The sequence below is a fragment of the Scyliorhinus torazame genome, chromosome 7 (genome assembly GCF_047496885.1).
Source record: "Scyliorhinus torazame isolate Kashiwa2021f chromosome 7, sScyTor2.1, whole genome shotgun sequence".
Taxonomy (NCBI): Eukaryota; Metazoa; Chordata; class Chondrichthyes; order Carcharhiniformes; family Scyliorhinidae; genus Scyliorhinus; species Scyliorhinus torazame.
This window is the reverse complement of record NC_092713.1, coordinates 196,890,514-197,172,055: the sequence shown is the minus strand read 5'-3', so window position 1 is coordinate 197,172,055 and position 281,542 is coordinate 196,890,514. Positions and strand designations below refer to the sequence as shown.

The following is a 281,542-nucleotide window of genomic DNA, read 5'->3' as shown; positions in this document are numbered from 1 at the left end:
GCAGTTGATCTCCCTGCTCTGGCTCCAGATGACAATGTCCGCGTCCATCTTCCGGATGGTGGCTGGTCTACAACCGCTGTGGTCCTTCGGCAGGTGGCCCCCCGCTCGTTCCTGGTTCGTCTACCGGATGGCTCCATTCGGCGCCGCAATCGACGTGCCCTTAGTCTCGTTCCGCGCTCGCTACGTGACCCTCCATTGTCGCCTCGCCCTCCTGCTGACCCTGCCATGGACTATGCAGAGATTCCGGTCACACTGCATCCTCCTCAAGCTGACGCAGTCCAGCCCACTCCTCAGCCGGCGGCTCCCGACACACCCTTGAGGCAGTCAACCAGAATACGTCCCCCACCTCAGAGAGTTAATTTCTGAACTTTGTGGACTTATGGACTTTCTGATTTGTTCTGTCCTTCTGTTTAATCGTTTACGTGGTTTGTATAGTGTTCATCTTGTTATTCTTGTGACATACTGTTTTTCTGCACCAGGCACCTTCCCATGTAAATAGCTTAGTTCTCATGTACATAGTCCTGTAAATATTTCGCACACACGTAGTCAGGGACATTCTCACCATACACTATTTATTGCCACACAGGTACAATTTTTATAAAAGGGGGGCTGTCATAATATACACCAGTATATCATGGTGCAGACACACACTGATGGACACACAGTGGGACCAATCAACACACACAACACCGCAGCCAATCACCAGTTAGAACACACGCACTATAAAGACAGGGGGCATCAGAGTTCCCGCTCATTCGAGTTGCAGCTAGCTAGGACAGCTCTCACAGCCTGCAACACAGACATTCACCATGTGCTGAGTGCATTGACTGGTTAGGACAAGGCAAAGGTCTTTAGTTAAAGCTAGTATCGTATTAACCCACAGTCAGAGTGTGTTAAATAGTTAATGATTCAATAAAATAGTGTTGCACTATTTCAAGTGTTGGTGACCTGTATTTGTTCCACGGATCCAGAACACCCAACACATCAGGCAGAATGGATAGAAAGCAGCTGTTCTCCTTATTTGAATAGTCAATAACAAGGGGGCATAATTTTAAGGTGAAAAGCAGGAGGTTTAGAGATGATTCGAGGGAAAGCATTTCACCCAGAGGGTGGTGGGAATCTGGGATGCACTGCTTGGGAGGGTAGTGGAGGCAGGAAGCCTCACAATCTTTAAAAGGTACTTGGATAAGCACTTGAAATGTCATAACATTCAAGGCTATGGGCCAAGTGCTGGGAAGAGGGATTACTGTAGACTCGAGTCGTTTTTTGGTCAGTGAAGGCTTGATGGACCGAAGGGCCTCTTCTGTATTGTATTATTCTGATTGAAAAACTCAGTTTGCTAATGCGCTTCCCACCCTGGACCATTGAAACCCTTGTTCAGTTACATAACCAATGAGAGAATACCAAACTCTGAATGATTTGGAATAAGACTTGCAGCAGACTGGGGGATTGAGTAGGCAGAAAGAATAGGACATTTTCCAGGTTCAGGAGCCAGAGGTCGATTGCCCTGCCTGACCCTGCCAACCCAGAAGAAAAGACAGTAAACCTTGGGAAATGACTGGTATTGGTCTGAACTGGTTATGTATACTTTAAAACCAAATTCCAGTTCGGGCCAGTACCGGTCATTCCTAAAGGTTTGCTGGTTTCTCCTTCCGGGAAATGCAATTCAGACATTTGGCCGGAATTTCCCAGCCGTTCGGGATCTTCCGGTCCCACTGACAGTGAAGTCCCGCTGTGGCTTTCTCAGCAGAAGGGGGTGCATACATCGGGAAACCCTGTTGGCAGCGGCGTGACCTAGACAATCGCATTGCTGGCCAATGCGGGTCGCTTCCGACGCCGCTTGACACGCCGCAGCGGAGTGGAGAAAATCCCGCGTGGTTCAATTCTCTGACACTGTGTATCAACCAATATTTCTGAATAAGAGACTCCTGTTCTCCACCTTTCCTGATTCATTTCTCATGTCCTACACCTCTCACCCATTTCGCCATCAACTTTATTGTGTTGGCTTTAAACTGATAAAGGGGGCAGGAGGCATGATGGGGAGATTCAGGAAAGGGTAAGTTCAAAGGCTGTAAGGGAAATGTTAAGGCTTTATATACAGCTGCGGTAAAAGTAGGCAGAGTGATGCAGAGAGGAGTTATGGTGTCTGCTGGGGTGGTGAAAACAACTTTCAAAAGGGAATTGGATATAAACTTAGAAAGAAAGGTTTTGCAGTGCTATGAGGAAGAATGGTGTAGTGGGACAAATTAAGACAGCACTTTAACAAAAATCAGTACAGGTTCAATGGACTGGCTGGTATTCTTTTGTACTGTCTGATTCTATGATTCATATGATTATCCCAAAATAATCATTATAATGTAGGCTGTGGTCCCCTAGAAATCTTCCATCCAGTACATAATTTGCTTCTCAATGCCCACACAAAAAGGGCTACTTATGACTGTGACAGATCACGCTTCTGGTACATTACCAAAAAATAGTTATACGAGTTGGCACAATTAAAGACATTGAGAAACATTAATACAGGAATTTAAATAGCTGTGTGAAATTCGAAGTAATCATTATATCAAACGGGTAGGTCCTACTGAGTTTTTTGTTTCTTCTTCCCTACGACGCTACAAAATCTCTTCAAGATTAAAACAATCAGCATGGCAGCAATTAGGAATACAGACAGGAGCAAGGCAAGCACATCTACACAATAGTAAGTGTACCAGGGGAGACGATAAAATTCGGAACGTAAATGGGCTGCGCCTCTGTGGCGTGCAACATACTCAATCCAGAAAACAGCTCTCCTCATTGGAGACTCCAGTTGGTCTCTGTGGAGAGAAGACAGCTTCTGCATGTTAACCCGATAAGATGCGTTATTTATGACTTCATTGAGTGCCTGCAGTAGATCCAATGACTGCATGGTTGCAGCGTCAACTATTTTGGCCGCTCCTCGGACTTTAAGTCTAATTAAGTTGTCAAACTGGTCGTAAAACAGAGGGAGACCAACGACTGGCACCCCATGGTAGATGGCTTCATAAATTCCATTTGTCCCACCATGTGCTACGAAAGCTTGTGTCTTAGGATGTCCCAGCAGGTCATTCTGAGGGATCCATTTTGCTAGTAGTGTGTTATTCGCTATATTGGGAGGGATCTTTCCATTGTGTCTCCAGATTACTTTCTGAGGTACCTGAGCAAAGGCCTCCGCTATCTTCATTGTAATGTCCAGTGGCAAAGAGTTGACAAGGCTCCCTAGAGACATGACGATAATCCCATACTTCCCCGAGGTCTGTACAAACCTCTCAAGCCCCACAGGCAAAGGTTTTGGTGATTTACATTGGAAACCTCCAATATACACAATATTTGGCATGGTGGGCCTCGGGAATTCAAACACAAAATCTACTCTCATCAGCCACACATCTGCCTGGAGGAGAACCGTTTTGATATCTATGTCCGTGCCCAGGTATCGCCTGCAGGCTTCGTTGTAAATGGGGTGAATAAAAAATTCAGAAATGAATAGCTCAAGAAAATGTTGTAAAACATTTTGAACTCTTTGGAGAAAATTCATCTTGTCCGTCAAGTGTGATCCAAGTAGAGGGATGTAGGAAAGGGGCGATGGGGCAAAGAGGAAATGAGCCTCCCCCCTAGTAATCCATCGAACATTGTACACCAAAGGAGCTTTCAAATAATGGGCAAGCATTGAACCGATACCAAGAGCGGGATCCGTGAGTACTAAGTCAAAATTTGTTTCTTCAAGCTGTTTCAACAATTTCTCATCTTCAAAAATTCTAGTAATGAACGCTCCTGCCCAAAGGTGCCATTCACGCAGGAAGGAGATCATCTCATTCTGGACCAGAATAAAAGCCCATGGGGTAAGGCCATGTCTTAAGGTTGTCAGCAATTTATCAAGAAAATGTTGTATTCCACGTGAATCATCAAATTTGGTCGTTCCACCCTGCAATTGGACAGTGATTGATTGATAGAGATCAGGACTCTCTTTGATGTACCAAGCCTTTGAGGAATAAAGCGCAGTAATGTTGTGACCATGGTTTTTCAGTTCTTCAATAAGAATTTTCATGTTGATCCAATGGCTTCCATCAATAGGTACAACCAATATCTTAGCTCCATAGGTGACTGGGGAAGAGAGGCTGATGATGGCACCCAGAACACATGCAATCTGTAGTCTGTTCCTCAATTCACAATATCCCATTTCCATAGAAATGTTTGTAGGACCTGTCAGAGAATTTAACAGAAATATTAATGATCCAGCATTAAGTTGGCAAATGCCAAGTCTGATCTACTTTGTTCATTCACTCCAATCAGGTTCTGATCTATTTCTCGGGTCCTCTTCGCCATTTCCCTCCTTCTGAACCTATGACTCAGAACAGTAAAGCATCTAAAATCTCAACACTGCACCATAGTTCTCTCAGTATTTGATTGTGCAGGATCAGTTTTATTTCGCAATGGAGTACCTCAAATGTTTTGGATTGCTTTTTGACCTTTCCAAATTGATTGAAATGGCTATTTCCAAATTGATTGAATTGGAGTGGTTTCTGTTTGCTTTATAAGCAACAAGGGGACAGGCCGCACTAGATTTGTAGGGGACGATTCAGCGGTCTCGTCGCACACAACCCGGTGTTGGGACGATGCCATTGAATCTTGCGAGACTTCGATCTCGGCCTCACTGGACATGATCTAGATCTGCATAATGGCTCATTTCAAGATTGTTTGTGGGATTCTCCTGGCACCGGAACCTAATGGCCGTGCTTGGGAGACCTTGCCAGGGCACCGCTTAGTGCTGTTTTCCACAAACGTGGGCCAGTCGTAATGGCATCTGTAGAGGGGGGGGGTGCACCCAGGCCATTAGAGACCACGAATGGTCAGGGACAGGGCAGGATGGCACCATGCCACTTCCTCTGGCACCTGGACACTTTGTCACTGCCAACGTGGCACCCTGTAAATGGCACCCTGGCACTACTGAGGTGCCAGGGTGGCACTCCCAGGCTGGCAGGGGCACTGCCACGTTGGCAATGCCAGGGTGCCTGGGTGCCAGGTTGACACAATCACGCCCGTAGTAAGCGGCACTCCTGAATTAATGAATAATCTGATAGTATGAGAAATATCTCACCTGCATTGACCATAACATGGTGGAGTTTGACATTCAGTCTGAGAAGAGAGTATACAAGCTAAAAATTAAGTGTAAGTAAGTAAGGCTGACTTTGAAGCGTTACATTTAGACAAAACACATTCAATTGGCCTGAACTATTGACAGATAAACATACAGAAAAATAGTAGGAGGTATTCATAGAGATACCTACACAATAAAAGATCAACACATTCCAAAAGAAAGACTTAGATAGCACCTTTAACAATCTCAGGACATCAATGGTTTATACAAAATGCACCTTTGAAGTGTAGTCATTTTATAATATAGGAAAGAAGCAAAGCAAAAGAACAGGAGTTCCATTTGTACAATTAAGCCACCATATAAAGGCTTGATAAAGTTGAAGGAAGTGATTTACACAATGCCAAATTTCATCCTAATTACTGGGATATAAAGTGGGCTGCATGGTGGCACAATGGTTAGCACTGCTGCCTCACAACGCCAAGGATCCAGGTTCAATTCAGGCCTTGGGTGACTGTCTATGTGGAGTTTGCACGTTCTCCCCGTGTCTGTGTGGGTTTCCTCCAGATGCTCCGGCTTCCTCCCACAGTCCAAAGATGTGCAGGTTAGGTGGATTGGCCACGTCAAATTGCCCCTTCGTGTCCAACGGTGTATAGGTTAGGTGGGGTTATGGGGATAGAGCGGGGGAGTGGGCTTGGTAGGGTGTTCTTTTAGAAGGTCAGTGCAGATCTGATGGGCCAAATGGCCTCCTTTTGAACTATGGGAATTCTACGTTGAACTCTAACAAAAGTACACAGGAAATATCAAAAGCTATGAAAAAGCATATTAGAAAGAACTTATGAGTAAACAAAAGGCTAATAGTGTAAGTTTTTCTAATTATGTGAAGAGCAAGAGTGGCTAAGGGAGATGTGAGCCCATTCATGACAGACACTGGGTGATACTGTAATAGACAAAATAATAGCACATGGATTAAGGGAATACAGTGTATCCATTTTCAAAGTGGAGAATAAATACCTGTAACAAAAGGGAGGCTAATAATAAATCAAGGAAAGGAGCTGATTGAATTTAATACAAGTAAATTCAATTGCAGTGGAGAAAATAATGGGACTTCAGATAAATAAATCTCCAAGAGCAGATAGTTTGAATAAATGTTGCTCAGAATCATTCGAAGCTTATTTGATTTTGAAATTGCACTATCCACATTGGATCCAAGAAAGATCAATTGGTATTTTTTTCTTAAATACTGAGAAGCTAGGAACTGTGAGGAGCAAAGAGATTTGGGAATTCAGGTACATAGCCATTTCAATCAATTTGGAAAGGTCAAAAAGCAATCCAAAACATTTGAGGTACTTCATTGTGAAATGAAATGAATGCTCAGCATTTCAAAGGTACTCAGAGGATTTCAAACCTTTACACGTGTTGTGGGCTTTCTAGGAAGACTCTACTTCAAAAAACAGCAGTTTCAAAAGCATAGGGCTGAGGGAACAGATGTAAGGAAAGGGAAAGTGTTCCTGGCTTGATTCTTCACTGAACTGTCTGGTCTGCTCATCAGCTGCCAGGTTGAGCGGTTCAGAGAGACAAGGTCACTTCAGAATTTAAACAGGTCAGACCAGGATGGAGAATTCAAACAGAGGGCTGCCTGAGATCACCATGCCAAGAGTGATCTTCAGGTTGCCCAGGGCTGGAAGGGGCTGTTCAGGCATGGGACCCCCATCCCAGGGGAGGGTCATGGGCTCAACCCATTACACATAGCCCAAGCCCATACAACCCCCAGGACCCTTGGGGGACTATTATTATGCAGCCTGGCAGCAGCAGAGGTGGACATGAGCAATGGGCTGACTCCTTTCACCCATTGCACCAGGACTGCACTTGTCAATACTTATACCCAAAGCCTGCCCGGTGGAGTTCCTGCTGTGAGAGTCAGAGCATAATGGCGGGGGGTGGAGTGAGGATAGATTTGAGCTTCCAGGCCATTAATTACTATCAAATCAATGCAAATCAACTTTTTCCATGTTCTTGCTGGAGGGAAGCCCTCTATGGCCAGGAGGGCAGGAGCAGCACTTGTGGACGAGTCTGCCGCCCAGCGCCAATCCCAATCTTAGCGGCGGAGTACGGAGAATCCCGCCCAGAATCTTAGAATTAAAGTACAATTCAGGAATTAAATCGAGAAGCATTTTTCACAAAAGAAGATAGCAGGAATCTGGAATTCTCTCTCCCAAAAGGTGATGGATATTGTGAGACAATCAAAGCAGTAATATTTTTATTTTAGTTTGGTATATGTATTAAAGGAGATGGAATTAAAGACTGTTAAATGGAGTCAAAGTGGAGACAGCTTGATCTTGATTTCGGACAAAGCTCGGCACAACATCGAGGGCCGAAGGGCCTGTTCTGTGCTGTACTGTTCTATGTTCTATGCTGTTCCTATGCTCAAGCGGTTCCAGCATGGAGTGCAAGCTTAGTTTACCCACACCCAATTTCTCTCTACCGTTCACCTGTGGGCTACAGTCTGACATTTTCTCACCTGGGATTCAATGCACCTACTGGCTCTGACTATAAGCATTTATATTCTTCCATTTTACATACCAATTGATGGAATTTATGCCACAATTGCTGATCTCTACCTCATCTGATAATCTCTCTCCTCTATCACAGCCATTGAGTTATTGGGCTTTGCAGTCACTGAACCCTGATCTTACCTGATGTAGAAATCCATAACACACTCTCACCATTCCCTGCTGCAACTCATTGCCTCGAAACAGCTCAGCAAATCACAATTTCACCACTCCCCAAATCACCAATCTGTCACTGGGGATCAACCTTCCCCAATCATACTCCCCCAGTTGACTCACCCCGTATACAATTTGTCAGTCAACAAGCTTCCAGTCACCAATCCTCTCATCATAATTCATGCAGTTATCATTTCCTCAGGCGCTACCCCTAGTCCATAATATCCTTCGTAACCACTACCCCAACACTACTCTCTTGTACCGCTCCTCTGTCGTCCATCCCCATTACCGCTGGCCATCACCCCTCTGCAACTCTCCCCATCACCCCTTCCCATCACCCGCGCCATCATCTGTTCCCGTCACACTTCCCTCCCCGCCATCCCTCCCCCACAATCCCTCCTCATCACCTCTCCCTCATCACCCTCACCATCATCTGTCCCGATACCCGTCCTCCATCAGCCCTCCAAATCACCTCTCCCCATCACCCTTCCTATTACCCCTCCTCATCACTCTCCCCATCACCTTTCCCCACATCCCAATCATCCTTCCCTCATCACCCTTCCCACCACCCATTCCCACCACCCCTCCCCACCAACCCCCCCCCCCCCCTCCCCCACCCCTCCCCGTCACCCTTGGCATCATCTGTCCCCTGTCACCCTTCCCTCATCACCCTCCTCAGCACCCCTCCCAATCACTCCTCCCCCACCACCCCGTCCCCATCACCCCTCCCCCACCATTTCACCCCATCACCTTTCCCCCACCACCCCTCCCCTCCCCCCTCCCCCACCATCCCTCCACACCAACCCTTCCAATCATCTCTCCCCAATCACCCTCCCCAATCACCCCTCCCCATCATCCTACCCATCACCCTCCTCAATCATCCCTCTGTCTCCATCATCCCTTCCCCATCACCCTCCCCAACACCCCTCACCATCTCTCCTCCCAGTCACTCCTCCTCACAACCCCTGCCGCACCATCCCTCCCTCATCACCCCACATCCAGCATCCTCCTCCATCACCCCTCCCTCCTCATAAGAACAATTGACTCTGGTTTCTTACCTCAGATAGCAGTGCAGCGGATACAACTCCTCTCAGACTGTATGCGATCTGTTTGTTTTAGCTTGTTTCACTCAAGGATTTGTAATTATCTACAACTGCTTTTGAAACACAGCAAGGTACTTATTAAACATTAACCAAATACAAGCTTGAAGCAGCCAAACAACAAAGCAGATGTAATCAGTCTGAAGGAGCCTTGCTCTCTAATTTGGACAGTCGTTTCAATAATTACACTGGTCATTTAATAACCTTGGAAAAACAAGGGCGACTTCATAATACACATGTTGTTACTTGTGTGCCAACCATGCTGCAATCTGTGCTGAGGAAGAGATACTCTGTGGGTTGTGACTCACCACAACCTGCTCCCTTGTTAACCTTACAAGAACAGCTTCCCTCAGAATTTCAAGAAATTGCTGCATTTAAAAGTTATCCCTCTTGCTTTCTTTATCTTTCTTCCTCGTTTTTCTTTCTTAATCCAATCTCCCCGTCTTTTTTATGTTCTCTTTCTGTCTCTGATTGGACTCTAATTCACCCGGGTGGGATTTTCCGTGCAGCCGCGCTGTAAAGTTGTTTTCCAGCTGCCCACCATTGGTCAGTGGCGGGGTCTTCCAGCACCACCGATGTCGACGGCCTTTTGCATTGTTCCCCGGCCGTGCTGTTGGGGAACCTCGTGACGTGGGGGTTGTCATCAGCAGGACTGGAAGATGCCGCTGGTGAGACCGGCCAGAGAATTCAACCCTGTGTCTTTTGCTGTCGATCTCTATTTCTTTGTCGATCTTTAAATGTCATTAGTTAATGCGGCGGTCTGTCTGTCCCGTCACTCACCAAGGCCACAGGAGCTCCAGTGCCCACACCTTGTCGTTGTCCACCCACATTTCCTGTGCCTTGTGGTAGAAACATTTTTCAAGTCGAAGGGTGAGGGAGATAGTCTAATTAACAAGGGAACGTTGAGAAATTCTCAGTATTCCACAGAATTTGGATCACTGACTGCAGGCATGGATAGATTAAATAAACTAGATGTCAAGACATGCTTTGCCTCAGTACTTCTTACAGAGAGTGCCATGTGGGCAGTGCTAAGCTGGTGCTCAGTATGTCCAGTTGTCCTCATGTGTGAACTGGTACTGACCCAGGATGAGCATGATCAGCAGTAGTATTTTGGGGAGGTGGGGGGGGGGGGGGGGTTGTGGTTTGACAGTGGTGAAGAGATAGTTCACTCTTGCTGCACACCTCCCTTGGTAATTTTGCCCACACCCAGGTGACTCCAAAGATGGAGCATGGTCTCCTGGTCAGTAGATATCTCTCAACCAACAGCACTAAAACAGATTGTCTGCTCATTTTATCATTGTGGAGACCTTGCTGTCTATAAATTCCCTGCCCCATTTCCGACACGAAAGTGACTGCACATCAAAAAGTACTTCATTGGCTGTTAAGTGAGGTTGTGAGCATCGCTGAATAAAATTCGTTTTTTCTTCAGTAGATGGTGCGCAGCAAGATGAGAATAAAGACTTTTTAAAACATTAAACACGTGTTTAAAGGAATGAAGTGACTTACCAAACCAGACGAATAAGTCCACGGTTTGGGAAGCTGTGGCCCACAGATAGCTGGGGCTTGTGGTGTGTTGAGTTCTGTGGGTTCCTTATGGAGGCAGCTGTGTGTCGATATATATTTATATTATAGACCGAGGCACCTCCCTGTCATAGGGACATGAAGGCAGTCGCGGCTGGGAAGCTTTTGAAACTCAGGGTGAGATTTTGAGCCCTTGATTCCTGTCATGGAGAACGACAACACGGGCAGAAGATTGGGTGGGGTGGGGGGGAGTATAGCCCACGGGGGAGAAGGACATGCCTGGCCAGTGCTCTGGACTGCCCCCTGGCACTTCCACTAGTGCAGCTGGCAGTGCCAGTTGGCATTGCCAACCTGACAGTGCCAATGTGTGCCAGGGGACAGTGCTGGGGAAGGCCCTCGTGGGAGTCCCATCGGGAGGGGGTGTTTCCATTAATGGTGGTGGAAGCAGGGGAGCCCCAGATGATTGTCCTGTGGGGGTGGGGAGGAGATCACGATGATTTGGGGGGGGGGGGGAGTGTACTTTTAAAGATGGCACCCTGATCTATGTGGAGCCAGTTGCCCGCTCTATCAAGCCTCGCCCTGCCAGATGATGGCTTAAACCCCACCCACTCATTTTTTTTTCTTTGAACAGATTCAAGATGTGGAGAGAAAATCAGTCTGTGCAACTGGCCAGTTACATGCCAGTTTTCAGTCTGAACCTGAGACTTTGCCAAATTCTAGTAAGAGTCCACCCTTAATCTCATAACTAATGTGCAGAAGATAAAATACTTTTCAACCTGCTATCATTCCAGCTCAGATGGATGCAAAGCTGCAAGTTCATTCTCAGTCTGGTCCAATTTTTAAAATCCTCATCCTTGTTTTCAAATCCCTCCATGGCCTCAAACCCTCTTTGCAACCCCCCCCCCCCCCCCCCTTCCTTGTCTCTGTAATATGCTCAAGCCCTCTAGCTCTGGAAGTCTCTGCATGCCTCCAATTCTGGCTTCTCGAGCATCGCCGATTATGATTGCTGTTCTATTGGAGATGCAAGGGGTCAGAATTGGTGAAACACAGTTGTAGAACGGGAGAAAATAGATCGTAATATTTGTATGAAATCCAGGAGAGCACTCCCGCTAACTTTGTTTTTTAAAAAATCATTAAAAAGTATCCTTTTTTTGGAGAGGTCGCCAGCTGTCCCTTTCAGTGATGTCTCTCAATGCTTCGAGATTTATTGACTTGCACGCATTATTGCTCTTTGAAAGTTACACTCAAAGTCCTGCAACAGATATTGGCCCTTAAATTGCATATTTAAACAATTCTCCCACTTGGTTTAGATGGGTGTGTCAGACGCCCATTTAAAAATGGATTAGATGGAAAATGGAAGTAGGAAGTCCCACCCAAACCTCAGCTACTGGTTGCCTATTTTTCAAACAGTTAATGAGCGAGCTGCAGTTAATAACAGACTTCCTTCATATAGTCTATTTTTCCATCTCCTTTTCTCGACTCATTGACTTGTCTTTACTTTTTCCCCTTTTTTCATCAGTTTTAACACGCCAATGTGCCTTCTTCTTCAATTTCTTCATTTCTAAACTCTTTAATTATTCATGCAATCTTGAGTCTAGAAGTAATCTTTTAATTGGATGTATTTACTTTACAACTTTGCAATCTTCTTTTCAAAGATCTACATTCCTGTCTCCCAATTTATTTTACCACCTGGTCTCAGCTAGCCCACTTCCTATACTCCTTAAATTACCCCCCCCCCTCCTTCCAATTTGCTGTCTTTGTCTCTTGTTACCACCAGGTTTGGAAGGGTGAATTGACTTCCGGTGCCAGCCATGGAGTGAGTGGTCGCACATTTGGCAGTTCCTGCTCGAGGTGTTTTTTTTGGTCTTCTTCCCCGGTTGCCAGGTGAATGTTTTGGAGAAAATAGGCGCAGAGATGGTGGAGGAAAGTTATATTCCACTGGTGAGGTCGGTGGATAGATCCACGGACCAGAAGTGGGTCTAGAAGGAAGGAGCAGCAAGAGCAAGAAACTCTTTGTGTAACTCAGGGAAAGATGGCAGAGAGTCAGGGTTCAGCCCTATCAGCCCAATGGTCGACGGAGCATTTGGTAGACTTGTTGAATGTAAAGATTAGCCTACAGAGGAGGGAGGCTCAGGAGCACCTGGCAATGGTGGTCGACCCACTGAAAGTGGGTATCAACCGTGTGGAGCTGAGGCTAGAGACCCAGAGCCAGGCGATCCAGAAGGTGGAGAAGGCCGTGGGGGAGCACGAGGAGCAGCTTACCTTGTTGGCAGCTGAAATTGGGATGTTGAGGGAAACCCAGAAGTGGCTCAAGGAGAAAGTGGAGGATCACCAGAACCGCTCCCGGAGGCAGAATCTGAGAATAGTGGGAAGGCCAGAGGGCATCGAGGGAGCAGACACAGGCTTTTATGTGGCCAAGATATTGGAGAAGCTAATGGGGGATGGGTCCTTCGACCGGCCCCTGGAGGTCGATCGGGCGCATAGGGTGCTAATGAGGAAACCGCAGGTGAACGAGCCACCGAGGGTGATGGTGGTGACATTACACCGGTTTTTGGATAAAGAGAAGAACTTGCGGTGGGCCAGGCAGACAAGGAGATGTACCTGGGAAGGTAACGAGCTCTGGGTATATCAGGACCTGGACGCGGAACTGGCAAAGTGGAAAACTGGATTCGATCAGGTCAAGGCTGCCTTCTTTAAGAAGAGGGCGAAGTTCGGGATACTGTACCCAGCCTGCCTTTGGGTGACCCACAACAGCTGCGAGTATTATTTTGGAACACCGGAGGAGGTAATGGAGGTTTTGAGAGACAATGAACTGGCAGGAGAGGGAGAACAGTGAACTTTGGAGGAAATGTGCGGCGGTGTTGGTTCTCCCTGCCCCTCTTTGTTGTATTGCTTTGTGTTCTTTTTTGGGTGATGGCCAGGAGAGAACCACTTTTTTCTCAGGGGCTGTGTAGCTTTTTCATGGAGTTCTTTGGTGGGAACCCAGAGAATCGTGGAGGGTGAGTGCACCTTTTTTTTTCTTTTCCATATTATTATTTGCACTATTAAACCGTGCGAGCTGGGGGCGAAGGGGAATCATTGGGGGGGGGTAGGATTCTTGGTGCCATGGGAGGGGGCTGCTAGTCTAGCTGGGAGAGCTAGTTCATGGGGGCGGAATGGGGGTGAACAGATGGTTAGAGCTTTAGAGGGGAACGGGATTGTTGTGTTGTTTAGGGGAGGGGGACTGCTGACAGGGGTGGGGCTGTTGATGTTCAATAAGGAGGGAGTTGTTGACTGTTGACATCCGAGGGTGGGCCTGGCGGGTTGCGGGACGCTAGCTGGGGGCTGGCCCAAAAAGGGGTATGGTTGATCAGCAAGGGAGGGGGTGGGGTACCCCGACCAGGCTTGTCACATGGAACGTGAGGGGCCTGAATGGGCCGGTCAAACGGTCGCGCATGTTCACATACCTGAGGAGCTTGAAGGCAGGGGCGAAATTCTCCGTTATCGGCGCAAAGTCCGCCGATCGGCGCAAAAAACGGCGCAAATCCGACTTGCGTCACGTCGGAAAAATGGGTCGAAAGTCTCCGGCCCGAAATGGGCTAGCAGCGACGTAACGGGATCCGCGCTTGCGCACGTGGTTCACGCCGTGCAGCATCATACGCGCCGTACGGCGTGACGGCTCATAAGGCCGCGGTGCTCCCCCCCACCCGACTGGAACACCCGACTGGATGGCTGGCCGCCGCTCAGCCCCGAGGTTCGAGTCACGGGATGTGGAGGCGCTCCTGGACGCGGTGGAGCAGAGGAGGGACGCCCTGTATCCCGGGCACGGCCGCAGAGTTGCCCCACGCCACAGTCGGCGTCTGTGGAGGGAAGTGGCAGAGGCCGTCACCGCTGCGGCCCTGACACCACGGACAGGCACCCAGTGCCACAAGAAGGTGAACGACCTCGTCAGAGCAGGCAGGGTGAGCCTCCCCATATCCCCCCTCCCCCATATCCCCCATATCCCCCCTCCCCCATATCCCCCATATCCCCACTCCCCCATATCTCCCTCCCCTATATCCCCCATATCCCCCCTCCCCATATCCCCCCTCCCCCATATCCCCCCTCCCCCATATCCCCCCTCCCCCATATCCCCCATATCCCCCCTCCTCCCTATCCCCCCTCCCCATATCCCCCCTCCCCCATATCCCCCCTCCCCATATCTCCCCTCCCCCATATCCCCCATATCCCCTCCCCATATCCCCCTCCCCATATCCCCCCTCCCCCATATCCCCCCTCCCCATATCCCCCCTCCCCCATATCCCCCTCCCCATATCCCCCGCCCCCATATCCCCCCTCCCCCATATCCCCCCTCCCCCATATCCCCCTCCCCATATCCCCCCTCCCCATATCCCCCCTCCCCCATATACCCCCTCCCCCATATCCCCCCTCCCCATATCCCCCATATCCCCCCTCCCCCATATCCCCCTCCCCCATATCCCCCCTCCCCCATATCCCCAAGTGAATCCAGCCCTAACCTTAACCTCTGCAATGCACGCGCAACCGATGGCGTGCATTCATATACCTGCCTAACAGTGTTGCCTTTTACCCCTGCCACCCCCCCCCCCCCCCCCACAGGAGAAGCGCGCACACAACAATAGGGAGCATGTGAGGACTGGAGGAAGCCCCGCTGATGAGAGGCCACTGACCGTACACGAGGAAAGGGCACTGGAACTGGCTGGCTGGAGGACCTGACGACCGGGAGGTTGCTGATGCAGAGGTCGGGGGCGTACTAGCACGTGAGCCACCGACAGCCCGTCCCCATATCCCCCCTCCCCTATATCCCCCTCCCCATATCACCTGATCACTGCCTGCGTGTCTAACCATGCATGCTTCATTGTGTATCGCAGGACCAAACGTCCAGGCACCCATCCCCGCAGATGCAGACCGCCCGCAGGATGCCCCTCGGAGGCCACGGGAGACGGAGAGACCCGGACCCTCCAGCATGCGACGCCCGCAGGATGCCCCTCGGAGGCCACGGGAGACGGAGAGACCCGGACCCTCCAGCATGCGACGCCCGCAGGATGCCCCTCGGAGGCCACGGGAGACAGAAAGACCCGGACCCTCCAGCATGCGACGCCCGCAGGATGCCCCTCGGAGGCCACGGGAGACAGAGAGACCCGGACCCTCCAGCATGCGACGCCCGCAGGATGCCCCTCGGAGACCACGGGAGACGGAGAGACCCGCACCCACCAGCATGCGACGCCCGCAGGATGCCCCTCGCACACCACGGGAGACGGAGAGACCTGGAACAACAGGGAGACGACACCCCCGTCACGTGCGGGAGCGACCACCCAGCGACGAGGGGGGCAGCCACAGGCCCCCGTCACATCCGAACCAGGACACCACTACCCAGGACACTACTACCCAGGACACCACTACCCAGGACACCACTACCCAGGACACCACTACCCGGGACAGCACTGCCCAGGACACCCCTACCCGGGACAGCACTGCCCAGGACACCCCTACCCGGGACAGCACTACCCAGGAAGACGAAATACCGGATAGTGACTCAGAGTGGATGGGTGGAGACGAACCCCCACCCCAAAGTGCCATGGACTCAGAGTGGGACGAAGAGCACGACACAACGCCACTGCTGTCACCAACACCCTCCACCATCGCAGAAACACTCACCTCGGTTGGGCACTTTAGTGATGAGGCGTCTGGTACACTCACTGATGCGCACAACACAGCCGTCCCGGTACAGCAGGTGGAGGTAGGAGCTGCAGAGGGGCCGGGCGGTCGGAGGGCAGCCCAGCCCAAGCGACCATCTGCCGCCCAGATGGATCCCGGGTTCCTGGAGTTACTACACCCACACATAGATCCGATGCAACCATCGACCCAGAGACGAGCGAAGAGGGTGACGGCCGGCTTGCGGCGGCTGCAGTCGCAGGTGGAGGAGTCCACCCGCGTCCAGGAGCTGGAAGTGGTGCCGGTGATACGTGCCACCCAGGCCGACACCGCACGGGTGGCGTCCGCGGTGGAGGCAATGGATGCGACGGTGTCAGACATGGGGAACGGTTTACGAGGCCTGGGGCTTTCCGTGCAGGCGGAGTCTGTGGCCCAGGACATGGCTGCCCTCTCACAGGAGGCCATGAGCCAGTGCCAGCGCCAGATGGCAGAGGCGCTCAACACCATAGCCCAGTCTCAGCAGGCCATAGCCCAGTCTCAGCAGGCCATGGCCCAGTCTCTGCAGGCCATGACCCAGTCTCTGCAGGCCATCGCTGAGGGCATCGGTGCCAGTGGCCATGTGCGAGCCGTCGTTGCACTGTCACAGACAGGGTTTGCCAACCCCCTGGGCTCCATGGCTGCAAACCTGCAGACCCCTGTCGATACCAGCACGGGCCTCCAGGACTGGCAGCGCCAGATGTCGTGGGGGCGTCGGATGGCCAGTCCGTTCGCATCCCCCACCCATGTAGAGGCCTGGGGGCCATCGGGCACCCCGAGGGAGGAGGAGGTGGTGTGGTCCGAACCGGCTCCCCCTGTAGGGGAGGTCCCGGAACACCGCGACACCTCGGACTCCCCCCCTCTTCCGTCCCAGGTGCATCGGGTGGGCAACAGGCAGGACAGGCTGGCAGCTCGCCATCCCAGTCGTCCGGGCCGCAGCCTGGCCCATCTAGGCCAGGACACCCCAGGAAACGGCCGCCAAAGGGATCCCATGTCAGAGGGCAGGAATCACAGGAGTCCACCTCATGTTCTGCTGTACCATCTGGGGAACCACGTAGATGTAGTCAAAGGGCCCGTAAGGCCAAACAATTAGACACTGAGTAAGTTGGCACGGGTGCAGGGCACAGATGAGTTTTAGGGGCTAGGGCACGTGCATGAACTCCTTTGGTTATTACAGTCAATGTTACACCTACAGAAGCTGCCTTTGTGCTCTGTCCAAAGCGTGCGGGGGTGTCATGTACGTTGAGCGCAAGTGTGTGTGTGAGGGGTGGTCTTACCTCAGCCCCAGGTGAGTCTGCCCCCTTCCCCCTGGGCCGACATCAACATCCCCCCGGGCAGAGGATGGGACCGTGCGCTGCAGTGTCACAGCTGCATGCAGGGATGGTCCGGGTGGATGGTGGTACTGTGGCCATGGGTCAGACATAGTCCAACGATGTGGAGCTAGGAGCTCACCGCAGGGCGGGTTGTCATCATCCTCCATGGCCTGCAATAGACACGCGTCCACCCGCAACTGTGTGAGCCCGGCCCGTTGTGCCGCAGGTGGATCGGCAATGGGGGGGGGGGGTGGTGTGCATGCGGGTGGGGTGGGGGGGTTGCTGAGGGGGGTGAGGGTCCTGGGTGGGTGGATGGGTGGGGGGTGTGGGTGGTCGGCTGTTGCCATGGTGTGCGGTCTGTGGCCATACTACCCGATTCCCACGCCCATCTAGTCAGTGAAGCGGGCGGCTATCAGTCTGTCCCGTGCCCGCTGGGCCAGCCGGTAACGATGGACAGCCACCCGCCTGTGTCTACCCCGTCTGCCCTGACCATTACCCCCATCCCCCTCATCTGGGGAGGACTGCTGCTCCTCCACTCCGCCCTCCTCTGCCTGCGGCACATCGCCCCTCTGCTGGGCTATGTTGTGCAGGACGCAGCACACCACAATGATGCGGCCGACCCTATCTGACCGATACTGGAGGGCGCCCCCAGAGAGGTCCAGGCACATGAAACGCATCTTCAGCACGCCAAAGCACCTCTCTATCACTCCCCTTGTCGCTACATGGGCATCATTGTAGCGGTTCTCCACCTCATTGCGTGGCCTCCGTATAGGCGTCATCAGCCACGATTGCAATGGGTAGCCCCTGTCGCCCAGCAACCAGCCCCTCAGCCGGGGATGGCGTCCCTCGTACATGGATGTCCGCGACAACACGTATGAGTCGTGTACACTGCCTGGGTAACGGGCGCAGACGTGCAGGATCATCATGCGGTGGTCGCAGACCACCTGTATGTTCATCGAATAGGTCCCCTTCCTATTGGTGAACACGGCCCTGTTATCTGCAGGTGGCCGCACGGCGACGTGCATCCCATCGATCGCGCCCTGGACCATGGGGAACCACGGCAGAGAAGCCCACGGCCCGGGCATCTTGGCTGGCCCGGTCCACGGGGAAGCGGATGTAGCGGTGCGCCATGGCATAAAGGGCACCTGTCACTGCCCGGATGCACCGATGCACCGATGTCTGCGATATGCCGGACAGGTCCCCACTCGGTGCCTGGAATGACCCCGTTGCATAAAAGTTCAGGGCCACCGTACCCTTGACGGACGGGGAGAGGGTGTCCCCCGCCAGTGCCACGCGGTGACAGGTGTGCCAGCAGGTGGCAGATGTGTGCCACGGTTTCCCGCCTCATCCGGAGTCTCCTCCTGCATTCCCGGTCCGTGAGGTCCTGGTATGACTGCCGGGGCCGGTACACACGGGGCGCCCTCGGGTGCCTCCGTTGCCGTGGGGCCGCGACGTCCTCCTCCCCCTCCTCGTCCTGTCGGTCAGGTGTCCCTCCAGCCTGGGCGGCTGCCGCCTGTCCCTCTGCGGCAGCATGCGCCGCCTCTCTGGCACGCTCCTCCTCCTCCTCCTCCTGGGCAACATAGACATTAGCGGCTGCAGCCACGGCGGCCAACATCGCTGGATGATCGGAAAACATGACGGCCTGGTGGGGGGGAGGGGAACGACGACATGTCATTATTGCCCATACCCCTTCCTCCCCCCAGCCAGGTGGCATGGGCCACATGGGTCCAACTGTTGGAGGCTGGCACCTGGCCAGGTGGACCAACTCACTTGCCCTCGCATCCCCCTCCCCGGCACGGAACCCCCATCCCCCTCCCTGGCACGGACCCCCCCAACCTCCTCCCCGGCACGGACCCCCCCCAACCTCCTCCCCGGCACGGACCCCAACCTCCTCTCCGGCACGGACCCCCCATCCCCCTCCCCGGCACGGACCCCAACCTCCTCCCCGGCACAGACCCCCCATCCCCCTCCCCGGCACGGACCCCCCCCAACCTCCTCCCCGGCACGGACCCCCCCAACCTCCTCCCCGGCACGCACCCCAACCTCCTCCCCGGCACGGACCTCCCATTCCCCTCCCCGGCACGGACCCCCCCCAACCTCCTCCCCGGCACGGACCCCAACCTCCTCCCGGCACGGACCCCCCATTCCCCTCCCCGGCACGGACCCCCCCAACCTCCTCCTCGGCACGGACCCCCCCAACCTCCTCCCCGGCACGGACCCCAACCTCCTGCCCGGCACGGACCCCAACCACCTCCCCGGCACGGACCCCAACCTCCTCCCCGGCACGGACACCAATCCCCCCTCCCCGGCACGGACCCCCCAAACCTCCTCCCCGGCACGGTCCCCCCCAACCTCCTCCCTGGCACGGACCCCTCCAACCTCCTCCCCGGCACGGACCCCCCATCTCCCTCCCCGGCACGGACCCCAACCTCCTCCCCGGCACGGACCCCCCATCCCCCTCCCCGGCACGGACCCCCCCAACCTCCTCCCCGGTACGGACCCCCCATTCCCCTCCCCTGCACGGACCCCCCCCCAACCTCCTCCCCGGCACGGACACCCCCAACCTCCTCCCCGGCACAGACCCCAACCTCCTCCCCGGCACGGACCCCAACCTCCTCCCCGGCACGGACCCCCCATCCCCCTCCCCGGCACGGACCCCCCCCAACCTCCTCCCCGGCACGGACCCCCCCAACCTCCTCCCCGGCACGGACCCCCCCAACCTCCTCCCCGGCATGGACCCCAACCTCCTCCCCGGCACGGACCCCCCATCCCCCTCCCCGGCACGGACCCCGCCCAACCTCCTCCCCGGCACGGACCCCCCCAACCTCCTCCCCGGCACAGACCCCCCCAAACTCCTCCCCGGCACGGACCCCCCCAACCTCCTCCCCGGCACGGACCCCCCTCCCGGCACTCCCCGGAGCCCAGCCCACTCTAACCACCCCCCCCGCCGCACACACACACACAACCCGAGACACACCTCTCCTCACACATTCAGACTGCGGCCACGCCATTGCCTGCCCAGAGCCAACCCCCCAGGCCGTCACTCACCTCCACGCTGGTCGGCGTGAACCTGGAGCACAGGGTCACGCCGATGAAAAGGAGGTTTGATTTACGTCGACGTGAACGGTCATCACGTCGACGGGACTTCGGCCCATCTGGAAGGGAGAATATCGGCAGGCCTTAAATCGGCTGCCTTGCGCAGACCAATGCCATTCTCCGACGGCAGCGGCGCCATTAACGCCCCGCCGACTTTTCTCCCTTCGGAGACTTCGGCAACCGGTGGGGGCGGGATTCACGGCGGCCAACGGCCATTCTCCGACCCTCTGGGGGGTCGGAGAATGACGCCCCAGATGTGGCATTTCTTTTTTTAAAACATTTTTATTCTCCTTTTTCACCTTTTCTCCCGAATTTACACCCACCAACAATAAACAATAACCAGCAACAGATATGTCAATCCCCATAACAATAACAATGCTCCCATCCTCCCACCAACCCCCAAACATCATCCCGCATGTTTACATAAACAAATTACAAAAAGGGATCAGGGTTTACCCATAGTTACCCTTAATATACACAGCCCCCCTCCCCCCCAACCCTCCCACCCATCCCTCCCGAACTAATGTTCGATGTTATCCAGTTCTTGAAAGTGCATAATAAATAGTGCCCATGACTTGTAGAACTCCACCGAGCTTCCCCTCAGTTCGAACTTAACCTTCTCAAGGGTCAAGTATTCTAACAGGTCCCCCTGCCACGTCAGGCCACAGGGTGGAGAGGCTGCTATTCATCCCAGCAGGATCCGCCTTCGGGCGATCAACGAGGCGAAGGCTATATCTGCCATTTGTGGCATTTCTACAGGAAACGCATTTGAAGATTGGGGATCAGCCTAGGCTGATGAAGGGGTGAATAGGACAGGTTTTTCACTCAAGATTGGATATGAAGATGCGGGGAGTGCTGATAAATAAGCGGGTAGCGTTTGAGGTTGGAACTATAATAGCAGATCCGGGGGAAAGGTCCGTGATGGTGAGTCGGAAATTAGAGGGTCTGCCAGTGGTCTTGGTGAACGTGTATGCCCCAAATTGGGACAATGTAGAATTCATGAGGCTGGTGTTGGGGAAGATCCCGGACCTGGAATCGCGCCAGTTGATTAAAGGGGTGGATGGTGGGGGGAATTTAATACAGTTATAGAGCCTGATTGGAATGGTTGAGTCCGCAATCAGGGAGGGGGTCGGCAGTGGCGAAGGAGTTAAAGGGGTTCATGGAGCGTATGGGGGGGGGGGGGGTGGACCTGTGGAGGATTGGGAGGCCGAGAGCGAAGGAATTTTTGTACTTCTCCCATGTGCACAGGCTGTACCCGCAGATCGATAACTTCATTCTAGATAAGGCTCTTCAGGCTGGGGTCGTCGACCCGGGGTATTCGGCGATTGTGGTCTCTGACCACGCATTGCACTGGGTGGACTTGTAAGTGGACCGGGAGAGGGCCAGCACCTGCATTGGAGATGAGACGTGAGGTTATTAGCAGACAAGGAGGTGTGCGAGCGGTTGAGGGCTGCCATTCTGGGGTATGTGGAGTTGAATGACACGGGTGAGATTTCGGCTGCCATGCTATGGGAGGCGCCTATGGGACGGAGTGGGCAAAGATGGTTAGGCTGGTGGAGGAGATCTTGCGGGTAGATAGGAGGTACTTGAAGGCCCCAGAGGCAGTGTTGTTGAAGGAGCGGCAGAAGCTCCAAATGGAGTTCGGGTTGGTGTCTACGGGGCAGTTATGGAGGGCCAGGGGGGATGTGTGTGAATATGGGGAGAAGGCGAGTAGGATGCTAGCCCACCAACTTAGGAAGCAGAAGGCGGCGAGGAAGATTGGAAAGGTGAAGGATGGGAGGGGAAGGGGGGTCTTGGACCCGGTGGGGGTGAATAGGGCGTTTGAGGAATTCTATACGAGGCTTTATGAATCGGATCCCGTGGCGGGGGAAGAGGGAATGCGGTGATTTTTGGATGGGTTGGAGTTTCCCAAAGTGGAGGAGGATCTGGTAGAGGGGCTGAGGCACCCATTGGACTGATGGAGGTGATGGAGGGCATGGGGGCAATGCAGGCAGGGAAGGCCCCGCGTCCGCATGGGTCCCCTGTGGAATTTTATAAAATGGGCAGCACGGTAGCACAATGCAGAACCAACACACACACCCAAACCTCCATGCATGCAAAATAGAAATATAAGATCTTAAAACTTGGGCAGGTAAAAAGTTACATTAAAAATAATTCACGGATTGTCTGGATCCTTGTTTTCTGCTGATTGGTCGCTTTCTCAAGTGTCTACGGGTACTGGGGGTTTCCACTGGAAAAGTCATTCTGTAGTTGTGGCTGGTTGATTTTCTTTTCTCTTGGAAACAGTGGATTTAATTTGGAATCCTCCTTTAAGAACGCTAAATTTGCAGCAATATGGTCTTCTGGTAAGTTTTCAAATCACAAACAGCTCAGCTTTGATGAGAGAGGTTTCAGAGAAAGAGAGGTGGTAAGGCTTTCACGTCTGTGGCAGTCTCTCTGACTCTTCGTCCAAATCCAGTACAGTTTTTGCAGCCAAGAGCTGTGTGACCTTGCTGTGGTTTTTATGCAGGCTTATCTTAGCCATTGTCTCTAAGAGCTCTACAGACTCTGTTTCTCTATAAAGCAGCTTCTGTCCTTCAAAAATGCAATATGGTAGGCATTGTAGGCTAGTATCTTTTGCTTAGCAAAGTGCTTTTTTCAAAAGGTTCATTACATATATATGTCCAGTAAGAAGTCTTACAACACCAGGTTAAAGTCCAACAGGCTTGTTTCAAATCACGAGCTTTCTGATTACTGCTCCTTCCTCAGGTGAATGAAGTGGTATGTTCCAGAAACATATATATATAGACAAAGTCAAAGATAGAAGACAATGCATCATATCATATAATATAAATGATGCATCCACATCATATATATGTCCAGCCAATGACATTACAAAGTAATATATTTTAAAACGTATCTTCATAACACTCTTACTAATTGTTTTCTCTTTTGATTTGGATCTTCAACCATGTAATATTATTTACACTACTCGAGATTTTATCCATGTTTGAATCCTGTTTTATTCAATTGCTCTTACCTAGACCTAGAAACACCAGACGGGACTCTCCGTCCCACCGCCCCCAGGATGCTCCGTCTCGCCAGTCGACCAATGGGTTTGCCCATTTTGGGCAACCCCACGCCGTCGGAAAATCCCCGGGCTGCCGGCGAAATGGAGAATCCCGACAGCGGAGAATCCAGCCCACCTTCTTTGCAGTGCTTGATGAAGGAACGCTATCCAGCTATTCTGAAATCCCCCTTACCTTAGCAGCTGGTATAACAAAACTGAGACAATTGGTCTTGGCTGCAAAAATATTGTCTATTCCTCTAATTATTGAGTATCAAATTATTACACTCCCAGCTGGATATTTTATCTTGTCCTCTTCAGCTATCTCCAGTTGTTTTTGTAGTTGTTGCCACCTATTCGATGGTCCTGCTAGAGTCCTTGTTGTTCTCAAAGGAAATGGCTGCCACAAACTCATTAGGGTTGTAATTTGCTCTCAGTGTTTCACCTTTGGCATGTTCATCCTTTTCTTCTCAGGCCTTTTGTCAGGCACTTACCTTTCTTCTACACTGCCAAATCCTTGGCTCTAAGTCTAATAGCTACCCTTAAAGGTCTTTCTCCAAAAATCTCTCTCTTCCTGCCATGTTGGAATATTTCCAACTCCATTTCAATCCCTGGAATCTGGCTTCAATTGGAGATCTACAAATTGAGAGCTCCTCATTTACTATTCTTCATTCAATAGCATTTGCAATTAAAATATCCCCCTCCGGCCACCCAAGGTGGTGGTTTTGGCAGTTGGTACCACCTTTGCATGCCTACCCATTGGCAGTTCAATGACATCACAAAGTTAGACAAGGGAACACGAGCTTTGACAAAAAGTCATCCAGACTCAAAACATTAGCTCCCTTTTTTCGACACAGATGCTGTCAGACATCCTGAGATTGTCCAGTATTTTCAGTTTTTGTAACAACAGACATTCACACATTGTAGAAAAGCCACTTTTAGAGGCCGGCTTCACATTTCCACCCAACTTGTCCTGCCTGCAGTGGCCTCCCAATGCAGGGGACCATGAGGACTGTACAGACTCTCTTCTTCCCCTGCAAGTGTTCCTTTATTCATAACTAACATGCAGGAAAGCAGTGAATATAGTATCATGCACTTCTTGTTCACTTCTTACACCTGTCATTATGCATTATTGAATGTTTTTTGAAGTCTAATCCTGTTTTATGCATGAGATGTTTAAACCAAGGACCTGTCTTCCCTCTGGGGTGGATGCAAAAGATACCCTGCCACGATACCGAAAAGAACAAAGGAGTTCTCCCCAGTGCTCCGTACAATAGTTAATCTCAAACGGCATCATAAAGCATATTATCTGGTCAGAACCATGGGCGAAATTCTCCGGTATCGGCGTGATGTCCGCCGACCGGCACCAAAAACGGCGCTAATCAGTCCGGCATCGCGCCGCCCCAAAGGTGAGGAATCCTCCGCATCTTGGGGGGCCGAGCCCTTACATTGAGGAGCTAGGCCCGCGCCGGACTGACTTCTGCCCCGCCAGCCGTTGGGAAAGGCCTTTGGTGCCCCGCCAGCTGGTGCGGAAATGACATTGCCGGGCGGCGCATGCGCGGGAGCGTTAGCGGCCGCTCACGGCATCCCCGCGCATGCGCAGTGGAGGGGGTCTCTTCCGCCTCCGCCATAGTGGAGACCGTGGCGAAGGCGGAAGGAAAAGAGTGCCCCCATGGCACAGGCCCGCCCACGGATCGGTGGGCCCCGATCACGGGCCAGGCTACCGTGGGGGCACCCCCCCGGGGCTAGATCGCCCCGCGCCCCCCCCCAGGACCCCGGAGCCCACCCGCGCCGCCTTGTCCCGCCGGTAAGAGAGGTGGTTTAATCCACGCCGGCGGGACAGGCATTCTAGCAGCGGGACTTCGGCCCATCCGGGCCGGAGAATCGCGGGGCGGGGCCCACCAACCGGCGTGGCGCGATTCCCGCACCCGCCGAATATCCGGTGCCGGAGAATTCGGCAACCGGCGGGGGCGGGATCCACGCCAGCCCCCGGCGATTCTCCGACCCGGCGTGGGGTCGGAGAATCTCGCCCCATATCTGGGAGCACAAATTGGCTGCTATTTTTTCTACAATAGAACCAGTACGACACTGCCAAAGTAATTAATTGGCCATAAAGCATTTTGGGATGACCTGAGATCATGAAAGGTGCTATTTAAATGCAAATGTTTCTTTGTTTTGGTTCTGGGAACAAAGAGAATAGGGTTTCGGGAATGACTCAGCCTACATCGAGTCAGAGGTTTACTGCATGGAAACAGGTCCTTCGGCCCAACTTGTCCATGCTGCCCAGTTTTTACCACTAAACTCGTCCAATTGGCTGCATTTGACCCATATCCCTCTATGCCTATCTTGCCCATATAACTGTCCAAATGCTTTCAAAAAGACAAAATTGTACCCGCCTTTACTACTGCCTCTGGCGGCTTATTCCAGACACTCATCACCCTCTGTGTGAAGAAATTGCCCCTATGGACCCTTTTGTATCTCTCCTCTCTCACCTTAAACCTGTGCCCTTGAGTTTTAGACTCCTCTACCTTTGGGAAAAATTGTTGACTATCTACCTCATCTATGCCCCTCATTATTTTATTGACCTCTGTAAGATCACCCCTAAGCCTCCTATGCTCCAGAGAAAAATATCGCAGTCAATGCAGTCTCTCCTTGTAACTTAAACCATCAAGTCCTGGTAGCATCCTAGTAAACCTTTACGGCAGTCTTTCGAGTTTAATAATATCCTTTCTATAATAGGGTGACCAGAACTGTACACAGTGTTCTAAGTGTGGCCTTCGTAATGTCTTGTACAACTTCAACAAGACGTCCCAACTCCTGCGAAAAAGAAATGAAAATGAAATGAAATTAAAATTGCTTATTGTCACAAGTAGGCTTCAAATGAAGTTACTGTGAAAAGCCCCTAGTCGCCACATTCCGCCGCCTGTTCGGGGAGGCTGGTACGGGAATTGAACCATGCTGCTGGCCTGCCTTGGTCTGCTTTAAAAGCCAGCTATTTAGCCCTGTGCTAAACCAGCCCCTGTTATTCAATGTTCTGACCAATGAAACCAAGCATGCCGAATGCCTTCTTCACCACCTTGTCCACCTGTGACTCCACTCTGAAGGAGCTATGAACCTGTACTCCTCGGTCTCTTTATTCTATATCACTCCCCAGCACACTACCATTAACTGAGTAGGTCCTGCCCAGATTCGATGTACCAAAATGCATCACCTCACATTTATTTAAATTAAAATCAGTCTGCCATTCATCGGCCCACTGGCTCAATTGATCAAGATTCAATTGCAATCCTAGATAACTTTCTTCACTGCCCACTGTGCCACCAATCTTGGTGTCATCTGCAAACTTCCTAACTATGCCTCCTAAATTCTCATCCAAATCATTAATATAAATGACATGGATGAACTGAAGCCTGAAATATAAATGAGTTCGGGAAAGAACAAAAAGGGAGGAAATATTGTGCAATATTTTTCCTTAAAACTTCTTTTTTAAATTAGTGCAAAGAATTAGCCCTTGGTTGAAGAATCAGGGCTGGAATTCTCTGTTCATTCAAGCTGGCGGAAGCCTCTGGTCCCGCTGCAGTGAATGGAGATTTGGGGTTGGATTCTCCATTGCCTGATGCAGGTGGATGGATTTCTGAACCAGTAGAGAATGGAGCGTCAGCTGAGAAATGTACCAGTGCCGGACACCAATCCCATTCCGTTTCTCCGGCTCCCCGCCGGCGGTGGCAGCTGTGGTGATATGCATCACTGTATATACACAAGGGGCTAATGTAAATACACTGCAACTAAGTAACCACTAGAGGGCACACCAGAGATGTCATGACATGCAGACATACAGCCAATGGGTCATTACAACAGGACTCAACCAATGGGTAATCAGGACACCCAGAGGTGGCATTACCACAAGGGGGCACTTCACGACCCATATAAAAGGACAGGGCACACATGCTCTGCCTCTTTCCACAGACAGTTATCTAGAGAGTACATCAGGGTTGATCAACAGCATCACACCCAGCACGTGGCTTAGAGCAGGCTGGTAAAGATAGACTGGGAGTCACACGAGTGTGAATTGGTGCAAGTGTTTACAAGTGGGCCCCGAACGCCACGGCCGTTGAAGGGGAGCAAGCAGGTAAGCAAATTTTTCAAACTTTTCGGGCTTACTTGGGGGTGTGGGAGTGTGCCGTGGGTGGAGGTGTATGTCTGTACCTCAGTGAATACCGGGGAATGATTTGGTGGCAAATGCGCAGGATCGAGATTTCCACCTTGGGATCAACATGCCCTGGCTGAGACCCGCATTGCTGCATAAATCCATTTAAATCCATCCCCTACAGGCTCTTGGCTGTTGAGACTGCTGCCAGCATCCTGCAAATGCTCTGAGGGTTTCTGATCATGTGGAAACCCTCGTACCCCAGAAGTATCATCAAGGGGATGAGTATCGCAGGCCTACCAGATGTTGGCACTTCGCAGTGCACACCTCAAAAGTGCAGCCCCACAACAAGGGAAGCAGGGAATTAGCAGTGCTCATCCCAAACAAAGCACACATGCACCTTTGCCACTGTAATCCTCCCTGGCACACAGCCCTCTCAGTGTGAAAGCCTCACCAGTGACACGATCAGCTAGCCCAACCCTTAGGATCACGAGATGTCTGCAAACCACGCCTCTGATCCCATCCATCCTGCCCATGGCCAGGAAAACTGACCAGCTCCCTGTCACAATCTGTGTGTAAAACCCAGGCTCCACATAACACTGCAGATAAGGTTCCAGCAAACACACTCATCCCTCTCCCACCCCCATCTGTAGGACCTGCCCACACACCAGACTGTTAGCATGAAGGTGAATGGCTGCACAGTATAAACGTCTCCAACGCACAACCCCACCAATATCAGGAAACGTGAGGCCAGTGCAATGCTGGTCATGCTGTCCAGCATAATCCAGTAGCTAAACAGAAATCACACTAACCTCATTTCCACGGAACCCGTGGCCTGTTTTTCATCCCTCTCTTGGAAGATCTGAACCTCTTGCTTGGCCAGCCCATTCGAGGAAGGGTGATACAGGGCCATGTGGATGTGACGCACCCCGTTTGTCTTCACGAAGCGTTCAAACTCGTCACTGGTGAAGAGGGTGCCATTGTCTGTGATTAGAACCTCCGGAAAGCCTTGGTTCCTGAAGGAGAGCCATAGCCTCTGAACAGTAGCCTTCAACATTGCGAACAACATCCGATGGACCTCCAGCCACTTGGAATGGGCATTTACCACTAGTAAAAACATGGACCCTTGGGAAGGTCTGGCAGAATCGGCATGTAGGTGCACCTGAGGTCAGCCTGGCCATCCCCATGGATGCAATGGGGTGGCTGGTGGGAGCTTCTGCTGTTCCTGGCATATGGTGCACTGTTGGGCCAATTGTTTGATTGCGCCATCCAGGCCTGGCCACCTGTAGCCATCTGGGATGGCCACTTCCAACTAGGTACAGAGAAACTCACAAAGCCTAGCTGGTAAAATGGACAAGCCAAGACTCAGGCAGGCTCAGAGCCTGAAATGCATATTTGTAAGCAAGAAGTCCAGACGGTATCGAAACTCCATCCAATTAGCATTTTAATGAGGCCGATTAGCATTTGATGGCCCATCTTCACCAAAACAAAGGACTGGTACTCGAGCAACCGGGGCAGTCCCAGACATTTCAGCGCCACTCCCTGTTCAAGGGAAACGCAAACAACGGGGTCAGTGACCGCTTAGGACACGCCCAGCCATCCAGATCCCCACCCACTTATTGGTTAGGAATCGAATGGAGTGATCAGGGTTCACCCAATTAGTAGGGCCCAAAAGAGCGCAAAAGCCCCCAAGTATAAGAAGAAGAGTTCGCCACATGTTCACCCTCTCTTCGTCCTGGTACTCCACTCACGGCCATCTCCAAGTGCAGCAACACCAGAAGCAAGTACAAGTTCAACGCTCGCTACCAGACAGATGAGCCCAGCTGAGCAGCAGTTACTCCTCCGGACCCGAGAAGATCCAGAATCGAACAGCGGCCATTGTTTTCTGACCTAAGCCGGGTGCCTGAAATTAAGTACAGGTTGTCTTAGTTGATAGGTGTAGTCAACTAGTAGTGTTTATGTTGCATGACTAATTGTGTGTAAATAAAGTACCCTTGACCTTGAACTAACCAACTGGAGTTTGGCTCTTTGATCGATAGCCGGTTGAAACTTGTGATGGTATCATTTGATACCTGGCATGAGGACATAGGTAACATAGAAAGAAGGGCAAATTCACTGATTGCCATAATTGGAACAGAGCCACAGAAAGGATAGAGTAAAAGAGTATAAGAACGACCGGCAACACACCACATACAGTTTCTGGCCAGCTTCTTCATTGTTGACACCGCTAGGTGTCCATTGTGCAGATCCTGGAGAATCGCCTGTCAGCCCTGGCTTGGGATCATGACGCGAGCCCCCCAACAGGAGGATGACATCTTCCACACTGAGCTCCTGCATCTTGGCGTCAAAGGCCCATAGTTCCTCGGGCAGCCTCCCTTGCTTGCCCCAGTGTAAGACAATGTGGCCAATACTTTCACCAATACTGAGTCCTTTGGTGTCCAATCACATATCTGAATGGTGGTAACCCGCAACGTGTCCATAAAGTTAAGTATCAAAACAATTCAACAGTTCTGTGAGGGGATGGGGGATACGTTGGCAGCGGAAGCCTGTGCAGTGCATTCGCATTCACAATTTGCGTACATGGGCAATACTCAAAGGTGTACTCCTACGCTGCTAGCAATAGGGCCCATTGCTTTATTCAGGCAGATGCTATTGGAGGGATTGAAAGTCCCCTGTTAAAAAGCTCGAGCAATGTTGTGTGGTCCATCATAGTAGTGAATCGACGCCCATACACATATTGGCGAAACTTCTTCACCGATTACGACGGTCAGTCCTTCTTTTTCAGTGTGGGTATAATTGCGCTCCGGAGTGGCCAAAGCCCTTTAAGCGGATGCTACTGGCCTTTCTCTTCCATCAGCCATGCGGTGGGACAATAGAGCTCTGATTCAGTAAAGCACGGAGTTGCACATCACCAAATGGGCATTGGAGGGGGTCATAATGTGTCAATAAGAGAATAACATTAGCTGCTGCTTTACCCTGGCAAAAGCTTCCTCCGTAGGCACTCTCAAATTCCATTCTTTGTGCTTCTTCAGTGGTACATGTAGTGGGGCGAGGATAGTTTCCAGGCTAGGAATAAATATCCCAAAGTAGTTTACAAGACCTTAGAATGACCATGTGCGGGATTCTCCGTTTCCTGACAACAATTTCATAATCGGCGATCGGGCGGAGAATCCATTTTTACGACCGAAAGGGGGGACGGCCTGTTTAATGCAGGTTGTGCAGGCTCCACCCCTTCCAAAACAACTTCATCGTGGCACGCGGCGCACGCCTTCAGGTCGGCCTCAGGATGTCACCTGAAGGCCCTCCCCCGATGCTCCGCCCCGATCGTGCGGGGGATGTGTGATCTCAGTGGTCAGGAACCGGCGTGGTGGCTGCAGATTGTGTCCAGCGGCGCCACAGTCGGGCGGGTGCTGTGTTGCTGGGCGGGAGGTCTGGGGGCTGGTGGGGGCTGGCAAGGGGGGCACTATCTGGCAGGCCGGGTCCACACACGGCCGGCGCCATGTTGTACGGTGTGACTGCTGCAGGTCGTCGCCATGCGCATGCGCGGCCATGGACCTATCAATTCTCTGGCCTTTTATTTCATGGAGGCCAGGCATTTTGCGTGGCGCGGCTGCTAGCCCCTCACCGGTCGCAGCATCGGTGCCGATTTTTCTGACATAAAACACCACGTATCCTCTGGATATAGCCTCAACATCGGAGAATCCAGCCCCATAAATCTGTTGCTTTTTCCAGAGTGGGGGCTTGCACGCACCTTCTCCTCAACTGAGTGTAGTCCATCCTGCATATCTCAGAAAACTGGCAGAGGACTTCTTTCAGCTTGCTTAGGTGCTCCCTTGGCTCCGGTGACCAGGACATCGTCCCAGTAGACCGCTAGGTGCATTAGGCCCCTCAGGATGTTTTCCATAACACGCTGAAATATTGCGCAAGCCAATGACACTCCAAATGGGAACCTTGTGTATTCATAGAGGCCCCTATGGGTATTAATAGTTACGTAATGCCTGGACTCGGTATACAGCTCCAGCTGGAGGTAGACATGGCTCATGCCAAGCTTGGAAATGGAGTAGCCCCCAGTTATCTTCGTGTATGTCTTCTATCCGCGGCATTGGGTACCTATCCAGAGGGGGGCCGTGTTTGCGGTCAACTTATAATCTCCGCACAGGCGTACAGCTTTGTCAGATTTTAGTACTTGGACTACCAGCGCTGCCCAATCAGCAAAACATACTGGCCGGATGATCCTGAGGCCTTCTAGTTGACTGAGTTCGTCCTCGACTTTCGGCAGCAGCTGAAAAGGTAACCGTCTCCCCTGGGGTCCTCTTGGCCGCATTAAAATCGTTACCTATGTACGATGACCGATGGTTTGGGGCCGTAGTAGTTTATCACAAGTGCCACAAGCTCTTCGAACATCTTGGACTCTGGGGCTGTGGGGTAATGTCAGGCTCTTTATGATGCTGTAAGTGGGGGCCCCACAGGTGGTCAGAATAATTACTATTTGGCAATCATTCCCAACTATAGCGTTCGCCTTAAAAAGAAGCACATATCTGAACCAAATGCATCGAGTTTGCCATAGAGCTGCATTTTCAAAATGGTGCAAACCTTATTCCTTTGTCAAGAGAGGTGGCTGTGCTCCAAATGGTTAGTAGCGCCGACTTTAGTTCCACTTTATCCTCCTCGCCAATTTAGTATCATGGAGGAGTCCGGAAAAGAGAGTCAAAATAAGATTTATTGCCAAAGGAAAGTATTCACAAGTAACATTCCTGGTCCTAGTCAAGAATACTCTGCAGCTCGGCTGCTACCTGGGCGGCTTTTATGGTTATGAATTAATGAGCCCGCTGTTGAGCTTTCACCGGGTCAGTGGCGGAACCCATTGTCCACGAGGCTCACGGTGAGATTAATCGGATCATCATCCTGGGTCTCATGGGGTTATAAAATGATCAAAGTATATGGGTGACAAGCCTATCTTAGGCTATTGAGTCGGATGATTAGCCTTGATCATAATGAATGGTGGAGCAGGTTCAAAGGGATGAATGGCCTCATCCTGCTCCTAACTTCTATGTTACTATATTTCTATTTCGCAAATGTCCACACACAGGTGCACCTGCACTGATTCTCTGTGCGCCCGGCATCAGACGATATCACTTTCAACCTGGACCAGGCTCAGCAAGATGTCTGGGCAGCAGGATTTGCCACCATCGCTGCTATGCCACAGGTCCAGGGCGATCGATGGCATGCATGCCACCTTCCAAGCACTGGTTTGACATGGATTGCCCTTCATCAATAGGTGCCGAATGGGGCCGAATTTCTGCGGGCAGCCGAATCTGAGGAGGATGTTCTACAATCCCTCATGGTTGACAGAGTCAGAACCGTTGCGAGATCGAAGAAGGCCATGTGCAGAGGCTGATGCACTTTTCCTGGATTTGTCGCGAGCTGATCCATGGAGCCTCTTGATGTGGGGGGGGGGGAGCCGCACTGAGATTTAGGCAGGAGCTCTTCAGCCACTGGGTGGAAGTGGTTGAGGAGGATTCTCGCGATTACCTTTCCCGTGGTGGAGAGTCGGGAAATCCCTCTGTAATTTCCGCAGTCGGACCTGTCTCCTTTCTTGGAGATGGTCGCAATTAAGGCGTTTCTGAGACCATCCGGCATGCTCTCTTCCTTCCAGATAAGGTTGTGGATTCTTGCCGCATTTTTATACAACTGTGGGGATTCCACCTGCGCCAGAGGCCTTGGTGTTTTTCAGCTGTCGGATGGCTTTTTCAACCTCACAGCGAGCTGGTGTTGTGCTGAGATGGTGGCGGATAGCGTTTTGCAGGATGGTGTCGAAGGCACTTGCATTGAAGGCCGTGTCTTGGTTGAGGAGGTCCTTGAAGCGCTATCTCCAGCGGGCGGTGACTGCCTTTCTGTCTTTGATGAGCGCTTTTCCGTTTTTAGCTCTCAGTGGGGTTGGTCCCTGGGTAGTCGGACCATAGATGGTTTTAATCGCACTGAAAAAGGAGCGCATATAGTGGTTGTCGGCAAGTTGCTGAGTTTCCTGCACTCTTTCCAGTCATCATCTGTTCTTCAGCCATAAGTTCTTGTTGGACCTTGGCCTTCAGTTGCTGGAAAGCTTGTTTCCTCTCTCTCGAGTCTTGCTGGAGTTGTCAGTTCAGGAACGTTTACGGTCAAGGAGATTCTGGATCACCTGATCATTCTCGACGAACCAGTCTTGGTGCTTTCTAGTCAAGAGGCCTCTCCTCGCAGGTACTGACAATGGTGTCTTTTAAGGCGGACCAGGTGCTGTGGACGTCCTGTGGCTCTGACTCATTGGTTGTCGAGAGGTTAGCTGAGAGGGGCTGACTGAGTAGCCCTTTCTTCTCAGGGTCCTTGAGTCCAGCGACATTGAGTATCCTGCAGCAGAGGATTTTCTGCCTCTGCCAGTTTGGGGCCAGGTTTATGGAGATGGTGAAACAGATTAGTCGGTGGTCTATCCATTCAGCACTGGTCGTGGCGCAGGAATGCGGACGTCTTTGCGGTCCCTTGCTTGGACGATGATATAGTCTATTAGGTGCCAGCACTTGGAATAGGGGTGTTGCCATGAGGTCTTCTGCTTGTCCCTCTGACGGAACAGCGTGTTTGTGACGATCAGATCATGTTCTAAACATTTTGTTAGGAAGAGGACTCCATTGGCATTTATTTTTCCCATGCCTTCCCGGCCGAACATGCCTTTCCAAAGGTTTGCTTCATTCCCTAACATTGAAGTCACTGAGGGCAATCAGCTTCTCTCCCTTTGGGGTATGGGAAAGTGATTGGTTGAGGCTGGAGTAGAATGCCTCTCTTATCTCTTCCATTGTATCTAAGGTTGGGGTGTAGGCACTGACGGCTACGATATGCAGCTTCTGGGCCAGGATGAGCCATAAGGTCATGAGGTCTTCGCTCCCCCCGCAGAGGGGTTCATTGAGTCGTCTGACCAATTAGTTTTTCACAGCGAAGCCGACCCCGTGGAGACTGCGTTCATCTTCTGGTTTGTCTTTTCAGAAGAAGGTGTATTCATGACCTTGTTCTTTAAGCTGGCCTCCTCCGGCCAGTCATGTTTCGCTCAATGTTGCGGTGGCGGAGTTCCCGGGCTATGATGGACATTCTGATCAATTGCTGTTGGTGTTGTCCATAATGGTCCTGACGTTCCAGGTCCTGAAATACATTTGGGTGGTAGGGTGGGGTTGGGGTGGAAGATGTCTGTGCATGGGTTCTTTAAATGTGGGCTGGTCATTACACACCAAACACATCTAGAGGATTGGGGACTAAAGTGAGGAGGGAGGGACGGGAGTGATGCCAGGGGTACAGAGGTGGTTACTCACCCGAGTTGTTTGAAGGAGATCGGTTATCTTCTTTCGTCATTGCATGCCAGTCTTCTTGGTGAGGCTGGCAGCATTCGCAGCCTCTGCCACCTCACCCAGACTTTGTTGAGAATGGTGGGTTTGAGGCTCCCTCCCAGACTGGGAAGAGGGTGACCCTCCTCTCCTAAACGGTGTCCAGCATTGTTTCGATCTCTGACTCCAGGAACCTTAGAGCTGGTCTTTTAGCAGTCACCTTCTTGGCTGTGGTGAGTGGAGCACTTAAAAGTTGCTCCAGCTTGTCAGGCTCTGAACACGGCCCCAGCGAATTCGACGCCAGAGGGGTTGGGAATCACTCAGGCTGCATGTGGGATCGTGCTGGCCAGTTTGCATGACCTGACTTTCACCTGGCTGATATCCTAGCGGGTGTGCGCACTTCCATGATTCTTCTCCGATGGCAGCACATAGGGATGATTCTCTGATTTTGCGGCTATGTCCAGAGGAAGCGTCTAGTCTTACGACCAAAAGGTCGGCGCCGCCCACGCACCGATGCTCTGCCCGGGGTGGGGGGGCGGGGTGGCTAGCAGCTGCACCATGTAAAGCCCCCAGCTTTACCTGCAGATACGGATGGAGAATAGCCGGGTCCATGGCTATGCATGCGCACGCCCGCCACCTGCAGAGGCCGCGCCGGACAACATGGCGCTGGCTGCGCGCTGACGCGGCCTGCCCAGACAGTGTCCCCCTGTAACCCCGCTCGCCATCCCCGGACCACACCCCACCAGTCCCCCTCAGCCCCCGCCGAAGCCTCCCCGGCCAGCGGAACGGCTCCCCGCCCGACTGCGGCGGCGCAGGACACAGTCCGCAACCGCCACGCAAGGTCCCCGAAAATTGAGAGGACTCGTGTCCCACACCATTGGGACGTCGGCCCATCAGGGGCAGAGCATCGAGGGAGGGCCTCAGGTGACATCCTGAGGCGGTCCCAACGTCGTGCAGCGAAGTCAGCGATGATGCCGTTTTTGAGGAGGCAGAGCATCCAAAAACAGGCGGCACCCCTGATTTCAGCATAAAAACAGATTATCCGGCCAATCGCCGAATGCGATTTCGGTGTTCGCAATCGTAGAATCCCGCCCTTGGCTCAGCACCAAATTCTCCGTTCCTGTTGGCAGTTGTGGTGGGACGAACTCAGATCAGAAAATACGACCCAGGGGCGGGGTTCTCTGGTTGCCGACGGCAAAATCGCATTCGACGATCGGCCAGAGAATCAACATTGGTGCAGAAACTGGGGTCAGCTCCCCTTTCGCAATGCTCTACCCCCCTCCAAAGCGGCATACTCCACACCTTAGTGACAGCCTCAGAACATTACCTGAGGCCCACCCCCCAGTGCACCGCCTCTGACTGGCCGAGTTCCTGACGGCATTGGTCGCGTGCGCTATTTTGTGTCGGGAACTCAGCGTGGCGGCTGCGGGCTCAGTGCAGCGCCACCACAGTCAGGGGAGGACCGATCCGCGGGCAGGGGGCACTTTGGCAAGGGCTGGGGGCACTGTTGGGGGGTGGTCCGGAGGTCGCGAGCCTGCCAAAGGGGAGGCACTATTTGGTCAGCCGCCGCCATACGCATGCGCGGCCACGGACCCGGCAATTTTCCGGCTGTACTGGCAGCTAGAGCCAGGGGGGCTCTACGCTGCCTGTCTGCTAGCCCCTCCACCAAAAGGAGGTTCGGTGGCCGTTTTACGCCGATTCTTCAGTCATAAAATGCCACCGTTCCCACTCTGGCATCAGGACATAGCCTAAAAATCGGAGAATCCAGCCCCAGATTTTTAATTTGCACTGGATTCTGCAATACCTGTCAGAGAGATAGTTCACATCAGTTTACAGGAAGCTTGCATATGTCACCTAAGGCAATAAACCTTCTGAAAGCATTTGAAGTAGCCACGCTGTATATTTCTCACAGTATCACTGAGGGCTGTAAGGATCAACATTACATCAGGGAGACTCTTAACCAACACCGCTTAAAATACATTGCTCAACAAAATTTAAAATGTACTTTAGCTGAAGCTTAACAAACCCAGTTTATTCATAAAGTTCCTTTAATGGATTTAACAACCTCATGACAAACTGAAGTTTGGAAAAATAAAAACATATCTCTGTTATACCGTCAATTCACTGAGAGGCCGTGAGAGTGAGTGAACATTATTAACCATGAACTCGCCTGCCAGAGTCAGCTGTACAAATGAGTACCACTCACAGGTGGCCGGCCTATATATGGCCCCGGTGAGGGTGGAGCCAGAGGCGGAGCCCACCGGGGTTCCAGTACAGTACCTGGAAGTAGCTCGTATCACCACTTCCAGGTCATAGGTCACAATAGGTCACATCATTATACATGCATTAGGTGAATACATTCACCACATTCACCCCCTGTTAAAAAAACAAGTCCAGCGGGGGCAATGTGGGGTCATTAAATATTCAGTCTGTCTGGAGGCCAGATCGTTCTTTTAGACCTCCTCAGCTCTGACGATGCGGCAGACACGGTTGTTGCAGGTGGTGACTCCAGGGGCATTGTGTCTGGAGCTTGAGCCTCAGTCCGGCGTGTCGGAGACAGTTGGGGGGGTGGGGGTAGGCAGGGGGGTGGTGGGTGATGTGTTGGGTGTTCTGGATCACAAACAGGTCACCAACACTGGAAGTGGTGCAACTCTATTTTATTATAAGGTTAACTATATTAACATACTTGAACTGTGGGTAAATGCAATACCAGCTTTAACTGTTGACCCTTGCCTAGTCCTAACCAGGTGATGCACACAGCACATGGTGAATGTCTGTGTTGCAGGCTGTGAGCCCTGTGCTCCGAGCTGGCTGCTACTAGAATGAGTGGGAACTCTCCTGTCCCCTGTCTTTATAGTGCGTGTGCTGTCACTGGTGATTGGCTGCGGTGTTGTGTATGCTGATTGGTCCCACTGCATGTCCATCAGTGTGTGTGTGTGTGTCTGCACCATAATATACTGGTGTATATTATGACAGTGGGTGGTGGCAGTGCTGGCACGCGACAATACAGGAGACCCAGAGGGGCGTAAGGGGCGCTGGGGGTGGCGGTAGGCAGCGGGGAGTTGGGCGCATTGCAGGGGAACCAGCTCACGCCAGGTCACGTAGGGAGACCGTATCTTGCCATCCTTCCTGGTGCGCGATGTAGGCGTATTGGGGGTTGGCGTGCAGCAGCTGGACCCTCCCGACCAGGGGGTCGGTCTTATGACTCCTCATATGCCTCCGGCGAAGGACAGGTCCCGGAGTTGTCAGCCAAGGTGGAAGCGAGACCCCGGAGATGAACTTCCTAGGGAAGACAAACAAACGGTTGTGAGGGGTCTCGTTCGTGGCTGTGCAGAGGAGTGATCTAATGGAGTGGAGGGCATCGGGGAGGACCTCCTGCCAGCGGGGGGTCGGAAGACTTCTAGACCGGAGGGCCAGAAGGACAGCCTTCCATACCGTCGCGTTCTCCCTCTCCACCTGCCCGTTTCCCTGCGGGTTGTTGCTCGTAGTCCTGCTCGAGGCGATGCCTTTGCTGAGCAGGTACTGACGTAGCTCATCGCTCATGAACGAGGAGCCCCGGTCGCTGTGGACGTAAGCAGGGAAATCGAACAGTGTGAAGATGCAGTGCAGTGCCTTTATTACAGTGTCCGAGGTCATGTCGGGGCAGGAGACAGCGAAGGGGAAGTGGGAGTATTCATCGACGATATATATTACGGTTGGTGGAAGGGAGCAGCCGTTTGAAGTCAATACTTAGGCGCTCAAAGGGCCGGGTGGCCTTTACTAGGCGGGCCTTGTCTGGCGGCCAGTGCGATGTCTGGCGCATCGCTCTCTACCTGAAAAGGGAGATTGGGGCATTGGTGATATCGTTACAGGAATTTGTTTTGTCGTTCAACATTTCCCCGTTCTTTGTTTATGGTACAACCTCGTTGTTATGTCACACCCGACATCGCCCCTTGTATATAGTTTAGCCCCATGTACATGCTGTAAATATTGCACATACACACATTTAGCTACACTCAGTACACATCTCTATTTATGACCACATAGGCACATGTTCTTGTAAAAAAGGGGGAATGTCATGATATTCAGGTAAATATCATAGCACATACATACACACATACTGATGGACAGATCAACGGGCCAATCAACACACACAGCATGACAGCCAATCACAGGCAAGAGCATACACAGTACAAAACAGGGAACACGACACTTCCTGGGCACTCAGGCAGGAGACGGCTCAGGGCACAGAGCTCATTACAAGCCACTCAGACATCCACCATGTGCTGAGTGCCACTACAAGATAGAATTAGGAATAGGTCCACAGAATCAAGGGTCATGATCGAACCTCAGTAAACAGTTTACCAGTGTAAATAGATGTTTGAAATAAAACTGCGTTGTACCATTCACAACCGTGTTGGTTCGTCTGTGTAGTCGAGTACCCAACACTTCACCATCCAACAAGATGGCAGCGAGGAGAGTGGCCCCAAGATTCACCAAGCCCAGCTGGAGACCTTCCTGCATGTGGTGGAGGAGATGTCGTTCACCCAGTCCCCGGCCCGGGAAGGAGTCTGCCGTGCCTGGACGCAGGTGGCAGAGGTGGTGAGCACCACCAGCAACACCATCCGGACTGGCCAGCAGTGCCGTAAAAAACAGCACGACCTCCTGAGGGCAGCCAGGGTGAGTAGGCAGCACTGTGCCCCGGCACAAACCTCCTTCCTACATACCCGTAACCCGACCACTTCTCCCAACCCAGAGGGCGGCCGAATCCCCACCCTGCACCACATGCCAGCACCCATACTGGCCACCATGGCCGGGTGCCCTGGCCACTGAGGTCACCAGGCTGCATGTGTCGGACTGTCTAACACGGTTATTTTCTGTTTCCGCACCCCCAGAAGAAGGCGCTCATAACCGCCGGGAGTGGGAGAAAGCTGGAGGGGGACCACCGGACATGTGGCTCCTGATCATGAGACAGAGGGCTCTGGACTTGGTCGGCGGCCCGGAGCAAAGGGAGGTCACCGGGGTGAAGGTCGGCCGCGGGCAAGGAAGTGAGACCCCGCAGTTCCTCGTGACATGTCTGTCAACACCAACACCCCCCCAACACCACCCCCACACCACCCTCACCCCACACCACCCTCACCCCCACACCGCACATACCCTCACCCTCACCCCCACGCCACCCCCCACACCACACTCACCCCAGAACACCCTCACCCTCACCCCCCAACCACCCATGCTCCCACCACCTCAACATCCCCCAGCCTACGGTCTAATCGTGCGTCTTGTCTTGTGTCTTGCAGGACCTGCTGGTGATGGGGCGGGTCCATCAGGTGACCCCAACCCCAGCCAGTGTCACAGCCCAAGCCCCCCCTGTAAGCTGATCAGTGACAAGCAGAGCACCTTGGACAGCAGCCCTCAACTCGAGACCCAGGACACCCCGGAACCCGAGTGCGATGTTGACACAGATTTTCTGTTACAGCTATTTCCAACACCCTCCACCATCTCAGTGACATTTACCCTGGTTGGGCACTTGAGTGAAAAGATTCTTGAGACACTATCTAGTGCACACCACCCACATGCTCTGGTACATCAGGTGGAGGTAAAAACTCCCGAGGGGGCAGACAGTCGGAGGACGGGCCAACCACAGGAACTGGCTGTCATCCAGACGGATTTCGGCTTCTGGAACGGACGTCCCATCGATCGAGGAGATGCAGTCGCAGAGCCAGGGACTGCATCAGCGGGTTGGCGGCGACGATCCAGCATCTGCAGGCGCAGGTGGAGGCAAACTGCATGCAGGACGAGGAGGTGGTGCCGGACATGCATGCCATCCAGGCCAACACCACAAGGGTTGAGATATTGGGGTCGAGGGCTTTGGCTATGGATCAGCATGTCCAAGGCCTGGGACATTCTGTGCAGGCGCTGGCCGAAGCCCAGGACAGGGTTTCCATGTGCCAGAGCCACCTGGAAATTGCAGCGGAGCTTCTGAGCATGGCCAAATCACAGCGGTCCATGGCTGGGAACATCGGTGGCATTGCCCAGGCTCTGGCTGATGAGGCACAGTGACAGAGGGAGGTGGCCCAGTCCAAGAAGGAGATCGCGCAGTCACTGGTTTATGTGACACAAACCCAGAAGGTGGTGGCACAGTCAATTGGTGATGTGGTACAGTCCCAGATGGAGATGGACCACTTCCTGTGTTCCATGCCCCCGAGCATGGAGACTCTGGTCAAACCAGAATGGGCCTCCAGTACTGGCAATGCCAGATGGCGGGGGAACCTCAGGAGATAGCTCCGCTTGCACTCCTATCCCATGGAGTTGCCCAGGGGCAACTGGGCACCCTGAGGGAGGCAGAGGTGATGGAACCCATGCCGGTGACCCCCGCAGGGAAGGTGCGGGAACACTGCAGCACCTTGGACTCCTCTCCCTCCTGTCCCTGGCGCATCTGTTGGGCAGTGGGCAGAACAGGGCAGCACTACACCAGTTGGGACACCCAAACAGCATTTGGGCCCATCCATGCCTGTTCGCCACAGAAGACGGCCGTCAAAGAAGACCCAGGTTGCAGGGCAGGAATCACGGCAGGCTGCCTCCACTCCTGGTGTACCGTCTGGGTGGTCCGCCAAGATGTAGCTTCAGGGCCTGTCAGGCCAGAAAAGTAGTCACATTTAAGTTGGCATGTGTTCAGGGCACAGTGGAATGATAGGGGCTAGGGCACAAATCTGTATATATGTTGTCACATTAAACACTTGTGTACAATGTTACAACCTGCCTCAGTGCACTGTCAGGAGGTTGTGAAGGGTGGGTTGATGGGGCTGTCCGCAGAGATGGGGTGATGGAATTGGCAGACGTTGTGATTGGGCTTAGCTCAGGAATCGCAGTTCCAACAGCGTTCACCACTTCAGTGGGGGTGGGGGGAATGTGATGTCCGTGCCCCTGGCCAGTCCCCCCTCCCTGGTCAGTAAACCTGGAGACAATCAGAGCGCCCCATGCGAGTTGGCACTGGCGCACACGTTGTGTGGCCACGTGTGCCTTCCTGGGCCCCATGTCCTGTCCATTCTTGCCCTGCCCCACATCCACCTCATTGGAGGAGGTCTGGCGTTCATCCTCCTCTTCCAACACATCACCACTCTGCTGCGTGATGTTGTGGAGGATGCAGCAGGCCTGGACGATGCCAGTGACCCTCCTAGCGCTATATTGGAGGGCTCCTCCAGAACGCTCCAGGCACCTGAACCGTATTTTCAGGAGGCTCGATCACGTTCCTGGTTGTTACGTGGGCGTTGATGTAATGGGCCTACACGTCGGTGTGTGGCCTCTGTACCCTCTCCTCCTCGGCCTGTTGGGCAGCCTGCTCTCCATCCTCAGACTGCCTCCTGTTCCTCTGGGCAGGCTCCGCTGCTGCAGTTTCCTCCTCCTTTGGCAACAACATCAGCTCATTCAACCGCAGGGCATTTCCCAGGGTTGCAGCGACTAGGAGGAACGCCACCATTGCTGATTGTATTCCAATATCCATTGTCTGCAGGTGGTGAAAGGCCTACATTTTAGCATGGTGAGTGCCCCCTTAGATACGGGGCCCATAACTGCTCACAATATTCCAAATGGGGTCTAACCAGTACATCCTCAAAAGTACATCCCTGGCCTTGTATTCTATGATGTGGAGATGTCGGCGTTGGACTGGGGTGGGCACAGTAAGAAGTCTTACAGCACCAGGTTAAAGTCTAACAGGTTTGTTTGGAGTCACTAGCTTTCGAAGCGCAGCTCCTTCATCAGGTGGGTATTCTAGCCCTTGCGACATGAGTGCTAACATTGCATTTCCCTTCCTAACTACCAACTGAACCTGCATGTTAACCTTAAGAGGATCCTGAACTAGGACACTTACGTCCCTTTGTGCTTTTCACAGAATCACAGAAACCTACAGTCCAGAAAAGGCCCTTCAGCCCATCGAGTCTGCACTGCTGCATGAAATGCACCTGGTCTGCCAATCCTAATCCCCTTTGCCAGCACTTGGCCACAGCCTCGAATGTTAAGACATGCCAAGCGCCTCTATCACCCTCCCAGGCAATATGTTCCAGACCATCACCACCCTTTGGGTGAAAAACTTTTTCCTCAAATCTCCCCTGAACCCCCTGCCCCTCACCTTGAAATTGTGTCCCCTCGTAATCAACCCTTCAACTAAGGGGAACAGCTATTCCCTATCCACCCTGTCCATACCCTTCATAATATTGTGCACCCTGGTCAGGTCGCCCCTCAGTCTTCTCTGTTCCAGCAAAATCAACCCAAGCCTATCCAACCTCTCCTCATAACTGAAATGTTCTTCCCAGGCAACATCCTGGTGAAACGCCTCTGCATCCGCTCCAGTGCAATCACATCCTTCCTATAATGTGGTGACCAGAGCTTCACACCGTACTGCAGCTGTGGCCTCATCAAAGTTCTATAGAACTCCAACATGACCTCCCTGCTTTTGTAATCTATGCTACGATTGATAAAGGCAAGTGTCCTATATGCCTTTTTCACCACCCATTAACCTGCCCTTTTGATTTCCAAAGCCTTTTCCCATTTGGAAAACAGTCCATGCCTCTATACTTCCTACCAAAGTGCACAACCTCACACTTTCCTACATTGTATTCCATCTGCCGCTTCTTAGCCCAGTCTCCAAGCTTGTCCAGGTCCTTCACAGCCTCTCTGCTTCCTCAACACAACCTGTCTCTCTATATATCTTTGTATTATCTGCAAACTCAACAACAATGCCCTCAGTTCCTTCTTCCAGATCATAATGTCCCACAGTGAGTTGCAAACCACTCAGATCCAAGCTGCAACTAAAAAGCTTTTCCAGCAAACACCCAGATAAATTGAAACCAAAGAGTTTTTCTAAGCTCCACCATTTCCATAACTACATAGTCTACCTTGGACTATCTTCAAACTGACCTTTAAGCTGATTATCCCTCCCTTACAATTTCTCCGGCCAAGTAAGCCCACCTGCTGTTTTATAACTCAGTCTCTTCTATTCTGACTCTATTAAACAAACATGATTCTGAGTTGCTTGGTGTTGGTATTCTGTATTCTGGCAATCACTAAAGCCTAGCATTACAATTACCTTATCTTTGTTGTTTCTGTAGTCTTGCCGTTGCAATGATGCACACAGAACATTTAGTGACTTAACTAAAATGATGATTTATTGATTAACACGTGGAAAAGTAACAAACAGAATACTATACAGATTACGTTACTATTTGAATTCCGTGAACTCTCCTGGAAGTACCCTATATGTGACATCCTGTTGTACAGCTTACCACCAACCAGAGAGTGTCCCACATCATGTGACCGATGTCTGACACCACCAACTGGTTGGAGTTGCATTGCTAACTATGTACAATACTATCACAGGCATATCACCACAACTTTCACAACAATAATCTTTCCAGAACTAAATAAAATGATCTATGAACGAGGTATTCACAATAATTTGTGTTGACTCAACTCTGAAAAAGAAGAACAGTAACCAGACTTGAACTAACAGATACTGGAAGAGCGACTTCATGGCAAGTGGCTTCTTTGTGTTGCCTTTTTAAAAATTCATTTTTTGTGGGCGCCGCTGGCTAGGCCAGCTGTTTTTATTGCCCATCACTAATTGCCCTTGGGAAGGTGACCGCTGCAGTCTGTGCGATGCAGGGAGGGAGTTCCAGTGTATTTTAGCTTGACTCTTTGATTCCCATCCGGCCTGTCTGTGGTTCGACTGTGGTTTTAATTTAAAGTGTCCAATCCTTAATTTAAAGTGTCCAATTCTGTTTCAGGTCTCAAATTCAGACCGTTGTCCATTTTACAAGACGGTTATGTTTTAATATGCCCCATAACACAAAGTGGAACAGATCATCCTGAAAAGGAGTGATGGTGAAGTAATGACAACCACTTCAGCTTGGACACTTGCCTATGTGATCCAGTTGCCATGGGAGAGAAATTCAAATAGAAACCAATTGAAGTTTTGGGTGGCAGGTTTTCTTTTACAGTATTTCACAGAAAAAAGTACTATGTGAGACACAGGGACAAGGAAGAAAGTGGACTGTTTATGTGGTACTGACCAAGGATGCTGGTGAGAGTTTCCTTTCTGTTCAGTATGGATGGAGTTCCTGTAGATTTAAGGAACAGAGGTACCAAGGTGTGCCTTGCTGGTGATAATTAGACCTGTAATCTCAATGGGTGAATGGAATGATTGTCAAAGGACACAGGAAATTCCAATTTGGTATGGCAGGGAGAAATAAACCTGTTGAATAACTGAGATTGTCCATGGAACAGTTCTTGTCATGCTAGATATCAGCAAGAAATGAGGCATTGTGTAAAACTCTTTCTTAACGTGTAGTTTGGTTGCCATGACGTGGAGATGCCGACGTTGGACTTGTGTGGGCACAGTAAGAAGCCTTACAACACCAGGTTAAAGTCCAACACGTTTGTTTCGAATCACTGGCTTTTGGAGCACTGCATCTTCCTCAGGTGAATCGCATTGCATCTTGTTTCCACCACTTTATTTGAGTGCCTTGTCATTCAGCAAGGAGGACAAACACAAATAGCTCACCAGCAGATTTGTTCAAAGCAAGGAACTCTCTCAGATCACTTTCAGAATAAATAGAAAGCACTTCAGAGTTAATGGACCTCTGACGGGTGTATAAAAAAAAACGGTAAACTTTCCTCTGAAATAGCCTGGACCCATCAGTAAAAAGGCTTGTAAAAGACAATGGACTGTAAATTGAATATAAAAATGCAGTTCAAAGCTTTTAGGCTTCTAGGCATACACAACGGCTTGAAAAGGTTAAAGGGAAGTGAAATTGGCTGTGAAAAAGAATCATTGTTTCTATTAAATTAAAAGGAAGACTTCCACATTTTTCTGACAGATCATTGATATTGACATGATGGGAGAGAGTTCAAAAGGTTTTAAGACTACAGCGAGAAGAGTTTCACTTGCTTCTGACAGATCATTGATATTGACAGGCTGAGAGAGACATCAAAGTTTTCAAGGCCACAGAGGGAACACTTTCACCTTCTTCTGACAGATCTTTGAACTTGACATGCCGGCAGAGATATCAAAGGATTCCAACACATCAGAGGGAAAACTTTAAACTGAAAGTTGACATGCTGAAAGACAGTTCGTGATTTTCTAGGTTACAGATGGGAAGACCCACCAAGCGACCCCCATTCCGGGAAAGATCCCTGACCTGAGCTCCTCTAGCCCAGCCTAAGCCACCCCGACAGCCACCTCCCCTGAAAAAACCCACTCGGTATCCTGGAGGCAAGTGTAGGGAGGGTACTCACTCCTTTGACTCATCAGAGTATAAGGTGCTGTGTCCCCACTTGCCAGGACTTGCATCAATTAACAGCATTGGACTCCCAGCTGGGGGGTGCTAGAGCACCCCAGGAAGCCAGTGAATCGTACTTCCTACCCAATAATTACATTCCGATGAATGTAAATGGCAATTAGCATGCTCTGCCCCGTTGTGGATGAGAACCTTATTGGGGCCATGGGAACCTGATTGGCTTTGGTGGAGTGAGGCAGGAGACTGGCAGTGGGTTTGTTGCCCAGCGAGAATCCTGGGCGGGATTCTCTGATTCTGAGGCTAAGTGTTGACGCCGTCGTAAACGCCGTCACGTTTCACGGCGGCGTCAACATGCCCTCAGGAGCAGCAATTCTGACCCCTACAGGGGGCCAGCATGGCACTGGAGCGACCCACGCTGCTCCAGCTGCCGTTGCCGGCATCAGATGGGCGCCGCGGGTCTGCGCATGCACAGTGGGACTGGTGCCAATGCGTGCTTGCGCAGTGGCTCCCTTCTCCATGCTGGCCCCGACGCAACATGGCGTAGGGCTACACGGGCTGGCGCGGAACAAAAGAGGCCCCGCCGATCGGTCGGGCCCGATCGCGGGACAGGCCACAGCGGAGGCCTTCCCCGCGGCCGGACCCCCCTCCATCCCCCACCAGGCCGCGCCCCGGATGCATGCACACCGAGGTCCCGCCGGGTAAGACCACATGTGGACTGCGCCGGCTGGACTCAAAATTTCGGTGCAGCCGCTCGGTCCATCCCGGGCGGAGAATCGCCGGGGGGGGGCCGCGTAGAGCGGCCCCCGACTGCCGCCGCGCCGACTGCACCACGCTAATGGCGCCTATTCTCCGCTCTCCGGAGAATCAGCGGCCGGGGCGGCATCGCGTGATTCGCGCCCGTGCCGCCGATTCTCCGGCCCGGCCTGGGCTAAGAGAATCCCGCCCCCTATGTTTGCCCTCGCACTCGATACAATGAGCCATCATGATTCCTGCCTCTGTGCATGCCTGAGCATACTCCCCAGGTTACTGTTAACCCAAAGGCAGGTCTATGCCAGATTCTCGCAGGAATTATGGGCTTTCCTGCGGGAATCTGACTTTTGCTTTAGCAGTGAGTACTAGTTAATGGCATTGGGTGGGTATCATGGGCATCATTGGATTCATCTGGACAGTGTCCTCATGGTACCATTCCCCCAGCTTAGCACATGTCAGGTGAGTCAGGAAAAAGGAGCGGGGGGTAAAGGAGTAACTAACACAATAATAAAGTAATAAAATTAATGAAGCAGAAATAGTACAGGTGTGAATCTCCAACCTCATAAGATCATAGAATTTTACTGCACACAAGAATGGTTTCCCAAAGGCCCCGGGGCCGGATGGGTTCCCGGTTGAATTTTATAGGAAATACGTGGACCTGCTGGGCCCGTTGCTAGTGAGGACTTTTAATAAGGCGAGGGAGGTGGGGACCTTGCCTCCAACAATGTCCAGGGCGCTGATTTCTTTGATCTTGAAGCGGGACAAGGATCCATTGCAATGTGAATCGTATAAACCGATCTCGCTCCTCAATGTTGACACTAAGTTGCTGGCGAAGGTGCTGGCTACGACAATTGAGGACTGTGTCCCGGGGGTGATTCATGAGGACCAGACGGGATTCGTGAAGGGTAGGCAGCTAAATACAAATGTGCGGAGGCTCCTCAATGTGATTATGATGCCCTCGGTGGAGGGGGAAGCGGAGGTGGTGGCAGCTATGGACGAGGAGAAGTCCTTTGATCGGATGGAGTGGGAGTATCTTTGGGAAGTGTTGCGGAGGTTTGGGTTTGGGGAGGGGTTCATCAGTTGGGTCAGACTGCTATATAGAGTCCCAGTGGCGAGTGTGGCTACGAACCGGCGGAGGTCGGAGTACTTTCGGCTGTACCGGGGGACGAGATCCCCCTTGCTGTTTACACTGGCAATTGAGCCGCTGGCCATGGCACTGAGGGAGTCCAGGAAATGAAGGGGATTGGCTCGGGGGGTGGTAGAGGAACACCGGGTGTCGTTGTATGCCAATGACCTGTTGTTGTATGTTGCGGTTCCAGTGGAGGGGATGGCGGAGGTCATGCGGATCCTTAGGGAGTTTGGGGACTTTTCGGGGTATAAACTCAACGTAGGGAAGAGTGAGCTCTTTGTGGTGCACTCAGGGGACCAGGGAAGGGGGATAGACGTGTTACCACTGAAGAGGGCAGAAAGGAGCTTTCGGTACCTGGGGATCCAAGTAACTAGGAGTTGGGGGGCCCTGCACAAGCTTAATTTGACGCGGTTGGTGGAGCAGATGGAGGAGGATTTTAAAAGATGGGATATGCTGCCACTCTCGCTGGCGGGTAGGGTGCAGTCGGTAAAAATGATGGTCCTTTCGAGGTTTCTCTTTGTGTTCCAGTGCCTTCCCATTTTGATCACCAAGGCCTTTTTCAAATGGGTAAGCAGGAGCATCATGGGATTTGTGTGGGCGAATAAGACCCCAAGGGTGAAGAGGGTGTTTCTGGAGCGTAGCAGGGACAGGCTGGTGCTGCCGAATCTGTGTGGCTATTATTGGGCAGCCAGTGGGGTGATGATCCGTAAGTGGGTAATGGAGGGAGAGGGGGCGGCGTGGAAGAGGTTAGAGCTGGCGTCCTGTGTGGGCACGAGCCTGAGGGCGCTGGTGACGGCACCGCTGCCGCTCTCGCTGACAAGGTACACCACGAGTCCGGTGGTGGCGGCGACGCTGAAGATCTGGGGGCAGTGGAGGCGACACAGAGGCGAGGTGGGGGCCTCAGTTTGGTCCCCGATTCGGGAGAACCATCGGTTCGTCCCGGGAAGGATGGATGGGGGGTTTCGGAGCTGGCATCGGGGAGGGATTAGAAGAATGGGGGACCTATTCATCGATGAGACGTTTGCAAGCCTAGGGGCGTTGGAGGAGAAGTTTGGGCTACCCCTGGGAAACGCTTTCAGGCACATGTAAGTGAGGGCGTTTGTGAGGCGGCATGTGGGATTCAGGACAGGGTGATTTCGGGTGTATGGGTTGGAGAAGGCAAGGTTTTGGTGATTTACCAGGAGCTGAAGGAAGAGGAGGAGGCATCGGTGGAGGAGTTAAAGGGCAAGTGGGAGGAGGAGCTTGGGGAGGAGATAGATGATGGTCTGTGGGCTGATGCCCTGACTAGGGTTAATTCTTCCACCTCTTGCGCCAGGCTCAGCCTAATACAGTTCAAGGTTACTCACAGAGCGCATATGACAGGGGCGAGGTTGAGTAGGTTCTTTGGAGTAGAGGACAGATGTGGGAGGTGCTCGGGGAGCCCGGCAAATCATGTCCATATGTTCTGGTCGTGCCTGGCACTGGATGGGTTTTGGAGGGGTTTTGCGAGGACTATGTCCAAGGTGGTGAATGCCCGGGTCAAGCCGAGCTGGGGATTAGCATTATTTGGGGTATCGGACGAGCCGGGAGTACAGGAGGCGAAAGAGGCCAGTATTCTGGCCTATGCGTCACTGGTAGCCCGGCGGAGGATTGTGCTACTATGGAAGGATGCGAAGCCCCCTAGTGTGGAATCTTGGATCAATGATGTGGCAGGGTTCATCAAGCTGGAGAGCATAAAGTTTGCCTTGCGAGGGTCTGTGCAGGGGTTCCTCACGCGGTGGCAACCGTTCCTAGACTATCTCGCGGAGCGTTAGGAGGAGGTCAGCAGCAGCAGCAGCCCAGGGGCGGGTGGGGGGGGGGGAGAGGGAGGGGGGATTTCTCTTGGGGTGGTGTTTGGGTTAAGGTGGGTTTATTTCCCTATTTGTGCTTTTTACTGTTATATGGGGAGTTACTGTATATGGGGGAAATCCAATGTATAATTTTTACTTGTGTTCTTGTTGCTTTCTTTTTGTTGGGGGGGGGGGGGGGTTGTTGAAAATTGGTTGAAAAACTTGAATAAATATATATATTTTTAAAAGAATGCTTTCCCACCCATTGTGCCTCTGTTGTCTTTTAAAAATGACTATCTAAGTAGTCCCACTCTCTTGCTCTTTACCATAGCACAGTATTTTTTGTTTCTTTTCAAGTAGATATGTTTATATGTATCCAACATATAACAGGGCAGCACGGTAGCATTGTGGATAGAACAATTGCTCCACAGCTCCAGGGTCCCAGGTTCGATTCCAGCTTGGGCCACTGTCTGTGCGGAGTCTGCACATCCTCCCCGTCTGTGCATGGGTTTCCTCCGGGTGCTCCGGATTCCTCCCACAGTCCAAAGATATGCAGTTTAGGTGGATTTGCCATGATAAATTGCCCTTAGTGTCCAAAATTGCCCTTAGTGTCGGGTGGGGTTACTGGGTTATGGGGATAGGGTGGAGGTGTTGACCTTGGGTAGGGTGCTCTTTCCAAGAGCTGGTGCAGATTCGATGGGCCGAATGGCAGGAAAGAGATGGTCGAGTGAGGGAACCATGGTTGACAAGAGAGGTTGAATGTCTTGTTAAGAGGAAAAAGGAGACTTATGTAAGGCTGAGGAAACAAGGTTCAGACAGGGCGTTGGAGGGATACAAGATAGCCAGGAGGGAACTGAAGAAAGGGATTAGGAGAGCTAAGAGAGGGTATGAACAATCTTTGGCGGATAGGATCAAGGTAAATCCCAAGGCCTTTTACACATATGTGAGAAATATGAGAATGACTAGAGCGAGGGTAGGTCCGATCAAGGACAGTAGCGGGAGATTGTGTATTGAGTCTGAAGAGATAGGAGAGGTCATGAACGAGTACTTTTCTTCCGTATTTACAAATGAGAGGGGCGATATTGTTGGAGAGGACAGTGTGAAACAGACTGGTAAGCTCGAGGAAATACTTGTTAGGAAGGAAGGAGTGTTGGGCATTTTGAAAAACTTGAGGATAGACAAGTCCCCCGGGCCTGACGGGATATATCCAAAGATTCTGGGAAGCAAGAGATGAAATTGCAGAGCCGTTGGCAATTATCTTTTCGTCCTCACTGTCAACAGGGGTGGTACCAGGGGACTGAAGAGTGGCGAATGTCGTGCCCCTGTTCAAAAAAGGGAATAGGGATAACCCTGGGAATTACAGGCCAGTTAGTCTTACTTCGGTGGTAGGCAACGTCATGGAAAGGGTACTGAAGGATAGGATTTCTGAGCATCTGGAAAGACACTGCTTGATTAGGGATAGTCAGCACGGATTTGTGAGGGGTATGTCTTGCCTTACAAGTCTTATTGAATTCTTTGAGGAGGTGACCAAGCATGTGAATGAAGGTAAAGCAGTGGATGTAGTGTACATGGATTTTAGTAAGACATTTGATAAGGTTCCCCATGGTAGGCTTCTGCAGAAAGTAAGGAGGCATGGGGTAGTGGGAAATTTGGCCAGTTGGATAACGAACTGGTTAACCGATAGAAGTCAGAGAGTGGTGGTGGATGACAAATATTCAGCCTGGATCCCAGTTACCAGTGGCGTACCACAGGGATCAGTTCTGGGTCCTCTGCTGTTTGTGATTTTCATTAATGACTTGGATGAGGGAGTTGAAGGGTGGGTCAGTAAGTTTGCAGACGATACGAAGATTGGTGGAGTTGTGGATAGTGAGGAGGGCTGTTGTCGGCTGCAAAGAGACATAGATAGGATGCAGAGCCGGGCTGAGAAGTGGCAGATGGAGTTTAACCCTGAAAAGTGTGAGGTTGTCCATTTTGGAAGGACAAATATGAATGCGGAATACAGGGTTAACAGTAGAGTTCTTGGCAATGTGGAGGAGCAGAGAGATCTTGGGGTCTATGTTCATACATCTTTGAAAGTTGCCACTCAAGTGGATAGAGCTGTGAAGAAGGCCTATGGTGTGCTAGCGTTCATTAACAGAGGGATTGAATTTAAGAGCCGTGGGGTGATGATGCAGCTGTACAAAACTTTGGTAAGGCCACATTTGGAGTACTGTGTACAGTTCTGGTCGCCTCATTTTAGGAAGGATGTGGAAGCTTTGGAAAAGGTGCAAAGGAGATTTACCAGGATGTTGCCTGAAATGGAGAGTCGGTCTTACGAGGAAAGGTTGAGGGTGCTAGGCCTTTTCTCATTAGAACGGAGAAGGATGAGAGGCGACTTGATAGATGTTTATAAGATGATCAGGGGAGTAGATAAGAGTAGACAGTCAGAGACTTTTTCCCCGGGTGGAACAAACCATTACAAGGGGACATAAATTTAAGGTGAAAGGTGGAAGATATAGGAGGGATATCAGAGGTAGGTTCTTTACCCAGAGAGTAGTGTGGGCATGGAATGCACTGCCTGTGGAAGTAGTTGAGTTGGAAACATTAGGGACCTTCAAGCAGCTATTGGATAGGTACATGGATTACGGTAAAATGATATAGTGTAGATTTATTTGTTCTTAAGGGCAGCATGGTAGCATTGTGGATAGCACAATTGCTTCACAGCTCCAGGGTCCCAGGTTCGATTCCGGCTTGGGTCACTGTCTGTGCGGAGTCTGCACATCCTTCCCGTGTCTACGTGGGTTTCCTCCGGGTGCTCCGGTTTCCTCCCACAGTCCAAAGATGTGCAGGTTAGGTGGATTGGCCATGATAAATTGCCCTTAGTGTCCAAAATTGCCCTTAGTGTTGGGTGGAGGTGTTGACTTTGGGTAGTGTGCTCTTTCCAAGAGCCGGTGCAGACTCAATGGGCCGAATGGCCTCCTTTTGCACTGTAAATACAATGATAATCTATGATTAATCTGGGACAATGTTCGGCACAACATCGTGGGCCGAAGGGCCTGTTCTGTGCTGTATTTTTCTATGTTTTCTATGTTCTATGGCCTCCTTCTGCACTGTAAATTCTATGATAATCTATGAACATTAACTTTTGTCTGGAAATAGGGAATAAGGGTTTGAAATTTTCATTAAAAAAAAATTGTTCATGCTAAAATTAACCAAAAATTAATGGTTTCCTTTTTTTGTCAGTTTATTACATCGTTCAAAGCTGTCTGGGTCCAAATTCTGCTTTACAAATAACTGCCATCTAGAAGTAATTTTGAACATTTTATTTACCAATGTTATGAGTAAACATTCTCAGCACTCATTTATTTGTACTTTGCATGATGATCAGGAAGGACTTTGATTCTCCATTCATGACGGCGTTCCCGCTGCAGTGAATGGAGATTTAACTGAGCGCCAAACTCTCATTTCTCACTGGCAGTGGGAGCGAGGTGCACTGCAACAGAGAATCCTTGCCCAGATGTAAGAGAAGTGTTTTACAGCCAATGAGATGCTTTTAGAAGTGTGATCTCTGTTGTAAAGTGGGAATTATGTCAGCTAAAGTTGCACATTGCAACCTCCTCCAAACAGCAATGTGATAATGTTCAGAGAATCTGTTCTTAATGAACTTGATTGAGGGGTAAACATTAGCCCAAGAATCTGAATAACTCCCCCACTTGTCATGAAAATAGTGTCATCAAATCCGCAAGAAAACAGCACCTACAACAGTGCAGCACTTCCTCAGCCCTGTATTAGAGCTTCAGTTTAGTTTTTCATTCTTAGATCCTGGAACGGGACTTGAACCTGAAGCCTTTGGACATAGCAACAAGAGGGCCATCAACTGAGCCAAGGCTTAGAACCCAGGATGCTTGCATTTGTTTTTGTCAAGATGTTTGTTGTCTAGATTCTGGATTCATGGTAGAGTTTGAAAAGAGCGAAGGAGATAATGATGTTAACCAGTAGCTCAAGGTTAGCTGGCAGTATGTCATTCAACTACAGGAGGCATCATAGCTGAGTTCAGTTCCAGTGTGCTCCCAAAATCCTCCTACGTGCACTTTGCAGTGGCGGCGGAGCGAGGTGTAAGACCCTGGATGATTCCCACCTCAACCCCTCTGTGTTGAGAAGTTGAAGACAATCACAGTAGGCTCCAGGCTGACACTCTAGTGTGATACTGAGGGAGTGTAACAGTGTCGACCCTACTGTCCTTTGAGTGAGACGTTAAAACAAGATCCTGTCAGTCCAAACCCAAAATGTCCCACAGCACTAATCAGGGAAAAAAACAGGAGAGTTGCCCCTTCTCCTGGACAATATTCCTGGGTCAGTATCATTTAAAAAAGAGCCGGTCATTATCTCATTGCTGTTTGTGGGAACACACTGTGGTCAAATTAGCTGTCATATAATAGTGACTACATGTTAAACATACTTCACTGGCTGCAAATGATCGATGCAAAGACCTGAAATCATGCCAGGTGGACATAGAAGATTAGGTTCGAAGTTACGGAAAAGAAATCCATGGGAATTAAACTCAGGATTACTTGCCCAATCATGTGCAAGAAGGACAAGAAGATAACTCAATGCATGGCTAAATATATTGTGACAGGAAGAGGGATTCCACATCTTTGGGCATTAACACCAGCTCTGATGGGCTTCAACACAAAAGAGCAATATCTAAATAGTGTTGGTGCAAATGCATTGACAAAATAGTCATGACGATTAAGGATTAATCGCAATGATTACATTTTTAAAATTGAAAGGGTTCTGGGTAATCAGAAATAACCAGGGAGAACTAAACTAACTTGGATGTCGTACATCTGAGGTAGCCACTAACAATCCAATGCAGAAAGCCATTTCAGACACGATGGGCTGAAGGGTCTCTTTCTGTCCTGTATAGCTCTATGACTCTATGGCAAAGACAGTGATTAGAATGTGGAACTTGCTACCACAGGTTTGGCGGAGGTAAATAACACAGGTCCATTGAAGGAGAAGCTGGATAAACACATAAAGGAGAAACAAAGAAATGGATGTTAAGAAAAGGGAAAAACAGGATGTCAAATCCCACTGGTACCAGTAATACTGAGGATCCATTTTAAGGTAAGACCAGTTCAGGAAGATTTTATTTTATTTCCAAACTTTTTCAATTTGGAGGGTTAGGCGGAGGCCCAGATGATGCATCTACACCAGTGTTGTTGGGGTGAGTAATTTGCTTCCATGCTGTGTACCTCCACGTGAAAAGGTCTATGGTACAGACCTATGTAGCCATGCATTGTAAAGACTGGAGCACTGTGTGTCGCTAAATCCATGAATGCGTTTTGGTAAAGAGGTGTATCGAGGCCTTTAATAAAAACAGTTTTTAAAAAACTGCTGGAGATCTGAAGGAGAAATAGGTGCATGTTAGGGATTATTTAACAGTTGCAGATGAGTTGTCATCTTGGGTGTTTTGTCAGAACTGCCCCATGGCATTTTTCTCTGTGATTCTCCATTACTGATTATCCTTCCATGAACGTGAAAGGCCAACGTTGATGTGAATGGCTGTTGGCATTCTTTCCCACAAGTGGAGGAATTCCTGAAATTCTTTGAATCCCAATGACTCATTTGAGCTTTCAAATGGCACTATTCCAGGAATGTTGGATGCCCTTTAAATCAGACCTAGATGCCAGCAATCCAGCTGTAGTTCCCACACATGTATTATAATGTTTCTATGTATAGATTGTAATTTTGACCTACAATTGAAGAAATAAACACCCTCCCAGCCAAACACTGATGCAGTATTTGTGCTCTGTTAATGCTAAATTAGTTCTGTGATGGTCATATATTCGTGCAGTATTAGAGAGTGTTAGTCTTCTGTATGTCCTATTAATTCAGTGTTAGAGCTGCGTTAGTCTTCTGTCAGTCCTTTTAACTCAGTGTTAGAGCTGCGTTAGTCTTCTGTAAGTTCTTTTAACTCAGTGTTAGAGTTGCGTTAGTCTTCTGTAAGTTCTTTTAACTGTGTTAGAGCTGCGTTAGTCTTCTGTAAGTTCTTTTAATTCAATGTTAGTGCTGTGTTAGTCTTCTGTAAGTCTTATTAATTCAGTGTTAGTGCGGTGTTAGTCTTCTGTAAGTCCTATTAGTTCAATGTTAGTGCTGTATTAGTCTTCTGTAAGTCCTATTAATTCAGGATTAGTGCTGTATTTTTCCAGTCTTAGAGCTTTGTTGGGGTGTTGCTAGTCCTCTGTTTGTCATGTGCTGCCGCAATGTTGGACCTGTAGGAGTCATGCGTTAATCATGATTTAGTGCTGCTTTAATCCTGCAGTAGCACTCCTTCAGTGTGATGTTCACCCTGTAATGATCCTGCATTTGTTCTGTGCTAATGCTCTATTGTTGCCACGTTAATCCTGAATAGTGCTGCCATATTATGGTGTGAGTTCTGTGTTCGGGTGGTGCAAGTTGTGACATTAGTGCTATGTTATTCTGTGTTACCGCTGTGCTAGTCCTGTGTTAGTACTATGTTAATTTTGTAGTGGTGCTGTATTAATCCTGCGTTAGTGTGGTGTTGGCACTGTGTTTGTCTTGTGTAAGTGTGTCATTAGCGCTGTATTAGTAGTGCTGTGTTATTACTGCACTAGTGCTGGACTGTGTTGAACGCCATACAATGTTGAGTTTTGTACTTAATTTGGACATGTTATGTGCCAGGGTTTAGAGAACCCCAAAGTGTATCATGGCGTTCACCTGACCCACAACTTTTAATAGATTGTGGTACGGAGAGCACACGGCTCACACTACAGGTATGGTGCAGCAGAAATGGAAAAGTATTTTTTGAAGCAAAACAATGTTTATTCTATGAACTCAAGTTAACCTTTTTAAAACATACAGTGAACATCTTAGCAACCATCAATTCAAATACAACCCCCAAAGAATACAACACTAAGTAATCCTTAATAACTTCCCAAACAACATCCAGAAGTAAAAAGAAACACCTTTTAACATAAGCACATTAGGTTTACATTCGCTACTGAGAACATTTATAATTCTGAATTCACCAAATGATCAAGAGATAGTCTTTTGATGGCAGAGAGATCAACAGTACACCTGCTCTGTCTGGCTTCAGCTCCAACACTGAAAACAAAGCAAAAGCACACCCTGCAGCAAACAGCCTAAAACAAAAGTAAAAAGCTGACAGACAGCCCAGCTCCACCCACACTCTGACATCACTGCAGTAGTAAACACCCATTTATTAAAGGTACTCTCACTACAGATATTTATATACACAGCCATTTATAAACACCCATTTCTTAAAGGTACTCTCACATGACAGACAGCACTCCATAGTCCAGTCAGCCAGATTGCATCAAATTACACATTAAGTCATTAATTCTTGCTCTGCACATGGAGGGAAGGGATGTCTCGCCATATCTTGAAAGTATCGCTGAGCTCCGGGGTTACAGTTAACATTCCACTTAATTGTGCAATGGAATAGGCCCAGCATTGAACATCTTGTACAATTTCATTCATAAAGCACCTTCCAGATAAAGAGATGGGTGTGAATTGTCCTCCCACTTCCTGGTGACATAATTAGAAATCTGGATAATTAAGTGTTTTTAAATGTAAATATTGAAGATTCTGAGTGAAGGGCTTGAATGATATTCAAGAACCAGCCAATAGTTGCAGTTTCCAATCAGTGTGGCAAGACAGTGCCCCACAAGGATGTCAGCTGTGCATTGGCAGAAGCAGAGGCGTGGGTGACTGGAGGTGGGAGGATAATGTGATGTTTTCCTTCAGAAATGTTTAGGACGAGAGTTGACAACCCAATGGGTGGGCACACTGGTTGCTTTGCTGCATTCTGACTCGGGAAGTATTGGATGCCCACATGTGCCTCCTGATGGAGGCATTCAGCGAGGCCTCCACTGTCATGAACAAACCCTTAAGCAAGCTGGGACTTCTATTCAACAACTCTGCTTATTGAAGAATCAGCAAAATGGAGTGTGACGGGGAAGAGAGACAAAATCCACCCATGCACATGCGTAGCCCTGTTTGCTTCACTTCAGTAAGACTCGAGGAGAAATCATTTAGTCCTGAAAATAAACAAATGATATGACTTAATTTATTATTTTCCCAAATTTTAGCAATCAGGAATCTCAAGCAATTTTCCCTTTCCATAACTGTTCTTGCTGTGCCAGTGGTGAATTGAATGGCAGGGGGCCTCTTGTTGGGTGGCATGATAGCACAGTGGTTAGCACTGTTGCTTCACAGTGCCAGGGGCCCGGGTTCGATTCCCGGCTTGGGTCACTGTCTGTGCGGAATCTGCACATTCTCCCCGTGTCTGCGTGGGTTTCCTACAGGTCCTCCGGTTTCCTCCCACAAGTTCCGAAAGACTTGTTAGGTGAATTGAACATTCTGAATTCTCCCTCCCTGAGTGTGGCAACTAGGGCTTTTCACAGTAACTTCACTGCAGTGTTAATGTAAGCGTACTAGTGACACTATTAAAGATTATTATTATTATTCTTTGAGCAGGGCATCAAAGTGGTTTGCCAATTAGGCTCAGAGTGCCGCCACCCATTGTAATGAGATTTCAGGAGCCTGAGGTGCTTTAAGTTGTGTGTGCCACAACACCAAGGGTACTTTGCTCCCTATCTTAATTTCTCTCCCAGGGGCACTGCCAGAGTGCCAAACTGCACTGCCAAAGTGCCCAGCTGGCATTTTTAGTGGTGAGGATAAGGTTGGGGAGGGGGGGTGCTCTGCGCGAGTATCCCAAGGACCCCCTCATAGTGAGTTGGAGCTTGGGGGGGCCTCAGGAGTCGCATCGCGGACTCAAGAGATTGGGACACCACTTCCTGCACTGAGGAGTTCCGACGAGCAGAGCTCTTCAATGCAGGGAACGGTGCTAAGTGAGGCCTCGGCCACACATTCCCCTCTGAAGCTCCCATCTACCTGGATAGGCGTCAGATAGCAACACCCGGCTAGTCGTGCGCTGTGGGACTCTGTCCCTATTTGGGGAGCGCGTCCTCTAAGTGTCATTTCAGGCGGGTTTGGTTGGGAGTTTCTCCCTGGCCCTGCCGGCGATTTCCCACCGCTATCTAACCACACTTGGTCATTTTTTGGAGCCCTGGGAGCTAGTCCTCACTTATGGGGCGAGATACAGTAAGCACTCTGCCGTGTATTTTTGGCAGAGGAGGTGACCTGCCAGCAGGATTTACTGTCTTACCATTGTCAACAGGATTTCCCGTTGACTGCACACCTCGTCGCTGGGAAACCCACGTGCTGGCGGTGGGACCAGAATAGATCGCTGGTGTGAACAGCTGGTAAATTCCGCCCAGAATATTTTTAATCACTGGGGAGCAGACCTCGCTGGCCAGACCGGCTCCTCAGAGATTGGGCCACCATTTTGAAAGAGTGCCCCGATCACTAAGTGAGTTGAGGTTCCTCCACACCCCCCACCCATGGACAATGTCACTCTCCACATATATTATAACCCTCACTTACAGTACCCCCCCAAGTGAGGGTGGCTGAGGGCCCTCTTTTCAGGCCTTCATAAGCCGCAATTCAGAACCCCCTCCTTCCAGGACCCTCACCCTTCACACCCTCAATCTTCTGGAGGTCCCTTCATACCTACCCTCACCACCACACCCTTCATGCCCCCCCCCCTTACCATCCTTTTCATGGGCATGGCCCCCTTGGGCCCTGACTCTTAGCCTTGTTACCCTGACGCCCGGACAGCCTGGCACCACCACCTTGGTGCCCTGGCAGTTCTCCTACCTGATGTGCTTTGTACTCTGGCATAACACAGGCTGCAACTCGATGCAGCTTTGACCAAAAGATACTCCAGACTTTGAAGTAAGCTCAATGTGATTTATTGAACCATTAGCACAGTTCTCTATGAGTTCGACTCTCCTGCTAATCTTGCTATAGTAACTCAGTCTAACTAACCAGTCTGCTCTAAGCCACGTGGTGGGTGTGATGCTTCTGATCTGCCCCTGTCTCTAATTGTCTCCTACTCTCTAATTGTCACCTGTGGAAAGAGCTGGAGTGTGAGTGCCTCGTGCCTTTTATAGTGATGTGATGTTGTGCGAATTAAGTAATGGCATGATGGGAAAACTGGTCAACTATTCGGTACAATGTAAGAAAAGCTGATCTAGCCATTTCAATGTATCAGACCCCCTTGTAAGACCAATAAGGCTGACTCCGCATAACCTAAAGCATGAATAAGATCAGAGAAGGTCAAGCTATTCCAAAATGCCTGACCTCTGTAATATCTGATAAGGCTAACTCGTCATAACCCAGGGCGGTATGAATAAGACAAGATAAGGAATGGATGAGTCTCCTCCGACCTTTTATTGTTCTATCAAAGGACAAGATAATGGTATGAGGGATGAGATAAAGAGTCCGAGAAGATCAACAGGTCATGCTTGTTCATGACATTGCTTACGTTTCTACTTCCGATCGAATTCCTGACTAAGCTGTAGTAAGCCTGAACTTGATAATGATAAAGTATAAATACTGAACTGATTTTCTGTAAAAGCGCAGACTCGAGTAGGAATCAGCAGTGGTAGTAACTGCTCTCCGACCTCAACTTTCAGCCAAAACTGCATGCGGTCGTTTCATAAATAAAGCCTTGTTATTTTACCATAACAATCTATTGTTGAGTCTTTACCACAGTCAAAGAAGCAGGAAAATATTGATTTCTACATTTGGCGCAAACGAGCAGATACCAATACCCTGAGTGAATTCCGTGGGGGACTGAAGAAGTGATCGAGCCACGACCCAGAGGGAAGAGACGGATGCCGGCACAAGGTAAGATTCACCTTGGTCTCTCTCCGGATTGGTGGTTCGACCCCTCATCCCTGACGGAGGAAACTAACAGGTGACGGTACTCGAATCTAAATTGGACTGTGAGTAGAGTGTTTAAGGTCAGGGACCCGATTGTGGTTAGCCTCAGGTCAGGGACCTCTTGATCTCGTTTTCAATCCGGATCAGGTTTATACAGGCTTAAGTTTGGGTCAGGGACCCTGTGATTTGATTTTGGTACCAGGAATTGTTTTCACATTTTTTGCCAGGGGCAAAACTTATACTGACGTTATGGGACAGAGTTTAGACAATACAGGGGGCAATTCTCCTTTGCTTTTTATGTGTTCTGAGACCCCTTCTCAAGAACGTAATTTCCGAAGATAATCTGCTGCACAGTAAATTAGGTAAAGATATTTGGCCACTAGGTGGCACAAGCAACTTGGAAAATTGCACTGCAGCAAAAAAAAGCTATTTGGTCAAAGAATGCAGGTTCCACATGGAAAATTTTAATTTCAGAATGGAAAAAAGAGTCAATAGGCGCCACGAATAATCACTATTAATGAGTTGGATGGATAACACCCGTAAAAAAGGGATTGCTGAGTGTGTGGACGGTAAACCCAAAATTGGAAAACTTTAAAATTGGAATGTGAACTTTGGGATCGAAAGCATCAAGATATAAAACGACAGGGCGGAAATAAGAAAGCGCCAATAGGCAGGTAAGGCTAGCCCATCAGATTAAACAAAAGGAGGATCCTCCCAGTTACCCTGGCATGCCGATGTTTCCCTATTCAGGCGATACGGAGGAAGAGGAGGAATCGACCCCTAGACCCTCCCTTTATCCAGCATTCCCCGCTGCTTCTTTGCCACCGTCCCAAGTCCAACCTCCCCCTTATGGTCCCGCTGCCAATGAAATTCCCGCTTCCGCTTCTCCCGTGGCATCACGTATCCGATCACAAACGCAACCCCTGAATATGGAACAACCCTTCACCTCTGTCAATCAGGCTCTTCTTGATTTATCACTCCAACCTAAGGAGGAGGAAGCTTTTCCGCCACCACCTCCCCCCGCAAATTATCCCATTAGGATTGTTATCAATCCCCACGCTGGTGATAATGACGACCCATTCATTGAGGTGTGGCAGGCTTTTAAACCCCAAGAACTATGTTTGATCATGGCCCAATGTCCTTCCTGTAAAGACGACCCAGAAGGGTTTACTGAATTTTTGAGATGAATTGCGACCATGTACGGGGCTACAGCACGTGATCAGTATTCACTCATTTTTTCATCACTTCCCCCAGAGTTAGGGGAAAGGTGGAAATATGAATTGGGACTTCGTGGAGACACATGGATGGCCTTCAGCGCCGCACACCGAACGGAGGATGATCAACGCACTTTAATGTTCCCCGCCCTAAAACGAGCTCTCCGTAAGCCCGTGGACATCTCCGAACTCCTTGACTGCACCCCCGCTTCTAAGAAAGATGGTCCAGAATTTTTTGACTGCTTGTGTGGCATGTACACTCTTTACTCCGGGGACATTGCTTTCAATGAAGGAACACAGTCTCCCCAATTTAATGCACTATTAATGCAGGTATTGCCTGACCACGTAGCATCCAGTATTAAAACTAATAACATGGATTGGTCTGATAATTCTCAATCTCAAATGAAATGGGCTGTGTCTTATTATTGGAGCAATGGCCGCAACCGTGAGGCCTGTTATAAAGACACTACGCCTAGAATTAAGTACGAGTTTGTCAACCCCTGAGTGTCCTGCCTGCTCATTGGTCATGTCCTGTTCTCTGTGTTCATCAGCTGCCTGTCTATGCCTGTCTGTATATCATTATCTGCATGTCTGCATATCATGACACTACCAGCCTGACAGTGTTGCCCAGACACCTTGGGACTGCTATTTTGGGACTGCGAAGGTGCCAGCCTGGCAGTGCAAAGGTGCCAGTGTGCCACCCTGCCCTGTCCCCAGGTGCCGCTCCAACTGGTGTACGTTTATGTGAACCAGTACTAATCGGCGCCTGTGTGGTAAACTAGACATTAGAGGTTGTACGGTAGAACCTGCACTACAGGTTCACCTGGGGCCCCTGCATGCTAGCTCCGCCCAGGAGCCGGGTTATAAATATGCGTGGCCTCAGCTCTCAGCCATTTCGTCAGCTGCTGTGGGAGGCCACACATCTGATACTAATAAAGCCTCAGTTTGGATTCAACTTCGTCTCCAGTCAAATTGATCGTGCCTCAGCCTGGCTGTTGTCTCCTCGGGCAGGCCGGTAGATGCTGGGCGCAGATTAGATTGGCATTAGCAAGGTTAAGTGGGTTCTGTCGGGAATCCTGGGATAGGCCTCTCTCAGCATTTGCCGGCCGGGTACTGTTCCAATTCCGACGGGATGCGGCCAGTAGATCACGCCCTCTGTTTCTCCCCTCTCTAGCTAACTCTCCCTGTTTCTGCTTCTGCAGTATCTTTCACTTCATCTCTTTTCTTCTCTGTACCTAGCTTGCCCTGTATCTTTCCTACTCTCTTTCTCTCTCTATGATTCCTGGGATGGCAGGACTGACGTATGAGGAGAGAATGAGTTAGTTCGGATTGCATTCGCTGCTGTTCAGAAAACTGAAGGAAGTCTCATAGAAACCTATAAAATTCTAACAGGACTAGACATGGTGGACAAGAAGGATGCTGCCGATGGTGGGTGTGTCCAGAACCAGGGATCATCTTTTGAGGATACGGGGTAGACTGAGATGAAGAGAAATTTATTCACCCAGAGAGTGGTCTGCCTGTGGAATTTGTAACCACACAAAGCAGTTGAGACCAAAACACTGTGGGCATGTTTTTCCGCCGGCTGGATTCTCCATTGCGCCAGCAGCGCACCCACACCTGCAGGTTTCTCAGCAGCGTGGGGCGGCCACAATGGGAAATCCCATTGGCAGGTGGTGGGAACGGAGAATTCCACTGCCGGCGAGGGCACGCTGTCCAGGAACATGCGGCTGGCAGATCGGAAAATCCCGCCCTGTGTGTTTTCAAGAAGATGTAGCGCATAGGGCGAAAGGCATCAAAGGATATGGGGGAAAGGTGGGATCAGGCTTTTGAGTTGGATGATCAGTCATGAACATAATGAATGCCAGAGCAGGCTTTGAAGGGCCAAATGGACTCCTCCTGCTCCTACTTTACCAGGTTTCTCAATGTGTTACGTTTCTCTCTCTCATTGGAATAGAGGCTTTATCTTGTTTTAAACTGTCTTTCCAGCAGGGGTCACTGGAGTCCCTTTGGGAGCAGGAACCCTGACTGACATCTTGTCGTGGTAACACTCAGCAGAGTCGGGGCCTTATGGTTGCCATTTTATAAGCAGCAATATCTCCATTGAGGCCGCTCCTGGGGACACACCATCCTGCCTTGCACATACATGGGGGCGGGATTGTCCATTGCCCGACGCCGATATCGTAATCAGCGATCGGGCGGAGAATCCCTTCCGACACCCAAATCGGGGGAGGCAGCCCCGGTTTCACGTCAGTTTTCGAGTCTCTGTCCCCTCCGACATCGCATTGCGCGCTGCACGCCGTTGGAAAGGCGTTAGCGCTCCATCAGAAGCTACTCCCCGATGCTCCGCCCCCGATGGGCCGAATTCCCGACAGCGCTGAACACTTATGCTATTTTTTTTGCCGACCCCGCGTAGTGGCTGCAGACTGTGTCCAATGCCGCCACAGTCGGGGGGAGCCGTGCCATTGGCCGGGGGCCTTCAGCAAGGGTTGGAGGGATTGGTGGGGGGTGGTCCGAGGGTGATGAGTGGGGTTACTGAGGGTCATTATTTGGCAGTCTGGGTCCGCACGCGGTCGACGCCATGTTGTACGGTGTGGCCGCTGCAGGCCGCCGCCGTGCACATGAGCGGCCACGGACCTGGCCATTCTCCAGCCTTTACTGGACTGGGAGCCAGGAGCTTTGTCCAGCATGGCTGCTTGCCCCCCACGGTCTCGGAATCGATTCTGGAGTAAAACGCCACTGTTCCCATGCTGGCATCAGCACTTAGTCTGGAAATCAGAGAATCCAGCCCATGTTTTTTCCCCCCCCAGCATCGCAGGTTCAGTATTCTAGAACACGATGTAGCATCATTCATGATAGCACTATTACCACAAGAGCTGCAGACGTCCCAGGAGAAGCCCACCTCAAGGCAACGGGGAATAGGCAATAATAGCAGACCTGTCAGTGATTCCAGCATTCTGAGAAAACGTTATTCGCAGAACACAGGAGAAGCATTTTCCGGAATATGATGTGGTTGAATACCCAATGACCCTGCACAAAATAAATCTGCCTCCGTTACTGAACATACTTTTTCCCATATGACGCAGTTTACAGTTTGTTGCGCTTAGTGCTTCGTTGATTGCAGGGGGTTATCCTTAAAAACAATGCCGGCATATAATATGGCGTCTTCCGAATCCTTCTTGCTAATGCTTGCTTCCTCACTGCTGGTTGTATACTTTTCCACGTTCTCATACACAGAGGAGTCAGCAACTTGATTATCCTGCTGAAAGGATGATAAAATTATTTAGACCTGCAGAAATGAAAATGCTGTCGTGTAAAATGAAATCGCTCCCCTCTCTACCCCTGTCAGGGCCCATGGCTGCTGAAACCCTCACCGATTGTTACGTTACTTCTAGATGTGTCTATCCCAATGTTCTTCTGTCTGGTCTTCCATCTTCCACCCCCTGTAAACTTAAGCTTATCCAAAACGTAGCTTATTTTATTCTAACTCACATCAAAGCCCATTCATCCTTCGTTTCTTTACTTGCTCACCGACATTTTCTCCTCATCCAGTTCGATTTTAAAATGATCACCGCGTGTTCAAATCTCTCTAAGGCCTTGTCCCTCCCTATCCCCATAACTGTTTCCAGCACCACGACTCTCTGAGAACTCTATGCTCAATGCTGGCTCCCTTCGCCCTACCATTGGAGGATGTTCCTCAGCTGCTCATAGGCCCGGAGAGATGAAATTTCCTTCATAAACTGCTCTGTTTCTCGGGTTCTCTCTTTCTTCCTTTCGTTCAGGCACTCTTGGGCTAGCTTTCGGGACTGGTACACAGAGAGTGACGTATCAACATTCTCCCATGAGAATATCCTGATTCTACTGCATCTGTCCCTATTACTGATATTCGCCCCAATCTTCTCGTTAGCACCTTAAGTACACAAAAGTCACACAAAATATCCATTCTCACAATTGGCAGACGTTGGCTATGTAAAAGTTTTTAAATGTGGAATAAAGTATCAAAACCCTTGCTCAAAGCAAATTAACTCTGGTTAGCGGTGCAGCCTCACAGCACCAGGGACCTGGCTTCAATTCCAGCCTTGGGTGACTGTGTGGGGTTTGCATGTTCTCCCCGTGTCTGTGTGGGTTTTCTTCAGATGCTGGGGGCCCAGAGAATACAGCCCAAGGAGGCTTGTAGAACCTTGCAGAATAGGCATGTAAATGGCAAATTACTTTCAGTATAGGTAGGTGGAATGTTGTGCATTCCGGTTGGAGGAATACGGAGACCATCGATTTGGAAAAAATGGGTCGAAATTGAGGTCGTAGCGCAAAGAGACCTTGAGGTGCAGATTCAAAAAAATAATAGGGACTCGGGTTAGTAAAATCACAAAACTGCAAACAAAGCACTGGGGTTAATTTCCAAAGAAGTAGAATTCAAAATCAAAAAGGTTATGTTAAATTTGTAAAGAGCCTTGATGAGACCACACTTGGAGTAACGTGGATCTTCCAGACTCCATTGGTGGAATTTAGCGGGCCCGTTATCTACGAGTGCAAATCCCGTGATGGCTACTAAGTCTTGCGTGAAGGCCATAATGGAATTTGTGCGAGTGGGGTCTCGGTTTGATATCTTATCCAGTCGCCCCCCCCCCCCCACCCCCCCCCACCCCCCTCCCCCCCACCGCCGGTGACATAATCAGGTTCACACCCAACCTGATTCGCTGAATATACATCAATTTAACTATAATTGAATGGCCATGCACCATAGCATCCGGCACGGTGGAATGCTCATTGCCTGCTCCCTTCATTTCGAAAATGAAAACCAGCCGTGATAAACACGCTGCGCGCACAGTGGTACCTGGAGACCCTGGGGTTGAGAGCCGAGATTGGGCATTTCCCCATGGAACATTAGCAATGCCAAGGAACACATCCAAGTGGCACTGATGTGGTACTGTGGTGGGCACTGCCGGGGACACTGCCATAGAATAGCTCTCCTCTGTTGCAGGTAGGGTTCCCTTATGTATTGTGGTGGTGGAGAAGGGCATGTGGCGACGTCAGTGCAGGAAGGGGGAAGAGTGTCCCCCAATACTTCCATGGAGGGGAAGGTCACCCTAAAGCTTGTGGGGTGTTAGTCAATGGCCATGGGAGATGGGGGGGCAGTTTATTTTTTCGCAGATTTAAAGATGGCGCCCTGATCTCTGTGGGACCAATTTTGTTGCCTCTATCAGGCCCCACCCTCCAGAGTAATGGTGCAAACCACACACCCCGATTATTTTTTGACACACTGTCAGAAGATCTGCTCAGAAAACCTGGCTGTGTTTCTGGAGAGGAACACATCGGTTTCAGCCAAAACCTGACACGTTGCCATTTGTTTTTTGAAAATTCCGCTCTTTGGCCGGGATTTCCAGCACCCTCAGCGGTGTGTTTCATGTGGGCGGAGGTGGCCCGGCTTTGGCCAGTGGCAAGATCTTCAGATCCCGCCGCTTTTGGAAGGGTTTCCTGTTGTATGCACCGCTTGCCATCAGGAAACACGTGGCAGAGTTTTGTTGTCATCGGGACTGTAAGATCCCGCCGGTGGGGATGCCGGAAAACTCCAGCCCGTATTGCAAAAAGGACATTGAGCACTGGTGGAGGTGCAAAAATAATTTACATAGGAGCAAAACGAAAATTGAGAGGCCATAAATATTAACAAAAAACGAGGCGGCAGGATAACACCAATGGATGACCAAATAGAGATCTTTATACAATGAAAGGATTCAATGGAGCTTATGTCGAGAAGATGTTTCCAATTGTTAGGAGTTTAAAACTGAGGGTCATAAATTTTGCAGATCACTAATAAATAAATAAAAAAACTCTTTGCTAAAACGTGTTCAGAATATGGAATTTCATACCACTTGGTGTACTTGAAGCAATTCGTATCAATGCCTTTAAGGGGAAGTGAGAAATGTTATACGAGGAAGAAAGGATGAGAAGGATATGCTAACAGGGTGAGTGAAATGTGGTGGGAGGAGGCTTGCTTGGTGCAGAAACATTGGGATAGACCTGCTGGGCTGAATGGTCTGTTACTGTGCTGTAAAAGTCTCTGTAAATTTATCTTACCTGGAAGCTGCTGCATATCGCTTGTTCTGTTTTGGGATGTTCTGGATCCAAACCCGCAGGTTTTTTGCCAAACTGTATGGAAGCATACACCAAAGCATCTGCAGAATCCCCCCTCGGAGCACTTTTATTCACAGCCGGACTCTCGCTCATGCACATGTTGTCATATTCTCCGTTGATGACGGAAATTCTCTCCTGATTGTCATATCAAAGAGAACTCAGTAAGATTTTTTTTTAAAGAAAATAATTGTTTTTAAAGCATCTATGTAATTGGAAAGACACTGGATATACAATTGGAGAGGCTAAAAATATTATTTTTTCGATTGAGTTCAGGCATTTTAAGAGATGTACAGGAGTTGAATGTTGGGTGAGAGTCACTAGCCATGAAAGGGGGGAGAGCCTGAAAACAGGAAGTGTTGCAGTTACCCCTCGCCCTGATCTTCCGATTTGCATGATAGTGTTGTGCAGCCAGATCTAAATGTTCTTTGAAGCAACACTGCAGGCCTTAGCGGGGGCTCATGTTCACGTGAGGCAAATACCACTTAAAACTACTTTACAACACTTTTCAGACTGGAGCAGGTACTAATAGTGGTTGCAGATGAGAGTGTGAGCAAGAAGAATACTGAATTATGGTGCCACAGAATAGGAATTGTACTCCAAGTTCTCCGACACAGCACTGACTGCGGGGGGGGGGGGGGGGGGGGGGGGGGGGGCGGTTGGTCATGGTGTGGCGCACAAAGACTCCGTGAGACGAATAGAGTGAAGTCGATGAGGCTTTATTAAGCGTGTCTGTTCCCCAGCAGCTCGATAGTAAACTGGCCTGCGGGGGAAGGCACCGGCTTCTAATACTTCGCCTTCATAGAACATAGAAAATACAGCACAGAACAGGCCCTTCGGCCCACGACGTTGTGCCAAACCTTTGTCCTAGATTAATCATAGATTATCATTGAATCCACAGTGCAGAAGGAGGCCACCCGGCCCCCCGAGCCCGCACCAGCCCCCGGAAAGAGCACCCCACCCAAACCCAACACCTCCACCCAACACCAAGGGCAATTTGGACATTAAGGGCAATTTATCATTGGCCAATTCACCTAACCCGCACATCTTTGGACTGTGGGAGGAAACCGGAGCACCCGGAGGAAACCCACGCAGACACGGGGAGGACGTGCAGACTCCGCACAATGACCCAAGCCGGAATCGAACCTGGGACCATGGATCTGTGAAGCAATTGTGCTATCCACAATACTACCGTGCTGCCCTTAAGAACAAATAAATCTACACTATATCATTTTCCCGTAATCCATGTACCTATCCAACAGCTGCTTGAAGGTCCCTAATGTTTCCGACTCAACTACTTCCACAGGCAGTGCATTCCATGCCCCGACTACTCTCTGGGTAAAGAACCTACCTCTGATATCCCTCCTATATCTTCCACCTTTCACCTTAAATTTATGTCCCCTTGTAATGGTGTGTTCCACCTGGGGAAAAAGTCTCTGACTGTCTACTCTATCTATTCCCCTGATCATCTTATAAACCTCTATCAAGTCGCTCCTCATCCTTCTCCGCTCTAATGAGAAAAGGCCTAGCACCCTCAACCTTTCCTCGTAAGACCTACTCTCCATTCCAGGCAACATCCTGGTAAATCTTCTTTGCACCTTTTCCAGAGCTTCCACATCCTTCCTAAAATGAGGCGACCAGAACTGTACACAGTACTCCAAATGTGGCCTTACCAAAGTTTTGTACAGCTGCATCATCACCTCACGGCTCTTAAATTCAATCCCTCTGTTAATGAACGCGAGCACACCATAGGCCTTCTTCACAGCTCTATCCACTTGAGTGGCAACTTTCAAAGATGTATGAACATAGACCCCAAGGTCTCTCTGCTCCTCCACAATGCCAAGAACTCTACCGTTAACCCTGTATTCCGCATTCATATTTGTCCTTCCAAAATGGACAACCTCACACTTTTCAGGGTTAAACTCCATCTGCCACTTCTCAGCCCAGCTCTGCATCCTATCTATGTCTCTTTGCAGCCGGCAACAGCCCTCCTTACTATCCACAACTCCACCAATCTTCATATCGTCTGCAAATTTACTGACCCACCCTTCAACTCCCTCATCCAAGTCATTAATGAAAATCACAAACAGCAGAGGACCCAGAACTGATCCCTGCGGTACACCACTGGTAACTGGGATCCAGGCTGAATATTTGCCATCCACCACCACTCTCTGACTTCTATCGGTTATCCAGTTCGTTATCCAACTGGCCAAATTTCCCACTATCCCATGCCTCCTTACTTTGTGCAGAAGCCTACCATGGGGAACTTTATCAAAGGCCTTACTAAAATCCATGTACACTACATCCACTGCTTTACCTTCATCCACATGCTTGGTCACCTCCTCAAAGAATTCAATAAGATTTGTAAGGCAAGACCTACCCCTCACAAATCCGTGCTGACTATCCCTAATCAAGCAGTGTCTTTCCAGATGCTCAGAAATCCTATCCGTCAGTACCCTTTCCATTACTTTGCCTGCCACCAAAGTAAGACTAACTGGCCTGTAATTCCCAGGGTTATCCCTAGTTCCTTTTTTGAACAGGGGCACGACATTCGCCACTCTCCAATCCCCTGGTACCACCCCTGTTGACAGTGAGGACGAAAAGATAATTGCCAACGGCTCTGCAATTTCATCTCTTGCTTCCCATAGAATCCTTGGATATATCCCGTCAGGCCCGGGGGACTTGTCTATCCTCAAGTTTTTCAAAATGCCCAACACATCTTCCTTCCTAACAAGTATTTCCTCGAGCTTACCAATCTGTTTCACACTGTCCTCTCCAACAATATCGCCCCTCTCATTTGTAAATACAGAAGAAAAGTACTCATTCAAGACCTCTCCTATCTCTTCAGACTCAATACACAATCTCCCGCTACTGTCCTTGATCGGACCTACCCTCGCTCTAGTCATTCTCATATTTCTCACATATGTGTAAAAGGCCTTGGGGTTTTCCTTGATCCTACCCGCCAAAGATTGTTCATGCCCTCTCTTAGCTCTCCTAATCCCTTTCTTCAGTTCCCTCCTGGCTATCTTGTATCCCTCCAATGCCCTGTCTGAACCTTGTTTCCTCAGCCTTACATAAGTCACCTTTTTTCTCTTAACAAGACATTCAACCTCTCTTGTCAACCATGGTTCCCTCACTCGACCATCTCTTCCCTGCCTGACAGGGACATACATATCAAGGACACGTAGCACCTGTTCCTTGAACAAGTTCCACATTTCACTTGTGTCCTTCCCTGCCAGCCTATGTTCCCAACTTATGCACTTCAATTCTTGTCTGACAACATCGTATTTACCCTTCCCCCAATTGCAAACCTTGCCCTGTTGCACGTACCTATCCCTCTCCATTACTAAAGTGAAAGTCACAGAATTGTGGTCACTATCTCCAAAATGCTCCCCCACTAACAAATCTATCACTTGCCCTGGTTCATTACCAAGTACTAAATCCAATATTGCCCCTCCTCTGGTCGGACAATCTACATACTGTGTTAGAAAAGCTTCCTGGACACACTGCACAAACACCACCCCATCCAAACTATTTGATCTAAAGAGTTTCCACTCAATATTTGGGAAGTTAAAGTCGCCCATGACTACTACCCTATGACTTCTGCACCTTTCCAAAATCTGTTTCCCAATCTGTTCCTCCACATCTCTGCTACTATTGGGGGGCCTATAGAAAACTCCTAACAAGGTGACTGCTCCTTTCCTATTTCTGACTTCAACCCATACTACCTCAATAGGGTGATACTCCTCAAACTGCCTTTCTGCAGCTGTTATACTATCTCTAATTAATAATGCCACCCCCCCACCTCTTTTACCACCCTCCCTAATCTTATTGAAACATCTATAACCAGGGACCTCCAACAACCATTTCTGCCCCTCTTCTATCCAAGTTTCCGTGATGGCCACCACATCGTAGTCCCAAGTACCGATCCATGCCTTAAGTTCACCCACCTTATTCCTGATGCTTCTTGCGTTGAAGTATACACACTTCAACCCATCTCCGTGCCTGCAAATACTCTCCTTTGTCAGTGTTCCCTTCCCCACTGCCTCATTACATGCTTTGGCGTCCTGAATATCGGCTACCTTAGTTGCTGGACTACAAATCCGGTTCCCATTCCCCTGCCAAATTAGTTTAAACCCTCCCGAAGAGTATTAGCAAACCTCCCTCCCAGGATATTGGTGCCCCTCTGGTTCAGATGCAACCCGTCCTGCTTGTACAGGTCCCACCTTCCCCAGAATGCGTTCCAATTATCCAAATACCTGAAGCCCTCCCTCCTACACCATTCCTGCAGCCACGTGTTCAACTGCACTCTCTCCCTATTCCTAGCCTCGCTATCACGTGGCACCGGCAACAAACCAGAGATGACAACTGGGCGGAGCTTGAGGTCAACGGCCAACCAGGACCCGGGATCTGTCAACCAATGACATTAGGGCTTCCAGTCCCACATGACCCCCAATACATACTACCACATTCACCCCTTGTCAAAAATGAACCCGGCGGGGTGATGCTTCGTATGGTGGTAAGGGTTTACAGGGCTGGTCCTGGGAGGATAGAACATTCACATGGTAGTACAGTATTGGACAGTTTTGTCCTGTTGCAACTATTTACAGAGGGTATAGGAAAAAACAAAATGTTCTTTGAACAGTCCATCTTTGTTTTACATCGACGCCACGAGTCGGTCGGGCGGTCTGGTCGTCCGTGTCGATCGCCTCGGCCCCGGCGGTGGTGGTGGTGCTTGTACCAGTGTTGTCGCCTCCAGGAGCCGTACGGTTTCAGCTGTCGGTGCAAAGGGGAGGGGGACTGATCCTCCTGGGAAGGGGGTGGTCGCGGGGTGCGGCAGTGGCAGGAAGGGGTGCGGTTGGGTTGATGGTGTCGGGGGGGTGTGCGTGGTGCCGGTGGGCGCCAGATCCCGCAGGGAGACCGTGTCCTGTCGGCCGTCGGGGTACTCCACGTAGGCGTACTGGGGGTTTGCGTGGAGGAGGTGAACCATTTCGACCAACGGGTCCGCCTTATGTGCCCGCACATGCTTTCGGAGCAGGATGGGTCCTGGGGCCGCCAGCCAGGTCGGCAGCGACGTTCCAGAGGAGGACCTCCTAGGGAAGACAAGGAGACGCTCGTGGGGCGTTTGATTAGTGCTTGTACATAGTAACGACCGGATGGAATGGAGAGCGTCCGGGAGGACCTCCTGCCACCGTGAAACTGGGAGATCCCTGGACCGTAGGGCCAGTAGGACGGCCTTCCAGACCGTGCCGTTTTCCCTTTCTACCTGCCCGTTCCCCCGGGGGTTGTAGCTGGTCGTCCTGCTTGAGGCTATGCCCTTGCTGAGCAGGAACTGGCGCAGCTCGTCACTCATGAAAGAGGACCCCCTGTCGCTGTGGACGTATGCGGGGTAACCGAACAGTGTGAAGATGCTGTTCAGCGCTTTAATGACTGTGGCCGCGGTCATGTCGGAGCAGGGAATGGCAAAAGGGAAGCGGGAGTATTCGTCCACTACATTAAGAAAATATGCGTTGCGGTCGGTGGAGGGGAGGGGCCCTTTGAAATCAAGACTGAGGCGTTCAAAGGGGCGGGAAGCCTTAATCAGGTGCGCTCCATCTGGCCTGAAAAAATGCGGCTTGCATTCCGCGCAGATGTGGCAGTCCCTTGTGACTGTACGGACCTCTTCTAAAGAGTATGGGAGATTGCGGGACTTGATGAAGTGGTAAAACCGAGTGACCCCCAGGTGGCAGAGGTCCTCGTGGAGGGTTTGGAGGCGGTCAATTTGTGCGTTGGCACATGTGCCACGGGATAGGGCATTGGACGGCTCGTTCAGCTTTCCGGGCCGGTACAAGATCTCATAGTTGAAGGTGGAGAGCTCGATCCTCCACCTTAAGATCTTGTCATTTTTAATTTTGCCCCGCTGTGCATTATCGAACATGAAAGCTACCGACCGTTGGTCAGTGAGGAGAGTGAATCTCCTGCCGGCTAGGTAATGCCTCCAATGTCGCACAGCTTCCACTATGGCTTGGGCTTCCTTTTCCACTGAGGAGTGGCGGATTTCTGAGGCGTGGAGGGTTCGGGAGAAGAAGGCCACGGGTCTGCCCGCTTGGTTAAGGGTAGCCGCTAGAGCTACGTCAGAGGCGTCGCTCTCGACCTGGAAGGGGAGGGACTCGTCGATGGCGCGCATCGTGGCCTTTGCGATGTCCGCTTTGATGCGGCTGAAAGCCTGGCAAGCCTCTGTCGACAGCGGGAAAGTCGTGGTCTGTATTAGGGGGCGGGCCTTGTCTGCGTACTGGGGGACCCACTGGGCGTAGTATGAAAAGAACCCCAGGCAGCGTTTCAGGGCTTTTGGGCAGTGCGGGAGGGGAAATTCCATGAGTGCGCGCATACGTTCGGGGTCGGGGCCTATTATCCCATTGCGCACTATGTAGCCCAGAATGGCTAGCCGATCGGTGCTAAAAACGCACTTGTCCTCGTTGTACGTGAGGTTCAAGGCTTTGGCAGTCTGGAGGAATTTTTGGAGGTTGGCGTCGTGGTCCTGCTGATCGTGGCCGCAGATGGTTACATTGTCGAGGTACGGGAACGTGGCCCGTAACCCATGTTGATCAACCATTCGGTCCATTTCCCGTTGGAAGACCGAGACGCCGTTTGTGACGCCAAAAGGGACCCGTAGGAAATGGTATAACCGCCCGTCTGCCTCGAAGGCTGTGTACTTGCGGTCACTTGGGCAGATGGGGAGCTGATGGTAGGCGGACTTGAGGTCCATGGTGGAGAAGACTTTATACTGGGCAATCCGATTGACCATGTCGGATATGCGGGGGAGAGGGTACGCGTCTAGTTGTGTGTACCCGTTGATGGTCTGGCTATAGTCAATGACCATCCTTTGTTTCTCCCCTGTCTTCACTACTACCACCTGTGCTCTCCAGGGACTATTGCTGGCCTGGATTATGCCCTCCTTTAGTAGCCGCTGGACTTCGGAGCGAATGAAGGACCGGTCCTGGGCGCTGTACCGTCTGCTCCTAGTGGCGACGGGTTTGCAATCCGGGGTGAGGTTCGCAAACAAGGACGGGGGTTGCACCTTGAGGGTGGCGAGGCCGCAGATAGTGAGTGGGGGTATGGGGCCGCCGAATTTAAACGCAAGGCTCTGTAGGTTACATTGAAAATCTAAGCCCAGCAAGGTGGGAGCACAGAGTTGGGGAAGGACGTTAAGTTTGTAGTTTTTGAATTCCCTCCCCTGTACCGTTAGGGTAACTATGCAGAATCCCTGGATCTGTACGGAGTGGGATCCTGCAGCTAGGCAAATCTTTTGTGCGCTGGGGAAGGTAGTTAAGGAACAGCGTCTTACCGTGTCGGGATGTATAAAACTTTCCGTGCTCCCGGAGTCGACTAGGCATGGCGTCTCGTGGCCGTTAATTAGGACCGTTGTCGTCGTCGTCTGGAGAGTCCGGGGCCGAGCCTGATCGAGTGTAACCGAAGCGAGCCGTGGTTGTAGTAGTGGGGTGGGGTCCGTTGTTGCCGTCCAAGATGGCGTCGGGGATGGACAAAATGGCCACCCCCATACATCGCCCGTGGCTGAGGGGTCACAAGATGGCGTCGGGGGTGGACAAAATGGCCGCCCCCATGCGTCGTACAGGTCGGGGGCGGTCCAAGATGGCGGGGCCCCTCCTCCCCTCGTGGTGGTCGGGACCCAAAATGGCGGCGTCTGCGGGTCGCACATTGAGTGCTGGGGGGTCTGGGGGGCGCTAGGACCGCGCGGAGTTCCTGCATTGTGAGCGCCCGGGCCGCGGGCGCTAGGACCGCGCGGAGTTCCTTGACTGCGAGCGCCAGGGCCGCGGGCGCTAGGACCGCGCGGAGCTCCCTTGCCGGGGACAGCGGTGGTCGGGGCCCAGGCCGGCGGGTCAGTACTGCGAGCGCTGGGACCGTGAGGAGCTCCCTCGCCGGGGACGGAGGTGATCGGGGTCCAGGTAAGTTGCATTGCCGGCGGGTCAGGCGTGGGGCACGGGGCAGGGGTGAGGGCCCAGGTCGGCGGCGCCGGCGGGTCAGGCGTGGGGCGCGGGACAGGGGCGAGGGCCCAGGTTGGCGGCGCCGGCGGGTCAGGCGTGGGGCCGCGAGCGCTGGCACCGCGCGGAGCTCCCTCGCCGGGGACAGCGGTGGTCGGGGCCCAGGCCGGCGGGTCAGGCGTGGGGCGCGGGACGGGGGTGAGGGCCCAGGTCGGCGGCTCCGGCGGGTCAGTCGTGGGGCCGCGAGCGCTGGCACTGTGCGGAGCTCCCTTGCCGGGGACAGCGGTGGTCGGGGTCAAGGTAGGTGGCGCCGGCGGGTCAGGCGTGGGGCGCGGGACGGGGGTGAGGGTGGCGTTCGGGATGCGAAAAACCCCCTCCTCTCCGTGGAGAGTGTTGGCCGGCACCCAAATCGGGAGCGCCGGCGGCGGGTCGTACATGGACTGCGGGGAGGGGGGTTGGGGAGCGTAGGCGACATGCAGGGCTCCCAGTTCTCCCGGGACCGCGGTGGTCGGGACCCAAAATGGCGGCGCCTGCGGGTCGCACATGGCGTGCTGGGGGGGTTGGGAGGCATAGACTGCCTGTAGGGCTCCCTGTTCTCCCGGGACGGCGGCGACCACGCGGGATCGGCACACCACCGCATAGTGGCCCTTTTTCCCGCAGCTTTTGCAGATGGCTGCGCGGGCCGGACAACGTTGTCGGGGGTGCTTCGCCTGGCCGCAGAAATAACAGCGGGCGCCCCCGGTGCGACTCGGCGTTTGGACTGCGCAAGCCTGTGGGGTGTCCGGGGCGGGGGGTAGGGGGTTTGCCGCGGCGGGTACGTACGGGGCCCAATGGCCTGCCGTGCGGTCGGGGCCGTAGGCGCGGGTATTACGCGCGGCTACGTCCAGCGAGGCTGCCAGGGCCCGTGCCTCTGAGAGTCCTAGCGACTCTTTTTCTAGAAGTCTTTGGCGGATTTGGGAGGATTGCATACCTGCAACAAAAGCATCGCGCATTAACATGTCCGTATGTTCGTTTGCATTCACCGACGGGCAGCTGCAGGCTCTTCCCAAAATCAGCAGCGCGGCGTAGAACTCGTCCATCGATTCTCCGGGAGCTTGCCGTCTTGTCGCGAGCTGGTAGCGAGCGTAGATTTGGTTAACTGGGCGAACGTAGAGACTTCTCAGTGCTGTGAACGCCGTCTGGAAATCGCGGGTGTCTTCAATGAGGGTGAAAATCTCCGTGCTCACCCTCGAGTGCAGGACCTGCAGTTTTTGTTCGTCTGAGACTCGGCCTGTGGTCGATGTGATGTAGGCCTCAAAGCAAGTCTGCCAGTGTTTGAAGGCTGCTGCCGCATTCACTGCGTGGGGGCTGATCCTCAGGCATTCTGGAATGATCCTGAGCTCCATAGTCCTTTTTAGGCACGCTTAATAAATTGTGGCGCACAAAGACTCCGTGAGACGAATAGAGTGAAGTCGATGAGGCTTTATTAAGCGTGTCTGTTCCCCAGCAGCTCGATAGTAAACTGGCCTGCGGGGGAAGACACCGGCTTCTGATACTTCGCCTTCAGGGCGGAGCTTGAGGTCAACGGCCAACCAGGACCCGGGATCTGTCAACCAATGACATTAGGGCTTCCAGTCCCACATGACCCCCAATACATACTACCACACATGGTCATCATTGATTTGTTCCTAAAGTTTCTTGGGTTTCCAAAGCAGAGTGGAAATGGGTATGAGAGGTCATATGGGATACCTTTACTACAGTAGTTAGCAGTTTACCTTGGGCAATATTACTGGACCTTTATAGTTTTCTTTCTTTTCTTTTTATAAATTTAGAGTAGCCAATTCATTTTTTTTTTCAATTAAGGGGCAGTTTAGCATGGCCAATCGACCTACCCTGCACATCTTTGGGTTGAGGGGATGAAATCCATGCAAACACGGGGAGAATGTGCAAACTCCACACAGACAGTGACTCAGAGCTGGGATCGAAGCTGGGGCCTCAGCGCCATATTACATTACAATGTAAGTGCTAACCACTGCATTACCGTGCTGCCCCGGACTTTTATAGTTGAACATCCATAAGGGCGTGTTGTCTGAAGGGTGTTTACTTGTGGGTGTGACCAAGTGGTTTCTTTTGGTGAATGTTTTATAAAACTATATTAACTGTGTAACTTTAGCGCTTGTGTTTTTTTAAATCCCAAAAGTGGTACTGGAATTTTTTGCTGCTGGGATTAGTAGGTCTTCTCATTTTTAGGATACAAAAAAAAAGGTCCCCCTGGGACTTGCTTTTCTCAGCAATTAACATCTTCTGTGGTCATAAAGAATATCAATGTCATAATACCTAGATCTCATCAGTGTGTCTGAGTCATCTCTGTATTATATTCTCAGAAATCGCCATTGAGCTAGCTTTTTTGAATAAAATAGAGTTGCATTAAAATCAGGTGTCTTTGTTGTGTGTACCTAAGCTGATCAAGCAGGGTCTTGGCCAACCTTTGGCGTCTCTGGGTGGGTTCGATTAAAGTGGCAGCCCTAAAGCCACAGTCGCGATGGAACTTCCAAAAGCTTGGTAGACACAATGGCGTTCGCTGGCGAAGCCTGATATGAGGTACTTCGGAAGTACTTACAAGGATAATGGCTGGAGTGCATAAAATTTCTTGAACTCCTCTAGAGTCTCTGGAATCCACAGTCAGTGTGGGAGGAAACCCTGTACATAGATTCTATCTCAAGGGTACACAACTAGGTGTCTGCCCGACAGGAGCTCGGGGGTCCCCCTTTCGTTGTGTCATCTTTGTTCTCTGCTGTGTTTTCCTTTTTGCTCACATTGCACTGTGTAAAATCCTTGTTTTCATGTTGATATTGTACATTTTGTTTGTTATTAATTAATTTCTCTTTAATAAAAATATGGTAGACTGGGACATTTTGTGTAGGATTATGAGGCACCCCAGAGACATGGACCTGGACAGGTGCCTACTGTCCCCCTTCCCTGAGAGGACCTGGAGCATGGAAATGGGACACACCCAATGCACTCCATGGTGCAGGATGGAGTGTATCGAGGAGAAGACCCTGAGAATCATTATGATCCACCTGGTGCCAGCCAACACTGTCGCCAACAGGATTGATAGTGGCAGGCCTATCCAGAGTGTCTGTGTCATACTAAATGGGATGAGCAGGATGCCAATTGTCACAGGTGGGGTTGGGGGCCATCCTGCCGAATTTATATGTGACACCGGGGGCTCCTGCATTGCCTTAAACACCATTGAATAGAATCACTACAGTGGATAATATTATTTATCGCATCACATGAATGGAGCTCTTCGTCAGAAAATGCCGCAAAAAACTTTTTGTGACAAAACAACAGGGGGGAAAAGGAGAAGGTGAATTTCAGTCTTAAAATTTTCATGGATGGATCCTCTATGATAGAGACTGGGGTTAGAAAGACAGTGGTCTATACATACAGGATCCAACAGGAAAACCATGAGTGGAATTAGCTCTAAAGTTATCCCCATAATGAGTGCTCAAACAGCCGATTTGGCAGCGGTGGCCTCTGTAGTAAGTTACCCTGATGACTTTCCATCATCAACCATCATCTATACATACAGTATGCATAGGGCGGCACGGTGGCACAGTGGTTGGCACTGGTGCCTCACAGCGCCAGGGACCTGGGTTCAGTTCCGGCCTTGGGTGACTGTCTGTGTGGAGTCTGCATGTTCTCCCTGTGTCTGCATTGGTTTCCATTGGGTTTTCCGGTTTCCTCCCACAGTCCAAAGATGTGCAAGTTAGGTGTATTAGTCACGCAAAATTGCCCCGTTGTGCCCCAAGACACGCCGGTTAGGTAGGTTTACTTGGATAGGATGGGAGACTGGGCCTACGTTTAGTGCTCTTTCAGAGGTTTGGTGCTGACCTAATAGCCTGAATGGCCTTGTCATGCACTGCAGGAATTCTACCGTTCTGTGGTCCTAAAAGATGGGAAATACATCGTCCCTGCCCAAGTCATATATCAATGCTATGATGCCCAGTGACACCAGGGGACAGAGAATACAGTTGAGTGAATAAAGAGTATGTTGGTGTATGATGTGAAACATTACTTAGAAAACTGTTTGGTTAGTGTCCAAAATAACCCAGACTGCCACGCTAACAAAGCGGAGCATAGACATTTAGAGTACCCAATTATTTTTTTCCAATTAAGGGGCAATTTAGCGTGGTCAATCCACCTACCCTGCATATCTTTGGGTTGTGGGGTAAGACCCATGCATACACGGGGAGAATGTGCAAACCCCACACGGATAGTGACCCGGGGGCCGGGATCAAACTTGGGTCCTCAGCGCCGTGAGGCAGCTGTGCTAATCACTGCGCCACCGTGCCGGCCCGGAAACATTTCCTACAACAACAAACACTGCGAAAGCTACAGCCAGTGTTTTACTCCAGCAAGTCTTTACCTCATGGAGACTGCCCAGAAGCAGTCAGACCAAAAGTCTCAATTTACCACCCAAGCAATGCAAAACGTGATGACACTGCCAGGACTAAACCAAATGTCTCACACACCTTATCATCCTCAGTCCAGTGGAATTGTAGAAAGGATGAATCAAACTTTGAAGAATATGGGGAGGGATTCTCCGTTGCCTGACGCCGAAATTGCGAAACACAATTGGGTGGAGAATCGGTTCCGACGCCAAAATCGTGGTGGGCGCCGATTTGAGGCCAAATCGTAATTCTCCATCGCCTCAACAGCAGTGTCAATGCAGTCCGGAACACACGTACAGTAAACACTGTTTGCATGTCATTAGCGGGCCTGACCCGGTATTCTTCGGGGGCCTCCACGATTCTCTGCCTCCCGTGGGCCGGGTTCCCGATGACACGGTTTACTTCTGCATTTAAAAATCGCGAAACCGGCGTTGTGGTTGCTAAGAGACAGAGAGGAGGTAGGACATAGGTTGACTGTGGGCTGCCGGGCCGGTCACTGGCCGGGCTGGCTGGGGTGGGGAGGGGAAGGGGTGCGGAGGTGACGGGGGAACTGGCCATATGGTCGGGTTGATCCTCCATGGGAGTCCCCACGGTGCCCAGGTACAGGCCATCATTTCAGCGGCCTGCAAGGCAGCCATCTTGCTGTGCACCCCACTGACCACTCACCTTGGCCCCTGGTCCTGCAGCGTGACACCGGCTTTATGGGTGCCCCCAGCCCCGCACACCAGCCTTCTCCATACCTCCCGCAGATGGCCACCACCCACCAGGCGGCGCACCCAAGAACAACACCCACTGTAGTCCCACGGGGGCACCAGACGGGGGCCACAGAGCGTACCCCTGGCAATGGCAGTGCCAGTTGATGGTACCCTGGCAGCAGGGATGGGTGCCAGGGCCAGTCCCCATGGTGCCGGGCATGGACAGGACCAGGGGTGTGGACCTGTGGGGAGGGGGACATGTGGGTACGGAGTCTGCAGTGCCAACTCGGGCCTAATTGTAGCCTGGTGGACCTGGTTGGGCATGGGGGTACGCTCTATGCTAACATGTTGGCCTTTCACCCCCTGCAGACAATGGATATTGAAATTGAACCAGCAATGGTGGCCTTCCTGCTGGTCACCGCAAGCCTGGGCAATGCCCTACGTCTGTACGAGATGGAGCTGCTCGAGGAGGAGGAAGCTGCAGCAGCGGTGTGTGCAGCAGTGGAGCGTTCCACAGAGGAACAGGATGGAGAGCAGGCCACCCAACGGGCCGAGGAGGAGGTGATGCCAAGGAGGCACCCCATGAGGCCTTGTGTGTACCGGCAGCGCCTGTCATTCAAGGAACCCCGGAACGGTCATGCCATCGAAGACTCTGGCTGAGCAGATGACGGCACACTTGGCACCGTTGGTGTATGGAGGAGGACACCTGCTCCCGGTGGCCGTCAAGGTGACAGTCACCCTGAACCTTTATTAATTAATTAATAATCTTTTATTGTCATAAGTAGGCTTACATTAACACTGCAATGAAGTTACTGTGAAAAGCCCCCAGCCGCCACACTCCGGCCCCTGTTCGTGCACACAGAGGGAGAATTCAGAATGTCCAAATTACCTAACAAGCACGTCTTTTGGGATTTGTGGGAGGAAACCGGAGCACCCGGAGGAAACCCACGCAGACACGGGGAGAACGTGCAGACTCCACACAGACAGTGACCCAGACTGGGAATCGAACCTGGGACCCTGGCGCTGTGAAGCCATAGTGCTAACCACTATGCTACCAAGCTTCCCTGCTTTCTAGGCACCGAGTGGGGACCTGTCCGGGATCTCACAGACCTCGGTGAGCCAGGATAACCACGGTGCACAGGTGCATTCCGCACCTTCACGGAGGTCCTATGTGCCCAGGCAGTTCAATAAGGAGTTCGCTGCCATCGAAGGGTGCCCAAGATTGACGGGATGCATGTCCCCTTACGGGCAACTGCTGATGACAGGCCACTGTACACTACCAAAAAGGGGTTCCACTCGATGTATGTGCAGCTGATATGTGACCATCAGCTGTGCATCATACACATTTGTGCCCTATACCCGATCAGTGTGCACAACGCCTTCATCCTGGCACACTCGACAATTTTGGACATGTTTGAGATGCCCCCAGTTGGCTACTGGGTGTCAGGGATTATCCACTGCAGTCGTGGCTGATGACGCCTATTCGGGGGCCACAGACCAATGTGGAGATCCGCTACAATGATGCCCATGCAGTGACCAGGAGTGTGATCGAGCGGTGATTCAGCCTCCTGAAGATGCTGAGAGGGTCGGCCGCATTGTGGCGGCCAGCTGCGTCCTCCACAACATCGCGCAACATAGGGGCAACGTGGGGGAGGAGGTGGATGAACTGCAGGCCTCGTCTGATGAGGAGGATGTGGGGGTGGGGAGAGAGGTTGGACAAATCATGGAGCCCAGGGAGGGGAGATTGCACGACATGTTGGCCAGGGACAACACGCATGGGATGCTCTGATCGCCTCCAGATTCACCGTCTGGCTGTGGGGGGGAGGGGTCTGGCCTGTGTCATGGACACCGCATGTGCCCCTCCCCCCACCACCACCACCACCACCACCACCCACCTCCCCACCTGCAACCCTTTCTGTGATAGATCCCTGCCAGCCCATCCCTCACACCCATCCGACAGAGCACCGAGACAGGTTCTAACAGTGGTAACAGGTGTTTAATGTGACAACGAATATACAGATTTGTGTCCCAGCCCCGATCACTAAACTGTGCCCTGCACGCGTGCCAACTTAACTGGTGTCTAACTTCCTGGCCACACGGGCCCTGATGCTACGTCTAAGTGGATCCCCAGACGGTACAGCAGGAGTGCAGGCGGCCTGCTGTAATTCCTGCCCTGTGACCTGGGTCCCCGTTGGGGGGCATCTTCTGGGGTGACCAGGCATGCATGGGCCCAACTGCTGCTTGGGTATCACAGGTGGCGTGAAGCCGCCCTTTTCCACCCGCTGCCCACCAGACACACCAGGGACAGGAACGGGGGGGTGGGAGGGGGAGTCTGAGGTGCTGTGGTACTCCGGCACCTCCCCTGCACGGGATCACTGGCACGGGCCCCATCACTTCCTCCTCCCTCGGGGGCCTGGTGGCCCCCGGGCTACTCCATGGAATGGGAGTGCGACCGGAGTGAGCCCCAGAGGTTTCCCGGCCACCTGCCGCTGTCAGTCCTGGAGGCCCGCTCTGGTCTCGACTAGGGTCTGCACGCTCGGGGCCATGAAGCCCAGGGACTGGACTATCGCCATCTGGGACTGTGCCACATCACCCATTGACTGTGCCACCACCTTCTGGGTCTGTGTCACATCAGCCAGTGATTGCACCATCTCCCTAAGGGACTGGACCACCTCCCTCCGTGTCTGTGCCACATAGGACATAGAACATACAATGCAGAAGGAGGCCATTCGGCCCATCGAGCCTGCACCGACCCACTTAAGCCCTCACTTCCACCCTATCCCCGTAACCTCAATACCCCTTTGAACCTTTTTGGACACTAAGGGCAATTTATCATGGCCAATCCACCTAACCTGCACGTCTTTGGATTGTGGGAGGACCCCGGAGCACCCAGAGGAACCTCACGTAGCCACGGGGAGAACGTGCAGACTCCGCACAGAGAGTGTCCCAGCGGGGAGTCGAACCTGGGACCCTGGTGCTGTGAAGCCATGGTGCTAGCCACTGTGCTACCGTGCTGCACATCAACCAGGGCCTGGCCATTTGCGCCGATGTTCTCATCTATGGCCGCTGTAACTGCGCCACACTCAGGAACGCCGCTTCAATTTCCAGGTGGCTCTGGCATATGGTTGCCTCCAACTGCACCTGCCGGTACTGAATGCTCGCCGACAACCTGCTGATGCCGTCCCTGGCTCTGCAATTGCATCTCCACGATCCATGGGACTGCCCGTTCCAGAAGCATGAAACCCGTCTGGACGGTAGCTAGTTCCTGGGGTCTGCCAGTCCTCCGACGGTCCTCCTCCTCTGGTGTTCCTACCTCCAGCCCCCTGCTGTACTGGGTTAGCTGTGTGATGCACACCTGATAGTGTCCCAGGAGCCTCTTCACTAAAGTGCTCAACCGAGGTGAGTGTCTCTGGGATGGTGGAGGGTGTTGGAGATAGCTGTGACGGAAAGTCAGTGTCATCCTCCGATTCGCGCTCCGGGGTCTTCTGAGTCGTCTGCTCTGCCATGGTGAGGGGCCGCATGTCTGATGTTCCCCCTCCTGTCTTCTCCCGCCTTCGGCAGTTGTGGGCAGCTTTCTCCTGGGTGAGGAGGGAGGGGAAAGAAACCAACAATGTTAGACAGTACAACGCATGTAGCCCAGGGGGTGGGTAGCTGGTGGCCACAGTGGCGGCTGGTATTGGTGCTGGTATGTGGTGCAGGTGGGCTTTCGGCCGCCCTCTGGGTTGTTGGGGTAGTGGGGTTACGGGTGTCAGGGAGGGGGGTTGGTGCCAGTGGCACAGTGCTGCCTACTCACCTTGGCCGCCCTGAAGAGGTTGTGCAGTTTTCTTCGGCACTGCTGGCTGGCACGGATGGTGTTGCCCACAGCGCTCACGGCCTCTGCTACCTGCGCCCAGGCAAGATGAATGGTGGCAGCTGGCAGCCTCCTTCCCAGGATGGTGTGCAGGGTCATCCGCCTCTCCTCCACTCCGTCAAGGAGGGTCTCCAGCTCCGCATCGGTGAATCTTGGGGCCGCGCGTCTTGCTGCCATCTTGTTGGCTGGGATGATGTGTGTGGGGAGTGAAGTGTGTATATGCGGCTGCAGCTTGTCAACCTCCTGAGTGTCAATCGCAAAACCGGCGAATCCAGCACCATTTCTCATTGGAACCGATTGTGTTCCACGTGGCACCGGTGTTAGCCCCTTATTACTGGCTGAATCGGTCCAGGTGCGGCGCTGGTTTTGCTGTCATGGAACTCCACAAATTTTGTGTCGGCGTCAACACAGTCTCAAAAACGGAAAATCCCGCACATGATTCAGAACATCGTCCAATAAAATAACTCCACCTGGAGTAAAGTATTGCCATTTGCCCTCATGATAATAACATAGAACATAGAACATACAGTGCAGAAGGAGGCCATTCGGCCCATCATGTCTGTACTGACCCACTTAAGCCCTCACTTCCACTCTATCCCCGTAACCCAATAACCCCTCCTAACCTTTTTGGACACTAAGGGCAATTTAGCATGGCCAATCCACATAACCTGCACGTCTTTGGACTGTGGGAGGAAACCGGAGCACCCGGAGGAAATCCATACAGACACGGGGCGAATGTGCAAACTCCGTTCAGACAGTGACCCAGCGGGGAATCGAACCTGAGACCCTGGCACTGTAAGAAACACAGTCGCTAGTTCTACAGGCTTTACACCACACATTGAGAAGACCCAACGGCCCATGAGGGGAATCGAGGCTTTTGTTAGGTTTGGACCTAACCGAGCCCAAGGTGTCACATGAGGAACCATTCAACAGTTATCGGAGAATGTGTAAGCAGCGCACATGGCCGCTGCGGTCAAATTGGAAAAGGGAAACAAACTAGCACCACCCTTTTTGATGGCAGAGTAACCCCCACAGACTTTGAGGAAGGACAAAGAGTCATGGTCTGGGGCTATCAGCCTGGGACATTTTAAGGTATAGGAGGCCATATTACATAGTGGACAAAATTAGCCCCTCGGAGTGCAAGATATTATTGGACAGCAGGAAGGCAGGGTGGTACCACATAAACCAGTTGAAGCTATCTTGGGGAAAACAGGCTTGCCATTTCCATCATGTGTTGCTGGAGGCAATAGAAGGACCAAACGCATCCATACGACCTACTCTACCACTGACGCCTCCCAACCAACAACAAAAAGCTCCCGCCAACAACCACTTGCAGCCCCAGGGGGAGATGCTCTCGCCTCTATGCCGCACAAGCATAGTATGACCACCTCCCCACCCGCACACAGACAAAGCCAAAATGCACAGAAATCTGGAAACAAAGCAAGGGGCACAGCAAGCCCCTCCCGGTGAGGACAAGAAGGCTACCAAACAGGCTACGTTCGCCCCCTCGAACATTACATGAGGGTCAACAGTCAGGTAATAGACTCCAAGTCAGTAAATGGTATCAAATTATAAAAACTGGACATAATAGCATGTGCTATCTTGATCTGTGTTTCAGGAGTGTAATACTATATGGCATGGTTTGCTGTGCTCGTCATCCTAGGACTGATCGGAGCCTCGGAGAGGGAGAGGAAACAGCATGGAAATGCTCCCTCTGGTAGCATCATGGGGGTAGATGGATGTAATGGTAAGATTACTGAGGACCATCGGTGAGAGAGGAGTGGGCGATGACCAATTCCATACTATTATACGACTCCTCCCTCAATTATCCTCTCCAAGATGTAAACGACGCTCCAAGTATGTTTGGCGACATCTTCACAAACCTGTTTTGGGTGCTGTATCTCATTGTGGAACATTTGTTCTGACTCAATTTCTGGCTTACTTTCTGAAACAGAAAACAGAAAGAATTTTGTTGTTCAGTAAGTATTGCTCTGGGCTCTGCCAGAAACCCATGGATTCAAGTTCCACTCCAAGGATTGAGCATATAGATCATGTTGACACTCCAGTGCAGTGCAGAGGGAGTGCTACACTGTCAGAGCTGCTATCCTTCCAATGAAACATTAAACTAAGGCCCTGTCTGCCCTCTCAGGTGGATGTAAAAGATGCCTCGAACGTTCTCCCAGAACAACATGGGCTCCAGCCTCCCAGCCGCATGTTACTCAGCAGCGGAAGGTGGTGCACTGTCCGCTGGAGGTGGGATTCTTTGTCCTTGCCGCTGTCGATGGGAATTCCCATTGACACCACCCCATACCGCCAGGAAACCCACAGACAGGGGTACGCTGTAGGTGGGAACAGAGAACCCCGCCACCAGGAAACGGCAGGAGAATTCCGGCCAATATATCACTCAGCTAACATCAGATTATTTGGTTATTATCACATTGTTCTTTGTGAGACCTTGTTGTGTGCAAATTGACCCTGGATGTCCTGCATTATGGCAGTGAGCACAGTTTAAAAGTGCATTATTGGTCATAAAGCACTTTTGAAAATCCTGTAGTCAGAAAAGACACAATAAAAATGCCATTTCTTTCTTCCTTAATAGGAGCTATTCTCAGAAAGAGTTGATCAGAACTCTGAAGTTAATGATTACCAGCAGATAAACAGCAGATATACTGCTGGACCAAGAAACTGTTATTTTGACACATTGAAAACCAGCTGCAAGGTCTATAATGTCGCTGAGGACAGAGGGAGGACATGGTAATGACTAGGCTTGATGGGACATTGCTATATGCACTTGTGACTTTCAGTTTGCTTCTGTTGAGGTGAGGCAAGAACTCTTTGTTCAAATCATTCTTTCTTTTAAAATAAGTTTAGAGTACCCAATTCTTTTTTTCCAATTAAGGTGCAATTTAGCGTGGCCAATCCACCTACCTTGCGCATCTTTAGGTTGTGGGGGTTAGACCCACACAGACACGAAGAGAATGTGCAAACTACACATGGACAGTGACCCGGGGCCAGGATTAAACCTGGGTCCTCGTGCCTTAGGCAACAGTCCTAACCACTGTGACACCGTGCCGACCTTTAAAGCATTCTTTGGGGCTGTGGGCACACATGCCACCTCTTACAGACCTTAGGGTGACGGATAGGCTGCCGATCAATCACATTGCTGCAGGGTCTATAATACGTCCCAGTCAAGATAATGTGTGATGTGGAAGGAAAGTTAGAAGTGATTGGATTAGCAAAACCTTACTGTCCTTTTCCTTTGAAGTGATCGGAGATATGGATTTGGGAGGTGCTAGTGAAAAAGCAGTTGCAATAATGGACTGACTCTAGTCGACACTGACAAAGCCTGTAGTTAGAAGCAAACCCATCGGTTACCAGCGGATGAACTGAAGACAGGGAGATCTGAGAAATATCCAGCCATATGGCCCACGAGAAATTGCTATAGAGGAAGATATAAATGTAAAAAAGGGCAAACTATTTGGCAAAGAATATCAGCCAATCAAGAAATAGATGGGTAGGAAAACACTGAAGTGATAGAGGAGCTGGAGGGTTAATGGGAAGTTGTAATGGCCGTATCACCCTGCAAGAAGGCCTCCCAGAGAGTGCCAGGGAAACCATTTCAACAGGAATGGTCAAGGTTAGGCTTAAGTGCACAGTGGAGTGAGACCAGTGGATTACTCTTTCAAGGAACTGGTCTAGTTACGATGGGCTGAATGGCCTCTTACTATGCTGCATGATTCCATTATTGGGCAATGATCATAGCTGGACTCTATCGCGCGAAGGAAGAGCTGGCTGCAACGACCTTACCTCGGAAAAAGTATTTTCTTCGTATCAAAAGTACAATGCCCAGTAGAAGTAACACTCCAACAACAGATCCTGTGATCACGAGTGGCAGAAAGGATGCTGCAATCGCAAATAAGGTTGATTATTTGCACCTGTAAATTATTAAATTAAATCACTTGCTCTCTTTCTCTGCCAATTTTCCATTCTCTCACTTGGAAAGTGAGTTCGATTTAGTTTCATCAACATCACTCCACAGGAACAGGCTGTAGGCCCAATCTACCAGAGCATGTTGTCCCTTGCACAAGCAATAATCCTAATCCCAAATGCCCTCAACACGTCTTTTTCCATATTCCGTGATTCTCCTTTTTTCAACCGCGGATCAAATCCATTCTTATGTGTTGACATTGGGCGGGATTATCCGTCTGGTGCGGCGCCTCCCCCCCGGGATTCTCCGTCTCGCTAGCCGGGGTTTCCCATTGTGGGCAGCCCCAAGCCGTCGGGAAATCCCTGGGCTGCCGGCGCAACGGAGAATCCCGACAGTGGAGAATTGTCTTTCTTTCAACTGCTAACTCTAGTTGTGCATCCCTCAGCCTTGCAAGTGTCCCTTTTCCTCAAATCTCTCAGATTTAACCTTGCATCGGTATAGAATATAAAAGCAAAATGCAATCTCATTGAGGTGTTTAAGATGATTAAAGGGAGTGACAGTGTGGTGATACACCACTGTACCTCCCTACCATTGTACATAGTATATAATAGTTGTGCGTAACGTGGCCCTGTAATACTGTGTATTGTACTGTAACTCTGCAGAGGTTCGGTCACTGGTAGGTAACCCGACCTGGCCACGGAGAGCTCCGCCTTAGCCACTCCCCCGGGAGTCAGTATAAGAACCTCTTCTGGGACAGGCCCCATTCTGTCTGGGGTCGTCTGTGTCGGGTAAGCCTCCCATGTAGTATATTAAAGCCTGAGTTAAAGTCTCACATGTCTTTGTGGTTCTTGACGCTTAGCGCATCAGACAGTTTCTTCCTCTCTGCAATGCAGAGCACAGAACAAAGGGCAGAAATTTAAAATTGAAGGATGTTCAGAGGTGATGTCAAGAAGCCCTTCTTCACACATGGTTTGAATGGTAGTCCCTCCAGCTCTGTCCCTCCCCGGTTCGGGTTCACCGGGAAAGTCTCGCTTTTGCCCAGGTTGAGTTTGTAGCCCGAGAAGGCTGCAAAGTCTCTCAGAAGTTGCATGATTGCTTTTAGGACGTTCTGTGGGTCCGAGACGGAGAGCGACACTCTGTGCTCTCTCTTTCCCCTCTTTGAATGCCTTTCCAGCTTTTTGTGTCTCGCAGAGCGATTGCCAGGGGATTGATTGCCAGGGCGAACAAGAGCGGGTACAGTGGGCATCCCTACATTGTGACTCAGTGCAGCAAGAAGTATTCAGAGTTGGTGGTGTTGGTCCGAACACTTGCCTTGGGTGCGTTATACAGGAGTTTCACCCACAAGGTGAACCCTGTCCGTAGCCCAAACCGCTCTAGTACCTCAATGATGTATTTCCACTCGACTCTGTCGAAGGCCTTTTCTGTGTCCAGGGAAATGACCACCTCTGGTGTCTCTCCCCAGATGGGGTCATTATTACATTCAGCCTGATGTTCGCAGTTAGCCGCCTACCTTGACAAAGCCCGCCTGGTCCTCTGTGACCATCTGTGGTACGCGGTTCTCCAATCTCTCGGCCAGGACTTTCGTGAGTATCTTCGCAACTACATTGACCAGCGAAATGGGTTTTTATGATCTGCATTCCATCGGGTCCTTCTCTTTTTTGGGTATCAGCAATATCGTGGCCTGTATTAGCTCAGGAGACAGAGTGCCCTTCCTAGAAAGTCTGCAAAAATGTCCCATAGGTGTGGGGCCAGGCTTGGTGAGAATTTCTCATAGAAGTCTGCCGGGAACCCGCCGGGTCCCGGAACCTTGCTCCCTGCATGAAGCTGATGCTCTCCATGATCTCTCCCAGTTCTATTGGTGCTTCCAGATCCCCCGTCTAGCATCCCCTAGGACTGACATGTCAAGTCCATCGAGGAACCGTTTCATCCCCACACCCCGTCAGGGAGCTCGGAGGTATATTGCACTCGGTAGAAGCTCTCAAACGCTCGGTTGACCTCTTTTTGCTCGATTATCAGTCTGCCTCTACTATCCTTCACCTGCGCTATCTCCCTCGTGGCTGCCTGCTTGTTCAGCTGGTAAGCCAGTAAGCGGGCAGCATTTTCCGCATGTTCGTAGAAGGTCCCCCGTATCTGGCGGAGTGGGTGCACTGCTGTCCTGGTGATACATTGGTGCGTGTCAATGTCAGAGATTTCTGCCATGTTCTTTTTTATAAGGCCTGTGTCATCCCAGTTGGGCATGGACACATTTACCAGGACTATCGGTGTCGAGGACACCGCTGACCATGACGTACCGTTCCACTTGGTCCGCAACCGTCCTTGTTGCAGTGCAACCCATCCTCTTACAGAGCAATATGGTAACTCCGCTAGCCCTCATCCTGTAGCATGAGTAGTGCATCTGTCCCACATAGGCCTTTCTTGCCCACAGTCGGTCTTTGTCCCTCAGGTATGTTTCCTGCAGGAAGACTGTATCGGCTTTCAGGCTTCTTAGGTAGGCAAAGATAATCCTGGTGTGGGGGGTTCTGCCCCCTCGCTCCTGCGGGATCAACCATACTTACCTGGTGGACGTGCCCCTGCACTCAACATAACGGGCTACAAAGTGAAGCCGAGCAGTATCTCCAGCAGCAGTGCACCCCTCCCCAATGAACTCAATGCATTCTATGCTCGGTTCGAGCAGGAAACCAACGACTCGCTGTCGAGTGCCCCAGCAGTCCATAACACACCCATACCCACCATCACAGCTTCCGAAGTCAGATCGGCTTTCCTGAAAGTGAACCCTCGGAAGGCGACGGTTCCGGATGGGATCCCTGGTCGTGCACGAAGAGCCTGCGTGGACCAGCTGGCAGAAGTGTTCGCAGACATCTTTAACCTCTCCCTACTCTGCTCCGAGGTCCTCACCTGCTTCAAGAAGACCACCATCATACCAGTGCCAAAGAAAAACCAGGCAATGTGCCTCAATGACTACCGTCCGGTGGCCCTGACTTCAGTCGTAATGAAGTGCTTCTAGAGGTTGGTCATGAAGCGCATCACCTCCATACTCCCAGAACACCTTGATCCACTGCAATTCGCATACTGATGCAACTGGTCCACATCAGACGCCAAGGGCAGGAATCTCTGACCCCGCGTGGATCGTAGAATCGCCGGGGGGCGTGAATCGCGCGGCGCCGCTTCGACGCCAGTCATTGGTGCTGGCGTGGTCGGCGCAGCGCCGGTCAGAGACTGCTCAACGCGGCCCCCCCCCGGCAATTCTCACCGCACGATGGGCCGAGTGCCCGCCAAGTTAGGCCGAGTCCCTCCGGCGCCATTCTCGTATGGTCCTACCCGGCGGGACCTCGATGTTCATGTTGCGGGGAGCGGCCTGGTGGGGAGGAGGGGTGATTCGACTCTGGGGGGGCCTCCACGGTGCGCTGACCCACGATCGGGGCTTACCGATTGGCGTCCGGGCTTATCCCGGTGGCGGCCTATGTTCCTCCGTGCTGGGCTCCTGTAAGTCTCTGCCATGTTGCAGCAGGGCCGGCACAGAGACGGCAACCCATGCGCATGCGCAAACTCGCGTCGGCCGTGGAGCGCATGCGCGGACTCGCGCCGCCCATCCTGACGCCCATATCGGCAGCTGGAGCTGCGTGAGTCGCTCCAGTGCCGTGCTGGCCCCCTGTGCGGCTCAGGATCGCTGTTCCTGGGGACCTGTTGATGGCGTCGCAAAATGCCATGGGCGTTTACAACGGCGTCAACACTTAGCCCCAGGATCGGAGAATCCCTCCCCATCTCTCTGGCCTTACACTCATCCCTAAAGCATCTCGACAACATGGACTCCTACATCAGACTCCTATTTATTGACTGTAGCTTCACCTCCAACACCATAATCCCAGCCAAGCGCATATCAAAACTCCAGAACCTAGTACTTGGCTCCTCACTCTGCAACTGGATCCTCGACTTTCTAACCCACAGACCATAATCAGTAAGAATAAACAACACCTCCTCCACAATAGTCCTCAATACCAGTGCCCCGCAAGGCTGCTTACTTAGCCTCCTACTATACTCCCTGTACATACACGGCTGCATGGCAAAATTTGGTTCCAACTCCATCTACAAGTTTGCTGACGATATGACCATAGTGGGCCGGATCTCTAACAACGACGAGTCAGAATACAGGAGGAAGATTGAGAACCTAATGGAGTGGTGCAGCGACAATAATCTATCCCTCAATGCCAGCAAAACTAAAGAGCTGGTCATTGACTTCAAAAAGCAAAGTACTGTACACACCCCTGTCAGCATCAACGGGGCCGAGGTGGAGATGGTTAGCAGTTTCAAATTCCTTGGGGTACACATCTCCAAATTTCTGTCCTAGTCCACCCACGTCGATGCTACCACCAAGAAAGCACAACAGCGCCTACACTTCCTCAGGGAACTAAGGAAATTTGGCATGCCCACATTAACTCTTACCAACTTTTACAGATGCACCACAGAAAGCATCCTATCCGGCTGCATCACAACCTGGGATGGCAACTGTTTGGCCCAAGACCGCAAGAAACTTCAGAGCATCGTGAACACAGCCCAGTCCATCACACGAACCTGCCTCCCATCCATTGACTCCATCGACACCTCCCGCTGCCTGGGGAAAGCGGCAGCATAATCAAAGATCCCTCCCACCCGGCTTACTAACTCTTCCAACTTCTTCCATCAGGCAGGAGACACAAAAGTCTGAGAACACGCACAAACAGACTCAAAAACAGCTTTTTCCCAGCTGTTACCAGGCTCCTAAATGACCCTCTTATGGGCTGACCTCGTTAACACTACACCCCTGTATGTTTCACCTGATTTCACACCGGTGTTGTGTAGTTACATTGTGTACCTTGTGTTACCCTATTACGTATTTTCTTTTATTTCCTTTTCTTTTCATGTACTGAATGATCTGTTGAGCTGTTCGCAGAAAAATACTTTTCACTGTACCTCGGTACACGTGACAATAAACAAATCCAATCCAATCCACTCTGGAGTTTCCTTTTGTTAGGGGGCCCTCCAAAATCGCCAGGGTCACCGTTCTCACCATGAGGTCGGGCCCCTCCGGGATTTCTCTGTATCCTGTGGGCACCCAACATGCCACCAACAATGTGTATGCCACGTGGGTGCCCCCCTGCACTCCGGGTTCTCCCTTTGGCCCAGGACCCGCCAAAGTGGCGGCGCTCAGCCCATTCCTCGCTCGCCAAAGCCCGTACGAAACCCAACTAATTTTCCTGTTCTGTTCTTTCTGTGTTCATCCTGCCGGGAGGTGTGCCGTTGGCCCCCTTGCTATCTGTCTTCCCGTGCTAGCTGTTTTTGCTAGTGTGGTGGCCCCTCCTCTTGGGCTGGTCTAGCCCCTTGCTTATGCCCACTGACTGCCCGTTTTCCCTCTTTAAATCCTCACCTGCCTTCTCCTGTCCTCGCTTCTTTCTGGGACCCAGTCTTCCCGTTATCATTGGAGCGAGGCAGCAGAGTCCTGCACATGCTCATTGTCCAATGAGTCTTTTGCTCTTTCACAGTCTTTCTCTTCACCACCCTCATCTTTGCCTTGCCTGGCCCTTGTCCAGGCCGTTGGTGCGGACAAATTTATTTGCTTCCTCTGGGGTGTTAAAATAATGTACTTTCTTTTGGTACGTTACCCAGAGCCTGGCTGGGAACAGTGGACCAAATCGCAGCCCGTTCTTGTACAGGGCCGATTTCGCCTGGGTGAACTCGGCCCTACGTTTTGCTAGATCTGCCCCAATTCCCTGATAGATTTGAATTTTGTGACCTTCCCAGGTGCTCGCTTTCCCAGGTGCTGGCATGCCCACCTCAGGATCCTCTCACGGCCTTCGGTGCTCCCTGGCTTTAGTTCTCGGCCGAGTGACCTGTGTGCTCTGTCGACCTCTGGGGTCTCTGCCCTTGATGCCTTCTGGCAAGCCCACGATCCAAATATTTTGTCATCGGGACCTGTTCTCTTGGTCCTGACTTACCCCTTTAAGTCCCCCTGGGCTGCCACCAATCTTTTCACTTCTGCCTCGAGGGCCATGATTCTGTCGCTCTGATCCATCAAGGCCTTTTCCAGGTCGACGAGTCCTCTCCTGAATCTCTACTTTCTTCCCCAGCCCAACAATTGCCTTTTGCACGGTGGCCATCGCCTCTGCCACCACCACCTTGACTTGAAACTGCCACCTGGATCTCTATCCTGATCGCCTCCTTCATGACGGTCAGCTCTTTCATAAGGAAATTCTTCCATCCATCTCCAGGTCGTCGGGGGGGGGGGGGGGGGGAGGGGGGGGCGGGGGGGGGGCGGGGAGGTGATGCTTGGGGCGTTGGCCACCCTCTCTCCTGGGTGGCTGGGGCCCCTTCACCTCGTAAGTCTGCCATTGCGTCCGCCTGCTGCTCGTGGTTCTTTCCGCCACTTCAGCCGCCTCTTCGGCCCTTCGAGCTCCCGTTTGCTGGCATCCTTTATTGGTTGCCCTCCTTTTGCTGTTGACGTATTTTTGTCTTCGAGAATTAGGCAAAATTTGACTAACAGTGCCTTTTTTGCCACCTAATGTGCATCCGCTCAGCACATCAATGATTGGTCGATTTTCAAGGGTTATTATGAAACCAAGATAGGTCAAAGGAGTTAAGATTTTGATCAGCTGTGACCTAACTGAAAAACAAGAACATAGAACATAGAACAATACAGCGCAGTACAGGCCCTTCGGCCCACGATGTTGCACCGAAACAAAAGCCATCTAACCTACACTATGCCATTATCATCCATATGTTTATCCAATAAACTTTTAAATGCCCTCAATGTTGGCGAGTTCACTACTGTAGCAGGTAGGGCATTCCACGGCCTCACTACTCTTTGCGTAAAGAACCTACCTCTGACCTCTGTCCTATATCTATTACCCCTCAGTTTAAAGTTATGTCCCCTCGTGCCAGCCATATCTATCCGCGGGAGAAGGCTCTCACTGTCCACCCTATCCAACCCCCTGGTCATTTTGTATGCCTCTATTAAGTCTCCTCTTAACCTTCTTCTCTCCAACGAAAACAACCTCAAGTCCATCAGCCTTTCCTCATAAGATTTTCCCTCCATACCAGGCAACATCCTGGTAAATCTCCTCTGCACCCGCTCCAAAGCCTCCACGTCCTTCCTATAATGCGGTGACCAGAACTGTACGCAATACTCCAAATGCGGCCGTACCAGAGTTCTGTACAGCTGCAACATGACCTCCCGACTCCGGAACTCAATCCCCCTACCAATAAAGGCCAACACTCCATAGGCCTTCTTCACAACCCTATCAACCTGGGTGGCAACTTTCAGGGATCTATGTACATGGACACCTAGATCCCTCTGCTCATCCACACTTTCAAGAACTTTACCATTAGCCAAATATTCCGCATTCCTGTTATTCCTTCCAAAGTGAATCACCTCACACTTCTCTACATTAAACTCCATTTGCCACCTCTCAGCCCAGCTCTGCAGCTTATCTATATCCCTCTGTAACCTGCTACATCCTTCCACACTATCGACAACACCACCGACTTTAGTATCGTCTGCAAATTTACTCACCCACCCTTTTGCGCCTTCCTCTAGGTCATTGATAAAAATGACAAACAGCAACGGCCCCAGAACAGATCCTTGTGGTACTCCACTTGTGACTGTACTCCATTCTGAACATTTCCCATCAACCACCACCCTCTGTCTTCTTTCAGCTAGCCAATTTCTGATCCACATCTCTAAATCACCCTCAATCCCTAGCCTCCGTATTTTTTGCAATAGCCTACTGTGGGGAACCTTATCAAACGCTTTGCTGAAATCCAAAAACACCACATCAACTGCTCTACCCTCGTCTACCTGTTCAGTCACCTTCTCAAAGAACTCAATAAGGTTTGTGAGGCATGACCTATCCTTCACAAAGCCATGCTGACTATCCCTGATCATATTATTCCTATCTGGATGATTATAAATCTTGTCTCTTATAATCCCCTCCAAGACTTTACCCACTACAGACGTGAGGCTCACCGGTCTATAGTTGCCGGGGTTGTCTCTGCTCCCCTTTTTGAACAAAGGGACCACATTTGCTGTCCTCCAGTCATCTGGCACTATTCCTGTAGCCAATGATGACATAAAAATCAAAGCCAAAGGTCCAGCAATCTCTTCCCTGGCCTCCCAGAGAATCCTAGGATAAATCCCATCAGGTCCCGGGGACTTATCTATTTTCAGCCTGTCCAGAATTGCCAACACCTCTTCCCTACGTACCTCAATGCCATCTATTCTATTAGCCTGGGGCTCAGCATTCTCCTCCACAACATTATCTTTTTCCTGAGTGAATACTGACGAAAAATATTCATTTAGTATCTCGCCTATCTCTTCAGACTCCACACACAATTTTCCATCCCTGTCCTTGGCTGGTCCTACTCTTTCCCTAGTCATTCGCTTATTCCTGACATACCTATAGAAAGCTTTTGGGTTTTCCTTGATCCTTCCTGCCAAATACTTCTCATGTCCCCTCCTTGCTCGTCTTAGCTCTCTCTTTAGATCCTTCCTCGCTACCTTGTAACTATCCATCGCCCCAACCGAAACTTCACACTTCATCTTCACATAGGCCTCCTTCTTCCTCTTAACAAGAGATTCCACTTCCTTGGTAAACCACGGTTCCCTCGCTCGACGCCTTCCTCCCTGCCTGACCGGTACATACTTATCAAGAACACGCAGTAGCTGATCCTTGAACAAGCCCCACTTATCCAGTGTGCCCAACACTTGCAGCCTACTTCTCCACCTTATCCCCCCCAAGTCACGTCTAATGGCATCATAATTGCCCTTCCCCCAGCTATAACTCTTGCCCTGCGGTGTATACTTATCCCTTTCCATCATTAACGTAAACGTCACCGAATTGTGGTCACTGTCCCCAAAGTGCTCTCCTACCTCCAAATCCAACACCTGGCCTGGTTCATTACCCAAAACCAAATCCAACGTGGCCTCGCCTCTTGTTGGCCTGTCAACATATTGTTTCAGGAAACCCTCCTGCACACACTGTACAAAAAGCGACCCATCTAATGTACTCGAACTATATCTTTTCCAGTCAATATTTGGAAAGTTAAAGTCTCCCATAATAACTACCCTGTTACTTTCGCTCATATCCAGAATCATCTTCGCCATCCTTTCCTCTACATCCCTAGAACTATTAGGAGGCCTATAAAAAACTCCCAACAGGGTGACCTCTCCTTTCCTGTTTCTAACTTCAGCCCATACTACCTCGGAAGAAGAGTCCCCATCTAGCATCCTCTCCGCCACCGTAATACTGCTCTTGACTAGCAGCGCCACACCTCCCCCTCTTTTGCCTCCTTCTCTGAGCTTACTAAAACACCTAAACCCCGGAACCTGCAACATCCATTCCTGTCCCTGCTCTATCCATGTCTCCGAAATGGCCACAACATCGAAGTCCCAGGTACCAACCCATGCTGCCAGTTCCCCTACCTTGTTTCGTATACTCCTGGCATTGAAGTAGACACACTTCAAACCACCTACCTGAACACTGGCCCCCTCCTGCGACGTCAAATCTGTGCTCCTGACCTCTATACTCTCATTCTCCCTTACCCTAAAACTACAATCCAGGTTCCCATGCCCCTGCTGCATTAGTTTAAACCCCCCCAAAGAGCACTAACAAATCTCCCCCCCAGGATATTTGTGCCCCTCAGGTTCAGATGTAGACCATCCTGTCTGTAGAGGTCTCACCTTCCCCAGAAAGAGCCCCAGTTATCCAAAAATCTGAATCCCTCCCGCCTGCACCATCCCTGTAGCCACGTGTTTAAATGCTCTCTCTCCCTATTCCTCATCTCACTATCACGTGGCACGGGCAACAACCCAGAGATAACAACTCTGTTTGTTCTAGTTCTGAGCTTCCATCCTAGCTCCCTGAAAGCCTGCCTGACATCCTTGTCCCCTTTCCTACCTATGTCGTTAGTGCAAATGTGGACCACGACTTGGGGCTGCTCCCCCTCCCCCCTAAGGACCCGGAAAACACGATCCGAGACATCACGTACCCTTGCACCTGGGAGGCAACATACCAAACGCGAGTCTCTCACGCTCCCACAAAATCTCCTATCTGTGCCCCTGACTATAGAGTCCCCAATTACTAATGCTCTGCTCCTCTCCCCCCTTCCCTTCTGAGCAACAGGGACAGACTCCGTGCCAGAGGCCCGTACCCCATGGCTTACCCCTGGTAAGTCGTCCCCCCCACAAGTATCCAAAGCGGTATACTTGTTTCTCAGGGGAACGACCGCAGGGGATCCCTGCACCGGCTGCTTTTTCCCAGTCCCTCTTACAGTTACCCACTTATCTCCAATCTTTGGTGTAACTAATTCCCTGAAGCTGCTATCTATGACCCCTTCTGCCTCCCGAATGATCCGAAGTTCTTCCAACTCCAGCTCCAGTTCCCTAACTCGGTCTTGGAGGAGCTGGAGATGGCAGCACTTCCTGCAGGTAAAATCAACAGGGACACTAACTGCATCCCTCACCTCAAACATCCTGCAGGAGGAACATTGCACTCCCTTCCCTGCCATTCCTCTAACTTTCTACCAAGATCTGGCTAACAACTAAATTAAATTTTTATAAAAAATAATAATATAATAAAATATGGTACTTACCTCAGACCAATGGGTTTTATTATTAGGTTAGAGGAGGAGGGTGGGTGGGAGACACTACACGTGTAGTGCCTCGGGTTTCCTCTCCACCAGAATTTATTGGTGAGGGTCTTCCCAGACGTCCGCGGATCGACTTCCTGTTCCCGCCTAAAAAACTAATTTTTAAAAAAAGAAAAATTCTCAGCTCCTGCTGAAATTGACTAACCAGCCAGCTCCACTCCCGCCGAAATCGACTGGCCTGCCCCTGCAAAGACAAGTACTTTGAAAGATTGACTTACCTCCCAGCAACCTCCTTCCGCAATGCTCCCGCTGAAACTGACTCAGCAGCTGTTCTCACGCCGAAATCGACTGGCCTGCCCCTGCAAAGACAAGTGCTTTTAAAGGTTGACTTACCTCCCAGCAACCTCCTTCCGCAATGCTCCCGCTGAAACTGACTCACCAGCTGTTCTCACGCCGAAATCGACTGGCCTGCCCCTGCAAAGACAAGTGCTTTTAAAGGTTGACTTACCTCCCAGCAACCTCCTTCCGCAATGCTCCCGCTGAAACTGACTCACCAGCTGTTCTCACGCCGAAATCGACTGGCCTGCCCCTGCAAAGACAAGTGCTTTTAAAGGTTGACTTACCTCCCAGCAACCTCCTTCCGCAATGCTCCCGCTGAAACTGACTCACCAGCTGTTCTCACGCCGAAATCGACTGGCCTGCCCCTGCAAAGACAAGTGCTTTTAAAGGTTGACTTACCTCCCAGCAACCTCCTTCCGCAATGCTCCCGCTGAAACTGACTCACCAGCTGTTCTCACGCCGAAATCGACTGGCCTGCCCCTGCAAAGACAAGTGCTTTTAAAGGTTGACTTACCTCCCAGCAACCTCCTTCCGCAATGCTCCCGCTGAAACTGACTCACCAGCTGTTCTCACGCCGAAATCGACTGGCCTGCCCCTGCAAAGACAAGTGCTTTTAAAGGTTGACCTACCTCCCAGCAACCTCCTTCCGCAATGCTCCCGCTGAAACTGACTCACCAGCTGTTCTCACGCCGAAATCGACTGGCCTGCCCCTGCAAAGACAAGTGCTTTTAAAGGTTGACTTACCTCCCAGCAACCTCCTTCCGCAATGCTCCCGCTGAAACTGACTCACCAGCTGTTCTCACGCCGAAATCGACTGGCCTGCCCCTGCCAAGACAAGTGCTTTTAAAGGTTGACTTACCTCCCAGCAACCTCCTTCCGCAATGCTCCCGCTGAAACTGACTCACCAGCTGTTCTCACGCCGAAATCGACTCACAAAGAACACGATTGAGCGACTGAATGACAAACTCCTGTCCATATGCTCCAGTATTCCATTGGCCCACACCTCCTCAGCCACTGGAAATCATCTGTTTCTACCACTCCTGTTCCACACCTCCATAGTTTAACTCTTCATAATTTTTGGTCATATGTTTGTGTTGACATTCACCGTTATAAACTGACAAGTTAGTATCTCATATTCATTTTGATGATCTCAACTTTCACAATATAATTGCAGACCACTGACCACTGGAACATCAAGACAGGAGTGATGTAGAATATGTTCTCTTCTAACTCTGTCACTCCCTAGTTTATTAAAATAAACAAACACTTTCAGCAACTGACTGGGAACCACCACAGTCAATTCGTTAGCGATATATTGTGACAAAAATTTATTCTCGATCTTTTGTTGCAATTTAGGGTTTGTTTATAAGGTTTCTCTTTCCTTTCATCTTACATGCTGAAAATCATTCTAAGAATGTATACTTACGCTGTGTTGACTTGAAACAGTATTGCTCGGAACGTATAAGGCCATATTTATTCTGAGCTTGACATGAAATACAAATGTCTGATGTTGTTTGCAGAGTCAGTGTGCTGTTGTTAAAGCTGTCACTGATCACTGGTTTGACATTGCCTGTGTAGTTCCATATAATCTGTGCCTGAGGATTGGCTTTGGCCATACAGATAAAGCTCATCCCAGCTTGGCTGATGTTGACATCATAAGGTTTGTCTGTGGGAAGAAGTTGAACCTCAGTCATTCACAGGTTATTGGTTTTCTCTCCTTACTGCCTTCTATTTAATTGGAAGACGGTTCATTGAACCCCTCTTCCGTGGGAATTGACAGCCCTTCCAATACTTTATCCAATTTTCATCCTTGAGTCCAGAATGAGTGTCAGAGGATTATGTGATTGCGACTATCTATTGGCTGGGGTTGCTATCTGTGCCTGCCTATTGGTTGGAATTCCTCTCCGTGTCTGTCTATTGGCAGTTGCTCTCCAGGCCTAATTATTGTCTGTTGCTATCCATGCCTGTCTATTGGCTGGAGTTGGTACCATGCCTCCAAAGGGTTATTAGAATCATAGAATCGTTGCAGTGCAGAAGAATGCCATTCGGCCCATCAAGTCTGCACCGGCCCTTGGAAAGAGCACCCTACTTAAGCCCACACCTCCACCCTCTCCCCTAACCTCGTAACCCCACCTAACCTTTTGGACACTAAGGGGCCAATCCACTTAGCATGGCAAATCCACTTAACCTGCACATCTTCGGACTGTGGGAGGGAACCGGAGCACTCGGAGGAAACCCATGCAGACACAGAAATTAGAGACTCCACACTATTGTTCAGTGCTATTTACTATTAAACATCATTTTTTGGTTTGGATATGCAGGATAAAAGTGTGGGGGTGGGGGTGGGAGTGGGGCGGGTGGGGGGGGGGGGCATGGGGGGGTTGCGGGCAGGGATAGTGGAGGGATTGAGAGGGGGAGGGTTATTTGGACAGAGGAAATCTGATGAACCCAACACTTATTTTGCTCCGAACACTTGTGTGATTTTAGGATTGTAAATGTTTTGAAAATTGGTCGGGGCACAACAAGCCCATCTCACTTTAAACTGTGTTCATTATATTCACTTTATTATCACTGTTAATGTGGCCACTGCCTTTCCCTATTGCGGTACCTCCTCCAGTCCCACTGGGTTGAAACCACCTCACTCCTTGCACCATAGCCTCCATGAGCTCTTTGTTCCTCAGCATCCAGATTTTTAAAACCTATTCTTCCACCAGTCACAGAATGGTGAAATTCTCTTCTTAAACAATCTGGAGGTAGTGAGGAAAGATCAGACGGGATTTGTAAGGGACAAAAAACTGTCCTCTAAGTAAGATGATTACTTAATGTAATTCTTACACCGGCAGAAAGATCTGAACCGGAGATTGTTGTCTCTAGACCCTGAAAAGGCATCCAATAGAGTCGAATGGAGCTAATTGTTTGCTGTTCTGGAAAAGCTTGGTTTGGCCCTGGGTTTGCGTTGTGGATCTGGCTATTATATGAAGTGCTGACTGCTTGTGTTTGAATGAACAACATGAATTTGGGGTCATTTAGGCCGCAGAGAGGGATGAGACAGGGATGCCCTAAGTCCCCGCTGTTGTTCGCACAGGCGATTCGAACCATTAGCGAAGTTTTGAGGGACTTGGAGAAATAGAAAGAAATTGCGGGGGTTGGAGTAGAGCAAAGGGTTCTTTATACACTGACAACCTACTACTGTATGTTAGGAATCCAGAGCTCTGAAGGCGGTGGTTAGGGGATAGCTGATCTCCATTAGGGCCCACAAGGAGAGGAGAGAGCAGAGGGAGAGGGAGAGGCTGGTGGGGGAGATGGTGAGGGTAGACAGGAAGTATGCGGAAGTGCCTGAGGAAGGACTGTTGAGGAAGAGGTGCAGCCTCTAGGCCGAATTCGACCTGGTGACCACCAGGAAGGCGGAGGTGCAGTGGAGGAAGGCCCAGGGGCGATTTATGAGTATGGGGAAAAGGCTAGCCGGATGCTGGCGCATCAGCTCCGGAAGCGGGACGCAACTAGGGAGATCAGGGGAGTTAAGGACAGGGGAGGGAGTGTGGTGCGGAGTGGGGTTGGCATCAATGGGATCTTCAGGGACTTTTATGAGGAATTGTATCGGTCTGAGCCCCCAATGGAGGAGGGAGGGACGGGCCGCTTTCTGGACCAATTGAGGTTTCCGAAGGTGGTGGCGGGATTGGGGGCCCCAATTGGGCTGGAGGAGCGGACCAAAGGGATATGGAGCATGCAGGCGGGGAAGGCACCGGGGCCGGACGGTTTCCCGGTCGAATTTTAGAAAAAATATATGGACCTGTTGGGCCCGTTGCTAGTTAGGACCTTTAATGAGGCAAGGGAGGGGGGATGTCCTGGGCACTGATCTCCTTGATCCTGAAGCAGGACAAGGGTCCCCTGCAGTGTGGGTCTTTCAGGCCGATTTCGCTGCTAAATGTAGATGCCAAGGCGCTGGCGAAGGTCTTAGCCATGAGGATTGAGGATTGTGTGCCGCAGGTCATCCATGAAGACCAGACGGGGTTCGTGAAGGGGAGGCAGTTGAACACGAATGTGCGGAGGCTTCTGAACGTTATCATGATACCGGCGAGGGAGGGGGTGGTGGAGATAGTGGTGGCGATGGACGCTGAGAAAGCCTTCGATAGGGGAGAGATGGGGTACCTGTGGGAGGTGCTGAAGAGGTTTGGGTTTGGGGAGGGGTTTGTCAGGTGGGTCAGGCTGTTGTATGGGGTCCCGATGGCGAGTGTGGCCACAAACAGGAGGAGGTCTGAGTACTTTCGGTTGCACCGAGGGACGAGGCAGGGGTGTCCCCTGTCCCTCCTGCTCATCACACTGGCGATTGAACCCCTGGCTATGGCACTGAGGGAGTCGAGGAATTGGAGGGGGTTGGTGCGGGGTGGGGAGTAGCATAGGGTGTCGCTCTATGCGGACGACTTGCTGTTATATATGGCGGATCCGGTGAGGGAATGCCGGAAGTAATGAGGATCCTCAGGGAATTCGGGGATTTCTCAGGGTACAAGCTCAATATGGGGAAGAGCGAGCTGTTTGTGGTTCACCCAGGGGACCAGGAGAGGGAGATTGGCGAGTTCCCACTAAAAAGGGCGAAGAGGAGCTTCAGGTATTTGGGGATCCAGGTGGCGAGGAGCTGGGGGGCCCTGCATAGGCTCAATTTCACAAGGCTGGTGGAGCAAATGGAGGAGGAGTTCAAGAGGTGGGACGCGTTGCTGCTGTCCTTGGCGGGTAGGGTGCAGTCAGTCAAAATGACGGTGCTCCCAAGGTTTTTGTTCCTGTTCCAGTGCCTCCCCGTGTTTATCCCGAAGGCCTTTTTTAGGCGGGTCAACAGCAGCATAATGGGGTTTGTGTGGGCGCGAGGGACTCCGAGGGTGAGAAGGGTGTTCCTGGAGTGGAGTAGAGATAGGGGGGGGCTGGCGCTGCCCAACCTCTGTGGGTACTACTGGGCCGCCAATGCGACAATGGTGCGCAAGTGGGTGATGGAGGGGGAGGGAGCTGCATGGAAGAGGCTGGAGACGGCGTCCTGTGTGGGTACGAGTCTGGGGGCTCTAGCAACGGCGCCGCTGCCGCTCCCTCCAAGGAGGTACACCACGAGCTCGGTAGTGGCGGCTGCCCTCAAAATCTGGTGGCAGTGGAGGCGGCACAGGGGGGAAGTTGGGGCCTCGGTATGGACCCCAATACGGGGGAACCACCGGTTCATCCCAGGGAGGACAGATGGAGGGTTTTCAGGGTGGCACAGGGCAGGGATACGAAGGTCGGGAGACCTGTTTGTGGACGGGAAGTTCGCGAGCTTGGGTGAGCTGGAGGAGAAGTACGGGGTCCCTCCGGGGAACACCTTCAGGTACTTACAGGTAAGGGCGTTTGCCAGGCGGCAGGTGGTGGAATTCCCGCGGCTACGGCCACACACAGTACAGGACAGGGTGCTCTCGGGGGGGTGGGTGGGAGTGGGGAAGATCTCGGAAACTTACCAGGTGATGCAGGAGGAGGAGGCGGCCTCGGTGGTGGAGGTGAAAGGTAAGTGGGAGGAGGAGTTGGGAGAGGAGATCGAGGAAGGGACGTGGGCAGATGCCCTAGGAGGGTGAATTCTTCCTCTTCGTGCACGAGGCTCAGCCTCATACAGTTTAAGGTGCTGCACAGGGCACACATGACTGGGACAAGGATAAGCCGTTTTTTGGGGGGTGAGGACAGGTGTGTTAGGTGCTCAGGGAGCCCAGCAAATCGCACCCACATGTTCTGGGCATGCCCAGCGCTGGAGGAATTTTGGAAGGGCGTAGCGAGGATGGTGTCGAGGGTGGTAGGATCCAGGGTCAGACCGGGCTGGGGGCTCGCAATATTTGGGGTGGCAGAGGAGCCGGGAGTGCAGGAGGTGAAAGAGGCCGGTATTCTGAGGGGGCAGGGTTAAGTATAGCCCCTGGTGAGAGGGGAGGAGAGAGGGACATGCCTGCGCAGTGCCCTGTCACTGCTCCCTGGTGCAGATTAGCACTGATAGGTTGGCTCTGCCAGGCTGGAACTGGCAAGTTGGCACCATGCCAGCCTGGCAGCACCAATGTTGCTGTGCCAATGTGTGTCAGGGGTGGTTCCAGGGAAGGATCATAGTGTGAGCCCCACTGGGGGAAGTTCATTGATATGTGGTGGAAGGGGGAGAGCGGATACTGATTTTGGGGAGTGGGGGGGGGGGGGGGGAGCTCCGGCGATATTACGCTGTGGTGATGGTGGTGGTGGGGGAGGTGGCAATGCCGGCAATGATTGCCAGGGCGGTTGGGGAGAGAGCCCGATACCTCTGTGGTTGGGGCAGGGGGCCATTATGTCTCAGGGCTGATCATTGCGCTCTTTAAAGGTGGTGCCCCGCTCTCTGTGGCGCCGGATGCTGGCTCTATCAGGCCCCGTCCTGCCAGAGAGATGGCATGAACCACACCCACTCATTTTGTTTCTTTAAAGATGCTCAAGATCTGGAGAGAAACTGGTCTGTGCAAAATGGAGAGTTACACACCAGTTTTCAGTCTGAGCCTCACACTTCACCAAACTCTGGTAGGAGTCTGCCCTTTGTTTAGCAATTGTTTTCCTCTATCGTGTCCCAAATTTAAATAGCTTCGGTACAAGTGTTATTGATCAAATTAGTAATAATACCTTACTCCTCTAATTCTTCATTGACATTAATGCTTATCTTTTTAGGATCCTTGGAAGATTTGAAATTACTTTTCACTACATGAACTGGAATACCAAAGTATTAATGTTTTATCAAGTCTTTTCATACCAATTGCTCTCTCTCTCTCATTCTCTCTCTCATTTGCTGCTTCAGTAATGATCAAAACAATCAGATTGTGTGGGATTTAGGGCAGGGTGGATGGATCAAATTTGAGGAAGGGAAGGGTTAATATGATTGAGAGTCAGCAGCATTGCACTTGCCACAGAATGAATTCAATCCTACAAACACCAAAAATGGATTATTGCTTACATTGGACACTGATTTCCAAATCTTCCGAGGTCCCATTTGCAAGGAAATTTCTTGCTCCACAGATGTAGAACCCAGAATCACTTCTTGAAATACTGTGGAAGGACAGATTTTCACTCATGGCATTCAGAAATTCTGTGTGACCTTTGTCAACATCCCTCTTATACCAGGTGTATGTAGCTTCAGGATTGCTGTTACTGGTGCACTTCAAAGAGAACTTATCACCCTCTCTTATGTCCAAAAGTGATCCATTAACGACTTGAATAGTTATGTTTTTGGGTGCATCTGAAAGTAACAGGTAGTTAGTGGGATAATAATGTGGAGAACAGCACAATTAGTCCTGTAACACTGGGGGATATTAAGTTAATTGGTCTTCCTCCATATTTCACCGTCCCCAAAGGAATAGGTTAAGATATACTTTCTCATCTTGTTATGAAGGGAAATTATGAAATCTTGTACATCGATTCATAGATTCATAGAAAAAGGAAGTAATTTGGCCCATCAAGCTTGTTCAGATTTTCTTTGTTGACCTTCACAATTAATCCCACTTGTTCCTCATAGCCCTGGTAATAGTTTCTCCTCAAATATTTCATCAATTTTTTGAAAACCTGCTTTTGCCACCATTTGAGACAGTGCGCTCCAGATCACAATAATCCCCCAATAAATAAATGTTTCTTCATGTCACCACTTGTTCTTCTTCAGTCTGTATTCTCTGGTTCCCAACCTCATGCCATTGGGAACACTTGCTTCTTATTTACTCTGTCAAAACCCTTCAGGATTTTGGACATTTCTATCAAAGCTCTTCTGAACCTTTTCTGCTCTAAGGAGAACAATCCCAGAATCTCTTGCCTTTTCCCATAAATGAAGTCCCTCATCTCTGTAATCTAGTAATGATCTTCTACACCTTCTCTGATACCTTGACATGCTTCCTACAATGTGACAATCAACCATTTGATGCCGACACAAGTTTTTAGCAATCTTCCAAGCGTTTGTGCGCTATGTTCCACTATTATTCAGGGGCTGGATTCTCCAATCCCAACGCCAAAATTGCGAACGGCGACAGGGTGGAGAATCCCCAATGACAGCAAAATCGGGGGTGGCGCCGCTTTTGCGATGCTCCGCCCCCTGAAAAATGGCATACTCGGTGAGTACACCGTGGGCCGTATCCATAGCCTCCGTACGTTGGCTGAGGCCAGCCCCAGGATGCTCCGTTCCTGACCGGCCGAGTTCCTGACAGCATGGGACATGTGTGGTCTCACCCGTCGGGAGCTCAGCGTTGCGGCTGTGGACTCAGTCCAGCGCCACCACAGTCAGGAGGGTGCTGATCACGGGCAGGGGTGGACATATTCGGGGCTGGGGGCACTGTGGTGGTGTGGTCTGCGGCGCTCGAGCCGGCTGAAAAGGGGGACTATTTCATGGTGCGGGACCGCGAGGGGCATCCGCCATGAAGGATGCGTGGCTGCTGCAGGCCGCCGCCATGCGCATCAGCGGCCACGGACCCAGCAATTCTCCAGGCCGTATCGGCAACTAGAGCTGGGAGCTCAACACTGCCTGGCTGCTGGCCCCCCTCCCCGGAACAGGAAATCAGTGGCCGTTTTGCTCCAGTTTTCCTTGCGTAAAACACCACCGTTTTCACGCTGGTAAGGGGACTTAGTTTCCAGATCGGAGAATCCAGCCCAAAATCAAGGATCTCACCTGCTTTTCTGATCTTGTCCCATCATGTCCAAAAGTGGTGTCTGTCGTAATATCCACTCGTATATAATGAGATGCAGATAGGCAGTGATTGACACACAGGATAACCAATGAACACACACAACATAGAACGACCAATCACCAGACAAGACACTACCACTATGAAGCACACAGGATATTAAGACTCTCCCTCTCTCTACAGGACACAGCTACTGAGATAGTAAGAGTGCACAAGCCAGTGAGCACTATCACCATGAGGTAGAGAGTTAGTCTGATCAAGCCAGTAGGAGGTTATCAGTTAGATTGATAGAGTGTCAACTCACAGCAGACTATGTGCAGCAATCAGGAAGTTCAATAAAACAGTGTTGGACCATCTCCTGTGTCAGAAGCCTGTTTCTAGTTTCACTGCATCCAGTTGCAGTCAACGTTGAACCAACTTATTTAACACATCATGGTACCAGAGTGCTATTAATCCTAACGAATGAGGAGAGTGGCAGTTTCGCGCGCTTTTCTCGGGTCCCCACACATGCGCGCCACAACTAGGTGGACGATGAGGCCAAAGACCCTGAGACGCATGTGGGAGGGGGGGAGTTCCGGCGATATTACGCTGTGGTGATGGTGCAGGTGGGGGAGGTGGCAATGCCGGCAATGATTGCCAGGGCGGTTGGGGAGAGAGCCCGATGCCTCTGTGGTTGGGGCTGGGGGCAATTATGGCTCAGGGCTGATCTTTGCGCTCTTTAAAGGTGGTGCCCCGCTCTCTGTGGCGCCGGACGGTGGCTCTATCAGGCCTCGTCCTGCCAGAGAGATGGCATGAACCACACCCACTCATTTTGTTTCTTTAAAGATGCTCAAGATCTGGAGAGAAACTGGTCTGTGCAAACTGGAGAGTTACACACCAGTTTTCAGTCTGAGCCTCACACTTCACCAAACTCTGGTAGGAGTCTGCCCTTTGTTTAGCAATTGTGTTCCTCTATCGTGTCCCAAATTTAAATAGCTTCGGTACAAGTGTTATTGATCAAATTAGTAATAATACCTTACTCCTCTAATTCTTCATTGACATTAATGCTTATCTTTTAAGGATCCTTGGAAGATTTGAAATTAATTTTCACTACATGAAGTGGAATACCAAAGTATTAATGTTTTATCAAGTCTTTTCATTCCAATTGCTCTCTCTCTCTCATTCTCTCTCTCTTTCTCTCTCTCATTTGCTGCTTCAGTAATGACCAAAACAATCAGATTGTGTGGGATTTAGGGCAGGGTGGCTGGATCTAATTTGAGGAAGGGAAGGGTTAATATGATTGAGAGTCAGCAGCATTGCACTTGCCACAGAATGAATTCAATCCTACAAACACCAAAAATGGATTATTGCTTACATTGGACACTGATTTCCAAATCTTCCGAGGTCCCATTTGCAAGGTAATTTCTTGCTCCACAGATGTAGAACCCAGAATCACTTCTTGAAATACTGTGGAAGGACAGATTTTCACTCATGGCATTCAGAAATTCTGTGTGACCTTTGTCAACATCCCTCTTATACCAGGTATATGTAGCTTCAGGATTGCTGTTACTGGCGCACGTCAAAGAGAACTTATCACCCTCTCTTATGTCCAAAAGTGATCCATTAACGACTTGAATAGTTATGTTTTTGGGTGCATCTGAAAGTAACAGGTAGTTAGTGGGATAATAATGTGGAGAACAGCACAATTAGTCCTGTAACACTGGGGGATATTAAGTTAATTGGTCTTCCTCCATATTTCACCGTCCCCAAAGGAATAGGTTAAGATATACTTTCTCACCTTGTTATGAAGGGAAATTATGAAATCTTGTACATCGATTCATAGATTCATAGAAAAAGGAGGTAATTTGGCCCATCAAGCTTGTTCAGATTTTCTTTGTTGACCTTCACAATTAATCCCACTTGTTCCTCATAGCCCTGGTAATAGTTTCTCCTCAAATATTTCATCAATTTTTTGAAAACCTGCTTTTGCCACCATTTGAGACAGTGCGCTCCAGATCACAATAATCCCCCAATAAATAAATGTTTCTTCATGTCACCACTTGTTCTTCTTCAGTCTGTATTCTCTGGTTCCCAACCTCATGCCATTGGGAACACTTGCTTCTTATTTACTCTGTCAAAACCCTTCAGGAGATTGGACATTTCTATCAAAGCTCTTCTGAACCTTTTCTGCTCTAAGGAGAACAATCCCAGAATCTCTTGCCTTTTCCCATAAATGAAGTCCCTCATCTCTGTAATCTAGTAATGATCTTCTGCACCTTCTCTGATACCTTGACATGCTTCCTACAATGTGACAATCAACCATTTGATGCCGACACAAGTTTTTAGCAATCTTCCAAGCGTTTGTGCGCTATGTTCCACTATTATTCAGGGGCTGGATTCTCCAATCCCAACGCCAAAATTGCGAACGGCGACAGGGTGGAGAATCCCCAATGACAGCAAAATCGGGGGTGGCGCCGCTTTTGCGATGCTCCGCCCCCTGAAAAATGGCATATTCGGTGAGTACACCGTGGGCCGTATCCATAGCCTCCGTACGTTGGCTGAGGCCAGCCCCACGATGCTCCGTTCCTGACCGGCCGAGTTCCTGACGGCATGGGACATGTGTGGCCTCACCCGTCGGGAGCTCAGCGTTGCGGCTGTGGACTCAGTCCAGCGCCACCACATTCAGGAGGGGGCTGATCACGGGCAGGGGTGGACATATTCGGGGCTGGGGGCACTGTGGTGGTGTGGTCTGCGGCGCTCGAGCCGGCTGAAAAGGGGGACTATTTCATGGTGCGGGACCGCGAGGGGCATCCGCCATGAAGGATGCGTGGCTGCTGCAGGCCGCCGCCATGCGCATCAGCGGCCACGGACCCAGCAATTCTCCAGGCCGTATCGGCAACTAGAGCTGGGAGCTCAACACTGCCTGGCTGCTGGCCCCCCTCCCCGGAACAGGAAATCAGTGGCCGTTTTGCTCCAGTTTTCCTTGCGTAAAACACCACCGTTTTCACGCTGGTAAGGGGACTTAGTTTCCAGATCGGAGAATCCAGCCCAAAATCAAGGATCTCACCTGCTTTTCTGATCTTGTCCCATCATGTCCAAAAGTGGTGTCTGTCGTAATATCCACTCGTATATAATGAGATGCAGATAGGCAGTGATTGACACACAGGATAACCAATGAACACACACAACATAGAACGACCAATCACCAGACAAGACACTACCACTATGAAGCACACAGGATATTAAGACTCTCCCTCTCTCTACAGGACACAGCTACTGAGATAGTTAGAGTGCACAAGCCAGTGAGCACTATCACCATGAGGTAGAGAGCTAGTCTGATCAAGCCAGTAGGAGGTTATCAGTTAGATTGATAGAGTGTCAACCCACAGCAGACTATGTGCAGCAATCAGGAAGTTCAATAAAACAGTGTTGGACCATCTCCTGTGTCAGAAGCCTGTTTCTAGTTTCACTGCATCCAGTTGCAGTCAACGTTGAACCAACTTATTTAACACATCATGGTACCAGAGTGCTATTAATCCTAACGAATGAGGAGAGTGGCAGTTTCGCGCGCTTTTCTCGGGTCCCCACACATGCGCGCCACAACTAGGTGGACGATGAGGCCAAAGACCCTGAGACGCATGTGGGGGGGGGGGAGTTCCGGCGATATTACGCTGTGGTGATGGTGCAGGTGGGGGAGGTGGCAATGCCGGCAATGATTGCCAGGGCGGTTGGGGAGAGAGCCCGATGCCTCTGTGGTTGGGGCTGGGGGCAATTATGGCTCAGGGCTGATCATTGCGCTCTTTAAAGGTGGTGCCCCGCTCTCTGTGGCGCCGGACGGTGGCTCTATCAGGCCTCGTCCTGCCAGAGAGATGGCATGAACCACACCCACTCATTTTGTTTCTTTAAAGATGCTCAAGATCTGGAGAGAAACTGGTCTGTGCAAACTGGAGAGTTACACACCAGTTTTCAGTCTGAGCCTCACACTTCACCAAACTCTGGTAGGAGTCTGCCCTTTGTTTAGCAATTGTGTTCCTCTATCGTGTCCCAAATTTAAATAGCTTCGGTACAAGTGTTATTGATCAAATTAGTAATAATACCTTACTCCTCTAATTCTTCATTGACATTAATGCTTATCTTTTAAGGATCCTTGGAAGATTTGAAATTAATTTTCACTACATGAAGTGGAATACCAAAGTATTAATGTTTTATCAAGTCTTTTCATTCCAATTGCTCTCTCTCTCTCATTCGCTCTCTCTTTCTCTCTCTCATTTGCTGCTTCAGTAATGACCAAAACAATCAGATTGTGTGGGATTTAGGGCAGGGTGGATGGATCTAATTTGAGGAAGGGAAGGGTTAATATGATTGAGAGTCAGCAGCATTGCACTTGCCACAGAATGAATTCAATCCTACAAACACCAAAAATGGATTATTGCTTACATTGGACACTGATTTCCAAATCTTCCGAGGTCCCATTTGCAAGGTAATTTCTTGCTCCACAGATGTAGAACCCAGAATCACTTCTTGAAATACTGTGGAAGGACAGATTTTCACTCATGGCATTCAGAAATTCTTTGTGACCTTTGTCAACATCCCTCTTATACCAGGTATATGTAGCTTCAGGATTGCTGTTACTGGCGCACGTCAAAGAGAACTTATCACCCTCTCTTATGTCCAAAAGTGATCCATTAACGACTTGAATAGTTATGTTTTTGGGTGCATCTGAAAGTAACAGGTAGTTAGTGGGATAATAATGTGGAGAACAGCACAATTAGTCCTGTAACACTGGGGGATATTAAGTTAATTGGTCTTCCTCCATATTTCACCGTCCCCAAAGCAATAGGTTAAGATATACTTTCTCACCTTGTTATGAAGGGAAATTATGAAATCTTGTACATCGATTCATAGATTCATAGAAAAAGGAGGTAATTTGGCCCATCAAGCTTGTTCAGATTTTCTTTGTTGACCTTCACAATTAATCCCACTTGTTCCTCATAGCCCTGGTAATAGTTTCTCCTCAAATATTTCATCAATTTTTTGAAAACCTGCTTTTGCCACCATTTGAGACAGTGCGCTCCAGATCACAATAATCCCCCAATAAATAAATGTTTCTTCATGTCACCACTTGTTCTTCTTCAGTCTGTATTCTCTGGTTCCCAACCTCATGCCATTGGGAACACTTGCTTCTTATTTACTCTGTCAAAACCCTTCAGGATTTTGGACATTTCTATCAAAGCTCTTCTGAACCTTTTCTGCTCTAAGGAGAACAATCCCAGAATCTCTTGCCTTTTCCCATAAATGAAGTCCCTCATCTCTGTAATCTAGTAATGATCTTCTGCACCTTCTCTGATACCTTGACATGCTTCCTACAATGTGACAATCAACCATTTGATGCCGACACAAGTTTTTAGCAATCTTCCAAGCGTTTGTGCGCTATGTTCCACTATTATTCAGGGGCTGGATTCTCCAATCCCAACGCCAAAATTGCGAACGGCGACAGGGTGGAGAATCCCCAATGACAGCAAAATCGGGGGTGGCGCCGCTTTTGCGATGCTCCGCCCCCTGAAAAATGGCATACTCGGTGAGTACACCGTGGGCCGTATCCATAGCCTCCGTACGTTGGCTGAGGCCAGCCCCACGATGCTCGGTTCCTGACCGGCCGAGTTCCTGACAGCATGGGACATGTGTGGTCTCACCCGTCGGGAGCTCAGCGTTGCGGCTGTGGACTCAGTCCAGCGCCACCACAGTCAGGAGGGTGCTGATCACGGGCAGGGGTGGACATATTCGGGGCTGGGGGCACTGTGGTGGTGTGGTCTGCGGCGCTCGAGCCAGCTGAAAAGGGGGACTATTTCATGGTGCGGGACCGCGAGGGGCATCCGCCATGAAGAATGCGTGGCTGCTGCAGGCCGCCGCCATGCGCATCAGCGGCCACGGACCCAGCAATTCTCCAGGCCGTATCGGCAACTAGAGCTGGGAGCTCGACACTGCCTGGCTGCTGGCCCCCCTCCCCCCGGAACAGGAAATCAGTGGCTGTTTTGCGCCAGTTTTCCTTGCGTAAAACACCACCGTTTTCACGCTGGTAAGGGGACTTAGTTTCCAGATCGGAGAATCCAGCCCAAAATCAAGGATCTCACCTGCTTTTCTGATCTTGTCCCATCATGTCCAAAAGTGGTGTCTGTCGTAATATCCACTCGTATATAATGAGATGCAGATAGGCAGTGATTGACACACAGGGTAACCAATGAACACACACAACATATAACGACCAATCACCAGACAAGACACTACCACTATGAAGCACACAGGATATTAAGACTCTCCCTCTCTCTACAGGACACAGCTACTGAGATAGTAAGAGTGCACAAGCCAGTGAGCACTATCACCATGAGGTAAAGAGTTAGTCTGGTCAAGCCAGTAGGAGGTTATCAGTTAGATTGATAGAATGTCAACTCACAGCAGACTATGTGCAGCAATCAGGAAGTTCAATAAAACAGTGTTGGACCATCTCCTGTGTCAGAAGCCTGTTTCTAGTTTCACTGCATCCAGTTGCAGTCGACGTTGAACCAACTTACTTAACATATACACTGATATGTTATACATTCTCCATCTTACTTAACATATACACTGACATGTGTATACCTACCTCTCGGTCTCTGTGTTCTTGAATCACCAAATCTCCAAAATTGTACCTTTTAGTTTATATTATATAAGTATACCACCTCAAACCTTCAAACATCCCTGTGATAAATTGCACCTACCATGTGTCTGCCCATTTACCAGTCTACCCATGTCCTCCTGAAATTTTCTATTATCCTCCTCATTATTTACTACATTTATATGTTTGAATCATTTCCAAGCTTAGAAATGATCCCTTGTGCACAGTAGTCCAGGTCATTAAAATACATCAAGAGCAGGTATCCTGATATCCCATGAAAGAATATCAAAATAAAGGCTCCTCTCCTGTCTGAGAAACAACTGTTTGTCTTGTGTTGGTGGGAAATGAGTATCAGTGGCAATTAAAGGCAGAATTGATTGTCCATCCCTAATTTCTCTAATTGAGACCCCTTCTTGAACTATTGCATTCATCTGGCATAGGTAAACCCGCAGTGCTCTTGGAGAGGGGTTCCAGGATTATGACCCAGTGTCAGTGAAAGGAATGTGATATATTTTCAAGTCAGGGTGGTGTGTGAATTGGAGGGGGACTTGGAGATGCTAGTGTTGCCAAATGACTGCTGCCCCCGTTCTCTATTTGGTGGAGGTCACTGGTTTGGAAGGTGCTTTGCCAAATGCCCAACAAACAGCATCAACACAGAACTTTTCTCAACTAAGATCGTCACTATTTCAAAGAACTGTCAACCCATCAAACATTGATTTGCCTTGAATAAATCCATCTTGATTTTAATTTTTTAATTCATTGGTCTACGCTCTTCCAAATTCTGATCAATTTTGTTCCTGGTTCTTGGGAAGGATTTTCCATCCATTCTTACCAGAGGGATCTTCCGGTCTCGCCAAAGGTGAACCCAGGCCACTGGGAAACCTGCAGCAGGGGAGTGGAGTCAATGGGAAATCCCATTGACAGCAGTGGGACCAGAAGATCCCATCACTAGCCAATGGCGGGCCACCTCCTGCCGCCCGGAAACATGTCAGCAGGAGCATGTGGAAAATAACCCCCCATAATCTCTGAAACGTTCCCACAAACTGACCAGGTTGTATTTGCCATCACTTTGTTAAAAGTGGGTAACTGCGTTCCATGCCATGGAATTATATCGACAGCAAGAAATAATCTTGGATCGGAGGATGTAGAGTCCATATGGGTGGAGGTACAAATAACAAGGGAAAGAAGGTACTGGTGAGAGTAGTTTATAGGCCTCCTAACAGTAGATATACTGTAAGATGGAGAATAAATCAGGATATAATGAGCGCATGTAAAAAAAGACAGTACATTTATCATGGGTGATTTTAATCTTCATGTGGATTGGGAAAATCACATTGGCAGAGGTAGCCATTGGGAAGAATTCATAAAGTGGATTTGGGACACTTTTCAGAACAATATGTTGTGGATCCAATCGGGGATCAAGCCATTTTGGATCTGGTATTGTGAAATGAGGTAGGTTTAATAAACAATCTCAGAGTAAAAGATACCCTCGGAAAAAGTGGCCATAATATGGTAGAATTTAGCATTCAGTTTGAACTTGGGTCAGAAACAACTGCGCCAAACTTAAATAAGGGTCATTAGAAAAGAATGAAGGCAGAGTTGGCTGGTGTGGATTGGAAACGGAAAGATAGTTGATCAGCAATAGCAGATGTTTATGAAAGTGGTTCATGACTCACAACAAAGATATATCCCAGCGCTGAGGAATTAACGATAAATTAACCGTAGTTAACCAAGGAATTAAAAGTACTATTAAAAGGAAAGAAAAAACATACAATGTGGAAAAGATTAGTGATAAGCCAGAGAATTAGGAAAGTTTTAAAAACCAACAAATGGTGATGACAATAAAGAAAGAGGGAGAAGATAAACTATGAGGGTGAACTGGCAAGGTCTATATCAATGGAAAGTAAGAGCTTCTTTAAATATATAAAAAGGAAAAGAGAGACCAAAGTGAACATTGGCCCCTCAGAAAATGGGGCAGGGGAAATAATAATCGGGAAGCAGAAAATGGCAGGGGAGTTAAATAAATAAATATTTTATGTCAATCTTCATGCTGAAAGACGCTAATATAGTTGGGGGGGGGGTTGAAGGAGTGGTTGAGGTGTCAGGAGTGTAGTCGAGTGGTTGTGGGGTGCAGTGGGGAGTCGAAAGGTCAGTAGTTTGGTGTTCCCAAGAATTAGAACTGGTTTATATCCTAACTTTTCCTGGATAATCCTGACTATTCTAGTAAGTAAGTTGCTTGGTGGCACGGTAGCACAGCGGTTAGCACTGTTGCTTCACAGAGCCAGGGTCCCAGGTTCGATTCCGGCTTGGATGGGTCACTGGCCGTGCGGAGTCCGCACATGTCTGCGTGGTTTTCTCCCACAAGTGCTCTTTCCAAGAGCCGGTGCAGACTCGATGGGCCGAATGGCCTCCTTCTGCACTGTAAATTCTATAAGTCCCGAAAGACGTGCTGTTAGGTAATTTGGACATTCTGAATTCTCCCTCAATGTACCCGAACAGGCGCCAGAATGTGACGACTGGGGTTTTTTCACAGTAACTTCACTGCAGTGTGAATGTAAGCCTACTTGTGACAATAAAGATTATTTTTTAAAAAGATTATTAGAATCAAAGTCTGACAACTTTTGATTGTCTACAGACACAGGGGAATTGCCCATCAAAAATCCAAACTTCCCATGTAGTCAGTGGGAGAGAGAGAGAGAGAGAGAAACTGCAGAATCAGGGGAGAGAAGGAAGATGCTGTGGGGCTCAGGTGAGAGATAGAGGGAGAGGTGTTGCGGGGCTCAGTGGAGAGAGATGCGGAGAGAGACAGAGCAAATGAGAGAGAGAGAGTTGCGGCGGGGCCCTGGGGGGAGAAAGAATGGGAGGGGGGAGAGAGAGAGAGACACTGCGAGGCTCAGGCGGGAGAGAAAGAGAGAGATTCTGGAGCTCAGAGGAGAGAGAGGGACTGTGGGGCTCAGGGGGAGAAGAGAGATGTTGTGGGATCCAGGGAAGAGAGAGAGAGAGACTGCGGGACTCTGGGGAGAGAGAGAGAGAGAGAGAGATGGACTGTGGGGCTCAGGGGAGAGAGAGAGACTGCGGAGCTCAGGGGAGAGAGAGAGACTGCAGGCTTGGGGAGAGAGAGAGAGAGACAGTGGGGCTTAGGGAAGAGGCAGTGGGGTGCAGGGGAGAGAAAGTGTGAGAGAAGCATCAGGTCCTAGTGGAAAGAGAGACACAACAGGGCCCAGGAGAGAGACAAGGAAAGACCCTCCGAGGCCAAGATGGGAGAGAGCTGCTGCAGGACCTGTGATTATGTGTGCCTGCATGTGTTATAATGTAAAGGTGCCCAGCTAACCCAGGATTAAAGTGAGTCTGGAGAGCGGCACCGCCCACTGATTGAAGTATGCAGTTACATGGTAGCAGACTCTCAGAGAAAGTTTATAAGCAACTCTCTGGAAGCAGCTAGCCTGCCTAGTGGAGCACACCATGCATGACCATGCTTGGGACTGTAGGGGCAACACATTGTACGCGGCAACCACAAGAACAAACAAATGCATATGGACAGAAAAATTAGAGAAAGACCTCATGCAGAGGACCAAAATAGATCCAACAAATACCTCAAAGAAGATGCAACAAAGACCCCAGAAGAAAAGCCATGAAAACCCCCAGAAAGGAGGCAACAGAATGCATGGAATGACGGGCAATAAGATACCCCAGAAGGAGGGTACCAAATTGCCCCAGAAGGAGGGCATTGAGAGAATTGCAGAATGAAACAAGTCAGCACTCTGCCAGTGACAGACTGGCAGAAGTGCAAAGACCATGAAGACAACTGGATGCCTCACACGTAGGGAAAACCATTGAGCTGAATGAAAAGATTCAAATGCTTGCAAAAAGACTTGAAAGTCAAAATGCAAACTAGTGTTTGAATGCAGTTAAGCCAGGTGGAAATGAAAGTGCAATTTTCCGGTATAAACATGATGGACATTTCCTTCAGAAGAAACGCAGAAATTAAAATCCTCCAAAAAGAAGCTAGAAGTTATTGAACATAAAGAGGATTCAGCATGGAAGTAATAGAAGTACTTAAAATAAATCTGCAAAAAGAGTTAAATCTTCAGAGAAAAAATTAAACCAACAAGAGAAAATGGCTGATGGCAAACTTGGGAGACAGGAAAGTTCCAAAGGCAGGAACGTTCCAAAAAGTTACAAAATGCAGTTAAGAAGAAAGGGGAATTAACAAAGACTGTGGCAAGTTAGCCAAACTTCATGAAGAAGCAACTGGAAAATAACATGTCCAGTGAAGAATTGAATGAGGAGAATCAAAGCTTGAAGAATAAGTTTACTAAAGAAAATAAGGGGTGTAGTGCTCAGAAAACGGAAATGTGCTTAGAAATCTGAAATAGAGCTATTGAATTTAGAACTTTCAAGTCTCAACAAGAAATCTGAAGAAACTATTCAGAGCCTTCAGAAGGAAGCTTGACAGCAGCACTACCCACAGCTGCAGACTGGCTGGCAGATCTGGTAGAATTTCTCCATTTGAAGAAGATCAAATACACCATCCGAGAATCGGAACAAGGCTTCCTCAAAGCATGGGGGCAGTTTTTTGGCCTCTTCCAAGACCTGTTCAAAGCGAACAGCGAGTCGGGAAAAAGTGAGAGATGGGAGAAGACAGACAGGGACACAAAATTCTGGGAGGGTGGGGGGGGAGGATGAGAGGAGGGAACTCAGGGGAACTGCAGGGAGAAGCACGTGGGTGGGGGGAGAAGAGGTCAGAAGGTGCCAACCGTGACCTCACAACCCACCCCCTGGCCACCCCATACCAGTACTCCAGCCCAATCACAATCCCCCCTGGCCAGCAGCACGGAACCCGGCCGAGTGTGTTGGCACTGGACACTGTCTGCAGCCGGCATGCCGGGTCCCCGCACGCTCGGGACCACACGTGGCTCACGCCATCGGGATCTCAGCGCATTGGGGGCGGAGCATCGCGGGCCAACGGCGTAGAAACGGCGCCGGCCCCGATTCCGGCGTCGGAATCCATTCTCCGCCTGATTGCCGATCACGATTTTGGTGTCGGGCTACGGAGAATCTAACCCCATATGTTTGAGAAAAAGAGACTGAATGTGTGCGTGCGTTTATGTGTATGAAAGTTTGTGTCACGGATTGTACGCAAGAGAAAGAGTGTGCATGCAAGAGTACGTGAGAAAGTGTGCTTGAGAGTGTGCATGAAAGAGAGAGTGTGTGTGTGTGTCTGTTAGAGAGTGTATATGTGAGTTTGTGTGAGAGAGTGCGTGTGTGTGCATGCCGGGGAGAAAGAGAGGAGTATATGTGTGAGAGAGTGTGTTTGTGTGAGAGAAAAAGAGAGAGCATGTGTATATGAGAGAAATGGCTGGGATTTTCTTCTCCTGTTTTCGTCAGGCATGTTCGAGGACAGGAGCGTAAAATCTTGCGAGATATCCAACTTGTGATTCCCGCCAGTACAGAAACGTGGTGGTGGTGTGAATGTCCCCAGCCCCCGCAAGTTCCAGAAGGCCTTTGACAAGGTGCTGCATAGGAGACTGTTAAATAAGCTAAGAGCCCATGGTGTTAAAAGTAAGATCCTGGCACGGATAGAGGATTGGCTGACTGGCAGAAGACAATGAGTGGAGATAAAGCGGTCTTTTTCAGGATGGCAGCCGATGACTTGTGGTGTGCCTCAGGGGTCTGTGGTGGGACCACAACTTTTCACAATATACATTAATGATCTGGAAGAAGGAACTGAAGGCACTGTTGCTAAGTTTGCAGATGATACAAAGATCTGTAGAGGGACAGGTAGTATTGAGGAAGCAAGGGGGCTGCAGAAGGACTTGGACAAGCTAGGAGAGTGGGCAAAGAAGTGGCAGATGAAATACAATGTGGAAAAGTGAGCAGTAATGCACTTTGGAAGGAGGAATGGAGGCATAGACTATTTTCTAAATGGGGAAATGCTTCAGAAATCAGAAGCACAAAGGGACTTGGGAGTCCTTGTTCAAGATTCTCTTGAGGTTAACGTGTGGGTTCAGTCGGAAGTTAGGAGGGCAAATGCTATGTTTGTATTCATGTTGAGAGGGCTAGAATACAAGTCCAGGGAAGTGCTTCTGAGGCTTTATAAGGCTCTGGTCAGACGCCATTTGGTGTATTGTGAGCAGTTTTGGGCCCCGCATCTAAGAAAGGATATGGTGGCCCTGGAAAGGGTCCAGAGGAGGTTCACAAGAATGATCCCTGGAATGAAGAGCTTGTCGTATGAGGAAAGTTTGAGGACTCTGGATCTGTACTCGTTGGAGTTTAGAAGGTTGAGGGGGGATCTTATTGAAACTTACAGGATACTGCGAGGCCTGGAAAGAGTGGAAGTGGAGAGGATGTTTCCACTTGTAGGAAAAACTAGAAGCAGAGGACACAATCTCAGACTAAAGAGACGATCCTTTAAAACAGAGACGAGGAGGAATTTCTTCAGCCAGAGGGTGCTGAATCTGTTGAACTCTTTGCCGCAGAAGGCTGTGGAGGCCCAAATCACTGAGTGTCTTTAAGACAGAGAGATAGATGGGTTCCTGATTAATAAGGGGATCAGGGGTTATGGGGAGAAAGCAGGAGAATGGGGATGAGAAAACTATCAGCCATGATTGAATGGCGGAGCAGACTTGATGGGCCGAGTGGCCTACTTCTGCTCCTATGTCTATGGTCTTAATGGGTTTCACGACATCCAGTGTCATTTCTTTTTTTTTAATTAAATATTTATTGAAAATTTTTGGTCAACCAACACAGTACATTGTGCATCTTTACACAATATTAAACAACACAAATAACAATGACCTATTTTATAAACAAAAAATGAATAAATAATAAATAACAAAAATGAAAACTAGCCCTAATTGGCAACTGCCTTGTCACAAGTAACACTCTCCAAAAATATAATTTAACAGTCCAATATATAATTATCTGTAGCAACGACCTATACATACTATACAGTATATATTAACAACCCTGAGAGTCCTTCTGGTTCCCCCCCCCCCCCCCCCCCCCCCCCCCCCCCCCCCCGATCCTGGCTTCTTTTTCCCATTCCGTCTATCTTTCTGCGAGGTATTCGACGAACGGTTGCCACCGCCTGGTGAACCCTTGAGCCGACCCCCTTAGGACGAACTTAATCCGCTCTAGCTTTATAAACCCCGCCATGTCATTTATCCAGGTCTCCACCCCCGGGGGCTTGGCTTCTTTCCACATTAGCAATATCCTGCGCCGGGCTACTAGGGGACGCAAAGGCCAAAACATCGGCCTCTCTCGCCTCCTGCACTCCCGGCTCTTGTGCAACCCCAAATATAGCCAACCCCCAGCTTGGTTCGACCCGGACTCCTACTACTTTTGAAAGCACCTTTGTCACCCCCATCCAAAACCTCTGTAGTGCCGGGCATGACCAAAACATATGGGTATGATTCGCTGGGCTTCTCGAGCACCTCGCACACCTATCCTCCACCCCAAAAAATGTACTGAGCCGTGCTCCAGTCATATGTGCCCTGTGTAATACCTTAAACTGAATCAGGCTTAGCCTGGCACACGAGGACAACGAGTTTACCCTGCTTAGGGCATCTGCCCACAGCCCCTCCTCAATCTCCTCCCCCAGCTCTTCTTCCCATTTCCCTTTTAGTTCATCTACCATAGTCTCCCCTTCGTCCCTCATTTCCCTATATATATCTGACACCTTACCATCCCCCACCCATGTCTTTGAGATCACTCTGTCCTGCACCTCTTGTGTCGGGAGCTGCGGGAATTCCCTCACCTGTTGCCTCGCAAAAGCCCTCAGTTGCATATACCTGAATGCATTCCCTTGGGGCAACCCATATTTCTCGGTCAGCGCTCCCAGACTCGCGAACTTCCCATCCACAAACAGATCTTTCAGTTGCGTTATTCCTGCTCTTTGCCACATTCCATATCCCCCATCCATTCCCCCCGGGGCAAACCTATGGTTGTTTCTTATCGGGGACCCCCCCAAGGCTCCAGTCTTTCCCCTATGCCGTCTCCACTGTCCCCAAATCTTCAGTGTAGCCACCACCACCGGGCTTGTGGTGTAGTTCCTCGGTGAGAACGGCAATGGGGCTGTCATCATAGCCTGTAGGCTAGTCCCCCTACAGGACGCCCTCTCTAATCTCTTCCACGCCGCTCCCTCCTCCTCTCCCATCCACTAACTCACCATTGAAATATTAGCGGCCCAATAATACTCACTTAGGCTCGGTCGTGCCAGCCCCCCCCCTATCCCTGCTACGCTGTAAGAATCCCTTCCTCACTCTCGGGGTCTTCCCGGCCCACACAAAACCCATGATGCTCTTTTCAATCCTTTTTAAAAAAGCCTTCGTGATCACCACCGGGAGGCACTGAAACACAAAGAGGAATCTCGGGAGGACCACCATCTTAACCGCCTGCACCCTCCATGCCATTGACAGGGATACCATATCCCATCTCTTGAAATCCTCCTCCATCTGTTCCACCAACCGCGTTAAATTTAACCTATGCAATGTGCCCCAATTCTTAGCTATCTGGATCCCCAGGTAACGAAAGTCCCTTGTTACCTTCCTCAGCGGTAGGTCCTCTATTTCTCTACTCTGCTCCCCTGGATGCACCACAAACAACTCACTTTTCCCCATGTTCAATTTATACCCTGAAAAATCCCCAAACTCCCCAAGTATCCGCATTATTTCTGGCATCCCCTCCGCCGGGTCCACCACGTATAGTAGCAAATCGTCCGCATACAAAGATACCCGGTGCTCTTCTCCTCCCCTAAGTACTCCCCTCCACTTCTTGGAACCCCTCAACGCTATCGCCAGGGGCTCAATCGCCAGTGCAAACAATAATGGGGACAGAGGGCATCCCTGCCTTGTCCCTCTATGGAGCCGAAAATATGCAGATCCCCGTCCATTCGTGACCACGCTCGCCACTGGGGCCCTATACAACAGCTGCACCCATCTAACATACCCCTCTCCAAAACCAAATCTCCTCAACACCTCCCACAAATAATCCCACTCCACTCTATCAAATGCTTTCTCGGCATCCATCGCCACTACTATCTCCGTTTCTCCCTCTGGTGGGGCCATCATCATTACCCCTAACAACCTCCGTATATTCGTGTTCAGCTGTCTCCCCTTCACAAACCCAGTTTGGTCCTCGTGGACCACCCCCGGGACACATTCCTCTATTCTCATTGCCATTACCTTGGCCAGGACCTTGGCATCTACATTTAGGAGGGAAATAGGTCTATAGGACCCGCATTGTAGCGGGTCCTTTTCCTTCTTTAAGAGAAGCGATATCGTTGCTTCAGACATAGTCGGGGGCAGTTGTCCCCTTTCCTTTGCCTCATTAAAGGTCCTCGTCAGTACCGGGGCGAGCAAGTCCACATATTTTCTATAGAATTCGACTGGGAATCCATCCGGTCCCGGGGCCTTTCCCGCCTGCATGCTCCTAATTCCTTTCACCACTTCTTCTACCTCGATCTGTGCTCCCAGTCCCACCCTTTCCTGCTCTTCCACCTTGGGAAATTCCAGCCGATCCAAGAAGCCCATCATTCTCTCCCTCCCATCCGGGGGTTGAGCTTCATATAATTTTTTATAAAATGTCTTGAACACTCCATTCACTCTCTCCGCTCCCCGCTCCATCTCTCCTTCCTCATCCCTCACTCCCCCTATTTCCCTCGCTGCTCCCCTTTTCCTCAATTGGTGTGCCAGCAACCTGCTCGCCTTCTCCCAATATTCGTACTGTACACCCTGTGCCTTCCTCCATTGTGCCTCTGCAGTGCCTGTAGTCAGCAAGTCAAATTCTACATGTAGCCTTTGCCTTTCCCTGTACAGTCCCTCCTCCGGTGCTTCCGCATATTGTCTGTCCACCCTCAAAAGTTCTTGCAGAAACCGCTCCCGTTCCTTACTCTCCTGCTTCCCTTTATGTGCCCTTATTGATATCAGCTCCCCTCTAACCACCGCCTTCAACGCCTCCCAGACCACTCCCACCTGGACCTCCCCATTATCATTGAGTTCCAAGTACTTTTCAATGCACCCCCTCACCCTTAGACACACCCCCTCATCTGCCATTAGTCCCATGTCCATTCTCCAGGGTGGGCGCCCTCCTGTTTCCTCCCCTATCTCCAAGTCCACCCAGTGTGGAGCGTGATCCGAAATGGCTATAGCCGTATACTCCGTTCCCCTCACCTTCGGGATCAATGCCCTACCCAGCACAAAAAAGTCTATTCGCGAGTAGACTTTATGGACATAGGAGAAAAACGAGAACTCCTTACTCCTAGGTCTGCTAAATCTCCATGGGTCTACACCTCCCATCTGCTCCATAAAATCTTTAAGCACCTTGGCTGCTGCCGGCCTCCTTCCAGTCCTGGACTTCGACCTATCCAGCCCTGGTTCCAACACCGTATTAAAATCTCCCCCCATTATCAGCTTTCCCATCTCTAGGTCCGGAATGCGACCTAGCATCCGCCTCATAAAATTGGCATCATCCCAGTTCGGGGCATATACGTTTACCAAAACCACCGTCTCCCCCTGTAGTTTGCCACTCACCATCACGTATCTGCCCCCGTTATCCGCCACTATAGTCTTTGCCTCGAACATTACCCGCTTCCCCACTAATACAGCCACCCCCCTGTTTTTCGCACCTAGCCCCGAATGGAACACCTGCCCCACCCATCCTTTGCGTAGCCTAACCTGGTCTATCAGTTTCAGGTGCGTTTCCTGTAACATAACCACATCTGCCTTAAGTTTCTTAAGGTGTGCGAGTACCCGTGCCCTCTTTATCGGCCCGTTCAGCCCTCTCACGTTCCACGTGATCAGCCGAGTTGGGGGGCTTCCTACCCCCCCCCCCTTGTCGATTAGCCATCACCTTTTTCCAGCTCCTCACCCAGTTCCCACGCAGCTGTATCTCCCCCAGGCGGTGCCCCCCCGCCCATCCTCTCCCATACCAGCTCCCCCCTCTCCCCAGCAGCAGCAACCCAGTAATTCCCCCCTCCCACCCCCCCCCGCTAGATCCCCCGCTAGCGTAATTACTCCCCCCATGTTGCTCCCAGAAGTCAGCAAACTCTGGCTGACCTCGGCTTCCCCCCGTGACCTCGGCTCGCACCGTGCGACGCCCCCTCCTTCCTGCTTCTCTATTCCCGCCATGATTATCATAGCGCGGGAACCAAGCCCGCGCTTCTCCCTTGGCCCCGCCCCCAATGGCCAACGCCCCATCTCCTCCACCTCCCCTCCTCCCCCCATCACCATCTGTGGGAGAGAGAAAAGTTACCACATCGCAGGATTAGTACATAAAACCCCTCTTTGCCCCCCACATTCGCCCCACCACTTTGTTCGAACGTTCTTTTTAATAACCCGCGCATTCCGGTTTTTCTTCCACAATAAAAGTCCACGCTTCATCCGCCGTCTCAAAGTAGTGGTGCCTCCCTCGATATGTGACCCACAGTCTTGCCGGTTGCAGCATTCCAAATTTTATCTTCTTTTTATGAAGCACCGCCTTGGCCCGATTGAAGCTCACCCTCCTTCTCGCCACCTCCGCACTCCAGTCTTGATAAACGCGGATCACCGCGTTCTCCCATTTACTGCTCCGAGTTTTCTTCGCCCATCTAAGGACCATTTCTCTATCCTTAAAACGGAGGAATCTCACCACTATGGCTCTGGGAATTTCTCCTGCTCTCGGTCCTCGCGCCATCACTCGGTATGCTCCCTCCACCTCCAACGGACCCGCCGGGGCCTCCGCTCCCATTAACGAGTGCAGCATCGTGCTCACATATGCCCCGACGTCCGCTCCCTCCACACCTTCAGGAAGACCAAGAATCCTCAGGTTGTTCCTCCTTGCGTTGTTTTCCAGTGCCTCCAACCTTTCCACACATCGTTTCTGATGTGCCTCCTGCGTCTCCGTCTTCACCACCAGGCCCTGTATATCGTCCTCATTCTCGGCTGCCTTTGCCTTCACGACCCGAAGCTCCCGCTCCTGGGTCTTTTGTTCCTCCTTTAGCCCTTCGATCGCCTGTAGTATCGGGGCCAACAGCTCTTTCTTCATTTCCTTTTTTATCTCTTCCACACAGCATTTCAAGAACTCTTGTTGTTCAGGGCCCCATGTTAAACTGCCACCTTCCGACGCCATCTTGGTTTTTGCTTGCCTTCCTTGCCGCTGTTCTAAAGGATCCACTGCAATCTGGCCACTCTCTCCTCCTTTTTCCATCCGTATCCAGGGGGGATTCCCTTCTGGTTTACCGCACAGTGTTTTTAGCCGTCAAAATTGCCGTTGGGGCTCCTATCAAGAGCCCAAAAGTCCGTTTCACAGGGAGCTGCCGAAACGTGCGACTCAGCTGGTCATCGCCGCACCCGGAAGTCTCCAGTGTCATTTCTATACATTAACATCTGATTATCTGGCCGCTACATCTGAATCAACCCTGCCTACCGCCGCGTGTCCCCCCCCACACTCCCTCCCAGAAGAAAGTTTATTCATATTAGCAGAAGCGCAGACCTGCACGAATCTTGACTGGTCTCCCAAGCCATGCACCTGGCGGGCAGACCTCCCAGAGGAGCTCAGATGAGTGAATCGCTCATGGGAGAGAGGGTCATGTCTGGGCACCCCAAGGGGGAATTTCCCAGGCAATGGTGGGGTTATGTAGGGGGTGGGGGAAATGGGCAGGAGCAGGGTGTGGGGGGTTGGGTCCAAGTGAACTATTGTGCACTGGGCTAGCCTTCAAAAATGGCACCCTATCTTCAGAAAGCTAAGTTGCTGGCGGGGTGAGCTCAGTCAGAGCGTGGCATCATTAATCCCACCCCTCTCCTTTTCTTTCTATGTGCTGGACTATACAACGGAGAATGCCGTTGTTGGTGCCAGCACCTTCAACATCGCTTTTCCCACCTGCTCTCGGCCTTTGCTGATCGTCACTAAAATACCTCACAGGAAATGTGAGCTCTTGAAATTATGAAAAGTGGTTTATAAAAAGTTTTCCTTGTTTCCGAACCCTCCCAAAAATCTTTCTTTGACTCAACATCCATTTTTCTCATGTCTCTGTGAAATACAATAGGAAATCTTTCACTGGAGAAATGTATCATGTTTTTGTTTGCGGTTGAAAGCAGATTTAGTTTTTAAAAAACTTACATTTTACATCCAGAGTTATGTTGCCTTCATCCGAATACGGGAATTTCCTGTAAGTGATGGAACATTTGACGATCTTGTTGTGATCCTGGTAGGATGGGATGAAGCTGTGACAGCTTCTGAGTGTTGACTGGGCTTCACCTTTGCATTGACCTGCTGCCTGGCCAGCGATGCCATACCAGTTGAGACTGGCTTGGGCCTTTCGGTCAACATTGGAGGACGAACAAATCAAACTGCTGTTCATCCTTTCAACCAATTCTGTGGAGGATGAGATAATGGGTTTTCCCGGACGAGCTGCAAGAGGAAGGAAAGGGAAGGTAAGGATCGGCAAGTCTGTTTCTGCATTCAGTTTATGAAAGAAATTGTAAATAGAGGCAGCTGAAACTTGTACAAGGCCAAATAATAATGGAGAAGGAATAATTACCATAAACACTGAGATTCAAGCAAGGCTTTTCTGTCCAATTGTCCTTGCCTTTTATTTCAAATCTGAAGCAGTAACAGTTAGCATGGGTTGTCTGAACATTACTTATATGAAGAGAGCAGTTTTTCTGGCTCAGGTCTCCGATCAATTCCACTCCAGTGTACTCGTTTTTCTCATTGCTGTAAAATACTGTAGAACCAAACTCGCATGGGGCTCCTAACCACTTGGCAGTTATATCAGCTGCTGGTATCTTTTCTTGGTAAGGATATTGAAAAGAACAGTTAAAAATCACAGATCTCCCCTGCAATGCAGAGAGTGACTGAGGAAATTCAGCATTCCAGCCATCTGCAGCCGTAGCACCTGGAGAGGAGAAAGAGCAGGAAACACAATGATATCAGTGGGCCCTAAATCCTCTGTGACTCCTGAAATTTACCATGGCAACCTCTGGTTCTGAGCCATTCAATTATTTTTCCACAATTTCATGAGACATTTAAATGGAAGATTAAGAACAAGAAAATTGAAGTTTCGTAACTCTCACCTCTGAGAGACAAGGCCATGGATTCAAGTACCAATGCAATAAAGTTTGAAATATTTATTCTTTAATGGGATGTGGGCCTCACTGGCAAGGCCAGCATGTGTTGTGCGTCCCTCATTGCTGTTGAACTCAGTGGCTTGCTGGGCCATTTCAGAGGGCAGTTAAGCGTTAACCACATATTGCTGTGGGTCTGGAGCCACCTGTAGGCCAGACCAGGTAAGGATGGCAGATTTCCTTCCCGAAACAACATTAGTGAACCAGATGGGTTTTACAACAATTGATAGAAATTCACAGTCACTGTTATGGTGTCCATCGATCCCATGGACTGTTTTTTTTAGTTCCCATTTGACAGTCGGGAGAGCAGGTTCTGCCAATCTGTTCGATGCGGGGTAATAGAGAGCCGTATGGTGATGCGGGATACTGTTCGACTCCATGAAGGCAGCAAACTCCTTGCTAGTGAACAAGGTATCGTTATCCATACTTTTTCTGATGAAAGGCCATCAGCCCAGAATATTAGATCTACTTCTCTCTCCACAATGCTTCCTGGCCTGCTAGGTATTTCCAGTTCTCCCTCTTCATATTACGTAAGTAAGAAGTCTTACAATACCAGGTTAAGGTCCAACAGGTTTGTTTCAAACACTAGCTTTCGGAGCGCTGCTTTTCCTCAGGTGAATCTGAGGAAGGAGCAGTGCTCGAAAAGCTAGTGATTTGAAACAAACCTGTTGGACTTTAACCTGGTGTTGTAAGACTTCTTACTGTGCTTACCCCAGTCCAAAGCCGGTATCTCCACATCATATTACATAAGGTAAGTTGTATGGTCAGACTCAAATTATTTACAACAGGAAGATGACAGACAGAAAAAGACCAAATGGTCCATCACATGAGACACACACTCATACTGACTAGAACACCATTACGAGACACTTCCATCAACAATGGCAGCACCCCCCCCCACCACACCCCTTTCCCCCCTCCCCCCTCACACCACAGTTCACCATCACACAATCCCACAACCATTTCATTTTCGAGGTTTGATGCACGATTAATTGCACAAAGACGAGAGTTGAATACAACTAAGGCTTTATTACTCTGAGATGTGTGGCCTCCTACAGCAGCTGGCGAAATGGCTGCTGTATGGGGAGCACACATATTTATACTCCGCCCCGGACTACCCCCGTACCTGTAGTACAGGGCCTTACCACACATCTCCTAATATATACATCAGTGGTGACGACCACAGTCATCCCTGTTAAAATTGAGTCCGGCGGGGGTGGTGGAGAACTATATACAGCACAAGTTTTAATGTACAAGAGGCAAAAAAAATTTGGAGTCTAGTACATGGTGTTTTAACCATGTTACATGGAACCAATTACAGGTTTAGCTGGTCCGGAACCTTGATCTGACGTTGGGAGCGACGCAGTGGTGGCGGCGATTCCGGTGTCGGTCTGGTCCTCGGTGACTTTGGGAGCATGCCGAAATCCTCTTCATCCTCAGGCGTGGGCAGGGGAGGACTGATGGTCCCGGGGGGGTTGCTGCTGGGTGCACCGGGGGAGGGGAGGGTGGCGCCAGGCTGGAGGTGTGTGTGTGTGTGTAACCTGCTGGTGCCAGGTTCCTGAGGGAGACAGTATCCTGGCGGCCGTCAGGATACGCTACATAGGCATACTGGGGGTTAGCGTGGAGTAACTGCACCCTTTCAACCAACGGGTCTGTCTTGTGGAGTCGTACGTGCTTACGGAGGAGTACGGGTCCTGGAGCTGCGAGCCAAGTCGGGAGCGACACCCCGGATGTGGGCTTCCTGGGGAAAGCAAAGAGACGTTCATGGGGTGTGTTGTTAGTCGCAGTGCATAGGAGCGACCAAATGGAGTGCAGTGCATCGGGACGGACCTCCTGCCAGCGGGAGGCCGGGAGATTTCTGGACCATTGGGCTAGCTGGACAGCCCTCCAGACCGCCCCATTCTCCCTCTCCACCTGCCCGTTTCCCCCGGGCTTATAGCTGGTCATCCTGCTCGAGGCGATACCCTTGCTGAGCAGGAATTGACGCAGCTCGTCGCTCATGAATGAGGATCCCCTGTCGCTGTGGATGTAGGCGGGGAAGCCGAACAGAGCGAAGATGGTGTTGAGGGCTTTGATGACGGTGGCAGACGTCATGTCGGGGCATGGGATGGCGAAGGGGAATCTGGAGTACTCATCGACCACACTGAGGAAATACGTGTTACGGTCGGTGGAGGGAAGGGGCCCTTTGAAATCCACGCTGAGGCGTTCAAAGGGGCGGGAGGCCTTCACCAGGCGCGCACGGTCCGGCTGGTAGAAGTGCGGTTTATACTCCGCACAGACCTGGCAGTCTCTGGTGATTGCCCATACTTCCTCGATGGAGGAGGGCAGATTGCGGACTTTGATGAAGTGGTACAACCGTGTGACTTCCGGGTGACAAAGGTTGTCGTGCAGGGTCCGGAGTCGGTCCACCTGTGCGCTGGCACATGTACTTCGGGATAGGGCATCAGGGGCCTCGTTGAGCTTACCGGGGCGATACAAAATTTCGTAGTTGTAGATGGAGAGCTCGATCCTCCACTTCAAGATTTTATCGTTTTTGATCTTGCCCCACTGTGTGTTGTTAAACATGAAGGCTACCGACCGTTGGTCAGTGAGGAGAGTGAATCTCCTGCCGGCCAGGTAATGCCTCCAATGCCGCACTGCTTCAATGATGGCTTGGACCCTTTTTTTTACAGAGGAGTGCCGAATTTCGGAGGCATGAAGGGTTTGTGAAAAGAATGCCACGGGCCTGCCTGCCTGGTTGAGAGTGGCAGCTAGAGCGATGTCTGATGCGTCATTCTCCACTTGAAAAGGTAACGTCTCGTCGACTGCGTGCATCGCGGCCTTGGCGATGTCGGCCCTATTACGGTTGAAGGCCTGGTGATCCTCGGCCGTCAGGGGGAAAAAAGTGGACTGGATGAGTGGGCGTAGTAGGAAAAGAACCCCCGGCAGCGTTTGAGGGTCTTGCGGCAGTGGGGAAGGGGGAGTTCCATGAGGGGGCGCATGCGGTCGGGGTCGGGCCCCAGAACTCCGTTCTGAACCACATAGCCGAGGATGGCTAATCGGTTCGTGCTGAAAACGCACGTCTCCTTGTTATAAGTGAGGTTGAGGAGAGTGGCGGTGTGGAGAAATTTGGCAAGCTTGGCATCATGGTCCTGCTGATCGTGGCTGCAGATGGTGACATTGTCTTGGTACGGGAAAGTGGCCCACAGCCCGTAATGGTCGACCATTCGGTCCATCTCCCGTTGGAAGACTGAGACCCCGTTGGTGACGCCGAAGGGAACACTAAGAAAATGGTAGAGGCAGCCATTTGACTCGAAGGCAGTGTATGAGCGGTCCGCCTTACGGATGGGGAGCTGGTGGTAGGTGGATTTTAGGTCCACAGTTGAGAAGACCCGGTACTATGCAATCTGATTGACCATATCAGATATGCGTGGGAGGGGGTACGCGTCGAGTGTACCAATTGATGGTCTGGCTGTAGTCCACGACCATTCGGTGTTTCTCCCCAGTTTTCACCACTACCACTTGGGCTCTCCAGGGGCTGTTGCTGGCCTCGATGATGCCTTCCCGAAGCAGCCGCTGGACCTCGGTCCTGTCCTGGGTGCTGTGCCGTCTGCTCCTGGTGGCGACGGGTTTGCAATCCGGGGTTAGGTTTGCGAATAGGGAAGGTGGGTCGACCTTTAGGGTCGCAAGGCCGCACACAGTAAGGGGTGGTAGGTGCCTCAGTTTCAGCCCAGGATTTGCTGCACCCCAGCCTGGCCAGACGGCATATTCCTATCAGATGCAAGGTTCTAGTTTCACACCATCACCAGGTATTTATGTGAGCAGCAATTCTGTTTCCAATTCGACAAGCTTCAACGGTTCTCAGCAGGATCACCCTTCCTGCACAGCACGTGGCCAGAACCCGTATGTACAGTCTTATCCAACTTCAACATATGGCACATCCATGACCTCGAATGATACTGTTGATGGTACCTCTTCAACGTCAACACATTATCAGCTACAAGATGCCATCCGACAGCACCATCACAAACATCGAAAAAGAAAGGGACTCCAAAGCAGACAGCGAAGTGATTTGACCACTTCTTGGTTCCTGTGGCACAGGGACGTTGATGGCATTCATAACCAAGAGAGACATTTGACCATGATGATTGATGGTTTTTGGACTCACACGAATGATTTGGACTTATTGTTTAATCACTGTTCCAATGACTTGTATATACCTTACCTTATCTACCTGTTCTTTGTTCAATTTTCGCAAAGTGTACAGAAAATATGTAACATATGAAAAAGGAGGGATGTGGTGATGTGCATCAATGTAAATGCATGTAGGCTACCTAGACACTACAGGGAGCACCAAAGACATCACACACACACACACATTCAACCAATAGATCAGTTAGATAGGACACGACCAATGGACATTCACGATACACACAGAGGTGACACGACCACAGGAGGGCATTACACCAACCCATATATAAAGGACACCACACACATGATCTGCCTCTTTCCAGTGGAGACAGTCAGTGAGTAGAGACACAGTGTTGATTCACTATTACACCCACCACGTGGATTGCAGCAGCTGGTTAGTCAGTCTGGGTCGCTATAGTAGGATTAGCAGTAGTGTCGAACCCGAGTAATAGAAGTGTAAATAGTTTAATAAACATGTTGATGTTATCTCCACGTCTGAACCTTCCTTTGTCAAGTGCACCACAAGGAAGCCACTTATGTTACACCTGGAACATAACAAATCAGTAGGGGCCCAACGAATTTCAATGTTAGGCTCTGGAGGTTACACTGGAAATCCAGGCCTTGTAGCAGGGCAGCGCAGAGGTTGGGGAGGACGTAGAGGCGGAAGCCGCTGAATTCTACGCCCAGGATTGTGAGCGTGGCTATACAGTACCCCAGATTGCCACGGAGTGGGACCCGGAGGCCAAGAAGATTCTCTGATTGGCGTGGTGTACCGCGAGGGAGCAGCGCCTTACCGTATCGGGATGTTTGAATCTTTAGGTGCTCCCGGAGTCCAGCAGGCAGGAGATCTCATGCCCATTGATCTTCACGCTTGTCAAGGCGGTGGCTAGATTGTGCGGACGAGGCTGGTCAATCGTGACCGAGGCGAGTTGCGGATGGTCATTGCTGGTGTCGGCTGATGTGGTGCCCAGGGGGCACGGGTCCTGGTACGATGGTGGCGCCCATGTGCCGTGGGGAGACAAGATGGCGGCGCCTGATGATCCGGAGGAGGACTAGATGGCGGCGCCCACAGACCACACGTGGCGGGGGTTGAACAAGATGGTGACGCCCATGGGCCACGCGTGGTCCGAGGAAGGGAAGATGGCAGCGCCCACTGGCCATGCATGGTCCGAGGAGGGGAAGATGGCGGCGCCCACTGTCCGTACGCGGGGGGGGGGGGGGGGGGGGGGGGGTCGGAGCGATAGCAGCGACTGAGCGGGCCTGGCACACTGCAGCGAAGTGCCCCTTCTTGCCGCAGGCCTTGCAAAGGGCACTCTGGGCCAGGCAGCGTTGGCGGGGGTGTTTTTGCTGCCCACAGAAGTAACATATGGGGCCCCCGGGGTTGGCTGGCTGGCGCGTGGCACAGGCGTAGGATTGGCTGAGTGAGGTCCCCGGTGGGACGGCCGCCTGCGGAGTCCATGATGCGTAGGAGGGGTGGGCCGCGCGGCCGGGGGTGTAGGCCTGGATATTGCGCGAGGCGACCATCATCGATCGCGCCAGCTTTTTGGTTGCTGCGAGGCCGAGCGTGGCCCCTTCTAAAAGTCGGTGGCGGATATGGTCTGACCCTATCCCCATAACGAAAGCGTCCCGCAAGAGGAGGTTCGAATGTTCCGTGGCCGCGACGACCTGACAGTCACAGTCTCTGACCAGGGGGATTAAAGCACACCAGTAATCTTCTACGGACTCACCAGGGAGTTGACTACGAGTAGAGAGGACGTGTCTGGCAAAGAGTGTGTTCGTCCGCTGGGCATAGTTCTCTTTCAGTAGCGCTATGGCTTCATCGTAGGTCGGAAACGTTGGGGCTCAGCCGCGTGTGGAGAATCTGGATCTTCTGAGCTTCCAGAATTGGATCTGGTGCAGACCTGATGTAAGCTTTAAAACAAGCTAGCCAATGTTCAAAGTCCTTTTTGGCGTTGCCTGATTGCGGATCCAGCCGCAGGCGATCTGGCTTGATGCGAAGGTCCATCTTCTGAAAACTTTAGAGTAATAAATTGATGCACGATCAATTGCACAAAGACAAAAGTTGAATATAACTGAGGCTTTATTACTCTAAGATGTGTGGCCTCCGACAGCAGCTGGCGAAATGGCTGCTGCATGGGGAGCACACATATTTATACTCCGCCTATTGGGTGGAGCCAGCAGACAGGGTCTCCCCTGTACCTGTAGTACAGGGCCTTACCACACATCTCCTAATAAAAACATTGGTGGTGGTTACCACAAGGTTAAAAAGAAATCAGAGAAAAGCCCCAGACAAATAACTGAAAAAAAAATGTTCTGGAAAAATTCCTCTTCAAAACTCCTCAGGTTATCAAAACCTGTCCAAAAGATCACATTGGTTAATATAATCCTAAAATTTATGGATGTTGTCTGTTTTTAATCTTCCTAAATGAAATGATGTTATATTTGTTTTAATATAAATACAGATGGATCATACAATGCTGCGCACAACATCTCATTTTGTTACCGAGATGAACCTACACCTATGGAGGCATGATTTTCCTTGGGGGCTTCAAGGCCATGGTGTCCAGGTCAAATTGGGACCAGAAGTCTGCAGTAGCTACGTGGCGAACACTCACCTGGTTGTCATTTTCTCTGAACAGGCCATTTAGTGACCAATCAGAGTGTGGGCTCACTGTCCACTTAAGGATGATGGGTAGGCTCCTGAATTTGCAAGGCCAATAGAGGGTCCTCCAGATCAGAAGCAGCAGCAAAATGCCTTGCCGGGAAAGTGAGAAGGCACAGCAAGGTGGAAGGAAAATGCTCAGGGGTATGTTGGTGCTGGGAAACTGACAAGCTGACCGACGGCATAAATCTTCGCACCTGCTCTCGGGGGCCAGATATCCTCCGCCAAGACTTCCAAGTACAATTGCTGTTCAATAAAGGCAAAGAGAAGCCAAGCCATGATTCAGAATCTGATGAGAAAAGTTGAGGCTTGGAAAATTCTTATACAATTCAGGGTTCAGTCAGAATCCAATTTGAGAAATCTGGCTGTATTCCCCTTTCCTTTTATAAAATGTGATTGTTGTGGTGAATTAATGGCAAGAGAAGGTCTTACTCTCATATCAGATGATGTTTTTTGGAATTGGAGGTGGCTATCGATAGGCAGCGACCAGTTGGTTTTCCTTCTCTCTTTTCCTAATATTTTATTTTATGAACTTGGATACAAATGCAGAAATTTACTGTCAGAAAAATTTAAACCATCTATTCAGCTGGTTCGTCATCTTCCTTTTGTCTTTTTCTCCTTGGCTTCAAATCCAAACAACCTCTCAGTGCTGATCTTACTCCTGGCCTGAATCTTGAGTTTCACACCATCACCCTAACCTGCTCTTCTTCTCAATGTTTACATTCAAACCTATTCCCCCTAACCTCCTGAGCGGCCAATTTCATCTTTTGCCCTCATGCTAATAATGGAAACTGGACACTTTTCGGAGCGCATTGACGCCGCTGTTGAGGTGACGGAGAATCGCGATTTGGCGTCAAATCGGTACCCACCGCGATTTTGGAACCTATTCCCTGACCAATTGCGTTTCGTGATTTCGGCATCGGCAGATGGCGAATCTCGCTCAAGGTATTTATTATTAAGTCACAACTATGTAAGTATCCCAGTTACTGCAATACATGGGTGCTCTCTCCATTCTGATTTCTTCCAGACTCTACACCACAGTCTACTATCATGTGACTCTCTACATCATACTGTGGTATGTATGGTTTAACCCTGGTTTTAACCCTTGCTTTGGTGAACACCTTTGTACTACATCGCATGCTGCTATCCCTTAAAAACATATGCAACATCCTGACTAAGCTTTTCCACACCCTTCCCTAATCTCTCTTCCCGGGCTTTCTGACTGTTTTATCCGTATGTCTCTATGAAGCACTTGCATTGAAGAAGACATAGACATTTGATTTATTTCTGAAATTTGGTTGCGGATGTGGGTGAGACACATCCTGGAGGCAAAATTTGACTTGAACCTTCGTTGCAATGCAAACCAGACAAAATTAATTTGACCCTTGTTTTTCTTTTTTTTGGTAAACAACTTTATTAAGACATTTTGGCACAATAAACAACAATAATAAAAAAACAGTGCACAAAAAACTATAGATATAGTGCAAGAGACCCAGCTCCCCTCCCACAAGGACCAGCCTAACTACCCCCCTAACTTACGTTGCCCTAAACCCCCCACCCCCCTCCCACTCCACCCCTGTAGCCACCTAAAATGGCTAATTCCCGATTAATTTGGCCAAACCCCGATGTAAAATGGCGAACTGAAAAGGCTGATGGGAAAATCAGCCAACAGGACTCAAACGGACAGCTGCAGACAGAGCAGTGTATTCGGCTCTGGGGAAGTCGGCCCAGACCGATACCTGCAACCATTAACAGCACATCAACCCAGCCATCTGCAGTTTAATCGGCTATCTCCGGGAACAATTGCTACAAATTAGCAATTGAAAGCCGATCCAGACCTCTCGGCGCCAGCAGTGGCCGAGACAAAGAAAGGTGAACAACCACCCCCCCGATCAAGGAATCGCCCCATTATTGGAGCATATCGAACCCAGTGATTGGAACCAAGTCCAATCACTTGGGACCAGGGTCAAGGTCCGCCCCGAGAGGCGGGAAGCCCCTGGGAACTATAAAGATAGGGGCCAAGTTCAGATCGACCCTTCTTCTCCTACTCGCAATCTTCGAGACCCTTCGACGAAAGAACAAGTAAGTCTTACTCCAGCGATTGCTACCAGATATGTGTTCCAGATTATCGGCCCGTACCAGCCTTTTTGAATCCCGCAGGCCAGACCCAATTCGATAAGCCATTCGTTTCCCTGACCTGGTGGGCCATCACCAAAGTTAAGTATTGGCCTTTAGTGGTAGGTAATAGTCTAGAGGTAGTATTATTGTATAAGTATTTATTGCTGTATATAATAAATGATCGTTGATTTAACATTTACTAAGCGGTGTGCTGTATTATTAATCATTGCTTGAGCTTGGACCACGTGGCGGTATCAGAAAGATACTTGGCGACTCGTGAGCAAAGGTGACAGAATTAGAGCTAATAAAACTAAGGCTAATAAGAGCAATATTTTGGCGACATCCTGACGGGACCCGAGCTAGAAGTGAAAAACCACTCCGGGAGGACCCAAGAAATTTGAATAGAATCAAATTGGAAACAAAAAAAAACCCCACAAGTGTTCAAGCGGTTCTGATTAATAATTCATAATTCGGAAGTGTGTGTATGCATGCGAAACTAACAGGGCTATAAGGTAAAACTGATGAATTTTTGTTGCGTCAAAACTGTCGGAAGTCTGTATTTTCGGAAATTAGCGCAAGCCGTACCCGCATCTACGACACCACCTTAGCCCCCTGTTCCAAACTTAACCGAAGCAAGCGGATAGGAGAGATGGCCATGCAGGCAATGCAACGCCGCATGAACCCCGAGGAATTTGCGGTCGCAGCGACCAGCAGCAGTAGAGTGGGACAGTGCCCCACTTGGGAAGAGGAAATTTGGGAATACCTCAAGGGCAAAGGATGGCCCATGTGGAATGATTTCTGTAATAATGACGACTCAGGTCCCGGAAGTATAGGGCATACTTGGTGGGAGAACATGAGTGAAATCCACAAAAAGAATTTAACAAAAGCTCGCAAGCCGATGGCAATTGTGTCCTGTCTGGCACAATTGCGAGGCACAGAGGAGGTCGTCAGGACGCTCCACAAAGAAGTAGAGGGCATACATCGTATGAGTAAAGTCGATGTATGTGAGGTGGAGAAAGAGAATCTGGAATTAAGGCGGATATTAGCAGCAAAGGACGAAGAGGTGGCTGACGCTAAACGGGGTCACCAGTCTTGTCTGGCGCATTTGAGTAGTTTCCAGTCCCAGTACGAAAAAGCTTATCAGGACATGCAGCGTGCAGTCCTGATAAAGAAAGAGACAGAGAAGCAGGTGGAGACGCTACAGAAGCAATGTAGTGATCTCAAGGCAGCCTTGAGAGCGCTCCACGCTGCAACCACGGAACAAAGGCAGAGCACCATAGACCATGCAAAGTGCCGGAAGCAAATTGCAGACCTGCAGTCACTGCTTTCTGTCCAAAAGGGATTCCAAGAAACCTTTGAGGAAAGTTTAGACCAGGAAGACGGCCCTGATTGGGAAGAACTACAGGAAACAGCGCAGAGATATGTTCAGGGAAAATGTGCGCAGGGAAAGCCCCAAAGGAGAAAAGCACCCCACCCCCCACACAGCAGGTAGTTCAGGCTCCCATGAACCCTGTAACAACCCACCACACAGCCACATCAAACGAGGCGGAATTCCTATATTCCACACCCCTCACAGTGACCCAATTACGGGACGCGGGTGCATAAATCACACGGTTCCTCCCCGCTTCAGACCCACACCGTTTCTTTGCCACCGCCAAACATCAGGCAACCATGTACGGCCTGGATGAGAGAGAGCATGTAAAGCTCATGGTTCTAAGTCTAGACTCATCGGTAGCAGCAGCCCTTCCCGACCCACAAAACGTAGGAGGAGGCACCCTTGCAGAAATGCATACCGCGATCCTGGATGCGATCGGGTATAACCGGGGTGACCCCGTAGATGGCCTAAATATGTGTTAAGACCCCGTAGATGGCCTAAATAAGGCTAGTAAGAGCAACACCCCCCCGCCACCCGCCCCCCCCCCCCCCCCCGCTCCCACCCCCCCTGCTGACGATTAATTTTCCGCGAAGAAGTTGATAAATGGTTGCCACCTCCGGGCGAACCCATACAGAGACCCTCTCAAAGCGAACTTATTCTTCTCCAGACCGAGAAAGCTCACCATATCTGATAGCCAGGCCTCCGACTTCGGAGGTTTTGAGTCCCTCCATGCCAGCAGAATTCGTCACCAGGCTACCAGGGAAACAAAGGCCAAAACATCAGCCTGGTTTCAATGGGACAAAAGCCAGAGAGGTTTCACCAGAGAGGGATGAGGGGCTTTCTGATTCAATAGATTAATACGCAGATGGTGGAATTGAAAATAACACCAACAATGCCCTGAGGAGATCAGTGGCAAGAAATATCCCCATAAGAGGAGATTGAAGAAAGAACAAAGAACAAAGAAATGTACAGCACAGGAACAGGTCTCGTACATCTACTCTAAACCTTGCCCCTCTCACCTTAAACCTATGCCCCCTAGTAATTGACCCCTCTACCCTGGGGAAAAGCCTCTGACTATCCACTCTGTCTATGCCCCTCATAATTTTGCAGACCGCTATCAGGTCGCCCCTCAACCTCCGTCGTTCCAGTGAGAACAAACCGAGTTTATTCAACCGCTCCTCATAGCTAATGCCCTCCATACCAGGCAACATTCTGTTAAATCTCTTCTGCACCCTCTCTAAAGCCTCCACATCCTTCTGGTAGTGTGGTGACCAGAATTGAACACTATACTCCTATGTGGCCTAACTAAGGTTCTATACAGCTGCAACATGACTTGCCAATTCTTATACTCAATGCCCCGGCCAATGAAGGCAAGCATGCCGTATGCCTTCTTGACTACCTTCTCCACCTGTGTTGCCCCTTTCAGTGACCTGTGGACCTGTACTCCTAGATCTCTCTGACTTTCAATACTCTTGAGGGTTCTACCATTCACTGTATATTCCCTACCTGCATTAGACCTTCCAAAATGCATTACCTCACATTTTTCCGGATTAAACTCCATCTGCCATCTCTCCGCCCAAGTCTCCAAACAATCTAAATCCTGCTGTATCCTCTGACAGTCCTCATCGCTATCCACAATTCCTCCAACCTTTGTGTCATCTGCAAACTTACTAATCAGACGAGTTACATTTTCCTCCAAATCATTTATATATACTACAAACAGCAAAGGTCCTAGCACTGATCCCTGCGGAACACCACTGGTCACAGCCCTCCAATTAGAAAAGCATCCTTTCATTGCTACTCTCTGCCTTCGATGACCTAGCCAGTTCTGTATCCACCTTGCCAGCTCACCCCTGATCCCGTGTGACTTCATCTTTTGTACTAGTCTACCATGAGGGACCTTCTCAAAGGCCTTACTGAAGTCCATATAGACAACATCCACTGCCCTACCTGCATCAATCATCTTTGTGACCTCCTCGAAAAACTCTATCAAGTTAGTGAGACACGACCTTCCCTTCACAAAACCATGCTGCCTCTCACTAATACGTCCATTTGCTTCCAAATGGGAGTAGATCCTGTCTCGAAGAATTCTCTCCGGTAATTTCCCTACTACTGAAGTAAGGCTCACCGGCCTGTAGTTCCCTTGATTATCCTTGCTACCCTTCTTAAACAGAGGTACAACAATGGCTATTCTCCAGTCCTCTGGGACATCACCTGAAGACAGTGAGGATCCAAAGATTTCTGTCAAGGCCTCAGCAATTTCCTCTCCAGCCTCCATCAGTATTCTGGGGTAGACCCCATCAGGCCCTGGGGACTTATCAACCTTAATATTTTTTAAGACGCCCGACACCTCGTCTTTTTGGATCTCAATGTGACCCAGGCTATCTATACACCCTTCTCCAGACTCAACATCTACCAATTCCTTCTCTTTGGTGAATACTGATGCAAAGTATTCATTTAGTACCTCGCCCATTTTCTCTGGCTCCACACATAGATTCCCTTGCCTATCCTTCAGTGGGCCAACCCTTTCCCTGTCTACCCTCTTACCTTTTTATGCACGTGTAAAAAGCCTTGGGATTTTCCTTAACCCTATTTGCCAATGACTTTTCGTGACCCCTTCTAGCCCTCCTGACTCCTTGCTTAAGTTCCTTCCTTATATTCCACACAGGCTTCGTCTGTTCCCAGCCTTTTAGCCCTGACAAATGCCTCCTTTTTCTTTTTGACGAGGCCTACAATATCGCTCGTTATCCAAGGTTCCCGAAAATTGCCGTATTTATCCTTCTTCCTCACTGACACTTGAAAGCCTCCCACATGTCAGATGTTGATTTGCCCTCAAACATCCGCCCCCAATCTAGGTTCTTGAGTTCCCACCTAATATTGTTATAATTAGCCTTCCCCCAATTTAGCACATTCATCCTCGGACCATTCTTATCCTTGTCCACCAGCACTTTAAAGCTTACTGAATTGTGGTCACTGTTCCCGAAATGCTCCCCTACTGAAACTTTTACCACCTGGCCGGGCTCATTCCCCAATACCAGGTCCAGTACCGCCCCTTCCCTAGTTGGACTGTCTACATATTGTTTTAAGAAGCCCTCCTGGATGCTCCTTACAAACTCTGCCCCGTCTAAGCCCCTGGCACTAAATGAATCCCAGTCAATATTGGGGAAGTTAAAGTCTCCCATCACCACAACCCTGTTGTTTTTACTCTTTTCCCAGGTTGTTCCCAGGTTGCTGACAATGGAAGATGTGAGGCAGAAAGTATGATATGCTTGGGGGCTTGTGGCCATTGGAACAGATGATCTTGAATCAGGTGGTTTTCCATCATCACCACCACCTCCTCATCCCACCCCCTCCGCGGCATGTTTTCAGCGGTGGAGATGACCCGCCATTGGCCGGCGGCTGGATCTTCTGGTCCCACCGACATCTTTGGGGTTTTGCGTGGCTGGCACCATCTGCTCCCAGGGAATCGGGGAGGGCGGGGGGTTGGGAGTGGAGGGGGTGGGGGGAGGAGTGTTCACCATAGGTGGCACCAGAAGAATCTATAGCGGAAGGACCAAAAAGCTCAGCCCATAGTGACACCAGTGAATGACCCCATGAATTAAAATATGTTTGCGATCAGCTTCAACAGGTTGCTTAACACATTGCGACTGTACCCTTGATCAGGCCTCAATTTGAACACTGTATCCAGCTTTGGCCTCCCCACATGGTGAATGACCTTGGAGCTTGGAAGAGTGAGAGACAATTTGATTTAAACATATAAGACCCTGAGGGGCCTTAACAGGGTGGATGCGGAGAGAATGTTTCCTCTTGTGGGAGAATCTAAAACCAGGGGGCCGCTGCTTAAAAATCAGAGGTCACCCATAGGAGACAGAGATGAGGAGAACTGTTTTCTATCAGGAGGTCCTGAGTCTTTGGGACTCCCTTGCTCCAAATGTGGTGGAATCAGAGACTTTGAATATTTTCAAGGTAGAGCTCGATAAATTCTCGATTAACAAGGGGTAAAAGGCTATTGGGAGTAGACAGGAATGTGGAGTTGAGGTTACAATCAGATCAGCCATGATATTTATTACCCACCCATAATTGCCTTTGAGAAGGTAGTGGTGAGCTGCCTTCCTGAACCACTGCAGTCCAGATAGTCGAGTCCACCCACAATGCTGTTAGGGAGGACGTTCCAGGATTGTGATTCACTAAAAGTGAAGGAACATCAATACTTCCAAGTCAGGATGGTGAGTGGCTTGGAGGGGAACTTCCAGGAGTTACCATTGCCTACTGCCATTGTTCTTCTAGGTGGGAGCTGTCACGAGTTTGGAAACTTCTGTCTCAGGAGCCTTGGTGAGTCCCTGCAGTGTATCCTGTCGATGGTACACACGGCTGCTACTGTTTGTCGATAGTGAAGGGAGTGATGTTTGTGGAAGGGGTGTCAATCAAGCGGGCTGTTTTTGTCCTGGATGGTGTCAAGCTTCTTGCTTGTTGTTAGAACTACATTAATCCAGGCAAATCCTGACTTGTGCCTTGTAGATGGTGGGCAGGAATTGGGGAATCAGGAGGTAAGTTACATGCCGGAGGTTTCCTGGCTTCGAACTTGCTCTTGCAGTTATTGTGTTTATATGGTTCGTCAGTTCAGCTTCTAATCAATAGTAACCCCCAGGATTTTGACAGCGGAGGATTCAGCAATGTTCATGCCATTAATGTCAAGGGGTGGGGGGCATGGTGACGCAATGATTAATATTGCTGCCTCACGGTGCCGAGGACCCAGGTTCAATCCTGGCCCGAAGTCGCACATTCCGTGTGGAGTTTGCACATTCTCCCCGTGTCTGCGTGGTTCTCACCCCCACAACCCAAAGATGTGCAGGATAGGTAGATTGGCCACACTAAATTGCCCCTTAATTGGAAATTTGGAAAAAAAAATTAAAAAAGAATGTCAAGAGGCGATGGTTAGATTCTCTCTTATTGGAGATGGTCATTACCTGGTACTTGTGTAGCATTAATATTACTTGTCACTTGCCATCCCAAGCCTGGATATTGTCAGGGCAGCATGGTGGCGCAGTGTTTAGCATTAGCATTGCTGCCTCACGGCGCCGAGGTCCCAGGTTCGATCCCAGCTCTGGGTCACTGTCCATGTGGAGTTTGCACATTCCCTCCATGTTTGCGTGGGTTCGCCCCCCCCCCCCCCCCCCAACCCAAAGATGTGCAGGCTAGGTGGATTGGCCACGCTAAATTGCCCCTTAATTGAAAAAAATGAATTGCCGACTCTAAATTTATTTTTAAAAAGCCTAGATATTGTCCAGGTCTTGCTGCATTTGGACATGGACTGCTTCAGTATCTGCACTGTAAATTCTATGATTCTATGAGTCACAAATGGTGCTGAACATTGTGCTATCATCAGCGAACATCCCCACTTCTGACCTTATGTTGGGAAGCAATTGAATGTGGTTGGGCCAAGGGCACTATCTTAAGGAAATCCTGCAGTGATGTCCTGCAACTGGGATGATTGACCTTCAGCAACTACAACCATCTTCCTTTGTGCTAGGTATGTCTCCAATCAGCAGAGCAATCCCCTCCACCACCCCCACCCACCACCCCCACCCTCGATTGCCATTGTCTCCAGCTTTGCTGGGGATCCTTGATATCACACTTGGTTAATTGTTGCTTTGATTTCAAGAGCAGTCAACCTCATCTCCCCTGGAATTCAGCTCTTTTATCCATATTAGAACCAAGGCTATAACGAGGCCAGGAGCGGAATGACCCTGAGAGAACCCAAACTGAGTATTTGTGCGCAAGTATTAAAATAGAAAACGCTGGTAAGACTGTAAAGTCTGGCAGCATCTGTTTCAAGTCCATATGACTCTTCTTCCGAGTTAAAGAGAGGGTGACATGTGATGAATTTTATACTATTGATGAGAGGGGTGGAGCAAAATAGAGTGTCAGCGATAGGTCAGAGCTCGGAGAGATTTGACAAAGATGTCATGGGCGTTAAAGATTAAAGACTAAAGAAGGTGAGAATGACATAAAGCAGAATGTGTTAAAGGCAGAATAAGGATCAGCACTCTGTGAAATCTTATTCTACTAGTAACACAATCCTCTATCTTACCGTTATGTCATTATCAATACCTTCTTTAGCTGGTCAGAATGTTTTTCCCTCCAGCTGGTTCCTTCACCCGACCCAATCTGACAGTCATATCCTTTAGAACCCGGCCAGCTCAGCCTGCAGTGGTGTTGCTGAGCCACACTTGGCGATGGGCAAAATGGCCCCCACCATTGAAGTTCACCACTTGGAGGAAGCACTGAGGAAGGAAAGGGTGCACAATTACTCTGGGTGGGTGACTTCAATGTCCATCAGTACATAGCAATCAGCAGTTTTCCTTGGCATGTTTGATGCTATGATGGGTTTTTACAACCATTGTTTTCATGGTCAGCATTAGACTTTTAATTCCAGATTTTTAAAAAAATTGAATTTAAATTCCACCATCTGCTCTGGATCTATGGATTACTGGTGCAGCAACAATACGACTACATCACTGTTTCCCCCTCACCCTTGTGGAACTAAAATATATGATGTTAACTGATTCATTGAATTGCTACAAGTGAGAGTTCAACCTTTTTCTGGCCGCGTGGACATCAATGTAGAGCCAGGATGAACACATGGACTAGTGTTGATCACCTAAAGGGGTACAAACGTTTTGCATCTGAATTAGAATCATTACATTTTACAGCGCAGAATGAGGCCGTTTGGCCCTTCTGCACCTGCTCCTGAAAGAGCTTCCTAGGTAATCCCTTTCCCCAGCCCTATCTCCACAGACCTCTAAATTCACCACTTTCAAATATATATCCAGCTCTCTTTTGAAACTTCCTATGGAATCCATCTCCACCACTCTCCCAGGTAGCGCTTTCCAACCCCCAACAACTCTCTGAGTAAAGAAGTTTCTCCTAATCTCACTCCTAGCTCTCTTGTTGACCATGGCACAGTGGCACAGTGGTTAGCACTGCTGCTTCACAGCTCCAGGGTCTTGGGTTCAATTCCGGCCTCGGGTGACTGTGTGTGGAGTTTTCACGTTCTCCCATTGTCTGCGTGGGTTTCCACCGGGTGCTCTGGTTTTCTCCCACAGTCCAAAGATGTGCAGGTTAGGTGGATTGGCCATGCTAAATTACCCCTTAGTGTCCAAAAGATTAGGTGGGTTACTGGGTTACAGGGATAGGCTGGAGGAGTGGGTTTAAGTAGAGTGCTCTTTCCAAGAGCAGGTGCAGACTCGATGGGCCGAATGGCCTCCTTCTGCACTGTAAATTCTATGATCTATGAAATTGTGACCCCCCTCGTCACTAACATACCAACCAGTGGAAGCAGAATATCCTTCTTTACACTGACAAAAAATGTTCATAATTTTGTACACTGTTATGGGCCAGGGTTTAGAAAACTCCAAAGTATATCATGGGGTTCACCTGATCTACAACTGTTTATTGATTTTGGTTATGATGAGAGCAAGGGCCTGCCTTTCAGGTGTTATTTAACAGAGACCTAAAGCACTTTTAATCAAAAACAAAGTTTATTCTATGAATCTAGTTCACATTTTTATAAACACCCACTGTAAACATTTTTATCAACTGCCAACATAAATAGCCCACACAGCTACAGTACTCTATGTATAACCCTTAATAAATTCCCTCTTCACAACATTTCTAGTTTGGTGGGGAGAGTGAAAGCTGATCTGGCAAGGTGAGATGGTCTCCCTCTGTCACTGGCGGGTTGGGTACAGGCGGTTAAAATGAACGTGTTGCCACGATTTCTGTTTATTTTTCAATGCCTGCCGATTTTCCTGCCAAAGGCTTTTTCCAGAGAGATTGAAGGGAGGATTACGTCGTTCATATGGGGAGGGAAGGTGGCCAGAGTTAGAAAGGTGCTAACACACAGAGGGGAAGGCAGGCAGGTTTAGGTCTTCCGAACCTGATGTATTACTACTGGACCGCGAATGTGGAGAAGGTGCGGAGCTGGGTAAAAGGGGTTGATTCCCAATGGGTCAGAATGGAGGAGAGGTTGTGCAGGGGGCCGGGATTGAAAGCACTAGCAACAGCGCCGCTCCCGATAGCCCCGGGGAAGTATTCAGGGAGTCCGGTAATAATAGCTGCATTGAGAATTTGGAGGCAGTTTCGCCAACATTTTGGGTTGGGGCAAGGTCAAGGGAAATGCCGATTTGGGGGAACCACAGATTTGAGCCAGGAAGGTGGGATGGAAATTTTCAGAAATGGAAGGAGAAGGGGATTAAGACACTGAAAGATTTGTTTCTTAGGGGTCGTTTTGCAGGATTGAAGGAGCTAGAAGCGAAGCATGGGCTAGAGCAAGGGGAAATGTTTAGATACATGCAGGTTCGAGATTTTGCCAGAAAGGAGATACAGAACTTCCCGGAGGAGCCGGCCTCCACATTGCTGGAGGAGGTGCTGACGACAGGGGGACTGGAGAAGGGGATAGTGCCAGCGGTTTACAGAGCTATTTTGGAAGAGCAGAAGGCACCACTGGAAGGGATCAAAGCAAAGTGGGAGGAAGAGTTGGGAGAGGGTATGGAGAAGGGGTTCTGGTGTGAGGTGTTCCAGAGAGTGAATGCCTCCATCTCGTGTGCAAGGTTGGGGCTGATACAGCTGAAGGTGGTATACAGAGCACACCTCATGAGGGCGAGGATGAGTCGATTCTTTGAAGGAGTAGAAGATGTGTGTGAACGTTGCGGGGGGGGGGGGGCAACATTCATATTCATAATCACATTCATATGTTTTGGTCCTGTCCAAAGCTAGAGGATTACTGGAAGTAAGTTTTTAGTGTAATTTTTAAAGTGCTGCATGTGAAACTGGACCCGGGCCCCCGGGAGGCCATATTCTGGGTGTTGGACCAGCCAGGGTTGGAAACGGGTGCGGAGGCAGATGTTGTAGCCTTCGCCTCGTTGATCGCCCAAAGGCGGATCTTGATGGGATGGAGAGCAGCCTCTCCAACCTGTGCCCTGGCATCGTGGGAGGATCTGTTGGAATTCTTGACTCTTGAGAAGGTTAAGTTTGAACTGAGGGGAAGGATAGAAGGGTTCTACAATTCATGGGCATTATTCATTATGCGCTTTCAAGAACTGGATAACATCGAACATTAGTTGGGGGATGGGTGGGAGGGTTGGGGGAGGGGGGCAATGGGTGTAAATGGTGGCTATGGGTGATTCCTGATTCCTTTTTTGTCATTTATTTATGTGAACATGTGGGCGAATGTTTTGGGTTTGGTGGAAAGATGGGATCGTTGTTATTAGTATGGGGATTGACATATTTGTTACTGATTATTGTTGGTGGCTGTAAATCTGGGAGAAAATGTGAAAAAGGAGGAGAATAAAGAAATATATATTTTTGAAATTCCCCCTTCACCTGTTCAAATTTAATAACAAGATCCCATAAACCGGAAAACCCTTTTCAAAGGTGTGGCCCAGCACATTGCACTCAAGACCTGGTATGGATGCTCCTAATTTCTTTCCAAAACAGCAGGTTTGGATTTCTTCCAGAAAACAGTTATTTATTTTCAAGTTATCAAGCAGTCTGGAAACAGCTTTTAAAATGCAGATGGAGAAAAAACCTCCTTTCAACCTGTGCAGAACAAAACCAGTTCAAACTCAAAGCGAAAGTAAAACCAACTCCCAGAGCCACAGCCCAGCTCCACCCACACAATGACATCACTAAAGCCATGTGATAAGACAAAAATATTTCTTCAAGGGCTACTCCTATGCCAACACCTCAATAAGGGTCTCTCTTAATCTTCTCTGCTCCAAGGAGAACAAGTACAATTCTCTAATCTTGACAAGCATTATTAGTCTGTTTCTTCGCCTCTTCCAGGATGGGGTGGAAAGTGTATATATTGTGCAGCAATTACAGTTGTGGGGAAGAGGTTGGAGAGCATCTTTTCCTGTTTGTCATTTTTGAATGTAAACGGCGAGGCTGATTTATTTGCCCTCCAGTCCCACTGGCATTTGCGAAGCGCCATGTGTCAGTTCTAGCTGGAAACAACAACCCTCACAATGAATTGGTGGAAATGGGATCTTGCTCAATATTAGGGGCTGGTTTATCACAGGGCTAAATAGCTGGCTTTTAAAGCAGGCCAAGGCAGGCCAGCAGCGCGGCTTCAATTGCCGCACCAGCCTCCCTGAACAGTCGTCGGAATGTGGCGACTCGGGGCTTTTCACAGTAACTTCATTTGAAGCCTATTTGTGACAATAAGAGATTTTCATTTAATTTTCCTTTCAATATCAGTCATTGTTCGTATGTTCTTATGATTAGTTGAAGAAAACAATAAACTGGTCTCAGCAGCAAGACGACAGGCAAATATTATGGAAATAAACATTGATAATGCAATGAGTGAGAACTGAGCATGTTCAATGTATTTAAATTTCCAAACAGGAATTTAGATTTTGATGAATGTCAATGTGGTTTATACAAAATTACATGTAAATTTAATTCATTGTAAAATTTGTAGTCAGCGGCACCCTATACTCCGCCCAGAACCACATTCAAGTAAGTTACTGACCTTGTTTGGAAGGCAAATCCATGGAATGGTTTCTCTGAGAGCAGCGCAGTGGCTCAGTGGTTAGCACTGCTGCCTCACAGTGCTAAATGATCTGAGTTCAATTCCAGCCTTGGGTGACTGTCGGTGTGGAGCTTGCACGTTCTCCCCATGTATGTATGGGTTTCCTTCGGGTGCTCTGGTTTCCTCCCATAGTCCAAAGATGTGCAGGTTAGGTGGAGTGGCCATGCTAAATTGTTCCTTAGTGTCCAAAGATGTGCAGGTGAGGTGGGGTTACGGGGATAGAGAGGGGGAAATGGGCCGAGGTAGAGTGCTCTTTCAGAGGGTTGGTGCAGGCTCGGTGGGATGAATGTCCTCCTTCTGCACTGTAGGGATTCTATGATTTCTATGGAACCCACAATAGCATGCGCTATCTCAGGGCAAAAATGTCAGAGTGTGGACTTTCAGCAAATGTTAAGCCATTTATCTGCATATGCAAATTGAATAGGGCGCGAGTTAATGGGAAAAAAAATCAGAGACTGCTCTTGGGTGCGTTTAGAGGGGTGTCTCTCGGCAGCTGTAGCATCGAGAAACACCACGCTGTTCAATGGTAAATTGCCAGGTTTTTTTGACCTCGGCGGGTACGCCCTGTCGAGACCGCACTTACATCACTCCCTGCACTGACGTGTTCAGCTCACCAGTGCAGGAAGAGCATTCGCAGATCGGGGCGCTATTTTTAAAGGCAAACCAAATCTTTCCACCCCCATCAGTATCCCTAATGTGACCTCCAGACTCGACCACTGCACCCAACATACCTCTTCCGGGGTCCACAAGCACCCCCTCATTCCATCTCTAATGGGTAAGGCACCCCGGGCCTGATCCCTGGCATGGGCAACCTGGCACCTTGCTACTGCCAGTCTGGCACTCTGGCCATGCCCCTGCCTGCCCAGCAGTGCCACCCAAGCACCCTGGCAATGCCAAGATGCCTGCATGCCAGCGGGAGTTCCTGGGTACCACCCTGCCCAGAGTCCGACAATCCGGGGGTCTCCAAGGGCCTTGAAGATGCCCACAGGTACCATTATGCCTGGTTCGCGTATGTGTCGAGGCATCGCTTGGGAGGCCGTTAGTTCCCAGATCCCTGGAGAATACGACGCAGGCATATTTAAATGGGTCTAATGGCTCACTTAAATATGTAGTTCTGGATCTCACCCAGTGAGTGCGAGATCCAGATCGCGACATCTCATGAGATTTCATGAAATTCTGCTTTTCGCGAGATTCAACGACCTTGTCCCGACACCAAGTCGGGCGCAATGAGGCCATTAAATCATGCCCATAATGTCTGTTTCTTCCCTAATACGATGTGCATCAGACGTGTACGTGTGCTTTCTGCCCACCATTTTGGGGCCTTACTCAGCCGCTCAGTGTCTGACAAATGAAATCTACATGACCCAAAAGGAGCCATTCAACTCTTAATAAGTGGCTGAGCTATTTTAGGCAGTTGAAGCAGATGTTCAATGTTAGCTTCCTTCTGCCGCAACCTGCTGCCATTCTCCCCGCAGCACTGTTTTAATGTATTTCCATCACCCTCAAATTGAATGTTACATTTCTAAAATACACTCATACATATTGTGGACACATTTCAAGCATTTTGAAATTCACCAGGTCCGAGTAGATCCATTTACTTTATTTAAAGTGAAATTAAGACTATGGACCATTTCATTCCTCTTTACATTTTCTTTTATTCGTTCATGGGACGTGGGTGTCACAGGCTGTGCCAGAATCTATTGCCCTTGAGAGGGAAGTTAAGTGTCAAACACATTACTGTGGGTCTAGAGCCACATGTAGGCCAGACCAGGTGAGGACAATAGATTAAATTGAATCAAGGAAGCAGCATCAACTCAACCTTTGCTGTTTAAAATTTCAAAACTCACATCCTTGTTTCCAAATCCCTCGGTCCTCCTTATCCATGTACATAGATCCCTGAAAGTTGCCACCCAGGTTGATAGGGTTGTGAAGAAGGCCTATGGAGTGTTGGCCTTTATTGGTAGAGGGATTGAGTTCCGAAGTCAGGAGGTCATGTTGCAGCTGTACAAAACCCTGGTACGGCCACATTTGGAGTATTGCGTACAGTTCTGGTCACCGCATTATAGGAAGGACGTGGAGGCTTTGGAGCGGGTGCAGAGGAGATTTACCAGGATGTTGCCTGGTATGGAGGGAAAATCTTATGAGGAAAGGCTGATGGACTTGAGGTTGTTTTCGTTGGAGAGAAGAAGGTTAAGAGCTTGTCGGGTTTCAGAGCAGCCTCCATTATAACTGTAGTATATTAAATTGATGCGCTAAGCATCAAGAACCACAAAGACATGTGAGACTTTAACTCAGGCTTTAATATACTACATGGGAGGCTTACCCGACACAGACGATCCCAGACAGAATGGGGCCTGTCCCAGAAGAGGTTCTTATACTGACTCCCGGGGGAGTGGCTAAGGCGGAGCTCTCCGTGGCCAGGTCGGGTTACCTACCAGTGACCGAACCTCTGCAGAGTTACAGTACAATACACAGCATTACAGGGCCACGTTACGCACAACTATTATATACTATGTACAATGGTAGGGAGGTACAGTGGTGTATCACCACAGGCATATAAAATGATCAGGGGGTTAGATAGGGTGGACAGTGAGAGCCTTCTCCCGCGGATGGAAATGGCTGGCACGAGGGGACATAGCTTTAAACTGAGGGGTAATAGATATAGGACAGAGGTCAGAGGTAGGTTCTTTATGCAAAGAGTAGTGAGGCCGTGGAATGCCCTCCCTGCAACAGTAGTGAACTCGCCAACATTGAGGGCATTTAAAAGTTTATTGGATAAACATATGGATGATAATGACATAGTGTAGGTTAGATGGCTTTTGTTTCGGTGTAACATCGTGGGCCGAAGGGCCTGTACTGCGCTGTATCGTTCTATGTTCTATGTTCTATCTCTGTAATTTCGTACAGACCTCATAAGATCACTTCCCTCTCCTCCTTCTGACATCTTGCGTAAACCCGATTGTGATCACTCCTACCATTAGCAGCTGCGTCATCAGTTTAGGCCCCAATCTCTGGAGACCCCTCATCCGCTGCTCTCCTCGGCTCTCCGCCTGTCTACCTTGCATTCTTCATTTAAGGCACTCCTTGCCTCTTTAACCAAGCTTTCAGTCATGGGATTAACAACTCCTCACATGGCTAAGTGTCAAATTTTGTTTTATTGCTCTTGTGAACCTCGGGATACTCCATTAGATTGTTGTTGGCGAGAAATGAAAAGACCAGCAAAGTGCTCAAGAAGGCAAGAGTGAAGAGCATAGGTAAACCCCTAATAACGGCAGGTCATAAATCCGAGGGAGGAAATGATGGGGTGGCCATGTGTGTTCATTCTGATAACAACTGCATGCAAGAAAAATAGGAAGTATGAAAGAGATGTAAATCGATGTCACAAAAAGAGAAAATTGCATTTAAATTAAGTCAAAATTAAAATTAGACTCCCTAGACGTACAATCTGGCAATTTACCACCAAAGATAAAATCACAGAGCACTGAAGGAGGCCATTTGGTCCAACACAACTTCTTTGAAAGAGCTATATAATTTGCCACAGTTCCCTGGTCCCTTTTAAATGTCACTTACTGAATGTGCTTCCACTGCACTTGTGGGTAGTGCATTCCGGATCACAACAACCTGCAGAGTGAGCAATTCACCTCCACTCTCCAGAGAATATAACAGGAAATAAAAAGGCTTGAAGGGTCTGTGCTGCCCTAGCAGTTCCATTTTAGCGATAATATTGAAAGCTATCTCATTTTATTGCTCAGGCGTGAACAGATAATGCAAAGCAGCATTGTACCTGGTAATGCACAGTGTCATGGAATCATTTCAGTACAGAAGGAAGCCATTCGGAAATTCCTACCCCTTTCCCTTTACTCTAACATAATCCCAGTTGATATTTGGGTAAAATCCCATTAGAGTCCCCAATATCATCACTCTATAGTCCTTGTACATCTCTGTGACTTTCCTGCAGATTTGCCTCACTCTCTCTAAGTATTGAAGGTATGCAAAATATCACCTTCCTTTTCAATTCTAAGCAAATGAAATCTACCCTTGCCCCCTTAAACACATCCTGGTGCCATCCAATGGCCACGCTGCACCCTAAAATCAGTTCGCCTAGGCGCAGCATGGCCTTTGAAAGCCGGGATCTACCCATTCACCATGCCTCGCGAGATCCAATGCAATTCTCGCGAGACGTTGCGAGGGGAATGCCGTCCACAATACGCAGGATCACTTTTTGGCATATCTGCATATTAGAGCACGATAATAAGCCTTACTTCAATGTGCAGATTCCCGAGGTACCTGAGGCTTTGGGATTCAACCTTTTTGTCTCAGAGACCTCGGGTTTGCGCCGTTCAGCACTTGTCCCCATAAACGGAACTGACCAGATGAAAGGGCACTCATGGGGGTCTCCCAGGGGATTGGAGGCCCCCAGCTGCATGCCCTTTGGTAAGGGTGGTGCCCTGACACTGCTGTTGCACCTGAGTACCCTGGCAGTGCCAGCTTGGCATCTTAGCAGTGCTAAGTGGGTGCCAGTCTGTCAGTGCCAAGGTTCCCAGGTGGCACTGCCACCTGGCATAGGCACTGCCAGAGTGCCAGGTTGGCACTGAAAAGGTTCCAAGCTGGCATTTTTTGCGTGTGCAAAATTGGGCCGGGGTTGCCGGATGTGGGTGTTGGGGGATGTGGGGGTGGGGGCTAGAGACCCTCCCGTAGTGTGTTCGGGCTGGGGTGGTAGGTCGGGGATTGTTTTGGGGGCCTCGGAGATCCGGGCACCATTTAAACCTGGTGTCCCGATCTCTCGCTACAATGGGGAGTTCCGACAAGCAGAGCTCTCCATTGTACAAAATGGGGCTATGTCGGCCTCGGCGGCGCGTTTCCTGTTCAGGCCCCTTATTCAACATGAGTCGCCGGAAAACAGGCGACTACATGCACTCTCCAGGAGACTTTTGGGAGAATCGCACCCCCTGCCTTTCCAATGCAACAATATTTTCCCTAAGCATTACTGCCATCTCAACTCCATTTTTTCCTTCCCTATCATTTCTGGATGTTGGTATCCTTGAATATTAAGTGTCCAGTCTGTCAATGTTAGAAATGCAGGTCCCTTTTAGACTAAACTAGGACGAGCTTTACAGTGGATTGAGAGCAGGTGATGTTCAATGAAGCGTGTATTTAAGAGCTGGGTTTTTCCCAGGAGTGAGAGGCTTCTGGACAGAGAGAGGATCCAGAAAGGAGAGTAGAAACCTATGTTTGTGCTGAACTATTGTATCACAATGAAATTGTTGTGAATAATCAGAAGTTTCCTGTTAGCCAATTTAATAAAGAATAATAATAATCTTTATTATCACAAGTAGGCTTACAGTAACACTGCAATTAAGTTGCTGTGAAAATCCCCTAGTCGCCACTCTCCGCCGCCTGTTTGGGTACACTGAGAGAGCATTCGGAATGTCCAATTCACCTAACAAGTGGATATCCACCAGTTTAACACAGTCCTCACCACTTTTAATTTTTGGATATTGGTACTTCTTTGAGTTCCCACACAACTTGAGCTTGTAGCTCACCAAATTTATTTACCATACTTTGTGCCTTAATATGTACATAAATTCTACGCCCACGTTTTTATTCTGTGGGCTCTTCCTAGTCTCTTTGTATCTAATATCGTACTAGCTCCTTCCAAACTATTCAGCACTCTCACCTTTTGTACCTTATTCCCTTTTTCTACTCCAATATGTCAATGCCCATACCCCAGTCAATTTAATTTAATTTCTGGGGAGAACCTACATGATCTAAATGGATACTTACATTTCACAAAAAAAATCACACAGATTTGCGGCATGAGTAGTGAAGCTGCACAAAAAGAAAACGTGTGCTCGAAGCACAGCTTTTACTGTGTTATAGATAGACATACTTAGGAAAAAATAGATTGCTCAAAGTTAATTTCTGTAAGGTTGGTTAATAACACTGCTGACAAGGGGCAGCACGGTGGCGCAGTGGAAAGCACTGCTGCCTCACGGCACCAAGGTCCCAGGTTCGATCCCGGCTCTGGGTCACTGTCCATGTGGAGTTTGCACATTCTCCCCGTGTTTGCGTGGGTTTCGCCCCCACAACCCAAAAGATGTGCAGGGTAGGTGGATTGGTCACGTTAAATTGCCCCTTATTTGGAAAAAATGAATTGGGTACTCTAAATTGAAAAAAAAACACCACTGCTAACAGATGGAGGAGTGAAATGTTTCCTAATTGCTTCCAATATATTCGATGGAGGCAATGTTAAATCTAAAGTAAAAAGTTGGTGCTAAATTTTACGCAGCATTATAATCAAACACCATGGACCACGTACTCTTTACATAATGCCATGTGTGCGGCTGCTTCCTGTCTGCTAATGAAGGGTGCAAAGATTGTTCCTTTTTGTTCTGGAGAAACATTGGGAAATAGCTTCCTTATCAAATCCCTTTAGGATTTTAAACACTTCAATCAGTTCACCCTCAACCTTCAGCCATTGAGGGAGTGCAAAGCTGGGCATTCTGGCCCTGCTGTGGCTTTCAATGGGATGGGATAATTCCGTTGGTAGCAAATCCCTGTGCACGTTTATGCAGCTTGGTCTCATGAACCGAACATTTTAGGTACCGTATAATTCTGCCAAATCTGCGCAGCAACTCCTCCGAGGCTAACGACTCCATCCTGAGGTATGGTGCCAAGAACTAAACCCAGTGCTCCAGATGGGGTCTGACTAAAGATCCTGTACAACTGAAGGACCAATTTTCACTTTTATTTTCAACTTGCTTGAGATATGGGCAAACTATTATGAGTCTTTTTGAGTACTTTTGTCCCTGTCCGCCACCTTTTTAGATTTGTGCTTGAATCCCGTTGCTCTGTCAAGGGTGCACCATTTGAGAAAATATTCAGTTTTGCCTTTGTCAAATCCAAAGTGGATGGCTTCACGCTCCCCCATACTGAACTCCATTTGTCATAGCTGTCATGATATCCACATCAGCATATCATGGTGCAATTACACACACACTGATGGACAGGCAGTTGGACCAACCAGCACACACATAACATCGCAGCCAATCACCAGTGAGAGCACACGCACTATAAAACAGGGAACACCACAGTTCCTGCTCATTCTACCAGGAGAAAGCTCAGAGCACAGCGCTCACAGCGCGCCACTCAGACATAGACCATGTGCTGAGTGCCTCACTAAGATAGTGATAGGGCTGGGTCCACAGGTTAGCTGGTGAAGCACGTACCCAAGCCAGTAGTTAGTTGTTACCGTTGATTAGACAATAAAACAGAGTTCTACCATCTACAGCCGTGTTGGATCATTTGTGCATCAGAACTCCCAACACGACAATAACCTTGCTCAATCACTTAGTCTGCCAATGTCCCTTTGTAAATTCCTGCTCCTGCTTACGCAACATACTAGACAAAGTCAGACTTCAGTGAGACACCTGACAGATTAGTTCAACACTTGCAGCACCCTTCAGTGTGAGGTTTTCGGTTATAAGTTTCTGGAAGTGTGAACTGATAACGGGACATTAATGACTGCAATAGGACCAACAGTCTTGCTCCTTAACCAGTGAAGCTTTGCGGGTTGAGAAAGAAAATGCAACAATGGAGGTCAGGGCTGGAGTTCTCCGTTCGTTGGGATTTACTAGTTCCCGCTGGCAGTGCACCCCTGCTCACAGGTTCCCCGGCAGTGTGGGGTGGCCTCAATGGGAAATCTCATTGAAAAGCGGCAGGAAGAAAGAATCCCATCGCCAGCGATCGACGGCTGCTGAGAAACACGTGGCTATGGCATGGGAGAAACCAGGCCCTGGTATGGACGGAGAAATAAATTCAGAGGAAAAGAAATGGGCAAAGAGAGAAAAATACATCGAAAGAAAAGTAAAAAGAAATTCACAACTTTTTGAAAAACATCTCTAAGCCGTGTTTGTTACACCTCAACAATATAAACAGTTCCCTATCTGGGCTAGGCAGGATAATTTGCATGACAAATTATCATGTAGTTAAAAGGCATATCAGAGAAAAGAGAGGAAAAGAACTGAGAAGAAAGGGAAGTGAAACATTCGAGTTTAGACACAGTGATTTGTTGAATTGGATACTCACCCTGGATGAGACACACAGTTAGGGTTAGTACCAGGATCCTGTGTGATGCATTCATTCTGAAAGTCTCACCCTCGATGGTACATGTACACAAAGCAGCTGAGGACAAGCAGACTCATTGATACCTGCACAATAGACAATAGACCAGAGTGAACAAAGTGATGATTTAAATCAGGCTTAGCAATGAATGTTGCCCGAACGGCCACACGTGTCAGAAGTGGTGCAGTCTGATACCGGCACACAGCTACAGGAAGGTGTTCTCCAAGGCCACAATACAAGCACAAAAAGGGAATATACACGGGGTTTGTTTGTATTATTGGATCTGTTGTTGGATAAAGTAAGACGTCTTACAACACCAGGTTAACGTCCAACAGGTTTGTTTCGAATCACTAGCTCTCGGAGCGCAGCTCCTTCACCAGGCACCCACCTGAGGAAGGTGCTGTGCTCCGAAAACTAGTGATTCGAAACAAACCTGTTGGACGTTAACATGGTGTTGTAAGACGTCTTACTGTGCCCACCCCAGTCCAACGCCAGTATCTCCACATCATTGCTGGATAAAGATATTGATAAAAAGTAAATCCATGGCTCTTTTTATACATCCGTTGTTTTGTGTGGTTGCATGGTGGAGGGTGGCCATCAGTTCGGACTATCTACGTATCCCTCATTTCCAGAGTAACCACACTCTGTGGTTACTCTGCATGAGGATGGAAGCATTGTGGCTGTTGCCAGGAGTTTGCAATCACCGATATGACGTACTGTGCCTGGTCGCACATCAGTTAGGCATCAATGGAATGTTAGCCCTTAAGGTTCATATGCCCCTCCGTGTTGACATTGGAAGGGGGTGGGGAGGGGTGATGGGCAGAGAATTACTTGCCTGCAGTCGATGGTGCACCATTGAGAATTCCACAATCCTGGCAAAACCATCTCACCCTGCTGAGGGAGGGAACAACGATTTACATCTCCTTATATAGGTGGCCTCTGTTGCCTCCCGGATGGAACAATGATAATGTACAGGGAGATGTCGCCTGCACCAAGTTTGACCTTGTACTGGTTTGAGACTCCAGGTCATGTTAAAAGAGGTGTGAATACCTCCTGGTTGAATCTGAGTTGCCACTGACATTGCCCCTGAGGGAGGTGGAAATATGAGAAGTGTTCCTTCAAAATGCCCATGTTGGGGGCAGTGTTTTCTGGAGACCCCCCTTCCTCCTCTCTCCCTTTGCAAAGATTGACCTCTCTGCTCCCTCAGCTCCATTTCCCAATTGTGAGGCAGACTCGGAGGCACTGCAACCACAGCCCGCAAAACCCGTGCAGTTCTCTTCTTGAAATGCATGCAGCTGCTCACTTAATAACATCTAAAAAGAACAATGCCACGGGACTTCCACAAACATTGGCACGGCAGAGGTAAACCAAAAGCACCACAGCAGTAGGATGGGCAAAGGATCCTTTAATTAATGCTGCTGGGAGTTCCTTATGCCAATGGAAGAATAGCACAATGCTCAGCGGATTTGCGCAGAGTGAATTTGTGAAAATCGTGTCAAATTAGCCAAAACTACTTGCTGACAACATTCACGCTACTGATACACATATTGCATGCCTGCACCAGTGCCTTGACCACATGAGGCTCTGTGTGGGTCACACTGCCAATTGGTGAGCAACACAGTCTGTGCATTACGTTGCAGGGCTTCAGGGCTTCCAGAGTACTGGCACCAGTGACATGAAGGAGCCTGAAGCAGTTGGTGAAGATCAGATGCGACATCATACTACAGCCAGCAGAATGGAAAAGTATTCCATTCACCTGCCCTGGCATCCTTCACCTTGACAAGCACTAAAGCCTCCCTCCAGCAAGGCCCTTCCAACACCACACTGCCATTCCGCCTCCGATTTTCAAACCCTCTCTTTGAAAGCATTTTCTATCTGAAAACCCAAGCCTGCTGTACATGGACTATCATACAGGCTTGCAGCATATTCAGCCATTCAGATGTATGCAAGCTCTTTGAAGGAGCAATCAGTCCCTCTTTTCATTTGTAGCTCTGAAATCTTTCCTCCTTCTTTTGAAAGTTTTTTTAAAAAGGCATTATATTCAAACTTGTTTCAAAGTAGGTTACAGCAAATAAACACCCTGGGAAACATTCTTCCCAACAAGCAACTATACAGTTTGTACAGGTTTTCCTCCTTTTTCACCGCCCCCCCCCCTAAGTACAGGTCACCCGACCACTGCTACCACTGGTGGCGATGCCGACCGCCACTCAAGCAAAATTGGTTGCCGTGCAATCAGAGAGGCGAAGGCCATGACATCGGCCTTCCTCCTCTCCATGAGCTCCGGCTTCTCAGGAACCCCAAATATCGCTTCTCAGGAACCCCAAATATCGCCACCAAAGATTCCGGGTCCACTCCCTCCTCCACTATCCTGGCTAAGACCGCAGACACTCCCGCCAGAATCTTCCCAATTTTTCACAACCCCAAAACATGTGCGCATGATTCGCTGGCCCCCGCCCACACATCTCACACTCATCTGCTACCCCCTGAAAGAACCCACTCATTCTCGCCCGAGTCATATGCACCCTGTGCACCACCTCAAATGTATCAGGCTCATCCTTGCACAAGAGGAGGTCCCGTTTACCCTTCGTAGTGCCTCACTCCATACTCCCCAATTGATCTCCATTCCCAACTCCACTTCCCATTTCTCCTTGATCTTCACCACCCGCTCGCCTCCCTGCTCCCCCATCCACTTATATATATCCCCAATTCTTCCCTCCCCTTCCACATCCGGAAGCAGCAGTCGCTCCAGCAGGGAGTATCCTGGCAATCGAGGGAACCACTTCCAGATCTTTCGTGCAAAGTCCCTAACCTGTAGATACCTGAACTCACTACCCCTCGGCAGCTCTACCCTCTCCCTTAGCTCCTCCAGACTGGCGAACCCTTTCTCCAAATACAAATCCCTCACCTTGACCAGCCCCACTTCCCTCCACCTCCTGTATACACTATCCATCCCCCCTGGCTCAAACCCATGATTCTCGCATCACCACATTCAACAGCCGTCTTACATTACTCGCGAGCTGCCTGCCCTTCACGAAGCCTGTTTGATCTTCTGCAACCACCCCCGGGACACAATCCTCCATCCTCCCCGCCAACAAGTTAGCCAATACTTTCACATCCATGTTCAATAGTGATATGGGTCTATACGACCCACATTCCACCGGATCCTTCCCTCATTTTGGGATTAGTGTGATTACTGGCTGCTTCATCGTCTCCGGCAACTCCCCTTCTCCAGTGCTTCATTAAACGCCCCCAAAAGATGTGGTGCCAGGTCCGCTGAAAATTCCTTATAAAATTCTGCCGGGTACCCATCCAGCCCAGGGGCCTTCCCAACTTCATACCCCCGATACTATCCAGCACCTCCCTCAGCCCCAGGGGCTCCTCCAATGCCTGCCTCTTTGCTTCCTCCACCTTGGGAAATTCCAGCTCGTCCAGAAACCGCCCCAAGTTCCCCCTCCTCTCCTCCTGGGTCTACCTCATAAAGTCCCTGGTAATACTCTCTAAATGCCTCATTTATCTTGCCTGGCTCTGACACCACATCCTCAGCCCCAGTCCGGATCTTCAATATTTTCCTGGACGCAGCCTGCCTCCGCAGCTGGTGCTCCAGCATGCGGCTCGCCTTCTCCCCATACTCGTACTGCACCCCTCTTCCCCTACGCAGTTGCCCTACTGCCCTCCCCGTTGCCAGCCTGTCAAATTGCCCCTGCAATGTTTTCCTCCTCGCCAATCCCTTCACGGTGGGCACCCTCGAATATTCCCTGTCCACCTCCACTATCTCGCTCACTAGGCGATCATGTTCCACCCTCCTTTCCTTATTCGCACGAAGCTTAAATAAGATACTTTCTCCCCAGACCACTGCCTTCAGTGATTCCCAAAGAATGCCCGCCGATACCTCCCCATTCTGATTGAACTCCACACAATCCCTAATCGCCAACCGCACCTTATCAAAAAAACCTCCATCGACCAGCAACCCCGAGTCAAACCTCCACCCTGGCCTCTGCTCTCGTCACTGAACCGAATATCCAGCCAGTGGGGTGCATGGTCCAAGATAACTATCCCCACATACTCTGCCCCCTCCACCCCAACCAAAATCTCCCGACTCACTACAAAGTAATCAATCCTCGAATACACCTTATAGACGTGGGTTCTGAAAGTGCCATGGATCCACCATACCCATTCTCTCCATAAACCCACCCAGCTCCCTTGCCATTTGTAACCTACCCAGCTACCTGGGGCTCGATCTATCCACCCTCGGCTCCAGGACACAGTTAAAATCTCCTCCCATGATCAACTGGCACGTGGCCAAATCCGGGATTGCTGCCAGCAATCCTCTCATAAAACCCACATCGTCCCAATATGGAGCAAACACATTTACCAACACTACCGGTGCCCCTTCCAATACCCCACTCACAATCACATATCTCCCACCTGGATCCCTCACCTCCTTCGCACTCACGAATCCCATTTTTTTGCTCATTAAAATCACCACACCCCTCGATTTCGAATCAAACCCCGAGTGAAAAACCTGCCCGACCTACCCCTTCCTTAACGTAACCTGGTCCTTCACACGGAGGTGTGTCTCCTGCAAAATGACCACCCCTGCTTACAAGCTCCTGAGGTGCGCGAACACCCGCGACCTTTTAACCGGCCCATTCAGTCCCCGGACGTTCCACGTTACCACCCTTACCGGAGACTTGCGCCTCCAATCCCCTCTACCGTCCGTCATCTTCCCCACTTAACTCCTGCCCCTTTAATTCCACTCTGTACCTAGCCCTTCCCAGATGGCCCCTTTCTTCGCCCTTGACCATGTCATCTCTCATTCCCTGCCACGTCGCAACCCCCCCCCCCCCCCCCCCCCCCGCTTTTCCCCTTCCCCTTCTTCCCCCCCCCCCAACCGGCGCGGCGAGAATCACAGCTGGCCGCTGGGAGATTCTCCGGCCCGGATGGGCCGAGCGGCCTGCCCAATACGACGGTTTCCCGCCGGCGCCGTTCACACCTTGTCGCTGCTGGCGGGAACAGCGCAGGAATGCAGGGTGGGCAGCCTGTGGGGGGGGGGGGTTCCTGCACTGGGGAGGGCCTCAAATGGGGTCTGGCCCGCGATCGGTGCCCACTGATCGGTGGGCCGGCCTCTCTGAAGGAGGACCTCCTTTCCTCCGCCGTCACGCAAGATCCATCTGACATCTTCTTGCGGGGCGGCCTCGGGAAGACGTCATTTACGCGACGCCGCTTTTACGTGGTGCCAAGTCTCGGCGCGCGGAAATGACGCGACGCCGCTCCTAGCCCCCCGGGGACAGGAGAATAGGGGGCTGGGAGCGGGCTCCGACGCCGGAGTGAAACACTCCGGTTTTCACTCCGGCGTCGGCACTTAGACTCCCGATGGGAGAATTGCGCCCAAGGACTTCTCCTGAACTCCAGGCAGCCTTCTCCAAAAGCAAACAAGCAGATGTTAAACACAAACAGTCCCATAAAACAGGAGGGGGGATGGGAACATCCATCCCCACATAAACTTTTCACCCCTACAACTCCTTGCAATCTCAACATTGAACAAAACCCCCTCCCCCCCACAAAAAAAGACTCAAATCCCCCAATCCCTACACTCACTTCAAACGTGCTCCCGACCATTACATCGTGCCAGCACCCCAGTTCCCAAGCATTGTCCACTCAGTTCTCCCCCAGTTTATGCTCCTTAATGAAATCTTCGGCCGTTTCTGGGATCTTGAAATAATACTTCCGGCCTCCAAACGTCACCCATAATTTCGCCAGGTAGAGCACCCAAAACCTGATCTGCCGCTGGTACAGCACCGCCTTGGCCTTGTTGAAAACTGCCCGCCGTTTTGCCAACTCCGCTCCGATGTCCTGATAAATCCGGACAATATTTCCCTTCCAGTCGCAGCTACGCTTCTCCCTGGCCCACCGTAGAATTTTCTCTTTCTCCACAAATTTATGGAGTCTCACATCACCGCCCGCGGCGGCTCCCCAGCTCTAGGCTTTTGCCTCAGAGACCTATGCGCTCGGTCCACTTCAGGTGCCTTATCCAGCACCCCTTCTGCCACCAGCCCCACCAGCATCCTCGAGACGTACCTCGTGGCACTCACACCTTCCACTCCTTCAGGCAGGCCCACTATTCGCAGGTTCTGCCTTCTCGAGGTATTCTCCTGCTCCTCCACCTTTGCCCTCAGCGTTTTACAAAGGTCTCCTAGGAGCCCCACCTCCGCCTCCAGAGCCACCACACGATCGCTGTGGTCCAAGGTCACTCCTTCAATCTCCCGAATCTGTGACCCCTGCACCGCCAAACACCTCTCCATCGTTCCAAAGTACTCTTCAGGGGTGCCACAGCTTCTTCAATGGCCTTTGCATGATCCTCATGCATTTCTTTTCTCTGTTTATGTAATTCCTCCTTGATTTTGTAGGGGCAGCACGGTAGCATTGTGCAGAGTCTGCACATCCTCCCCGTGTGCTCGTGGGTTTCCTCCGGGTGCTCCGGTTTTCTCCCACAGTCCAAAGATGTGCAGGTTAGGTGGATTGGCCATGATAAATTGCCCTTAGTGTCCAAGATTGCCCTTAGTGTTGGGTGGGGTTACTGGGTTATGGGGATAGGGTGGAGGTGTTGACCTTGGGTAGGGTGCACTTTCCAAGAGCCTGTGCAGACTCGATGGGCCGAATGGCCTCCTTCTGCACTGTAAATTCTATGATAAAAGTCATCAGTTCCTGTATCTGGGGCCTTACAGCTTGCCCCTCCCCCGCCTGCATGCTGGAAGAGGCTGTTGCTGCAGCTCCAGACTGTTTCAACTTTCCAGCCAAATTTCTCCCTGTTTTCTGCCGGGTCTGGCAATCAGGAGACATACCATTCCAGGGGCAAACTACTCCTCTAACATTCACCTACGCCCGTTCATCAAAATTCCACCCGGATCTGTGTGAAAAGAGCCCTTTTCTGTGACTTTAAGCAGGAACAGCCCCTGTATGTGACCACTTATTCCATGGTCACAACCGGCAGTCCTTTTGAAAGTTCTTATTGAATCTGCTTCCACCACCCTTTCAGGCAGTGCACTCGAGACCAGAAGACCTTGCTAGGTTTAATAAATGCGCCTAATCTCTCGATTGTAGTTCTATTGCCAATTAGCTGAAATCTAGTTATCTTCCTTTTATTTTTGAACATTGTTTAACTCTTTTTAAAGAGTTGCATAAAATATCTTCCAGCTCTGGATCGTAGAGATAAGAGTTTTGTTCTTTTAGCTTGATTCATGACAAAAATGTGCATAGTATTCAGAATTATTTACCCAGCATAAAAATAGGCAAACTCATCATTTACTGACTTTGTCTTAATGCAAAGAAGACTGAAAATGTCCTTACCGTTCACCTTTGTCACCTTCCTAGGCACAATGTTCCTTTAAGTCGACCAGTTCTTTACATTCAAGCGATGTTCTAGACAGATGTGGGGATAGGAAGAGATAAAGGAAAAGCAGCAAATGTGAAACTGGGTTGCCGTCACCCAAATGAAGGAAGACCGAGCAATGCAGACACACGGTTCTCACAAACCACCAGCAGCAAGAAAAAAAACAAGGAAGTAGATGAGAAGCCTCCCTTGAAAAGTAACAAAAGGCAGGCATTAAAAGATAACAATGTAAAAACATCCTGCAACACATATCGTAAGGTAACAACAACTTTATTGTATTAAATTTCCTTTAACAGAATAAAGCATTGATCAAAGCCTGAAAAGACTTAATTACCTGCAAATGCTCGCATTCAAAGTATCGTCTTGCATCTTTGACTTTGTCTATATAAATGTTTCTGGAACCAACCTCTTCATTCACCTGAGGAAGGAGCAGTGCTCCGAAAGCTAGTGATTTGAAACAAACCTGTTGGACTTTAACCTGGTGTTGTGAGACTTCTTACTGTGCTCACCCCAGTCTAACGCTGGCATCTCCACATCACAAATAAATGTTGACATTGAGCACACATTTATTTCACAGTTGTCCTGCAAAGATAGGGGTGAGCCTGAAATAGATGATCTGGTCATTTATTTAATTGTTGCATGTGTTATGACCCCCTCGGGAGCCAAAGACTATATTGTATAAGATTCACACTTTTACCACAGAGAATGAATTCCCCATGTAATTGGAGGTGGGGTTTTCCCCTTAACAAGGGGGCTCTTTCAGTATAAAAACCCCAACCTGGGTGCAGTCGAGGAGGGTGGCCCTTCGGGGAGAGTTATTGCTTTTGTACATATTATGTATACCGTAATGAACCTTTGTTCATTCCTATTCTATCGTGTGTGTTACTGCGTCTCTTCTGTTGGATTCTAAACTGGCGACGAGGGTGAAGTGGATCTGCTGCAGCCATTGTGCTATATACCGCCAACCCACTTTGTCTAGGCCGAGAGAGGCCTCCACTCCGAACGGAGAGATGCTGAAAATCGGAAAGCGTTGATACTGGTATCAATGACTAGATCCAGTATGTCGAGCGGGTACAGCATGTTTTTCGGACTAATGCAATTGTTGGGCATGAGCGACAAACTGTTATCCAACTGACCGCAGTCAGGGGACCCACATATGTGCTCATCAGTTGGTAGCATTGGTAGCCCAGGTCGAGGCACATCTAAACCCACAGCCCCCAATAATGGTACACCGGTTCTATTTTCACACGGCCTCACAGGCCCAAGGGGAATACAACGGCGACTTTTTGGCACGCTTGTGGACACTTGCCATCTCATGTGAGTTTGGGGCTGCAATGTCCGAATCATTACGGGACTGTTTCATCTGTGGACTTCGAGACAGCGACACCCAGAGGGAACTCCTCACGGAGACCCATTTAACCCACCAATGGGTGGCGGACATCGTCATTTCCCGGGAGAGCGCGGAGTCCAAGATTCACAGGGCATGGCATTCCTGAACCTCAGTTGCCAGAGTGACCGCTGACCAGACACGACCTCCGTAAAGCAGGACTGACCGCAAGAACCAAGGTCGTAGCCATGACACACCTGGGAGCAACCGAGACGACTCCCCTGAGGCAGAGCACCATGATGGTGGCACAGGCAGCAGGTTGGGTGCCATGACCAGGGCCGGGACGCCAGACTGGAAGGCACCATTTCCCCGCCAACCCCACCAGGCATAACCGCCCCCTCCTAGAGGCCAAGCATATTATGTCGAGCGTCAGGAGGACGCATACCAGCAGTTGCATTGCATTGAAGCCCCCAGGGTCACACCCACCTGATTGCATTGAAGTTGAAAGGACACTCCATTAACATTGAACTCGACACCGGAGGGGCAATCAGCCCCCAGATGTTAACCATGATCCAGGCCGCTCTCCAGAAATTGGACATTCGGGACACAGATGCCCGGTTGGCTACGTATACAGGAAAGCCTTTTACCATTGAGGGCACCACCCATGTGGCCGTGACATATGGGGACCAGTTGGCATGTTTGCCTTTGGTGGTAGTCAGCGGTGGAGGACCCAGCTTACTGGGCCCTGACTGGCTGTGCCATTTAAAATTGGATTGCCAATGCATTTGCCTCATGTACCCCCATGGCCTGGAAGGAGTGCTGGGGAAATTGCCTCGAGCATTCTCGGCATGAGAAAAGGTGCAGTGGCCTAAATCAGTGTGGATGAAAACTTACAACCCCGTTATTTCCGCACCCACCCAGTACCATATGCACTACGCCCAAGGTTGCTGCAGAGTTGGATCACATGGAGCGCTTGGGCATCATCTGCCACGTTCGCTTCGCTGATTGGACTGCGCTGGTGGTTCAGGTCTTAAAATCCAACCGGGTCCGTGCATCCATGTGGAGACTACAAGATGACAGTGAACCGAGTTTCTCGCCTCGATCATTACCCGATCCTTCGCATCGCGGACTTGGCCGCCAAGCTCAGGGGAGAAATAACGTTGACAAAACTTGATATGAGCCATGTGTATATAACTGAACCTAGATCCCGGCCCCCTGAGTGTCATCATACTCAACACCCACAGAGGCTTGTACCTGGCTGCCATTTGTAGTTTCATCAGCCTGTGATGGAAAACATCCTGCGGGGCCTACCCAGGGTGGCTGTATACCTGGGGAATGTACTCATCACTGGGGCTTCAGACTAGGAACATTTGGACAACCTGGCCGAAGCCCTCTGGCGGTTTGCGCAGGCCTGTCTCTGCCTCCGCAGAGAGAAGTGTGTTTATAACGCCCCCAAAGTCACCTATTTGGGGTATTGGGTAGACAGGCACGGCCATCGACTGGTGGAAGACAAAGTGTGGGCCATCAGACAGGTTCCCAACCCTAAAGTTTTGGCCGAGCTCCACTCTTTCTTAGGACCCATAAATTCCAACGGGAAATTCATCCCCAACTTAACCACACTACGTAGCCCGTTCCACCAATTGTTGAAGAAAAGACACCAGTGGGAATTGGGCCCTCCACACCAGAAGATGTTCCAAGAGGTCAAGCGGCGGTTGTCATCCGAGAAGCTGTTGGCTCACTTTGACCCAGAAAAAACACTTCTCCTAATGTGTCACGCTTCCCCTTGCAGTGTTGGGGCCATTCTTGCACACCAGATTCCCGACAGCTTGCGCATCTTGCACACTCACCGACACCGAGTGGAACGAGGCCCAGATTGAAAAGGAAGGCCTGGCTATCGTGATTGGTGTGAGGAAGTTCCACCAATCCGTCTACGGCCACACATTCATGGTCTATACAGACCACAAGCCTCTGCTAGGTCAGTTCAAAGAGGATTGGGTGATTCCCCCAATGCCGACCGCCAGGGTCCAGCAGTGGGCTTTACTCCTAGCAGCGTACGCGTATACACTGGAACACAACCCAGGCACACAGATCCCACCTGCCCCTCTCCACGAGGCCGCCGGACCCTGCCTCAGCCACAGAAGTAATAGTGGCCCTCCACTTCATGGACGTTTTGCCGGTTACGGCGGTTCGCTTCAAAGAGTAGACCCAGGCGGACCCGCAGTTATAGCAGATACATCCCATGGTCCAGTACAGGGCCCAACACAGCACCCTGCTGTCGGCCTGCAGGCCTATACTACGATGCTCCTGGAGCTTAACGTGGAGGATGGCGTTTTGTTGTAGGGGACACGGGTGGTCATCCCAGAACGCGGATGTGCGCTTTTACTACAAGATCTCCAAAATGGACACCTGGGGGTAGCCAAAATGAAGATGCTCACCCGCAGCTATGTTTGGTGGCCTGGCATAGACTCGGACATCGAGAGCGTGGCCCAGTGTGCGGCCCTTGCCAGGTGAACCAGAAGGCCTCACCTGCTGCTCCGAAGCACCCTTGGGAGTGACCTGGAAAACCTTGGTCAAGGTGCACATAGACTTTGTCGGCCCATTCCAGGGGGCGACGTTCCTTGTCATGGTGGACGCACACTCAAAGTGACACGAGGTCCACGAGGTGCAGACTGTGACCACGAAGGCAACTGTGGAAGACTGCAGCACACGTTCAGTACACATTGAAAATCCAAAGTATTGATGTCTGATAACGGTGCCGTGTTCACCAGCAGGGAGTTCGAGTCATTCATGGACTCAAACGGAATCCAACACATGCGGACTCCCTGTGTCAAATGGCCTCAAATGGATAGGCCGAACGGGCAGTCCAAACCTTCAAGCGGGATATGAAGAAGCTAACCACCGGATCTTAGGAAAAGCGGCTGGCCCAGTTTCTTTTCAGTTACCAAACAAGCTCTCATGCCACCATGGGAGTGGCACCGGATAAGTTGCTGAAGGGATGTCGGTTCAGGACTCGCCTCAGCCTCGTCCTCCCAGACATAAGTGCAGGGATCCATCAGCAACAGGACCACTCCAAGATGGACACTGGTCAGCGCACACAGCTGTGCAATGTCAAGCCAGCGGAGCCTGTATACATTTGGAATTTCAGTGCCGGCGCCACTTGGATCCCAGGGGTGGTACTCAGGGCAACTGGTCCGGTTTCCGATTCGGTCTGTGCACAGAGGCACAAAGCCAGCCGCCACCTGGAACATATCCACCGCCGCACGCAGGAACCTCCAGAGCTGGCTCAGGATGAATCACTCCGAGACCACCCGTAGTCTCCATCACCGCCGAGACCACCCCCTGGTGCACTACACAGATCGCCCAACCGATCACCGTCACCTCTGCCCGTCGAGGCCCAGGAGGCTTAGATTCCTGACGCCTCCTTGGTAAACTCTGGCACCAATTCTGAAATGGCCACTGGCCCACCTGACATAGCCGTCCAGCCGCCTTCAACACCGGTGCCCTTACTGGCAACACCACTCCCGCCTCGAAGCTCCGCACGAAAACGGCGGTCGCCAGTGCGTTGCACACCTCGGGGCCCTGCCCTTCGAAGTCGAACCATTGTCTGCAAGCTAAATGAATGAGAGGGCCTCTGCCTTGGAATGGACATTTTTCTGGACTTGGGGAGGGAGAGGTATTACAACCCCCTCGGAGGCCAAGGACTATGTTCTATAGGATTCCTGCCTTTACCACAGAGTATGAATTGCGGGGGGGGTTTCCCCCTTAATAAGGGGAAATATTAGAGTGGCACGATAGCGCAGTGGTTAGCACTGTTGCCGATGGCTCCGAGGACCCAGGTTTGATCCTGGCCCCGGGTCACTGTCCATCTGGAGTTTGCACATTCACCCCGTGTCTGCGTGGGTCTCGCCCCCACAACCCAAAGATGTGCAGGGTAGGTGGATTGGCCACGTTAAATTTCCCTGCTAAAAGAAAAAAAGAATTGGGCATTGTAAATTCGAAAAAAAACAAGGGGGAACGTCTTAGTATAAAACCCCCCACCTGGGACCCTTTGGGGAGAGGAGTTGTTGCTTTTGTACTTATTGGGCAGGATTTAACTAAATGGGAACAAAGTCCCACAGCGTGCATGGTTAGCCGCCGCGCCGAGAAACACAACGCTATAAAACAGCACCCCAGGTAGATAGGGGGCCTCAGCGGGGAACGCACGGCCCAGGCCGCACATAGCCCCGTTTTGTGCCCTAAGGAGCCCATCTCGCCGGAACCCCTCAGTGTAGCAAGAGATCGGGACGCCATTTTTAAATGGTGCCAACCTGTACCCTGGCAGTGCCCCTGCCAGCTTGCAATGCCACCTGGATACCTTGGCAGTGCCAGGTACTGCCAGGGTGACAGTCTGGCATAATTTGCGCGGTGGCAATTGGGCCGGGGGTGCCCTGCCCTGTATGGGTGTTGGGGTGGGGTGCACGGGGGGGTGGTGCACGAGGACCCTCCCATAGTCCTTTGGGGCTTGGGGTGGTCGAGGGTTGCTTCAGGCGCTCGCCCATGGTCTTCGAGGCGAAGGGGGTAGATCCCAATACCTCGGGTACCTGGGGAATCTGCACTAGCTGTCTCGCTTTAATATGCAGATTTGCCAAAAAGTGATCTTGCGAGGTGTTGCAAGCCAGGTAAATCCCGTAGCAGTGTTTCTCGGCGTCTACTGGCCACGCTATGCCTCGGTGAGCTGCTTTTCAGGTGCAGCGTGACCGTTCAGACGCTCCCACTGTGTATACCCTAATAAACCGTTGTTCGTTCCGTCCTACCGTGAGTTCCTGTGTCTCTTCCATTGGATTCTACAGTATGCACAAGTTGATTGGACAACCGCGACTAAACTTTAAAAGAACCTCATTGGCACATCTTAAGCTGTGAAATAGGCCATATGAATACAAGTCCTTATTTCTTACTTCATGTTTGATCAAAGCAGTTTTATTCAACTGAGAACTTGTTAAGCCACTTTAAGAGTCAGCGGTGCAATTGATCTACAGTCACAACTCAGTCAGATGAGGTAAGGAGTTCAGGCTTCCGTCCTCAAAAAACAGAACTAGTTGGGGGTTTTATTCTTAGAATCATTGATTTCCTACAGTGTAGAAGGACACCATTTGACCCATCAGGTTTGCACCAAGCCTCTGAAACAGCACCCAGTCACACTCCAATACCCCATTCTCGCAACCCCATAACCCCACCTAACCTGCACACTGAGGGGCAATTTAGCATGGCCAATTCACCTAACCCGCACACCTTTCGACTGTGGAAGGAAACCAGAGCACCAGGAGGAAACGCACGCAGACACAGGGAGAATGCGCAAACTCCACACCGACAGTCACCCAAGGCCGGAATCAAAACTGATCTCTGGCGCTGTAAGGCAAAAGTGCTAACCACTGTGTCCCATGCTAAGTTACCACAAGCTAAACTAACAGTTTCATGGACATTTTCACGGATGCCTGCATTTTATTTCCAGATTTCTTTTATGATGGAATTTGAATTCCTGTTCTTTGGGTTATTAGTCCAACTCACTGGAGTACAAAAATAACAATGTGCATTTACATGGCACATTTAACATTGGAAATCATCCCAAGGCATTTTCACAGTGACCTACTCCAATAAGATTTGACATTGAACCATATAAGGAGATGTTAGGCCAGGTGATCAAAAGCTCGCTGAAAGAGTTAGATTTTATAGCGACAGGTGACCGAATCCTGGCACCACTCTATCATCATCTGAGTTTTGAAGGTCAGGGCCAGGGTTCTCCAACCCGGCGCCGGGTCGGAGAATCCCCGGGGGGACGCGAGAATCGCGCCCCAAAGCCGGCATCCCCATTCGGCGGCGCCATTTTTTGGGCGTCAGCGTGATCGCCGCCACGCCGGTCGGGGGCCATTGACAACGGCTCCCCCCCCCCCGGCGATTCTCTGGGCCCCGATGGGTTTGGCCGAGTCCCGCCGGCGTGGATTACTCACCTCCCACACGGCGGGACCTGCAAGGTGAGTGTGCGGGGGCCGTCCTGGAGGGGTGGGGTGGGGGGATCCGACCCCGGCGGTGGCCTGGCCCGCGATTGGGGCCTACCGATCGGCAGGTGGGCAGGTTCCATGTGAGCCTATTTTACTCCGCGTCGGGCCCCTGTAGGGCTCCGCCAAATTGCCCGGGGGCCGGCGCGGAGAAGGGTTACCCAGCATATGCGCGGAAATATGCCGGCTGTTCCACGCGGACACGCGCTGGCCGTTCACCGCCGGCTGGAGCTGCGGGGACGACGCCGGCGGCAACCTTGCCCTCTAGAAAGGTGAGAATTCCTCACTTTCGGGGGCCGTTGACGCTGGAGTCATTGGCGCCGGATTTTTCGCCGGTATGGGGACATAGCACCATTTATAGAGAATCCTGCTCCAGATATTTCAGAGGTGAACTTGTGGCAATGATTTTCAGCTTGGTGGAGATCGGGAAGAAAATAATAGCCCAGATTTTACATTAAAAGAAAGATTTGCGGCGCGGTGCAACAGTGACACAGTGGTTAGCACTGCTGCCTCACCACGCCAGGGACCCAGATTCGATTCCAGGCCTTGGGTGACTGTGTGGAGTTTTCACATTCTCCCCGTGTTTGCGTGGGTTATCTCCAGATTCCTCCCACAGTCCACACATGTGCACTTTAGTTGGTTTGGCTATGCTAAATTGTCGCTTAATGTCAAGGGATGTGCAGATTAGGTTACGGAGTTGCAGAGATAGGGCAGTGTGGACGGGGACGTGGATCTGGATAGAGTGCTCTTTTGGAGAGTCGGTGAAGACTCGATCGGCCAAATGGCCTCAGTCTTTGCTGTAGGATTCCTTTGATTCTATGACTTTAAAAGCTGACAATTGTCACTGATGTTATGGAGTAAATAGGACAGCAGCTTCCAGAGCCTGAAGGCACAAATGTCATCCCCAAAATCTGGAAGTTGCTGTGCAATCTATCCTGTTCCATCACAGGCTGTGTTCCACCAGCATACCACCAGCAGCTCATTACTGAGATACATGCAGAAATGCAAACTTACTTTATTTATCCGCCAGTTCATCACTAGACACAGTAAATATATAGAGCACGATTTACCAGCTGCATCCCGCCCGAACGGGAGAGCGGCCAGCTGGTAGATACATGTGGAAACCTCCCATGGGCTTCCCAGCTCCTGGTACACCTGCCGAGATCTACCCAAACCTCATGATTGATGTGTTGGGTGCTCTGGATCCGTGGAACACATACAGGCCACCAACACTTAAAATAGTGCAACACTATTTTATTAAGTTAGAAACTGTTGAACATACTTTCACTGTGGGTTAACACGATGTTAGATTAAACTAAAGACCTATGCCTGTCCTAACCAGTCTATGCACTCAGCACATGTTGAAGATCTGTGCTGTAAGCTGTAAGCTCTGTCCTACTGAGAGGCTGCATCCCGAATGAATGGGAACTCTGATGCCCCCTGTCTTTATAGTGAGTGTGCTCTAACTGGTGATTGGCTGCGGTGTTGTGTGTGTTGATTGGTCTTGCTGTGCGACCATCAGTGTGTGTGTATCAGCACCATGATATACTGGTGTATATCATGAAATCCCCCCTTTTATAAAAGAATGTATGTGTGTGGCAATAAATAATGTATGGTGAGAATGTTCCGAACTACGTGTGGGGTGTGAAGACATATTTACAGGACTATGTACATGAGAATTAAGCCAATTACATGGGAAGGTGCCTGGTGCAGAGAAGCAGTATGCAACAAGAATAACGAGATCAACACTATATACAAACCAGGGAAACAATCAAACAAAGCAACAAAACAATTCAGAGAGTCCATAAATTCGAATAGTTCATAAACTTAGTCTCTGAGGTGGGCGACAAATTCTGGTTGACTGCCTCAAGGGTGGGTCGAGAGCCGCCGGTTCAGGAGCGGGCTGGACTGCGTCAGAGTCAGGGGGATGCAGAGTGACAGGGAGCTCTGCATAGTCCGTGGCAGGGTCAGCAGGAAGGCGAGGCGACAGTGGAGGATCACGTGGCGAGCGTGCAACGAGACGAAGGGAGCGTCGATTGCGGCGCAGAATAGAGCCATCCGGTAGACGAACCAGGAATGGGGGGAGCCACCTGCCGAAGAACAACAGCGGTTGCAGACCAGCCACCATCCGGAAGACGGATGCGGATGTTGTCATCTGGAGCCAGAGCAGGGAGATCAGCTGCACAGGAGCCATAAGCCGCCTTGTGCTGTGCACGAGACAGCTGCATCCGGCGAAGGACCGGAACGTCGTCGAGGTCTGGGACATGGATGGATGGCACCGTCGTCCTCAGGGTGCGACTCATGAGTATCTGGGCTGGCGACAGGCCAGTGGACAGTGGGACGGAGCGATAGGCCAGCAAGGCAAGGGAGAAATCAGATCCAGCATTGGCAGCCTTGCATAGGAGCCGTTTGACGATATGTACTCCCTTCTCCGCTTTGCCGTTGGATTGGGGGTACAGGGGACTGGACGTCACATGGGCAAAATTGTACCGCCTGGCAAAGTTGGACCATTCTTGGCTGGCGAAGCAGGGGCCATTGTCTGACATAACCGTGAGCGGGATGTCGTGTCGAGCAAAGGTTTCTTTACATGCACAAATGACTGCAGACGAGGTGATGTCGTGCAACCGTATCACCTCCGGATAATTCGAAAAGTAGACCACGATCAGAAAATAGTCTCTACCGAGCGCGTGGAACAGGTCGATGCCCACCTTGGTCCATGGTGACGTGACAAACTCATGTTTGTCTCATGAGGTTGGGCCGGCTGGAAGCGCTGACAAGTGGGGCAGTTGAGCACTGTGTTGGCTATGTCCTCATTAATGCCGGGCCAGTACACTGCCTCTCGGGCCCATCGGCGGCACTTTTCCATGCCAAGGTGGCCCTCGTGTAGTTGTTCCAGGACAAGCTGGCGCATGCTATGTGGGATGACAATGCGGTCCAGTTTTAGTAGGACCCCGTCTACTACCGCCAGATCATCTCTGACATTATAGAACTGAGGGCATTGGCCCTTGAGCCACCCGCCCATTAGGTGGCGCATGACACGCAAGGGGTCAGCCACCATCTCGTGGCGAATTTGGACGAGGCGTTCATCCGAGGCAGGTAGATTGGAGGCCGCGAATGCCACATGGGCGTCAACCTGGCAGACAAATCCCGCTGGGTCACATGGAGTGTTGACTGCCCTGGAGAGAGCGTCAGCAATGATGAGGTCTTTGCCTGGAGTGTGTACCAGCTGGAAGTCATATCGCCGGAGCTTGAGCAGAATATGCTGGAGGCGATGCGTCATATCGTTCAAGTCTTTCTGTATTATATTGACCAGCGGGCGATGGTCGGTCTTGACGGTGAATTGAGGAAGTCCGTAGACATAAACGTGAAACTTAACAACACCGGTCAGAAGGCCCAGGCACTCCTTTTCTATCTGCGCGTAGCGCTGCTCCGTGGGGGTCATCGCACGTGAAGCATATGCAACGGGGGCCCATGATGAGGCCTCATCACGTTGAAGGAGCACTGCCCCAATGCCGGATTGACTGGCATCGTTCGAAATTTTGGTCTCCATTGCTGGATCAAAGAAAGCTAAGACCGGGGTCGTGGTCAGTTTTGCCTTGAGTTCTCTCCATTCGCGCTCATGGGCAGGGAGCCATTGGAAGTCTGTCGTCTTCCTGACCAGGTTCCTGAGAGCCGTGGTATGAGAGGCGAGGTTAGGGATGAATTTCCCTAAAAAATTGACCATGCTCAGAAATCGGAGGGCCGCCTTCTTGTCCTCTGGTGTTTTCATAGCTGTGATCGCAGCTACCTTGTCCGCATCCGGCTGCACACCCAATTGGGAGATGTGGTCCCTGAGGAACTTAAGTTCTGTCTGACCAAAAGAGCATTTGGCCCTGTTGAGGCGGAGGCCATGCTCATGTATACGTCTGAATACGCGCTGGAGGCGACTAACATGCTCCTCCGGGGTGGTGGACCAAATGATTATGTCAACGACATAGACGCGAACACCTTCAATACCTTCCATCATTTGTTCCATAATCCCATGGAACACTTCTGATGCAGAGATGAGCCCAAACGGCATCCTGTTGTAACAATATCTTCCAAAGGGGGCTGTTAAATGGGCAGAGTTTTCTGCTGGATTTATTGAGCTGGATTTGCCAAAATCCTTTTGAGGCGTCGAGTTTGGTGAAGAGCTTGGCGCGAGCCATCTCACATGTGAGCTCTTCGCGCTTGGGAATTGGATAGTGCTCTCTCATAATATTGCGATTTAGATCCTTGGGATCAATGAAAATTCTCAATTCGCCGGAAGGCTTTTTTACACATACCATGGAACTGACCCAGTCAGTCGGTTCCGTGACTTTGGAAATCACTCCTTGGTTCTGGAGGTCCTGCAGCTGCTGCTTGAGGCGGTCCTTAAGGGGTGCTGGGACCCAGCGAGGTGCGTGCACCACAGGCATGGCATTCGGTTTTAATAAAATCTTGTAGGTTTACAGGAGTGTGCCCATGCCCTCGAAGACATTGTGGTACTGGTTGATAATGGCGTCGAGCTGCGCTCTGAAGTCAGTGTCCTGAAAGGCAGATGCGTCAGCAGGAGAGAGAGAGTGAAATCTCTGAACTAGATTCAACAGCTTGCATGCCTGCGCGCCAAACAGGGAGGCTTTCGAGGAGCCCACGATTTCAAAGGGAAGGATGGCTTTGGGTGACCTGTGCATCACTTCAAGTTGGCATGAGCCGCTGGCAGCAATGGCGTTGCCATTATAATCTAATAGCTGGCTGGCTGATGGCAGGATGGCTGGTTTGATACAAAGGCTTTGGAGGTCAGACCGCACAATGAGATTGGCGGAGGCACCAGCGTCCAGACGGAATCGTATTTGGGACCGGTTGACCGTAAGGGTGGCACACTACTCATCATCCGGATCGATACTGTATACCGATAGAGGCTGGATTCTTTGCTTCGGGGACACCCTGTTTTTTGTAATGAAACTGACTCAAAAAGGCGCCTTCTGGTCCTTGGTGTCAATATCGGGTGGCAGGTCCAAATCGGGCTCGGTGACCATGGGTTGAATGGCCCGGATATTCCTTCGAGGCTGGCTGGAGCGACAAGAGTTGGCAGGCTGAGCTGATCTGCATAAAGCAGCATAGTGGCCACGTTTGTCACATCGCAGGCATCGTCGGGATTTGGCAGGACATTGCTGCTTTAAGTGGGCGGAGCCACAGTTGCCGCATGTTGTAGCGTCAGTATGTTCGCTGCGCCACCGCGCATATGCGGTGCGGTCGTACGTGGTGCGCGCCTGCGCAGTACGTTCGTCGACGTCGCCGTCCCTCGTTCGGTGCGCACAAGCGCGGGAGTCCTCGAAAAGCGCACAAAATGGCTGCCCTCATCCAGGCTGAGGCCCTGGAGTTGCTCGATTGCTTGGACCCGTTCTGCCTCGTGGGGACCTTGCCGCTCCGTTTCAGCCGCTTGGATGTGGGAATACCGACTCGTGGCGTGTTCATGTATCACGCAGGTCTCGATAGCAATCGCTAGGGTGAGCTGCTTTACCTTGAGGAGCTGCTGGCGTAGGGGGTCCGACTGAACACTGAAAACGATCTGGTCGCGTATCATGGAGTCGGAGGTGGGCCCGTAATTACAGGACTGCGCAAGGATGCAGAGGTGGGTGAGAAAGGACTGGAAAGGTTCATCCTTACCCTGCAAACGCTGTTGGAATACATAGCGCTCAAAAGGCTGACCCCCGGCCCTCCCCCTCGAATGCAGGCACCTTGGCACTGGCACAAAAGGTGCATGGGTAGCACTGCAAAGCTGAAAGGAGCACTGCCAGGGTGGCACTGCCAAGGGTCAGGGCTTGGGGAGCCATGCCCATGAATGGAGGGTTGACAGGTAGATGAAGGGTGGGGGGTGAAAGGGTCTCGGGAAGGTTGAGGGTATGGAATGCGGGGGTCGTGGAAGGGAGGGGCTCCAGTGGGGGTGTGGGAAGGCCAACAAATGTGGGGCACCCTCAGTGACCAGATAGCAGGGTCACTTGGAGGTGTGTGGGGCAATGCCCATGTGTGTGGGGGGTGACATTGCCCATTGGTGGGGGTCGCGGCTGGTAAATCACGCTCTATATATTTCCTGTGTTTCGTGATGAACTGGCGGATAAATAGAGTAAGTTCACATTTCTGCATGTATCTCAGTAATGAGCTGCTGGTGGGATGCTTAGAGATCGGGTCACCCTTTCAAAATGGCGGCCGCATCTCTGAGGAGACAGTCTGGCCAGTGAGTTCAGCTCCCCAGTGATTAAAATGATTCAAAGTGTGGCTTGACTGGGGAGAATCTCCCCAGGGCCCCAAAAGTGACGAAGTGTGGTGAGATACCAGTGGGGAACTTGGGGCAGAAACTCACAGCAAAACCAGCCACAAATGACACTTAGAAACATTTCCATTAGATCAATCCCATAGTTAGGGCTGACACATTCAGGTACAGGCGAATCCTTTAAATTGCTGAGAAAAGGGTCATGCTGTCAAAGTTTTTCGTCTTGCACTCATCAGGACAGTTCACAAGAAAACCAATTGTAAAGGGAACAACAAATTATACTGCATGAGAAGAGAGTGCTGATTGCTTTGCAAGTGGACTTTGATCAGTAGAGGCATTGACATGGTGAATGTACCAGAGTGAAATCTCTACCAGTGTCTAATTGTCAGCCGAACAGCATTCTCATGTTGCAGACATTGATGTTCTCTTTACGACTGGTATGTTTGCATATATTTGTGATTAAGAATAAGATGAAAAGCTTCAGTATGCGCGGTAGGGTTCCCCGTCGGTTGATGCCAAAATTGGGAAAGGTGATTGGGTGGAGAATCGGTCATGAAGCCAAAATCGTGGCGGGTGCCGGGCGCACATCAGAATGTCATGTCCTGGTGCCTCGACAGCGGCGTCAATTCGTTCTACTCTGCACATACATTAAACGGCGTTGGCATATGATTAGTGGGCCTGACCCGGTATTCTCCGGGGGCCTTCGCGATGCTCCACCTCCGCAGGGGGAATTACCAACAGCGAGTTTCACTTGTGGTTTTAAAAATCGGGAAACGGGCGCCGTGACTGATGAGGGAGAGGGAGGAGGAAGGTCCTGCCGCTGGCATGGCTACCTAGGGGGAAGAAGGACCTCTGCCAGGCCCGGGGATGGTGGTGGGGGGAGGGAGTGGCGGATAATGGGGGCCGTGGAATCGGGGTGACCCCCCCCCATGGGACCAGGGCACCCAGGCAAGTACCACCATTGACGCTGCCTGCAAGGCAGCCAACTTGCTGCACACCAACTGACCGCCCACCATGGCCTGCGGTTGTGCAGACTGACACCGGCCATATGGATACCTCTCCCCACCACCCCCGCACCCCTGCTCCCACCCTCCACCCCACCAACTTGCCCCTCCTCCAACCGGCCACCACCTACCAGTGGGGCAGCATGCGGCCCACTCAAGGGCAACATCTGCAGCAATCCCTGCAGGAAGGTGCCGGAGAGGGGCCATGGAGTATACCGCTGGCATGAGTAGCGCCAGCTACCAGTACTCTTGGCAGCAGGGATATGCACCAGGCCCAGAGGCCCCCATGGTGCTTGGTACTGACGGGGCCAGGGATGTGGAGGTAAAGTGCCAGGGGGAATGGCCGGGGGTGGGGGTGGGTGTGGGGATGGGGGAGGAGGGGGAGGGTGACATGCGGGGCAGGGGCTGCAATGCAGACTGGGGCCACCACGTAGCATGGTGGGCCTAGTCGGGCACGGGGGTATGCACCATGCTAACATGTCTTACTGTCACTCCCTGCAGACAGTGGACTTCAAAATTCAATCAGGAATGGTGGCATTCCAGGAATGCTAGCCTTCATCCGAGTCGCCGCAGCCCTGTGGAATGAACTGAGGTTGTACGAGCTGGAGCTGGCCGAGGATGACACTGCAGCAGTGGATCCTGCCCCAGAGAAACAGGAGCCAGGTGGTGAGGAAGGAGAGCCGGCTGCCCAACAGGCTGAGGAGGAGGTGCAAGGGAGGTGCCACATCTGGCATCGTGTGTAACGGCAGCGCTGGTCAATCGAGGACTTGCCGGACCAGGTGGACCGTCGAAAGTCCACTCCCCGTGCTCCATAGCCGCGAGTATTGAGACCCTGGTTGGGGCAGGTGCGGGCCTCCAGGACTAGCAGTGCCAGGTGTTGGGGGAGCACCAGGGGATAGCTCCTGTCATAGAACACCGATTCTGGCCTGGTGTCAACAGTTAGTTTATGAAGCTAAGAAGTCCACCGCATAGAGCTGCACGGTAGCACAGTGGTTAGCACTGTTGTTTCACTGCACCAGGTTCCTAGGTTCGATTCCCGGCTTGGGTCACTGTCTATGTGGAGTCTGCACGTTCTCCCCGTGTCTGCGTGGGTTTCTTCCGGGTGCTCCGGTTTCCTCCCACAAGTCCCGAAAGACGTGCATTTTAGGTGAATTGGACGTTCTGAAATCTCGCTCTGTGTACCCGAACAAGTGCCGAAATGTGGTGACTAGGGGCTTTTCACAGTAACTTTGTTGCAATATTAATGTAAGCCTACTTGTGACAATAAAGATTATTATTATTATTATGTCTCTTTTTCAGCAATACTCAAATGATGTATTACCAAATAACTTTGTGAAATAAATTCTGGTGCGGCCGCATTTAGAGTATTGCGTGCAGTTCTGTCGTCTCATTCATTATAGGAAGGATTATCATAGAATTTACAGTGCAGAAGGAGGCCATTCGGCCCATCGAGTCTGCACCGGATCTTGGAAAGAGCACCCTACCCAAGGTCAACACCTCCACCCTATCCCCATAATCCAGTAACTCCACCCAACACTAAGGGCAATTTTGGACACTAAGGGCAATTTATCATGGCCAATCCACCTAACCTGCACATCTTTGGACTGTGGGAGGAAACCGGAGCACCCGGAGGAAAGCCACGCACACACGGGGAGGATGTGCAGACTCCGCACAGACAGTGACCCAAGCCGGAATCGAATCTGGGACCCTGGAGCTGTGTAGCAATTGTGCTATCCACAATGCTACCGTGCTGCCCTAGGATGTGGAAGCATTGGAAAGGGTGCGGGGGAGATTTACTGGGATGTTGCCTGGTATGGAGGGAAGATCTTATGAGGAAAGGCTGAGGGACTTGAGGCTGTTTTTGTCAGAGAGAAGAAGGTTAAGAGGTGACTTAATAGAGGCATACAAGATGATCAGAGGATTAGATAGGGTGGACAGTGAGAGCCTTTTTCCTCGGATGGTGATGGCTAGCACGAGGGGACATAGCTTTAAATTGAGGGGAGATAGATGTAGGGCAGATGTCAGAGGTAGGTTCTTTACTCAGAGAGTAGTAGGGGCGTGGAATGCCCTGCCTGCAACAGTAGTGGATTCGCCAACATTAAGGGCATTTAAATGGTCATTGGATAAACATACGGATGATATTGGAATAGTGTAGATGGGCTTTAGAGTGGTTTCACAGATCGGCGCAACATCGAGGGCCGAAGGGCCAGTACTGCGCTGTAATGTTCTACTGTTCTAATGTTCTAATTATGGCTGCGAAATAACCCACCTTACCGTGAAAAATGTAAGTATGGAGTTTAATTCCCTCAGAATATAATTATTGTTAGACATTTCAAAAACTTAATGATTAAAGTAATATTTCAAAAAGTTTTCTTTCTTTCTCTTTAATCTCTCTCTCTTTATTGGTCACATCTTTCTTCCCCTCAGTTCTTGTTTATTTTTGGTGCATAGTTTTAAAATGCTTTAAATATTCAATTTTATGGTTAACATAGAACATAGAACATACAGTGCAGAAGGAGGCCATTCGGCCCATCGAGTCTGCACCGACCCACTTAAGTCCTCACTTCCACCCTATCCCCATAACCCAATAACCCCTCCTAACCTTTTTGGTCACTAAGGGCAATTTATCATGGCCAATCCACCTAACCTGCACGTCTTTGGACTGTGGGAGGAAACCGGAGCACCCGGAGGAAACCCACGCACACACGGGGAGAATGTGCAGACTCCGCACAGACAGTGACCCAGCAGGGAATCGAACCTGGGACCCTGGCGCTGTGAAGCCACAGTGCTATCCACTTGTGCTACCGTGCTGCCCCAAAGTTTGGTTTCAGCTGAGTGTTCTTAAATTTATCTGTGGATTGTGCATTCCGAGTAGTGATGGGCAGGGTAGGGATGGGCCAGATTCCAAATAAACCTGTTGAACTTTATCCTGGTGTTGTAAGACTTCTTACTGTAAATATATAAGCATTCCTCTGCTGACTCTGAATCATAACGTTGGGATTTCCTTCTGAACAGCAAAGAACAAAGAACAGTACAGCGCAGGAACAAGCCCTTTGACCCTCTAAGCCGGCGCCGATCATAATACCTGTCTCAGTTAAAACCTTCTGCACTCCCGGGGTCCATTTTCCTCTCTTCCCATCCTATTCATGAATTTGTCAAGGTACCTCTTACATTGCCGCTATCGTATCTGCTTCCATCACCTCCCCCGGTATCGCATTCCAGGCACTCATCACCTTCTGTGTAAAACACTTGCCTCGCACATCTCCTCTAAACTTTCCCCCGTGCACCATAAACCTATGTCTCCTAGTAATTGACTTTTCCACCCTGGGAAAGACTCTGACTATCCACTCTGTCCATATCATTCATAATTTTGTAAACCTCTATCAGATCACTCTTCAACTTCCATCGTTCCAGTGAAAACAATCCAGATTTATCCAACCTCTCCTCATAGCTAATACCCTCCAGACTAGCCAACACACCTGGTGAACCTCTTCTGTACCCTCTCTAAAGCATCCTCATTCTTCTAGAATGACCGGAATTTTACTCAATTTTCCAAATGTGGCCGAACCAAGGTTCTGTACAGCTGCAGTATGACTTGCCAATCTTTATACTCAATGCCCTGACTGATGAAGGCAAGCACGCCATATGCCTTCTTGACTGCCTTACTCACCTGCGTTGCCACTTTCAGTGATCTGTGGACCTGTACATGCAGATTTCTCTGCCTGTCAATACTCCTGAGGGTTCTGCCATTTACTGCATAATTCCCACCTGTGCTGGACCTTTAAAATGCTTTACCTCGCATTTGTCTGGATTAAACTCCATCTGCCACTTCGCCACCCAAATCTCCAACCAATCTATATCCTGCTCTATCCTCTGACAATCCCCTTCACAATCCACAACTTCCCCAATCTTTGTGTCATCTGGAAACTTACTAATCAGACCAACTACATTTTCCTGCAAATCATTTATATATACTACGAACAACAAAGGTCTCAGCACTGATCCTTGCAGAATACCATAGTCACAGCCACACATTCAGAAAAGCACTCTTCTCCAGGTACCCTCAGTCTTCTATGACCGAGCCAGTTCTGTATCCATCTTGCCAGCTCACCTCTGATCCCGTGTGACTTCACCTTTTGTACCAGTCTGCCATGAGGGACCTTGTTAAAGGCTTCACTGAAGTCCATGTAGACAACATCCACTGCTCTCCCTTCATCAATCATCTTCATCACTTTTCAAAAAATTTGATCAAGTTAGTGAGACACGACCTCCCCTTCATAAAACCTACTGCTTATTGCTAATAAGTCTATTTATTTTGGATCAGATCGGTCCATTTGAATCAGATCGGTTGGTTAACTGCCAACTGGTGGGTTGGCCAGGGACAATGTTCTGCCTGACAATGATCAGTGAATCGTTCCTGTGTGATGCTTTCTGAGAGAAATTGGCAGAAGCATTTAGACCTTGGAAGTGAAAGGACCTTTCCCTCTTCTGCTTGATGAAGTGAAAGAACTGTTCTATTGTTCTGAAAGGAGAGAGTGATGGGCACATCCGGGAATTATGCTGACTCTGCAGGGAAGGTAAATAACCTTGCCAGAGAAAACCATCTCGAGCCTAGAAGGAAGAAGTATTAAAACGAAAGCTGAACTTCAGAAAAACACTAGGGGCGGGATTGTACAGCCTTGTCCGCTCGGCGACCGGAAATTCCCGCCCGGGGTCAATGGACCTTTACATGGTCCGCGTCCTGTCCGTGTTGACCTTGCGGCGGGTGGGGCTGAAGAATCCAGCCCAAGAAGTCATCCCAGTGCATATGGGATCCTTACCCTTTTATTTTTATTATTATTCTATTTCGCTTTCTACCACCCTTTTCCCTCTGTGTTGTTTTCCTGTGTGTGTGTGTGTGTATAGAGAGAGTGGGGAGAGTTTGGAAGGGGGGTTGGGAAAGGCATATTAGATAGTCAGTTACATTTTCTGTCCATTTAATTATAATACTGTACATAATAAAAGGTTACTTGTGTTAAAGTTACAAACCTGGTGACTGCGGTTTACAGGGCTCAACCGAAGGTACTTGTGTATTTGAAACAAAATCTTATTTCACCTGTGTTGCAACTTCCGGTCAAGTGGGAATGAATTGACTGCACACTAGCCCAGGGCGTGTGACAGACTTGAATACTTAAGGTGGTTAACTGGTTTAATCAATAGGTCCTGATCTCCTCTGCCAAAACTGCTCACTATTTCAGGATCACCCAGAATGCAAAGACAACTTTGAGATTCTTGTCCATGACAAACCACGATGAGAAATCCTCCACTCCATCTCCTCCTCCCTCACCTCCAACAAGGTGTGCAAGCAATTCATGGGATTATTTATTGCAAGACCATTAATTTACCTCAAATCACCATTACCCTCTCTTCGCCCAGCCCACCGGACCAAATATTCCCAAATGCTCCCACCTGCTCTATCCTTGAACTTAGATATTTCTTTGTTTTTCTCCGATCGTCCCTCCTGCTCCCTCCAAACTCATCTTGTCCATGAAGCCCACCTCCTACTCCCTCAAAACTTCTTCCCACTAAACTGCTGCCCACTCAACTTCCCTTCCTGGCTCCTCTGTTGGTTCCATGTCCTCAGATCCTGTCACATTCACTTTCAAATCTGCTCTCATTTACCTTCTCCGCAAAAAAAAACTCCTCTCCTTGCAACTCATGTCCATCTTCAACATTTCTTCTCCTCCAAAGTCTCCCAAATCCATGTCCATCTTTCCAGCTCTAGTGTTCAATTGCATGTGATTATTTGAGTCTGGTAACTGATTTTTGCTCACTGTGCTTGATTGGCTAAGCCTGGGTGTGAACTCAGAGTTAAAGCAAACCAACACCATAGAAGTTACCAGAAGCTGAGCTACGATAAATAAATGTGCAGATATTTTATGATTGCAGAGGTATTTTAAAACTCTTGTAAATAAATCTATTATGACTTAAAAACTAGTGTCATCTTTGCATTGCTGTGAGATATATAAAAATATACAACTCCCACAACCCAAGTTTAAATCCCTCCAATCAGATTTCTATCTCACACAGAACTGGAAACTTTCTTAGCAATGACACAAATGATATCCAAGATACTGTGGCCATGGTACACTATCCATCATCATCCTTTTGAACCTTTTTCAACCTTTTTCACAGTTTATCGCACTATCACCTGCCTACTTCTCTCCTCATTTGTCCATCTTGGGAGGACTGAAAATGAAAATCGCTTATTGCTTACTGTACTCCCCTGGCTCCATTCTTATCTACTCAGTTCCAGAAAAATAATCATTTGCAATATCTTCGCTTCCCATTCCCACACCATTAAGCCTGGGGCCTCTTTCGGCGGCATATGGCACAGTGGTTAGCACTGGGACTGCGGCGCTGAGGACCAGGGTTCGAATCCCAGCCCTGGGTTACTGTCCGTGTGGAGTTTGCACATTCTCCCCGTGTCTGCGTGGGTTTCACCCCCACAACCCAAAAGGTGTACAGATTAGGTGGATTGGCCACATTAATTGCCCCTTAATTGGAGAAAAACTAATTGGGTACTCTAAATTTAAAAAAAAAGCCTGGAACCTCTCAAGGATCTATCTTAGGCCTCCTTCTAATTCTCATCCAGGAGATTTTTTCAGCCACACAATCCAAGTAAACATCAAATTCCACATGTACGTTGATGCCACCCAACTGCACCTCAGCACCAATTCCCGTGAGAGCTCCACTCTCTCTGATTTTTCACACTGCAAGTTTGACAAGTTGCTGTGCAAAAATGCCATCCAATTAAATATGCGTAATGCTGGAGCCATTGTCTCCAGCTGCTTAAACAAACTCAGTTCACCAGCCATTGCTCCAATCACTCTCCCCTTCCTTAACATATCGAGCTTTGGTGCCAAATTGCATTTGCTAATTCCTCCTGTGGGATGTTTATTTTACTGTATTAATGATGTAAAACAAATGCAAGTTGGTTTTGTTGTGGTTTTCAGATGAGCCTACCCCCATGAGTTGCAGTTGACACTAGGATATGGATTCAATGAAACCGAAGATTCAGAAGCATTAAGTGAACTATTTAGTTGGCTCTGTTCATGTCTTGATGTTACTCAGTCAGACTTTTTCTGTCATTGCTTTGTGCAGCTCTAAAGGCGCTTCTTAATGGCAGTCTACCCAGCTGTCAGCTGCCAGCTGCACTCTTAGATCTGTGTCAGGACATGTGACTGAAAGTTTTCATGCCACTGCCACTGAGAAGAGAAAGATTGAATTAGAGTGCCAGGCTCCATTCTCAGTTGACAGAATGGTCAGCTGGCCTCAGGGTGGCACAGGACTTGGGACTTCAACACTGCAATAGCAAAGGATATAAATCAGCAAGGCAGCCTGTCCCATAACAAAGGAAGATTACAGACAGGTAAAGATAAAGTAGCCAGTACCTCACAGTTGTGATGCCAGCACAAGATATACAGTCCGCAGCCCATCCAGATCTATAAAATTTCTCTCCGACTGCCACCATCCCATAACGTGCATCGGTGATTGAAAATACTCCAATAAACCGGCAAGGACCCTGTCATGATATTCAGGTAAACATCATAGCACATACATACATACATACTGATGGACAGATCAACGGACCAATCAACACACACAACACGACAGCCAATTACAGGCAAGAGCATACACAGTACAAAACAGGGAACACGACACTTCCTGGGCACTCGAGCAGGAGACGGCTCAGGGCACAGAGCTCATTACAAGCCACTCAGACATCCACCATGTGCTGAGTGCCACTACAAGATAGAATTAGGAATAGGTCCACAGAATCAAAGGTCATGATCAAACCTCAGTAAACAGTTTACCACTGCAAATAGATGTTTGAAATAAAACTGAGTTGTACCATTCGCAACCGTGTTGGTTCATCTGTGTAGCAGAGTACCCAACACTTCAGGCCCCTATTTATATTACAGGCCACTTGCCTTTTGTACAAGCTAGTCTCCTTCCAGCCAAAGCCACCTCTAACTCTTCCTTTAAGAAACTTAGTAAATCGGCATTCACTCCACGAGACAGCAGCCTGTACCACAGGCCCACTATTCTCGGGAAAAACAACTGCTTAACATTTAACCTTGTTCTCATAGAATCATAGAATTTACAGTGCAGAAGGAGTCCATTCGGCTCATCGAGTCTGCAACGGCCCTTGGAAAGAGCACCCTACTTAAGCCCCATGCCTCCACCCTATCTCCGCAAGCCAGTAACCCCACCTAACCTTTTTGGACACTAAGGGCAATTTAGAATGGCTAATCCACCTAACCTGCACATCTTTGGACTGTGGGAGGAAACCGGAGCACCCGGAGGAAACCCACGCACACACGGGGAGGACGTGCAGATTCCGCACAGACAGTGATCCAAAGCAGGAATCGAACCTGGGACTCTGGAGCTGTGAAGCAACTGTGCTAACCACTGTGCTACCATGCTGCCCTTATGTAACTTGTAAACATGACCACTGAGTCCTCCCTAGCACATCCAGTTATTCTAATTGATCCGCAAATTCTACACTACTAATTATGTTATAAACTGCAATTGAATCACCTGCTACTCATTTGCAAAAAATGCAGACACAACCCTTTGAGCCTATTTGCATAGCTAAATTTGGAATTAGTCATATGCTTCCTCCTCCCCTTTCCAAATTCGCAATAACCCGCTCCCCCAGCATCATGTGAGGTGACCAAAACTGAATGCAGCATTTGAACTGAGACCCAGGCACAGTCTTGTGCAAAGACAAAAGCCGGCATTCTCAGACCCTGCTTCCGGCTGGGATTCTCCGGTCCCGCTGAAAATGAATAGAGTTTTGACTGGAACGCCATATTCTCCATTCTCACTTGCAGCGGGGTGGCAACAGATGAAATCAAAGAATTCGGTAGCAAATTATATGATTCACTTTATACTGAACTGGTCTGTGAATATAATCTAGTTTATTTCAGCTTCACAACTGTCTTTTGAGAAAACCATGTTTGGTTTTCTTCATCAGGCCATCTATCTGTGAGTGATTTTGTCAGACAAACCTAATGATGCCCTCTAACATCTTACTCATTACTGAAGTCAAACTAATCAGCCTTTCATCACCCAGTTCTGCCTTTGCCCCCTTTTAAACATTGGGACTGTTACATTCTATTCCATCTGAGGGAATGTTTCTTGACTTGAGTGAATGGTTAAAGAAATGGGCAAAGGCCTCATATAGAATCTGTATCACTACTTTAAAGGACCCTTTGGGGGATATAATCACAGAAGGCAGAATTTAGTATCCCTTAGGTGTTCACACAGACACACGCACACGCATACACAAACAATTATGCACGCACAGACGCACAGTTACACATACAAACAATTACACACACAAACACACTTACACACATACATAACCACACAAACAATTACACACACTCATATACATACTCACACACATAAATACACACACACAATCACTCGGACTCTCTCACACACTGACAAACAATTACACACACACACTCACATATACACACACACAAACATTTAGCTGAGCACACACATACACACATACATACATACATACTCACACACCGAGATATAGACACGCACATCCACACACAGATACACACACACATAAAGGTACACACATGTACACACACACACACAAATGCACACATACAAATACACACACATGTACACACACATACACACAGAGACACACAGATACACAGATACACAAACACACACATGGAAACACACATACACAGATGCATACATACACACATGTATACACACACAAAGATGCACACCGATGCACACATGATACAGAAACACATACATACAAACGTACATAGGTGCTTGCGCACACTTACAAGTTCCACACTTGCATAAATACACACATATATATCTATATTTACAGGCATACATACACATCCACCTGCAGAAGCCATTTATACTTCTTTTGTATTAAAAAAAATTAATAAATGCAACATAAATAAGAAGGGTTGACAGCCTCTATTGGGGCATTGTTACAAGAATAGCAACATCAAAATGGTATCTAACTAATCAAACCTATGCATCCCAGGATATGACACTTACATGGTTTCTCGCATTGCAACAATTAAGTACGCACAAATGGAAATATAACAGTGAGCGCATAAACACTGAGGCCCAGATTTTTAGGGAATTCCCATTCAGACAAATAAAAGCATTATGTCAGCATTGTTCTATTTTGATAACTGGTGAGAACTGTTGACTTTATTGGATTAACACAACTTTATATGATTCAGTGGTTCTTTCAGATCAGATGTTAAATCAAGGCTCCATGTTCTCTGTCAGGTGGATGGAAAATATCCCGTAGCACTATTCTGAAGAAGGCGAAGGGTGTCTTCCTAGTGTCCTGTCCAATAATAATCCTTCAATCAACAGTAAAGGAACAGATTTTCTAACGATTGTCTCACTACTATCTGTAGCAGCTTGTAGTATTCAAACGAATTGTCTATATTACAGCAGTAATTACATTCCAAAGGTACTTTGTTAGCCTTAATGCGTTTTGGGACATCTTGTGGTTGAGGAAGGTGTTACACAAATACAAATTTTTACTTTTTTATTGCAGAGCTAGGGAGTTCTCCGAAGGGTCCCACTCAATATTCATTTCTCAATTAAACCAGTAAAATCAGAATAAACCAGAAATCCATTATATGGACTGAGGCTTGTTCTGAAGAAAGGTAATTGACATGAAACACTAACTTGTTTCTCTCCCCATGGAGGTTCTCTGACCCGGAGTGTTCCCAGACCTTTCTGATTTTATTTCTCATGTTTCCAGCATCCACAGCAAGTTGTTTTGTGCCAGGAAACATGGGCGGGTTTGTCCCCTACCCGGCGGGGCGGGCGGTCCCGGCGCCGAGGAGTGGCGTGAACCACTCCAGCATAGGGCCGCCCGGAAGGTGCGGAATCCTCCGCACCTTCAAGGGCTGGGCCGGCGCCGGCAGGGTTGGCGCTGCGCCAGCCGGTGTCAAAGGGCTTGGCGCCATGCCAACCGGCGCTGAAGGGCCTCCACCGGCCAGCGTGAGTTGGCGCATGCGCGGGAGTGCCAGCGTGTGCTGGCGTCATCCCAGCGCATGCGCAGGGGGGGTTTGTCTCCGCAGCCAGTGCGGAGGGAAAGAGTGCCCCCACAGCGCAGGCCCGCCCGCGGATCCGTAGGCCCCGTTCGCAGGCCAGGCCACCGTGGGAGCACCCCCTGGGGCCAGATACCACCACGCCCCCCCCGAGGACCCTGGAGGCCGCCCGAAGAGACAGGTCCCGCCGGTAAGTACCTGGTCCAGTTTACGTCGGTGGGACCGGCCTAAAACGGGCGGCCGCTCGGCCCATTGTGGGCCGGAGAATTGGCGGGGGGGTTGCTGCTAGCGGCCGCCGACCAGCGTGGCGCGATTCCCGCCCCGGCCAAAACCCTAATGCCGGGGAATTCGGCAGCCGGCGGGGGAGGAATTCACGCTGCCCCCCGGCGATTCTACAGCCCGGCGGGGGGTCGGAGAATCCCTCCCCACAAATTACCTTATCATCAATCTGCACAGTAGCACAGTGGTTAGCACTGCTCACAGCACCAAGGACCTGGGTTCGATTCCGACCTTGGGTAATATCTATGTGGCGTTTGCACTTTCTCCCTGTGGCTGCTTTGGCTTCCTCTGGGTGCTCTGGTTTCCTCCCACAGTCCGAAGATGCGCAGGTTAGATGGATTAGCCATGCTAACATTGCCCCCTACTGCTCAGAAGATGTGCAGGTTAAGTAGCATTATGGGTATGGGGCAAGGGAGTGGACCGAGGTAGAGTGCTCTTTCAAATAGTCGATGCAGACTCGATGGGTGAAAAGGGGGAGGACATAGTAGATAAAATCAAAGCTGAGGAATATAGATAAAACAAGTTAAGTTACAGCTACAGGAGCTGACATGCGAGGCAGCAGCGGGGCAGTGCAGCTCACTCCCAACACACTCGGTAGGTAATGGGTAAGTTGTTTTCTCCGCTTTAAAGCTACATTCTGGTAAATTTCTACTGGGTTGTTGTACCGTCAATTCACTGTGAGACCATGAGAATGAGTGAACAATATACTTTAATATCCATGAACTCGCCTGCCAGAGTCGGCTGTACAAATGAGTGCCACCCACAGGTGGCCGGACTATATATGGCCCCGGTGAGGACGGAGCCAGAGGCGGAGCCCACGAGGGTTCCAGTACAGTACCTGGAAGTAGCCCGTATCATCACTTCCAGGTCATGGGTCACATCATTATACAGACAGTACAGACAGCTCATGCATTAGGTAAAATACTTTCACTACATTCACCACATTCACCCCTTGTTAAAAAAATCAGGGGGTGACGTGGGGCCATTAGAGATTCAGTCTGTCTGGAGGCCGGATCGTTCTTTTAGATCTCCTCAGCTCTGGCGATGCGGCGGGCACGGTCGTTGCCAATGGTGACTCCGGGGGCATCGTGTCTGGAGCTTGAGCCTCAGTCCGGCGCGTTGGAGACAGATGGGGGGTGGGGGTAGGCAAGGGGGTGGCGGGTGGCGGCAGTGCCGGTGCGGGCCAAGACAGGAGACCCAGGGGGGCGTAAGGGGCGCAGGGTGTGGCTGTAGGCAGCGGGGAGGGGGGCGCGTTGGCAGGGGAATCAGCTGGGGCCAGATCTTGTAGGGAGACCGTATCGTGCCATCCGTCCTGGTGCGCGATGTAGGCATACTGGGCGTTGGCGTGCAGCAGCTGGACCCTCTCGACCAGGGGGTCAGTCTTATGGATCCTCATGTGCCTCCAGAGAAGGACAGGTCCCGGAGTTGTCAGCCAAGGTGGAAGCGAGACCCCGGAGATGGACTTAGAACATAGAACATAGAACATAGAAAATACAGCACAGAACAGGCCCTTCGGCCCACGATGTTGTGCCGAACCTTTGTCCTAGATTAATCATAGATTATCATTGAATCTACAGTGCAGAAGGAGGCCATTCGGCCCCCTGAGTCTGCACCAGCTCTTGGAAAGAGCACCCTACCCAAACTCAACACCTCCACCCAACACCAAGGGCAGTTTGGACATTAAGGGCAATTTATCATTGGCCAATTCACCTAACCCGCACATCTTTGGACTGTGGGAGGAAACCGGAGCACCCGGAGGAAACCCACGCAGACACGGGGAGGACGTGCAGACTCCGCACAGACAATGACCCAAGCCGAAATCGAACCTGGGACCATGGATCTGTGAAGCAATTGTGCTATCCACAATGCTACCGTGCTGCCCTTAAGAACAAATAAATCTACACTATATAATTTTCCCGTAATCCATGTACCTATCCAACAGCTGCTTGAAGGTCACTAATGTTTCCGACTCAACTACTTCCACAGGCAGTGCATTCCATGCCCCCACTACTCTCTGGGTAAAGAACCTACCTCTGATATCCCTCCTATATCTTCCACCTTTCACCTTAAATTTATGTCCCCTTGTAATGGTGTGTTCCACCTGGGGAAAAAGTCTCTGACTGTCTACTCTATCTATTCCCCTGATCATCTTATAAACCTCTATCAAGTTGCCCCTCATCCTTCTCCGCTCTAATGAGAAAAGGCCTAGCACCCTCAACCTTTCCTCGTAAGACCTACTCTCCATTCCAGGCAACATCCTGGTAAATCTTCTTTGCACCTTTTCCAGAGCTTCCACATCCTTCCTAAAATGAGGCGACCAGAACTGTACACAGTACTCCAAATGTGGCCTTACCAAAGTTTTGTACAGCTGCATCATCACCTCACGGCTCTTAAATTCAATCCCTCTGTTAATGAACGCGAGCACACCATAGGCCTTCTTCACAGCTCTATCCACTTGAGTGGCAACTTTCAAAGATGTATGAACATAGACCCCAAGGTCTCTCTGCTCCTCCACAATGCCAAGAACTCTACCGTTAACCCTGTATTCCGCATTCATATTTGTCCTTCCAAAATGGACAACCTCACACTTTTCAGGGTTAAACTCCATCTGCCACTTCTCAGCCCAGCTCTGCATCCTATCTATGTCTCTTTGCAGCCGACAACAGCCCTCCTTACTATCCACAACGCCACCAATCTTCGTATCGTCTGCAAATTTACTGACCCACCCTTCAACTCCCTCATCCAAGTCATTAATGAAAATCACAAACAGCAGAGGACCCAGAACTGATCCCTGCGGTACACCACTGGTAACTGGGATCCAGGCTGAATATTTGCCATCCACCACCACTCTCTGACTTCTATCGGTTAGCCAGTTCGTTATCCAACTGGCCAAATTTCCCACTATCCCATGCCTCCTTACTTTGTGCAGAAGCCTACCATGGGGAACTTTATCAAATGCCTTACTAAAATCCATGTACACTACATCCACTGCTTTACCTTCATCCACATGCTTGGTCACCTCCTCAAAGAATTCAATAAGATTTGTAAGGCAAGACCTACCCCTCACAAATCCGTGCTGACTATCCCTAATCAAGCAGTGTCTTTCCAGATGCTCAGAAATCCTATCCTTCAGTACCCTTTCCATTACTTTGCCTACCACCGAAGTAAGACTAACTGGCCTGTAATTCCCAGGGTTATCCCTAGTTCCTTTTTTGAACAGGGGCACGACATTCGCCACTCTCCAATCCCCTGGTACCACCCCTGTTGACAGTGAGGACGAAAAGATAATTGCCAACGGCTCTGCAATAGGGAAGAGAAACAAGCGGTCGTGAGGGGTCTCATTCGTGGCTGTGCAGAGGAGCGATCTAATGGAGTGGAGGGCGTCGGGGAGGACCTCCTGTCAGCGAGGGGTCGGGAGACTTCTTGACCGATAAGCCAGAAGGACGGCCTTCCATACTGTCGCATTCTCCCTCTCCACCTGCCCGTTTCCCTGCGGGTTATAGCTCGTAGTCCTGCTCGAGGCGATGCCTTTGCTGAGCAGGTACTGACGCAGCTCATCGCTCATGAACGATGTGCCCCGGTCGCTGTGGACGTAAGCAGGGAAACCGAACAGTGTGAAGATGCTGTGCAGTGCCTTTATCACAGTGGCCGAGGTCATGTCGGGGCAGGGGACTGCGAAGTGGAAGCGGGAGTTCTCGTCGATGACGGTTAGAAAGTAAATATTACGGTTGGTGGAGGGGAGGAGCCATTTGAAGTCCATACTTAGGCGCTCAAAGGGCCTGGAGGCCTTTACCAGGCGGGCCTTGTCTGGCCAGTAGATGTGCGGTTTGCACTCCGCGCAGCCCTGGCAGTCCCTGGTCATGGCCTTGACCTCCTCAGTGGAGAAGGGCAGATTGCGGGCCTCAATAAAGCGTGTAAGCCGGGTGACCCCCGGGTGACATAGGTCATTGTGGATAGCCCGAAGTCGGTCATTTTGTGCGCTGGCGCATGTGCCGCGGGACAGGGCATCTGGGGGCTCGTTGAGCTTCCCAGGACGATACTTGATATTGTAATTGTAGGTGGAGAGTTCGATCCTCCACCTCAGGATTTTGTCATTTTTTATTTTGCCCCGTTGTGCGTTGTCAAATATGAAGGCGACCGACCGCTGGTTGGTGACGAGGGTGAACCTCCTACCGGCTGGGTAGTGCCGCCAGTGCCGCACGGCTTCCACTATGGCTTGTGCTTCCTTCTCAACCGAGGAGTGTCGGATTTCGGAAGCGTGGAGGGTTCTAGAGAAGAATGCTACTGGCCTGCCCGCCTGGTTGAGTGTGGCGACCAGTGCGACGCCTGACGCATCGCTCTCTACCTGAAAGGGGACGGACTCGTCCACCGCATGCATAGCGGCCTTGGTGATGTCGGCCTTGATGCAGCTGAAGGCAGAGCGGCCCTCCGCCGTCAGGGGGAAAGTGATGGTTTGAATAAGTGGGCGGCCTTTGTCTGCATAGTTGGGGACCCAGTGGGCGTAGTAGAAGAACAGCCCCAGGCATCGTTTGAGGGCCTTGAGGCTGTGGGGTATGGGTAGTTCCGTGAGGGGGCCATCCAGTCGGGGTCGGGCCTCGGACTCCGTTCTCCACGACGTAGCCGAGGATGGGCAGTCGTGTAGTGCGGAAAATGCACTTCTCTTTGTTGTACGTGAGGTTGAGGGATTGGGCGGCCTGGAGGAACCTCTGAAGGTTAGCGTCATGGTCCTGCTGATCATGGCTGCAGTTGGTGACATTGTCCAAGTACGGGTATGTTGCCCGCAAACCATACTGGTCCACCATTCGGTCCATCGTTCTCTGAAAGACCGAGACTCCATTAGTGATGCCGAAGGGCACCCTGAGGAAGTGGAAGAGTCGGCCGGCTGCTTCAAAAGTAGTGTAGTGGGGCTCTTCCAGGCGCATTGGGAGCTGGTGGTAGGCCGACTTCAGATCGACCGTTGAGAACACACGGTACTGTGCGATCTGGTTGACCATCTCCGCTATGCGGGGGAGGGGGTACGCATCAAGTTGCGTGAACTGGTTAATGGTCTGGCTGTAGTCTACAACCATCCGATTCTTTTCCCCGGTCCGGACGACCACCACTTGCGCTCTCCAGGGGCTGTTGCTGGCCCTGATTATCCCTTCACTCAACAGTTGCTGGACCTCCGGCTTGATAAAAGCCATATCTTGGGAACTGTACCGCCTGCTCCTGGTGGCGACGGTCTTACAGCCGGATGTGAGGTTCGCAAAGAGCGAAGGGAGGGAGACCTTGAGGGTCGCGAGACTCATACCGTGAGGGGCGGTAAAGGTCCGTCGAACTGTAGGGTCAGGCTTCGGTGACTGCATTGGAAGTCTAATCCAAGTAGGGGGGCGCAGAGGTGAGGGAGGACGTACAATTTAAAACGGGCGTACTTGGCGCCCTGCATCGCGAGGTTAGCGATACAGTACCCCCGGATCTGGACCTAATGGGATCCAGAGGCAAGGGAGATTGTTTGGGATGCGGGGTATATAGGAAGAGAGCAGCGCCTTACCGTGTCAGTGTGAACAAAGCTCTCTGTGCTCCTGGAATCAAAAAGGCAGGGGGTCTCGTGCCCGTTGACCCGGACGACCATCATTGAGTTTCTCAAGTGCTTCGGCTGTGACTGGTCGAGGGTGACTGCGCCCAGCTGCGGGTAGCCAGCGTGATCGGCGGTGTCGGGGTCACAGAATAGCGGCCCCTATGAGTCGCACATGTCGGGCTGGGTCGAAGTTGACGACCAAGGTGGCAGCCCCCACGAGTCGCACGTGTTGGGCCGGGTCGAAGATGGTGTACAAGATGGCCGCCCTCATCGGTCGCATGTGTCGGTCGGTGTTGGAACCGGCGGGCAAGATGGCGGCCCCCATGAGTCGCACGAGGCTGATGACGCGTCTGAAGGGGGCGTTCCGGGCAGTCACACAGCCATGTTGTGGGGTCTGTGGGCCTGTGAGTCCACGGGTCGGGCCTGGTGAGTGTTTGTTTTCTGGGCTTTAGGTCGGCCCAGACAGACTCTGGCGATGTGTCCCTTTTTCCCACAGTCACTGCACGTCGCTGTGCGGGCTGGGCAACGCTGCCGGGGGGTGTTGACCCTGACTGCAGAAGTAGCACTGCGGTTCCCCGGGCTGGACTGGCAGCCGCACGGCACAGGCCCGCGACATAGTGGGTCTGACGGGGGTCGAGACGATGGCGTCCACGAGGGGTTCGGCGGGTCCGCGGGGAACGCACTGAGGTTCTGGTAGGCCACCTCTAACGAGGTAGCTAGCTTTACCCTGTCCCGCAGGTCAGTGGTCCCGTTTTCCAGCAAGCGCTGCATGATGTAGTTCGATCGGACCCCAGGCACGTAGGTGTCCCGGATCTGTAGGTTCATGTGTTCCTCCACCGTCACATCCCGGTGGCTGCAGTTCCTCGCGAATAGGGTCAGTTTTTCCAGGTACTCATCTAGCGATTCCCCAGCGTGTTGACGGAGAGTCGTGAGGAGATGTCGGGCGTACACCTCATTTATGGGCTTCCCGAAATGCGCTTTGAGGGTTGCGACCGCCGCCTCGTTCGTGGCCGTTTCCTCGATCATCACGGAGATTCGATGGCTCACCCGAGCGTGGAGGAGTCGCAGTTTGAGGGTTTCAGTGGGAGGCGTTGTGGAGGAGTCGAGGTAGGCGTCGAAGCAGCAAAGCCAATGTTTGAAGATCTCCTTGGCTTCCGACGCGCGCGCGTCGAATTCGAGCTTATCTGGCTTTAGAGCGGCTTCCATGATGCTGTCTATGGATATTAAATTGTTATACCGTCAATTCACTGTGAGACCATGAGAACGAGTGAACATTAGGCTTTAATATCCATGAACTCGCCTGCCAGAGTGCCACCCACAGGTGGCCGGGCTATTTCTGGCCCCGGTGAGGGTGGAGCCAGAGGCGGAGCCCACCGGAGTTCCAGTACAGTACCTGGAAGTAGCCCGTATCATCACTTCCAGGTCATGGGTCACATCATTATACAGAAAGTACAGACAGCTCATGCATTAGGTGAAATACATTCACCACATGAGAAAGTGTGAAAGAGCAATAGAGCAATAGTGGTAGGAGACTCGATAGTGAGTGGTGCAGGCAGATGTTTCTGTGGCTGCAGATGTGACTCCAGGATGGTGTGTTGTCTCCCGAGTGCCAGGGCCAAGGATGTCACTGAATGGCTGCAGGGCATTCTGAATGGGGTGGGCGAACAGACAGAGGTCGTGATTCACATTGGTCCAAACATCATGGGCGGGATTCTCTGCCCCCCTTCTGGGCCGAAGATTTGCCGGGGGATGGTGTGAATCCCACCCCCGCCGGCTGCCGAATTCTCCGGCGCCAGGGTTTTGGCAGGGGCGGGAATCGCGCCGTCCCGGTCGGCGGCCGCTGGCAGTGGCCCCCCCCGGCGATTCTCCGGCCCACAATGAGCCGAGCGGCCGCCCGTTTTAGGCCGGTCCCGCCGACGTAAATTAGACCTGGTACTTACCGGTGGGACCTGGCTCTGTGGGCGGCCTCCGGGGTCCTCGGGGGGGCATGGGGGGATCTGGCCCCGGGGGGTGTCCCCACGGTGGCCTGGCCCATGATCAGGGCCCACCGATCCACGGGCAGTCCTGTGCCGTGGGGGCACTCTTTCCCTCTGCACCGGCTGCTGTGGACCTCGGCCATGGCCGGTGTGGAGACGAACACCCCTGCACATGCGCTGGGATGATGCCAGCACATTCTGGCGCTCCCACATGCGGCAACTCGCGCCGACCGGCGGAGGCCCTTCGGCGCCGCACCAAGCCCCTTCAGCGCAGGTTGGCGAGGCGCCAACCCCACTGGCGCTGCCCTAGCCCCTGAAGGTGCGGAGGATTCCGCACCTTCCGGGGAGCCCGACACCGGAGTGGTTCATGCCACTCCTCGGCGCTGGGACTGCCCGCCCCGCCGGGTAGGGGAGAATCCTGCCCCATAGGGTGGAAGAAAGACGACTACCTTCAGCAAGAACTTAGGGAGCTAGATAGCAGATTGAAAAGCAGGACCTCAAAGGTTGTAACCTCTGGATTACTCCCAGCACAACGAGCCAGTGAGTATAGGAATAGGAGGATGGAGTAAATCAATGCGTTCATGAAGAGATAATGTGGGAGGGAGGGCTTTAGACTCCTGGATCACTGGGTTAATTTCTGGGAAAGATGGGACCTGTACAAGTCATACGGGTTGCACCTAAACTGCAATGGGACTAACATCCTTGTGGGAGTTTTGCAAGTGCTGTTGGCGGGGGGGGGGGCAGATTTAAAACAATTTGGTAGATGGGATTTGGAGTGGAGGTAGAGTAAGGGGCGATGCACAGTAAAAATAGAAGCAAAACCACTCAGTCTGGAAGGCAGAGAAATTATAGAGAAGTCAAGGCACAAGGGAGTAGTATGGCAAGGCTGGATAATGTGTATTTTAATGCAAGGAGTCTTGTGAGTAAGGCAGATGAGTTGAAAATGTTGGTTAACACATGGGAATATAATATTGCTATCATGGTTAAGGGAGGGCAGGCCTGGCAGCTCAATATTCCAGTGTATAGAATCTTCAGGTTGGAAGGTGTGGGTGGCAGGGGGGTTTGGGGTTTGGGGAGTGCAGGTGGATGTAATAGAGGATGTGGTGTCGCAACATTGATCAACGAGTCAATTATTGTAGTAAGGAGAGGTGATATCCTATCAAAGGTTTCTCAAATTAGGCCACATCGGTAGAACACAGAAACAAAAGGGGGCAATCACATTGGGAGTGTACTATGGGCCCTAAAACAGAGAGGGAGAAATAGAAGGGCAGATATGTAGGCAAACCTCAGAGAAATATAAGAATAATGGGTTAATAATCAAAGGGGATTTCAATATCCCAATGTTAACTGGAATAGTCAAAGTGTGAAAGGTTTAGAGGGGTCGGAATTCTTAAAATGCATCTAGGAAAGCTTTTTAGACCAGTACGTAGAAAGTACTATTAGAAGGGGGGGGGGGGGGGGGGGGGGGCGGTGCCGGAACTAGTCTTAGGGAATAAAGCCAGGAAAGTGGTAGAAGGTTCAATGGGGGAGCACTTCGGTTATAGTGACCATAACTCAGTAGGATTTGAGGTTGTTATGGAAAGGGGAAAAAATGGACTGGAAATAAAGTTTCTGAATTGGAAGAAGGCCAATTTTGATTGGATGAGAGAGGATCTGGCAAAAGTCAACTGTGAATAGCTACCTGTAGAAAAAGCTACAGCAGAGCAGTGGGATTCATTCAAAAAGGAAATAGAGAGAGCACAGGGCAAACATGTTCCTATAAAAATGAAGGATACAAGCAACAAGTACAGAAAATCCTGGATGTCAAGGAATATCCAGGTTTGGATCAGAAAAAAAGGGAGGCTTATGGCAGAGGGCTCACAACAGCGGAAGTCCTCGAGGATTATAGAGAGTGCAGAGGGTTACTTTAAAAAGAAATTAGAAGAGTCAAGAGGGGGCATGAAAAATCACTGGTGGATAAAATAAAGGAACATCCAAAGGTGTTTTATAAGTATATTAAGGGCAAGAGGATGACCAAGGAAAGAGTAGGGCCTATTAGAGACCAATGTGACAATGTGTGTGTGGAAACGGAAGATGTAGCGGAAGTTTTAAATGAGTACTTTGCAATGGAGAAGGACCATGTAGAGATAGTATTCAGAGAGGGGACTGTGATATTCTTGAACAAATTAATATTGAAAGGGAGGAGGAATTAGTGGGTTTAGTGGAATTAAAAGTGGAAAAATTCCCAGGCCCAGATGAGATGTATCACAGGCTGCTGTGAGAAGCGAGGGCGGAGATTGCAGAGGCTCTGACAATAGTTTTCAAATCTTCTCTGGTCACAGGAGAGGTGACAGAGGACTGGAGGACAACTATTGTGATATCATTATTCAAGAAGGGTGGTGGAGAAAAAAAAGGAACTTACAGGCCAGTGAGTCTAACTTCAGTGCTGGGGAAACTATTGAAAAACGTTCTGAGGGACAGAATCAATCTCCACTTGGGCAGGCAAGGATTAATCAAGGATAGTCAACAGGACTTTGTCAAAGGGAGATCATAGACAAGATTTAATGGCTTCATCACTACCATTTAATCTCGGGAGAGGCCGCTCGAAACGTCTTGCAGGATTTAACGGAATCTCACGAAATGTCGTGATCTGGATCGCACCATCGCTGGGCGAGATACAGATTAATATATTTAAGTGAGACGTTAGGCTCATTTAAATATGTCCACATCATATTCTCCCTGGTCCCGGGAACTAACAGCCATCCCTGGAGACCTCGCCAAGGCGCTGCATAGTACTGGTTTCCACAAATGTGGACCAGGCGTAACTGCACCTGGAGGGGTCTCCCAGACCATTAGAGACCCTTGGGTGGTCGGGCTATGGGCAGGGTTGGTATCCTTGCACACATGCTGATAAATGGGCACCTTGGCAGGGCCACCCTGGCACCTTGTCAGTGCCACCCTGGCACCACTAGGGGGACCAGGTGATACTGTCAGACTGGCAGGAGCACTGCCACAGTGCCAGGCTGGCATTCCAATGTGCCCAAGTGGCAGGTTGTCCATACCAGTAATCGGGCCCGGGTGTTCCCTGCCCTTAAGAGGTGGGGTGGGTGGGGGGGTTTCAAGGCCCCCATAAGAGGTATGTTGGGTTCAGTGCGGCACCGATAGGCAGTGGTGGGATGGCTGATGGGGGTTGAGAGATTGGGGCGGCATTTAAAAATGGTGCCCTGATTCGTCAGTACTCTTTCTGCACTGGCGAGCTGAGCTCATCGGTGCAGGAAATGATGTAAGTGCGGCCCCATCGAGGCCAAAACAAAATGGCACCAGAAACACCCAGGTAAACGCGCCCAAACAGGATTCTGTTTCTATCACATTAAATTGTGCCTCATGACTTAAAATTTAATTTAATTTTTCGAGGAGGTGACTAGGTGTGTAGCTGAAAGCAGTGCAGTTGATGTAGTCTACATGGACTTAGGTAAGGCAATGCCTCGCATGGGAGACTGGTCTGGAAGGAAAGAGCCCATTGGATCCAGGGCAATTTGGCAAGTTGGATTCAAGATTTGCTGAGTGGCGTGAGGCAGAGGGTGATGGTTGAAGATTATTTTGTGACTGCAAGCCTGTGTCCAGTGGTGTTCCGTAGAGATCAGTGCTGGGTCCCTTGCTGTTTGTAGTGTACACAAATTGGTTGTGAAAGTTGAAGGTATGGTTCATAGGTTTGCAGATGACTCAAAAATTGGTGCAGTGGTAAATAGTGAGAAGGAAGGCCTTAGACCACAGGACAATATAGGCGGGTTTGTTCGATGGGCAGAACAGTGGCAAATGGAATTTAACCCTGTAAAGTGTGACGTAATGCATTTTGGGAGGACTAAAAAGGCAGGGAATATACAATGAATGGTAGGACCCTGCAGAGGATCAGAGGGACCTTGGTACACATTTCCATAGATACCTGAAAGAAGCAGGAAAAGTAATAATGTGGCTAAGAAAGCATATGGACACTTGCCTTTATTAATCGAGGCATAGAATATCAGAAAAGGGAGGTTATGATAAAACTGTATAAAACGCTGGTTAGGCCACAGCTGTGGCACTATGACTCTATTACTGTTTGTGGCACATTACTCTGCACAATTTGGCATCCAATTTTCTTTATATCGCACTTCAAAAAATTACTTCATAGGTTGTTAAACACTTTGGGAAGTCAAGAAGATGCGTCAGGCACTATATAAATTCATGACCGAACCTCAGGAGTCAAATGCGTTGTTGCAATCTAGTTACAGGGAATTAAATCTGGTAATAAACAATCCAGCTGGTTCAATTTCTTCCAATGTTCAGCCAGTGATTCCTTGGGGAACCTTTCCATACTTATTCATGAACAACCACACGAAGAGAAAACACAACCCTTCATTGTAAAGAGACACACCAATGAGCAAAGCAACTCCGAATATGTGTTTTATTTATTTCTCAGGATGGAGTATTCTGGTTAGTAATTAATCCACGATTACTCGATTTACAGATTTATTACAAGATTTCAATGGACACAGTGAAGATCATAGACAAAGCCACAGCTGTACAGTCACAAAGGTATTTTCACTAAATATATATATTTTAAAAAAAGACACTGTAACATACCAGACATCCCCAGGCGCCCGCTCCCGACAAACCAGTGACAGTGTGTGGAAGGAACGATTTGGAGTAATTCTAACATTGGGTGATAACGATGACAAATTGCTGCCCATTATGAATTCTGGCTGATTGTTTCCTCCAGTGACTTTAATGGAAAGGAGAATCAGGCAGAATGTATACTGGTGGATGCGGGAGCATAATGTATGAGGGTGTGGGGGTCAATTCAATATCTCCATCCCCAAAGTTAAAATGACCAAGCTTTAAACATGTAGAGTACCCAATTCATCTTTTTTTCCAATTAAGGTGCAATTTAGCATGGCCAATCCACCTACCCTGCACATCTTTGGGTTGTGAGGGTGACACCCACGCAAACATGGGGAGAATGTGCAAACTCCACACAGACAGGACCAAGCTTTATATAATGCAGCTTGACCGCTGCCATAGAACTACAGTTGTCCTGTATTTCATTGTACTAAACTATAGCCAGGCGCAGCTGATGGGATGGACAGTCTCCTGTTGCAGACCAGTTAACCATTCTACTCATTTGGTAATTATCCCAATTCAGAACATTAAAAGAACATTTTTGAGAAATGCAAATCCCTGTTCCACAGAAGTGGTGGTATGTTTCATTCCTGAGATCAGTGTCTGGAGGTTCTGAAAACTTTGTATCACTAAAATCAATGTTTATATTTAAACAAGAGCAAAACAAAATAACTTAAGGTGATTAATTTTGATTTGATAAAACATATATTAGCTGTTGAAACATTATTTGCTGATTTAGATTCCTGTATCTTTTATCTGTTAGCTTTTATTAAAATTCTAGATTTCTCCCTATATTTGCATTGGCGAAACTTATTTTAATTGAAATTATTCTATTGGGTGCTGTGTTTAGCTTCATATGAGTTCTCCTACGAAATGTTACACTAATCCCTTAACAAAAAAAAGTTAATGAGAAGAGAGGAAATCAGAGACAGTCTGAGATGTAGATATAGGGAGGGCGATATATAGAGAGAAAGAAAGACTGAGGTAGCCAGATAGATAGGGAGAATAGGGAGAAAGAGAGCTAGAAATAGAGACATACTCACACAAAAAATGAAGATTGTGTGGGGTAGGAATAAACACAAAAGGATATAAAGATAAATAAATAGATACATAGAAATAAAGTAAAAGAACTAAATCATTAGACAGGTACATAGAAATAAAGATAGGCCAACACACCATAGTTACCAGTCCTCCTGGATTATCTTCAACTTTCCAGGAATTAAAGATTCAACTCCAGGACACCATTGCAATATATGATGAGAATCCAGGAGAAAAATCAAAGAGGCAGAAAATAAATTTTGGGCAATGGAACAAAGGTTGTTTGACTGACAGTCAGGAATGATTCAGCCAGACAATGAGGAGTGTGTTCGCTTTCCAATTATGTATCTGGGAAGGTGAACCTGTTGGCTTCTCAGTGGAAGGAGCGTGAGGGCAGGTGTTTTGAGATCCTATGACAGATCTCCTGGAATATGTCCAAGCAGAGTTGGCAACCTTACAACAACAAAGCCAAGCGATTGAGTTGCAGACAGAGGCAGTTGAAAGATCACAGGGTGGTAGAAATATCGGAGTGAGGGGGTGGAGGAGGTGCCAAACACAAGAACCTTACGCGTGTCTGTTTTTTGAATTTTTGAATGTGCACATGCTAACGGAGAAGACCGCAGGTGTCAAAGAGTGGACTTTGTGAACATTTTGAGGAGATTGGCCAGTTCAGTGAACGTGCTGAGGAGGCATGAAGGTGAGCTGTTCTTGCTTTTCAGCCTGAGTAAACTTTGATTTTCTAATGTGTGTTTCCTTAGGCAGATATTTCTGAAACACTAGCCCTCGGGTGCCAGCATCAAGTGTTCACAGGACAGATATAGAGCAATTAGAAAAATAGTAAAGCTGCGTCCAAACTCGCGCTGCTCTGCCCCAATCTCATTCAGTAAATCTTTGAGCAAGGCTGAAAATCTGGGTGTATTATTGTCCATTTTGTGCTGGAGGCTCAAGTTGAATAGAAATTGGAATAAGACTAGTCAAACTCACTTCACATAGTATCCCTACAGTCAGTAGAAGAATGAAGAGATTTTTATCTCATCCATGCGGGCTGGATTTGCACTTAGAATCCAAGACGTGGAAGATCAATGCCTCGTCAACTGCACGATTCAATCATGCACCTTTTATACATTTTCAGTTTTTTAAAAATGATAATTTACAAAAGCAGGGTAGACCCAATATGTACCTAAAATATACAATAGGTTTATAAGAATTTGCAATGCTCCAGCTTACAATGAAACATAGTCACCCTTTAATGCAGTATTAGCAGATGTTTTGTGACAAATCAGTCAGTCAGAGCAGACGCTGCCTCAATTCAGTCGATGGAAAAGAACAACATGTGGAGCATAAAGCAAATTACAAGCGTGTTCACTAGGATAAGGGATGAAAACATGAGGTGAAACTGCACGACGGGAAAAAGTGTGAAGGGGAAAGGTGGGGTAGGGAAGAGGTGTGGCTGGAGAAAGAGGGATGAGAGAGAGTGTGACACAAAGGAAGACAGGAAGTAAATTACAGGAGTGAACATAACTGTGTGAGGAGTTTGATACATTATACATTTAACAGCCTGTAACAATTTTACTTCCATTGCACAGAAATATGGTCAGGGATCATTTCCAAATTATTTTACCCGTAAAAATTACCACACTCAATTTGTTCAGTGTCAATTCAGAGTTTTGCTGACTCCATAGTATTGAACTGATTGCAGAGTTGCTTCCTTGCTCTTTCACACAGTCCCCAAAATCTCCACTCGATCACTTTGACGCTTTGCCTGCTGTTTGCCGAGTGAGTCATGCTGCAAGTTGGCGTAGGCAAATTCATTTTCCCGTCTGCCGCTGGCCTCAGATTGAGTTGCCTGAGTCTGTAGAGAGAGGAACAATTAGGAGTGCTACAGAAGTCTTTTTTAAACCTGCAGCCTACCCAGCACCATGTTCCATTTACCCAGCAATCCCCTGTTCACTACTCCCAGTCCAACAGTCCCTGGGTTTTAAAATTCTCATCCTCGTTTTAGAAAACCTTTCATTTCCTCATCCATTTCCATCTCCGTAGTCTCCATCAACTCCTTCCCTCATTGTGTATGCCCAAGGGGTTTGGGGTGTGTCTGTTTGTGGCAGCTATTGTTTCAATATCCAGTACGTTACGTTTTTAATGCCTCATAGACAATTACGAGTTTTGATGGATGTCTGGATTATAGGAAGTGTCTCTCTCTTCAAACTAGGGGCTGATTTAGCACACTGGGCTAAATCGCTGGCTTTGAAAGCAGACCAAGACAAGCCAGCAGCACGGTTCAATTCCCGTACCAGCCTCCCCGAACAGGTGCCGGAATGTGGCGACTAGGGGCTTTTCACAGTAACTCCATTTGAAGCCTACTTGTGACAATAAGCAATTTGGGGAAGCAGACCAAGACAAGCCAGCAGCACGGTTCAATTCCCGTACCAGCCTCCCCGAACAGGTGCCGGAATGTGGCGACTAGGGGCTTTTCACAGTAACTCCATTTGAAGCCTACTTGTGACAATAAGCAATTTGGGGAAGCACGGTAGCATTGTGGATAGCACAATTGCTTTACAGCTCCAGGGTCCCAGGTTCGATTCCGGCTTGGGTCACTGTCTGTGCGGAGTCTGCACATCCTCCCCGTGTGTGCGTGGGTTTCCTCCAGGTGCTCCGGTTTCCTCCCACAGATTGGCTATGATAAATTGCCCTTAGTGTCCAAAATTGCCCTTAGTGTTGGGTGGGGTTACTGGGTTATGGGGATAGTGTGGAGGTGTTGACCTTGGGTAGGATGCTCTTTCCAAGAGCCGGTGCAGACTCGATGGGCCGAATGGCCTCCTTCTGCACTGTAAAATTCTATGATTAAAAACTCTCCTGAGGATGATTTGTTGTTTTCCCCCCTTCACCTTGGAAAATTGACCTTGCATTTTTAAGCAATTTTCTGTGTCTCACTTGCAAAAGTTTCCGTCAGTTGAAAGTTGAAAAGTCATGGCTGGAATTCTGCAATCCGAGTTCGCCTCGCCACCAGCGAGCACGGAGAATTTGGTGCTCATCCAAAACACCATTCACTGCAGCATAACCAGAGAATCCCGCTGGCATGAACGGACAGAGAATTCCTGCCCATAATTTCAAAACCAACGGGGCACAGCCTTGTAACATATGATGAAGAGCCCCTTGGTATTGTAATTTGGTCCTTGTGAATTATATATGTTATTGACTCTCAAACCTTCCTGTGGTTCAGTGGGATAAATACCCTGCCCGTTGTGGTACCAGTTCAGGAGGTTCTAATGTTTAATTCTCCATTTCATCCGAGAGTACTAGGGTGGGGTTTACCGGTTGTTCACGCCGGCGGGAAATTTCCCTCCCACTCCGGCACACGGGTTTCCCAGCAACGAGAGGTGCAGTCAATGGGAAATCCTGTTGACAATGTGGGGGGGATCGGTAGATCCCGCTGGCGGGCTGCCTCCGGCACCAAAACCCACGCGTGGGATGGTCAGTAAATCCCATCCCTCATCTCTTCATGACCTCACCATCCTGCCTCTGCAATCTACATTATGTAGTAAAATGAAGGCAGCTGGGACTATTTTTTTAAGCAGCAAGTTGTTATAATTGGAATGCATGGTCTGGAGGGTGGTAGAAACAGATTTAACAGTAACTTCCAAAATGGATCTGTACTTGAATGGAAGAAATTTGATGGGGCTATGTTGAAGGAGTGGGGAATGGGGTGATAGCCAGAGTTCTCCGATTGTTGGGATTCTTTTTTCCTGCTGGTAGTGCACCCCCACCCGTGGGTTTCCAGATGGTGTGGGGTGACTTCAGAGGGGAATCCCATTGGCAAGTGGAGGGAAGCGAGAATCCCACCATTGGCGAACGGCACGTCGCTGAGAAACACGTGGTTGGGGGCCCGGAGAATCCAGCCCTATTTCTCTTTCAAAGGGATAGTACATAAATGATGGGCTGAAAAGCTTTCTTCTGTTCTGTATAATTCTATGAGCTTTAGTCCTCCAGTCCTCTGACTCTAACCTTCCCTTTATCCTACTCTGCTGCACCAATATAGTATTACTTTCTGAAACTTCCTGTCCAGCCCATTCTTTCCAACTCTGGGCGGGATTCTCTCAGCCTGGGGCCGGGCCGGAGAATCGCCGCGACCGCGCAAATCGCGCCACGCTGCCCTGACGCCGGGCCATTGGCGCCAGCACGGCACTGGCCGGGGGCTGCTCTATGGGGCCCCCCCCGGCGATTCGCCGCCCGGGATGGGCCGAGTGGCCGTACCGAAAAACCCGGGTCCTGCCGTTCTAACCCGGTCTTACCCAGCGGGACCTGGGCGTGGAAGGGCCCGGGGGCGGCCTGGGAGGGGGGGGGGGGGTCCGACCCCGGGGGGGGGCCTCCGCAGTGGCCTGGACCGCAATCGGGGCCCACCGATCGGCAGGCCGGCCCCTCGGGCTGGGGGCCTCCTTTCTTCTGCGCCGGCCCCTGTAGCCCTATGTCTTGTTGCGTTGGGGCTAGCGCGGAGAAGGTAAACACCGTGCATGTGCGGAAATCGCACCAGTTCCACTGCGCATGCGAGGACCAGCGGCGTCCATCTGACGCCAGGTCGGCAGCTGGAGCGGCGTGGGTCGCTCCAGTGCCGTGCTGGCCCCCCCGTAGGGGCCAGAATTGCTGATCCTGAGGCCACGTTGAAGCCGTCGGGAAACGTCGGGAAAGACAGTCAACATTTAGCCTCAGGATCAGAGAATCCCGCCCCCAGTTTCTCCTCATCCTTAAATTCTTCCTGAAAAAATAATCTGTCATATCTCCTAATTTTGATGACTATCCATTTTCTCTCCCCTAAAGGACCTTGGGGTGGTTACTATGTATAAGGCCCTAAAACAGAAGCAAGTTGTTGTTCTGTGATTGAGTTTAATGGTTGCAAGGCAGCAGTGGGTTGGCAGGGTGAAGGAGCTACCATTGCTCTCAGTATATCCCTGGGCGAGGATGTGGACAGTGCCACTATTCCTTATCATCATGCAACTGTATTGAATAATTAGTGTGTAATATGCTTGGAAGAAATAGATGTTTCTGAAATATGGTTCCTAAATCTCTCCATTGCTCACCTCATATCTGGTTCAGTTGTAGAATAATTGATAGAGACTGATTGGCATTATTAGTCGACAACTTATTGTCTTCGTATCATGTGACTGACAGGGGAATTAAGTGAATTTTTGCCTTTATGTAAAAATGCACTTTCACAGACTTCATTGACAAACACAAAAGGTGTTTATCAATAAGGATTGAACACCAGCAGCATGGCTGCACCTAGCTCCCTACAGGTCTCCTGTCTAAGAGGACTCCACCCCCGAGGGTGGTTCCCCACTCTGAATCCCCACTTGATCCCCCAAGCCAATTGAACTTTAATCTGCTGTGTTGCCCTCGAAGGGACAATCTCCTCTCTTTTCCATCAAGCAATCCCTTATATAGTTTATTTTAAAATCCTTTTTTTCTTGTCTTGAAATGCCTCCAATGTCGTCAATCCACCCAATCTGTGAAGCTCTTCCATCTCCTCCCGCACAATTCAGTGTTCTGACTCTAGCCTTCTGGGTATTGCCCCCTACCCACAACCCCACCATCAACTCAACTATCTTGGTCACCCTTCCTAAACCCCTCAATCTCTCCAATTCACTTTACAACTTTCAACAGCTTTCTCAACTTGTTGACTGAGCTATCAATCATGCTAAACTAAGCATCCATTGTATCAATTATTGTCTCCCCATTTTCATCATGTGATGCACTATCAATTACGACGAGACGAGAGTAGAATGCAATCGAGGCTTTATTACACAGAGATGTGTGGCCTCCTACAGCATCTGATGAAATGGCTGCTGTTTGGAGAGCACACACATTTGTACTCCTCCTACTGGGCAGATCCAGCAGGCAGGGATCTACCCCCCTACCTGTAGTACAGGGGCCTTACCATAATACCCATATCTATACAATATAATATAACAGTGGTGACTACCACATCATGTGTTGGTTTTCGATATCAAAGCTGCTACAGCAATGCAACAACAAGAGGCTGCCTTAACTGGAAGCATTTTTACAAACCTTCTTCGGTGTCTGCACTTCAGTGTAGATTACAGGCTGGGAATCACTTTCCAATTCTTGTCCTGAGACAATAGAAAAGCAAATAATAATTAATAAGATCAAAAGGCAAACCACCATATCTTTTGCACTTTCAAGGAGAAACTACACTTGGAGGGGACATGTAATGGATTTAAAATCATTATTTGTTGGCCCCAATTTTCTAAGCTGAGATCTCTACAAACTTGGCTTCGAGCTGAGAACATGGAATTCACAGTGAAACAATTGACACACGCAGAGTGCATCGGTCTGGACCTGAAGCAGGGCGCAGGATTTTTTGGTCCGCCAGCCACGTTTACCGGTGCGCCAACTGCATTTTGCGGTGCAGCACACCCCACACCAGCAGCAGATTCTCCATTTCCACAGCCGGCCAATGGGGTTCCCCATTGTTGCCACCCCACACCATCGGGAAACCCACGGGCGTGAGTGGGTTGCCGGTGGACCAGAGGATCTTGCTGACGGAGACATCCGCTGAGGGTTTTTATTCTTTCTTGGGATATGGGCTTCACTGGCTAGGCACAGCATTTATTGCCCATCCCTAATTGGCTTGCGAATGTGGTGGTGAGCTACCTTCTTGAACCGCTGCAGTCCATCTGGTATAGGTATACCCAAATTTCGTTAGGGAGAGAGTTCTTGGATTTTGACCCAGCAACAGTGAAGGCACAGCGATATATTTCTATGTCAGGATGTTGTATGGCTTGGAGGGACCTTCTAGGTGGTGGTGTTCTCATGCATCCGCTGCCCTTGCCATTTGAGGTGATAGAGGCCACAGGTTTTGTGAGTTCCTGTAGTGCATCTTGTAGATAGTACACACTGCTGCCATCTCATGATGATGGTGCTCAGAGGGAATGTTGAAGGTTGTGAATGGGGCGACAATCAAACAGGTTGCTTCATTCTGGATGGTGTCAAGCTTCTTGAGCGTTGTTGGAGCTACACTCATCCAGGCAAGTGGAGAGTATTCCATCACACTCTTGATTTGTGTCTTGTAGGTGGTGGATAGGCTTTGAGGAGTCAGGAGGTACGTTACCTGCCACAAAATTCTTAGCTTCTGATCTGCTCTTGCAGCCACAGCATTTATATGAGTGGTCCAGTTGAATTTCTGATCAATGGTAACCCCAAAGATGTTGATAGTGGAGGATTCAGCAATGATAATGGGTGCAGTCTAACAGGAGAAGCACTAAGTGCGATTATGAGTGAGATAAGAATGGCAGACTTCCTTCTCTGAAAGGAAATTAGTGAAACAGGGGCTGGATTCTCCGCTTCCCGACACCGAAAACAGATAATCCGTTTTGGCGTGCGAAATCGGGAGCGGCGCCAATTTCTCAATTCTCCGCCCACTGAAAATCAGTGTACTCGTGGAGTATGCCGCGCCAAGTATCCACTGCATCAGGCCATTGCCTGAGGCCCACCATGCGATGCTCCATTGTCGACCGACCGAATTCCCGACAGCGTGGGACTCGTGCGGTCTCACCGTCCGGAATCCTCGCGTGGTGGCTGCGGTCTCAGTCCGGGACCACCACAGTCTGGGGAAGGCCGATCGGTGGGCGGGGGGGGCTTCATTCGGAGCTGGGGCAATGTGTGCGGGCGGTCCGGGGCGCGCGAGCGGCCGATGCGGGGCACTATTTTGCTGGTCCAGGTCCGCGGGCTGAGTCCGCCATGGAGCACGGCGCGGCCGCTGTACGCCACCGCCATGCGCCTGCGCGGCCTCTGACCCGAAGGTGCGGTGGGCCGTATCGGCAGCTGCCTGCCAGCCCCCGGCAAAACGGGGAATCTGTGGCCTTTTGACGCCAGTTTTCCTGCAGTAAAAGGTTACGGGCGGGATTCTCCTCTACCCAGCGGGGCAGGCCGTACCGACGCCGAGGAGTGGTGTGAACCACTCCGGCGCCGGGCTGCCCGGAAGGTGCGGAATCCTCCCCACATTCAGTGGCTCGGCCAGCGCTGGCAGGGTTAGCGCCGTGCCAGCTGGCGCGGAAGGGCTTGGCTCCACGCCAACCGGCGCCGAAGGGCCTCTGCCGGCCGGCACAGGTTGGCGCATGCGTGGGAGCGTCAGCGTGTGCTGGCGTCTTCCCAGCGCATGCACAGGGGGTTCTTCGCCGCGCCGGCCATGGCGGAGGTTGACAGCAGCCAGCGCAGAGGGAAAGAGTGCCCCCATGGCACAGGCCCACCCGCGGTTCGGTGGGCCCCGATCGTGGGCCAGGCCACTGTGAGGGCACCCCCCGGGGCCAGATCCCCCTGCGCTCCCCCCGAGGACTCTGCAGGCCGCCCGCAGAGCCAGGTCCTGTTGGTACTGACCTGGTTTAATTTAGGCCGGCGGGACCGGCCGAAAACGGGCAGCCGCTCGGCCCATCGCGGGGCGGAGAATTGCCGGGGGGAGCCACTGCCAACGGCCCCTGACCGGCGCGACGCGATTCCCACTCCCGCCGAAAAACCGGCGCCGGAGCGGCGGGGCGGTATTCACGCCCTACAGTTTTCCCGACAGCTTGGAAACAAAAACGGAGAATCCAGCCCCAGATTTTACAGCGATTGATAATTGTTGCCCTGGTTCCCAATACTGATACGAGCTTTCAACTCTGGATTTATTGAGCTTAATTCTATGGGTGCCTAAATTGGCAGCAGGCCCACCATATTTAAATGATCAATTAAGGGTTAATTAGGCTTTTTATGAAACCTATTGACCCTGGTAATATGCTGCCCGCACCATAAAACTTTTGGCGTGCGCCGTAGAGTGGGAGTGGGAAGCCCAACTTTTGAACTTAAATGTTTAAAGGGTGGGAAGGAAGGGAGTCTCCCCTCCCCCACCCATCACACACACACAGTCCTCATATTATTTATCCCACTAACTGAATTCAGATTCCATGAGCTGCCATGTTGAGAATTTGAGCCCCTGTCCCCGGGCTGTTAGCCTGGGCCTTTGGATTATGTGACCCACCACGACATCACTATCGCCTAGTACATGAGGTGCCCAATACTGAGGCAGAGAATAAGAATGACACCAATATCGATGTGAACCTACCTTCAATCACTTCCTTCTTTTTTTTCCATGCAACAATCACAAAAATGATGATGACAACCACTCCGCTGGCAATGACCCCAACTGCCAGCAGCAACGACTTAGTAAAAGAACCTACCAACCAAAACATTAAAGGTAGAGTTAGACAGGATATGCTCTGCTGAGCACCATACACATGGGAGGAGTGGAATGGAATTTATCCCCTCAATCAGTAGATTAAAACGTTGGCATGCATCGACGATGGGGTCCGTACTTCGACTGACTTTCTGCCCATGTTATTGAAAGGGGGAACTTTCTCCTCCCTACGCCACCCCCCGACCCTTTTGCATAGTAATACAGAAATGGATTTTATAAGTCATTCCATGTTTAAATATGAATTTTAGCCTCAAAATCTAAAAAGATCAAAAGATACCAAAAGTGATCAGAGATACAATGTAATAGGTACTGCACATTGTCTGTGACTTTGCCTTACAGTAATAGCTTGAAAAAAAAGCAACCATTATGGATATAAATGGGGAAGATCTGACAAAACCCTATGACTTCTTTAATAATGATACATATACAGTGCATTGCGCAAAGCCCATTAATGTAGAAGCACATTAACTGATTCTCATCTGCCAGAGAGAACTGACTTGAAAAAGAGCGCAGTAAGAAGTCTTACAACACCAGGTTAAAGTCCAACAGGTTTGTTTCGATGTCACTAGCTTTCGGAGCACTGCTCCTTCCTCAGGTGAATGCAGAGGTATGTTCCAGAAACATTTCTGTAGACAAAGATGCCAGACAATGCTTGGAATGCGAGCATTAGCAGGTGATTAAATCTTTACAGATCCAGAGATGGGGTAACCCCAGGTTAAAGAGGTGTGAATTGTGACGCTGCGACAACGAATGAACGGACATCGCGCGATAATCACCAGGCAGGAATGTTCCCTTCCAGTCGGGGAACACTTCAGCAGTCAAGGGCATTCAGCCTCTGATCTACGGGTAAGCATTCTTCAAGGCGGCCTTCAGGACGCGCGACAACGCAGAATCGCCGAGCAGAAGCTTATAGCCAAGTTCCGCACACATGAGTGCGGCCTCAACCGGGACCTGGGATTCATGTCGCATTACATTCATCCCCCACCATATGGCCTGCAAAATCCTACCAACTGTCCTGGCTTGACACAATTCACACCTCTTTGACCTGGGGTTACCCCATCTCTGGATCTGTAAAGATTTAATCACCTGCTAATGCTCGCATTCCAAGCATTGTCTGGCAGCTTTGAATCTGTCTATACATATGTTTCTGGAGCATACCTCTTCATTCACCTGAGGAAGGAGCAGCGCTCCGAAAGCTAGTGATTCGAAACAAACCTGTTGGACTTTAACCTGGTGTTGTAAGACTTCTAACTGTGCTCACCCCAGTCCAACGCAGGCATCTCCACATCTTGAAAATGAGCGGCAGTCAGGGAATTGCCTCTTCAATATTGTCCAATATTGTTGGATTTAGTCTGTAAAGAGGTTGGGTTCTGCAGCAGAAACAGATCATTTGCCATGATTAATATTCCATGTGAGACTCTTCCTACTTGAATACTTCATGTACAAACCCATGACCATCAATTCTTTTCTCTGCCATGTGTGCATCAAGTCTCACAAAAATGCACCAATCAGAGTCTTCACTTCTATCGAGTGACTAGAGAAGCTGGGGGAGGGGTTTCTTTTTAGAACAGAAATGTTAAATGGAGACTTGATAGTGTTTGGAATTAGAGATAGTTGTAAGTAATTAATATTTGTATTGTGTGTCTGAGGTCTTACTACCTCTAAAGCAACCACATGGGCCGGGATCCGACCCCGGGGGGAGAGGGCCCCACTGTGGCCTGGCCCGCGATCGGGGCATGCCGATCGGCGGGCAGGCTGGTTCCGTGGGGGCCTATGTTCCTCCGCGCCGGGCCCCTGTGGGGCTCCGCCATATTGCCCGGGGGCCAGCACGGAGAAGGGAACCCCTGCGCCTGCGTGGAATCACTCCGGCCGTTCCGCGCATGCGCGGAATCACGTCGCCCGTCGTGCGCATGCATGAACTCGTGCTGGCCGTTCCGCGCCAGCTGGAGCTGCGCGGACCACTCCGGCGCCGACCTAGCCCCCTAGGAAGGTGAGCATTCCCCATTATCGGGGACTGTTGACGCCGGAGTGGTTGGCGCTGCTTTTCACGCCGACGTGGGGACGTAGCCCCATTATTGGAGAATCCCGCCCATGGTATAAAAAAACTAAGCAACCAGGAGCCACACCAAGACAACAAGAGAAGTCAACGTCAGTTTGGAACCAGGTAACTCAGAGGAAGGCTACATTCCACTTCCAATAAAGGCAGGACAATGCGGAGGAACAGAAAGCAAGTCCCAGAAAATAAAGGAGACAGTCCTAGAAACCAGGGAATGGGACAGAGGAAAGTCCCAGGAAGATTATGAAGTCAAAGGAATACAGTTTGACAACTGGAAGACATTAAGAATATTGGGTTCTAAGTATTAGGCAATTTAAGGGTTTAACACTTGGCGTTAGAGTGTGTTTAATTGCAATATTCATGGTTTCAAAAATAATTCTGTTTTGGGTGTTTTTAGTAGCCAGAAGGTGAAATTAATAAAGGAATGTGTTTTTCAGTCTTGGCTAATGGACTGTGGTTTGACTGGGGGTTAAAGTGCTTTGCAGCCTGCAGAGATCATTTGCTTTTGGGCTTGGGGAGATGAGGTCATTGCTGGGTGGAGTCAAGGAAGGCAGAAAGACACTTTGAAAGTGTTAAAGAGGCAGTTGGTGGAGGAACTTTGGAGAGAGGAGTTGAATTCTGATACGCTTGGTGCTGAGTCCACAATTAAACCGTAAGACCATAAGACATAGGAACAGAATTAGGCCACTTGGCCCATCGAGTCTGCTCTGCCATTCTATCATGGCTGATATTTTCTCATCCCCATTCTCCTGCCTTCTCCCCATAACCCCTGATCCCCTTATTAATCAAGAACCTATCTATCAGACCAAATTCTCCCACAGTAAAATAAGTTCAGGGGCGGGATTTTCCGACCCCCCCGGCGGGTCGGCGAATCGCCGGGGGCGGAGTAAATCCCAGCCGGCCGCCCCACGATATTCTCCAGCCCTCAAAAAATCCTGCCGACGTGAATCGGGCCGCGTGCCTCGGAGAATGTCGAGGACCAGCGCGACGCAATGAGCTCCGGGGCCGCCTCAATTCTCCGGGCCGAATGGGCCGAAGTCCCGCCGACGTGACCATGGGTCATGCTGGTGTAAATCAAACCAACTATTTAACGGCACCAACAAGTCGTGCTGGTTGGTGCCGGCCAGTGTGGAGGTAAGTGTCGGCGTAGGGCGGCCACTGGAGAATTGACGGCCCGGCTGCAGGTGGTGGGGGGGGGGGGGGTCGCAGGAGCCGTTGGAGTGTGTGTGCCGGGGTGGGAGGAGTTGGGGGGAGGGGGAGGAGCTGGGGGGGAGGAGCTGGGGGGAGGAGCTGGGGGTTGGGGGGAGCTGGGTGGGGGAGGAGCTGAGGGCGAGGAGCCGGGGAGAGGAGCAGGGGGCGGAGGGGGAGGAGAAGGGGGGAGGGGGGGAGAGGGAGGGGTTGGGGAGGGTGCGTGCCAGGGATGAAAGGGGGGGGTTGGGGAGGCTGCGTGCCGGGTAGGAGGGGGGGGGGGGCGGGGATGGAGAGGGTGCGTGCCGAGGAGGAAAGGGAGGGGGTTTGGGGACGGTGCGTGCCGGGGAGGGGGGTGGTGTGTACGCTTGGCCATGTGCCAGCTGGCAACAGTCGCGACCATGCAGCCCATGGCACCCGGCTGCGGGGGGTGGGGGGGGGGGGGGGGGGGGGGGGTTATGGGCAATGATGACATGCCGTCTATCCCCCCCATCCCCTGCAGGCCGTTATTTTTGGTCATCACCCAGCCATGATGCCCTGGGGGAGCTGGTGCAGGAGCGTGCCAGAGAGGCGGCGGAGGCTGCAGCAGAGGAGCGTTCCACAGGGAGGCAGGTGGCAGCCGCCCAGGCTGGAGGGCCGCCCGCACGAGAGGACGAGGAGGAGGAGGTGGTGGTGGTGCCACGACGACGGAGAGGCCCCATGAGGCCCCGTGTGTACCAGCCCTGTTCGTCGTACCAGGACCTCACGGACCGGGCATGCAGGAGGGGACTCCGGATGAGCTGGGCAACGGTCGCCCATATCTGCCACCTGATGGCACACCTAGCACCGCATGGCACTGGGGGAGGACACCCTCTCTCCGTGACCATCAAGGTTACGGTGACCCTGAACTTTTGTGCCACGGGGTCTTTCCAGGCGCCGAGTGGGGATCTGTCCGGAATCTCGCAGGTGTTGGTGCACCGGTGCACCTGTGAAGCGATGGACGCCATGTATGACATTGCAGACCGCTACATCCAGTTCCCTGTGGACCGGGCCAGCCAGGATGCCCTGGCAGAGGGCTTGGCTGCCGTGGCCAGGATGCTCATGGTCCAGGGGACGATCAATGGGATGCACGTCGCCGTGCGGCCACCTGCGGATAACAGGGAGGTGTTCACGAATAGGAAGTGGACCTATTCCATGAACGTACAGGTGGCCTGTGACCACCACATGAGGATCCTGCACGTCTGCGCCCGGTACCCGGGCAGTGTACATGACTCATCCGTATTGGCGCAATCTTTCATCCCCACCATGTTCGAGGGACCCCCCCCCCCCCCGGCTGAGGGGCTGATTACTGGGCGACAGGGGTTACCCGTTGCGGTCGTGGCTGATGACGCCTATACGGAGGCCACAGACTGACGCGGAGAACCGCTACAACGATGCCCATGCAGCAACCAGGGGTGTGATAGAGAGGTGCTTTGGGCAGCTGAAGATGCGTTTCAGGTGCCTGGACCGATCTGGAGGGGCCCTCCAGTATCCGTCAGATAGGGTCGGCCGCATCGTTGTGGTCTGCTGCGTCCTGCACAACATAGCCCAGCAGAGGGGCGATGTGCTGCAGGCAGAGGATGGGGAAGGGGAGGAGCAGCAAGACGAGGTGCAGACCTCCCAGATGAGGAGGATGGGGACAACGGTCAGGACAGTCGGGCTGGACATGGACATGAGGCTGCCCACCATTACTGGCTGGGCCAGCGGGCACGGGACAGGTTGATAGCCGCCCGGTTCACGGGCTAGGGGGGCGTGGGAATCGCCGAGTATGGGCACAGACTGCACACTACGTCACCAGCCTACCACCCTCACCCCACCCACCCAACACCAACCACCCTCACCCCACCCACATGCACACCACCCCTCCATTGCACATCCACCTGCGGCACAACGGGCCGGGCTCACACGGTCGCTGGTGGAAGCGTGTCTATTGGAGGCCATGGAGGATGATGACAACCCGCTCTGCGATGAGCTCTGGGCTCTACATCGTTGAACAATGTGTGACCCATGGCCACAGTACCACCCTCCACCCGGGCCGTCCCTGCATACGGCCGTGAAACTGCAGCGCAAGGTCCCGTCGTCTGCCGGGGGGATGGCGAGGGCGACCCGGGGAGAGGGGGGGCACACTCACCTGAGGCCGACGTTCTAGCACCCCTCACACACACACTGGCGCTCACCTCACACCCCACCCCCGCACGCATCGGGTGACTCGGGGGGAGGGGGGCACACTCACCTGAGGCCGACGTTCTATCACCCCTCACATACCCACTGGCGCTCACCTCACAACACCCCCCCCCCCCCCCGCACGCATCGGACAGAGCGCAAGGACAGCTTCTGTAGGTGTGAAAGTGATTTTAATAACAAACAGTTCATACACGTGCCCTAGCCCCAGAATAAATCTGTGCCCTGCACCCGTGCCAACTTACTCAGTGTCTAATTTTTTGGCCTTACGGGCCCGATGACTACGTCTAGGTGGCTCCCAGACGGTACAGCAGAACTGGAGGTGGACTCCTTGTGATTCCTGCCCTATGACTATGGACCCCTTTGGCGGCCGTTTCCTGGGGCGTCCTGGCCTAGATGGGCCAGGCTGCGGCTCGGGCGACTGGGATGGCGAGCTGCCAGCCTGTCCTGCCCGTAGCCCACCTGGGACGGAACGGGGGAGAGTCTGAGGTGTCATGGTGTTCCGGGACCTCCCCCTACAGGGGGACCCGGAACAGACCCCGGCACCTCCTCCTCCCTCGGGGTGCCCGATGGCCCCCGGACCTCTACATGGGTTGGGGATGCGAACGGACCGAGCATCCCACGCCCCCCGACACCTGACGCTACCAGTCCTGGAGGCCCGCCCTGGTATCAACAAGGGTCTGCAAGTTTGCAACCTTGGAGATCAGGGATTTGGCCATTCCTGTCTGTGTCTGGGCGACGCCGGCCAGCACCTAGGCAACGGCGCCGATGCCCTCAGCGATGGCCTGCTGAGACTGGCCCACTGCCTGCAGAGACTGGGCCATTGCCTGCTGAGGCTGGGCCACGGTGTTGAGTGCCTCTGTGATCTGCTGCTGGCTCTGGCTCATGGCTGCCTGTGAGGGGGCAGCCATGTCCGGTACACGGACGCCGCCTGCACGGAAAGCCCCACACCTTGCATACTGCGACCCATGTCTGACACCGTCGCACCCATTACCTCCACCGCGGACGCCACCCGTGCGGTGTCAGCCTGGATGGCACGAATGACCGGCACCACTACCTCTTTCTGCACGCGGGTGGGCTCCTCCACCTTCGTCTGCAGCTGCCGCAAGCCGGCCGTCACCCCCTTCGGTCGTCCCTTGGTCCGTGACTGCATTGGGTCTATGGGTGGGTGTGGTAACTCCAGGAACCCGGGACCCATCTGGGCGGCAGATGGTTGCTTGCGCCGGGATGCCCTCCGATCGCACGGCCTCTCGGCTGCTCCTGCCTCCACCTGCTGTACTGGGACCACCCAGTGTTGTGCCGACCAGTTAGTGTCCCAGATGCCTCATTGCTAAAATGCCCAACCGAGGTGAGTGTCTCTGCGATGGTGGAGGGTGTAGGAGATAGCAGTGGCGTAGTGTCATGCTTCTCACCCGACCCAAAGTCCAGGGTCCCCTGGAGTGGTGGTTCTTGTCCATCCGTCCCCTGTGTGTGGGTGTCGTGTGCGTCCGTGTCCTGGGCGTCGGTGTCCTGTGTGCTAGAATCCTGTGTGTTAGGGTCCTGTGTGTCGGTGTCCTGTACGTCAGTATCCTGTGTGTTAGGGTCCTGTGTGTCGATGTCCTGTGGGTCAGTGTCCTGTGTGTTAGGGTCCTGTGTGTCGATGTCCTGTGGGTCAGTGTCCTGTGTGTTAGGGTACTGTGTGTCGATGTCCTGTGGGTCAGTGTCCTGTGTGTTAGGGTCCTGTGTGTCGATGTCCTGTGGGTCAGTGTCCTGTGTGTTAGGGTCATGTGTGTCGATGTCATGTGTGTCAGTGTCCTGTGCGGCAGTGTCCTGTGCGGCAGTGTCCTGGGTCGGCTGCTGTGGCTGCCCTCCTCGTCGCTGGGTGTGGCCCGCCGGCGTCGCCGCACTCGCACTAGATGTGGACGGCATCCGCCTGGTGCTCCGGGTCTGTCCCTGGCTCATGGCCGCCCTGGAACGTCCTGGGGCGTCGTATGCCTGATGGGCCGTGTCTGTCCCCCCTTCCCCCATATCCCCCCTCCCCCATATTCCCCCTCCCCTATATCCCCTTCCCCCATATCACCCTTTCCCCCATATTCCCCCTTCTCCCATATTCCCTCTTCCCCCATATCCCCTTCCTCCATATCCCCTTCCCCCATATCCCCAATTGGGGGGATATGGGGGAAGGGGGATATGGGGGAAGGGGGATATGGGGGAAGGGGGGATATGGGGGAATGGGGATAGGGGATATGGGGGAAAGGAGATATGGGGGGATATGGGGAAGGGGATATGGGGGAGGGGGATATGGGGGAAATGGGGGAAGGGGATATGGGGGAAAGGGGATATGGGGAAGGGGGTTATGGAGGAGGAGGGATAATGGGGAAGGGTGATAAAGTACAGAGCTGGGGATGTTGGCTTGAGAGAAACCAAATATCTGAGCTGATCAAAAGGTTGGTTGTGAAGCAGTGGTGTACGCCTGGCGTGGCTGGGTGCCTGAGTGATTGTGTAGAAGCTTGAATACACCTGCTGATCCAGAGCAGAGGAATACCAAAAGGGGAGGTTGAAATCCTGGAGGTGGATCCTTAGTGGATCCAAGAGAAAGCATTCATTGAAAGCAGATTCCAATGCGTGCTCTTTGAGAGCGGAGATTGGAAACCCCTGTGTGGAAGACAGAGTTCCAATGAGAGCAGTTGACCCACAGCATGAGAAGCATCTGGAAGAATTTGATGAGAAATCCACACAAGTTATATCTGCCACTTGGTTTCAGAATGTGGTGTGTCTGGCCACATGTTAACTGTTGGTTTACATGGACTGTGTACTTACTGAGAACATTAGAACATAAGATACATTTTGTAGCCTTGTGCCATCCTTACAAAGCTGTGTATATCTGTAAAGGTATAGCTGGGGTGAAGGGGCAGTGTATTATAGTTAATCTTTTCTTGTTTAATACATGTTTTATTCTTTTGTTGCACGTTCATCGACAGTCTGTGACTCTGTTCATCCATGTATCTAAACAAAAAATAAAAGTTAGGATCTATCAAGCCAGGTTCTATCCTGGGATCTGACTTGTCCAGTAGTAACATCAGGCGGGATCATAACAATACGCGTATTCCAAATTATGAATGGAACAAATAAGGAGAAACTGTTTCCAATTGAAAAATGGATTAGTAACCAGAGGAGACAGATGTAAGATGATTGGCAAAAAAAAACCGAGGCAAAAGTAACCAGAGGCAACATAAAGGAACGTACTTCATGCAACAAATTATTTTAATCAGGAATCTGTTACCTGATAGGATGTTGTAACTAATTCAACAAAAAGGAACATGATGAATATTTGAAGGAAAAAGAGTTAGTGGGGAGAGAGTAGGGAAGTGGAAAAAGTGGATAGATCAACCAAAGCGCCAGCACAGGCTTGATGGGCCAAATGGCTTCCTGCTCTGATTCTTTCGGTGGAGTTCAATTTTAGTGGCCAGGGTCTCAGCTACCAGCTGGAGAGTGTTGGCTCTGTTGGGTAAGGCCTGCCCAGAATTAAGTGCTTATTGGGGCCTTAACAGGCCAGAGTTAGACCTTGTCCAGGGCTTAAATCCCCAGAGGTGGGATTCCCACTCTCGAGAATTCCTGGCCAATCAGAGGCCAGCGGATCTCCAACGCCTGTCACCACTCATGGGAGTGATGGTTGCTGAAGGTAATGAGCCCACCAGAGGTCCAGGACTGATGAGCGATCTAGGCCAAAAGTGAGTGAAGGCAGGATGCGGATCAAGGTGAAGGGGTCGCTGGTTAGAGAAAGGGAGATGGTCAGAGGAAAGGGCAGTGCATGACTCTCGCCAGGAATCCTCCACCCACCCCACCCCCACCCCCCTCACCCGCCCCCCGGCACTCCTGAATTCTGCATCGCCCAATCAGGCACTGAGTATCTCAGAATGAGGGACCGCCCACAAACAAATCTGATGGTGACAGTGGAATGAGACCGTTAGCTGGAATGGCCTCAAACATCATCCCTGCTGGGAGGCCATCCATGAGCCTTCCTGCCCGGGACTTAATTGGGTGGAGGTGGGAGGACAGCAACGTTCTCACCCTACACCTTCCCACTTAGGTTAATGCCACTGCCAAGCTCAAATTCACTTTGGGGGATTAAATTCAACCTTTGTTTCTAATGCTATCTGCTGCAAAGACTACATGTGGTAGCATTATCTCCGTTCTCACTGTGGTGAACCACTGTAATAGGAGATGTAAGGTAGGACCTGCACTACAGGTTCGCCGGTAGCTCCTGCCGGCTGGCTCCGCCCACAGAGAACTGTATAAATATACATGACCTCCAGTGCCCTGCCATTTCGCCAGCTGCAGCAGGAGGCCACGCATCTGACTGTAATAAAGCCACAGTTGTACCCAACTTTAGTCTTTGTGCAATTGATCGTGCATCACTCACCACCCTCTGTGCAAAGCAATGTCTCCAAAATGTTTTATTTGATCTATTAACATTTATCTTATATTTATGACCTTCATTATAGATTCACCCACAAGTTTTTCCACATTCAGTAGATCACCTTCATAATCTGAGAGATCTCCATCAGTCTTTTATTTTTGTCTTTTCTTTTCCAAAGAACAAAGTCCTGGTCTACTTAAATTTCTAGTTGCAACAATTCGGATCTGGTCATGTAAAAGACATAGGGCTGGATTTTCCAGAGGCGGAGTAGGTCTACCACTGGCTGGCAGAGGGATCTTCCCATCCCGCAGATGTCAATGGTGTTTTTCATACTCTGCACCCTCTGCCATAAGGGAACCCGCCATGGGAGGGAGGTCGCCATCGGTGGCACGGGAAGATCCCATCCGTGGGAACGGCTGGAAAATTACAGCCGATGATTTAATACTCCCTTCATAGCTTGGAGGCAGGCAACTGCTCCAAGTGTGGTCTTGCCACATTTGAATTTAAATTTAACATCACTTTCCACTCTGACCAACATACAGTTCTAAATGTATTTCTTGAAGTACTTATTGCATGTTGCAGAACAAAGGAAATTATCATTGAAACAATTTAGAATTGTAATGTTGGAGTTTGTTTTTAGCCTAGTAAGACTGAAATTTCCCAAGAATAGTTGATAATCCAAGGACCAAAATGAATAGCTTAGAGATACTTACTCTTCGTTAACCCAGAGAACTTCTTTTACACTTACCAGGTGGGCACCTCTCTGTCACCGACACTCCATGCTTATTCTGAGCTAGGCACGAAACACAAAAGCTTGCTGTTGTTTCCAGTCTCAGTGTACTAACTGAATGAGTGCCATTGAATTCTGACTTTATACTGACCCTGGGATCAGTGAGATTTATACTGTCGTCACTGATCTTCCACGTGATGATTGCAGGAGGACTGGCCTCAGCAATGCACTTGTATAGAACTTCCTGGCTGATTGTGACCTTGTCAGGTTTGTCTGCAAGAGAAAATGAAACCCGTTGTGCCATCATTGCCTTGTCAATCCATTGTTAAAGTTAAGAGAAACAGGTGATGGGTATTCATTGAGCAGGGGATAGCTGGGACACTGGGTTGAGTGGGGGGAGAGCTGTGAGACCGAACAAGCCAATAGAGTCTCTCCGTAAAGAAAAGCTCTGTGTCTTGGTTTTGGATTCACCAACAGACTTCGATCCTATCAATGCATCTGTGATTTTGCTTGGAATGAATGAACCAGTGGCTCAGTGGGTTAAGGTTCAGAGTTGACACGACCATGTAAATAAGTTCTGGGTTTATGTCTTAATCTTTTATCGAATAACTCATTTGAAGCAAAGCAGTTCTATTACTGGCCTCAGAGCCTCTGGGAAAAATCTTTTCTGACCATGTGGGTGTGCGTATATGTATCCATTTGTTTCTTACATGTTTGTGTCTGTGTTACATGCATGGGTCTGTATATGTCCATATGTGTTCATGCATGTGCACATATGTGGAAAAGAACTTCAGTTAAGGAACAAAAGTGGGCATAGGAGATATTTTGTGAAGTGTTTCTCGATTCACTCCTGCTCTTTTATCTATTTTTTGTGTCAGTTCCTTACGAGGCCTTTCGAAGTTATATACCTTATAGCCATGAGCGTTTGCCTACTTTTTCGATTTGTTTCTCAGATGCCTCCTTATCCTGGGGCCTGTATAGGCCCCTGAGGCCATATCTTATAGTTCTCAACAAAAGGGTTGGTCAGAAATCTGAGCAAGTAGTATTTTATGTCAAACTATTAAATATTTTATGAGCTGCTGATCTTATATGAGAAATCTTCAGAAAGGCGGAAAATGAAGATGGTTTTGCAACCAAGTTCACAAAATAGTCATGGGGGCTTGAAATGTTGGGATGGATTCTTCGACCTCCCAGCCGCATGTTTCTCTGTGGTGGGAGGCAGCGTGCCTCTCCGTTACCTCTGCTGTCAATGGGAATTCTCAAAGAAGCCATCCCAGCCGCCGGGAAGGCGGGAGGGGATGAGCTGCCGCAGGTCCAGAGAATCCTTCCACCAGCGAATGGCCAGAGAATGGACAACAAATGCTAGCCCATCCAGCGACATTCACATCACATGAATGAATATCAAAAGAACACGTCTCGAATAAATTGAAGTTTTGCTGACATCAGATTTGCCTGCAGCTCATCGACTCACAGGGCAGAGCGAGAAGCCAGAACACCGTGGGATGAATATGAATGTTTTAACTAGATGTATACAACATGGAAACAGGCCCTTCGAACCAGCTTGTCCATGCTGCCCAATTTCTATCAGTAAGCTGGTCCCACTTGCCCGCATTTGGCCCATATCCCTCTATACCCACCCTGCCCATGCAACTGTCTAACTGCTTTTTAAAGGACAAAATTGTACCCGCCTCTGCCACTGCCTCTGGCAGCCCGTTCCAAATGCTCACCACCCTCTGTGTGAAAACATTTCCCCTCTGGTCTCTTTTGTATCTCTCTCTTCTAGTTCTAGACTCCTGTATCTTTGGGAAAAGGTGTCGACTATCCACCTTATCTATGCTCCTCATTATTTTATAGACCTCTATAAGATCACCCCTAAGCCTTCTGGGCTTCAAGGAAAAAAGTCCCAGCCTATCCAGCCTCTCCTTCTAACTCAGACCATCGATTCCTGGTAGCATCCTTGTAAATCTCTTCTGACATGGATAGCAGGGGCACCATGGACATCATTGCTTCCACGTTCTCTTCCAATGAACATACCACCTAGATTCGGACATATATTCCTGTTCCTCCATCATCAGTGGGTCAAAATCCTAAATCTGCCTACCTTAAAGCATTAGTTACATGGGCAGGGTGGGCAAGTGGGACAGGCTTAGTGATAGAAACTGGGCGGCATGGACAAGCTGGGCCTAAGTGTCTGTTTCCATGCTGTAAACATCTATGACTCTATGACTCTATACCCTTCCAGATGTCGGAAGTTGTGGGTTCTGAAGGTGCTGGTAAGTTAGCCTTGATGAGTTGCAAGTGGCCACCCACAGTGTGAATGATCTGATTGTCTTAGCATCTAGCAGGTCTTTCCAAGCCAGTTCCATACTGCTTGTCCCAGATTAGTGGGATCCCAAACCCAATTCAGCATTAACTACAACTAAAGGTCATTCCAATGCAAGCAGTACCATAGCATCAAAGGACTATGAAGCAACAATTACAGCATATCCCTCTGCAGTTTAACAACCATCCCTTTAAATAATTGCTGCAGTAATGTATTTGATTTGAAACTATTTATTCTCTGATCTTTTCAATTGAACATGCATTTTGTTCAAGAAGAAGAGACTTGTAGTTATAACCTTTTTCACAGCCTCAGGACATCCCAAAGCACTTTGCATTCAATTGAATACTTTTAAAATGTACTCACTTTGGAAAGCTAGGAAGCACTTCAGCCAATTTTAGCAAAGTAATTACTGCAGATGGGGGCCATGGAGGACATCTCGGTTAGACCGAAATGCTGCCTAATTTGATTCCATGTCTTCAGTGTGGCTGCCACCACTGGGCTGGTTGTGTATTTTGATGGGGGGGATGGGAGGCTGCCGTGTCAAGGGCTCGGAGGGTCGTTCCCTTGCAGGAGGACTCCTCCAGCCTCACTCATTCCATGTTTGGTTCTCGTATCTACCCCCTCACCCTCTCGGCTAGTACTGTAGATTCGGCAGGGCCAGACCGCCCATGTTTTTCCTCCTTTACAATGTCGACATAGGGATCCTCTGGTTCTTACCCCACCCCACCATCATCACACGCACACACACATACACCATAATTATTTTGTCTACTTTGTGGAAATAGGCCTTGAGGCTGAAGATCGGTATGGATTTCAACAGGAAGAGAACCTCGGCAGTACTTTCATCTTGATCATCTGCACCCTCCCCGCCAGGGAAAGCCGGAGTGCACCCCATCTATGTCGATCCTTTTTCACTTTCTCCGCCAGACTGGTCAGATTCCATCTATGGATCTGTGTCCAGTCGTGGGCTATCTGGATCCCCAGGTAGCAATTTTGTTTCGGGCAGGTTTGAATGGAAGCCCCTCAAACTGTGTCATAGAACATAGAAGAGTACAGCACAGAACAGGCCCTTCGGCCCTCGATGTTGTGCCGAGCATTGTCCACGATCAAGCTATCCCACTCCCTGTCATTCTGGTGTGCTCCATGTGCCTATCCAATAACCGCTTGAAGGTTCCTAAAGTGTCCGACTCCACTATCACAGCAGGCAGTCCATTCCACACCCTAACCACTCTCTGAGTAAAGAACCTACCTCAGACATCCCTCCTATATCTCCCACCCTGAACCTTATAGTTATACCCCCTTGTAACAGCTACATCCACCCGAGGAAATAATCTCTGAACGTCCACTCTATCTATCCCCCTCATCATCTTATAAACCTCTATTAAGTCACCTCTCATCCTCCTCCACTCCAAAGAAAAAAGCCCTAGTTCCCTCAACCTTTCCTCATAAGACCTATCCTGCAAACCAGGCAGCATCCTGGTAAATCTCCTTTGCACCCTTTCCAATGCTTCCACATCCTTCCTATAGTGAGGTGACCAGAACTGCACACAATACTCCAAATGTGGTCTCACCAGGGTCATGACAGTTGCAGCATAACCCCGAGGCTCTTAAACTCAAGCCCCTGTTAATAAACGCTAACACACTATAGGCCTTCTTCAAGGCTCTATCCACTTGAGTGGCAACCTTCAGAGATCTGTGGACATGAACCCCAAGATCTCGCTGTTCCTCCACATTCCTCAGAACCCTGCCGTTGACCCTGTAATCCGCATTCAAATTTTTTCTACCAAAATGAATCACCTCGCACTTATCAGGGTTAAACTCCATCTGCCATTTTTCAGCCTAGCTCTGCATCCTGTCAATGTCTCTTTGCAGCCTACAACAGCCCTCCATCTCATCCACTACTCCACTAATCTTGGTGTCATCAGCAAATTTACTGACCCACCCTTCAGCCCCCTACTCCAAATCATTGACAAAAATCATAAATAGCAGAGGACCCAGTACTGATCCCTGTGGTACACTGCTGGTAACTGGTCTCTAGTCTGAAAATTTTCCATCCACACCCACCCTCTGTCTTCTATGTGATAGTGTTCTCCCCCATTCGGGTTCACCGAGAATGCCTCACTCTTTTCCATGTTGGGTTTGTAGCCAGAGAAGGCTCCAAACTCTTTCAGAAGTTGCATGATTGCTTTCATGCCGTTTTGTGGGTCCGAGATGTAGAGGAGTAGGTCATCTGCTTAGAGCGGCACTCTTTGCTCCAGCCTGCTTGCCGCCACTTTTTTAAAATGGAGACAGGATGGGGTGACGCTAGCGGTTAGGAACCTTTACATAGGGGACACACTTATGACCTTGGACGAGCTGACGGAGGACATGGACCTGCCGATGGGACAGGAGCTCAGGCACCTCCAAATGAAACACTTTCTCCGCAAGGAGACGGCAAAGTACCCAGGGCCCCGAGAGACACTCTACTAGAGGAACTAATCAACACAGACAGTAAGGAGGGGAGGAACCGTGGGAACATATACGGATGGTTGCTGGACAGGGCAAGACTACCATTGGAGGAAGCTAGACAGAAATGGAAGGACGAATTGGGGACGGAAGTGGGTTGCGGACTCTGGAGCGAAGCGCTGAGCAGGGCCAACTTCACCTCCTCCTGTACAAGGCTAAGCCTCATGCAGTTTAAAGTGGTGCCACGAGCCCACCTAACTAGAACCCGAATGACAGGTTCTTCCCGGAGGTGGAGGACAAATGTGAACGGTGTCAGGGAGGCTCGGCCCGGCCCACATGTTCTGGGACTGCCCCAGACCTGTCGGGTTCTGCACAGTCTTCCTCGAGGCGATGCACAGGATTGTGGGGGTGAGAATGGAGCCGTGCCCGAGAGTGGCAGTCTTCGGGGTATCGGATCAGCCAGATCTTCATATGGGGAAGGGGGCTGACGCCCTGGCTTTTGCATCCCTAATCACACGCTGGAGAATCCTGCTCGGCTGGCGATCGGCAGCACCACCCACAGCTGCAGACTGGCTGGCAGACCAGCGGAACTTCTCTACCTGGAGAAGATCAAGAGTCGGACGAGGGCTTCCGCAAAGTGTGGGGACAATTTATCAGCATGTTCCAAGACCTGTTGAAGGCCAACAGCGATGAGGAAGAGCTGGGGGGATGGATGAGAGGGTGGAAGACAAGGGAAGGGACACACAAGAGAAAGGGCCAGAGGGGGGAGGGGAGGGAAGGGAACCCAAGGGTAGCACAAAACGAAGCACGGGACAAGGGAAGGAGGGGAAGGTCCACGCAAGCCCCCCCTCCCAACAATAAAAACTAAAAGCCCCAGCAGAAAGAAGTGGAGCACAATACCCAAGGCAGACGGAAACACTAAGAGGGAAACTAAACTACCAATGAGGGAAGGGGAGGGGAGAGGGAGGGAGGGGGAGGAGACCTCATGTAAAAACCGGTGTAAATAAAAAGTAAGGCCCCACAAACAACAATACAATAAGCTTTTTTTGCGATCTTGGTTGAGAGATAGAGGTTGGCCTGGGCAACTTTCCTGTTAAACTTCAAAGTAATGTCATGAGATTCCACCAAGATTATGCTGAGGTTCAGTGTCTCGAACAAACGTTGAAACCTCTGACAGTGCGACGGTCTCTCAGTACTGCACAGGGCAGTCAGCATAAGTCCCTGAGTGAAATTGAACCCAAGAGCTGAGACTGATACTAGTGATTTAAGGTTAATCTTATTCAATGAGTGCCGTCCATTGCAAAGAGAGAGTTGGGCTCTACGTAAACTCTCCATTCCTAACCTAAGATAATTTGATTGCATCACTCAAAGGAGGGAGGGGTGATCAGGTTACTCTTCAATGTTACTCATCATCTTGAAGAGGACTCATAGGAGGAATAATTGTTTGTGCAAAATGTATGTATATTAAAGGGTGGCAATGGTTATGGGTGGGCTAATAGCGCAATGATAGTGAGTCTGAATCCAGGTCAGAAGGTTGCGTATTCCGATTATGTCAGGCTCATGGAGTTTTGTGTGCATTTTTGATCTCCTTATCTGAGGAAGGATGTTCTTGCTAGAGTGGGAGTGCGGAGAAGGTTTACCAGACTGATTCCTGGGGTGGCAAGACTGACGTATGAGGAGAGATTGAGTGCTTTTGGATTGTATTCGCTGTAGTTCAGAAGAATGAGGGAAGATCTCATAGAAATCCAAAAAATTCTAACAGGACTAGACAGGGTAGATGAAAGAAGCCTGTTCCCGATGGTGGGGGTGTCCAGAACCAGGGTCAAAGTCTGAAGAAATGGGGTAAACAATTTTAAATGAAATGCATAGAAATTTTTTCACCCAGAATGTGGTGAGCGTGTGGAATTTGCCACCACAGAAAGCAGTTGAAGCCAAAATGTTCAAGAAGCAGTTAGATACAGCACTTGGCACAAAGGGGATCAAAGAATATAGGGGAAAGGCAGGATTAGGTTATTGAGTTGGATAATCAGCCCTGATCATAATGAATGGGGGAGTAGGCTCAAAGGGCCAAATGGCTTCCTCATACTCCTATTTTCTACGTTTCTATCACAAATCTTGGGTAAGAGGTAGAACGTCTCCCTTTTATGCAAAACTGATACATGTCTCCTCAACAACAGGTGCTTATCTATTTATTTTTGTCCATGGCCCATTTTGTGCCCTACTTTTGGGTTAGAAATCCATAAATATTTATGATTAAATAACCATGTGGAAACAAAACAATAGAGAACAGAGTTCCCTATAATTATTGCTAGGTGTAATGCAAAGAAGAAATTAGTTATTAGTTTGAGGCACAGGCAGGTGGGACATTTTGGCATCATAGACTGGTTGGATATGATTTTTTTTCCTTCATGAGATATGAATGCAACTTGACAAGGCCAACATTTGTTGTCAAACTCTAATTGCTGGTCACCCCTCCTGACTTGTGAGGTCCTTTCAAAGGGTAGGAATGGCAAATCTCTTTCAATGCAGGACGTTAGTGAGCTAGATGGGTTTATACATCAATCGATGATAGATTCATCACTGATGGCTAGGTCTATAATTCCTGATTTATTTATTTTTTAAAAAAATTTTAAAAATAAATTTAGAGTACCCAATTATTTTTTTCCAATTAGGGGGCAATTTAGCATGGCCAATCCACCTACCCTGCACATCTTTGGGTTGTGGGGGTGAAACCCATGCAGACACGGGGAGAATGTGCAAACTCCATACCGTCAGTGACCCAGTGCCGTAGGCAGCAGTGCTAACCACTGTGCCACCGTGTTGCCCCATAATGCCTGATTTATTAATTGAATTTCAATTCCACCAGTTTCGATGGTGGGATTATCAAACCAAGTCCCTAGAATGTTAGCCTGGCTTCTGGAATATACATCACGTGACATTATCATGGCACCACCATTTCCCCTGAAAGACACAAGTGGTTGTCTGTGAGATAAATTGTATATTTTAGTTGTGCCATCTTTAGGGAAGTGAAAGTCGGATCCTCCTAACCCATATGCTGGCACTATGCTAGCCCCGCCACTGCAAGTTAGTAAAGTGCATTCTACACTTAACCGGACTCTTAGTTTTGTATATGACTGCGCCCGGTTGTACATGCACATTAGGTGAGCTCCCAACATTTGCATAATCTGTTGGCCTCAACGTTGGCAGATCTGTCATTGCCTGCTGGTAGAGTGACACTGACAGAGGCTCCCGGGCAATACTCAATGCAATAACAAAATTTCCTGGGGCGGCACCGTAGCACATTGGTAGCACTGCGGCCTCACAGTGTCAGCGGCCCAGGTTCAATTCCTGCCTTGGATGATTGTGTGGAGTCTGCACATTCTCCAATGTCTGCGTGGGTTTCCTCAGGATACTCCGGTTTCCTCCCACAGTCCAAAATTGATTGTGCAGATTAGATGGATTGACCATGCTAAAATCATCCGTTAGTGTCCAAAGTTGTGCAGGTTAGGTGGATTATGGGGATAGGCCAGGGAGTGAGTCTAGGTATGGTGCTCTTTCAGAGGGTTGGTGTAGGCTTGATTTGCTGAATGGCCTCCTTCTGTACTACTGCTATTCTATGTTGATAACAGCACGATCAGAAGACTTCAGGGTGTGTGGGAGAATCCGATGTAGACCAGAGCAAGCAAGGGTGGCAAACCCCTTCCCTTAAGGACATGGGTTAGTTAGTTGAGTTTTTAACTACAATTCAACATGTTTCCCTGTCATTTTACAACCAGTTACAGCTCAGATGTTCCCAGATGAACTTGCAAAAAATGAGATACTGATGTAGTACTGTAACTATTACAATACCATACCTTTGAAATGTTTAATTAAAATCAGGGAAATCCAAATACTCTCCATTTGCCTGAATGAGTGCAAGCCCAACAATACTGAAGAAGCTTGACACCATTCAGAAAAAAGCAGCCTGCTGGATTGGCACCCCACATAAAAACATTCACTCCCTCCAACAACGATGTAAAGTAGCAGTAGTGTGTACCACCTTTAAGATGCACTACAGGAACTCACCAAGACCTCTCAGACAGCACCTTCCAAACCCATGACTGCTACCATCTAGAAGGACACGGGCAGCAGACACATGGCAATACTACCACCTGCAAGTTCCCCTCCAAGTCACTCACTACCCTGACTTGGAAATATATCGCCGTTCCTTCTGGGTCATTGGGTCAAAATCCTGGAACTCCCTCCTTAACAGCACTGTGGGCATATATGGACCACATGGGCTCCAGTAGTTTAAGAAGGCATCTCACCACCACCTTCTCAAGGGCAATTAGGGATGGACACTAAATGTTGGGCTGAGCCAGCAATGTTCTCATCCTATGAACGAATATATAAAAAAATACTCACATTGCACATCAATTTCCACTTCTGAAGACAAACTGCTTCCCAAATAATTTGTGGCCAGGCAGTTATAGAATCCAGAATTCTTCCTCGATATCTTTTGGAATAACATATTACTGCTCGCAGTATTCAGAACCGCTGTTTTATTTGTGAATCGGTCTTTCTTGTACCAGGTGTAGTTAGCTTCAGGAAAACTGTTGCCAACACACACCAGTGTAACGCAATCACCTTCTTTTATTTCTTCCTGTGATGCATTCACAAGAAGAACTGTGTTTTTCGGAGGGTCTAGAGGTACAAAAAACATTTAAATTGACATTTAAAGCTTTATAGGTGACAACATAACTGAATTGGAAGAGTCTGTTGTGGCAAGTCATGTAAAAGATTGTCATAGTTAAAGTAGTTAACCTCACACTTCCCTGCATTAAACTGTCTTCTCCCACCCACTTTGCAACTTTCCTCTCCCATCGACACTATTTGCCATGCCACCTCGCTTGGTGTTTTCAGCAAACTTGGATATACAATTCCTTCATTAATGCAATCTAAGGATACAATGAAAGGTCCCGTTGTAGATCCTGGGGCACTCCACTCATTATGTCCATTCAATATGAGCACAATTCTCAATTCTTGGTCTAATACGTCCCAAAGTGCTACCTCCAATTCTCTGCACTCTCATTTTTGTTCACAATCTGTTAAATGGAATCTTATCAAATGCATTCTAGACGTCCACATAAAATGGCACTTTTAGACATTCCTGAATCTATCTTTTAGTTACCTCCTCAAAAAAAAGTCAGCAGTGAGATATATCTTGCCCTTTAAACATCCATGCTGGCTTTGTCTGATCAGGGGCGAAATTCTCCGGTATCGGCGCGATGTCTGCCGAATGGCGCCCAAAACGGCGCAAATCAGTCGGGCATCACGCCGCCCCAAAGGTGCGGAATGCTCCACATCTTGGGGGGCCGAGCTCCAACCTTAAGGGGCTAGGCCCGCGCCGGACGAATTTCCGCCCCGCCAGCTGGCGGAAAAGGCCTTTGGTGCCCCGCCAGCCAGCGCGGAAATAACATCTCCGGGCGGCGCATGCGCGGGAGCGTTAGCGGCCGCTGACGGCATTCCCGCGCATACGCAGTGGAGGGAGTCTCTTCCGCCTCCGCCATGGTGGAGACCGTGGCGAAGGCGGAAGGGAAAGAGTGCCCCCATGGCACAGGCCCGTCCGCGGATCGGTGGGCCCCGATCGCGGGCTAGGCCACCATGGGATCACCCCCCGGGGCCAGATGGCCCCGCACCCCCCCCAGGTCCCCGGAGCCCGCCCGCGCCGCCTTGTCCCGCCGGTAAGGTAGGTGGTTTAATCCACGCCGGCAGGACAGGCATTTTAGCGGCGGGACTTTGGCCCATCCGGGCCGGAGAATCGCGGGGGGGGGGGGGGGGGGGGGGGGCGCCAACCAGCACGGCGCGATTCTCGCCCCCGCCGAACATTCGGTGCCGGAGAATTCGGCAACCGGAGGGGGCGGGATTCACGCCAGCCCCCGGCGATTCTCCGACCCAGCGGGGGGTCGGAGAATCTCGCCCCAGTTTTTATTTGTTCAAACATTTGTTCAGCCCTATGTCCCTAGTAACAGAGCCGGTAACTTCCATATCATCTCCTGGTTTATCTCTCCTACCATTCTGAAAGAATGGAGTGACAGGAGAAATTTCCCAATTCAAGAGGACAATTCCTGAGTCAAGGAAGTTTTGGAATTTCATAATTGGAACATCTACAATTTCCTCACCTACTTCATTTATCACCAACTGTATGAGGAACACATTGTATGTTTATAAATAACTCATTACTTGCAGGAATTATGAATGCCATTACATGTTTATATACAACCCCATGACCTGTTGGTACCAAGAAAATCCTTGTATTTTTCCACAATGCTCACTAGGGAATACTATTGGCAAGTTTATATTTAACACATTACCTGTAGATAGCAGATAAACTACTCTCTGTTTATTCTGTAGGTATCAAGAATACCATTGCATGTTTATACATAACTCCTTTATCCTTTCCTTTCTCCTTCTCTGGCACCTTCTCTCATTGTCTTTGCCCATTTTGCTTATCTGCTTCATTTCTTCTTTCTTGCTCACAGCTTCTGCCTTCCTGACTTCTTTCCTCATTTATCCCTGTCTTTTTCCTATTCAATTTCCTCCTTTCTTGCCCTTTCTCTCCATCCCTGCAGTTAACCCTGTCTTTTTGACCAAAATAAAGCAGGAATTTCCTCAGCACTGCAAAGCATTACGCAGCGTGTTTAATTCGGCAACAAGAGTCTCAGAGTTGAAAGTCAAGTTTTGCCCTTTTCCCATACATAGATCAATTATGGATTTGCCAGATCAATCTCCTTCATGATATTTCGATTGTGTAACCTAACCATTGATCTTCACATTTATCTCAAAATTCTATTAATATGGCCCAGGGTTCTGTCTGTAGTTGAAAATCATTGAAAGTCTCTTGAACTTACATCTTATTTGTAATGTTAAGTCGGTTTCATCTGTGTATGGGTATGGTATGTAATTGACCATACACTTGATGATCCTGTTGTGGTGCTGGTAGGATGGGATGAATGCAAAATTATTTGTGAGTGACCAGGAGTATCCAGCCCACTGTTCTTCAGTCCTGGGCACCCATTCCGTCAGATCAGAGATACCATCCCAGCTCAGAGTAGCTCTCCCTCTTTGGTCAATGTTTGTGGAAGAACAGGTCAAAGTCACCAATTCGTCACCTTCAAGCACTTCTTCCGGGACAGATATATACGGCTTCGTAGGGCGACCTTTGCAGTGGGAAAATCAAACAGATTTACAGCACAAACTCCCAGTCAATTCTGTCAGCTTCTAAACATCAACGTTTCAGCTGCATCCATATTGCACAGTGGGCTAAACAGCTGGCCTGTAAAACTGAACAAGGCCAGCAGCACGGGTTCAATTCCCGGACCGGCCTCCCCGAACAGGCGCCGGAATGTGGCGACTAGGGGCTTTTCACAGTAACTTCATTGAACCTACTTGTGACAATAAGTGCTTATTATTATTATTAGTAGATCTAGTTTTGCCTGTACCCATTCTGGGAGTGTTTGGCATATCTATCGTGTGCCCAGAATGCATGTTTCATTCCTTAGTACCGTCATCCTATGTTTCGATCTTCCTACATTCAGAGTGTCAGGTGTGGTTCACTATTAGTAATACAGCCTTAGAGTCAGAAGGTGAGCTCAAGGCCCATTCCAGAGACTGAAGCAAAAAATCTGGGCTGCCATCCCAGTCTAGCACTGCACTGTCAGAGGCGGTCTTTCAGGTGAAATATTTAAACCAAGGCCCTGACTCCCCGCACAGGTGGACATAAAAGATCCAAGGTAGCACAGAGGCCAGCACTGCTGCCTCACAGCGCTAGAGGCCTGGGATCCATTCCAGCCTTGGCTGACTGTCTGTGTGGAGTTTGCACATTCTCCCCATCTCTGCATGGGTTTCCTCTGGGTGCTCCGGTTTCCTCCCAATCGGTTTCCTCGATTGGCAATGCTAAAATTGCCCCTTTGTGTGCAAGTTAGGTTGTGGGATAAGGCAGGGTGGGCAGGGGAATGGATCTGGGTAGGGTGCTCTTTCGGATGCTTGATGCAGATTCAATGGGCTGAATGGCCTCCTTCTGCACTGTAGGGATTCATTATACTGAAGAGTAGCAGGAATGTTCCACTCAGTGTCCTGGTCAATATTTATCCCAGGGATAAATGGATTATTCAAAACATGTTACCTGGTCATTATCACATTGCTCTGTTCAAAATGTCTGCCACTTTCCAACATTACAACTGTGTACACGCTTTATTAGTTAAATAGTTATAAAGTATTTGGGATATGATGTGGGTGTGAAGGATATTACATTAATACCAATTCTACGCTTACAAAATTTGCACACAATATACAAATTCCAGATTACCATATACATGAACACTGATCCCGTCTTCTCCTGACCAGTTGTTGCCCTGACCCAGTTCAAATCTGAAGTAGTAAATCCCGGTGTCTGCTTTGTGGATGTTGTCAATCTGGAGCGAGCAGTTTCTCTCATTCAGATCTCCGATCAGCTGCACGTCGGGTGAGAATCGCTCCATGTTCCTGCTGTTGTATATTTCAGCAGCCTGTTGGTTATTCGGAAAGGGAGAGTTCTTCAGCCACCTGGCGGTCACGGTGGAGGGGTCTCGCAATGGATCGGGGTACTGAAAGGAACAGTTCAATATCACGGATTCTCCTTCCCAAACGTAAACAGCATCATCGACCCAGACAGACCACTGGCAGACTGACCCTGCAGGGAGGAAGCATAGGAAGATCAAGGCTGGTTTATCATTTGTTTCTGAATTGACCAATTCTGGATGGGGCAATATTGATTTGTAAGGGCACAGGTGAGAGTGAATGCTATAATGCATTTAAAGACCTTTGTTGCCAATTGGCACCGGAGTCACCAATAATGTTGCACTTTTTAATGAGTGGAATACTACCCCACCAATCGGCACCAATAATGTTGCCAAATTAACTAGATATGGCAGTTATTAACGATAATATTGCTTTTCAGAGTCACCAGGTATCAAATGATACCACCACAAGGCTTTACCGAATATCGATCAAAGACCAAACAACCAGTTAGTCAGTTCAAGTTCAAAGATAGTTTATTTACACACAAGGATTTCTTCGACATGCAACGTAAAACACTACAAATTAAGCTACACCTAACAACTACAATAACCTCTACTTAACTTCCGGGCAACCAGCTTTTACAGATGAACAAGGCCTTTGTTCGGATCTTGCGTTGCTGGGTAGAAGAAGTGGCTTAGTTTCTGCTGGGCTTATCCGTCTGGTAGCGATCGTTGGTCTTGAACTTGTCTTCTGGGTCGTAATGCTACACTTGGTTTTAGGCGTAGGCCGGGGCCAAGAGAGACCGAACACATGGCTGTGTCTCTTTTTATCCCTCTGGGATTTCGCGCTCTTTGGGGCGGTCCTTAGCGTTGGATCCAATAATTCAACAGGCTACGATCACTGCCTTCGATTTTGGCCAATAAAGAGACGGGTGCCTTGATGGCTGGGCGTGTCCTGAGCTGTCATTGACCTTGGCTGTTTGGGCTTTCTTAGTAAATGGAGTGGAGTCGGTTAGTCTGCATCTGTATCGGTTACCTGAGTACAGTCCTTTTGTTCTGGGGAAATGGGCCATTAGAATGCAAACGAGTGGGGGTTTTGATCGTGTCTAGCTATCTGGGTTGCAAATACACACACAAGCTCTGAGTGTGTCTGAGTCCTGGGTTGGCCATTATTCCCATGGTCCTTTGCAGGTGGCCATCTGAGATGGCTACACCTTCAAAATCCTTACAACACTGAATAATCTTTGTTCTACCCCATCCTGCCCTCCAGAAGAAGCTGACTCCAGCTTGGTACAAGTCTATTTCCTTCAGTTACCTCTGTTCCTTTGCTATCTTTGACCTATGCTGGGGAACAAGTGTTTGAAGATAGAACTGGAACCCGTGTTTACAGATATTGGGCTGTGTTCGCCGGTCTCCCAGCTGCGTGTTTCTCGGGGGCACACCGTTCACTGGTGGTGGGATTCCCTACTCCCGCCGCTTGTCAATGGGATTTCCCGTTGAAGCCACTCGAAGACACCAGGAAACTCCATGGGCGAGTGCACTGCCAGCGGGAAAAGAGAATCCCAACGGCTGGTGAATTCCAGCCACTTTATGCCTTTATTTAAGGAGATATACATTACATGCATGCATTTCCAATGAAACCCCAGTGAATGCCCACCTCTTGATTACAGTTAAATAGTTAAATAGTCAATTATTAAATAATTCACTGTCGTACAGGCATGTTCTCAGGACAGCGTGCGGTAGATGGTTGTTTGACTTTAAGGGGCATCTCATCACATCTGACCCCAATAGCCACACAAGATGAGGTAATGAAGGGTAATATATAAATGCAAGTTCTTTGTTTATTTATTTCTTAACCCTGCTGGTTGGTACTGAATAAAGGACGACTTCTCTATGTGGTGCCCATGCCAATTATTTCAAACAGCACTCCTACAGTCAGGTGATTGAATCTAGGCTGCTTCTGAGCAACTCATCTTCTGCTCCACATTAGCTTGCTATAATTGGGGCAGCAGGGTGGCATAGTGGTTAGCATTGCTACCTCACAGCCCCAAGGACCCAGATGTAATCCCAGCCTTGGGTCACTGTCCGCGTGGAGTTTGCACATTCTCCCCATGGGTTTGCATGGGTCTCATCCCCACAACCTAAAGATGTGCAGGGTAGATGGATTGGCCATGCTAAACTGTTCCTTAATTGGAAAGAAAAGAACTGGATACTCTAAATTAGAAAAATAAAATAAAATAAGCTTGCTATAATTGCTTCCACCTATAAAACAATACAATAAATATGAAACCATACTATAAATAGCCAATGGAAAATCAACAGAGCATTTTCTGCTTAACAGTCAGGTAATTGTGATCTAACACACATAACTTAGCAAAATTAATGAGCTGATATCTTCAATATATTAATATTTACTTTCTCCTTTCTCTCTCCCTTTATTCAAATCAAGGTACACCACCTCGACAGCTCTGTGGCATTCTGTCCATCCTTTACTTGTGAGCCAAGTCTTTGGGCTATTCCATGACTGTAGTCACATGCATGTACACACATGCACATACATACACACACACTTGAGCACACATGCACAAGTGCACACCCACATGCATACACACATGCATGCAAACATTCATTCAGCACATGCATGCATACATGTGGACACACACACATGCACACACAGACGTGCAAGCACATACATGCAGGCACACATACATATATATACACACATGCGCACAGTCACACACACATGTGCACATACATCCACACACTAGAAAGGGGGCGGGATTCTCCGGTCACTGGAGAATCGGCGCCATTAGGTCGGCGCAGTTGGCACGGCGTTGGTCGGGGCCGCTCTACGCGGACCCCCCCAGCGATTCTCCGTGTGTGATGGGCCGAGTGGCCGCCAAGATAGGCCAAGTCCCGCCGGCGGCGTTCACATGTGGTCCTACCCGGCGGGAACTCGCCGTTCATCCTGCGGGGGGTGGCCTGGAGGGGGGATCCAACCCCGAGGGGGCTTCCACCGTGGCCTGGCCCGCAATCGGGGCTTACCGATCAGCAGGCCGGCCTCTCCTGGTGGGGGATAATGTTCCTCTGCGCCGGGCCCCAGTAGCTCTCCGCCATGGTGCGTCGGGGCCGGTGCAGAGAAGGAAACTAGCGTGCATGCGCAAGTTTGCGCCGGTCGTAACGCGCATGCGTGAATTCACGCTGACCGTAGTGTGCATGCTCAGACCGCGGCGCCCGTTTGACGCCGGTATCGGCAGCTGGAGCTGTAGGGCGCAGGATCGCTGATCCTAGGGGCCTGTTTGACGCCATTGTGAAACACGACGGCGTTCACGATGGCGTCAACTCTTAGCCTCAGGATCAGAGAATCCCGCCCAGGGTTACTAGATGATAATGAGGAATATAGAGATTTGCAGTAATGGTCCTGTTTCCGCATCATGGATCCCACGGCATGCCATGTCAAGATTATGGATTTGAAGGGCAGCACAGTGGCGCAGTGGGTAGCACTGCAGCCTCATAGAGCTGAGGTCCCAGGTTCAATCCGGCTCTGGGTCACTGTCCATGTGGAGTTTGCACATTCATGCGTTTGCTTGGGTTTCGCCCCCCACAACCCAAAGATGTGCAGGGTAGGTGGATTGGCCACACTAAAAATTGTCCCTTAATTGGAAAATTAAATTGGGTACTCTAAATTTAGAAAAAAAAAGCCTATGGATTTGACTCCTCTCGCATTAGCCACGATTGAACTAGCAAACTGAGAATAGTTAGGTGGGTGAGGGAGACCATCAGCCATGGGGTTGCTGCCTGGTAACAGTCATGAGAGGAGGGGAAACATAAATAAAATCAAAATTATTTGTATTAGGTGGAGAGAGGTAAGAATTGGGATTTTTCTTCTTAGTGCAGACATTTGGGAGATTTAACAGACGTGTTCAACAGAGATGGGGGCTTTTGATAGATTATCATAAAATAGGGGGCACAATTCTCCACTCCCTCGCCGATTGGGAGAATCGCCTGGGCCGCCAAAATTTACCGGGACGCCGGTCCGACGCCCTCCCGCAATTCTCCCAAGCGGCGGGAACGGCCCGGTCAAGTTTCGCGGGCCGCAGGCCGGAGAATCGCCGGAGACACCCAAAATGGCGATTCTCCGGCACCTCCGCTATTCTCAGGCCCGGATGGGCCAAGCGGCCAGGCCAAAACGGCGGGTTCCCCCTGGCGCCGTCCACACCTGGTCACTGCCGTCGTGAGCGGTGCGTGAACGCTGGGGGGATCCTGCACCGTGGGGGGGTACCTTAAATGTGGGGTGGCCCGCGATCGGTGCCCACCGATCGTCGGGCCGTCCTCTCTGAAGGAGGACCTCCTTCCTTCCGCGGCCCCGCAAGATCCGTCCGCCATCTTCTTGCCGGGCGGACTTAGAGCGGACGGCAACCACGCATGCGCGGATGACGCCTGTTATGCGGCGCCGCCTTTACGCGGGCGACAAGGCCTGGCGCGTGTAGATGACGCGGCCCCGATCCTGACCCATTGTCAGGGCCTGAATTGGTCGGGACCGGGGCCGTTTTGCGCCATCGTGAACCTCGACGGCATTCACGACGGCGCAGCCACTTCGGCGAGGGAGTGGAGAATCCCACCCAGGATCTTTGAATCTTACAGCACATTGGAAGGCCATCATACCTGCGCTAGCCGTGCAAGTCATGCATTCCAGTCATAACACCTCCTGAGCAAATAAGGAGAAGGGCGGTGGGTTGGAAAACAAAGGTCACAGGAGAATTACTCAGGTGTTTAATGCAGTATATTGTTCTGATCTGGGATGCATTGTCTATATAGAGCGGCACGGTAGCATAGTGGTTAGCGCTGTTGCTTCACAGCGCCCTGGTCCCAAGTTCGATTCCTGGCTTGGGTCACTGTCTGTACGGAGTCTACACATTCTCTACGTGTCTGCGCGGGTTTCCTCTGGGTGCTCCGGTTCCTCCCACAAGTCCCGAAAGATGTGTAGTAAGGTCATTTGTACATTCTGAATTCTTCCTCAGCGTACCCGAACAGGAGCCGGAATATGGCGCCTTGGGGAGTTTCACAGTAACTTCATTGCAGTGCTAGTGTAAGCCTACTTGTAACACTAATAAAGATTATTATTACTATTATTCAATTGTATGTTCCAAAAAGGAATGGAATATATGTTTGGAAAGAAAAGAATTGTGGAGCTCTGCAATGGGATTTGGGACTAAGTAGCTTCTTCAAAGAGTCGCATCGTCTTCTCCCATGCAGTATCATCTCAAAACTTTAGCACAGTTATTGGTTGAATTGGGTACTCACCCTGGATGAGACACACGACTATAAGTGCCAGGTTACAGTGTGATGTGCTCATGGTGCAGATCTCACCCTCAATGGGACATGTACACACAGCAGCTGGGGACAATCACACTCATTGATACCTGCACAATAGACAATGGAGCAGAGAGAACAAAGAGATGATTTAAACCAGGCTGAGCAATGGATATTGTGTGAACTCCCACATCTGTCAGAACAAGAACTGAACTCTCATTGTACTCGCGGACTTTAGCTGCTCTCTACCATCCCCTTTGCAAGACCTGCAGCCACAGAACAGCAGGGCTGAAATAATAATCGTTTTTCTAAAAGGCAATTTTACAAACATGCATTTTTGTCAAATAAATAGCTCTGTGCTCTCCTACCATTAGAAATTCTCCACCCCCACCCCCCGCCAATCTGAGAGAAATTTTAGCTGGGGGAGCCTAATAAACACAAGGGTGAAATCGCGTTATGATCTGTGATGTTTCGACCAGTCCTGCTGAAAGATTGATCTGAAATGTTCACTCTGGTTTTCTCACTGCAGGTTTTGCCTGACCTGCTGAGTGTTCCTGTCTTTTACTGATTTTATTATCAGATCCCTGGCTATCCTTTTTAAAATAATAAATAAGGGGTTTCGCTATGAGCATTTTACTCCTACTTTCATTTATTAATATATTTGATGCCAATGTTGCATACCATTGACTTCATTCCACTGGCATTTCACCAGAATGAGGCAGGGTGAAAGGATTAAATGACAAGAACAAGTTAGATAGATTGGGCTTGTATTCTCTTCAGAACCAAACTACCACACTGCAATGACAACTTTAACAACTTAATGAAGTAAAACATTCCAAAGACACTTCACAGGAACATTATAAAGCAAATTAGGACACCGGGTCTCACAAGGCGGCACGGTGGCACAGTGGTTAGCATTGCTGCCTCAAGGTGCCAAGGACCTGGGTTCAAATCCGGTTGTGGGTTACTATCTGTGTGGCGTTTGCACGTTCTCCCCGTGTCTGCGTGGGTTTCCTCCAGGTATTCCGATTTCCTCCCACAGTCCAAAGATGTGCAGGTTAGGTGGATTGACCATGCTAAATTGCCCTTTAGTGTCCAAGGATGTGCAGGTTAACTGGGGATACAGGGATAAGGGAGGAAGGAATTGGGCCTGGGAAGAGTGCTCTTTTGGTGACTCGATGGACCAAATGGCCTCCTTCTGCACTGTAGGGATTCTAAGGAGATATTAATTCAGATGAAAATTGAGGATGCAAAAGAGGCAAGTATTAGAGGAGCACAGATATCTCAAAGCCTTGTCAGACTGCAGGAGACAACAGCAATAGGGAGGCAAAATGCCATGGAGGATTTGAGAACAAGAGTGGTAACTGAAAAAACACACAAGAAGCTGCTTTAACAAGAGCCAGTGCAAGTCAGTGAACATAGGATTAAAAGGGGAATGGGACACAGTACAAGTTAAAGACACAGACAGCAGAGTTTTGGGTGTCCACACGTTTACAGAGGGTAGATGTGGGAGACCAGCTAGGTGTGCATTGGATGAGTCAATTCAAGAGGTAATGAAGGCATGAATGAAGGTTTCAGCAGCAGATGAATTGAAACAGGCACAAAGTCAGATGATGTTCCGGAGGGGGAAAGGGGCGGTCTTAGCAATGGCTTGAATATAAGGCTGCAAGCTCACCTCTGGGTCAAATGTAATATCAAGGTTGCAAACAGACTAGTTTAATCACCAACTGCTGCCAGGGAAAGGGTTGAATTCCATAGTTAGGGAACAAAGCTTGAAGCTTTAAGATTCCAAATATGTCATCGGCGAAAATTTCCTGCACACCCAGTACTCTCCCTCTCTGGGAGTATGCATTTTTGTGGTATCCATAAATGTTCTTCAGACTTCCTTTCAATCTATATTGTTTTAAATCAAAGTGATGGAGTTCCTGCCGTTATAACGTTGCACTCATCTCATTACGTTAGATGCTGTCGTAGAAATAGTCTTGTTTTTCGGTTTGTTAAACATTCACAAAGTTTAGCAGTTGGAAAGGCAAATCTGCTTTGATGTTATTCTCACTGCTAAAGTTGTGGAGTATGTGTGGTGTTTGGCTTCTTGAAATTGTCGGTCTCACTCGTAGTGATGGGTCCCATCCAGAAATTAGTCAACAATGATTGGTGCAGATATTGCTTCTGCCCTGCTCAGAACATCCCAGGCAGGTTTAAAAGATACTTTTTTGAGAAGCAGGAGTGATCGACACAGACTCCATAGGAACTGGTGTTGTTCCCACTTCAATGAACCCACTACAATCCCACTCCTCAAACCCTGTTCATCCCCCCTTCCCCAATCTCTAACAAATTTCCATCTACCACTCTCTAACCTGGTCCCCCTTCCCACTCCCTCCAATCCCCACCCCCTACTCTCTTCAATTCCCTTCCCGCTCTAACTCCCCATGGTCTCCAGTCCCCCTCCCTGCTATCCTGCCCCAGTCTCCATCCCCCACTCTGTCCCAATCCTCCTCCCCCATTCTCTATCCCACTCTCTCCAATTCCTCTCCCCCACCCTCTCCCACCCCATCTCTGCCCTATCCTCTCTAATCTCCCCCAATCTTTCCAAATTCTTCCCCCACTTTCTCTAATTCTTCTCCCCAATCTCCCCTCCAACACTCTCTACTCCAACCCCCAGACTGCCCTCACCCCCTCACCCAAATTTCACAGCAATCTCTCTATCTCAATCCCACCCAACTCCTCACCTTAACCTTATTCTAATACCGTTCCCCTGCACTTTGTTCCAATACTTTTACTCGGACTTTAGGGCTGCTACCCACAAGGTCCAATATTGCTTTCTTCACTTAGGCGATCTGGGCACAGAAGTGTAACCAACGACAGCACCTTATGTCCAGCATGGCGATAAGCCCTTTGTGAAATCTCAGCCTGATTTGTTTAGTGGAGCCGCATTTATGACTGACTTTGTAACTCTTCCTGACTTCCAAAGATGCTAATTCTTTCCTGGTACTAAGTTCAAGCTATAGCAAGGCTGGTGTCATCCTCACCCAATGTGCTTCTAACTGGGGTCATTAGTAATGGTGAGCAGGAATCTTGCTTGATTTAGTCCTCTCCTTAGCCCCTAGGTTTGAAGATTTCTGAAGCCCTTCAACTGTCCAACACTAAACAAAGGTCAGGCTTCTGGCCTTCTTGGTTTGGTGATGGAAATATCAACTGTTGCTCATTTATTTTTTCCTTTCATGGGATGTAGACGTCACTGGCAAGGCCAGCAATCATACCTTACTTGGGTGGTTTGCTAGACCATTTCAACTACATATTGCTGTGGTCCGGAGTCACGTGTAGGCCAAATTTCCTTCCCGAAAGGGCCATTCATTTTTTATAAAAAAACTAATCAGACATTCAAATATGAAAAATTGATCCTGTCAGGGGGGCCTGAAAGATCCCATTCTATTATTCTGGAGAAGCAAGCAGGAGAACTTTCCCTGGTCAATATTTATCCCCCAAGCAACATTAATAAAACATATTTTCTGATCAGTATTTTGTTTGTGGGATCTTGTTTCCTGCAAATTGGTTGCCATGCTTCCAACATTACAGCAGTGGCTGTCCTTGAAGGAAAGTACTCCAATGTTTAGAAAGGACTTTGCGATGTCCTGGGGTCTTGCAAGACTCCATGTGCATTAAAATCTTTCTTTTACCAAATTGCCATCTTAGTCAATCACAAGATAACATGCCGCTGGTCACTGGAACTCGCAGCATCTTTTAACAATCAAGAGGAAATGCACCTCAATTAACCTTGAAAAATTAAACTGCATTTTAAAAAAACAAAGCCCAAATTTCCCTTTGCATAAATCTGACGTACTCATGGAAGGTAGAGTGACTAAAATTCACACTACGTAGAATAACACAGCTTTCCTTAAAGCAAAAAAAAGACTGACGTGTAAGAATGCAAATTATACTTACAGATGGATACATTGAAATGGTGCAAGAAAGAGGGAAGAGAGGCAAAACAACAGGGGAGTGATAAAGACAAGTGCAGAGAGCAAAAGGAGAAACTTGTGTCCCAAGGCAGAGGTGAAGAAGGGCTGAGTGGCCTCCTTCTGTGCTCTATGATCTGTTTATCTAATGAGCAACTGGTTCTAACCTCAAAGGTCAAAAAAGCTGACTAATTGCTTCCATATATCAGATCAAAACAATACAAACCACAGCAGACAAACGGTCATTTACTAAGACACTGAATTGGTAATTCTGCACAGGAATTTGAATTTTTTTAATGTTAAGCGAAAAGGCAACACTAGACTTGTTGACTTCTTCCCTCCCTGGTTCAGTCACTGAATGTTGTTTTATTTCCACTCAGTGCTATTATTTATCAGAAATCATTAATTAGCCCTTACTTTTCCATCATTAAGATATTTTCAAATACATTTCTTTCTAAGTTAACCAGACAATAAGACTCAGCATTAATCCTTTCGACACCAATCGGACGTTCCATTGTTGCCTAAAGGTTGTCACTCATTTGCACTTTTCAAATTCCATTTTCTTTTAAGTTAAGAATCTTTTTCAGCAAATACAATGCAAAAAACAAACTGATGAGAATTCCCAACCTGAAGAGGATGCTTTGGAGACTGTCCACTTCTGCGGTGTAGATTGCTGAGCACCATAAGGGATTGTTAGAGGTTTTGGGTGTGCATGGTACAATGCAGACAGAGTGTCACACCACCGGCTCCGCACCACTCACAAAGAAATGCTTCTGAACTGTGAGGAGAAGCCACAATAGAGGCACAGTTTGCATGATGGGCACACTCCAGAATGCAAGGGAGAGTGCGTCCGAGAGTGGGCCACTCTCAATCAACTGTTTGTACTGCCCAATGCAGACGCAGCCTCTGTAAGTTCAACACAATACAGCCCTGGTCTGCGCCAGTCTTTCCCCCAGCTCCCAGTTTGTCCCTGACATCGTCTGCTCTGGTGAAGTCAGCCTGTGGTTTGAAAATGGATTGCTTATTGCTGGGTGCTGTAGCCATTGCGATTCATTTTCACCCTGCCCCCTCTTTAATGCCTGACACACTGGGGTAGATATTTGTGTGATAGTGTAAGAGGTGACCACCGGCCTGTTATACGTTCATCTCTCCCTGTTTTCATTCCTACCATCCTCTGTGTTATACTATTGCACAAAAACAAAATTATAACCACTGTGACAGCTAACTGGCAACAGGATTCCAATTTCTTGCAAAAATAAAGAAACCCACCTTTATACTTCTGTTCGAGAAGTGTTTCAAATTATGAAGGGATGGAGCAAGGTTGATCGATGCTGAATGTTCCCTATCATTGAGGTGCAGCACGGTGGTGCAGTGATTAGCATTGCTGCCTCACGGCGCCGAGGTCCCAGGTTCGATCCCGGCTCTGGGTCACTGTCCATGTGGAGCTTGCGCATTCTCCTCGTGTTTGCATGGGTTTCGCCCCCACAACCCAAAGATATGAAGGGTACGTGGATTGGCCATACTAAATTGCCCCTGAATTGGAAAAATGAATTGGGTCCTCTGAATAAAAAAAGAAAAATCATTGCGGGGTCAAGAGCAAGGGTCCGCAATTCAAAATTAAATCCAAGAGATTTCGAACAGAAGTCAGGAGGACAGAGAATTGTAGGACTGTAGAAATCACTTCCAGGGTGAGTGGTTGAGGCAAGAACTGTGGGCGAGACTTTACTGCTGTTCACGCTGGCAAAATCTTTTGGTCCCGCTGACAGCACCCCCCACCCCCCCCCACCCCCCCCACCATGGGTTTCCTGGCAGTGGGGAGGTACATTCAACAGGGAACTCCGTTGACAATGGCGGGACCGGCCAATGGTGAATCACCTCCTGCCGCCGCGAAACATGTGGCGAGTTGCTCGGTAAATCCCGCCCAATGTCAAAACTCAAGCGGAATAGGTGGATGGAAGAAAAGAGGAATAGAAGGATAAGAGGGCAATATCAAGTGAGTCAAAATCCTGGAATTCTTACAGTCCTGGACCACATACAGCCAGCAATGGTTGAAGAATGTGGCTGACCACAACCTTCTTAAAGACTATTCGGGGCGGGAAATAAATGCCATTCTTACCGCCGCTTTCCACATACTGCGGATAGATAACTAAAAAAGGTGCTCCTTGAGATGAATTAATATCATGATACCTGGATTGCAAGAGTTAAATTACAAATCCTTATGCAAATCCAGGGATGTATTCCCTGGAATTTAGATGTTTAAGGTGTGATTGCATCAAAGTTTTCAGGATATTAAGGGGAACGGGTGGGATAGCTGGATCCACTGGTTGGGAATCTGAGGGTGGAATTTTACTGCCCTGTCACAGCAGGAATGGGGCTGTAAAATGCGCCATTCGAAAGTCCACTGACTTCAGCAGGGCCGGAAAATCCTGCCAACGGGCGGGGCCGTAAACCTCCAAGTTAAAAGTGGAGACATAAGCTTAGCCTTTCAGGATACAAGTTAGGAAAAACTTTGACACACAAAGTATGGTCGAACTTGGAAATTCTCTTCTACAAACAGCAATGGACGAAGTTATCATTGTTAATTTAAAAATCCGAGATTGATTAATTTTGTTAACTAAGGGCAAGATCCTCCAGCCTCCCAGCCGCGTGTTTCTCAGTGGCGGGAGGCGGCCCCTCACTATATGTGCCTCTCCTTATGTTCAAGCCTGGATAGCAAGCACTGCATGTTATTTTGACACATACAGCAGTACAAATGAGGGCTTCCTTTCCCAGCCAGTAGCAGAATTTTGCACCAATAACCAATTTCCGTCAATCAGGAGTGTGCACTTTTCCCCAGCCTGCAAGCTGAGGCTAATTATGTTAGATCACTTCCAACCCAGGTGAAGGTGTTAATTGTTTAAATTGTTCTGGGATGTTATTCAACCAAATATTTCTGTGGGTTTTTGAATTTTATGATTTAAAAAAGTACTGACCTCGCAATGGCATTGTTAAAAAAATGCTAAATCCCACTCATGTAGTGGGTTTTTCAATAGCTTACAGTCTAGGTTATAGTGGATTATAAATTTAATTCTGTTCTTCTTTGGCTTCTCCCTTTCCCCCACACTGTATTCAAAAAATCTTTATTTTACCAGGGTTGAGGGGCTTTAGTTAGGTGGGGAGATGAGAGAAGCTGGGGACCTTCTCCTCAAAGCAGAGAAGGCTAAGGGAGATGTATTATCGGTGTTGAAGACTATGAGGGTTTGTGAGGTAGTAAATAAGGGTAAAACATTAAGTTTCACGCTGGTTGGTAACCAAAGGACAATGGTTTAAGTTAAGTGGCAAGAAAGCCAGAAGGAATTTTACATGTATATATATGTATGTACAGAGAACAAGTTGTTAGTAGCTTTTTTAAATGTGCTACTTCATGCGATGTGGGCATCAGAACTGGTTGTCGATGATGAATTGCTCTAGACCTGAGTGGCTTGCTTGGCCCTTCATGAGGACAGTTAAGTCAACCACATTGCTGTGGATCTGGAGTAACATGTAGGCCAGACCAAGTAAGGACAGCAGATTTTCTTTCCTGAAGGGCATTAGTGATCCAGATTGCTTTTACAGCATTCAATGAAAGCTTCATGGTCACCATTACTGAAACTAGCTTTCAATTCCAAATGTTTTATTTACTTTTAAAAATAAATTTAGAGTACCCAATTATTTTCTTTTCCAATTAAGGGACAATCCAAATGTTTTCTTCATTAAATTTTAATTCCATCAGCTGCAATGGTGGGATCTGAATCCAGGTCCACAAAGGCATCTAAATTATGAGTCTAATAGTTTAATGATGTTACCACTATGCCACCAACCTACCACCACTAACCCCCGCCATCCCCCGCTCCGCTCAGCTTCTGGTAGCTCCTCCTGTCCCCACACATAAATGAACGTGCCCCATCCCTGGAATGCACTGCCTGAAAGGATGATAGGAACAGATTCACCTTCTGAATTAATTTGTAAACATAATTGAAAAAGGGGTTCTCCGCGGTCGGTGCCGAAATTAGGGAAGGGTGGAGAGTCGGTCATGAAGCTAAAATCGTGGTAGGCCTGGTAGCAGGGATGGGCGTCAGGACCAGAGGACCACACAATGCCGGGCACCGATAGGGCCAGGGGTGTGGAGGGTGGAGTGCCAGGAGAACGGCCGGGAGTGGGTGTGGGGAAGGGGAGGTGAACATGCGGGGGCAGGGTCTGCAGTGCAGACCTGGGCCACCATGTATCCTGGCGGACCTGGTTGGGCACGGGGATATGCACCATGCTAACATGTCTGCCACTCACCCCCTCAATAACATGTTGAGAGACAGGCTAGTTTGTGGTGTTAGTGAAATGGCCATACAAAATGAATCGCTAGCAGACGCAGAGATTACCTTAGAGAAGGCTTTATAGTTGGCCCAGGTTATGAGAAGTGCCAAACGGAGAGCTATAAACAGCAGGAGGTTGAACTTACACCAAACTTGATATGAGTCATGCGTACCAAGAGATGGAGCTAGATGAAACTGCCAGGGAGTTTGTCATTATAAACACCAACGAAGGCTTGTACCAATACACCCAGCTATTCTTCAGAGTCTCATGTGCCTGTACGATATTCCAACGCACATGGAAAATTTAGAACAGAACCTACCCAAGGTGGTTGTCTATTTAGATGATGTATTAATTACTGGAGCGTCTGAAGCGCAGTGGTTAGCACAGTTGCTTCACAGCTCCAGGCTCTCAGGTTCGATTCCCGGCTTGGGTCATTGTCTGTGCGGAGTCTACACGTTCTCCCTGTGTCTGCGTGGGTTTCCTCCAGGTGCTCCTGTTTCCTCCCGCAGTCCAAAGATGTACAGGTTACGTGGATTGGCTATGCTAAATTGTCCTTAGTGTTCAAAAAAGGTGGGGTTACTGGGTTAAGGGGATCGGGTGGAGATGTGGGCTTAGGTAGGGTGCTCGTTCCAAGGGCCGGTACAGACAAATGGCCTCCTTCTGCACCATAAATTCTATGAAGCGGAGCACCTAGTAAATCCTGAAGAAGTCTGAAAGAGATTTAAGAAGGCCGGAGTAAGGTTGCAATGAGAAAGGTGTATGTTCCAAGCTCAGGAAGTGACATACTTAGGATTCAGGGTAGACGCCAAATAGCTGCACCCTATGGAGGGGAAGATCAAAGCGATTAAAGATGCATCAGCCCCCAAAACTATGACAGAATTTAACTTATTTTTAGGTGTGGTAAACTATTACGGTAGATTTATTCCCAATCATTCCACATTGTTGGCACCCTTACACACCCTACTCAAGAAGCACCAGAGGCCTTATCGCAAAGAGCATCAGAAGAAGCCTTTGAAAAGGTTAAATTAGCTTTACAGTCATCCAGTCTCTTGGTCCACTTTGACCCATCAAAAGGAGGGACTGACCGTTATATTCAGAGTCAAAAATTTCCACCAACACTTCTTTGGATGACATTTCATAGCCGTTACCAACCGCAAAGCCCTGTTGGAGTTATTTAGTGAGGACATGGTCATCCCCTTCATAGTTTCAGCTTGAGTCCAACACTGGGCTCTATTGTTAGCAGCGTATGAGTACAAGTTTCGACATAAGTTGGGCACCCACATTTCGAATGCGGATACTTTGAGACGTCTTCCCCGACCTCAGAGTGTGCGGCCTCCACTGGGACCACAGGAGATCGTTCTTGCTTTGCACTCCCTTGATATTTTGCCAGTGTTGGCAAGGCAGGTCGAGCTTTGGATCCAAAACCCCTTATTACCTGGAGTCAAGAACATGGTCCTCCACGGCTGGCATTATGGTAACAAGCCTGAATTGCTATCACTTTTCAGGTAAGAAAAGACAAGATAAGTTGTGAAGACGCGTATTGTTGTGAAGAGTTAGGGTGGTCATTCCCACCCCTGCTAGGAAGCTATTGTTACAGGAGTTACACTGCACCCATCCTGGGATGATGAAGGTGAAGATGCTTGCAGTTATGTGTGGTGACCTAGGATGGACATCAACATAGAGAATCTGGTCAAACAATGTGACTAGTGTCAAATGATGCAACACTTGCCATCTGCATCCCTAATGCACCCTTAGGATTGGCCTGGTCGACCCTAGGTGTGACTGCAAATTGACTTCACTGGCCCATTTATGGACTCCATGGGCGTCATTCTTCGCCGGCGGGAGTCTCCGTTTTGCCGGCACCGGGGGGTTTCCCGATGGCGTGGGGCTGCCCCACAATGGGAAACCCCATTGACCGGCCGGTGTTACGGAGACTCCCGCCGGCCGGTCGGTGCAGAAATGTGGCGGGGCGGGTAGGAGAATTTCGCCCCATGTTCTTGCTCTTCACTCCAAACGGATGGAAATACACAAAATGAAGTCCACAACCTCATCAGCAACGGTAGAGAAAAATGTGATAGACATTCGCCACCTATGGGACTGCCTTTACAAGTGCGGAATTTTATGCGGCCCAACAGTATTCAACATGTTCGGACTGCTCCCTACCACCCTGCTCAAATGGATTGGCTCAGAGTGCCATCCAAATATTCAAAGCTGCCACAAAAAGGCAATCATTGACCTTTTTACAATCAGACTGCATTAGTTCCTACTCACCTATCATGCTGCGCCTCATACCATCACAGGTGTTACACCCACCGAGTTGTTTATGGGCCGGCGCATTATAACGTGATTGGATCTTAGAGTTCCAAATTTGGAGCGGAGGGTGAAGGGTAAACAGAATGAGCAGACAACAAACCATGCCTCAAAGATTTAGTTTATGCAAAGAATTTCGGTGCTGGCTCAAGTTGGCCCTTGGGAACAATCATGGACAGAACTGGCCCACTGTCATACGAGATAGAAGTACAAGGAAGAAGATTTAAAAATCCTTTGGACCACTTAAGGAGAAGAGAATCTTGTGCCGAACTAGAGGGACAATCTGGCCCTCGTCGACTTGTCAGCGAGATGGATGTGCATAGACGTAATTTGTTTCAAGCTGCCCGAGGACGAACCCAGTATTGTTTTAAAGTGAACAGAGGCAACTAGCTGTATGGATACATCTTCACCTATCAAGCGACAGCCCGCTGAGAGTCAAACACCAGGCACGTCTACCGCTGAAGCACCTGCCAGTGAGTTGGGTACTCTCAAAGGATTAAGAGGTCTCTGGACCGACTGACCCTATAAGAGACTGTTTTGAGAACCACTTGTTCAAGACACAAGAGATGCAGAACAATCTCTGTTTCAACAAAATTAACCTGCAGCGACAGAGCAGACTGCTCTGACAGTAGCGAAAACTGCTGGAAATGTTATGTTAAACAGTACCAGAACCAGGTTAGATGATCAGACAGTGGTTCTTTCAGGAAAATAAAGCATCTCTGGATCAGGTTGCTGCCATATAGGGTGGACTGCAATTCATTTATTTTTATATTTATTCTTTCACAGAATGTGGACATCACTGACGTGGCCAGTATTTATTTCCCAACCCTAATTGTCTTGAGAAGGTCGTGAGCTGCCTTCTTAAAAAGCTGCAATCTATATGATGTAGGTCCACCCACAGTGCTGTTAGGAGTGAGTTCATTTGGACCCAGCGACAATGAAGGAACGGCGGTATATTCCCAAGTCTACCTGAATCTGTGGACTCAGCGACTTTATGGGGGAGATGGTGTAATGTATGGGGTAAACAGAGATAACTTGTAAATATATTGGATAAAGGCAGGAGAGGTATAGTAAAAGGGTCTGGCACATAAAAGGTTAAAGTGGGACTGAGTATGGTACTGCCCACACAGTGATGCAAGAGAACAAATTACCTGCACATAGGGGTCAGTGCAGTGTTGGACAGAGCCCTGTGTAGAAACAAGCATAGAGACAGCTCTAAGCTTGGATCTTTAGTGTACCAATGTAGATAGTTTCTCATAGTTGATAAACATTTACTATTGAACTTTCTAAGGCCTAGAATATCTTAATAAGACTAACTGGACCACACCCAACACCTTACAACACTCATAAGTGGCAAGCAGCATTCATCCCACAGAAGTACCAGTACCAATGTCCACCTCAGAAAGAGAGACATTCAATGACACGGCCATTACTGAATCCCCAACTATCAACATGCAAGGGATTACAACTGACCAGAAACTGAACTGGATCAGCCACTGATGCACGATCAATTGCACAAAGACTAAAGTTGGGTACAACTGTGGCTTTATTACAGTCAGATGCGTGGCCTCCTGCTGCAGCTGGTGAAATGGCAGGGCACTGGAGGTCATGCATATTTATACAGTTCTCCCTGGGCGGAGCCAGCCGGCAGGAGCTACCGGTGAACCTGTAGTGCAGATCCTACCTTACATCTCCTATTACAGTGGATCACCACATTCACCCCCTGTTAAAAATGAGACCGGCGGGGGTGACGTGACACTATGTACAATTAGTGCAATTATATAGAGAGGTAGGGAAAGAAAGTCCATGTTGACGGTCCGGGATCCGTCAAAGGTTCAGCCGGTCCGGTGCTTTGGTGCTTCGTTGGGAGCGGCGTAACGGTGGCGGCAAAGTCGCTGCTGGCGGTGGTGGAGGTGGCAGCGATAGCGGTGTTAATGATGGCCAGTCATCGGGGAACTCCGGGAGCATGCAGAAGTCCTCTTCATCCTTTTATGTGGAAAGGGGAGGGGGTGGTGGTCTGGTGGGGTCAATATTGGCGGCGCGGTGGGAGGTGGGTGGGGTGGGGGGGTGCGGATTGGTGGGGGGGGGGTGTTGGGGTGGAACCTGACGGTGCCAGGGCCCTGAGTGAGACAGTATCTTGGTGGCCGTCGGGGAACTCAACGTCGGCATATTGAGGGTTGGCGTGGAGCAGGTGAACCCTGTCCACCAATGGGTCCACCTTGTGGAGTCGGACGTGCCTACGGAGAAGGACCGGTCCTGGAGCAGCGAGCCAAGTCGGGAGCGACACCCCGGATGTGGACTTCCTGGGGAAGGTAAAAACACGTTCATAGGGTGTATTATTAGTGGTGGTGCACAATAGTGACCGGATGGAGTGTAGAGCGTCAGGGATGACCTCCTGCCAGCGAGAGGCTGGGAGGTTCCTGGACCGTAGGGCCAGCTGGACGGCCCACCAAACTGTCCCATTCTCCCGTTCTACTTGCCCGTTTCCCCGGGGGTTGTAGCTGGTCGTCCTGCTAGAGGCTATACCCCTGACGCAGCTCATTGCTCATGAATGAGGATCCCCTGTCACTGTGGATGTAGGCGGGGAAACCGAACAGGGCGAAGGTGGTGCTGACGGCCTTGATGACGGTGACAGATGTCATATCGGGGCATGGGATGGCGAAGGGGAATCTGGAGTACTCGTCGACCACACTGAGAATGTACGTGTTATGGTCGGTGGAGGGGTGAAATCCACGCTGAGGCGTTCAAAGGGTTGGGAAGGCTTCACCAGGCGTGCATGGTCCGGCCGGTAGAAGTGCGGCTTGCACTCCTCACAGACCTGGCAGTCCCTGGTGACTGTCCTTACTTCCTCGACAGAGTAGGGCAGATTGCGAGCTTTGACCAGATGGTACAATCGAGTGACCCCTGGGTGACAAAGGCTGTTGTGTAGGGCCCGGAGTTAGTCCACTTGTGCGCTGGCACATGTACCTCGGGAAGGGCGTCAGGGGACTCGTTGAGTTTACCGGGGCGATACAAGATCTCGTGATTAAAGGTGGAGAGCTCGATTCTCCACTGCAAGGTTTTAGCATTTTTGATCTTGCCCCGCTGTGCGTTATTGAACATGAAAGCTACCGGCCGTTGGTCCGTAAGGACAGTGAATCTCTTACCGGCCAGGTAATGCCTCCAATGCCGCACAGCTTCAACGATAGCATGGGCTTCCTTTTCGACGGATGAGTGTCGAATTTCAGAGGCATGAAGGGTGCGGGAAAAGAATGCCACGGGTCTGCCTGCCTGGTTTAGAGTGGCGGCAAGGGCGACGTCTGAAGCGTCGCTTTCTACTTGGAAAGGCAGTGACTCGTCCACTGCACGCATCCCGGCCTTGGCGATGTCTGCTCTGATGCGGGCGAAAGCGTGTTGTGCCTCAGCCGCGAGGGGGAATAGCGGACGTGATCGCAGAGGCTGCGCGGGCCTGGCACACAGCCGCAATGTGGCCCTTTTTACTGCAGGATTTACAAATTGCAGTGCGGGCCGGGCAGTGTTGGCTGGGATGCTTCTGCTGACCGCAGAAGTAGCAGCGGGGACCCCTGGGGTGCATGGATCGGCATGCGGCACAGGCGTATTGCGAAGGCAGGGCCCCGGCTGAGGAGGTCGTCGGCGAGGTCCAGGAGGGGTAGGAAGGGGTAGAAGGGTGGGCAGCGCGGCGGGAGGGGTACGATTGTACGTTACGGGATGTGACCGTCATGGAGAGCGGCAAGGTTTTTGTCCCCGCCAGTTCGGGTGTGGACGCTTCCAGCAATCGTTCTCGGATGCGGTCCGACGCAATCGCCTGTTGGATCAGTGTAAATGCTGAATGGCACTAGAATAGCGTGAATTCCTTCTCAGTCAAGGAACAGAGCATGTCTCCTTTACATATTCTCAGCGTGCTGATATTAACCACAACACTAGCATTTTTTTAGCCATTCCTATAAGAAAGGAAATTTGGCATCCTTACCTGGTCTGACGTTTTTGGTAATCAGGTCCCACACCAATGTAAGACCATCGTCGGAAGTGGTCTAACAAGCCACTTAATTATATCAATGCACTGCAAATGGTTGGAAAAGAAGGCCCCACCATCATCTCTTTCTCTGGCCATCTAAGAATGGCAAAACAAAACAAAAATCAGCAATTCCGATGACGTCAGGAGTCTAGGAATATATAAAGGAAACCACATTCTGTTCTTCAACTGAGAAGGAACTCAAAATATTCCAATGAATTTCAACATGTATCTCACTTGGAGTATTTGACAATGATAACATTCTCCGCACTTTGTCTGTTATGATTTGTCTTGGGTTAACTTTCTTGCCTCACTGTTGTACGTCCGTGAGTGAGTATTTGCTGAAACACCAGATTAATGGCTTTGACATTCCATAAGCGTGGAAGTCAGAGGTCACATTCTGACAGTAGTCACCATGAAGCACCTAAAAGCTATGGGTTAGAGGGCCTTTATATCTGAGGATTGGGTGACTCCACACTGGAAACTCTAAATTCTGGGAGAAAACTGCAGTCGGAGGCTTTGTCCAATAGAACTGCTTGGCTTTGTGAACATGTCATCGCCCAACTGGCTGCATGAAGCAGAGGTCCAGAGGCTGTTCACCAGCCTACAAATATTGAATGGGTTTGAAGCCATCAGGTTGGTGATCAGGTAAATCACTACTGGGATTGTCGTGGGGAGGAGGCAGTGAGTTGGAGAATTGTCAAGATTTTGTGGGCAGGATTTGATTCACTCCATGTGATATCAAGAAATGGTTAAAGATACTGGATACTGTAACGACTAAGGATAGTGACAATATTCCGGCAATAGCGCTGAAGACTTGTGCTCCAGAACTTGTCCCACCCTAGCCAAGCAGCTCCAGTAAAGCTACAATGCTGGCATCTATCCGGCAATGTGGAAAATTGTCCACATGTGCCCCGTCCACAAAAAGCAGGACAAATCCACCCCAATCACCCCCACCGCACAAGTGTCAGGCAATGACCATACCTAACAAGAGACAATCTAACCATCTCCCTTTGACATTCAATGGCATTACTATCACTAATCACTAAATCCCCCACTCTTGACATCCTGGGGGGTTACCATTGACCGGGACCTGAAGTGCACCAGCCATGCGAATACTGTGCCTGGAAGCACATGTCAAAAGCTGTGGATTCTGCAGAGAGTAGCTCATCTCCTGATTCCCCAAATACGGTCCACCATCTACAAGGCACAAGTACGGAGTGTGATGGAATACTCCCCACTTGCCTGGATGAATGCAGCTCCAACAACATTCAAGAAGATCAACACCATTCAGGGCAAAGCAACTTGCTTGATTGATACCCCTTCCACAAACATTGACTCTCTGTAGTGGCTGCAGTGTGCACCATCTTCAAGATGCAATGTCGCAATTCACTGAGTCTCCTTCAGAACACCTTACAAACCTACAACCTCTACACCTAACTCCCTCCCTAACAGCGCTGTTGGTGTGCCTACACCACAGGGACTACAGCGGTTCAAGCAGGCAGATCCCCACCACTTTCTCAAGGGCAATTGGGGATGGACAATAAATGCTGGCTGAGCCAGCACCACCTACATTCCATGAGCGAATGACGAAAAATACAGGGAGGAGCCTTGGCTTCCTTTCTGGCTCCTGAATATTTGTACCAATATGTCAAAGTTTGTTATCTCCAGACTCAAGTATTGTTATGCTCTCCCAGCTGACCCCTGGCCATCCAGCCTCTATTAACTTCAGTTCATCCAAATCCCCAGTGTCCATTCTGGTTTGCATCAAGTGCCCTTCACCCATTACTCCTCTGCTTATGGGTGTACACTGGCTACTGGATTGAAAATTCTCATCCTGGTGTTCAAATCACTCCATAGGCTTACCCCTCCATCTCTCTCTGCAACGGTCCAGCTAAGAACATTGAATTGGACCATATGAATTGGTGAATAGGATAGTTTCATATAGAAATATTGGAGCAGAAGGAGGTCATTCGGCCCTTCGAGCTTGCTTCGCCAATCATTTTGATTATGGTTGATCATCCAACTCAATATCCTAATCCTCATTTTCTTTATTCCCCTTTGCCCCAAGAGTTATGTGTAACTGCTTCTTGAAAACAAACAATATTTTGGCCTCAACTGCTTTCTGTTTAGCACAGGGCTAAATCGCTGGCTTTGAAAGCAGACCAAGGCAGGCCAGCAGCATGGTTCAATTCCCGTAACAGCCTCCCCAAACAGGCGCCGGAATGTGGCGACGAGGGGCTTTTCACAGGAACTTCATTGAAGCCTACTTGTGCCAATAAGCGATTTTCATTCATTTCTGTGGTTGCAAATTCCACAGGCCGATCACTCTCTGGGTGAAGAAAGTTCTCTTCATCTCAGTCCACGATTGTCTACCCCGTACCCTCAGACTGTGATGCCTGGTTCTGGACAGTCCCATCATCAGGAACATCCTTCTTGCATCTACCTTGCCTAGTCTTTTTAGAACATTACAGGTTTTTATGAGATTCCCCCGTCATTCTTCTGAACTCCAGTAAATACAATCGTAACCAACTCAATATCTCCTCATGCGTCAGTCCTGCCATCCTGGAATCAGTCTGGTAAACCTTCTCTGCACTCCCTCTATAACAAGAACATAATTCCTCAGATAAGGAGTCCAAAACCGCACACAATATTCCAGGTGTGGTCTCACCAAGGCCCTGTATAACTGGAGGAAGACATCCCTGCCCCTGTACTCAAATACTCTTGTTATGAAGAACAAATACAATTTGCCTTCTTTACTGCCTTCTGCACCTACATACTTACCTTCAACGACTGGTGTACGAGGACACCCAGGTCTCATTGCACATTTCCCTCTCCTAATTTATGGCCATTCAGTAATAATGTGCCTTCCCATTTTTGCAACCAAAGTGGATAACCCCCCATTTATCCAAATTATACTGCATCTGCCATTCATTAGCCCATTCATTCAACTTGTCCAAATTGCACTGAAGCATTTCTGCATGCTCCTCACAGCTTACCCTTCCATCCAGCTTTGTGTCATCTGCAAATTTTGAGATATTACATTTTGTTCCCTCGTGGGGCAGCATGGTGGCACAGTTGTTAGCACTGCTGCTTCACAGCTCCACGGTCCCAGGTTCAATTCCAGCCTCAGGTGACTGCCTGTGTTGTGTTTGCACATTCTCCCCATGTCTGCATGGGTTTCCTCTAGGTGCTCCGGTTTCCTCTCACAGGCCAAAGAAGTGCAGATTAGGTGCATTGGCCATGCTAAATGGTCCCTTAATGTCCAAAAGGTTAGTTGGGGTCACTAGGTTATGGGGATAGGGTGGAGGCGTGAACTCAAGTAGTGTGCTCTTTCCAAGGGCCGGTGTATATTCAATACGCCGAATGGCCTCTGTGATGAACGGTTACTGCCTTATCATCATGTAAGGTGATGTCCCCTTTAAGACCAGGCTTGGAACCCTGGGGACTCCGCCTCTGGCTCCGCCCATCTGGGAGCCATACATAAAGGCCTGCCTCATGGTCTGTATAGCAGTCAGCTCTCGTCCAAATCTGTAGCATAGTTATTAGCCTAATAAAGCCTTCTTTACAGTTTAATCTCTAAGCATCATTATTGAGGGTACCTCAATTTATTAGGCTAAACTAGATTCAGGATGGACGCAGGCCTAAAACCAGAGAAGCTCAATCTGGAAGCATGAACGCCGGAGGCAAAGGAAATGTTTAAATACTGGCTGCGGTGCTTCGAGGCCTACCTGGACTCCGCAGAGACTCCCATCCTGGGGCCACGCAAGCTGCGTCTACTCCACGCCCGGGTGAGTCACAGAATCTTCGCCACGCTCGAAAAGGCGACGATTTATGAGGAAGCGATTGAGTTGCTCCGCAAGCAGTTTGTCAAACCCGTCAATGAGGTGCACGCCCGGCATCTGCTCTCTACCTGCCGGCAGCGCTCGGGGGAATCGCTCGACGAGTTTGTTGAGAAACTCACCGCGCTGGCCAGGGACTGTGACCATCAGGATGTGACAGGGGAAGTCCATATGAACCTGCACATCAGAGATTCTTTCGTGTCCGGCATTCGCTCGACCTACATCCGGCAGCGACTGCTCTAAAACGGGGCAAAAGACCTCCAGGAGACGCTAACGCTCGCCTCCTCGCTGGAGGTGGCCCGACATAACTTGGGTACGTACCCCGCGGACTCTGCCAGCCCCCCCCGGACTTCCTCAGACTCGCCCGTATTACTGGCCTGCGCCATGCGGCGACCCGCTCACCATGGGGCACACCTTGCTACTTCTGCGGGCAGGGCCAGCACCCACGCCCACGCTGCCCAGGCCGCTCCGCGATCTGCAGCGACTGCGGGAAGAAAGGGCACTTTGCGAGGGTCTGCCTGGCCAGACCCAGGGGCCAGAAAAACAAAGAACAGCCGGCCCGAAAATCAGGCTCTCAGGCCCGCAGGCCTCGCAATGCTGCTGCGCACCGACCCGACACGTCCTCTTCTGACGCGTCATCAGCCTCGTGCGAATCATGGGAGTGGCCATCTGGTCGGCGGCCATCTTCTCGACCCGACACGTGCGACCAACGGCAGCGGCCATTTTATGACTCCGACTACCCGCGACTGGGTGCGATCACCCTCGATCAAACTCTGCCAAAACACCTGCAGAACTCCATGATGCGGGTCCAGGTCAACGGGCACGACACTGCATGCCTCTTCGACTCCGGGAGCACGGAGAGCTTTATCCACCCTGAAACGGTAAGGCGCTGCTCCCTACGCACCCATCCCACATCCCAAACCATAGCCCTCGCATCTGGGTCCCACTCGGTACAAATCACGGGGTACTGTATTGCGGATCTCTCGATCCAGGGTGCCAAATACACCCGTTTCAAATTTCATATCCTCCCTCACCTCTGTGCCCCCCTGCTGCTCGGACTGGATTTCCAGTGCAGCCACCGAAGCCTGACACTGAAGTTCGGCGGACCCTTGCCCCCCCTCACGGTGTGCTGCCTTGCGACACTGAAAGTCGCACCCCCCTCGCTATTCGCTAACCTCACTCCCGACTGTAAACCCGTCGCCACCAGGAGCCGACGCTACAGTGCCCAAGATATGGCTTTTATCAAGTCAGAGGTCCAGCGTTTACTGGGAGAGGGGGTCATCGAGGCTAGCAACAGCCCTTGGAGAGCGCAAGTGGTGGTAGTCCGGTCCGTGGAGAAGAAACGGATGGTCGTGGATTATAGCCAGACCATAAACCGATTCACGCAGCTTGATGCGTACCCCCCTTCCTCGCATCGCGGAAATGGTAAATCGGATCGCCCAATACCGAGTCTTTTCCACGGTCGACCTCAAATCTGCCTACCACCAGCTCCCCATCCGACCAAAAGACCGCCCCTATACTGCCTTCGAAGCAGCCGGCCGGCTCTTCCACTTCCTCAGGGTCCCCTTTGGTGTCACAAATGGGGTCTCCGTCTTTCAAAGGGCGATGGACCAAATGGTGGACCAGTACGGTTTGCGGGATACATACCCGTACTTGGACAATGTCACCATCTGCGGCCATGATCAGCAGGACCATGACGCTAACCTCAAAAAGTTCCTCCAGACCGCCCGAGCCCTTAACCTGACCTATAACGAGGGCAAATGCGTTTTCCACACCACCCGGCTGGCCATCCTCGGCTATGTCGTGGAAGACGGGGTCCTAGGTCCCGACCCTGACCGCATGCGCCCCCTTAAGGAACTCCCTCTCCCCCGCAGCCTCAAGGCCCTCAAACGGTGCTTGGGGCTTTTCTCCTATTACGCCCAGTGGGTCCCCAAGTATGCGGACAAAGCCCGCCCACTCCTAAAGACCACCACTTTTCCCCTCTCGGCTGAGGCTCAATTGGCCTTCAACCGCATCAAGGCCGACATCATCAAGGCCGCCATGCACGCGGTGGACGAAACCATCCCTTTCCAGGTAGAGAGCGATGCATCAGACATCGCCCTGGCTGCTACCCTCAATCAAGGAGGCAGACCAGTAGCGTTCTTCTCCCGAACCCTCACCGCCTCCGAGATTCGACACTCTGCAGTCGAAAAGGAGGCACAAGCCATTGTGGAGGCTGTGCGGTGCTGGAGACACTACCTCGCCGGTAGGTGGTTTACCCTCGTCACCGACCAACGGTCGGTCGCCTATATGTTCGATAACACGCAACGGGGCAAAATAAAAAACGATAAAATTTTGAGGTGGAGGATCGAACTCTCCACCTACTCGTACGATATCAAGTATCGTCCAGGGGAGCTCAACGAGCCCCCAGATGCCCTGTCCCGCGGCACATGCGCCAACGCGCAGGAGGACCGCCTGCAAGCCATCCACAATGACCTCTGCCACCCGGGGGTTACCCGGCTCGTCCATTTCATCAAGTCCCGCAACCTACCTTACTCAACCAAGGAGGTCAAGGCCATGGTCAGGGCCTGCCAGGTCTGTGCGGAGTGCAAACCGCACTTCTATCGGCCAGACAAGGTTCGGCTCGTGAAGGCCTCGAGCCCCTTTGAGCGACTGAGCGTGGACTTCAAGGGGCCCCTCCCGTCCACCAACCGTTATGCCTATTTCCTCACCGTGATCGATGAGTTCTCCCGTTTCCCATTCGCCATTCCCTGCACCGACATGACCTCAGCCACAGTGATTACGGCACTGCACAGCATCTTCACCCTGTTCGGTTTCCCTGCTTATATCCACAGCGACCGGGGTACATCGTTCATGAGCGATGAACTGCATCAGTATCTGCTCAGCAAAGGCATCGCCTCGAGCAGAACGACCAGCTATAACCCACGGGGAAACGGGCAGGTGGAGAGGGAGAACGCGACCGTGTGGAAGGCTGTCCTTCTGGCCCTGCGGTCGAGAAATCTCCCAACCACCCGCTGGCAGGAGGTCCTACCCGATGCCCTACACTCCATCAGGTCACTCCTCTGCACGGCCACAAATGAGACCCCTCATGAGCGATTGTTTCTCTTCCCCAGGAAGTCTACCTCCGGGGTCTCGCTTCCACCTTGGCTGACGGCCCCGGGACGTGTTCTTCTCCGGAGGCACGCGAGGAGCCATAAAACGGACCCCCTAGTTGAAAAGGTCCGACTGCTCCACGCCAACCCCAGTTACGCCTACGTGGAGTACTCCGACAGCAGGCAAGATACGGTTTCCCTCCGGGATCTGGCGCCCGCTGGATCCTCCACCACAGACGCCCCTTCCCGCGCCGCTCCCCTGCAGGACCCGTCGCCCCCTACAACACACCCCCTTCCGGCCCGACCACCGTTGGTGAGTTCCTACCGTGCGCCCCCCCCCTTTACACACCCCGCCGGCGCCGGCTCCGCTACCCCCGGCCCTGCCTAGTTCCTCTGCCCCGACCCGGACCGAAGCTCCAACCGCTGTGCTCCCGGATGTGCCCTCAACCGGGACGTCCATGCCCGCCGCACCACCGCCCGAACTGAGGAGATCGAGGAGGACGATCTGGCCGCCGAGACGGATGGACCTATGATGGCACTTCACCCCCGCCGGACTCCTTTTTAAACAGGGGGTGAATGTGATGAACGGTTACTGCCTTATCATCATGTAAGGTGATGTCCCCTTTAAGACCAGGCTTGGAACCCTGGGGACTCCGCCTCTGGTTCCGCCCATCTGGGAGCCATACATAAAGGCCTGCCTCATGGTCTATATAGCAGTCAGCTCTCGTCCAAATCTGTAGTATAGTTATTAGCCTAATAAAGCCTTCTTTACAGTTTAATCTCTAAGCATCATTATTGAGGGTACCTCAGCCTCCTTTTGCACGGGACGGAGAATCCAGTTCCACGCAAGGAATCGGGACCGGTGCTGGTTCCTTGAATCTCCGGCCCCCGAAAAGCAGCGTACCCAGGACATCCGCCGCGCCCCGTATAACCCACTTACGGTCATTGCTAGAGGCCCGTCCCGCTATTCTCCACCCCTGACCGACCGAAGTCCCGACGGCATGGATCTAATCTCAGTCCACAGCCCCAATGGTCGGGGGCGTGACGATCGGAGGGAAGGAGGGGCCTCATACGGGACCGGGGTATTTTCAAGCGGGCGGTCCAGGTCGGCCGCATGGCCGATCGGGGGGCACTATTTACAAGGTCCAGCTCCGCGGTCTGAGTCTGCCATGGAGCACGACGCGGCCTCTGACCCAGACGTGTGGGGGCCGTACCTGCAGCTAGAGCTGCGAGCTTCACGCTGGGTCCCTGCTAGCCCCCTGCAGGGTTGTGAATATGTGGCCTTTTGACACCAGATTTTCTGCCGCGAAAGGCCACAGTTTGTACGATGGCATGGAGGACATAGTCCCTGAAACAGAGAATCCAGCCCCTGGAGTATCACACTAGTTAATGCCTGCCATTTGGAAAAAGACGCATTTATTCCTACTCTTTCTTTCCTGACTACCAACCAGTTTTCTATCCATCTCAACAAACTAGCCCTAATTCCATGTGGTTTAATTTTACATGCTAATCTCTTTTGTGGAACGATGTATGTGGAAAGAGATGGAATTGAGGGACATAGTGAGAGGATGGAGGGGGGCGGTTAAGGATTTATGGTTAAGAGTCTAAGCTTGACTGAGGGATCTGGGGCGTCATTCTCCGACCCCCCAGAGGGTCGGAGAATGGCCGTTGGCCGCCGTGAATCCCGCCCCCGCCGGTTGCCGAAGTCTCCGAAGGGAGAAAAGTCGGCGGGGCGTTAATGTCGCCGCTGCCGTCGGAGAATGTCACGGGTCTGCGCAAGGCAGCCGATTTTCGGCCTGCCGATATTCTCCCTTCCGGATGGGCCGAAGTCCCGTCGACGTGATGACCGTTCACGTCGACGTAAATTAAACCTCCTTTTCATCGGCGTGACCCTGTGCTCCAGGGTCACGCCGACCAGCGTGGAGGTGAGTGACGGCCTGGGGGGTTGGCTCTGGGCAGGCGATGGCGTGGCCGCAGTCTGAATGCGTGAGGAGAGGTGTGTCTCGGGTTGTGTGTGTGTGTGTGCGGCGGGGGGGGGGGCTGGTTAGAGTAGGCTGGGCTCCGGGGGAGTGCCGGGAGGGGGTCCGTGCCGGGGAGGGGGGTGGGGGGGGTCCGTGCCGGGGTGGAGGTTGGGGGGGGTCGGTGCCGGGGAGGGGGATAGGGTGTCCGTGCCGGGGTGGAGGTTGGGGGTGATCGTTGCCGGAGAGGGGGATGGGGGGTCCGTGCCAGGGTGGAGGTTGGGTGGGGGGTCGGTGCCGGGGAGGGGGATGGGCGGTCCGTGCCGGGGTGGAGGTTGGGCGGGGGTCCGTGCCGGTGTGGAGGTTGGGGGGGGGCACGTGCCGGGGTGGAGGTTGGGGGGGGTCGGTGCCGGGGTGGAGGTTGGGGGGGGGTGTCGATGCCGGGGAGGGGGATGGGGGGTCCGTGCCGGGGTGGAGATTGGGGGCGGGTCCGTGCCGGTGTGGAGGTTGGGGGGGGTCCGTGCCGGGGTGGAGGTTGGGGGGGGGGGTCGGTGCCGGGGAGGGGGATGGGGGGTCCGTGCCGGGGTGGAGGTTGGGGGGGGGTCCGTGCCGGGGTGGAGGTTGAGGGGGGGGGTCCGTGCCGGGGTGGAGGTTGGGGAGGGGGTCGGTGCTGGGGAGGGGGATGGGGGATCCGTGCCGGGGTGGAGGTTGGGGGGGGTCCGTGCCGGAGTGGAGGTTGGGGGGGGTCCGTGCCGGGGTGGAGGTTGGGGGGGGGGTCGGTGCCGGGGAGGGGGATGGGGGGTCTGTGCCGGGGTGGAGATTGGGGGGGGGGTCGGTGCCGGGGAGGGGGATGAGCGGTCCGTGCCGGGGTGGAGGTTGGGGGGGGGGTCCGTGCCGGGGTGGAGGTTGGGGGGGTGTCCGTGCCGGGGTGGATGTTGGGGGGGGGTTGGTGCCGGGGAGGGGGATGGGGGGTCCGTGCCGGGGTGGAGGTTGGGGGGGGTCCGTGCCGGGGTGGAGGTTGGGGGTGGGTCCGTGCCGGGGTGGAGGTTGGGTGGGGGGGTCGGTGCCGGGGAGGGGGATGGGGGGTCCGTGCCGGGGTGGAGGTTGGGGGGGGGTCGGTGCCGGGGAGGGGGATGGGGAGTCCGTGCCGGGGTGGAGGTTGGGGGGGGGGTCCGTGCTGGGGTGGAGGTTGGGGGAGGGTCCGTGCCGGGGTGGAGGTTGGGGGGGGGGGGTCCGTGCCGGGGAGGGGGATGGGGGGGGTCCGTGCCGGGGAGGGGGATGCGAGGGTAAGTGAGTTGGTCCACCTGGCCAGGTGCCAGCCTCCAACATTTGGACCCATGCGGTCCATGCCACCTGGCTGGGGGGAGGAGGGGATATGGGCAATGATGACATGTCGTCGTTCCCCTCCCCCCCACCAGGCCGTCATGTTTTCCGATCATCCAGCGATGTTGGCCGCCGTGGCTGCAGCCGCTCATGTCTATGTTGCCCTGGATGAGGAGGAGGAGGAGCGTGCCAGAGAGGCGGCGCAGGCTGCCGCAGAGGGACAGGCGGCAGCCGCCCAGGCTGGAGGGACACCTGACCGACAGGACGAGGAGGGGGAGGAGGACGTCGCGGCCCCACGGCAACGGAGGCACCCGATGGCGCCCCGTGTGTACCGGCCCCGGCAGTCATACCAGGACCTCACGGACCGGGAATGCAGGAGGAGACTCCGGATGAGGCGGGAAACCATGGCACACATCTGCCACCTGCTGGCACACCTGTCACCGCGTGGCACTGGCGGGGGACACCCTCTCCCCGTGTCCGTCAAGGTTACGGTGGCCCTGAACTTTTATGCAACGGGGTCATTCCAGGCACCGAGTGGGGACCTGTCCGGCATATCGCAGACATCGGTGCATTGGTGCATCCGGGCAGTGACAGATGCCCTATATGCCATGGCGCACCGCTACATCCGCTTCCCTGTGGACCGGGCCAGCCAAGATGCCCAGGCCGTGAGCTTCTCTGCCGTGGCCGGGTTCCCCATGGTCCAGAGCGCGATTGATGGGATGCACGTCGCAGTGCGGCCACCTGCAGATAACAGGGCCATGTTCACCAATAGGAAGGGGACCTATTCGATGAACATACAGGTGGTCTGCGACCACCGCATGATGATCCTGCACGTCTGCGCCCGTTACCCAGGCAGTGCACACGACTCATACGTGTTGTCGCGGTCATCCATCCCCGGCATGTACGAGGGATGCCATCCCCGGCTGAGGGGCTGGTTGCTGGGCGACAGGGGCTACTCATTGCGATCGTGGCTGATGACGCCTATACGGAGGCCACCCAATGAGGCGGAGAACCGCTACAATGATGCCCATGTAGCGACAAGGGGAGTGATAGAGAGGTGCTTTGGCATGCTGAACATGCGTTTCAGGTGCCTGGACCTCTCCGGGGGCGCCCTCCAGTATCGGTCAGATAGGGTCGGCTGCATCATTGTGGTGTGCTGCGTCCTGCACAACATAGCCCAGCAGAGGGGCGAGGTGCCGCAGGCAGAGGAGGGCGGAGTGGAGGAGCAGCAGGAAGAGGCGCAGTCCTCCCCAGATGAGGGGGATGGGTGTAATGGTCAGGGCAGACGGGGTAGACACAGGCGGGTGGCTGTCCACCGTTACCGGCTGGCCCAGCGGGCACGGGACAGACTGATAGCTGCCCGCTTCACTGACTAGATGGGCGTGGGAATCGGGTAGTATGGCCACAGACCGCACACCATGGCAACAGCCGACCACCCACACCCCACACCCATCCACCCACCCAGCACCCTCACCCCCCTCCCCAACCCCACCCACCCCTCCCGCATGCACACCAGCCCCCATTGCCGATCTACCTGCGGCACAACGGGCCGGGTCACACAGTTGCGGGTGGACGCGTGTCTATTGCAGGCCATGGAGGATGATGACAACCCGCCCTGCGGTGAGCTCCTGGCTCCACATCGTTGGACTATGTCTGACCCATGGCCACAGTACCACCATCCACCCGGACCATCCCTGCATGCGGCTGTGACACTGCAGCGCACGGTCCCGCCCTCTGCCCGGGGGATGTTGATGGCGGCCCAGGGGGAAGGAGGCAAACTCACCTGGGGCTGAGGTAAGACCACCCCTCACACACAAACTTGCGCTCAACGTACATGACACCCCCGCACACTTTGGACAGAGCACAAAGGCAGATTCTGTAGGTGTAACATTGACTTTAATAACCAAAGGAGTTCATGCACGTGCCCTAGCCCCTAAAACTCATCTGTGCCCTGCACCCGTGCCAACTTACTCAGTGTCTAATTGTTTGGCCTTACGGGCCCTTTAACTACGTCTACGTGGTTCCCCAGACCGTACAGCAGAACTGGAGGTGGACTCCTGTGATTCCTGCCCTCTGACACGGGATCCCTTTGGCGGCCGTTTCCTGGGGCGTCCTGGCTTAGATGGGCCAGGCTGCGGCCCGGGCGACTGGGATGGCGAGCTGCCAGCCTGTCCTGCCCATTGCCCACCCGATGCACCTGGGACGGAAGGGGGGGAGTCCGAGGTGTTGCGGTGTACCGGGACCTCCCCTACAGGGGGAGCCGGGACGGACCACACCACCTCCTCCTCCCTCGGGGTGCCCGATGGCCCCCAGGCCTCTACATGGGTGGGGGATGCGAACGGACTGGCCATCCGACGCCCCCCCAACATCTGGCGCTGCCAGTCCTGGAGGCCCGTGCTGGTATCGACAGGGGTCTGCAGGTTTGTAGCCATGGAGCCCAGGGGGTTGGCAAACCCTGTCTGTGACAGTGCGACGCCGGCTCGCACATGGCCACTGGCGCCGATGTCCTCAGCGATGGCCTGCAGAGACTGGGCCATGGACTGCAGAGACTGGGCCATGGCCTGCAGAGACTGGGCCATGGCCTGCAGAGAGTGGGCTATGGCGTTGAGCGCATCTGGCGCTGGCACTGGCTCATGGCCTCCTGTGAGAGGGCAGCCATTTCCTGGGCCACAGACGTCGCCAGCACGGAAAGCCCCAGGCCTCGCAAACCGTTCTCCATGTCTGACACCGTCGCACCCATTGCCTCCACCGCGGACGCCACCCGTGCGGTGTCAGCTTGGGTGGCACGCATGACCGGCACCACTCCCAGCTCCTGGACGCGGGTGGACTCTTCCAACTGCGACTGCAGCTGCCGCAAGCCGCCCGTCACCCTCTTCGCTCGTCTCCGGGTCGGTGGTTGCATCGGATCTATGTGTGGGTGTGGTAACTCCAGGAACCCAGGATCCATCTGGGCGGCAGATGTTCGCTTGGGCTGGGCTGCCCTCCGACCGACCGACCCCTCTGCTGCTCTTACCTCCACCTGCTGTACCGGGACGGCTGTGTTGTGCGCACCAGTGAGTGTACCAGACGCCTCATCACTAAAGTGCCCAACTAGAGGTGAGTGTTTCTGTGATGGTGGAGGGTGTTGGTGACAGCAGTGGCGTTGTGTCGTGCTCTTCGTCCCACTCTGTGTCCATGGCACTTTGGGGTGGGGGTTCGTCTCCACCCATCCACTCTGAGTCACTGTCCGGTATTTCGTCTTCCTGGGTAGTGCTGTCCCGGGTAGGGGTGTCCTGGGTAGTGGTGTCCTGGGTAGTGGTGTCCTGGGTAGTGGCGTCCTGGCTCGGATGTGACGGGGGCCTGTGGCTGCCCCCCTCGTCGCTGGGTGGTCGCTCCCGCACGTGACGGGGGTGTCGTCTCCCTGTTGCTCCAGGTCTCTCCATCTCCCGTGGCCTCCGAGGGGCATCCTGCGGGCGTCGCATGCTGGAGGGTGCGGGTCTCTCCGTCTCCCGTGGCCTCCGAGGGGCATCCTGCGGGCGTCGCATGCTGGAGGGTCCGGGTCTCTCCGTCTCCCGTGGCCTCTGAGGGGCATCCTGCGGGCGGTCTGCATCTGCGGGGATGGGTGCCTGGACCTTTGGTCCTGCGATACACAATGAAGCATGCATGGTTAGACATCAGGCAGTGATCAGGTGATATGGGGGAGGGGGGTATATGGGAGGGGGGATATGGGGGCGGGCTGTCGGTGGCTCACTTGCTACTACGCCCCCGACCTCTGCATCAGCAACCTCCCGGTCGTCAGGTCCGCCAGCCAGTTCCAGGGCCCTTTCCTCGTGTTCGGTCAGTGGCCTCTCATCAGCGGGGCCTCCTCCAGTCCTCACATGCTCCCTATTGTTGTGTGCGTGCTTATCCTGTGGGGGGGGGGTGGTGGCAGGGGTAAAAGGCAACACTGTTAGGCAGGTATATGAATGCACGCCATCGGTTGCGCGTGCATTGCAGAGGTTAAGGTTAGGGCTGGATTCACTTTGGGATATGGGGGATATGGGGAGGGGGGGATATGGGGGAGGGGGGATATGGGGAGGGGGTTATGGGGAGGGGGGATATGGGGGAGGGGGGATATGGGGGAGGGGGGATATGGGGGAGGGGGGATATGGGGGTGGGGGGATATGGGGGAGGGGGATATGGGGAGGGGGATATGGGGAGGGGGATATGGGGTAGGGGGATATGGGGAGGGGGGATATGGGGGAGGGGGGATATGGGAGAGGGGGGATATGGGGGGGATATGGGGGAGGGGGATAAGGGGGATATGGGGGAGGGGGGATATGGGGGAGGGGGGATATGGGGGAGGGGGGATATTGGGGAGGGGGGATATGGGGGAGGGGGGATATGGGTGAGGGGGGATATGGGGAGGGGGGATATGGGGAGGGGGGATATGGGGGAGAGGGGATATGTGGGAGGGGGATATGGGGGAGGGCGGGATATGGGGGATATGGGGGAGGGGGATATGGGGGAGGGGGGATATGTGGGAGGGGGATATGGGGGATTTGGGGAGGGGGATATGGGGGAGGTGGGATATGGGGGAGGGGGGATATGGGGGATATGGGGAGGGGGGATATGGGGGAGGGGGGACATGGGGGATATGGGGAGGGGGGATCTGGGGAGGGGGCTATGGGGGAGGGGGGATATGGGGGAGGGGGGATATGGGGGATATGGGGGAGGGGGGATATGGGGGAGGGGGGATATGTGGAGGGGGGATATGGGGGAGGGGGGATATGGGGGAGGGGGGATATGGTGGATATGGGGAGGGGGGATATGGGAAAGGGGGGATATGGGGGAGGGGGGATATGGGGAGGCTCATCCTGCCTGCTCTGACGAGGTCGTTCACCTTCTTGTGGCACTGGGTGCCTGTCCGTGGTGTCAGGGCCGCAGCGGTGACGGCCTCTGCCACTTCCCTCCACAGACGCCGGCTGTGGCGTGGGGCAGCTCTGCGGCCGTGCCCTGGATACAGGGCGTCCCTCCTCTGCTCCACCGCGTCCAGGAGCGCCTCCACATCCCGTGACTCGAACCTCGGGGCTGAGCGGCGGCCAGCCATCCAGGCGGGTGTTCCGGTCGGGTGTTCCGGTCGGGTGGGGGGGAGCAGCGCGGCCTTATGAGCCGTCACGCCGTGCGGCGCGTTTGACGCTGCACGGCGTGAACCACTGCGCAAGCGCGGATCCCGTTACGTCGCTGCTAGCCCATTTCGGGCCGGAGACTTTCGACCCATTTTTCCGACGTGACGCAAGTCGGATTTGCGCCGTTTTTTGCGCCGATCGGCGGAAAGTCCGCCGATAACGGAGAATTTCACCCCAGGTGAGTAAAGGTGAATCTGCATTGAAGGATATGATGAGAAAATGCTGGGTTGAGTGGTGTGGTGAGAACACGGTTGAGTGGGGTTTAGGAATGTGGTGAGAAAATGGGTGGATAGGACTTTTCTCAGTCAAAAGAACAGGTGATTGGACCCTAATGGATTTTTCCTCTCTCCTGGTCCAGTATTCTAAGTCTAACGCTTATGATGGAATCTTGCCACACTTTGTGACGAAAACAAGGCTGAGATCATATATAGACCGGTATTCAGTGGTTACTTGTTCGAGATACTTCTGGTAAATGTTTAACATTTAGACTTCAACTGCCTAAGGGCTGGTGTACTGAGGTTTGATGCTGACAGCATAACTTACAAAACAGAAAAATGCCTTGTTTCGTCTCCTGCTTCAAACAAAAGACAATTGTGGCCTGTGGTTGCTGAGCAGTGGCCACAATGAAGGACAGGCTCCTCAGGGCACCATTTATAGTTGAATTATAATTAGAGTTTGGAGGGAGGTGCTGTAGCTGGGAAAGAAGTGCTGAATTATTCAGTTCAATGGCATTTTGCAGTTAAAGGGCTGGATTTTCCACTTCTGTTCATGTCAGGCTTTATATTTCTGATAAATATAAAAAACTATAAATTTAGAACGGGGAAATAAAAATGCTTGGCCCATTAACTCTCACCCTCGCGCAACCTCTCCCACCGAAGGATCCATGTAACAGCATTCCAAAAACCATGGAAGATCTAATCAATGCCATAACATTGGGCGGGATTCTCCGCACCTCTGCGCCAAAATCATGAAACGTGATCGTCCGGAGAATCGGCCCGGATGCCGAAATTAGTATTGGTGCCAGTTTCTCGCCGATTTCCGATTCTCCGGGCCCCCCAACCTGACGGAATCGCGGCACCCGCTGCGCGGCCCGGGGAATCGCATTAGGTGCCCCGACGGCCGATTCTCCGGGGCCTGAGCGGTTCTGCGGCCTGGATGGGCCGGAGTCCCGACGGCGCGGTTCTAACTCTCATGATATCCACATTAACATATCATGGTGCAATCATACACACACTGATGGACAGGTAGTTGGACCAATCAACACACACGCAACATCGCAGCCAATCACCAGTGAGAGCACACGCACTATAAAACAGGGAACACCACAGTTCCCGCTCATTCTACCAGGAGATATCTCAGAGCACAGAGCTCACAGCGTGCCACTCAGACATACACCATGTGCTGAGTGCCTCTCTAAGATAGTGCTAGGGCGGGGTCCACAGGTTAGCTGGTGAAGTACGAACTACAGCCAGAAGTTTACAGTAGTTATTGTACAGAATAATAAAACAGAGTTGTACCATCTACAACCGTGGTGGTTCGTTTGTGTATCGGAACACCCAACACGACACTAACCACCTATAAAAAAATCGTGAAGCCGGCATGCTGGCTGATGCGACTGCGGAAGGAGGTAGGGGTTGGCATGGGGGGACCCCGGGCTCCCAAACACCGTCCGTGATTTCTGTGCGTGTGTGTGTGGGGGGGGGGGGGTGCCTGTGCAGTCAGGGAGTACCCCCAACATGACAGGGCGGTGCCCACGCACCAAGCCCCATTATGGTGGTCATCTAGTTGGCCACCCACCACGTGCGCTGGGTGAACGCAGGGTTAACGGCCATATGGGTGGGCAGGGCCCCGCCCTCACCAGCCAGCCACCCCACCCAACCAGCGACACCCACCGGGGGGAACACCCAGGGCCACACTGACGGCAGCCCCCATTGAGGGCAGTGCCATCAAACGGTGCCCTAGCAGCAGGGACGGGCGCCAGGAGCGGTGTCACTGATGGGGCGGGGGTGGGGGGCATGCGTGGTTGGGGCACGCAGTGCCAACCAGGGTGACCATGTAGCCCATGGCACCTGATTGTGCACGGGTCCATGCGCCATGTTAACATGTCCCCCTTCACCCTCTGCAGATCATAATGTTTGGTCACCACCCAACGATGTTGGCCGCTGTGACGGGGGCCATTGCCCTGCATGCAGCCCTTTGGCAGCGTTAGCGCAGGCGCCTCAGTGATGGAGGCGGAGGCTGCAGCAGAGGAGCGGGCTGTAGAGGGGCAGGTGGCAGCCTCCCAAGCTGGAGCGCCGTATGCCCGACAGACCGAGGAGGGGGAGGAGGAGGAACAGGACGAGGGGGAGGAGGAGGAGGGAGAACAAGACGAGGAGGAGAGGGAGGAGGTGGTGGTGCCAAGGAGGCATCTGATGAGGCCCCACGTGTACCGGCGCCACACGTCCTTTGAGGAACTCCTGGACCGGGCATGCAGGAGGAGGCTGCGGATGAGCCAGGAAACCATCGCTCACATTTGCCACATGATGGCACACCTGGCACCGCATGGGAGTGGGGGAGGCCACCCGCTACTGGTGGCCGTCAAGGTGACGATTGCCCTGAACTTCTATGTCACGGGTTTGTTCCAGCCGCCTCGTGGGGACCTGTCCAGCATCTCCCAGGCATCGGTGCACAGGTGCATCCGTGCTGTCACTGGTGCCCTGTATGCCCTGGTGGACCAGTACATACAGTTCCCTGTGGACTGCACCCACCAGGATGCCCCGGCAGTGGGATTCGCTGCCATCGCCAGGATGCCCAAGGGGGTAATCGATAGGGTGCATGTCGCCCTGCGGCCACCAGCGGATAACAGGCTGATGTTCAGAAACAGGAAAGGGTGCTACTCCATGAATGTTTAGGCAGTCTGTGACCACCAGATGAAGATCCTGCACATCTGTGCCCAGTACCCGGGCAGTGTACATGACTCATTCATATTGGCACAATCATCCATCCCTGGCATGTTCGAGGGAACCCCCCCCCCCTCCCCCGCCCCCGGCTGCGGGACTGGTTGCTGGGCGACAGGGGTTACCCATTGCCGTCGTGGCTGATGACGCCTATAGGGAGGCCTCAGAGCGAAGCAGAGAACCGCTTCAATGATGCCCATTGTGCGACCAGGGGTGTGGTGGAGAGGTGATTCAGGAAGTCGGAGGGAAGTAAAACGGGGCCAGAAACAAAAAGCAGTAAGGGGGAAAATGTGAGGCAGAGAAGCCATAGGCTAAAAATCAAAAAGGGCCACAGTACAGGGTACAGTGACTGAGGAGAGTGTGAAAAGGGAGGTGGCCAATGCAGGATTGAGGGTGTTGTACCTAAAAGCGCGCATTATACGGAACAAGGTAAATGAGCTTGTTGCGCATATTGAACTTGGCCGGTATGATGGTTCTGCCGGTGGCTGCAAGGGAATCAGGGCTGGGATCTAAATATCCAAGGATATGTGGGCAGCACGGTAGCACACGAGATTAGCACTGTGGCTTCACAGTGCCACGGTTCCAGGTTCGATTCCCTGCTGGGTCACTGTCTGTGCGGAGTCTGTACGTTCTCCCTGTGTCTGCGTGGGCTTCCTCTGGGTGCATCGGTTTCCTCCCACAGTCCAAAGACGCGCAGGTTAGGTGGATTGGCCAAGATAAATTTCCCTTAGTGACCAAAAAAAGGTTAGGAGGGGTTATTGGGTTCCGGGGGTAGGGCTTAAGTGGGTCGGTGCTGACTCGATGGGCCGAATGGCCTCCTTCTGCACTGTATGTTCTATGATATATGTCCTATCGGAAGGACTGGCAGATTGGCAAAGGGTACGGGGTTGCATTGTTAGTAAGGAATGAAGTTAAATCAATAGCAAGGAGCGATATAGGATCAGAAGGCATAGAATCTCTGTGGGTAGAGTTGAGGAATCGCAAAGGTAAAAAGAGACCCTGATGGGAGTTATGTACAGGCCCCCTAGTAATAGTCGGTATGTGGGGCAGAAAATAAATCAGAGATAGAAAAGGCATGTACAAAAGGCAATATTACAATAAAAGGCAATATTACAAAAAGCAAATGCAATGTTAGCATTCATGTCAAGAGGGCTGGAATACAAGACCAGGGAGGTACTTCTAAAGCTGTCTAAGGCTCTGGTCAGACCCCATTTGGAGTATTGTGAGCAGTTTGGGGCCCTTCCTATCTAAGGAAGGATGTGCTGGCCTTGGAAAGGGTCCAGAGGAGGTTCACAAGAATGATCCCTGGAATGAAGAACTTGTCCTATGAGGAACAGTTGAGGACTCTGGGTCTACAGTCGTTGGAGTTCAGAAGGATGAGGGGGGTCTTATTGAAACTTACAGGATACTGCGAGGCCTGGATAGAGTGGATGTGGAGAGGATGTTTCCACTTGTAGGAAAAACTAGAACCAGAGGACACCATCTCAGACTAAAGGGACGATCCTTTAAAACAGAGATGAGGAGGAATCTGTGGAACTCTTTGCCGCAGAACCTGTGGAGGCTAAATCACTGAGTGTCTTTAAGACAGAGATAGATAGGTTCTTGATTAATAAGGAGATCAGGGGTTATGGGGAGAAGGCAGGAGAATGGGGATGAGAAAATATCAGGCATGATTGAATGGCGGGGCAGACTGGATGGGCAAGTGGCCTAATTCTGCTCCTATGTCTTATGGTCTTATGGAAGATGCACTTCAGGTGCCTGGACCACTCTGGAGGGACCCTCCAATATGAGTCATGGAGGGTCAGCCGCATCATTGTGGTCTGCTGCGTCCTCCACACCATAGCCCAGCAGAGGGGCGATGTGCTGGAGGAGGATGAGGAGCAAGGGCAGGCCTTGTCAGACGAGGTGGATGAGGAGGAGGGGGACAATGAGCAGGACATGGGGGCTGGCCAGGCACAGGAGGCCGCACCAGGCTATCGCCAGGGCCAGCGTGCAAGGGACGCATTAGTGGACACATGTTTCACCAACTATGGCGGGGGGGGGGGGGGGGCATGTGGGGGGGCGCAGGGGGTTGCTCGGCAGGGGCATGGACACCACAATACCACACCCCTTCACCACCGAACACCCTCACCTCGGACACCACCGAACACACCTACCTACCTGCTCCAGCACCGAACACCCTTTCCTCCCCCACCATCGATCACACGCACCTCCCACACCGCCAAACTACCCGCATGCACACCACCCATCCATTATATATCCAGCTGCAGCACAATGAGCTGGGGGCACTGGGTTGCCAGTGACAGCGGGTCTGGTGCATGGGAAGGAGGATGGTGACAGCCCGCTTTGCGAAGAGCTTCGAGCTCCACATTGTTAGACAATGTCTGACTCATGCCCACAGTAGCACCTTCCATCAGGATGATCCCTGCATTCAAGCAGGCCAGTCCATCACATGGCCCTGTCGAATCGCTGGGGACGGCGTGATGGGGGAGGGGGGGAGGGGGGGGGCTGCACAGCCCACCCACTAGGCCTCACCCGCCCACCACCCCCCACTCCCAGTGGCCGTCACTTGCCGCCCCACCCCCGCACCCATCAGACAGAGCACAGAGGCAGGCTTCATTGGTGTTAACATGTGTTTAATGTGCAGCGGTATATACATTCTGTGCTCTAGTCCCTATAACCCTGTTCCAACTGATCTGCATTCTATCTTCCTGGCCTTACGGACCCTGTCACTACATCTAGGTGGTTCCACAGGCAGTAGAGCAGGAGTGGAGGTGGACTGCTTAGAGTCCTGCCCTGTGACTAGGGTTCCCGTTGGCGCACGTTTCCTCGGGTAGCCTGGCCTGGATCGGCCGGCTGCTCCTCGGATGTCCCAGCTGGTGTGGTGCCACCCTGTTCTGCCCGTTGCCCACCAGATGCACCAGGGACAGGAGTGGGGGCGGTGGGGGTCCGAGGTGTGGCATCCCCTGCAGGAGTCACTGGCACGGGCCCCAGCACCTCCTCCTCCCTCGGGTGCCCGATGGCCCCTGGGCTTCTCCATGGGACGGGAATGCGAGCGGAGCCAAACCCCAAGGCCCCCCCGACACCTGCCACTTCAAGTCCTGGATGCCCGCTCTGGTATCGACGAGGATCTGAACGTTAGAGGCCATGGAACACAGGAAGTGGCCTATCCCTGTCGGGGACTGCACCATCTCCCTCTGGGTCTGTGCGATGCCGGCCAGCACCTGGGCAATGGCGCCGATTCTCTCAGCCACAGCCTGCTGAAACTGGGCCATGCTGAGGAGCGCTGCAGCAATCTGCAGCTGGCTCTGGCAAATGGCTGCCTGTGAGTGGGCAGTACTGTCCTGCGCCATGGCCCCCGCCTGCACAGATAGCCCCAGGCCTTGCATAACCTGACCCACGTCACCCCCATTGCCTCCACCGCGGACGCCACCCGTGCGAATGCGGCCTGGATGGCACACATGACCGGCACCACTACCTGCTCCTGCAGGTGGTTTGACTCCTCGACCTGCGTCGGGAGTTGCTGGAAGCCGGCCGTCATCCCCTTCTCGGGTCCCTGGGTCTCTGATTGCACCTGGACTATGAGTGGGAATGGACTTTCCAAGAACCCGGGACCCATCTGTACAGCAGCTGGTTGCTGGGGCCGGGTTGCCCTCCGACTGTCCGCCCCCATGGCTGCTCCAACCTCCACCTGCTGTACCGGAGCGGCTGTGTGGTGCGTAACAGTAAGTGTCCCAGAAGCCTCCTCACTAAATATCCCAACTGAGGTGATAGTCTCTGAGATGGTGGAGGGTGTAGGAGACAGCAGTGACGGAAAGTCTATGTCATCATTGAGCCCGAAGTCCAGGGTCTCCTGCGTCGTGGTGTGCTGTGTGTCGGTCCCCTGTATATTGGTCCCCTGTGTCGTCGTTTTCTGTGTGTCGATCCACTGTGTGTTGGTCGCCAGTGTCGTGATGTGCTGTGTGTCGGTCCCCTGTGTTTCTGTTCCCTGGGTCATGGTGTCCTGGCTCGTTGCGGGCGGTGGGCTGTTGTTACGGCTGCCCTCCACGTCGGTGTTTGGGTCCTTGGGGGGCACCGACCCTGGCACTGGCTGGGGGCGGGGGGGTGCTGGGTGGTCCTGGACCATTGCAAGACACAAGACAGTATGTATGGTTAGACAGATGGATGGGGGTGAGGTGTGTGGTGGTGAGGGGCTGGGGTGAGTGGGTTGCGGGGTGGGGTGAGGGTGTTGGGGGTTGGGGCTGGGGTGAGGGGTTTGGGGAGTGGGGGGAGGGGGTGGGTGTGGGCACACATCTTTTGTGAGGGGCCGCATATAGGCAGGGGGTTCTCACTTGGTGACGCACCTCCGACCTTCGCATCGACCACCTCCCGCTCCTCCGCTCCTCCAACAATGCCCTCTGCTCGGGCACGGTGAGGGGTAGAAGTTCTGGTGGTCCTCCTCCAGACTTCTCCTGCTCCCGGCGGTTATGCGCGGACTTCTCTCGGCGGGGGGGGAAACACAAACAGCAACAGTGTTAGACAGTCCAACGCATGCAGCCTAGGGGTTGGGTCTCCGATGGCAGCAGTGCACAGGGCTCACGCCCATTGTGGCTGGCATGGGTGGGTGCAGCCATGTGGGTCAAGGTGGGGGTGGGACCGTCCCCCTTGAGGGGGGGGGTCACATGTGTGTGTGGGTTGGGGGGGGGTGGGTCACATGTGTAGGGGGAGTAGGGTGGTTTGTGCTAGGGGTACAGTGCTGGGTACTCACCTTGGCTGCCCCAAGGAGGTCGTCAGCTTCTTTCGGCACTGGTCTGCGGCCCTAACCACCGCTCCGATGGTGCTGATGGCAGCTGCCACCTACGCCCACGCACGCCGAACGATGGTGCCTGCTGTCCTGCGCCCCTGCCCGGGGTACAACACCTGCCTCCTCTTCTCCACAGCGTCCAGGTGGGTGTACAACTCGCCATCCCTAAATGGCGGAACTGCTCTTCTGGCCGCCATCTTACCTGTGATGCTGAATGTGGAGGGGGGGGGGAGAATGGTTATATGCAACCGGCATATCAGCGGCCGCTCCCTCGGGCGCTTCACTTCCACCCGTGCTAGCCCCTTGTGGGCT

General features: G+C 50.6%; 1 protein-coding gene and 1 pseudogene across 1 annotated transcript; both read right to left on the bottom strand.

The window, feature by feature from the left end:
* Positions 1 to 368: 368 nt before the first annotated feature.
* LOC140426774 (UDP-glucuronosyltransferase 2A1 pseudogene) lies at positions 369 to 9,743 on the bottom strand (annotated as a pseudogene).
* Positions 9,744 to 59,867: 50,124 nt separating this feature from the next.
* LOC140427380 (uncharacterized) lies at positions 59,868 to 248,448 on the bottom strand. Its single transcript, XM_072512926.1, has 21 exons — positions 248,129 to 248,448; positions 243,537 to 243,655; positions 238,043 to 238,405; positions 236,586 to 236,894; positions 234,100 to 234,378; positions 224,946 to 225,200; positions 214,224 to 214,334; positions 211,175 to 211,236; positions 206,838 to 206,966; positions 160,119 to 160,206; positions 158,450 to 158,560; positions 128,857 to 129,213; positions 128,436 to 128,726; positions 113,123 to 113,404; positions 110,061 to 110,342; positions 106,999 to 107,280; positions 101,470 to 101,709; positions 88,967 to 89,062; positions 87,043 to 87,104; positions 68,146 to 68,337; positions 59,868 to 65,332 (listed from the first exon to the last, which is right to left on the bottom strand). Exons 2-21 carry the CDS (start codon positions 243,586 to 243,588, stop codon positions 65,174 to 65,176), a joined length of 4,002 nt encoding a protein of 1,333 aa, XP_072369027.1. The 5' UTR covers positions 243,589 to 243,655; positions 248,129 to 248,448; the 3' UTR covers positions 59,868 to 65,173.
* Between the last annotated feature and the right edge of the window lie 33,094 nt (positions 248,449 to 281,542).

Coding starts and splice junctions, on each gene's coding strand:
- LOC140427380 (XM_072512926.1), bottom strand. CDS start 243,588: ATGAGCACATCACACTGTAACCTGGCACTTATAGTCGTGTGTCTCATC. Junction 238,406..243,536: donor AGTCGTGTGTCTCATCCAGG/GTGAGTACCCAA, acceptor TCCTCCCTGCAG/GGTCAGTCTGCCAGTGGTCT. Junction 68,338..87,042: donor AGATACAGCACCCAAAACAG/GTTTGTGAAGAT, acceptor TATGACAATCAG/GAGAGAATTTCCGTCATCAA.